General features: G+C 47.4%; 5 protein-coding genes across 15 annotated transcripts; 2 read left to right on the top strand and 3 right to left on the bottom strand.

The window, feature by feature from the left end:
- The first annotated feature begins 28,389 nt into the window (after positions 1 to 28,389).
- On the top strand, positions 28,390 to 80,175 carry PIK3CD (phosphatidylinositol-4,5-bisphosphate 3-kinase catalytic subunit delta). Of its 5 annotated transcripts, none has more exons than XM_058552842.1 (25): positions 28,392 to 28,456; positions 47,661 to 47,826; positions 50,314 to 50,426; positions 65,425 to 65,597; positions 67,588 to 67,816; positions 67,942 to 68,171; positions 68,582 to 68,761; positions 69,104 to 69,253; positions 69,770 to 69,859; positions 70,921 to 71,142; positions 72,015 to 72,111; positions 72,203 to 72,333; positions 72,815 to 72,865; positions 72,943 to 73,110; positions 73,206 to 73,327; positions 73,532 to 73,675; positions 73,838 to 73,937; positions 74,084 to 74,262; positions 74,357 to 74,469; positions 74,675 to 74,753; positions 75,311 to 75,478; positions 76,349 to 76,472; positions 76,668 to 76,813; positions 77,110 to 77,242; positions 78,014 to 80,175. In XM_058552842.1, exons 4-25 carry the CDS (start codon positions 65,457 to 65,459, stop codon positions 78,149 to 78,151), a joined length of 3,135 nt encoding a protein of 1,044 aa, XP_058408825.1. In that variant the 5' UTR covers positions 28,392 to 28,456; positions 47,661 to 47,826; positions 50,314 to 50,426; positions 65,425 to 65,456; the 3' UTR covers positions 78,152 to 80,175. The 5 variants fall into 5 exon arrangements, with proteins under 5 accessions (XP_058408826.1, XP_058408825.1, XP_058408829.1 ...); XM_058552846.1 differs by having other exon boundaries at positions 72,946 to 73,110; XM_058552843.1 differs by lacking the exon at positions 47,661 to 47,826 and having other exon boundaries at positions 28,390 to 28,456.
- Positions 79,858 to 165,473, bottom strand: CLSTN1 (calsyntenin 1). Of its 2 annotated transcripts, XM_058552848.1 has the most exons (18): positions 165,184 to 165,473; positions 120,751 to 120,873; positions 108,741 to 108,936; positions 98,741 to 98,949; positions 97,191 to 97,340; positions 96,894 to 97,079; positions 94,692 to 94,940; positions 94,203 to 94,324; positions 91,480 to 91,642; positions 88,458 to 88,514; positions 87,115 to 87,272; positions 85,478 to 85,626; positions 84,932 to 85,158; positions 84,212 to 84,382; positions 83,635 to 83,780; positions 82,423 to 82,558; positions 81,916 to 82,100; positions 79,858 to 81,525 (listed from the first exon to the last, which is right to left on the bottom strand). In XM_058552848.1, the coding sequence occupies exons 1-18, from the start codon at positions 165,272 to 165,274 to the stop codon at positions 81,328 to 81,330; spliced, it is 2,916 nt and encodes a 971-aa protein (XP_058408831.1). In that variant the 5' UTR covers positions 165,275 to 165,473; the 3' UTR covers positions 79,858 to 81,327. The 2 variants fall into 2 exon arrangements, with proteins under 2 accessions (XP_058408831.1, XP_058408830.1); XM_058552847.1 differs by lacking the exon at positions 88,458 to 88,514 and having other exon boundaries at positions 165,184 to 165,437.
- A 20,492-nt stretch (positions 165,474 to 185,965) lies between these two features.
- On the bottom strand, positions 185,966 to 234,451 carry CTNNBIP1 (catenin beta interacting protein 1). 2 transcript variants are annotated; one of them, XM_058552849.1, is made up of 5 exons: positions 234,329 to 234,451; positions 212,544 to 212,628; positions 207,384 to 207,502; positions 206,695 to 206,785; positions 185,966 to 188,449 (listed from the first exon to the last, which is right to left on the bottom strand). In XM_058552849.1, exons 3-5 carry the CDS (start codon positions 207,477 to 207,479, stop codon positions 188,391 to 188,393), a joined length of 246 nt encoding a protein of 81 aa, XP_058408832.1. In that variant the 5' UTR covers positions 207,480 to 207,502; positions 212,544 to 212,628; positions 234,329 to 234,451; the 3' UTR covers positions 185,966 to 188,390. The 2 variants fall into 2 exon arrangements, with proteins under 2 accessions (XP_058408832.1, XP_058408834.1); XM_058552851.1 differs by lacking the exon at positions 234,329 to 234,451 and adding an exon at positions 233,347 to 233,403.
- Positions 234,452 to 250,113: 15,662 nt separating this feature from the next.
- Positions 250,114 to 258,805, bottom strand: LZIC (leucine zipper and CTNNBIP1 domain containing). The gene is made up of 7 exons (XM_058552852.1): positions 258,079 to 258,805; positions 254,610 to 254,718; positions 253,177 to 253,312; positions 252,765 to 252,863; positions 250,997 to 251,092; positions 250,741 to 250,822; positions 250,114 to 250,252 (listed from the first exon to the last, which is right to left on the bottom strand). Exons 2-7 carry the CDS (start codon positions 254,708 to 254,710, stop codon positions 250,194 to 250,196), a joined length of 573 nt encoding a protein of 190 aa, XP_058408835.1. The 5' UTR covers positions 254,711 to 254,718; positions 258,079 to 258,805; the 3' UTR covers positions 250,114 to 250,193.
- Positions 258,806 to 258,922: 117 nt separating this feature from the next.
- Positions 258,923 to 286,115, top strand: NMNAT1 (nicotinamide nucleotide adenylyltransferase 1). Of its 5 annotated transcripts, none has more exons than XM_058552857.1 (7): positions 259,047 to 259,250; positions 259,721 to 259,849; positions 265,143 to 265,260; positions 279,869 to 280,039; positions 281,349 to 281,532; positions 284,365 to 284,507; positions 284,832 to 286,115. In XM_058552857.1, the coding sequence occupies exons 4-7, from the start codon at positions 279,925 to 279,927 to the stop codon at positions 285,230 to 285,232; spliced, it is 843 nt and encodes a 280-aa protein (XP_058408840.1). In that variant the 5' UTR covers positions 259,047 to 259,250; positions 259,721 to 259,849; positions 265,143 to 265,260; positions 279,869 to 279,924; the 3' UTR covers positions 285,233 to 286,115. The 5 variants fall into 5 exon arrangements, with proteins under 5 accessions (XP_058408837.1, XP_058408840.1, XP_058408839.1 ...); XM_058552856.1 differs by lacking the exon at positions 265,143 to 265,260 and adding an exon at positions 273,150 to 273,282; XM_058552854.1 differs by lacking the exons at positions 259,047 to 259,250; positions 265,143 to 265,260 and adding an exon at positions 258,923 to 259,016.
- Positions 286,116 to 287,117: the final 1,002 nt, after the last annotated feature.

Genomic DNA, 287,117 nt, shown 5'->3' on the forward strand with positions numbered 1-287,117 from the left:
GGAGGATGGATGGTGGGTGGTTTGGCTCCTGGAGGTGCCGAGGCAGACTGTGGAAACCTGACCCTGAGGGTAGATGGGAAGGGCAGGGCCGGGTGGTCACTCTTCACCCAGAAGCTGGCCATCTGGGACGGCAGAGCCAAGCTGCCCACAGGTGGAGTCACAAACACACCTCTGAGTTCACTGACCTCAGGGGTCCTTGTGATGTCCACTGAGCCGTGACCTCGGGGGCAAAGGGAGCCCACTTAGCCCACTCTTCCAGCAACCCTGCAAGGTACGCGCCCAGGAAAACCCGCAGCTCCCACGAAGGTCACACACCCGTCCCCTCATCCAGGGCCCCCACCCCGCCCTGCGCTGTGAAGACGGAACCAAAAGGGGCAGCGGGGGGGCTCATAGTCCCAGCTGGGGTATTTCTGTGAGGGATTGTTTTCCTTCCTGAGCTGAATTTATATTACCTTACTAATGTCATCTTCTGTTATTATAAAAGGGAAATATGTTTATTGTAGAAAATCTAAAAAATACAAGTGAGCAAAAAAGAAAATGCTCCATAATCCAACAATTAAAATGTGTCTACTCTGCCTTTTTTTCTATATGTATCTGCATATTTTTTTAATGAAAACAGAATCTTTGTGTATACAACATTTTGTCACTTTATTTCTCATCTGTCACCATCATGAACCTATTTCCATGTTATTGAGTGTATTTTCTCATCCCTCTTAAGGGCTGCCTTCCATGTGGGCATGTGCCAGGTTTCTTTTACCTTCCCTTTACTGCTGAGCATCTCCAAGGCTTGTCGGTTCTCCCTGCTTTTATAATTGGGACAGCAGTGAACATCGTTGAGGGTACCGACAACTTCTGTATTTAAGGCTTTTCTTAGGATAATTCTTGAGAGCTGAATCATCCTATCAAAGGTTTATCAAGATTCTAAAGCTTTTTACATGCGTTGTCTGGTTGCATTCCAGAAGGGTACAGAAAACGATCTAGATTTTTCAAAAATCCTGAGCTGACTTTTGCTTTGGAAACCTGCTTCCGGTTACCAGACAGCTGACATGGTGGCGGGGGAAGATGAGCGGAAGATCCGGGTTCTCCTAGTAGTAGTTGTAGAAATAGTTTTCACCCCGGGGTCTGGGGAGGAACTGAGGGAGGGGAGGAGAGGTGGGCAGGGTACCCGGCGCCACCCCCACTCCTAGCAGGGAAGCTCTGTTTTCCTATGCTGAGCTCTACTGGAGGTTTTATGTCAGAAAAAGATCTGCCTATTTAAAATAAAGGTTTCAGAAACCACTGCTGGCAAACCACCCTCCTTACCAACTGGCCCTGTGACACCTGGACCCCTCCGTGCAAGGAGAGGAAGGACCCCAATGATCTCCTGGCCCTTCTGAAGGGTGATCGGAGGCAGAAGCTCCCCCTTAGGGGACGTCTGGGGGGTCCAGAGTGCCTCCACCACTACAAAATGGTGGCAACTCCGAGTGGGGCAAGCTATTCTCAGCCCCTGCAGGGCTGGGGTTCGGGCCAGCGTGGCGTTGTCCGTGCACACTTGCTGGCTTCGAGTCTGTGTCCAGTCCCTATTCTCCAGGGGAGAGCTGGAGCACAGTGAAGGAAGGGCGAGAGCCAGGGTTTCCCCATGTTCTTCCCTTCATTCAGCCATCACCAGCCAGATTTGCGCAGTAATTATGGTGCCCTAGCGTGTGCCAGGCTGGGCTAGGCACTGGGGCTACAATGGCGAGCAAAACGGAGATGCCCCTGCTCCAAGGAGCCTACCGAGAGCAGGGGAGGCAGGCTTAGATAAGCACACCGTAGTGACGTAATTACACACTTGGAAGGGCTGTTAAGTAATGGGACACAGTGCCTCCCTCGAGTGTGAATAGTCAGGAGGTTGGAGATGCAACTTGAAGGCAAGATGAGGGCAATCTCTGTGGGAGGAAGTGTTTACGCAGAGGCCCGGGCCAGCTCTCAAGGCATGGAAAGGTTAGTGTGGCAAGAACCCAGGGAGGGAGGGTGTGAGCTCAACGTGAGCCCAGGAGGAGAGCAGGGGCCACCCATAAAGGGCGCGTTGGGGATTTTGGATTTCACCCTAAGAACAAAGGGAAAGCCAATGTCGAGTTTAAGCAAGGGAGTGACAGGAGCAAATGTGCCTTTTTAAAACATGGCTCAGTGGAATATGGAGACTGGGTTGGAAAAGCACAAGGATGAAACCAGGGAGCCAGCCAGGGGCTGCTGCTGGTTCAGGAGGGAGAAGATGGCAGCGAGGACAGTCTGGAGGTGGGGTGACACTGTTGGGTTCCAGGGACAATACATTGGAGGTGGGGGCAGAAGGGGTGTCCAGGTTGACGTCTGGGTTTTTGGTGTGCACAGGTGGCTAGATGGAGGGGTCCCTCCCTGATCTGGGAAACTAGAAGTGGGGAAGGGGCAGAGCACATGTTTTCAAATTCAGCTCTGAGCATCTGCATTGGGTGCTTCAGAGACATCAGAGGGACAGATGCCTCTGCCTGCTGTGCCCTCCCGGGAGCCCTCCTCCCCCAACTGCACAGCAGCAGGTCCCACTAAAAGGCCACTCTTGAGAGGCCTGCTCTGAATGGATTCCCCTGTTATTCTCTCCCAGATCCTAGAATTACTTCCATTCAATTACAAGCAGTGGCTGCCCCTTGTGATTACTTTCTCAGCTGCCCCTCCCCCCCGTTTAGAACATAATTTCCCTGAGAGGGAAGACCTTGGCTCCTACTTGAGGCTCATTAACGATTGTTGAATGAATGAATGAAATGGCCATTAGACAGCCAGTGTACAGGTATTTCCAGGTCTCAGCTCCAAGGAAAGGTGACAGAAGGGACACATATTTTGAAACCAGGGCGAAAGTACCAGATACTAGCTGTAGCTGAGGCTTGAGAGCCCTGCCTTTGGAGGGGCCTTCATGGAACCGGAGGGCAGAACAGGAGCAGAGACAAGGAGAGAAGACCTGGGCTGAGCCCAGCGGCTGCACTTGTGGACAGGGCCGGAGGAGAGCTGGGGGCTGAGCTGAGACCAGATCCCCAGGGCAGCTTAGAGGATCTCACATATTCCACTGCCATTGGTGGGGGGACATTCCCTGCCTCCTATGGTTTACACTGTTAGGGGGAGGTGGGATTAAAGGAACAGTCACAAATAATGAATTACTACCGTCATCAGAGAAAATCACTTAGGACAGAGAGGTTAGGAGGAATCCAAAGCCCCTTCCCACCCTGAAAATCCATGACCCTGGATGGGTGGGAAGGGCTGCTCAGGATGAGATGGGGGGGTGGAGGCAGAAGGTGCCAGAAGGCTGATACCAGAGAAAGGTCCTGCAGGTTTGTAGCACTAGGTGCAAAGGCCTGAGTGAGACAAGCTTGACCCTCCTCCCATGAGCTGAACCAGGATGCTAGAGGCTCTGCAGGCTGTGAGGGCCGGTGGGGGTGTCCCTGCGTGGAAGCCAACCACCGACCTCAGACTGGAAGCCACTGGGGAACGGGTCTGACCTACGCAGGTTCGCTGTCTTGGATCCCTTTGGGGGAAGGTGCTTTCACTCACACTCAGATTGAAGACGACTGAGGGTGGAGCCGGGGGAGTCTGGCAGGGGAGAAAGCGGGCACGGGCATCTGTGAATTTCCTGCCTGATATGGCTGTGGGGGTCAGGCTGGATCTCGGGGCTGGGGAGGGGTGAGGGGGGTCTAGGGGTACTCTTCTGGGCCCCAGGCCTTCCCTCGCGCGGAGACGAGTGCGGGAGGCACGGACACAGAGGCGCGGCAGCGGGATGGCCTCGCGGGGCCCAGGTTGCCGCCTTGGCCATCGCCGCCGCAAAGATGGGGCCTCCGACCTCAGCCTGCGCGCATAGACAGCTGGCGGTGGCGATGGGCGGGGCTGCTTACTTTTGACCCGGACAGAACCAGAGATGAAACTGCAGCTGACCCTTGGGTTATTTGTCCTGACCCCCTAAGACCAAACAAAGACCATTAATAATGTTTGGGGGCCGGCCCCGTGGCTTGGCGGTTAAATGCTCGCAATCCACTGCTGGCGGCTGGGGTTGGGATCCCAGGCGCGCACCGACGCACCGCTTCTCCGGCCATGCTGAGGCCGCGTCCCACACACAGCAACTAGAATGATGTGCAGCTATGACATACAACTATCTACTGGGGCTTTGGGGGAAAAAAGGAGGAGGATTGGCGATAGACGTTAGCTCAGAGCTGGTCTTCCTCAGCAAAAAGAGGAGGATTAGCATGGATGTTAGCTCAGGGCTGATCTTCTTCACCAAAAAAAATAAAATTAAATTAAAAAATAATGTTTGGAAGCTGTTTGAGGATGGGCAGCTCGGAGCGGAGTCGCCAGTGTTCCCCTCGGTGCAAGCCCTGGGGTTTGGGGGGAAACCTCCGCAAACTGATGCCGAGTTGTCGCACTGCCCTTGTGCCCAGAAAAAGCGTGACGTCACAGAAAGAGTCCCCCTGGGCAGAGACGGTGGCGCCTCTACTGCAGGCTTTTGGGTTTACAGAAAGCAGTGGGTGTGAGTCCCAGGAGGGTTATCCACCCCAAACAGTGTGTTCAGTGGCCCAACTGCGCAGGGCCAAGAGTGCAAGTGAAAATTTATTGGGGTCCTTTCATTGTTCCTTCAATTCTCAAGGTGGAAAGAGTTTTCTGATAGTAATTTTTGTTGGTTGGTTGGTTGGTTGGTTTTTTTTCCTTTTTTTGGGGGGGGTGAGGAAGATTGGCCCTGAGGTAACATCTGTGCCCATCCTCCTCTAGTTTATATGTGGGCCACTGCCACAGCATGGCTTGATGAGTGGTGCACAGGTCCACGCCTGGGATCAGAATCTGTGAACCCCAGGCCGCTGAAGCAGAGCATGGGACTTACCCACTCCACCACCAGGCAGGCCCCTGATGGTAATTTTTTTTAACCAAAAGTTGTTTGATTTTTGGAGAACCAAGTAAGATCTGAGTCTAAGATCTATGCGCACAGCAGCATTTTCTGTGTTTGGTGTTTTCCTCTACGTAGCTGAATTAAATATTTGCTACTTAGCTTGGATCATGTGTGGAAATTAAGAAGTTAATAACTATGTAGGGGCTTCGTCACTGCCTGTGGCATCTTAGCCAGAATCAGGCAGCCTGTGTGCAGGGGCACACTGCTGGGGCCACTCGGGGCCTTTTATAGAAATAATTTCTCTAAAGGAATTTCACTCTTCTTTCTAATACTAGTGGACAATTCCAAATTAATCCATCTAAATTGCACACATTAGCACAAATCCGAGCTGCATGGCCCTAGCTTGCAAACCTTAATTGCTGGAACATTCCCTGAGAACTGCTAGGCGTTGCCTTCCCAGCCAGGAGATGTGTGATTTCCCCATCTCAACTTGCTGTTGACGTGACACAGGGAGAATATTGGGGTTAAGGCCAAGCACGTGGTTTTCTGAAGCTGATTGCATGGCAAAGTCTAGCACAGAGCAGCCGTCCCCCGTCAGGGCGTTTTGTGACCTTGAGTCCTCCCCGCAGCTGCTGAGAGGTTTCTGAGCTGGGATTTTTTTCTGGAGATTTGGTTTTCTTTTTTCAGACACACTGACAGCTTGTCATGAACTTGCAGCTTCCAGATTCACTGTGGTTGGGCTCCAGAGACAAGAGTTCTCTATTTCGACCCTATAAATGGTAAAAGGGGGGAAGTTGGATTCAATATTTCATTTTATTTGGTGCCTTCACTCAAACCTGCCAAATTATCAACTGCATTCGCTGATGACTTTACAAAAGGGCTGGTATAAGTGTCCCCAAGTGACCCCTGGCACCATGGATCCATACAGGAAGAGACCAAATTAGCAGGGCCCTTTTTCTGCTTGCCTGCTGAGGGCACAGTAAGCAGCCTGAAGTTGCTTTTAAGCACATTTTGTTGAACTTGTATTTTCCCCCACAAAAATCGCTAGAATACATGCAATTAGTACAGATTTCCTAAATATTATCCTATGTGAAAACGTAACCTCTAGAAGCTGGAAAAGGCAAGGAAACGGATTCTCCCCAGAGCCTCCAGAAGGAAGGCAGCCCTGTTGACACCTTGATTTTAGTCCAGGGAGAGCCACGTTGCATGTCTAACCTGCAGAAGCGTAGATGATAAATATGTGTTGTTTTAAGCCAGTAAGTTTACGGTAACGTGTTACAGCAGCTACAGGAAAGTAACAGAGAGATCTCCCTGGTGTCTGTATGGAACACTCGCGAGGGCAGCCCTCCGCTCGCTGTGAGTCGGTTTCCTTTTTTATCAGCACCACGTCTCTAGCTGCGGAGGAACTGTGGGGAGCTGATGCTGGGGCAGCTTCAGGGTGAGCTTTAGGCAGCATCGAGGCCAGACTTACCCACCCTGGGGATCCGATCCAGAGCCCCTGTGATTTTTCTCATGCCGCACATGCCAGCCCCGGGCGCAGCACCAGCCTTTCTCCTGAGGGTCCTAAAGCTTCCGCAGCACCTGCCAAGACATTCCTCACATCTTGACCCTCCACTGTCTTATCCCCGGCCCGAATGTTCCCACTGAAACATTTCCCCAGACACTTCCCTCTCATTCTCCTGAGGATTTTACATTACCACTGGCTGGGGCTCAGCTTAGATTGCATCTCCTGACCCGCAACACGGAAACATTCTTTCTCCAGAGACGGGCAGAGGTGGGGGCCGAGGAGAGTCGCTGCGGGGTTGTTTATGATATTAGTAAGTTGTAAGCAACCTCATGTGCCTCGTCAGGGGACTGATTAAATGAATACAGTACGTCTCCACTCGGTGGAGCACCGGGCAGCTCCTTAAAGGAAAGAGAGCTCTGTGTGCGCTGACCTGGAGATGGGCCGTCACCTCAGCCTGTGTGTCAGGTCTGGCCAGGGGGAGGCTAGGTGGGCAAATGCCAGACTGGACTGCCTGTCTTCTAATCCCCCATCGGCCACTCGCGCTGTGGCCTTGGACAAGTCACTGCTCCGCTCTGCATCTCAGCTCCGTCGTCTGTGTAATGGGGATAATGACAGTTTATCCTACATCCTGTAATGCCTCCTCATAGCCCCGAAAATTAGATTAGCATGTAAAGCGCCTGGTACACAGTGTTACCTGGTATTCTCCATAAGTAAAAAAAGCGAGCTGCAGAATAACATGTACAGTACCTTGCCTTTCTGTATATATTTAAAGGCCTGCACGTGTTTATGAGCGTATATAGGAAGCAAACCAGGAAGCAGGACTGGCTTCTCGGGTGTGAGACCCCGGTAGTGGCACAGAGGCCGTGTTCAGATAGGCCCCATGCTGGGCTCGGTTTAACGCTCTGCTGTCACCATCTTCAAATTCTTAATAATTTTTGAACAAGGGGCCCCCCCATTTTCCTTTTGCACCAGGCCCTGCAGTTGTGTAGCCCATCCTCCAGGAATGATATCTGACTGTTAGCAATAATTATCCTGGAGAAATAGGATTGAGACAGAGCAAGAGCAGGCAAGGGTTTCTTGTATCTTTCTGTACAGCATACATGTTTGCAAGCATTTATACTTCTGTACTATATCAAGAACACAAGAGGATACATTCAGGGAAAATCTAGCCGCCCAGTGAAAGGAATGTGGGCTTGGAGTGGGTAGAACTGGATAGAATTCTGCCTCTACCAGTCAGTCAGTGGGCTTTCACCTTGAATAAACTACTCTGCTGAGACTCAGTTTCCTCCCGGAAAAAGCTAGCACCTGTTTTCTACCTCTTCGGGCTGCTGTGCCATTAGATGAGTGGACAGTGTAGAGGTGAGCCTGTGTCACTCCTGTAACAAATGGCTGCTTGTTACATAGTAACTGTGATTGGGGCCGGGAGGGGGCTGAAGAGCACAGAAGTTGACAGCAGGACTTGATTTAATTCCCAGCTCAGCCACTTCCCACATGAAGTTGGATCTTGTATTTAGACCTATTGTGTTTTGTCATCTATAAAATGGGGACAGTATAGATTCACAATCCTTTACTGTCAATTCCAAAGCCCCCAAAGCTCTGAAAACAGAAAGTGTTTAAGTTTGGCACAAACCCACTTGGCAAAATCTCTGACCTGGCTGGTGTGAGGCTATGATCTCGATCCCCCTCAGCTTTGCATGCAAGTCATACATTTTGCTGCAGAACTGCTCATGGGTTTGATTACAGTGGTGCTCTCTGGACCCCACTGTGGCCGTAATGGAGGACTTGGGTCTGTTGGCTTTCTAAAATCTGAACACTCCAAATTCCAAAACCCCTCAGGCCCCAAGGGTTGGGATGAGGAATGGTGGATATGGGTTCCCCCACCCCAGGGCCGTGGCAAGGTTTACAAGCCATGCAGTGGGTCAGGGGACCGCACAGCGTGAGATCCATGGGATGGACCAATGACAAAGGTTGGTTGATGTTGTCACTTGGTGTCATCTGACGAATTTGGATTCAAATCCACTTTCTTCCCCTTATCATCTGGGTGAGCTTGGGCAACAAGCACAAGATCTCTGGGTCTTCTAAAGTGGGGCACCGGTGCCTCCATCCTGGGGTTCTTGTTGAGGTTGGCAACAACAGAGTGAAGAGCCAGTGGGGCCAGGGAGGAGCAGGCACCTGTCAGTGGTGGCCACGTTCATTCACTTGTTGATTAGGGACTGAGCGCACAGGAAGGCTGGGCAGGCAGGTGGGGGACTGCAGAGAGGGCACCCCAGGCCCTGTGCCTTCAGAGGGCCCACCACCAGGGAGAGGTTTTAGGGAGGGCCTCTCAATGACTTCACAGGAACAAATGGAGGGAAGAGGTGGAGAGGCGGCTCCTCCACATGCTCCAGGCTGGAGCCTGGTGTCAGCTGCACAGGACACCCCTGGACAAGCCATGGACACGCTGCCCAGAACGGTGAGGCTTCACTGCCATCACTGCTCCTCCTGTGCAATGAGGGACTTGCATTTGGCTAGTGGAGAGAGGGGTGGGGTGGTGGGCCCAAGTATCTTGTTCGTGACTCCACTATGCCTGGGACCCAATGGGGTGCCGATGCTGCAGACAGCGCTGGCTTCCCTCCGTTCTCAGCATCAAGCCAAGTCCCCGCAGGCTTGGCACCATCTGGCCCTGCCTCCCTCCCCCCCTCCCTCCCCCCTCCCTGGCTCCCTGGCTTCCCCCCTCTCTCCAGCTCAGTGCCACCCTTGGGCTCAGGCAAGGGGGTCTGGGGACTGCAGGCCCCATGCCTCAGGGCTCCCCCAAACTTTGGGTCCTCTTCCTTAAAGAGCATCTTCCTTGGTGCCTGGGACCAGGGGCCAGAAGTGCCATGTAAGTGGGACACCTTAGGCCACCCAGATGCGTCCAGGGGTTCAGGATCTCAGGCTTGTGCAGTCACCCCAGGAGGGGGCCTGGTAAACAAGTGGCTCCCACTGGCTGGTGTGGGCTGCAAGGATGGTGTTGACAGGCTGATTCTGGATTCCTGAAAATGGTTTATGTGGACAGGAGCCCCGCAGAGAACGCTTGCCTGGGGCCCTGCACACCCTGGGACAGCCCAGCTGCAGGGCAGTGATTCTTCTTTAGCTTCTGGAATATGTGATGCTCTTCCCCCCTCCAGGCCTTGGCTCCGGCAGCCAGGCAGTGCCTCCACGTGGACAGCCCTCCCCACACACTCAGCCTGCAGGTCTCCACTCAAATGTCACCTCCTCAGAGGGGCCTTCAGGGACCACTTCCTTATTCCCATCCATTTCTACTTCCTTTGCAAAACTGTTTGTCAGGGGCAGAAGCTGGTGGATTCAGGCCCTTGGGTAGCTCCCATTCTGGTGGCTCACAGGGCCCCATCTGGCCTGGTCAGGGCACTAACTTAGCCTTGACCACTGTCTGGGCTCTGTCTGGCCAGCTCACAAATGATGAGCTCTCTGCAGCTTCTAGGTCTCCCTTACCCCCTCTGCCCAGCTAACTCACATTATTTCAGCTTTGAGTTCCCGTGCCACCTCCTCCAGGAAGCCTTCAAACCTTCCCATATTACCCGGCACTTCCTTCTGGCAGTCCGGGACAGCAGCTCACCTGTGATGTCTGGAGCAGGGTGGTCTTCCTCACACCCATCCCCCTGTGCCTGCAGGGTGAGACTTGGCACTCAGGAGGCTCATCTTTCAATAGATGTTTGTTGAATGAATGAATGAATGAAAACGTGCGTATTTGTTTAACAAAATTGGGATCACATTGAGCATGCTGGTTTTTTGTGTATGTGTGTGTGTGGTGAGGAAGATTAGCCCCGAGCTAACATCTGTGCCAATCCTCCTCTGTTTTGTATGTGGGTCACCTCCTCAGCATGGTTTGATTAGTGGTTGTATGTCCGCGCCCAGGATCCGAACCCTCAAACCCAGGCCACTGATGACGAGTGTGCCAAACTTAACCACTCTGCCGCTGGGCTGGTTCCTAGTTTTGTATTTTTAATGTCTCACATCCTGAGCATTTTTCCTCATCATTAAATAGTCTTCCACATGATTTCTGATGATGGCACACATTTTCATCTTTGGTACCATAACTTTTTTTTTTTTTTTTTTTTGCTGAGGAAGATCAGCCCTGAGCTAACATCCATGCCAATCCTCCTCTTTTTGCTGAGGAAGACTGGCCCTGAGCCAACATTCGTGCCGATCTTCCTCCATTTTATGTGGGATGCTGCCACAGCATGGCCTGACAAGTGATGCATCAGTGAGCGCCCAGGATCCGAACCTGGGCCGCCAGCAGTGGAGCGCGCGCACTTAACCGCTATGCCACAGGGCCACCCTGGTACCATAACTTTTTTTAAGCAACTCCCTGCTGTTGGGTGTTAGGCTTCATTAAAGTGAGCAGAGTGGGCAAGGCGTTCCAGCTATGGGCTCAGCTGGATGAAGATGAGCTATAGGGAGTCCCGTGTGTATGATGGAAGCTCAGAACACAGTTCTCCCACACTGTAAATGTCTCCAACCCCATACTTTAGGGTGGGGTCCATCTCCCTGCCCCAGTGACCTAGCATGGGGGAAAGGTGGGAGGCGGGAGGGAGTGGCTAGTCCTGATAGAGAATCCCTCTGGGTTCTGGGATTTTGAGTTCAAAGGGGATCTGGATAGGGAGGAGAGATCATGTCAAGGGAGAGAAAGACCCAACGCTGTCCCTACCCCCTCTCTGTCATGGGGCTCCCCACCCTCTCCCTGCTTTCTGGCCATCTCAGGACCCAGGGCTTTTCTTTTCTCAACAATGAGCACCTGGGGCTGGGCCTGGATAGTTGGGGAGGGGGGGTCGCCTTGTGGGAAGGCAAAGGCAAGAGCGTGAACATCTCCCACGACCACCCACCCTGGACCTCCCTCAGAAGCCCTGAACCGCTGGTCCTGCTGCCTCTCTTCACCACCAGGCCCAGCTTCATGGGCGTGTGACCTGCGTGGCCGAAGAGGCCGCACACTTGGTGTAATGCCCTGCTGGCAACACCACCTTGAAATTCCTCCTAATTTTTGAGTGAGAGCCCGCATTTTCACTTTGCATGGGGCCCTACACGTTGTGTAGCTGATCCTGCCACCCCCCACCCTTCTCTGCTGTCCAGCTGCATGAGCCACCTTTGGTTTCTTGACCAAGTCAGGCCCAGGGGGTCTGGCTTCAGATTCCCACGTGTCCAGTCATGAGCACGTCTCCTTAGACCCCTCTCTGCCCCTGTACCTTTCACCTGCGCCATGGAAATAATAATAGAGGCTACTTGGAGGACTGTTGTGAGAAATGAATGAGTTGACAGTGTGTATACAGTGCTTACAATGGTGCCTTGTACTTGGCAAGTGCTGGTTATGGTCATTCCCACTCAGGACCCTGAAACTTTCTAGAACTTTCTATATCTTTGCCTTGCCAACACCTGTAGAATAATGAACTCTTATAGAAATAGGATCTGGGAGGGGCTAGAGGGCAGAGAGATTAGAGAGAAGAGGCTGGAATCAGAAGGTTCAACTGAAATGTTCCAGGTGACAAAGTGGGAGAGGCTGACTCAAGCCAGCTTCAGCTAGAGAGGCCCTGGTCAGAGGAAGGCTGGGAACCGGCCTGGGTGTGCCTGGATCTGAAGCCCCCGAGACAGGACCTCTCTCCACCACTTCTCTCTGTGCCTCTCCGCTTCACTCTCCTCCAGGCCCTGATCCTAGAGACTGGGGAGCTCCATCAGGGAGAGAGGGAAGAAGGGCGGGCAGGGGCGGCAGCCGAGGGGGCAGGAAGAGAGGGTAGAGGGAAGGAAGAGGCGCAGACCCACTTGGACCAAAGTGTTTAGAGAAAGACACAGCCACACCGAAGAGTCTCACTCTAGCTGCACGACCACAGAACCTCAAAGGTCTTCCCACTCCTCACAAGCTCCTAGAGGAAGTTTTCACACCTTCCTGTCTTGACCCCATTCTCAGCACATCCTCCCCTCTTCTCAGCTGATGAGCCGGCTTCCTAATTAACAGAAAAAAAAGATGCAAAAGTCAGAAGTCCACATCCCCCACCTTATATCTACCAGCCTCTGGACAGCTGTCCCCTGTCCTCTGCCTTCCTGCCTGTCGCCAAGGCCGGACTGTCCAGGCCCCCTCCAAGGCCACCCCTCTCCTACGCTAGGACCCCATCCAGGAGCGGCCCCTCCCCTTTCTGGGTTGTCCCTGTTTTCCTTTCTCCCTGATCATTCCCACCATCAGCTTTCAAGCAGGCCGTTTTCTTCCCATCTGAACATACTTTCTCTGGGGTGGATGGTGTTCACCGTATCACTCCGTCAGCTTTTGGGAGAGTTTGAAATTTTTCAAAATATCAAGTTGAGAGGCCGCTTTCTCTCTCTCTTCCCTTTCCATTCCTTCCCTTTCCTTCCTTAACAATTCAGTCCAAAAGGTCCAAAAGGCGAGAAGGGGGGCAGGCCATGCAGCAGCTGCTCTGGGTGGCCAGGCGTGGGTGGTAGGCCTGTGGTCTGGTGACAGGGGAATCCACACAGGAGGGCGTCCTGGTGGGAGGTATCAGAGCTTGGGGGGTGAGGAGGAGCCCTTGCATGGGGTCAGCAGCCCAGAGAGTGGGGAAGGCAACGTGTGGGGTGAGGGCAGCAGCCCTTGATGCGGGGTGAGGAGGGTGCCGGGGGCCTCTGGTGACTGCGGCCCCTACTCTGCCTGATTCTCCTTGGCACAGATTGCCATGCAAGGTATTGTGAACGCACTTGTTTGTTTCTTGTTTATTTCGGTATTGTCTGCCCCTCCCCCACTAGAATGTCCTCAGGGGCATGGACGTTGGTCACCGCTGTATCCTCAGGGCGCAGGACTGTGTCTGGTGACATTTGACAACACGTGTTGAATGGAAGAGTGAAACCTGTAGCCCCCCTGCCCTTGACCGTCACACAGACAGCGAGGCCTGGCGACACCTGTGTGTGGTGGAGAAGAGAGAGAAGTGAACCATGAGTGGAGTTTCTGTTTTGGCCACTGGGGGAAAGAGGGACAACTTTCACTGACGCAGGAAGGAAGTGCAGGACCGGGCAGGTGGGGCGGGAAGTTGGGTTGGGGGCAGATTCCGTTGGAGGGGACGGCCAAATGCCCAGGTGGAGATGCCACGAGGCTGCTGGAGAGCCAGCTGGGGAGCTTGGGAGGCAACCCCTGGGGGCACAGGCAGCTGGATGTCCCCAGGCACAGGAGCCGAATGGAGCTGGGAGAGGGAGAGGGGAAGAAGGTAAGAGCTGGGGCTGAGCTGCCCAGCACCAAGCTTAGCGGGGAAAGCGGCTCTGGAACAATCTGCCACTTGTGTGCAGGAACTGAAAAAGGAATAGGAAGTTTGGGGGAACATACAACATTTTTCAATTTGCAGCAGAATGAGCTTGCTGCCCAATACCTGCCCCCAAACCACGGGCAGCTGGAGCACAGCAACACGAGGGTTTACCCTCATTTCCCCATGCCTGGAGGAAGCTGGGTAGGAAGGAAAGTGAATTCCCTGTTCTGCAGATCGTTCGCTTTGCCGAATCACGGCACAACTTAGCCAAACGGGCAGCAGGGAGGGCGGACTGAGCGCAGTGACGTGCGGCTGGGACAGTGGTGGCGTTTACCTCGCATCGCCACCAGGTGGCACCCGTGCTTCCCTGGAGCCCAGACGGGAAGGCCCAGAGGTTGGGGGAGCGGGCGCCCCCGAGAGAAGGTGGGCTGGGCAGCCGAAAGCTCCGCCCCGGGACTCCAGCTCAGCCTCGTTGTCAGCGTGCAGCCTCCCATCCCATCCAGTCCTCCTGAGGGTGTGTGTGTGTGTGTACATCCAAAGCTGGCCCCCAAACCAGAGGAGACTGGAAACCCTCATGCACGGTGGCGGAGAGCACAAGCTTTCAGTAGACTTAGGTTCAACTCCCTGTCCGGCTACTTAATGCCGCATAAACTTAGACATGCAGCTTCCCCTCTCTCTGCCTCAGTTTTGTCACCTGTGAGATAGGAGCATAATAGTGACCTCACAGGGTCGTTGTAAAGATTAAATTAGATGATGATGATAAACATACTGAGCTCTCACTAGGGATCAGGCCTTCTTCTGCACGCTTTACATATATTAACTCATTTTTAGAGTTCCCTTTTATACAAGAGTGGTTGGGGACCAGAGAGTAAGTCTCCTCCACAAAGGAAAGGAGTCTGGGCCTCCGGCGTCGTGTCCACCATCCCCGCTGGCCCCTGGGTGACGCTCAGTGCTGAGGGGGACTGCTACCCAAGGAGGGCAGAGAGAGGAGGGGACGCCTTTGAGGCTGAAAGCCGAGAGACTCTCTTGTTTCCAGTTCTGCAGCCCAGCGGCCCGCTGGGAGAGGGAGCAGAGGCAGCTGGTGGGGCAGAGCCCACCCCCACTCAGAGAGCAGCAGAGGAACCACTGAGGCAGACAGTGCCTCCTGTCCTGTCCACACTTGGCTTCTGCTGTGGTCTGGCAGCCCTCAGAGGCTTCTGGGAAAGGTGCCCCGTCGTGGCAGGAGGATGGTAGTGGTGCATGGGGGGTGAGTGAAGGCCACAGCACGACACCGCGGCTTCAATCTCAGGAACTGTGTGGGTAGCAGAGCCTTCTGCAGGGGGTGGCCTGGACTGGTGAGCCTGGGGAGCTCGGTTTGAGAGCTCTGTGGAATGTTGGGGGGATGCCCAGAGGTAGCTGGAGGTACAGAGGTGGGGGTCAAGAAGGAGATGTGGGTGGCAAAGCATGCTGGAGCACAGGACGAGACCCCCATGGGTCAAGGCTTGAGAGAAACCAGGGAGAAACCTCCCAGGCTTGTGATCTCTGGGAGCCGTGGGCAGGCAAAGGCTTGGGGTGGAACTCCACTGGGAGGGTCCCCAGATGCCCTGGGTTGCCTGCTGTGGTCTGTCCCAGGTGGGGCAAGCAAAGTGAGCTGGGCTTCACATCCCTGGGGGGATGGGGAGAGCTAGGGTCCTGGAGAGGGCCTGGTCCTGGGTGGGGCATGGCCTTCAGGAGCATTCCCTCCCCACCCCATCACCTCACTCCAGTCAGACCACTCGAGTCAATCCCACCTCTTCTCTTTGGGGTCCCCTTCTGATGATGCCTCTCAAGCACAAACTAGGCCTGGGAGGAAAAGAGGGTTCTGAACTCACCTGAAGTTCCGAGTCCTTCAGGCTGTCAGCCAGTTGAGGTCATAAATACCTGCTTTCGTACTGGCGGTTGGTGTCCGCCCTCTGCGGCCGTCAGTTGGCTGACTCCCCCTTCCTCTTCTCTAGCAAAGGGACTGGGACACTTGGGCCTTCCAGCTCACACATGCCAGGAACCAGAACCTCGAGAGATGGGTCTTCAGCAGCTGGCCCTGCTCTGCTTTCTTTCCACCAGCTTAGATGTGCTGAGATGAGGGAGCCAGAAACAGCACGCCCCTCCTGCCCTCCCCCACCCACTGTGCGCTCACAGGCCCAGAACAAAAACACACCACAAATAGAAATCAAAGCCTGAGAAAGAATCAAGGAGCCATGACCCAGCCGTGGGGAAAGGCTGTGTGGCCTTGGCTATGTCACTTAACTTCTCTGAGTCTATTTGCTCATCTGTAAAATGGGGTAATTGTACTAACCTTGAGGAGTTGCGAGCCGGTGAGAGAAGATGTAAAATGCAGGATGCAGGTGTGATGTTTGGTCTAAAAATAAAGCCCCTCACAGCCAAAGGGTCATTACTGGACTCTCCCCTCGCACCCCCCCCACACCCCCGCGGTTCGGGCTGGGGCTGCCCCCTCACCACTTTCCCGTAAGGCTGCGGTGGAAGGGGGCTGCCGCACTCGCCTGGGTAGCGCTTCTGCAGGTTTGCTCTTGGGCTCCACTTCCTGTTTTTCTCCCCAACGAATTTTGCACCCTGGCTCTTTCATCAGAGCGAGCTAGGGGGTGGCGGGGTGAAGGTGGAGGCCTGCCTGGAAGGAAACCCGGGGGTCAGAGGAACCCGGGGGGCTTCACAAGGCTGGGGAGAGGGGTGTGCTGAATGTGCTCTGCCATCCAGGTGTCAGTCTGGACTCTGGTCTCCAGCTCAGAGAGATGCTGCTGCCAGTGGAGACCAGGAGGCTGGTGAGGGGAGGCTGGGAGGCTGCCTGATGGGAGGAGCGGAGGGGTCCATGTCCCCATCCTCTGTCTGGAAACAGTGATTTTTTTCCTAGGCTTGGGGCAGGACCTAGGGATGGACTGATCCAGGCTAACCCCACATCTCTGGTGACATGAGAGGTGGAGGGGCCACTCTGGAAGGTGAGTCCGGCCTTCCTGAGGCTGTCAGGCCTCTGAGCATCTATTTCCAGGGTCACTGGGTGTCAGGCTTCTCCTGGAAGGAAATGAAGGAGCTGCTCCCACACTGGCTGGGACCAGGACCTTTGTCTTCCTCTCCCTTGGCTACAGAACCTTGACCCCTCCCCTGGGCAAACGCTGACTTGTCCAGCCATGACTGTCATTCACACGTTCATTCGTTCGTTCTACAGCCTCACTTGTAACACCCTCTGGGTGCCCAACACAGAGCTCATGGCCAGGGTGCCAGCCCAGAGCCGCGCAGCGTCTCTGCTCCCGGGAGCAGCTGAGCGCACAGCAGTCACAATCGGGCAGACCGAGCACAGAGGTGGGGATGGCATGGCCTAGAGTAAAGATAAGGGGCCCCTCAGGGCAAGGGAGCCAGGCGGGTAATATCTGTGCTGAGTAGCCAGGCAAACAAAGTGGTGGAGGGGCCGAAGGAAGAGCTGGGAAGGGCACCCAAGGAAACGGAACAGTGTGAGCAAAGGCCCAGAAGCAGAGGAGGGCCTGGGTGTTCTGGAGCTGCGCATCACAGCTCACGGTGCAGCACAGAGGGCGCGGTGCGGGAAGTGGTGGGAGGTAACCCTGGGGGGCTACCTGGGTTGGCTCTCTTGATTATCGATGTCCACCTTGTTCTCAAGCCGAGTCTCACTCCATTCCCCAGCACAGGTCGCTGTCCCAGCATACAAGCAGTTCCAAGGATCAGAAATCAGCCCTGTTGGCTCAAGCAAGAAAGGGGACTTTATAGCGAGGGTCTGGGGTGCTCCCGCGGAACCCAGTGATGCAGCCCAGCCTTGGGACGCTGGAACCAGACAGCCCCTGGACACTTGCTCAGCACTGCTTGCCTGTCCCCGTTTGCCTGCCTGCATCACACCTGCCAAGCTGGTGTGTCCTGGATCCCTTCACCCAAAGAGAACTATTTCCACGTCCCAAGCCTGTCTTCCTGGGGAGAAGTTGACTATCCTGTCTTGGATCAGGGCCTCCCTTCTAGCCTTATCAGCTGTGGCCAGTGGTCAGATCTGTGTCCACATGACTACATGAGGGAGGGGTACCAGAAAAGGGGGCCAGACGGACAACGTAATGGCCTACAAGCCGGTCGTGTCCACTCTAGTCCATTGCATTCTGTCGTGCCCAACATACACCCCTTGCTTAACTCCTTCAGCTTTCCCCAGATATCTCCGTTCCTGTTGCCCTTGCTTAACCTTTAACCACAAATACCTCCCCCCTGCCAGATGTGAGACAATCCAAGACATGTCAAACTACTGCGTCCAGGGCTCCCTTCTCAGAGCTGCCAGCTCCAGCTGACACCCACCCCCCTCTGTTTCTGCTGAATCTCCCCTGAGGTGGTTCCTCGGGATCCCCCTCAATCGATAGACTAGTGATCAATGTAACCTCTCCTACCATACTTGATCTATAGAGCAGAAAAGGGAAGCGCCATACAGAGCACACCCCGTGGTCTTCTGAACAGGCAGAGTAAATTAAACATCAGGAACAAGCTATCACATGGGGTTTGCTTTGCTGGTTACCTTCCTTGGCTCCTTTGTTGGCAAACATGGCTGCCGCAGCTTCCGCCCACTGGGACGGGATCCCTTGTCTGGAGTCTTCCAGGCCCGCCCTTTAGAGGTTCTTGGGGAGGCTCTTTCTAGGAGGGGGCGCGGCTGCCCTGGCATCCTGCTTCTTGTTGGTGCCAGTACTTGGGCCTAGGAATCACCCAGAGGGTGAGACAAACCCCAATTTGCCAGGTTTTAGGGTTTCCTGGAGTTTCAATCCACAGAAAACCCTAGTTGGTTGACCCCTATTTGGGGTCAGGTCATTACCAATAACCAATGCCATGAAATCCTGTGCAGTTGGATGTTCAGCCTTAGACTGGGCCATGCCCAGGGCTGGGGTTTCTTAGCAAGAGTAGTGCCGAGTTTTCTCTTTCAGCCTAAAGGTGAGAAGAAGAAATCATCACCTGGCTTGGGGCTGAAGGAAGGCTTTTCTCTCATTTCTCTTGGCATGTCATGCCTGCCTTCGTGCCACTTGACAGTGGGAGGCTTTAGAGGGACCAGAGGTTAAGGGCTGTTTACTCCTGTCCTCTTCCCAGATATCCCCAGTTGCTAAGCTCGCAGACTTTTCCATCCAATGTGCCAACCTTAGTGCTGTAAACAGGGTGTGGCAGAGCATGTGGCTGCTGCTTTGTAGCAAGTGCACGATTACCTGACGCTTGGTGGTCACTGGCTATAGGAAAAAAGAATTTCCCTTAACAGAGTTAAATATTTGCCCTGCTTTTTCCTGATCTTGAGCAGAATTGAACTGACGCTCGTCTTGTAGCACCTTCTGAAGGCTGCTAGAAGTAAGTCACATACTGCTATCCTGGACGTTTTGCTACCAAGTTTCCTAAAGTGCTAGCCTTAGTTGGTATGTGTTCTGAGTCCCATGAGACCATTGAAAATAGTTTAACTGATCCCTTACCACACAGCAAGAACTGTGGGGGTCCCATCCAAGGATGAGGAATCCTCGTTGCCCCTCACTCTGCCTTGTCACCTAGTTTCAGTACTTTCTTTGAAAAACTGTTTCTTTCAACACCCCACTTCTGATACCAATTTGCGTATTAATTGAGATTTTTTGTTTGTTTTGCAGAAACCAACTCAAGAGAGTTTGTACTGGGTTGAATATCGTCCCCCCAAAATTCATGCTCACCTGGAACCTCAAAACGTGACCTTAATTGGAAATAGGGCCCTTACAGACCTAATTAGTTAAGATGAGGTCACACTGGATTAAAGTGTCCTTATAAGAAGAAGGAAATTTGGACAAAGACCCAGACACACAGGGAGAATGCTATTTGAAGATAGAGGCAGAGATTGGAGTGATGCGTCTACAAATCAACGAACGCTAAGGATTGTAGGCAGCCACCGGAAGCCAGGAGAGAGACGGGGGACAGATTCTCCCTCAGAGCCTCTGGAAGGAACTAACCCTGCCAACACCTCAATTTCAGACTTCTAGCCTCTGGAACTGTGAGAGTATAAATTTCTATTATTTTAAGCAACCATAGTTTGTGGTAAATTGTTACAGCAGCCCTAGGAAACTGAGACAGATTTTAAGCAGAATATGGGAGTAAAGGATAAGGGTGTAAGGGACTTTCAGAAGAACGCAGCAGCAAGAACGCAGTGGGACCTCAAAAAGATACAGGGACCAGGGGCTGAAAAGTGGCGCAAAATTTTCTCTTTCAGCTGGGAGCTTCTCTTCCGCTCTGTGCACCTGTTTCATGGTTTTCTCTCAATCTCTCTCTGCACAGCAGCTTCTCAGATTTCTTTACTCCTTTTGATAAGAGGCCCCACAGCTCCCCAGCTGACATGTTATGGCGCCCAAGCGCCAGGTGGGTTCTAATTCCCTATTCCTGGAGAAATCACTGACTGGCTCACCTGGAGCCAGGTGACCACCCCTGGTCCAATTGACCTGGGCAGGCCCAAAGGCCAACATATCTGACCCGAGACTGCCGTGATAGCCACAGGGATACACAGGAGAGTGTTCCTGGAGAAAGGAGCAGGGCGTGCACCCAGAGCACTGTGCTCTTGCAGTCTGGCGCTTCCCAGGTGGGAGCTCCCGTTGACTGAGGCCCTGCTGTCCACTGAGACTTCCCTGATGCCACCTGTATTCCCAGAGGAGTCCTCCTCCCGGGTTCTCATTCCTGCACAGAGTCGCCCCTTCCTGATGGACAGGGCAGACCCATGAGCACCCGCTACAATGCAATATGCCTGGAGCCCAGGCAGAAGGGAACCACTGCTCGTCCAAGGTACTGGTGTGAACACCAGGAGGACGGATTAGCTCTGACTCGGGGAGAGGAAATAAAGGTTTACAGTTTTGCATTTTTATTATACATTTGGCAAAATGTGAACAGAAGGAAAAAAATGGAGAGAAAAACCTCTGTAACACTCCTCCCACATAGCTTTCACTATTGTAAGTTCCCTCCTGCTCCGTATGGTACATGTGTGACACTTGCTGACAGTGGAGCCCCAGCACAGAGGCAGGTCAGCATTAAGGCTTTCACTTGATGACACGATCATTTCCCATGATGCCACAGGTCTCCAGAATCACCACTGTCCATTGCTGCATACGATCCCATTAAGTGGATGTGCCATGCCTTCCTCTGGACAGTTGTGGCCAAGGGGAGAAGGCAGACTCTCAAAATGTTGAGGGGACATATTTTCTTCCTTCCATTTTTGGTTCATGGGCTGACTTACTGCTTTGCTTGTCCAATAGGCCCCACACCCTTCCCATCACCTAACTTCAGGGTGGGAGGAAGGCTATCACCTAATAGTGGATATGGCGGCTCAGGGCTTCGGCAGATGGGGTTCAGGAACCCCCACCTGTCAACTGGGTGGGTGACCTTGGCAAGTTACCTACAGCGTTGCCTCAGTTTCTTCCTTTGTAAAGTGGGGATAACAATAGCACCCACCTCACAGGGTTACTATGGGATGAAACAGGATAATGCATGAAGGGACACAGCTGATTACTCGACAATGTTTCTGCCTTTTTTCATCTGCTTGTGTAACCCAGACCCTTCCCGTGAGGCCACATCTTGGTAATAATCATGACTGGTTGCATAATAATCCATAGAAGAAATAGGTGTATGTTAGTTTCCTGTAGCTGCTGTAACAAATTGCCACAAACAGTGTGGCTTAAAACAACAGAAATAGGCCGGCCCTGTGGCTTAGCGGTTAAGTGCGAGCGCTCTGCTACTGGCGGCCTGGTTTCGGATCCCGGGCGCGCACCGACGCACCACTTCTCCAGCCACGCTGAGGCCGCGTCCCAAATACAGCAACTAGAAGGACGTGCAACTATGACATACAACTATCTACAGGGGCTTTGGGGGGAAAAATAAAAGGAGGGAGATTGGCAATAGATGTTAGCTCAGAGCTGGTTTTCCTCAGCAAAAAGAGGAGGATTAGCACAGATGTTAGCTCAGGGCTGATCTTCCTCACAAAAAAATTGAAAAAATAAAAATAAAACAACAGAAATTTATTCTCTCCTGGTTCAGGAGGCCAGAAGTTCAAAATCAAGGTGTGGACCGAGCCGTGCTCTCTCCAGAGGCTCCAGGGGAGGATCCTTCCTGGCCTCTTCCAGCTTCTGGTGGCTCCAGGCGGTCCTTGGCTTGTGGCAGCGTCACGCTAGTCTCTGCCTCCTTCTTCACACGGCCTCTCCTCTTGTCTGTCTCGAATTCCCTCTGCCTTTCTCTTATAATGACACTTGTCACTGGATTTAGGGCTCATCCAGATAATCAAGGATAATCTGCTCATCTCAAGATTCTTAACTTAATTACATCTGCAAAGACCCTTTTTCCAAATAAGGTCACATTCCCAGGTTCCGGGGACTAGGAACATAGTATCTTTTGGGGTCCACCATTAAGCCCACTACAGGTGGAAACTGGCTTTCTTCTAATCCTAACTCTTCTCCTTCTCAGCATTTACACTTTTTCATTCTCATTTTCCTGTCTGGGGAAAAAGTAGCCACCGTTTGCCTTCTCATTGAGGTCTTTGGGGTTTCATGTGGGGATGCTCCTCAGACTAGGTGCTTATAAAGATAGGTCTCTATCTAGAGGGGTATTTATCTAGACAGAGGCTTTCAGAGCAGGAGGTAGAGCATGCGGTGGGGTGAGGGGTGAGCGAGGCCCGCTCCGCCCAGCGCTGCCCCTTCTGCACCCTATCCCAATGCTTTGACTGTCTCCAGATCACTTTCACTGTATCATCTCTTTTTAGTCTCACAATCTCTGAAGTTGGAGTAACAAATCCCATTTTACAGAGGAGGGGACAGACTGGAGGATGTGGGGACAGGACAGGGTCTCAGCATCCCCAGAGGAGAAGGTTCCAAAATCCCCCCTCCTCCCCATCAGAGTCCCAGGGCAGGCCCTCCAGGGGCGAGAGTAAGGCCTGCCTTCCACTTTCCGTACTTCCCCCTTCTCTGACTCTCCCCCCATCCCCAAACCATTGTATTCCAGGCTTTGAACGTAATGTCCCTGCTTCCTGCACAGCCTTCCCTGGCCCCAGGGGATTCGGCCTGGTTCTGCCCCCCTCCCCCAACCATTCTAATCCTTTTTTCTTTTAATAAGCTTTTAACTTTAGAATAGTTTTAGATTTACAGAGAAGTTGCCAAAATAGTATAGAGAGTTCTCAGATACCCCACACCTGGTTTCTCCCATTGCTAACATCTTACATTGCATGGTACACTTGTCACAACGAATGAATCAATATCGATACATGATTGCTAACTAAAGTCCATACTTCATTCAGACTACCTTAATTTTTACCTAATGTCCTTTTTCTGTTCCAGGGGCCCATCAGGACACCACATGACATTTAGTTGGCATGTCTCCTTGGGCTCTTCTTGGCTGTGACAGTTTCTCAGACTTCCCTTGCTCTTGGTAATCTTGACAGTTTGGAGCTCTGGTCAGATATTTTTGTAGACCGTCCCTCATTTGGGGTTTCTGTGGTGTTTTATTTGTTTTTGTCTGCTGACCAGACTGGTGTTTCTGAGTTCTTGGAAGGAAGACCACGGAGGCAAAATGTCATTCTCACCACATTGTATGAAGGGTACCTGCCGTCAATGTGACTTATCGCTGATGATGTTGACCTTGATCACATGACTGAGGCGGTGCTTGCCCAGTGTCTCCACTGGAAAGTTCCTCTTTGTCCTCCCTTCTATACCTTCCTCTTTGGAAGGAAGTCACTAAGTGCGGCCCACAGTTAAGGAGTGAGGAGCTAAACTCCTCCTGCTTGAGGGCAGGGGAAGAATCTACCCAAATGACCATATTTGGAATTCTTTTTTTTTTTCTTTTGTGAGGAAGATCAGCCCTGAGCTAACATCCGATGCCAATCCTCCTCTTTTTGCTGAGGAAGACCAGCTCTGAGCTAACATCCGTGCCCATCTTCCTCCACTTTATGTGGGATGCCGCCACAGCATGGCCTGACAAGCGGTGCGTCAGTGCACGCCCAAGATCTGAATCTTCCAAGATCTGAATCTTCGAACCCTGGGCCACCAAAGCGGAGCGCGCACACTTAACCGCTATGCCACGGGGCCAGCCCCTATTCAATCATTTATTTGTCAATCTGGACTCACGGATATTTATTTTATACCTTGGGTTCTAATCCAATACTACTCTATTTTGTTGCCCAAATTGTCCCAGCTTTCGCCAGTGGAAGCGTGTTCAGTTCACTACCATGTCCCTTGGACAAAACCACTTCATTGCGGTGTTTTGTTTTTGTTGTTCTTTTGGAGCACTTCTTTACATTCTGGCACAAGAAGATGCTTCAGGCTCATCTTGTCTATTTCCTGCCCCATCCTAGAATCAGCCATTTCTTCTGGGAATCCTGGTTCCTTTTATGAGGAGAATGGGATTAGAAACCCAGATCTGGGTGCTGGGTGTGTGCTCATTGCTACTTGGGTGTTATTGTTTCTAGGACTTTAGAGTTGGCAGAACAAGGAAAGATATATGTGTCTATTGTAGACTTTTTAACGTGTAAATCACAGCCCACCACTCCCCAGCTCAGCTTTGAACCCTCCCTCTGCTTCTCATCACTCTCTCAGCAAAATCCCCCATCCCCAGCTGCCTCCTCCCCAGATCCTCCTCCTTACTGTTCCTACCCTATGTCACCCCATCCTCAGCCTCCCTGGCCTCCTTGCTGGTCCTCCAACATGCTAGTGCTCAGCACCTTTGCACTGGCTGTTCCCTCTGCCTGGAACGCTGTTCTCTCAAACACCAGCAGGGCTCCTCCCGCATCTCCTTCAGATCATCACTCTGCTCATATGTCCTGACCTCAGAGAGGCCTTCCCTGACTCCACTGTCCCTTCCCCCATCTCTCTCTCCCCTCCTCACCTGCCTAATATTTCTTTGCAGCACTTGCTACTTCAGGACACTGTATCTTCTTTTTATTCTTCATAGCTTCTCTTCCCGCTGGAGGATAAGCTCCGGGAGGGAGAGTGGGTCTTTGGTTTGTGCGTGCTGTGTCCCAGAGCCCAGAACTGTAGCAGCACAGCTGCCGGATGAGTCAGTGTTGCAAAGCCTGGGTCACCTCCAGGGTATGGAGACACGAGGTTGGATCCAGCCCCATGACTCCAAACCCCGCTGCTCCCCACCATCCCCTTTCCACCATTTCCCCACTCTCTGGACTAGGGAGAGCTTTAGAGGATTTGTTTAAAAGCCAACTGCTGTTTTGTGAACATTGACTTTGTGCCAGGGGGCAGGACTGTTGGCTGGGACTCCTCCCCCAGCCCCGTGTCAAGAGGTGCTGAAGTGACCCCCTCCAGGGTGGCACAGCTGGTAGGTGGTCGGGCTGGGATTGGAACCCGGGCATCTTGGGTTTTCAGTGTGCGTGTTTTACAAAAAGGACAACTTGATTTCTGTTAGGAGCCCCCATTCAGTTGGGCCTAGAAACTCAATCTCCATTAGTTCCTCCCTGGCCTCACAAGGCCTGGTTCACCTGGGCCACCTCTGAGCTGTCTGGGTCTTTCTGGACCCTTCAGTCCAGCTCTGACCTGGGATCAAGTGCAGGGGCACAGACCGTCCACCTCTGAGTCATTCTCCAGACGGCAGGCACAGCCTGGGGATGGGGGCTGCAAGGCCCAGGGCCCCCGGCTTCTTTTCCTCAGGCACCCCTATCTGGCCATCTCTGCACTCCTCTGAGCCTGTGTCCCCATGAGTCAGACTTTCCAGGAATCAAGTCTGACCTTGGCTGAGCTCTTTAACCAGCTGTGCTGCCCTTACATTGCCACCCTGTGCAGGGCAGCAGCTATCTCGTTGTGGTGACGGGGGCCTGCAGTAAGAAATGCATTTCACGTCCTGACTTAATGCGCACTCACACACACCTACACATGGGACAAAGCCTCGGGGAGGGATACCCACCCTTACTGCGTGGAATACAATCAGATATTCTCTCTTCTGTTCCATTTTTATAAACTCAACCTGCTGAATGGATTTCCAGTACACTAACATGTTAGTATGTCACAACCTGCTGTTGCCGCTGTTGAAAAATACTGTTCTAGAGCAGAAACAGCCAGTCCCACTAAGCACAAAGACTCTATTCTAGAATAATTCAATAATTAACATTTTCCGGGGGTTCACTCTGTGTCAGGTACTGTTATAAGCATTTTACTCGTATTAATCATTTAATCCTCACAACAATTCTAAAAGTTACAAGCCGTTATTAGCATCTCCATTTTTCAGATGAGGAAATGGAGGCACAGAGAGGTTAAGTCAGTTGCTTGAGGTCACACAGCTCCTCAGTGGCAGTGCTGGGCAGTTTGGCTCCAGGGAAGCTGCTCTTAACTGTAAATCTTCACCACACTTTTCTTAGCCAGGGCACAAGGGCAAGGATTTGAGCTGGATAATTTTGCCCTGCTTGCAAGGAAAGGACCCACAGCAAAGTGGGCTTCCTGCCAAGATGGGGCATGGAGGCAGGTGTCTGGAGCCCTTCGTGGAAGGGCTGAGGAAGTGGGTTCCTCACACTTGCACCCCCGTGCCCTGGTGCTGGGCTTGGCTCTGGCTGCCCTGAGATAACCCTGCTTGTGGGCATGCGTGGGCGTCGGTGGTGAGGCCTCTCAAGGTGGAACAGAGCAAAGATGCTTACTGCATCTGTGAGAAGCTGTGGAGGCTGGCTGGCTTTTGAGGGGAAGTTCTGCAGGAGAGGGTGGCAGGCACAGAAGGAGGTAGGCCTGGAGGGCTGTGCATGCACCTGAGTGGCCTGCAGTGTGCCTTCTGTCCATCCAGGCCTGTCCTCTACTGACCAGTCCCCGCTTCATCAACTGAGACCTCCTTTCTCTTCCATAAAGTGGGGCCAAAGGATTTCCCGGCCAGGAGGTCATGTGAGTAATACGGGTTGACTTCCTCACAGCTAAAGTGCCACTTTTCTTCTAGGACTGCTATAAATTCTCCACCGTGGCTGGTCCGTTTTATTTACAATTCAAAGGGAACTTGAAGCAGCTTCCTCCAAAACACACATGACAACAGTTAAAAATAAAGTGAGAAAGAGAGATCAGAAACTGTAGAGAGGAAGGCAGAAGGCGAGTCTATCGGGAACTTGAGGGCAGTGATGACTGCACTTGATGTTACAGTTAGCCTGAGTTTCCTAGCACCCCGGGCAAAAGAGGCGGATGAGTCCTACGGTGTGGTCTCAGAAAGGAAGGGCGTGAGGTTTTCAGGAAAGCGAAACTTCTTAGACGGGGGCAGAAGCAGCATGGCACAGTCAGAGGAGCGAGGATCTGGAAGCAGTTCAACACTTACTGACTGTGCGGCCCCCCAAAATGATTCAACTTTCCTGAGCCTCAGTTTTCTTATCTGTAAAGTGGGGCTGATAAGATTTCCCTTGGGAGGCTGTTGTAGTGATCAAAGATAACAGTGTGTGAGGCACATTTGAGCACTTGGCACGCCTCCATTCCCCATCTTGCGTATTACAAAGCATGATTTGAATGGCTGTGAGCAAATACACATTCAATGAAGACTCCTTTTGGATGATGCAAAAGCATTCCTCATCGACTGTTTCTTACAACGAACTGAAAACCAGGGAGTAGTGTTTAAACAGCAACCCAGCAAAAGCAGAGCGAGGACAGGTGTTCGGAAACCTCGGGGCAGTCTGCTTATTCTGCCATCAAATTTTCTCCCTGAAATGTTCGTTTCTTTTCTGGCTTTTGGCAGTATCTCCCTGGAGTGGGCTGGAGACCTCTGCCAAGGACCAGTGATCTGGGCCTGGGGTAGCAGTGAGGATGTGAGCCTCAGATGTTCCGTTGGGAAGGATGTTAGGGTACACTCCTGGGGACAGACCCAACATTCTTCCCCAGAGGGACCCGTGGTCCCTCCTGGCTCCTCCACAGTATCCAGTTGAGAGTCCAGAGCCTGCAGCCTAGATCTTAGAAAACTGGGGCCATTCAATAATCCATTTGTCTTGCCCAGATTCTCGCCCCTTTCCTTGCTAGAAACAGAACAGTCTCTGTCTCTGCAGAGCCCATGGCAGCACGGCTGCATCCATTGCTGGGCCCAAGCTGGGCCTGGGAGGCCAGAGCATCTCTTGGGGAGAAAGAGCCCCTCCCCAAGCCTGTTTCCTCATCTGTCCAAGGGAACAAAGCAGGTGCTTTGGAGTGGGTTGGAGAGGGTCCTTTAAGTCATTGTTTGACTAAGCAGTTGACTGGCTGTCACCCCCCATTACATCCTAGAAGGATTTGAAACCACTACTATAATCCTGGGGGATGGCTACCCCCCCCCCATGGTCTTGACCCACCAAAGCCTGGAGGCCACTGCTTTCTCTCTAGGGTGGAGCCTGGCGGGACTTTGAGCTCCAAGCCTCTCCCGGCCTCACTCACCCTCCCTCATGCCCAGTTACCTCGCACTTGGCGCTGGGGACGCTCCCAGGGTGTCTAGAGGAGCAGTGACCGCCTCTCCCTCTCCTGCCCGCCAGCCTTTTTCTGGCCACTGTTGAAATTCCTTAGTGTGTGAATGTGGAAGGCGTGGGGGTTTTACCGGCTCTTAGGACCTTTATTTGGTTGTTTTCCTTTGCACAAAAAGAAAACTTGTTTTGAAGAAGGGCAAGGTGCAGCTCCCAGAGGCACCTGGGATGATGCCCCTCCAGCCGCAGACGGGGTGGGGATTTGGGGGGTTGGAGAGGACGGGGGGCAGACGAGGCGGCAGGAGGACCCGTTGTTTTTCCTGTTGCAAGCAAAAAGGAAACAAAGTGGGAAGTGGAGTGTGCGGGCTGTCAGCAGGCGTGGCGCCCCACCGCGCCCCGCCTCCCTCCCTCGAGGCTCACTAGCGCCCAGCGCCCTCGCTCCGAGCGGCCGCCGGGCCGAGCCGCCTCAGACCCTGCCAGCCGCGGCGGGACCGGTAAGCGCTCGCTTGTGGCTGCATCTGGGGAGGTGGGAAGAGGACCGGGGCCAGGGACTTCGAGGGGCCTCGGGGTGCCGCAGGCCCGGCTCGCGGGCGTCTCCCCGTGCCTACAGCCCGCGCGCCCTGGTCCAGTGCGCCTGCCCGCGTCTAGCGAGCCCGGCAAGGGGCGTCCCCCGGGCGGGCCGCCGGGACCTGGGCAGAGGCTGCGTGTGGGGCCCGGGCCGCCCTCTGTGCGCCCGCCGAGAGGGGCGCGCACAGCTCCCCTGCGCCTGTACTGCTTGCCCTGCGGAGCGGGACAGGGGAGCTCCCCGACCCGGCGGCGGGGTCCAGGCTGCTCTCCCAGCGGCGGAGCGGCCGCGCGTGCACCCGCCGAGGCGCGGGGCGTCAGGAAGCCCTCAGCCGTGTGCGCCCTGTCCTGAGGGCAGGTGAGCCGGACAGGGGGGCTCCCCGGCTGCACGGCGGGGTTCGGGCTGCGCTGCCACTAGCGGTGCCACTCCCCGCTGCCCGTCAAGGCGGGTGGAGAGGGGCGCGCACATCTCCCCGGCGCCTTGGCCCTGCGCGCCCTCCCCAGCCATGGCGAGCGGGGACCCGGGCTGGAGAGGGGCCGGGATCGAGGGTTGCCGGGCGCTCGCTCGCTCCGGGCGCACAGACGTGCGGCCCCTCCCTCCCCGCCCCGTCCCGGCGGGACTCGGGCCGCGGGCGCTGCTCGCCGCGTGTTTACTGCAGCCGCGCGCGGCGATCAGCCCCCGGATCTGCGGCTGAGCCAGGGTTACGGCGGCAAAACCGCCTCCAGCTTTGCATTTCCGGACTCTTTTTCTTTCTTCTTTTTAATACTCTTGCCCGTAATTCAGCCTGAATGAGGCTTTTTTTTTTTTAATCGAGTTTCCTGTTTTTATTTAGGCTTCCTCTTCTGCACCTCCTTCATTGAAATCGAGGAGAGAGGAACAGGGAGACCTTGCGTGGGGACCGGGATGGGGTCACTGCGTAGCGGGCTGCGCTCTGCCCTGACGGGGAGATGGAGATCGAAAAGAGCCGGGAAAGGGTTGGTGGGAGGCCCCGAAAGGCGCGCTCCCGGAGGAGAGAAGGTGGAGACGGGATTCCCGGGGTCAGGGGTGGGGGACTCACGTCCCAGGTCCTCGTGCGGCACCCTTGGGATCTGCCCGGCTTGCCGATGGAGCGCTCAGGAGTCCTCGGATGAATGAACAGCTTTCACTTCGTTCAGGTGCTCCTGGGAGGGACCTGCGGGTCTCAAGAACCCCACCAGACTATCAAGTGGGGCTTCTTCACCCTGGCTCCTGCAGAAGCCCCCTTGGGCGCCGCCCTCAGAAATGTCCTGCACAGTCGCGCGTGTATGTGGGGCGGGTGTGCCTTCCTGGGTGGAGGGGGTTCCTCTCTCAGGAGTCATCGAGGGGAAGGTTCAGGGCTCCAAAGGGACTTTGCAACTGAGGACTAACCCCACGCTGACTTCCGGGAGAGCTGGACACCGCTGGAGCGCCTGCCGGTGCCCTGGTATTCTTGTCAAGTGAACGGTACCATAGGGACATTTTCCCCCCAAAGAGTTGATGGTTTTTACATATGTGTTTTCAGTTAAACAACTGTAGGAGCTGAATGATGTCTCCATTTTCCAGGGGAGGAAACTAAGGCTCAGAAAAGTTAAATAACTTGCCGACCCACACAGTTTACAAGTAGCTGATCCGGAGTCCCAGCTCCTTCGTCTGCAGGCGCCGTTACTGGCAGATTAAGGAGAGTGTTTCCTAATAGTTCTCTCGGTTTGGGGGTGGGGAAACTTGGGATGTTCTTTCAGAGACACTTCTAAGTGCCAGCTTGATACTCCCATGTAAAACCGGCTGCGACCATTAACCACCAGGTTTGATTAACGTGGTAAGTGGGAATGAAGATTCTTATTTATGATGCTACCACCAGACACAGGGAGATAGGAATAGAACTTTCTCCTCTGCTCTCTCTAGAGCAGAAATTCCCAACCCCTTAGCATTTCCGTGCCCTGCTGTGGTTTGATTTCTTGACTTCAGGATTCTGTCCATCTGGCTCATGAGAATATTGCGTAGCGCATGCAGAGGTTCATTCTCTTTGATGCTTTCACAAACTTTTCCAAGTAATGGAAGACGGTCTGGGGGTGTGTGTGTGTGTGTGGAAGTGCTCTTAAAACCTAGTTGGCAGTTGCCAGCTCTAAAGACAGCCAAGCTTACCTCTTTCTGAGCCCCACGCCCCCCACCTCCTCCACCCACGTTTAGAAACAGCACTGGCCACTCTGGGAGTATAGATGTTTCTGGAATTAGGGCAAGTGCCCTAGAGGCGCTCCTGGCCACGCTGATCTCCCTTCCAGCAGGACAAGCTGCATTTCTGCAGCCTCAGTCCATGCCCAGGAAGGGTGCTAAAGCATATCTTTGCATTATCTGTGGGCTCCATCCTTTCTCCTGCTTCCCTGTGTTTAGCAAGTATTTACTGAGATCCCTGGGGGCCAGGGGCTGTGCTAAGAACAAGGCAGGCAGGCTGGGAGGGTACCAGCCTCTGGGGAGGGGGTTTCCAAGACACAGGCAATCCACAAATAGCAGATAGAGACCAGCCTCAGAGCAGATTAGTTTGTAAGCCCAGCAGCACTGCTGTGTGGAGGGAGTTTGTGGGGGTGTGAATGGGGGGTGAGGGGTCAGTTCCTGCTTCACCTTGTTTTTCTTCAATTGCACAGTTAAAGGGAGAAGTGAATGTGCAACTTATGAAGCAATTCCTCTTTGGCTGGCTTATTTTTCAAAACCATTTTTGTTTAGAGAGCAGTTCCTTCCCTCCCAGAGGCCAGCTGCTTCTGTGGGTCTGACAGCCGGGCTTGGGGCCCCACCAAATGTTTCCTTTCCGTGGGACCTCAGAAAAGCTCTTGTGGCCACTCCCCAGGGGACAAACACGTTTCCCAGCAAAACTGTCGGAGGGGCCGGGCCAGAGGGCAGTGTTCCAGGAGGATCGGGGGTGCCCCCCCCCCCCGTCCGGTGTCAGATGAGTGCAGTAATTGACTGCCCGCTGGAGGATGGCAGGAGCCGGACTTGTTTGGGAGGGAGGGAAACATTCTCATGTATGTGCCAATGCCAGTGTTTCGCAAATGACAAAGGTTGCAAAACTCCTCCTCTCTCCTTGCAGTTAATGCTAAAACTGAATTTTCTTTAATTTGGTTGGCGGAAATCCCCCGCAATCATATCAGAAATGCTGCCAGTTTCAAGATGGAAAAAAAAATTAAAAACCCGGGAACCTCCCTCCTCACTCTTTCCTTGCAGACAAACACTGTGACTTTCTGTGGGTCACACCAAAATGTGGCCCATTCTGCCTCCCCGAGGGCCAGCGTAGTCCCCGAGGTTGGTGCTGTGGAAGTTCCCCTTCCGGCTGCTCTGGCTCCATGTGTGTGAGAACCACCCTCCCCAGAAGTGGTAACCTCACCCCGTTGGATGAGAGTCAGGGCTTCTCCTCGAAATGGGTGCTTTCCTAGGCCGCCTACTTTCTGAGCCAAGAGGGAGAGTGCGCGGAGTACTGGGCGTGGTGTTTCTGCAGTGGAGTTTCAGTTAGCTTCTGTTTCACTTGCACTGGGGGAAACTGCTTTCCACTGAGAGAAATGCCAGGAGAGGGACGGTGGGTGGAGCGCGTGGGGAGGGGGTGAGGAGGAAGCGCAGAGAGGGAGGAGCTGTCGGAGCTGGATTTTAGGTCCTGGGGGAGGCTGTCTTCGTTTCCTGTGGCTGCTGTAACAAATTACCACACATTTTGTGGCTTAAAACAACAGGAATTTATTCTCTCACGGTTCGGGAACCCAGAAGTTCAAAATCACGGTGTCAGCAGGGCCAGCTTGCTCCCTCCAGGGGCCTGGGGCACTGCCTCCTCCAGCCTCTGGGCTCCCGCAGTTCCTCGGCGTGTGGCAGCACCCCTCCATCTCCGCCTGTCTTCACACAGCCTTCCTTCTCCCCATGTCTCCTCTTCTGTCTCTTATAAGGACACTTGTGGTTGGATTTAGGGCCCACCTGGATAATCCCAAATGAACTCATCTTAAGATCCTTAATTAGATCTGCAAAGACCCTTTTCCCCATAATTATTTTTCTAAGTAATTCACAGGTTCGAGGGGTTAAGACACAGACATATCTTTTTGGAGGCCACTGTTCAGCTCACTACAGATGGACGGGAGTGTGTTTCTTTCGGTGTTTTGGGGGGACGGTGTCGAGCACAGTTATTTTTGCAGGGAACCAGATACTCCCTGCTTCTGGGCCCTGTGCTGCCACTTTCCCCTGGGTGACGTTAGGAAAGGATTTTGTCCCATTGTCCCTCTCCTCCCTCCTGCTTCCATGTCCCCAACTTTGTGACCTGGCAGCCACCTTAGGAGTGGGCTCTGCTAGTAGCAGCCCCCTGCTCGCCAGGGTCCCAAGAGCAGAAGAGAACACTGGAGCTTGAAGGAACAGCCTGCAGACTCGTTCTTCCCCCGCAGAGATGCCTGGGCTCCGCCGGCTTTTCTCGCCCTTCCTCACCTCTCTCTCTTTCTCCTCAAGGACAGCCCCTTCTCTGCCCAGGGCCCCTCCCAGCCAGGGCTCCCCTCCTCTGTCTGGGGCCACACATTTTGGGGTTTCCTCTGTTGAGCAGCCCCCTGGAGAGGTGGGGGCAGGACTCAGTTTTGCTGCTGTGTCCCCATGTCCTCCTCTGAGGGGCCACCGTTGTGGGACAGGGCTGGTGGTGCTGGCAGGGATTTGGGGAGCTTGCCCAGTCATTGAAGCTTGTAGGAGGGGGAGGATGAGGACCTGAGGTGTGCAACTGGGGTGGGGGGGCGTGCTCCAAGGCTCTCTGGAGGAGTGGGGCCCCCTCTCTTGCTGACCCCTCCCGGCAAGGGGGGGAGCATAGTTTCTTTGCTTTGGTTGTGAAATCTGGGAGAAATGCTTTCTTATCAATAGGGAAGCAAGATCATAGCTCTGTTATTGAAACTTTAAAAGTCATTTATGTGTGGGTGGGGTGGGGCCAGGTACGGAGGTGGTGGTGGGGGGATTGCCACATGGAAGAAAAAGTACTCTCTCTGGAGTCAGCCAGACTGGAATTTCGTCTCAACCACTTTTTACCTGCTGGATGACCTTTGGCAAATTACCCACCCTTCCGAGCCTCAGAATCCTCAGTTGTAACGTTGGAATAACAATACCTACCGCCAGTCTTTAAGATTTCATATATTGTCACGTGTAAAGTGGTGCCGGGCACACAGCAAAACACAGACTGTAAAGGGGCTGGTATCCAGTGGGCGATCTGTAAGAAATTTATTATTGTCCCACTATCCCAACGTAGCCACTGCCAGTTTGGGGGTCTTTTCCAGTTTTATATGTGCATTTTTAATTTAGTTATCACTAGTAGACTTGAGCTTTTTTATCTTAATTTTTATGTTTCAATTGTGGTAAAATATACATAAAATTTACCATTTTGACCATTTTTAAGTATACAGGTCTATGGCATTTAGTACCTTCACACTGTTGTGCAACCATCCCCACCATCCATCTCCAGAACTTTTTCATCTTGCAAAATTGAAACTCTTTACCCATTAGACAGTCACTCCCCATTCCCCTCTCCCCGTAGCCCCTGGCTACTTTCTTCTCTCTGTACATTTGACTACTCTCAGGACCTTATGTAAATGGAATCACACAGTATTTTTCCTTTTGTGACTGGCTTATTTTACTTGGCATAATGTCCTCAAAGTTCATCCACCTTATAGCATACGTCATAATTTCCTTCCTTTTTAAGGCTGAGTAATATTCCATTGTATGGATCGACTACATTTTGCTTATCCATTCATCCGTCGATGGACGCTTAGGTTGCTTCTACCTTTGGGCTATTGTGAATAATGCTGCTACGAACATGGATGTACACATATCTGTTCATGTCCTCCCTTTGCCTTCTTTTGTGTATATACTCAGAAGTGTAACTGCTGGATGATGTGGTAATTCTATGCTTCATTTTTTGAGAAGTTAGGCGTGAGCTTTTGTAATTTGCTTTTTTCACGTAACATTGGCACATCAGCATTTCTCCACATTGTTTCATAACCTAGCCATCCCTTTGAGTGGCAGTATAAGTGTCCTAAAGCAAAGACACCATCGTTTTCTCAAGGATCCTCCATTGTGGGATATTTATCTTGCTTCCAGACACACATACACACCCCACTCCCAAAATACTATAATGGATTTTTTTTATTTTTTGCTGGGAAAGATTTGCCCTGAGCTAACATCTGTTGCCAGTCTCCCTCTCTTTTTTTTCCCCTCCCCAAAGCCCCAGTACATAGTTGTATATTCCAGTTGTAGGTCCTTCTACTTCTTCTATGTGAGCTACACCGCAGCATGGCTACTGACAGACAAATGGTGTGGTTCCCCCCACCTGGGAACCAAACCCAGGCCGCTGAAGTGAAGCGCACCGAACTTTAACCACTAGGCCATCAGGACAGGCTCTGTAATGGATATTTTCAGGCAAATAATTTTTCTCATACTCAAGAATTGTTGCATCAAAGGCATTAACCATTTTTATGGCTCTTGGAGCTAAATGGTTTTCCAAGAAAGATGGGACCAATTTATCTCAGTGATATATAATAGTTTCATGACACTCTTGCCAGCGTTGAATAATATTGAAAAAAATGTTTTACTAATAGGCCTAAAAGATAATTATCTTAAATGTATTTCTTTTATTGCTCATGAGGTTAAATAGTTTCTTTTTCCTTGCTAGCTGTATGTCTAGTGTGAAGTTTGCTGCAGTGTAATGCAGCGGTTAAACCCCTGAACTCTGGAATTGGATGGATTCAGATTCAAACTGTAGCTTCCCCACTTCCCTGCTGTGTGACCTTGAGTAGATTACTAACCTTCTCTGATCCTTGGTTTCCTCTGCTGTAAAATGAAGCTAATGGGACCTATTCTTAGGTTGTCTTCAGGATTAAATGAGATAAACCAGATAATGAACATCACGTAGCACATAGTTGATACGCAGTAAATATTAGCCGTTATTGTTATAATTTTATTTATTTATTTATTTTCCCCCAAAGCCCCAGTAGATAGTTGTATGTCATAGCTGCACATCCTTCTAGTTGCTGTATGTGGGACACAGCCTCAGCATGGCCGGAGAAGTGGTGCGTAGGTGCGCGCCCGGGATCGAACCCAGGCGGCCAGTAGCGGAGCGCGAGCACTTAACCACTAAGCCACGGGGCCGGCCCTAGCCGTTATTGTTATTATCATTATTTTAATTTAAGTGAACAAGTCTCGTTCATCCTCAAGATTCATCTTGTTTCATCAAGGAGAGATGGTTTACACATAAGGATTTGGATTAAGCGCAGAGATCGATTTTTTTGCTATAAAGGTAGATAATCCTAGAAGGGAGCTGACAGCCCCTCTCTGTTGAAATGGACCGTGTCCTTGGCTGTCTGGCTGGATTTGGGTATGAGTCTCCCTTTGCCGGCCGATGCTTACCTCACTGAGAGGTGGGGAGGGGCTGTGATGGGCTGCAGGGAATCTGAGGCCCCGACAGGGCTGTTTCTCCCATACCCTGTCCCCCTGCCATCCTGCAGCTTTTGCAGCATGGAAATGGGTGTAAATCTTATTAATAGTTGAGTCCAGAATTCACCTTGGTGACTGTTCTGCTGTCGACATCCAGATGCTCCTTCATGCAGTTTGGGAAACTGAGGCAGGCATTTCAGGGGCAGGACCAAGGGGGTTCAGCTGCACCTTGGGTTACTGCCCAGGAAGCCTGCTTTTGCAGCCCCTTAGAGTAAAGGGGCCTCTGCTTTCAGCTCAAGTGGGCCTCAGGCAGCCTCAGGTGAGGAGGGCGTAAGTCACAGTGTTTATCTATGCTTAATGCACGCGTTTCTCTCTTTGCTGCTGACCTGGTGTCTGAGGAGGAAGTTAATGAAACCAGGATCTTGGTCTCAAATAAACTGCTTCATGAGAAATTTCTTTTAGGGGAAAAAACACCAAAAACCCCCAACTTTTCCCCTCACCTGTCTCTCTGAAAAAATCCCATTAAAAACATTTCTCGTGTTTAGAGCCAATGAAAGGATGAGCAAGACCACACCTCCTGTTTCCGACGGTTCCTGGGTCCAGGAGCCGATCACCAGGTTGTGAGTCTTTTTTCCCTGTGGTGCCGTATGACGAATATTTGAATAACACAGCCCATCTGCTGTCATTTGGAAACCAATGATGAAGTGTGATCTATTTTTAAATGAAGTGCAGCAGCACATCTAATATTGGTAGTTTCCTACGATGTGTGGGGCTGCATAGTCCCGAGGGGAAGCCTGGTGCAAGGCACAGTGTTTCGAGAATGAATGGAAAGGAAGCTTAATGTTGGAGCAAAAGCAAGACCTTTAGAATTAGATGGACGTTCAGATCTTGGCTTTGACACTTACACGTAGGTGACTTAATGAGTTGCTTAACCTCTCTGAACCTCTGGGTTTTCATCTGAAAATTGTGATCACAGTACCTCTTTTACTGGATTGTCGTGAAGATTAGAAAGAAGGAAAAACCTATAGTAAGGAGCGGGCACTCAAAAAGTTGCTATTTTTGCCATTGGACGAATGAATCTTTGCAGCCCACACTATGGGAGCGAGTGGATTGTAAATGACAGGTATCTTTGTCATCAGTCATTGAGGTTTGCTTGTATCGTAAGGTTTATTCATCCATGACCCTCCCATGGATGCTCCGTGTGGAATGCACGAGCTGTGTCAGTAAATACCCCCGTTTTACAGGGAAAGATTGGAATTGCTGTGTCCTTTGTTATCAGCCTGTTCCTCTCAGATGTGTCAAAGCCAGAAAGTTTAGTTTTTTCGGCTTTTTTGAACCCTTCCAAGTCTGAAGGAGCTTGGGGGACAAAAGTTGAGAACCAGGGAGGTGAGATCTTTTCTGGGCCATTTCTTTCCTTCCCCCAGGTGGTGGCAGGAGCAGCCCCTGGACTAGCTCACCTGGCCTGGACTGGCAGGTAAGAGCCTCTCGCCGGTGAGGTCTGCCGTCAAGTGACATTGGCCATGGCAGTGGGCACTGGTAGGCCCTGTCACCTGTGAGCTGCAGCAGCGAGACAGGGGCTCCCGAATGGGCGAGCTGCTCTGGAAGCAGCTGTTCCAGGAGCCCTGGTGCTGCAGGTTTGTGTGAAAATGGTTGGGAGATGGCTTGGTGGCTGGCAGTGACCTTGACCCTCATGGGCCGCTTCTCCAACTTTCCCACCAGCTCCTCCCGCCAGAAGAGATGGGATGTGCGACCCTAAGCCTACAGCAGCCCACCCCAACCGTGACCTTGCTTTGAAGCTTCAAGTTTTATTTTTAACACTACTGTTAATTTTACATTCTATTCCCTGATAAATCCATGTTTATTTTACTCTGAAGAATATTTCCCCCTAATGTTTGAGTCAGATGGATGCTCTGGGAAGATGTTTATGTTTTCTCTGTGGCTTCCGCTCCCCTCAGCACAGCGTCTCCAACCGTAGTTTGTAAAACGTGCATTAGGGCAAAATAGAATGAAAAATAATTAAACACAATTGCGACATGAAATGCACAGTTTAATAGGAGCCCTTTTATCCTTTGTGATTCATTAGTTGAGTAACTGAAACTTTGGTTTAGGTAGAGAATTATTAAAATGCTATCCCTCAAATTTAAACATTTTATTTTAACCTAAAACATATCAAGGCATGTTGGTTCACTGATGTCCTGATGTAAGGCCAAGAGGTTTTGTTCGGGTAGGTTCAGCATCCTTCCTTTTTAGTTGCCTTGCCCAGTCTAATTCAGTGGAAAGTTTGTTTTAGTGACTTGTCTTTATTGAATTTCTAAAGTATTTAGCTTCGTTTTCATGGGAACAGCTCTTGCTTTTCACACCCATATGTCATGCACTTACCCACTTGCTACGTGGTGTAATTACAGAGGTGAGCAACGGGTGTGGGCATGTTTGGGAAGCACAGTTAACTCTTGCTGGCCTGCAGAGACCGGGGTCCGGCATCCTGACACCCGAGGAGTGGCCTATTGGCCCCGAGTGGTCAGCACGCTGAGGCCATCGCTCAGGACGTTTTGAAGAGGGAATGGAGAGCACAGTTCACCCCGATTCTGGTACGAAGAGGTCAGGTGAGACATAGGGATCGCAGAAGCTGAGCCAGAGGTGGGGTTGGACTCAGGACTCCCATCTAAACCACACCAGCTCCTCGCTCTGCGAATGAACAGGACAAGCTCCAGAAGGAGGCGTTTCAGGCCAGTTTCTTTTTCTGTGGCTCCAATCAGCGGCATTTGTACTTATGAGCTTTGCCGTTAGCTCAGAATTGCCGCCTTCGTTAATCTGGCTCACTGCTTCTTTGTCTAATAATAATAGTAACAACCGACACTTCTGTAGCACTCTTTCTGTGCTAGGCTGTGCTCTGGGCACCTTGGAAATACTAATTTATTCTTATAAGTACTGTTGCATTCCCTGTTTTACAGAAAGGGAAACTGAGGCACAGAAAGGTTTAGTAAATTACCTCGGTGTTACCCAGCTGGGATGTGGCAGAGCCTGCTCCTAGCCCCTGTACTGTGCTGTCTCCAAATGCGGCCGCTTGTTTCCCAGGAGGAAGCATTTAGTTGGGGCAGGGGACTCTGGATCCCAGGTAGGAGGAGGGACGAGGCCACTGGGAGTCAGTCGGCTGTGCAGAGGGGCTTCCCAGCTCCGTCCTCACCTGTCCCCTCTGACCCCAGGGCTTAGCTGGGCTCCAGGCAGCCTTTCTGTGCTTGCTGGTCCTTTGTCTCTGGTGGGATTGGCTTCCTGGACTCTGCTCCTCTACAGCAAGAGGTGCCGGGAGGATGCAGCTTCTGGGACCCAGCCCGGCCCCAGTCTGCCCAGGGTGGTGTCCGTTCTCCCCCCAGTCCAGAGAAGCAGGGCTTGGCCTCTGAAATCTTAATCACCTCTTTGCCCAACTCTTGAAACTTTTGTGGGAAGTCCACCTACGGGTCCTCAAGCTGGTGGGTGACACAATCAGGGGAACAGGACTCGATGTCTTCTTGGCGAGTGGCCCAAATCTGGTTCCTTTGCACTGACTCAGGAGAGGCAGTGTGGTACAGTGGTTAAGAGCAGGGCTCTGGAGTCAAACTGGCTTCAAATCTGCCTCTCCTGTTCACTAGCTGTGTAGCCGGAAGCTCCTTGAGCTCTCCTTTCCTTCTTTGTGAAATAGAAGGCCCGCCTTAGGGGCTTGTTGTGGTGATTAAATGAGAAAATGTACATAAGGCGCCCAAAACGTGCTGGCTCCTGGCAGGTGCTCCGTGATGGGGGCTGCCCGCTGTAGCCCCAAAGACGGGTCTGATAAATGATGAAGAGGCTGTTGTTCTGGGACGGCCTGAGCTTATCCCAGTGGCTCCCAGGGGCAGAACTGGCCTGTAGACCAGCTCTGGGAGTGGAAGGAGGTGACATGAGGGCCCCTGCCACGGAGAGACTGACCAGACGATGGATGGTGGAATGAGGTGTTCAGAACACCCTGTGTTGTCCCCAGTGCTTACAGGTTGTCTGCAGATCTGGGGTTTCATGAGAACAGGCAAGAAGGAGGACATATAAGCCTGTGGCTGGGTGGGGAAGGGGACCGGGGGCTGAGTGCCTGGGTGGGCGGCCAGCAGCAGAGTGGACCCCCCGAGAATGGAGTAAACTGCCAAGGAGCTGAGACCCTTGTGAGAGAGACCCATCTCCACTGCTACTCTTAGTGTGTGTGTGTGTGTGTGTGTGTGTGTGTGTGTGTGTGATTAGTTTGGGGTCAGGACAGAAGAGGAAAAGTGGGGGTTTGTAGTTTTAAAAGATATTAATTATTTGGGGGTCTTGAGATTGGGGTGACCTGCATCTTCTGGGTATTATGGGCTGGAATCTTCTAGATTATGCATGTGGGTGTTTTTAATATATGTGCTATCTGTTTAATAAATGTGTGTGCATGTATACTATATAATTTTAATTTTATAGAATCAATACAAGCTAGTTATGAAAAGTTTGTAAAATACAGATTTGCCAAAGGAAGAAAAAAGGTCCATCATTCCCCTACCCTAGAATCCCACCACCCAGCGGTTCCTAACCTTTTCCAGATTTTAAATCCTTTTGAAAATCTGCTGAAAATCATGGACCCCTCCCCAGTAAAAGGCTCCTACAAGAGTACTTTTGTGTATAATTTCATTGGGTCGCTGGGTGTCCCCCAAGTTCATCCCAGACTCTGTTAGGGTGCACTGAGGGGCTGTTTGGGTCCCACGACTGGCTTCTCTTAATTATGAGAGTCTGACTCTGAAACCAACCTCAAAGGCCAGAGAGGGACAAAAGATTCTGACACCCCTGAGGCCTCCACAAGACACGCTTGCCTGACAGCTTGTTCAAAGTCTGCTTTGAAGCTGCTTCTATTTTCAGCCTTGACCACCTCTTAGCTACCATGTTCAAGTTTACTCGGTGCTGTTTAAATCTTTTTCTTTGTCCTAAATTCACTGTTCCTTTTGGGGGGCTTTCAGCATGGACCCACTTTCCTGTGTCATTTGGTGACCCTCCACTGTCCCATTGGCTCATTTACAGAGGTCAGCGTCCTTTGGGACAGTTCCAGCCTGTGGTTTTGTGGCTCCCCTCTGCGCGAAGGGCCTTGGCTAGAGCGGGTGGAAAAGCCTGCCTAGGAGAGCTGGCTCTGAGTCATGGGTGGGTAGGCAGGTCTGCAGAGGATGGGAAGTCAGGGCGGTGTCCAGATCCGCATGTTGGGTTCCAGGCAGCTTGAGACCAGACAGGGTCTTCCTGTAAGATGAATACACAAACCCCCTTTTACCGAGTGGGCGGGGTTGGTGCGCTGAGCACCCCACCCAGCAGAGCCCGAGGCACTGGTCAGCCGCCCTTAGACCTTAGTGCCATATTCTCTGCTCCAGGCCCCTCCACTTCAAGCACCCCAAAGCTTTCCCCAGCCCTGCAGGTGGCCAGCCTCCCTGGGAGCCACTCCCCACTCGGAACCAGTGACCTCGCCTGAGCTCTTCCTCCTCCTTTTTTAGTATAACAAGCTTTATTGACAGAATTCACATACCATAAAATTCGTTTAATGTGCACATTCAATGGTTTTTAGTATATTCACAGAATTGTGAACTGTCACCATAATCAATTTTAGAACATTTTCATCACTCCAAAAAGAAACCCCATACCCATTAGTAGTCACTCCCCATTTTTCCCCAATCCCTCCAGCCCTAGGCAACCACTAATGTACTTTCTGTCTCTGTGGACTTGCCTGTTCTGGACGTTTCGTATAAGTGGAATCACACAGGATGTGGTCTTTTGTGGCTTCTTTCACTTAGCCTGTTGCCTCTTTAGGAACACGTCTGACTCATACGGTTCCAGTGGAGGGGTTGTTTGTACTGACCATTTGTTCAATCACAAGTACTGATGGAGCCTCTGCTCTGCTAAGCCTGGAGCAGGTGCTGGACCACACAGGAAGGAACACAGCGGCCATGGGTGGTGTATCAGTTATCTATGGCCATGTAACAAATCACCCCAAAACTTAGCAGCTTAAACAACAAACGCTTATCATCTCACAGTTTCTGTGGGCAGGAATCTGGGAGCAGCTGGGGTTGCAGGTGTCTGGGGCTGGAGATACCTGCCGAAGTTTTGTTGGCCGGCCTCAGCGACTCACCTGTGGTGGCCAGGTATCTCAGTTCCTCGCCACGTGGGCTTCTTCATAGGGCAGCTTGAGTGTCCTTACATCATGACCTCTGGCTCACCTCAGAGTGACAGATGAGAGAGAAGGAGAGACCAAGCACCCAAGACTGAAGCCCCACGGTCTCTTATAACCGAATCTTGAAGGTGACCTGCCATCACTCTGCCATATTTTTTTGGTTACACAGACCAACCCTGCTGTAATGTGGGCAGCGGCTGCACACATGTGTGGATACCAGGAGGGCAATAACTGGATGTAGTTTCATACAGAGAATGGCCCTTGCGATACCCAGCACCCAGCCGGCTCGCTCGTGAAGGGACTGAAATGCCACCTCTGGTCAGCTTTGGGTTAGCTATGAGTTCTCTGGGTTCCGATTTCTAGGCCTCTTGCACCTTTCCCCACTCTATGTTTGTAATTAGGAAGTTAGCATGTAATTATACGCAGCCTTGAACTTGGTTCCACCAGATTTACTCACTTCTGGTAGAATAATTTTGACAGATGATTTCTCCGGTATTTGTGAATTCTATTTGCATTTCTGTTGAGTTGATGCACCCGTTTTTGGATTTCCTTTTTTGGTGTCATCAAGAAGGATGTTGATTAGAACAGGCCCCAGGGCCCATCCCAGTGGGTTGGGCACTTCCCACCACGGCACTGCGTCACACCATCTAACAGAAGTCACCGGAGTCACCCCCTCCTTTCCTGGGTGGTCCATGAGACTGTCTGGAGGCGCAGGCCGGGTCTCGATTAAATGGGCATCTATCAGGCATTAAAGAACTGAGCCTTGTGCCCTAAGTAGTGGGATGATTCATTGTTAGAAGCAGTTTTAGGTGGTGGTTAAAGGTGAGTTCTTATCCCTGCTCTGCCACTTACTGTGTAGCTTCAGGTAAGTCTTGGGCCTCATTTGCTCATGGAAATGATGATAATAGCTACCTTGTGGGTGGTTTTGAGGATCTAATGAGATAATCAGCAGGACAGCTTGGCTATGCTCCATGATGTCCAGGGTCAGCTAGGAAGATGCTCAAAGAGCTGCCAATAACTTGAACAGCTGGGGGCTGGGTTAATCTGGAGGTGTCTTCACTCGTGTCTTGCTGCCTGGGCGGGAATGACTCAAAGGTTGGGCTCAGATGGGACTGTCAGCCTGAGGCTTACACATGGCTTCTCTTTCTGGCTTGGGCTTCATCACAGCATGGCGGCAGCTGCAGGTGTCACACTTCCTTCTTGACACGCAGAGCTCCAAGAGCAAGGTTCCAAACCAGAGTGGAAGCCGCATGGCCTTTTATGACCTAACCTCTCAAGTCACTCAGCCCCACTCCTGCTATACTCTCTTGGTCAAAGAAGTCACAAGCTCACCCAGGTTTAAGGAGAGGGGAGATAGACGCCACCTCTCAATGGGAGGAGTGTTAAAGAATTTACCAGCATGTTTTAGAACCTCCACAATAAATGTAAAGCGTTTAGCACAATGACTGCCATGTAGAATGGGCCAGAAAATGTTAGCTGCTGCCGTCCATATTGTTATTAGTTCTAGTATCTCTCAGGTGCTGATATTTAGCACACCGGAACTCACTGCTGTGTATCTAACTGTGTGACTCAGGCAAGCCCCTTGCCCCCGTCTTAACTAAACATTCTTCAAGGTGCAGCTCTGTGATTGTTTAGTCTGACATTGCCAGATTCCTTCTTTTCACCTTCTTCAAATTTGGACCCAACTTTTCAAACTTTCCTAGCCCTTACTTTAATTTTCTTACCCTCAATGGCTTCTCAAACACATCTAGAGATTTTGCAAGGAGATTCTAGAAGATCAGTTTCGTGAGTCCCCAGGGTATCTCTCATGTGCCTTGATGTGCAATTCACACAACGCCCTGTTGTTCCAAGCAACCTATTTATCCCCTTATTCCAATTTTCTCCCAATAAGTATTCACAATTGATCTTTTCCACAAACAGAGGAATGTATTTTCTTCTATAAAAGATATAAGGAAGTCTAAGACATGGTGTCCTCCCACAAGGATCCCATCCTGGAATTGGAGACCTAAGACTCTCAGGAAACTGGATGCTCTGCTTCGAGGTCCTGGCTAGAAGCCCCCCTCCACGTGCTGCCCTATTGACCGTTACCTCCACCAGCCAAGGTCGGCACTGCGGGCTGGCAACCGCGTTTATAGACGAGGAAACAGCTCTGGAATGCTTAGGAAACTCATCCAAATCCAGATCTAACTCCCGGGATCATATTCCTACCTTTCCCCGGGAGATTCCCTGCAACCACCAATACTTTGGGGTTGACACTTGAAAGAATGAGCATTGCAAACATGAGCATCATTTTTTTCTCTGCTGCTTTGCCCCTCACAGGTCAGAAACTCTGGAAGCCTCAATTAAGGCAGACTTTTGGTCTAAGCTTGGGGAATTGGCGAAAGAAAGAAAGAAAGAAGCTCCAGATTCTAATTAACTTTGCTTTTTAACTACAGATGAGCCACTGTTTGAGTTAACTGGGGCTGAGAGTCTCAAAGATTAATGAAAATATGTAAAGATGGCAGGAGAACAGGGGCCAGACACTCCTGTAATTAGGCTCCCTCATCCTTGTGCCTTGAGAGTAACAAGATCAAGGGAACAAGGAAATGGAGGGATTGTGTGAATAACTATGTAGACCTTCTCTCTGCTTTGAGGATTATTTTCCAGAGTCCCCTGGTTTTCCTAATAGAATTAAAAGCAAACATTTAACTGTTTTTTTTTTTTCTTGTTGTTAGTTGCTTCTTATTTTTTTCTGACTCTAGCCTTCCTAGTCTCGTCCCCACTCAGTGTCTTATCTGACCACACCTAAATATGCTGTAGAGGAGGAAAAATAATTTTCCCTCTACCCTTCTAGGTTCTTGGCTGAGACTCCCCCAGTAATAAAAAGACAGATTAATAGGAAAAAAAAACAAATTTAATTACGTACGAAAGTACGGGAACTCCACAAAGTTAGGAGACTCAAAGAAGTCACCAGAGCAGAAAGCTTTTATATCTTTTAGACAAAGAAACAATAAATGTGTGAAGGATTGACAAGACAAAGGGGTTGGGGCTAGGGGCAGTAAAATGGTGAAGAAGTGACAAGGTTTGTTTATACAATCTTCTGGACCCTAAATGCCCTGTCTCTGGTGATAAGGATGTCTTCTACCTTTCTGGTACGGCGAGGGTACCTTCACGTGGGAGATTTCTCTCCTGCTTTCAGGAGGACAAAAGAGGGTCAATGTCTTTCTTGCACCCGCTGTTTCTCAAGTACTTTTAACTCGAAATAATCAATATGCCAAAGTGGCATATTTTGGGGTGACATATTCTGAACCCCTACAATGCTGAGTGCCAAATTTGAATAGGAGGAGCCAACAGGAATTCCAGGAAGTTTGGTGGTTGGGATACCGGGAAACTTACAAAGAGGATCCACTCTTTTTGTTTGTTTTTGTTTTTGTTTTTTTGCGAGGCAGATCAGCCCTGAGCTAACATCCATGCCCATCCTCCTCTTTTTGCTGAGGAAGACTGGCCCTGGGCTAACATCCGTGCCCATCTTCCTCCACTTTATATGGGACGCCGCCACAGCACGGCCTGACAAGCGGTGCGTTGGTGCGCGCCTGGGATCCGAACCCGGGCTGCCAGCAGCAGAGCGCGAGCACTTAACCACTACACCACAGGGCCGGCCAGGATCCACTCCTTTTGGCTATAGGAAGAGAGGGGCAGGAATCTAATTTCTCTATATTTACTGTGATTTTCTAATGGTGGTAAAACTAATGTGTTTATCCACTAAGTTTATTTATTTATACCCTCACCTGTATTTCAGAAAGGACTTAATATACCTGAGCCCTGAACAAGGAATCAGGAGACTTTGGTTTTTCTTCCTTCTGTCACTAGCTGTGTGATGTTGAGCAAGTCACTCCATCTCTTTGTGTCTGTTTCCCTTCTGTGAAAGCAAACATTTACTGAGCATTTACTATCCACACGAGGCACTGTTCTAGAGACTTTCCGTGTATCTGGATCCATTTACTTAATTCTCTCCCAGACAACTTACTATGTTATGGGTCTTCTGGAAGTTGTCAGCGCAGTTCCAGCACATCTTTGTAATACAGGCAGGATGACTTCTTGTGGCTTTTGCCATTTCAAAGAATCTTGGATTTTTCTCTGGGCTCCAGAGGAACCAGAACGTGACACCTCCAATTTGAACCCCAAGCCAGGTCAGTGGGTTCCATTGCTGATGAGGACCTTGTCTTTGAACTTGCCCTTCATCAGACCCATGCTAGAGAAAAAGGGAAGTCTGTAGGACTGGGTCCCTGGGGAGAAGGCACCCACCGTGGGGTTGGGGGGCGTGAAGCCACCGAAGCCTGCTGCTTGGAAAATATCTTTGGTGGCTTGGCCCTGTCAGGTCATTATCCTTTCCTAGTTGGGGGTTGTTGGGGATGCCACCCCTCCCCAGCCTGGGTGGCTACCAGAGAACTCCTCTCAGCTTCTGCCCACCCAAGGTCTGGCTGTGACTTCCAGCGGTTTATGTGTCATCCTGGGAAATACACCCCCCCCACACCAAGGGCGGCCCTGCAGGGGGCCCGGGCTCCCTACAGGGCTGAGCTCCCATCGCACTGTCTTCTGCTGCACTGTTCCCCTCCTCTGGCTGGGGTGGGAAGAGTGAAGGGGAGGTGGACCGGGTGGCACGCTGGGCGGTCCCCACCCAGTGGCTCAGGCTCCGCCTTCTCCAGAGATTGTCTGCCAAGCGTCAGCCCTGCATCGCTGTGTGAGTGAGCCAGTGCGAGTGTGGGGGTGGGCGAGTGAGGTTCAGTGTGAACGTGCACGAGTGCGTGTGTGTCTGTGGTCTCGGTGTCTGTGTCATTGTGTGTCAATTTACATAATTGTGCCTGAGTGTGTGAACGCATTTGCGAGCGTACGTCTTTGTGAATGTGAGTGTGTGTGTGTGACATCTGGGGACGGGATATGGAGGGGGATTGCCTCCTACCCCCGACCTCCCTTTCTCTCCTCCTCGAGATGCCCCGGCGCCGACAGAGGTGCTGGGAGCGGGGACGCAGAGGTCACCGAGGGTCGCGGGACCTCCCACGACCCAGCCCCCTGGTCCTCTCATCCCAGGCTTCTTCGAGATTCCCGGGAGCTTCTGGCGAGTTTTTCTACTTGTCCTTCTCGCTGCCCTCGGCGACGCTGGGGCCCAGGAAGGCTCCGGGGAGCTCGGATGGGCGGGCCCTGCACCCGCAACACGGTGGAGGCGGAGACGGGCGGTGCACATAGGACCACCAAGGGGTGTTCCGAAACCGCTTTCCTCCGCCCCACGTCTGCCCCACCCGGTGGGACACCTTTGGGGTGACTCTGAACCTCGCACTCCCTTCCTCCTCTTGCGCTCCACTGTGGCAAAGGCTTAAGTCTAGGGCTGTGGACCCCAAAGACCATTTTGAGGGGACACGGGACAGTGCAGAGCAAGAAGCGTATGGGTCCGGTACCAAACCAAAGCGGTTCCAAAGCCAGCTCTGCCGCTAAGAGGCTGTGGGATTGTGTGCAGTGTGTGTATGCGAGGGTAAGTTCTTTGCCCTCCGAGCTTCGTTTTTCTCTTTCACAGCCCGAGGGAGGACAATACCCGCCTTACACTGTGATGCCTGGACCGAAACCGGAGCGCCTGTGTAAAGTGTAAGGGAATCACTGCGCTAGTGCACGGACGCCCTTCATCGTAATGAATAGATGTGTTAGTGAAAGTCCGGGGTGAACCCGTTTTCGCAATCCGACATGTAAGGGGAACCCCGATGGAAAGGCAGGCCCAGCGGCTGGGGAACAGCCCGCACACTGGATATGAGCTCAGAGTCGGGGACCGCCAGTTACTCAGTGACCCCGGCTCGCGATCTGTGACCCGGGCTCAGTGCCCCGCCCTTTCTGGTGATTCCCTGGGAACCCGGGAGCGGAAAGCGGTTTGGCGGACGACCAGCCCTCGCTCGCTTTGCAAATGGCACTTTCTATCCTCTGGTTGCAAGGCGGGCGGGGGCCAGGGCCGGCGTGCTCGCGGGCTCCCGGCTCCGGGCGCAAACCCCGCCGGCCGGGCGGGAGCAGCGGGGGTCGAGGAGGAGTCGCAGCGGCGTCCTCCCCGCCCCGCGGCCGCTCGCTCTCCGACACTTCGCCTGGCTGGGGCTGTGAGAATTTGCCGACGGTGCCCGCCCGCGGCGGCCCTGGCCCCGCCCCCGGCCGGCGCCCCGCCCCGGCCCCGCCCCCGGCCTCGCCCGCACCGCCCCTCGTCCGGCCCCGCCCCGGGCCGCGCCCCTCGCCGATGCCCCGCTCGCCGGCTCCGCGCCGCGGGCCTGCCCTCAGGCCCCCGCGGGCTCCGCGCCGCCGCCCGGAGGCTCGCGCCCTCCCGTCGCTCCGGGACCCGCCCGCCGCGTCCCCTGGGCAACCGTCTCCAGGGAGACCGGGCCCCGCCCCCGGCACCGACACCCGGTACGGAGCCCACCTGTGCGGGCGTCTGCGGGGTCCCAGTGCCCCCCCGCTCAGCCCCGCCCCGCCCAGCGCCCGGCTTTGTCCTCCTGGGGCGATCCGGGGTCCAGGGGCGTGGGGGCTGGGGGAGGCGGGCGCGTTCCCGCGGCGGAGCAGACCCCGCTGGGGAGGCCGAGGCAGGGGGCCGCGCTCGCGTTATGATGCTCTGGTGTGGGCTGCTTCATGCTCTTCTCTCCTGATCTCGGTGCATCCCTTTTGTGCCTCCAGGGGGCCGGGAACCCGGGATGTCCCGCTGCCGCCCTTGATGGGATGAGCAGGGCCCTCAGCCGGGCTCCGGACGCCTGTTCAGAGCAAGCTGTTTACTTGTCAGGGACGAGCAGTTGCCGTGCGCGTCCTCCCCTCCCCCTGCCCCCGATTCGGGACGTAGCATCCTGCGCTCTGTCCATTCCTAGAGCTGCCTCCCAAGCTTTGCCCTTGAACCCAGAGGGCTAGAGGGCGGCAGACCCGGGTCCTGAGGTCCCGGCCAGCGTGAGGGCCAGAGCAGAAGATGCACCTTCCTCCCGGGGAAGAGCCTCCTCCCTGGCCGCCCTCTTGTGAATTCTGTCCCGGCTCCCTGTTTCCTGACCTGAATTCCTGCGGACTACTTCCTCCCTTGCCTTCCCTAACTCTTCTTTCTCTCGGCTCCATCATGCTTTCTGCTTTGTCTTTCGTCGTCTTGAAACTGTTTTCTCTACGATCATGTCTCATTTCCCTGTGACTGAGCTGCTGGGTTTTATCCTCTCGTTAATTCCATTGGTCAGCAATGCAAGTTATTTCTTCCTTAGCTCTTGGCGCTGACCTCCCGTTTCTCTGTGGCAGTGCCTTGGGAAGTCCTTGCCGTCCTCCCCTGGATGCTGAGTGAAGGGACCCTCCAAGCCCTCGTTCCTGGGCGTCTACAGCAGGGTCCCTGGGGTAACCTTCCAGGGATTGGGCTGGCAGCACAGAGAATTCCAGCTTGGTCCTTGGGAAATGTGTTCTTGGAATGGACACCTTTTCTAACGGCTTCCTAGCACTGGGCTTTTTGTCTCATGGAGAAGGCAATGGTTTAGGTTTCCTGCTCCTCAGGAGCCCTCCGCAGCCATGCCTAGCGGGTTCCAGGCTGGAGTCTCCCTGCTGTGAAGGTAGCTGTGCCTGGGCGGCGGTTGGGCAAAGGGGCGAGTCCCACTGCTGGAATCCAGCGGGCTGGGCTTCCGCAGCTCAGGTAGCTTTCTGTCTCTGGGGTCAGATGATTTCCAGGAGCCACCCACAATGGAAGAAGAAACACCACAGATGCAGTGAGTGGGTGGCCCCCTGCCCACACCCCTTCCTTTTCATCTCCATCAAGCAGGGATGAATCTTCCTTTATGATGCAATTTGGGTCTTAAATGGGACCTCAAGTTCCCCGAACCTACTTTTTGCAGTCATTGAGTGGAACTCAACCCAGGCTTGGCTCAGATAGATCACTCACTTTGCTTTCAAAAACCAAACAAAACCAACAAACAACTCTAAAAATGATCTGAGTCATCTGTATGTATATATATTCCTGCTTCAGGCACTGGAAATGCTCCTGTGGTTTGGTTCAGTACTACCAAAGGGAGCTGGGGGCGGCATTGACACAGATGGTGAGAAGGGCCCATCAAGCAGACTGTGATTGGTTTGCAAAAAGGGGACTTGGGTGAAACAGCCGCTTTTGAGCTGAAGTCCTGTAAGAGAGTGCACAGAAGGTTTCTGAGACGTTCTCTTTTAAAATTTTTCTTTTCTTTTTTTCCATACAGATGAGGAGCTGAGTCAGGCAAGGGCGGAATGACGCTCATTGATTCCAAAGCATCTTTAATCTGCCAGGCAGAGAGGCCTTTGCTGCTGGTCTTTCTTGGACCATTCCAGAGAGGTAGGTTGGGCAAAGGAGACAAGTTGGGTGAGGGGAGAAGAAGAGATGTTATTTTGTAGATAGGTTAAGAACGTGAACAGAGTCTGCCGTCCCTGACTCGCCAGCCAAAGGAGAGCTTCTGTGTAGGACTAGAATGCTGAAAGGAAGAGAATGACCCAAATCTGTGCTAGGAGCCAACGAGGGGGGATGTGAACTAGACCTCAGCGAGCTTCCCAAGAGAGGGATGCTGCTGCCTGGGAAAGGAAGGAATGACTTTGCTCCGAGGAGCCCTGGAGCCCATTATTAAGCTGCAACATTTGGTATTTGACTTGCTCCGGTCATGGTAGAGTTAGGCTGGCCTATTTGGAGAGTGAAAAATAAAACATTCTTCCGAAGGAAGTGGATTGAATTTTTATGACTTGGTAGTGCTTCTCAAGGAGTCCTTTGGTGGGGACATTCTGTTTCTCTCAAGAGTTGGCCATCACTGTATGGATGCTCCTTGGAACTTCTAGGACATTAGCTTGGAAGATGAATGCAGTCCTTTCATTGTACAAATGAAGAAACTGAGGCCAGAGACTGACGATGGCTGAGCATTGGCTAAACGCCCCTCTCTGGCATCTGAGGGTAGCTGAGTACGGTTAGCAACCTCCCAGATTGGTAGGCCAGCAGTCCCCTTGCAAGCTTTTCGGGTACATATGTATTCTGAAAGTGCACAGCACATTCTGCCTTCTCTGGACGCTTGAGCAGCTGTTGTCGTTTCTGATGGGAAGGGGCATGGGGTTATAGCATGGTGTTGTGGTGTCATCTTCGGAGGCTCCTCCCCCTTCCCTAACCTCATTTTTCTCTAGATCTTCATCAGTGCTTTCCAAACTTCTGTGTTGGTGTAGATATCTTTAAAAAGACCAAAATATTAAGCAGAATTTTAACCTATAAAGCTGATAAAAACAGAGTGCCGCTGTGGTACAAGTAGAGACTGGCCCAGAACTCCTTCCACTCAGCACCCTATCCCACTCCAGCCACCCCCTGAAGGCCTCGGGGTGCTTCTGTGGGACCCCAGGACTCCCTGGAACGTGGGCCCATGAAAACTGTGAATCCTGTAGACCTGTAGACCTGTAGATCTGTGTTGGGGATGAGAGTATCTTCTACACACCCGTTTACACCATCTTGATTCTTGTTTCAGAAGATGCCTTTTAATAATAATTTTTAACCCTCATACTTTTTTATTTATTAAAAATACCTATTTACTATCAAAAATTTGCAAAATACACACACAAAAAATTGGGAACATAACTCTTCTATAATCCTACACCCCACCCCCCAGAGAGAACCATTGTCTCCTTGTTGGATTGTCCACCCCCGCATCCCCTAGAGAGTCTTCTGTGTGTCTATCTTTGGAAACTTGATTTTTATTTATTGTTAAATATTATTATGAACTTCCACTTAAGTATAACTGATTGAATACACATGTTTCTCTCTTCTCTGTTTCAAAAGCCCACTAAAATGAGACTAAAGGAATTTTAAAAAGTATAAATTCTTAAGAAAACAGAAAAGTAGATAATAGAAGAGGAGGGATGTGAGCAAAAATTTTGAAAGCTAGAAAGCAGGTGGGTGAAAAAGAAGCTAAGCTTAGAATGTTGAATGTCCTGTGTTGTGGGGGGAGGAAGGTGATGTGTCCACAGGACCCACCAAAGGCTCAAGAATGAGGGCTGCACAGTGTTCCCAACAGTGGGGTACAGGGTGGGCTGGAAGCAGGAAGATTGGTTGAAAATGTGTGTTAGAGCCACAGACCTCTCTCTCAGCCCACATAGCCAGGTGGTTCCCTCTCCCACCCCAGCAGAAAATGCCTGGTTTCCCGTAGGCAGTGTTGAGCCAGCATGGCTCAGGCCCAGCCTGGGGCGGAAGGAGGCTCTAAGGAGAGCAGCCGAACACAGAGGGAGGCTGTGAAGGGAGCAGCTGAGGGCAGGGGGAGGCTCTGAGGGGAGCAGCCGAGGGCCGGGGGAGGCACTGTGTTGAGAACAGAAGGATTCAGTGAAGGTTTTCATACTGAATAGCGAGACCCTCTCCTGGTTGGCTCCCAGAACATGGCAGCCTGGCTTATACCCACCCTCTAGGAAGGGCCTTAAAGGATTTCTCTCTGAGGAAACTGAACTCACAAGAAAAACACCTTTCAGATACTGACATTGAGAGGGACCCTGTTGAAAAGCTAGCTTGCTACTTTGTCACTTCACAGCAACGCCTACCGAGCAATTAGCCCTACCTGTGCACAAACAGCTTTTAGTCCTTCTCTCTTAAATTTGAATGGGCAGCCATGGATCATCCCACATAGCATGAGGCCTCTAGCATGAAAGACAGAGACCCAAACAAATAGGAAAAAGGGATTCAGAAGTCAGAAATGTAGTTTTTTTTTTTTAAAAAAGGCATATTCATAAAACAATAAACTCTTAGATATTGAAACTGCGATGGTAGAAGTAAAAATTTCAGTAGACTAGAGTTGGAAGAGTGAAAAACAAATTTCTAGAAAGTAGAGCAAAAAGACTTGAGAGATGGAAAATAGGAAAGAAAAGATAAGAAAATTAGAAAATCAGTTTGGGAGGCCCAATATCCACCTTATGGGAGCTTAAGAAAAAGAAGGGGATGTTATCAAAGAAACCACAGGAAAAAATTCTAGAACTAGAGGAGTTTCTGCATTAAGAATCTCTGGATAGAGGTTGGCCATGTGGTGTAGTGGTTAAGTTCAGTGCACTCTGCTTCAGCAGCCTGGGTGCGGATCCAGGGAGTGGACCTACACCACTCATCAGCCATGCTGTGGCAGCAGCCCACATACAAAATAGAGGAAGATTGGCACAGGTGTTAGCTCAGGGCAAATCTTCCTCAGCAAAAAAAAAAAAAAAAAAAGAGTTTCTGGGTAGTACTCAGAGACAGTACTCACTCAGCACAATGAATAATAAAAGACATACTATGTAAAAGTAAAAGATGTACTACAGGATATCATCGTGAACTTTCAAAACTCCAGAGATAGACAGGAGTTACTAAAAGCCAGCAAAGAGAAAAGAGGCCACATTCAGAAGATCAGAGAACTGGGGCCAGCCCCGTGGCTTAGTGGTTAAGTGTGTGTGCTCCGCTACTGACAGCCCGGGTTCGGATCCCGGGCACGCACCAACGCACCGTTTGTCCAGCCATGCTGAGGCTGTGTCCCACATACAGCAACTAGAAGGATGTGCAACTGTGACATACAACTATCTACTGGGGCTTTGGAGAGAAAAAGTGAGAAAAAAAGGAGGAGGATTGGCAATAGATGTTAGCTCAGGGCTGGTCTTCCTCAGCAAAAAGAGGAGGATTGCCATGAATGTTAGCTGAGGGCTGATCTTCCTCAAAAAAAAAAAAAAAGAAGAAGCTCAGAGAACAGAATGGCATTGGACTTTACAAAAGCAAAACCAGAAGCTACAAAACAATGGAGCAACTCTTTCAAATTTCCAAGGGTAATTAATTCCCAACCTAGAATTCTGTAATCATCATGCAAGCAAAGTAATAGAATAAAGACAATTTTTAGACATGTGATTTCAAAAACTTTACCCTACCCTCCTTTGTATCCTTTTTCGAGGAAGTTGCTGGAGGATGTGCTCCACTAAAATGAGAAAGTAAACCAAGAAAGAGGAACAAGTGGTACAGTTGTCTCTTGTTCTTATTTTGCTCAGCTGCCAAATGGCTTTCTATATTTCAGCTATTATCTTACTTTGAGCCTTGAGAGTGGGGAGAAAAAAAAACCAAACCTTCAGTACTACTGAAGAGTACTCACTTCCAAGCCTCCCCTGTAGCCAGGACCTGTGACCTGGGCTTCACTGATGAGATGCACCTACACTATGTTTTGACAGAGAAGAGAGAGATGAAGCATGTGCTGTATCCATGGTTCTGGTGGTAGCTGCGGTGATGAGTTGCAAGGTCGAGTTCTTGGCACAGAAGTGGCAGGGGTACAAACTGGCACCCAGAGCTCAGTGGCAATAGCAGCAGTTTTGCCATCAGACATGGTTGTGAATCGTGGAGTCCACATAGTATACTATAGTTATATTTTTCTTGTTCAACTTTTTGTTTTTCCTGGAGTTGATAGTTGCCTCATTTTTTTATTTGCTTTGTTTTCAATGTACTAATCACTAATTCTTCCTCAAACTCTCCAATAGAACTATGAAGCCTCACAATGCAACAGATATGTCAGATAATCTGTCAGCTCCTTCCCTGCTTAATCAGTGAGAGTCAGCTTCTTTACTTGCAACCAAGAACCCTGACTGGTGGAGAGAATGATGAAGGGAATTCCCATAATGATAGTGAAAAGAAGTCCCAACACTACAGCTGTGCAGCTGGTCCAGAAAGCAACCAGTCCAATTTGGAGCAAGATGGCTGAGGGCCCCAGGAGGAATATTTTCAAGAAAAAAATGGAACTGATAGATTATCTGACATAGTCGCTGTATTATGAGGAGTTTTATAGTTCTGTTGGAGAGTTTGGGGAAAAATTACATATTCAAACAAAGAAAATTAAAAATGAAGCAACTATCAATTATAGAAATAACAAAAAGTTGAACAAGAAAGGAAATAAAGGCATAGTATGCTATGTGGCTTAGTTTTGAACAATATGTACATAGTCGTAGTAATGTAAGCACTGAAATTTGATTAACAAAAAATGATCACATAGCTATTTTCAGAAGATGGAGGAGAGGGTATGTGCATGTGCGTATGTATAGGAAAGCACAAACTCATCTTCTAAGGTAAGAAGTTAAAAATCAAGAAATATCAGTATAAACCTCTAATTTAGAAATGTAGAGATGAATACCCAAAGAAACAACCGATATTGGAGGTGGTATGTTTGGATATGGAGCTCAGGAGACTGCTGTTTTTTTGCTGCAAGCATTTTAGTTTTAATTAATTTTTTTGTGTGTGTGTGAGGAAGATCAGCCCTGAGCTAACATCCGTACTAATCCTCCTCTTTTTGCTGAGGAAGACCGGCTCTGAGCTAACATCTATTGCCAATCCTGCCCCCCCCCCAAAGCCCCAGTAGATAGTTGTATGTCGTAGTTGCACATCCTTCTAGTTGCCGTATGTGGGACGCGGCCCCAGCATGGCCGGAGAAGCGGTGCGTCGGTGCGCGCCCGGGATCCAAACCCGGGCCGCCAGTAGCGGAGGGCGCGCACTTAACTGCTAAGCCATGGGGCCGGCCCTAATTAATTTTTTAAATCATGTGGTTGTATAACTTTCATAGATTAAAGTTTAAGTCATTATTATGACATCCATATCCACCCATAATAGAGCCGTTTTCATTTTCTCTATGCTTTCTGAAATGTTTTGTCCACAAACATATTTGCCATGGTAAATGTATGTGCATTTTTGGTTTCATTTAATGTGAGGAGTATTTGCAATGCTGTGTAGTATGCACAGGTGTCGTTTTAATGACCACATTCACTCCCATTGAGTTAGTGTATGATAATTTACTTAGCCATTTCCTTAGTATTTTTGATTTACCACTTTCACAAACAATACCACAATGAATATCTTTATGCATATAGCTTTTTTCAATTTTTGAATTACTTCCTTAGGACAGTTGCCAAATTCCCAAAATTACCGGAGCTGAGACCATGGATCTTTCTCTTGATTTGATGTGTAGTGTCAAGGGGCTCCACTTGGGTGCAGGCCCCTGGCCCCCTGGGTAGGCCATGAACTAAACGTCACAGGAGATAGTCGGGACAGAATTTTCTGCAGGGTATTTGGCTCGCTTTTTCTGATGGCAGCAGCAGGAGTCAGAAGTCTCTTTTTTCCATATAGAACAGAATTTCCAGAGACCCACCCTCCCATTCTTTGATGTCTGTCTTTTTTTTTCCCCCATTGAGGTTTTTTTTGTTTCCTTTTTAAATAATCAAATTAAAAGTTACTGTCCTATTAAATAATATGGCCTCAAGGGAGACACATTTAAAGTGGGAGAGAGTAAAAAATAAATTAAGAGGAAGAAGAAAAAACAAAACAACTGAGGGAGACGGAAGTGGCTAGACGAGGAAACCAGGCATTGAGGCAGTTCATGTCCTCAGCTCGCCTTCCATGCGGCCACTCGGATGCCTTCCGCACGATTTCACGTTACTTTGTTTCGTCTGTGCCCATCCTTCACCCCAACCCCTTTTTCTCCTGTGGCAGGAGCTCTGGGTGTCAGACAGCTCTCCAGACAAGACCTTCCTTCTTAGTCCTTGGGCGTGGTCTTCAGGATGTCCTACTTGCCTGGCCTCTGGCTTCTGGAGATTTCCTTCCCATTCCCTTTTTGGATTCAAATACCCTGCCCCCATCTGACCGCCACTGGACAGTAGTTTTGCATTAGATGACAGCAGAGGTGCCACCTGCATTGGATTTTAAGGCCTGCCTTTTGCTGTGGTTGACAGCTGCCATGGAGACACTCTTTCTGCCCTAAAGACAGGTGGCCACCATGGTGGGGGTTGCTGCTAAAGCGAGGCCTCCCCACGAGACACACTGAAGTGGTTCCCGTGAAAGGTTTTGTATTTTGGAAGAACAGCACATCTGTCTTAAAACTATACCTGTTGGGGGTCCCTGGGCCACGCAGTTTTCCTTCTGGGCTGTAGCTTCATTCTTTGTTAAGAAGGTTCTTAAGGACAGGAATTGTCAAAGCTAGGGTCCCGGCGTGCCTACTCCTCAGCTGTGAAGAGCAGAGGATTGGGGTGTTCTGTGGCATGTAGGGCTCAACGCTTTCCCTCATTAATCTGGCTCTGCCAGCTCTTACCTAGGGCTCTGGCCTAATTGTTTTCCTACTTCTTGCCTCCCTCCCTTCCATCTCCCTCACAGCAGCCAAAGCATCTTCTTTGTAAAGCATAAAATCAGGCCATATCAGTTCCCTGCTTAAAACGCTCCAATCACTTCCCATTGCAGTGATAACAAAACCTGGAATCCTCACCATGGCTACAAGGCCCTGCAGGATTGGCCTCGCTCTCTCTCCCAGTCATCTGCCCTTCGGGCCTTTGACTCTAGTGACCTGGTCTCCTGCCTCAGGGCCTTTGCACATCCGGGTCCAACTGCCTGGAACCCTGTTTCATAGGTCTTTGCTGGATCCTTCTCATGATTTGGCCTCAACTCCAATATGATTTCACCTAAGGACCCTTCTCTGATCTGCCATCCAAAGGAGACCCTCCCTGCGAGCCCCTTTTTATTACATTCCAACTCTTTTACTATTGAAATAATCTTGTTTATTCATTTTCCTTTTTATTACTTTTTCTCCTGTTAGGCTAAAAACTCTGAAAGAGCAGGGATGGTGCCTGTCTCATTCCCTGATGGGCACATAGAAGGTGCTCAAATAAATATTTGCTGAATGAATGAACAGGACTTGGGGCCTGCAGCCTTCTGGGCCAAAGAGAGGCCCTTCATGTTCTTTTTCCTGAGAGTCTTCAGGAGGATGTGGTGCTTGAAGGACCTCTGGGCTTTTCCTGGCAGCCAGAGCAGGGGGTGGTTTCTAGAAAGCTCCTTTAGGGTGAACATCCAGAATCTCCCTTGGGAAGTGGGCCCTCTGGGTGGAGTACCTTCAGACTCCACCTCTGAAGTGCCCACTTGCACTCACTCTCCACATAAGTTGGGTAACAGGAAAGTGTCCATATCATTCTCTGTGGAAGAGTGGCTGGGAAACTTGGTTAGAAGGACTTTTTGAGGCTGAGAAGTACCTGAAAATAAACCCAGGTCAAGAGGCCCAATGTGGACTCTGCTCTGTTCAGCATGTGTGCAGAAGGCCAGCCCGTGTGGCCCCTGCTCTTTGTCGTGATAACTGTTAGTCTTGTATCCTCCCAGCCTGGGTTGATGGTAGATACTTGGACTATGTGTGTAACCACCTTCTAGAAATTTCTGAGGCTCCTTCTCTTGGGCTATTTGGGTGGTAACTTTCAACTCTGAAATCCAGGCGTTGGACAGATGTTTTGTCCTGGGATTGAGAACCTGAACATCTCTCGCTATAAACAGATTCGCAGGAATGACCCAGGGTGGACTTTTAGGTTCTTGCTCTAGAGTGACATCTGAAGGTGCATGGCATGGGTTCCCCAGGGCACCCTCGGGGAGGAGGATGTTTATTGCTCAGATAAGCAGGACACAACTTCCCTTCTTTTCCCTGCCACCTGCCCCCTGCACAGAGCCTGCTGAGTGACTCACGTGTTCCCTTGGGAAGCGATTCCCCAGGGCATGTGACTGGAGCACCAAAAAGCCTGTCTGTATGTTGACAAAGGCTGGGCAGCAGCTCCTCATCAGAATGTGAGCCACATTTGCGATGGGCACTGGAGAGACGTAGAAGTCTAACAGACTCTGGAGACGCTGGCTCAGAGCTCCAAGACGGAGTTTCAAAAGAAATGGAAGGGATTCTTCAGATGTCCTGAGCTTGGGAGAAGCCGCCAGCCAACAGCTCTGCCCGCCCAGGGGGCTGGTTAGATGAGCTGCAGCCTCATTCCCAGTCTGGAGGAAGCGTTTGTGCTCTGGGACACTACATCCCTTGCTTGCCCTCCTCCCTTAGAAATAAATGAAGGCCCCCGGACGCATTCGCTCTGTCGCTGGGGAGGATGATGGGGGCATAAGTACTTTTTTGGAAATCTTTAGAGAAACTCCTCTGCTGGCTGACCAGGACTCAGAAGGCCAGACCCCTCAGACACTCTCAGCTGGAGAAACTGTTCTTCAACCTTGGGCCAGAGAAAGTGCCTCTAACTGAGAGCATCAGAGAACAGCTTGCGAAGGGATGGTGCAGTCCTATGACAGAGACCACAAGCCAGGATTCTAGAAAACAGAGTTGTTCTGTAGATTGTGCTGGCTGGGGGGCGAGAAGGTAAAAGGAATTGAGCTCCTTCTTGTCCAGTTTTCTTTGGTATTAATAATTCAGATGAGGACAGACAGAAGTCCTGCCTCAATATTCTAGATGACTCAGAGTGAAGAAGGGTTGCTCATGGTTCATCTTTGGTTGATCCACTCTAGTGCCTTGAGGGGGGTCCTGGCCCTCCCTGACCCTCTGTCTCTAGGCCATCTCGCCTATCCCCATGGCTCCACATCTGTATGTAGCGTACTGACCAATTATATCTCTGTGACACCAAAGACCTCTCTCCTGAGCTCCAAACTGGGGACTTGGCTCCTTGGCTGTCTTCACTGGGATGTTCAATAAGCAACTCAGATTCAGTATGTCTGAAGTGGAGCTCTTGCTATTTTATTATTTTATTTCTCCCCAAAATCTGTTTCTCCCCTGTACTTCCCCATCTCGGTAAACGTCCACAGCCCATCCAGTCTCCCAAGCCCAAATCTGGCTGCCATCCTTACTTCCTCCGTCACTGTCCCCGTCTGATCCACCCGAACTCCTAAATGGATCTTCATTCCCTTTCCAGCTCCAGCTCCTTCTCCTGGATCGCCGTCCTCTAGGTGGCCCGAGCCCCCACACCCTCCCTCTTGCAGGCTTGCTGTCCTTCAGCTCCTGCAACAGCATCGTCTCAGATGCAAATCAGATCCCAAGGCTTCCTTACCTAAAACGCTCCAGGGCTGCCCATCGCTCTTAGAGTGACCCCCTTTGCCCCCTCGTAAAGGCCCTACAGGACTCAGTCTCTGCTGACCTCTTCAACCCATCTCATGCCCGCCCCCTGCCCCCCATGCTCCAGCGGCAATGGCCTGCCTTCCATCAGCTCTGGACGTGCTGGCTCACTCTGGTCCTCAATGCCGGTGTTCTCTCCTCAGAGGGGCCTTTCTTGGCCTCCCTGCATGGAGCAGCCCCTCCTGGCTGCTCTCCATCATGTCACCATAGGGCACACTGCCCTTCACTGCACTGGTACAACGCTGATCATCCTCCTTACCTGCTGAGTGCTTGGCTATGAGTGTCTCCCCTACTGGAGAGTAAGCTCCTTCAGGGGAGGGACCCTTAGTCTCATTCACCACTGTGTTCCCAGCGCCTCGCCTGACCCCTGGCACTTAATAAACAGAGTTGAATAAAGTAATGTATCTCAAACTGAGTGGTATATACAAAATATCAAATCCAATAATATGGGAGTGCCGATTACTTTATTTCCATGAGATGAAATTATCAAGAATTGTGAATTCCTGCATTCGGGTTCAGGAAATTGTGTTTCTGTACAGGCTGGAAGAACCCGGGTAACTGTGAGAAATATCTGGAGGATTGGCAGCCCACAGGCCCAGTGATGTGGCCACCAAAGCACTTTCTTGTGGGGGGTGGGGGAGCCTGATACACTTTCAGGCCGAGCAAGTGGGAGCTTGCTGCCCAGAACATTCTTCTACAGGTTGTCCTGTGAAGCCCTATTTGGAACATCTTCTTAGCTTGGAGCACCAAACTTTGGCAAAAGAATCTAAAAACTGCATTGTAGGGAGAATGGTCAGAGATACTGGGGCCACCATCCAGGAGGAAAGCCATCAGATAACAACTGTGTGTGCCTCTAGATGGCAGCACAAAGGACACAGTGGTTCTTAGAGGCAGGCCAGTTTCCAAGGAGAGAACTTTCTAAACACTAGAAGCTTCCAAAAATGGAATATGATGCTGCATTAATGGAAATAGATACGTTCAGCTGCAAATGACAGAAAACCCAACTCAAACTGCTCTAAGTTAAAGGAAAAAAAAAAGGGCAGGGGGGATTTATTGGCTAATAGTACTGAAAAGTCCAGGAATAGGGTCTAACTTCAGGCACAGCTGGATGCAGGGCATCAAAGGATGTCCTCAGGGCTCCCCTTGTACTCTCCACTCTGAACTCTGCTTTCCTCCATGTTGGTCTCTTCTCAGGTTCCACTCCTAAGGGCAGCAGATGGTCACCAGCAGCTCGATGCTAGGAGGAAGTCCCCAAAGAAGTCCAGATGTCAAAACCTGTTGTACTGATTTGATATTTACATGCCCATCCTGGAATCACTGTAGCCAGAGAGATGATGTATAATGATCGGCTGGGCCTACATCCCATTCTTGCTCACAATCCAGTCCCCGTGGCCGGGGGAAATTCAGGGCTCTGATTGGCTGGGCCTGGGTCCCAGGCCACTCCGGTAGTAAGGAGTGGAGTCAACCCATCTGAACCACTTGGACTGAGGGTGTGTTGGGTCTGTGAAAAGTCCCCAGCTCCCAGATCAAGAAACCAGAAATTGACAACACCCAAAAGCCCTCATGCCCCTTTGCCCTGGGGTAACTACCCTCCCCCCAGGGTAACCCCTGCACTATCTCTTCTTCTGCCAACGTAGACTAGTTCTGCCTGTGCTTGTTTTCTATATAACTGGAATCTGAGCACATACTCTTTTGTGCCTGACTTCTTTCGCTCAGCTTTATGTTTGTGAGATTCATTTATATTGTGTGTATTTATAGATCGTTCATTCTCGTTGCTATATAACATTCCATTGGGAGAAGAAACCACAATTTATTTTTTCATTATACTGCTGATGTGCATTTGGGAAGTTTCCAGTTTGGGGCTATTATGAATAGCGATGCTGTAGACACCCTTGGACACATCTTTTGGTGCACATGTACTTGCATTTCTGTTAGGTGTGTACCTAGGAGTGGAATTGTTGGGTCAGAGGGCATATGTGTTCCCAGCTTTAGTTGATACTGCCAAACAGCTTTCGAAAGTGGTTGTACCAATTTGCATCCTTGGAGCAGTTCTGAAGTCCCTAGATTAGCTGGCATCTGTGTCCCATAGGTACTGCAGAGTGATGAGTCTGGGCTTCATGGAGAGTTGGGGCTTGTTAGCAGCTGCAGCCTGGCTCCTGGGCCCATGATGATGGAAAGAGTTCCTGCTTTCTCCTGTCCCATCTCTGCCATTTGATTATGTCCTGCCCACACCATACTGAGTCTTCCTCTTTTAGGAATGAGTTTTTTATATCAAAGTATTTCCCTGCATCCCAGATGGAGGAGCGTAGTTGAAGTTTTCATTTCCATAGTGCTAAGGGGCAGGGGAGCGAGGGGTGCATTTGTCTTGGAGCCCTGTCCACCCCTTTGGCTAGAGTCCCGGGGAGCTCGTGCCTCACGTGCTCATCTCAGCCTCAGGATTGAGCGGCCAAAGGTGCCACTGACTTCCCAAGCTCGGCCAAAGCACATATAGCACTGTAAGGGGCTTCGGGAGGATTCCTGACTGTCCCCAACATTTTGAATCAAAAAGAAGGCCTTGGCCTGACCATTCTCAGAAAGAGGAACCCAGAGTAGGATGTGGTTTTACAATTAGAGGAAGTGGATCCCAGCAGTGGTGGCAAAAGATGATGTGCGTGTCCTGCTGCTCAGAGCAGCTTCTGCGTCCAACCGAGGGTGAGGCCTGGGCCCAACTGGCAGAGCCACCAAAAGAGCGTCCCTTTCAAACTAAACATTTCCTTTCAACTATTTTTAAAAGTCATTTAAATCTCGGAGGTTGTGACCTCAGGTTAGGAAAGGTTTTTTTTAAAAATTATTTTAGGGGGCCGGCCCCGTGGCTTAGCAGTTAAGTGCGTGCGCTCCGCTACCAGTGGCCCGGGTTTGGATCCCGGGCGCGCACCGATGCACCGCTTCTCTGGCCATGCTGAGGCCATGTCCCACATACAGCAACTAGAAGGATGTGCAACTATGACATACAACTATCTACTGGGGCTCTGGAGAGAAAAAGGAGGAGGATTGGCAATAGATGTTAGCTCAGAGCCGGTCTTCCTCAGCAAAAAGAGGAGGATTAGCATGGATGTTAACTCAGGGCTGATCTTCCTCACAAAAAAAAAAAAATTATTTTATTGAGGTCACATTGGTTTATAACATTGTGTAAATTTCAGCTGTACGTTATTATATTTATATTTCAGCTTCTGTATAGACTGCCTCGTGTTCACCACCAAAAGTCTAGTTTCCATCCATCACCATACATGTGTGCCCCTTTACTCCTTTTGTCTTCCCCCCACCCCCTTCTCCTCTGGGAACCACCAATCTGTTCTCCTTATCTATGTGTTTGTTTGTTTCTCTTCCACATATGAGTGAAATCATATGGTATTTGTCTTTCTCTGACTTATTTTGCTTAGCATAATGCCCTTAAGGTCCATCCATGTTGTAGGGAAGTATTTTTCTAAAAAATAAAAGTCATAAAACATAAAGGAAAGGATTGATAAATTTGACTGTATCAACATTAAAAACTTCTCATCAAGAAAACGCCATAAACAAAGTGAAAAGATGACTGAGACTAGATGAAGATATTTCCACCTCATTTAATCAAGAAAGGAATGGAAAAACCCTACAAACCAATAAGAAAAAGACAACCCCATAAAAAAATGGGCAAAGTTTATAAGCAGGCTGTTTGCAGAAGATAAATGTTTTGTGGATCATCAGGGAAGTGCAAATTAAAACAACAAGAGAGGATTTCACACCCATCAGATTGGCAGAAATGAGTAAATTTGACAATACCAAGTGCTGACAAAGATACGGAGATTAAACACTAGGCAATGGTGGTGCCATTGCTAACAGGCCACCACTTTACTTTAGTAAAGTTCATGATGTGGTTATACTGTCATGGGTTATACCTGTGATCCGACAATTCCACTCTTATGTACATATCCTAGACCTGCACTGTCCAGTATGGCAGCCACTAGCCATATGTAGCTCTTGAGCCCTTGAAATGTGGAGAGTGTGACTGAGGAATGGAATTTTTAAATATTTAATTTTAATTAGTTTAAATGTAAGAATTGATACTCAATTCTTAGAAAACTTTTAAGTATATTTGGAACAACTTGAGTCTGTGAACCCGCTTTTTCAGCTGTAAATTGTATGAAATCCACATACAGATGAAGTATTTCTAATGAAAATCTGGGGTCCAAATTGCAATGTGCTGTAAGTGTAAAATACACACCAGATTTCAAAGACTAAATACCAAAAAAAAGAATGTAAAATATCTCCTTAGTAATTTTTCTGTATTGATAACATAGGGAAACGACCATATTTTGCATATATTGGGTTAAATAAAATATAATACTAAACTTAATTTTATCTGTGTCTTTTTAGTTTTTTTTTAATGTGGTTACTGGTAACTTGGAATTACACGTATGGTTCGCATTATATTTCTCTTGGACAACACTCATCCAGACTCCGACATGTACACAAGGAGATGTGTACAAGAATATACATTGTAGCATTGCTTGTAATAACCAAAAAGAGTAGACACAAACCTTGAGGTTCATCAACAAGAGAAGGGGTAAATAAATTGTGGTTTATTTACACAGTGAAATACCACACAAGAGTCAAAATGAATGAACTAGAGCTACATGTATCAGCATGGATAAATCTAAAGACCCGACTGTTGAGTGGCAAAAGCAAGTTGCAGAAGACTCAGAATTCAGACAAAGTTTTAAAGCATGCAGAATATTAGGAATTGTTTTGTGGATACATATTAGTATAATGAAAGCATAAAAACATGCATGGAAGTTATAAACAACCAGAATCCAGGTGCTGGTAACCTGGAGTGGGAGAGATACTAGAAGACCTTTAATTGTGTCTGTAACATTTTGTTCCTTACTGGAGAGTGGGTATGACTGGGGGGTTTGGTATGACTGAGATATTTCAACAAATTGTTTGATAGCCAAAGCCATTTTTAAGCTGCGTGCTTTCTGGTTAGAAAGTTTCAAAAACTGCAGCCTTTGGTCCTTGTCAAGTCCCAGGTCGTCTGACCAGTGATCCTTCCATTTCCCCGCCTTTGCCAGCTGGGGGCCATGGCGAGGCCTCCCACATGTGTATATTCCTGAGAAAAAATGATTTGGCGTGGGTCTGTTGGTGTCTTGAATTTGGGCCACTGCTGTGAGGGCTGCAGACAGAGCGCTGGCTGTGATGAGGGACAGCTCAGCCAAGACGGTGGCCTGGGGCAGTAGGAGCCACAACCCACCCCAGGCAGGATGGGGCCCAGAGGGAGACAAGGTTTGGGTGTCCACAGGGCCGAGACTTCTTCCTGAGCCTCCTGCCATCAAAGGTCTTGACATCCTGTTTTCCACAGGGTCCATTCCAAGGACTCACCCAGCATACCTGAAGGGGGCTCACTTCATTTTGCTTCCTTTTCAGGACAACTGGTGTCTGAGAAGTGAAAAAGCACGATGCCCCCTGGGGTTGATTGCCCCATGGAATTCTGGACCAAGGAAGAGAATCAGAACGTGGCCGTTGACTTCTTGCTGCCGACAGGGGTCTATCTGAACTTCCCTGTGGCTCGAAATGCCAACCTCAGCACCATCAAGAAGGTATGACCTTGACCTTAAAACTAGTCCTCAGGGCCTGGAACTCAGAGAGAGAGAGACAGACAGGCTCTTGCACTCACGTGCATAGTTTCTCAGATTTGAGAGCCTCGGATACAAATTTTAAAAGATATAAATAATATCCAAGAATTGTTTAAAAACTTAGAGTTGGAGTCTACCTAGCATTCCAAATTCAGCTTCCCTCCTTTTTCAGTGCTTTATCAGCGCACATTTACCGGAAAGCTTCCGGGTGTGGTTCCAATGGTGGCGTTTCATTCTCTCCATGACTGTGCCATCATTTTTGGAACCACACCCCATCCACGGCCACTTAAGAATTTTACTGGTCTTTTGTCTTTGGAGCTGTCATCATAGTAAACATCATCTTTGAAAATAGTTTTTGTTTTGTTGAATAATTTTCAGGGTGGATTACTGAGTCAAAACATTAGACATCTGGCTAGTATTTGCTAGATATTGTCTTGTCACTTTTCAAAGGGATTGTCCCACTTACAGAGTATGGGATTTAATTGGTCAGACCAGAGGGCAAGACCTTAGCTCAGAATTTTAAAAGCTATGCTTTGAGGCCAGAAAAAAAAGGCAAGAAGCAGTGGACCATCCTTGAGTGTTTTTTTAATCTTCCCTTCCTGGGAGATTTCTTTTAAAATTAGATTTTCTTCCATTTCAAAAGTAATATGGACACATTGAAATTTAGGAACATAAGAAAAAGTAGGAGGAAGCAATTACCTATGATCCAGCCTTGTGAGGCAACCACAGTTAACACTGGCTATTTCCTGTTTTCTTTATTATATACAGAGTTGTTTTTTGTGATTATTCTGATTATGAAATTTATCTTTTTTTCTGAGTTAACATTCTAACATCTTTTTCATGTTATTAACTTTATGTATGTTAACATTTTAAAGTTAGTCTTATTTTTCTGCATACAGAGCTATACATGCACGTTATTAAAATTCAAATACTGCAGAAATGTAACACACATCCGTCTCTGCAGTCTCACTCACACTCCAATTTGATTTCAATTTCTTTACATTTTATTTAACCAGGGGACAGATAGTAAATATTCTACGCTTTGCTGGTCGTATGGGATTCATCACAACTGCTGAACTCTGCCGTCGTAGGGCGAAAGCAGCCATAGACAGTGTGTAAATGAGTGGATGTGGCTGTCTTCCCATAACCTGACACACCACTGCTTGCCAAGTCCTGGTCTATAGTACTTAATGTGTTTATTATTGTTGTTTTTATGGAAATGGGCTTGAATTACATCTGCTGTTCTACAGCTTGGGTTTTTTCCCACTTAATGATGTATCTTGGAGCCCTCCATGGTGGTTCCTATAGGTATCCCTAGATTCTGGGTCACTGCTCTGTGCTCTCTTTTTGGGTTGATGGACCATAATTATCCATCTCCCATAGTAGCAGCATTGGACTGTTCCCTCCTTTTCCATCTTCTCTGTGACTCAGCGGTGATCATCTTTGTACTAAAGCTTGACTGTTGGATGGCTCCGCCAGCAATCCCTGGGGACACCTCGCCCTGAGGGCACACATTGACAGCCTTAGGTGAACACAGCCACAGAGGGTTTTGTGGGCCCCTCAGTGAGTTAAACTTTTCTCACTTAGTTGCCAACATTTAAAAATCAGGCTGATGAACCCCAGAATGATTAGCTGGGGGTGCCTGGAGGTCACGTCCAGCGGGCCATAACCTACAGGGGAGACTGTAGGACGAGCTGCTCTGTTCCAGATTTTAGCCCGTACCTGGCACCCTTCACAGAAGGGCAGTGACAGAGACTCCTGGTGACCCACGTGGCCAGGGCTCAAGGGATCTGGAGAGGGTAGTGGTCTTGGGATCTTGTCTTTGCCCTCTTCTCAGGGTCGTGCAGGGTGGGACACCCAGACTGAGGCCAGCCTCCACCTGCCCTCAGCCTCCCAGCTCCCTGTGGCCCTGCCTGCCTTGGCCGAAGAGGCTGACTGGTGACTGTCCCTCCAGGTGTTGTGGCACCGAGCCCAGTATGAGCCGCTCTTCCACATGCTCAGTGACCCCGAGGCCTACGTGTTCACCTGTGTCAACCAGACTGCAGAGCAGCAGGAGCTGGAGGACGAGCAGCGGCGGCTGTGTGACATCCAGCCCTTCCTCCCGGTCCTGCGCCTGGTGGCCCGCGAGGGCGACAGGGTGAAGAAGCTCATCAACTCACAGATCAGCCTCCTCATCGGCAAAGGTACCCCTGCTGGGGTACCTTTTGTCATCCAGGTCCCCCCCCCCCGCTCTCCACTGCCTCCCCCTGCTGTCTCCCACCCCTGCCCTCCACGCTGACCGGCTGACCGGCTCCTCCCTGCCTCTCAGGCCTCCACGAGTTTGACTCCTTGCGCGACCCAGAAGTGAATGACTTTCGCTCCAAGATGCGCCAGTTCTGTGAGGAGGCAGCCGCCTGCCGGCAGCAGCTGAGCTGGGAGGCCTGGCTACAATATAGCTTTCCCCTGCAGCTGGAGCCCTCGGCGGGGAGCTGGGGGGCCGGCACCCTACGGGTCCCCAACCGGGGCCTCCTGGTCAACGTCAAGTTCGAGGGCAGTGAGGTGAGCCCTTGGCTCCTGCCGGCCAGCTTGCTGCGTCCATGTGCATGGGGGATGCTTCATCTGTGGGACTCCCCAGTCATCCACCAACCCCCACATTCACCCTCCTCCCAGTAGCATCAGATGGTATTTGTGGGGTGTCCGTGCATGTGAGGGGCTCAGCTGAACGTCCCACCAGGCAAGTTTGACAAGGCAGAATGACTCAGTGGCCTTGGTCATTGGTCCATTCATTCATTCAGCAAATATTTCCTGGGCGTCAGCCAAGTGCCTTCATCAGACCTTGCCTTCATGGAGCTCACATTTGAGGGGCAGGGGATGCCTAATACAGGCAAATAGGCAACCCCACTCCCTGTACCTCAGAACCCCATGGGCCCTCCACAAAGGTGAGGGCTGACCCTCCCCCCTCCCCCTAGGAGAGCTTCACCTTCCAGGTGTCCACCAAGGAGGTGCCCCTAGCACTGATGGCCTACGCCCTCCGGAAGAAGGCCACGGTGTTCCGGCAGCCCCTGGTGGAGCAGCCTGAGGACTACACGCTGCAGGTGAACGGGAAGCTCGAGTACCTGTATGGCAGCTACCCCCTCTGCCAGTTCCAGGTGAGGGGAGAGGCTGGGAGGGGCCCTGCGCTCCTGGGTTCCCTGCAGCTCTGGGCTGGGGCTTGGGCTGAGGAGAGCTGGTCATTGGCCCCTCTTGAGCCTGATGAACCAGGCATTGAGGGGTCATGGCGGGAGCGTCCTCCTTGCTGGGCTGGCCCTCCCCGTCAGCACAAGGAGGGCTCCATTTTCAGGAGGTGGGTCAGGGCCGGAAGAGCCAGCAGGAGAGGACCCCCAAAGGCCTGGGATAGGCAGTGGTCAGCATGGGGGAGTCCCTGGGTAGCCAGTTGTCCCAGGAATGGTTGGGGCCACCCTGTCCGCCTCTCACTCTGCCCCCCATCTCAGTATATCTGCAGCTGCCTGCACAGTGGGCTGACCCCTCATCTGACCATGGTGCACCACTCCTCCATCCTCGCCATGCGGGACGAACAGAGCAACCCTGCCCCCCAAGTCCAAAAACCACGCACCAAGCCGCCCCCCATTCCCATGAAGAAGGTGAGCCGGCACCCTCCGCTTACCCTCCCCTCCATCCCTTCCTCCCACCTGTTGTCCAGCCTAGAGCCTATTGGGCAGCCCCCCAGCTGGGTGAGGGTCCAGGAGCCCCTGGTCTCATGCCCCTTGGTTGGTCTGTGTTGAGAGTTGGGGCTTTGAGCTTGGGCGGCCAACACGACTGACATCCTGGGGTGGGGGTTCCTGCCCGAACTTCCTGGGGGCCGCCTCCAGGCCTGGCTCTCGGCTGTCTTCTCCTCACGCTCTTCCTGCTCCTGCACTGTGGGCAGATCTCCATGCCCTGCAGAGCTCAGGGGCATTGGGGCCGCCGGGGGCACCTGCACGGCAGGTCTAAGGATGGTGTCGTGGGCAGGTCCCTGAGCCTTGCCACAAATCTGCAGCATTGCTCCCCTCCCCCCACAAGTGGCCATGGGCCTTGTCAGCAGCCAGGCTGCAACCTCCCCGCCCCAAGCCTCGGTTCCTCTGCTTTACCGCCGTGCTTCTCCCCTCCGCCCTCCTCAGCCCTCCTCTGTGTCCCTGTGGTCCCTGGAGCAGCCCTTCTACATCCAGCTGATCCAGGGCAGCAAAGTGAATGCCGACGAGCGGATGAAGGTAGGGGGCTTCTGGGATGGAGCAGGGGGAGGTATGTTTTTTGCACAAGCAAGGCGGCTGTGTCCTGGACGGGCAGCAGAGGAAGAACGGGGGTCACACGAAAGCCACCTGACCACATTACCCAGCATCCCTGCCTGGGGTGGTTGTGAGCCGCTTCAAAACAGGAAGGGGGGAGGGGAGCAGGCTGGCTGGCCAGAGAGGCTGATTCGTGGAAACAGGGCCCAGCGAGTTCTGGGTATTTGACTTTGGTGGAGGTTGTGGGGCTAGGCCCAGCCCAGGGATGTGGGAACCACAAAGTCTGGGAGGTGACAGGCGCGGAAGAGGAGGCGCTCCAGCAGGGCCAGGGACCTTGGGGCTCCCAGGGTGCCTGTGGGAGGTGTGTGCAGCAGGTGGCTCACCCCAGGGGGCCAAGCCCACTTCTGGGCTGTTCACACACCCCATCTCCGTCCTTAGGACAGCCGGCAAAGTGCAGGTTTTATTGTCCCATTTGCAGGACGTGCAACCTGGGTCCGCAGAGGCTGGGTCTCTTTGGGGAGCACTTTTTGTTGGGGTAATTTCAGAAGCAGAGCAGGCCTCCCCTGGCAGAATCATGGAGGATTGGAGCTGGGGGCTTGGCGATTGGCCGGGGCAGCTTTCTGGCTGGGCGATGCGGGCCGTCACGGTGGAGCTGGTGGAGGCAGGGCAGGGGTGTGCAGGGGCAATAAATCCTGCCCTGCCCACAGGGGGCTCATCCAATTCTGAGCAGTGGAGGGAACCCTTGGGTGTTTGAGTTAGAAGGTCCCCTGGAGTTCCCAAGCCCCGAGGGGGAAACTGAGGCCCAGAGCAGGGAAGCAACATGCCCTGGGGTCCCCCAGGGTCCTTGGGGAGCTGAGAGTGGCTGCCCATGCACAGCCATGCCTCTTTTGCACTGCCTTCTTCCACGTGGGAAGTGGGATTTAGACCCATGTGAAGTGAGGACCTTTCGGGAGGAGATTTGAGCCTTAGGTGGGTGGGAGACCCTGGGAGGAGAGAGGGAGGCTGAGCCTCTGCCACCTGTCACCCCGCACCCACACCTTCCCCAGCTGGTGGTACAGGCTGGGCTTTTCCATGGCAACGAGACACTGTGCAAGACGGTGTCCAGCTCAGAGGTGAGCGTGTGCTCGGAGCCTGTGTGGAAGCAGCGGCTGGAGTTTGACATCAACGTCTGCGACCTGCCACGCATGGCCCGTCTCTGCTTTGCACTTTACGCCGTGATTGAGAAGGCCAAGAAGGCTCGCTCCACCAAGAAGAAGTCAAAGAAGGCGGTGTGTGGGGCGGCCGGGAGGCTGGGGCCGGGCCTCAGAGAGCCAGGGCACTCCAGTCCTGCAGCCCGGGGGCCACCCCCATCCTGCTCCCAGCAGGCACACAGCCTGAGGATGGGGTCCGGGGAGGGCCTGCAGCCCCTGGCCTCCCCACCCATCCCATACTGGCCACTGCCCCTGCCCTGTGACGCCTCTGGCTTCCTGAGCTCATGAGCAGGGTGACTCAGAATATCTGGACCTGGGCCTTTGGTCCTTGCAGGAACCTGGAGGCAGCTCCCTGGGGTGGAAGGACAAATGTACTGTCCTCACAGGGGCAGAGTCCTCATGGCTCCTGAATCAGCAGCTGGCCGGGGAGGAGTGGTGTTTGGGTACTGAGTCACCAGGCCCAGGATGTGACTGGCCACTGAGCCACGCTGACTCGCCTATAGCTGAGCCGGGCCAGCTTTCCAGGACTGATGTGGTTTGCTTGGGGGTTTCTCAAGAAGCCGGGAATGGGAGGCTGGCCCCGTGGCTTAGTGGTTAAGTGCGCGCGCTCCGCTGCTGGCGGCCCGGGTTCGGATCCCAGGCGCGCACTGCTGCACCGCTTCTCCGGCCATGCTGGGGCCACGTCCCACATACAGCAGCTGGAAGAATGTGCAGCTATGACATACAACTATCTGCTGGGGCTTTGGGGGGAAAAAAATAAATAAAATTATAAAAAAAAAGAAGCCGGGAATGGGGATGCAGCCTAGAGTAGTAGGGAGCCGAGAGGTGGCTTCCTCACAGGGAGTCTGGGTGAGGGCAGGGAAGCATGGCCTGGAGGCTGGGCCCATCCTGCAGATGAGCAAATGGAGGCTCTTTGGCAGCTGGCCCTGACCTGCCCGTGTTCTTCCCAGGACTGCCCCATCGCCTGGGCCAACCTCATGCTGTTTGACTACAAGGACCAGCTCAAGACTGGGGAATGCTGCCTCTACATGTGGCCCTCCGTCCCAGGTCGGCCCAGGCCAGGGGAGAGAGGCGCGGGGCAGAGGGGTCCCAGACATGGTGGCATTCCCCGTGCAACTCCATCTGTCCCTGTGTCCAGACGAGAAAGGGGAGCTGCTGAACCCCACAGGAACCGTGCGCAGTAATCCCAACACTGAGAGTGCCGCCACCCTGGTCATCTGCCTCCCCGAGGTGGCCCCCCACCCTGTGTACTACCCTGCCCTGGACAAGGTCAGTGAGGGGCCTCCTTGCCACCTGGGGTCCAGGACCCACCCTGCCCGGAGGCTGTGGGGCTAAAGATGAACTTTCCTGACTCTGTCTCTGGGCTCCCCAGAGCATGGTCCTCACACCCCGTGCGTTGCCCAGGGCTGAGGGCTGGGTTGCCACACACATTTGGGAGCATCCTTAACTCTCTGGAATCCTCATGTGCCCTAGAGCAGTGGTTCTCAACCAGGGACCACTTTACCCCCAGGGGACTTTGGGCAATGTACAAAGACATTTTTGGTTGTCACAAATAGTGGGAGAGATGCTCCTGGCATCTTGTGGGTGGGGTGCTGCTAAATGCCCTACAGTGCACAGGACAGTCCCCACCCTGAGAGTCATTGGCCCACAAGCTCAGTAGTGCTGAGGTGTTGACACCCACCCTGGGGCCCTGCCAGGGCTGGCCCAGGCCCTGGGGGCGCCGTTGAGAGCAGGGCCTCTCTCTTTACAGATCCTGGAGCTGGGGCGGCCCGGGGAGCATGGGCGCTTCACCGAGGAGGAGGTGAGCTGGGGGCCGGGGCCGTGGGCGGTGTGGCGAGGAGCCGGGCCGCAGCCCTCACCCTGTCCTGTGCCCCTCAGCAGCTGCAGCTGCGGGAGATCCTGGAGCGGCGGGGGTCCGGGGAGCTGTACGAGCACGAGAAGGACCTGGTGTGGAAGATGCGGCACGAGGTCCAGGAGCACTTCCCCGAGGCGCTGGCCCGGCTGCTGCTGGTCACCAAGTGGAACAAGCATGAGGACGTGGCCCAGGTGGGCGGCAGGGCAGGGGCCCCGGGGGAGGGGCAGAGCCTGGAGTCAGATGCAGCCTGCGCCCGCCCCACGCCCTGACCACCCGCACTCCTCAGATGCTCTACCTGCTGTGCTCCTGGCCCGAGCTACCCGTGCTCAGCGCCCTGGAGCTGCTGGACTTCAGCTTCCCTGACCGCCACGTGGGCTCCTTCGCCATCAAGTCCCTGCGGAAACTGACGTGAGTCCCACGGGCTCCCTGCTCCTTGGAAGGGCGGCTTTGCCCCGACTGTCTGGAAGCGGGCACCAAGTGGGGACTGAACCTTCCCTGGGGACCTGCTCAGGTGGGGCGGGCCTCTGGCTCCTGCCCTGCCCTCTCACCAGCTGCAGACCCCCGTCCCTGGCCGTGAAGCTCCGGGCCCCAGCCGGCCTCCCTTCCCTGCAGGGACGATGAGCTTTTCCAGTACCTGCTGCAGCTGGTGCAGGTGCTCAAGTACGAGTCCTACCTCGACTGCGAGCTGACCAAATTCCTGCTGGACCGGGCCCTGGCCAACCGCAAGATCGGCCACTTCCTCTTCTGGCACCTCCGGTAGCTGGACTCCCCGGGCCCCTGCGTCTCCCTGGAAGGCCATGGGGAGGAGGGGCCTCCTCTGCTGGCCTCACATTTCCCGCCGGCCTGGGTGTCCTGGCCGGGCTGGGAGGCGCGGTGTGGCCATGCCAGGTGACGCTCAGCCCCTCTTCCCCCCTCCAGGTCTGAGATGCACGTGCCGTCGGTGGCCCTGCGCTTCGGCCTCATCATGGAGGCCTACTGCCGGGGCAGCACCCACCACATGAAGGTGCTGATGAAGCAGGTGAGGCCCCGCCCACACCCCTGCCCAGGGCGGGCTCCGCTTGCCGGCAGGGTTGGCCGGGCCCCTTAGAATCACCTGGGCTGAGCTGAGGCTCAGAGCCTGTCCCTCCAAGCCTGCCCACGCTGCCCTCCCGTTCTCCCGGCCAGGGGGAAGCACTGAGCAAGCTGAAGGCCCTGAACGACTTTGTCAAAGTGAGCTCCCAGAAGGCCACCAAGCCCCACACCAAGGAGCTGATGCACCTGTGCATGCGCCAGGAGACCTACCTGGAGGCGCTCTCTCACCTGCAGTCCCCGCTCGACCCCAGCACCCTGCTGGCTGAAGTCTGGTGAGCCCTGAGCCCCCGCGAGGGCCTCCTCTCGCCACCCCTCTCCCCGAAGGCCCCGTGCAGGGGTCCTGCTGACCGCTCTCTGGCCCGGCAGTGTGGAGCAGTGCACCTTCATGGACTCCAAGATGAAGCCCCTGTGGGTCATGTACAGCAACGAGGAGGCAGGCAGCCATGGCAGTGTGGGCATCATCTTTAAGAACGGGGATGGTGAGCAGGCGGGCCCCTGGTGGGGAGGCATCTGCTGAGGCCTTGGCCTTCCCACATCGTGCCCGTACTGCCCTCGGGGGACCCTGGGGGGCGACTCCTGGAGGGCAAGCCAAGGAGAAGTCCCGGGACTTTGGGGCCTGGGCATGGCTGGGAGTGGAGAACCCACTAGAAACTCAGGCTTTTGCTTCCGGGGGCCGCTGCACAGACCTCCGCCAGGACATGCTGACTCTGCAGATGATCCAGCTCATGGACGTTCTGTGGAAGCAGGAGGGGTTGGACCTGAGGTGAGGGTCCCTCCTGTCATCCATTTGTGCCTGCCTCAGGTCTAGGACTCTGTCCCTTTGGAGGGGTCCCCTCCACGCCAACATTACCACCTCAGGAAAAACGGCTCCTCCAAGAAGAGCAGGGACCAGTTTAGGGCCAAGGGAGGCAACAGAGCCACAGGAGGGTGGAGCAGGCCAGGCCTGGCGCTAGCGTCTGTCTTACTCCATTTTTCCTTTGCCCCAAGTATCCTTGGCTTCCTGCCCCATCTTGGGAAGTAGTGACATCTTTTTCCAAGCCATGTGGATTTTTCTCTCTGAGCAAATGTGAGCTCAGCTGAAGTGCTGACTTTTCCTCTATATCTGGGGTGCTCATTCTGACCTCTCCAAGGAGCCTTCCCCCAGGGCCCCAGGGCCCCAGGGGTCAAAGGCTCCTCCTCAGCACCTTTCTCCTCCTTTTCAGCAACTTGAGTAGCATCTCCTGTGACTATTTTTGGTGTCTTGAGCTCCTCAGGGGTCAGGCAGCCCCAGGGACAGCCCTTGACCGTGGCATTTCTCTGCCCCTTCCCCCACCTGGCTAGGATGACCCCCTATGGCTGCCTCTCCACTGGGGACCGCACAGGCCTCATTGAGGTGGTGCTTCACTCGGACACCATTGCCAACATCCAGCTGAACAAGAGCAACATGGCAGCCACGGCCGCCTTCAACAAGGATGCCCTGCTCAACTGGCTCAAGTCCAAGAACCCTGGGTAGGTTTAGGGCTCCAGGGACAGAGGCCTTCTTTCCAAGAGGTGTGGTTTGGGAGTCAAAAGTGAGAGGAAGGGGGCCGGCCCGGTGGCGCAAGCAGTTAAGTGCGCGCGCTCCGCTGCGGCGGCCCGGGGTTCTCTGGTTCGGATCCCGGGCGCGCACCGACGCACTGCTTGGTAAGCCATGCTGTGGCAGCGTCCCATATAAAGTGGAGGAAGATAGGCACCGATGTTAGCCCAGGGCCGTCTTCCTCAGCAAAAAAAAAAAAAAAAAAAAGAGGAGGATTGGCGGATGTTAGCTCAGGGCTGATCTCCTCACAAAAAAAAAAAAAAAAAAGTGAGAGGAAGGGCCTGGGACAGTCTCCGTGGCTTCTTGGCCCAGCCGAGGACCAGCCGTGTCTGTGTCAGGGGGGTTGGGTCTCCATTCCCCAATGTATCAGTCATCTGTTGCCGGGAACAACCACCCTGAACTCAGGAACATAAAACAACCTCCGTTTGTTATTGACTCACAAGTCTGCAGCTCGAGCTGGCTCAGCTCAGTGGTTCTGCTGTCATCACTCGTGCGACGGCTGTCATCTGGTGGCTTGACTGGGTGTGGAGGGTTGCATGTCTGGGGCCTCAGCGCTGGCTGTCAGCCGTGTGGCCTCTCATTCCAGCCTCAGCTGCCTTCTGTGGCAGTAGGGAAGGTTCAGGAGCTGTAAAGTGTCTTAAGGCCTAGGCTCTGGGATGAGCCCAGCATCGCTTCCTCCATGTTCCGTTGGTCCAGGCAGGTCACAAGGCCACATTCAAGGGGATGGAACCCCACCTCTTGGTAGAAGAAGCTGCAAAATAGTGTGGCCATGGTTTCCAATCTCCCCTCCTCCCCTCACCCAGGGAGGCCCTGGATCGAGCCATTGAGGAGTTCACACTCTCCTGCGCTGGCTACTGTGTGGCCACGTACGTGCTGGGCATCGGCGATCGGCACAGCGACAACATCATGATCCGCGAGAACGGACAGGTAGGAGCAGCGTGGGGGCTGCCATGCGGGCAGCACCTATCTTCTGGCCCTGCCCGGACCTGTCTGCTCTGCACATGGCTCCCAGGCAGAGGCCCCTCCAAGCCCTTCCGGGTCCCTCTGTCTCCGCAGCGTCCTATGGACCAAGGCACACTCCTTTCTGACTCCTTTTCAGTCTCTGCCCTTCCCTCCCCTTAGCTGTTCCACATTGATTTTGGCCACTTTCTGGGGAATTTCAAGACCAAGTTTGGAATCAACCGTGAGCGCGTCCCATTCATCCTCACCTATGACTTTGTCCACGTGATCCAGCAGGGGAAGACTAATAATAGTGAGAAATTCGAAAGGTGAGGGCGCCTCAGACCCCCTAGCTGCCCTTTGGTGCCTGGGCCCCAGGCAAAGTGCAGGGACAGGGACCAGCTCTCAGCCCACCCCTGGAAGGGGGCAGTGTGGGGAAAAGGCTCCTGAGTCCTGCAGGAGGAGGCCGGCTGGGACTTGGGGGGGCAGGCAATTAGAGAAAGTAGGGGCTTTGTGTGTACGGCTGTTTCCAGGGCAAGGGCAGGCTGGCCTGCGGGCCCCTGGCTTGGGGTGACAGGGTGAGGGAGTGGCTGAGGACCCAGAGCCCCACCCCGGCCCCCCGCAGGTTTCGGAGCTACTGTGAGAGGGCCTACACCATCCTGCGGCGCCACGGGCTGCTGTTCCTCCACCTCTTCGCCCTGATGCGGGCGGCCGGCCTGCCTGAGCTCAGCTGCTCTAAAGACATCCAGTATCTCAAGGTAAACGCCAGGGCTGGGCTGCCGGGCAGAGCAGGGAGCCTGGCCTCCCAAGGCCTGCCTCCGAGCAGTACGCCCTAGGGGGCCTGAGTGTGTGGACCCCACAGGGCACTCCCGACTCCCGTCCTCATGCCCGCCGGGACCCAGCAATGGGGTCGTGTGGGGACCGAGCAGTGGGGTCATGTGGGAAGTGGCCAGAGTTGGCCCCAGTTCTGCTGCGGGTGGGCTGGGACCTCCCTTGTCCACCGGCCTGTCCTATCTAGGCTGCACGTTTCTACTTGTACCACAAGCAGGCTGGATTAGATATGGTGCCCTCTACGCTTTAAAAAATGCTTGTCCTTCCTCTGTCTTCAGTGTGTGTGACTCTGGGGCAGGGAAAGGGTGTGGTCGGGCCGCAAGCCCCAGCCAGGTATTCTTTTGGGTGCCCAGTTCCTGCAGAATGAGGCTGCTCCCTCCCTCCCTTCTCCTGGAGTGAGTGAGTTTCCGGTGGAGAAGGCAAGGCCGCCCGTCCACCTGTGGGGCTTTGGGGCCCAGACCTCCTGGCACGAGTTGGCATCTTAGTTTGTGGGTGGTCAGGGGGCCTGTCTTGGCTTGGGATCAGAATAAAGAGCTTTTCCCAAGGGAGATGTTGCGTGGCTCCCTCCACGCAGTTCTTTTAGGAGGGAATTTAAAATGCCCAGAGAGGGCGGAACTACACGGAGGCAGGAGGGGCTGCCTTACTGAGCAGGGACCAGGCCCGCTGTGTTAATGCTCACTCTGATGATTTTGTCTCAGGACTCTCTGGCCTTGGGAAAAACGGAGGAGGAGGCTCTGAAGCACTTCCGAGTGAAGTTTAACGAAGCCCTCCGGGAGAGCTGGAAGACCAAAGTGAATTGGCTGGCCCACAATGTGTCCAAAGATAACAGGCAATAGCAGCCCCTCCCTCCCTGCGGCACACCAGCCCCTCAAGCCCTGGGCCTGGAGACGAGCAACCCATCCGTCTTGGGAACCAGGCACCCTCAGCTGTCCTTCGGGGCCTAAAAGCCTGAACTGCACCCCATGGGAAAGAACCTACACAGCTGCCTTTTGTTTACACTTGTTATTTATTTATGACTTGAAATGTTTCAGGAACTTAACAGCCATAAACAGAAATGCATCCTTTGTGCAGGGGGCGGTGCTGCCCTCCAGCGTCCCCAATCAGAGCCCTGGGCTTTGATGAGAAGACACTGTGAGGTGGGCACCTCAAGGCTGCATCTTGCTGAGGATTGTAACCCCAAGTCTTCCAGCTGGCAGATCTGGACCCAGCAAAGAATCTTTTCCCCACTAGGGAGCCTGCCTTCTTCCCAGGCTGTGCGGGTCTGGTCGCCTGGCAGCTACCTGGTGCCTGCCGTGCAGACAGGGCACCCAAACCTCCTCCGTTCACCCCTCCTTCGTGCTCTCCGTTGACTGAGCTCCAGGCGGCTCCCAGAGGAAGCCTGGGTACTCTCTAGATCCAGGGATGCTTGCTTCCCACTTTTAGTGACTCTTGGGTGCAGGATTCTCTCATCTCTGCTGTAAAGCGATTTTGTTTGCGGGTAAGAAAAAAAAGTAACCAAACTACGTACTGAACCTCTGTGGCTCGGGAGAACAGCCCGGGCCCCCGTGAAGTAGGATCTATGCTGGTCCGTCCTCAAGACACATTACAAACATTTGAGCTTGATTTAGCTCATCCTGGTCATGGATCAAAGTGAAGGCAGGTCAGAGTACTTCGTGCAATTATCTGTAACCTGCCTCTCAAAGCAGGTTTTAAGTAAGGAGGACCTGATCTCCTCTTCCAGAAGTCTCTGAGAACCTGTGAATAATCAGGTACCAGAGTGTGAGAGTTAGGGGTATGGTAGAATCTTTTTCTCTGATGGTACTTAGCTTGAAACGGTTCAGGCTTAACTTTCGGTGGATCTGAGGAGCTCTAGAAATGCAGGTTCCTGGGCCTCTCCCAGCCTTCTGAAGCCAACTCTGGAAATGGGGCTAGGAGTCTGGGCTTGCAGGAGCCCAGAGGTGATCCTGATGGATTAGCAGCCAACCTGGACCTGCCGGGCTACATGGCTGATCCCTCAGAGGCCCTACAAGGCTCAGCAGAGCCGGAAGTAGCTGCCCTCTCAACAGCCAGGTGCCAACTGTTTTTTGGTTAGAGGCAGCGGAGCAGGCGCAGTCTATAAGCAATCAGTGCCACCCACAGAGCACCACTGACCACACTCTTTTTCCCAACTAAGTGCTGAATTCATGAGCCCCACCTGGCCTGTGTGGAAATAGGAAAAGCCAAGTGTATGTCTATATTGTATGTTATTTATTTAAACAAGTCTGTGTGCTTCCTGATGTGGGCAGCACACTTGGCACATACACAGATTTCGGGTCTAGGTGCACGGCCTGTGTGCCTGGCCAGAATATTTTCTTTTTTCTAAAATCATTTAATGTTTCTGTATGGGGAAGGCGAGTTCAACATAACCTGATGTAGGTTGAGACCAGCACTCTGTGAAACCTTGAAATGAGAGGTAAAAGCCGATTAAAAGAAAGAAAAGCCTTTTTATGTTATGTTCTTAGCTCAAAAAGAAAGAGAATGCAAGATTAAAACAAAGACCAGACAGAAAACAGCACTCTCCTGGTGGAGTTAGAACGGGAACTTTATTGTAGTGTTGACACTTCCTGACCTATCATCAATATACACACCCGAAAGTGAGGCCACAGCAGCTCCAGACAGCGCTAGGTCTCGGCTCCGCGTCAGCATCTATCCATTGTCTAACAGAGCAGCTACAGTGACGGTACATGGAAGGATGGCCACACACGACACAGGACAGCCGGCAGTGTCCTCAAAACTAGCAGTTATGATCACAGAACAGTATTCAAAATTATTTCCCCCCGTTTTAGAAATCTAAAATTTTACATGTACATTAAAAACAAAGTGCTCTAGAGGTGTCAGCTCATGACTTGCTCTCGCCTTGTCCTTCACCACCGCACAGAGTAGCAGGGCTGCCTGCTCCTGGGGAGTGGTTTTCACCAGGGGCTCTGGGGAGGAGAGAGGAGCGCACGGGCTGTTCAGGGGAAAATCTAGCACTTTGCCTTCAGGCCACTCGGTGTCCTTCCAGGGAATCTGTTCCTCAGATGTTCAGAGTACAGATCACTCAGGCCTATTGCGTCCCCAAACCAAGGGGTAAGGCGGCTTGCACCATCTCTATAATGGATACGTACTCCCAGCAGCAAGGAAACATATGTCTGTTAAGTAGGAACCCCAAGGCTGTTCGCGATGAGTCCAGGTTCCCGCAAGAAGCGCTGCCGGCCATCGGAGGAGAGTGCAAAAGAAGCCGGGACCCTAGCCCTCTGCCAAATTAGAAATGGGCAGAATCCCAAAGAAAACACCTGGCCATTTCCAGCCTCCAAAGAGGGGTCCCTGATCCGGTCGTGTTGCCCCCCCCTCCAATCCCCGCTGAGCAGCGCACCAAAGTCCGTGCCCCCTGACAGCCCTGGCTACACACCGAGACCTGAGACCTGAGGCTGGAGTGTACCGGTTGCCTGCGTGGGGCAGGCCCCTTTCTCCTTGTCTCAGGTGGAGGGGCAGCAGGAGCCCGTGGGGTCTCTCCTGTGCTCAGTGTTCGCACCTCACTTTGCATTCCAGTCCTGGATTACACTAGCACAGAGGACACGAGGAATCCCGATTTATTTACAAAATATTAAAAAGTCAGTTCATCATCTACATATTAATCCCCACTCTGCCACTTTATACATGCACTAGTTTGGAAAAAATAAAGACTTTAAAAAAAAAAAAGAAAAAAAGGATTACTAGGTAGGAGTGAGCAATTTTAACCCTTTGTCAACGAGTCCAGTCATTGCAGCTTTTCTGGAGGTGCGAGGGGGCCACGCAGAGCGAGATGACATAACTTAAGAGAGATCCGGGCGGGGGGCAAGGGGGAGCCTACAGTCCTACACACCAAGCACGGGCAGAAGATCGGTGATGGGGAGGGTCTGCAGACCTACTGGCCAGAATGACTTTGTACATCGTGGACCCTTGGGACTGGTACGACAGATGACAGCAGAGTCTTCTGAAGCAGAAAAAGCAGTGACGGAGGGAGGGCGGCAGCTCAGTAGCTGAGGGTGGAGTCATCCCACTCCAGCTGCTGCTGCCTGTTCACGTTCTGCTGGTCCCCGTGCTCCCCGCCCTCCTCCTCCTCGCTGCTCTCCGACTCGGCGCTGGTGATGTCATCCTCCTCCTCCCCATCCTCGCTCTCTTCCTCCTCCTCCTCCTCTTCCTCCTCACTGCTGTGCTGGTCCTCATATGTCTGACAAAGAGACGGCCGCCTGAGTCCAGCCCCCGGCCCTGCTCACAACCCAACCAGAGCTGCAGAGGAAGGGACTCCCCACGTCACACGCCACAGCAAGGGAAGGGCTGGACCACGCTGGAAGTCGCCTCATCAAAGACAAAAGGGTCACATGCACAGGGTCTGTGCCCTGGGAAGAGCACATGTCTACACTTACTGGGTGGCATGACCATGAATAGGGCCTCTCTCAGCCTCAGTTTACCTACCTGACCTCAGGGGACACCTGCACCTCACAGAGTCGTCGTGCGGATCACACAACATAAAGCACACAAGTTGCTTCTCTGTGGTGGGCCCAGCTTTGGCCCTGGCCTGCAGGGGTTCTCAGCTGGGGGGTCACCCGTCCACGCCTACCTCCATGGGGTTTACGGTGATGGTCAAGGCCGAGTCATCCCAATCCATCTCATTCTCCTTCCCGGTGTCCTGGTCCCGCATGGTTCGCTGATGTGCAGCCCGGATCCGGAACACTCCCAGGATAATCATGAAAACCAAGAAGCTGACACACACCACAATCACCACGGTTGCGGTGCTAGGGACAGCTGCAATGAGATTGGGAGACATCATTAACCCAGAAGGTCATTGTGCCCTCGACTTCCTCCACGACATACACTGAATGTGTCACCTGATGCCAGAGAACAGGGAGAAACATTAGAAAAGCCTCAGCACAAGTTTCAAGTCCGGGTCTATCTTGTGTGCCCTGTTGCCGTGGCCGTGCAAGTCTGCCCTGTTTGTGCGTTAGTTTCCGCGTGTGTGCCATGGGAGAACAGGCAGGCTGGCCAGGGGCTGGGCTCCTGGCAGGAGGGGGAAGGGCATCTACCCAGACCCTGCTCGGGGGTCTCAGGCTTTTCCCCACAGCCCTACCTGCGAATGGGTGGGGGTTGGCCAGGTTATGACCCGAGAGGTCAACGAAGGAGCGATGCTCAGGGTGAAGGAACTGCGGCTGGGCAGCCATATGGTTGGCATATTCCACGGGGTTGGCCGTGTGGATTACGTTCACCTGCAGCAGAGAGACAGAAAGGCAGCCTGAATGTGCCCGAGAAATGGAAATGCAGCTCAGATGCTAACCCAGCCAGCGCCACCCGAAGTGGGCTCTGGACCCGGGCTGGTGAGCAGATGAGAAAAGGACAAAAGAGAATCAAGGGTGAGAACTCAAACCGTTGTAACAACTGACACTGTCACACATCCAAGAAATAGAGCGCTATTCTAGAACTCATTTTTATTGTATTTTATAGAAGAATCTGTCCACAACAGACTGGAAAAAAACCAAACACCCCCACTGGTCCTTCACCACCAGTTGTTTGAGAAGCATGGCACAGACCATCTCCCTTTTTCCCAAAAACCACAGTCCCATGAAAGAGCACAAATCATAACCGTTTATTTCCTTTCAAATCCGTCCCTTCGGCTCAAAGAAAACACTCATCGATTCCTTGGCACTATGGGTTCAGCGTCATGCAGCTGGGACCTCACAGTGTAAACGTTCAACTGCTGAGACTAACCCTGGGTCCATTTCTCCAGACCACAGAAGCCCTGGGTGATACGGGAGCTGCCACCTAGGTCTGCTGAAGACCTCAGAGCAGGACGAGTGCCCTCTGACCACTGTGAGGCCCCTGCTCAGCACCCCTCACCCTGGGCCAAGGATTTATTCACAGCCGGGCCAGCCATCTACAACTACAAAGAACTTGCGTTCCCTTGAGCTGCTCTTCCTAAAGCAGTGTCAAGTCTGTAGAAACAGCCTTGTCCCCAACCCCAAGGCCTTAACCGCCACTTGCTCTTGATCACCTCCCTCCAAACGTCCCTCAGGCTCCGACTCGTAACTCTTGGGCTGAGGCAGCTTGTGAAAGGGGAGCACCGTCTGTACCCCAGCCCGCCCATGTGTATGTAACCTATCACCCCAAACCTGTGCAGTTCTGACCTGCAGCAGACCCCAGGCTGGAAAAGACTACCACTCGTGGGACAGACCCAAATAGTTGCCACCAAGAATGCTCTCAGCATCGGCGTTTGCAAATATTAGGGTTATGAGCAGGGCACTCAATTGCTGCGCTGCTGGCCCTTCTCAGGGAGCCCGGCACTCACCTCCACCTGGAATTCATTGCTGATGTAGCGGCCATTCAGCTCAGAGCAGACAAGCTTGAACTTGCGGTCAAGCAAGGACCTGGTGTGCCAGTTCCGATAACGCAGGAGGTGCAGAACCTCCTCGTAGCTGGCCATGGTGTCCACGCCTGCGGGGGCGAAGGTGAGAAGATTGCTGGGTAGCTGAAGTTACGAGCATGCACAGAGCCAGGGCCATGGGCAAAGGCAGGCTGGAGTCAGGCACCTGGATCAGCTGAGCCAACTGGTCACCCGTTTTGGCTTTCCAGTTGTGGGAATGAACTGTGCAAGTGTGCAGGGGCACGTTTTCCCTCTCGAGGGGGATGTGTCATCATGTGCCTAACTTCTCTCCCCTTATAAGGACAGGCTATAAGGCAGTGCCTGCACTTCCCCTTCCTCTCCTCTGGGGGAATGTATGCAGCCCACACAGATCCTGGTTTCCCATCTCCTCTAGGATACTCTAAGTTCTGAGATGGAAGGAGGCAGGGGGCTAAGAGTGTCCAGCTTTCGCTCTCCCAGTCTGGCCTGCTCCAGCCTCTCGGCCTGCTGCACTTCCTCTCACCTGTGAAAATCATGCCCAGATCTGAGCTGCTCACTTCAATGCCCTTCTGCTGCAGGTGGGCTGTGTCCACCTCCAGGCTCTCCTGCTCCTGGTTCAGTTCCTCTCCCTCCACCGTGACTTCACAGGTATCCAGGTCATGCACGATCTCCTCAGACACCAGTGACTCTTGAACTGCAAAAATGGCCCACCCAGAAATAGCAGAGGCCATGGTGCCCAGGGAGGCGAGTCACCCTTGATGGCCTGCCAGCTCATCCTTAAACTCATAGAGCCCTTTGAAGGACCAATGACAGAGGTACTGGAGAGTCACTTTCAAGAATTGGGGGTACTTTATGAGTCTAGGAGGACTGGCCACTGGGAAGGCCCAAGAATGGGGGGACGCTGTCCTCAGTGGCCTGACCAGCCAGCAAGAGCACATCCCCAGATGCAGGAGAGCAACAGCATCTCCTATAACAGCCCCAATCCTCCCAACCTCCTCAAGGTGCGTCTCAGATTCTGACATCATGCCAGAAAAAGATGAAAGGCCCCTCCCGGTGGGTTTCCAAAGATCATCTAGCCCAAGGGTCAGATTCCAGAAGCAGACCCAATAACAGCATTAAAACATTAAAATCACCCAAAATCCCAGAGAAAAAGGGCCCGGTGAGTAGGCAGCAGCAGTAGGGTTTCAGCTGCCCAGTGTCGAGCCAAGGGGAGGGTGACTGCCCCAGGGAGAGGGGCTGTTACCTGTGGGGTCCTCGTCCCCCTCCCCTTCAGGCTCCACTTCTCTCGTGATGGTGCTGATGATCCGAAGCTCAGGGAAAAGGAAAACCCCCTCTGAGCTTTCAAATTCAGAAGCCGCTCGAGCAAAATGGTGGACGCCACTCAGGCTGATCTTGGGCTCTTCCGGCTGTAAAACCATCACATAGCCATCTACCGGAGGGACTGAAATGCAGGCGGCCTCGTTAAAACACCTGCCAACAAGAAATGGAGAAGGGACGGGAAGGGTGAGGGCTTGAAGAAGCCGTTCAGAAGCCACACAGCCAGGGGCGTGAGCAGGTGGGCCACACAGGATTCCACAAACACGGAGGATGGCAGCCACTCCCGAACGTGCTCCTGAACATTATGAATAAACATCACTCGGATCTCTCAGTCAAGCTTTCTAGTAACAAGCGATGGCTTGCCCTTCCTTACAGAAGGGAGGCTGCGTGGTCTTAAAAACCTAAATACACACATTTTCTTCTCAAGGGTCACTGAGCAAAGACAGGTTTATGGTTGACAACGAGCACATACTTGACCGTGCTGGTGATTCTGAGTCTCCGGATCCCGGGTGTGGGAAACTGCCGGGAGTTCAGGTAGGAGATGTGCTGCATGGCCTTATCCAACTCCCCAACGTCCTCTCCCTCCAAGGTCAGCACTGACTGGCTGGGGTTGGCTTGGATCTGAAATCGTGCCAAACAGAGAGAGGAGAGGAACAAGGCTGTAACTGCAAGAAGCTGAAGCCACGAACGCTTTGGTGAAGAGGACTGATTAGCTGGGGATAGATCTGAATTCGTGACTTGGAGAAGAAAAGCTCAGGTAATTCCAGTGACCGAGAGCCTCTCATATGATGGTAAATATCTAAGGCGCAGACAGATCTGTGGTGTAAAATATACATGTGGTCTTTGTCCCCAGTTTCTGGCACAGAACGTCTAAAACCCTTGGAATTTCCTGAGTGATAGGAGCATCTTTTATTATTCATAACAAGCCCCTTCCAGCCACACCAGAGCTTATGTTAATAAGCTGACTCCTAGAGGGGCCCTAGATAGTTTTAGGATGGGGGCGGCTGCCAGAGGAACAAACCATGTGATTAGGGGGTTGCAACTTTCAGCCCTACCCCCAACCTCTAGGGAGGGCAGAGGGGCTGGAGACTGAGTTAATCACCATTGGCCAATGATTTAATCAATCATGCCGGCGTACTGGAGCCTCAATAAAAACCCCTAAACGACAGGGCTTGGGAGCTTCTAGTTGGTGAACACATCGAGGTGCTGGATGGGTGGAGTTCCTGGAGAGGGTGCGGAAGCTCCATGCCCCCTCCCCACATCCTTCACCTCCGCATCTCTACCGTTTGGTTGTTACTGAGTTGTATCCTTTATAATCAACTGGTAATAGTAAGTAATGCATTTTCTAAGCAGTTCTAGCAAATTACTGAACCTGAAAACGGGCTGGGGCTGTGGGAACCCCCAACTTGGTAGCCAAGTCAGACAGAAGTGTGGGTAAGCCAAGGGCCCGATACTTGCAACTGGCATCTGAAGTGGGGGCAGTCCTGTGGGACTGAGCCCTTAACCCGTGAGGTCTGATGCGACCTCAAGGGAGTTAGTGTCTGAACTGCATTGAATTCTGGAACACCTGGAGAGTTGGTGTCCAGAGAGTTGAGGAATTGGCTGGTGTGAGGGAAAAAAAAAACCCCACACATTTGGTTAGAGGTGTTATGAGTAAAAACAGCTCAGGATGGGGCTGGCCCCACGGCTTAGCAGTTAAGTGCTCGCGCTCCGTTGCTGGCGGCCCGGGTTCGGATCCTGAGCGCACAGCGACACATCGCTTCTCCGGCTATGCTGAGGCCGCGTCCCACATACAGCAACTAGAAGGATGTGCAACTGTGACATACAACTATCTACTGGGGCTTTGGGGAGAAAAAGGAGGAGGACTGGCAATAGATGTTAGCTCAGGGCCAGTCTTCCTCAGCAAAAAGAGGAGGATTGGCACGGATGTTAGCTCAGGGCTGATCTTCCTCACAAAAAAAAAAAACAAAAAAAAACAAAAACAGCTCAGGATCAATCACAGATCAAACCTTACGCCAAAAGCCTCCACACTTGGGGTCTAGAAGTCGTGAAGACTAGGCAGATGAGTGCTGTGCAGGTGGATGCCATGCAGGTGGGTGCCAGTGTTACCTTCACGCCTCTGCCACTGTCTTCGGGGACTTGCAGGTCTAATCCCTCTTTGCAGGTATACAGACAGTCAATCACCTTCTTATCCTCGAGTTTCCCGGAACGGATCGTCAGGCCAGCCAGATTACCTCGGAAAAACTGGGTCATGTGCAGGTCACCACCTTCAGAACACGGGGGAGAAAGCAGGCAGTTATGCGTGCAGCCCAGGGCCTCCTGCTTCACTTCTCAACCCAGTGTTACTGGTGGTGGCAGCTTGATGGATGGACATGCGGGTTAGTTCATACCAAATCCTGTTAGCCTTGCAATCTACATGGAAATGCAATGAAGAAATTAAATCGTTTATGATCATGCACATGGCCTGAAGAAAAGAGGAGTTGGCAGTCCCTCACCGAAAGCCTGGAAGCCAAGAGGTCCCTGAGTGTCCTCACACATCCGGCCACTCCCTAGTAAGGGTGGCCCACACTGCTCCCGTCACCATGGTGCACAGTGACATTTCCCACCAGTGCCAGCCTCTTCAACCACTGCTTCTCCATCAGCTGGATCACGCTCTGGACTGCTTTTCCTAACTGAGCATACTCGGGGAATACACGCACACTTGGGGGTGAACCCAGACCAACATGACTAGGAAGATAAAAGGGATGCTCAAAACCCCACTGGCACTTGAAAGTGTCAAGGCCTTTCCGATGGCTATTCTGTTAAATCCCATCTTGCGTGTCTCCTCCTATTGAGGAGAACTGGGAAGTGAAGATGTTAGAAGGGAAATAAAAACCCAGAAAATGGCCCTTGACAGATCTAACAAGAGCCAAAACCAGGTGAAACTAAACCTTGTTCCTACACTGATGAAGGAGAAGAGACCGATTTTCAGCAGCATGTCTCATTCCTGATAAGGACATCAGACACTGTAAATCATCGCTAAGGATCGAGATTTCTAAGAAACATATATTTACAGTTGAATATCAGTCAGGACAGAATATCTAGAAATGAGTCTTTTCCTGTCTCGTGGTTCAGCCACATGAGAACCAGGAGGTGGCCTCCCAAACCAGGCCTGTGAGATTTCAGCAGGGAGCCTCATGCAGTGGGATCGGGGTAAAATTTGATGAGGGGAGGAAAAAAAAATCCCATTAGTGCACTGTATTAATGAGTCATTTGCCCTCACTTCAACTGGGATCAGAATGGGCAGAGAAGGGAAATCCCATGAAGCACTGGGGGGACCAAAATGCAAAGCAGCAGCTCAGACGGTGTCAGGGACCAAATGCAACCGGGCATTTCATGCGGGATGTGGAATGAACCAGTGTGTCGTCTTGAATGAAACACAGTAGTGAGCCGTAGGGGAAAAATCCAGCGACCTGCAGAGGCCATAGGCACAGGCTCAGTTTCATTGTCATTTTCAACTCCTGAATACTCTGTAGGAAAGCAAGACAAAGACAATAGAAAAGGACCAAGAGGTTAGGCTCTTCCAATTGGACCTTGAAAATCAGCTTTGAAAAGCTCCCAAATACAAAACAAAGACAGGAAAACTCCTCTTGTCCCTCCTGGGGACATGCTCCACCCAGACGCAAGCTTGGACTTGATCACCTTTTCCCAGAAGCGATATTTACCACCCACACGCGTCTGTCTTCTTTTATTCCATCTTCCCACATCCTCCTCGCCAAAACATAGGTCGGATTCAAAATAAGATAGATAAAAGCATGTACACTGAATTCACTGGTCTCCTAACCTGTGCTGCTAGGGAGGACGCTCCCAGGAGGCAGCTCACACTGATGGCAGAGATGCGCCAGTAGATAATACTGAACCCTGGACCTACAGCACCTTTCCTCCTAATGGGGAAGACAATTGTGCAGACAAAACGAGGTGGCGCATGTGAGCATCCAAAGCCTGGTGTATGGTAAACATCTACCAAAAGTAGGTATTTTTTGAAAGCTCAAAACAAGTTCACACTGGTTTAGACTTGAACGTATAAATGACAGAGAAAAGAAGGCATTTTAACCACTTTTTATGAGCAGGAAGGGAGAGTCAGAGGTTAAGGAACTCACCCAGACAAAGAGATAATCAATCGACAGCGGGCCTAGAGACTCTAACCATTGATAGCTCCTCCGGGTCCCAATCCACTGCTCTGAGCATAACTGCTCTGAGCATAACCCCAGACGGGAGCAGCACACACCCAAGGGACTGAGGATAGAATTCCCATTTTCCAGATCATGTGGTAGGAGCTCTGCTCCTCTCATCCCCCAGGCACAGCCCCCTGCACCTTCTGTGCTGCAGCAGCGAGGGGACGCACTGGGACGAGCCCAGGAGCACACACAGCTGCTCCGACTCCTCCATAACACACTGTGAGAAACGACGCTTCTGTCGATGACGTGAGGCTGCTGCCTACGGCCCAGGCTCTCCACGGCGAGAGCCTGGGCCAAGAGTAAGGAAAGTGATTTCACATCCACCGAAAGGAAGAAAGGGGATCTTTCCCCCTGTTAACTAAATTTTTAAAAATTTGTGTTTGGTTTGGGAACTCAGGCAGATTTTTCTGGCTGAGGATGTTGAGAGGGCTGAGGCAGAAAGAGATGAAAGAAGGTAAAAAGTGATTGCCATCTGACAGTGGAGGTACTGTGACATGATCAGGACCAAGGACATAGTGGTTTATTTTAACCCAAGGGAAGCTCCCAGAATATAAAATAACATTTAGGCTTGCACTTGTATTTTTATGCTTATTTTTAAAATAATTACTCAGCAATTGTTGTTTAATTTGGGAAGCAAATTTGAACTGAAATTTTAAGAGCAAAAAAAATCTCTATACCCCTAATAATTTTATCCTCATTCCTTGGTCTCATGTTCCACTTTCCCATGGATGAATTGTCACCAAAATTAAATTGGAATTTGCTGGAGAGGTTCACTCTAAAACACTCTCAGTCCTTTTCACTTAAAAGGATCTGCAGGAAAACTACGAAATTTAAATTCTGCTAAAAGAAGCAAAGTTATCTTGGGAATTAGGCTCTTTCGTAAATTTCTAACCTAACTGGAGGTACAATGTTTCCACAGGGAGGAGGAAAAAAGGTCTATTTCGCAGGTACACATAGTGACAGTGACACCTTGAAGTGACACAACACAGAGTCAAGTGCAAGGGTTACAGTGACGCCCATGAACCTTGAGAGCAGACTGAGGGGTCTGTGAACTGGGATGGGAAAAATTACATGCTTACTTTCATTAACTTCTGAAATTTAGCTTTTCCTTTGGTTATAAATGTCAGCTAACAAACCACACTCGGATCAGCAGAAACTGCAACTTTGTCACCAGTAGAAATCCCCGATATTTTCCTATCATGCCACATTGCTGCAGATACCATGAGCATCGTCACAAAGCGCCTCACTACTCTGAAATCACGGCAGTTATTGGACCTGCTGCTAAAGCTTGTCCATTTGTAACAAAGTAGCACAGCTGTTACTATTTCACAAACTGTATTTTAGAACTTGGATAACTATATTTCAATTTAATTGGTTACCTTTGAAAGTATTTTATTTTATAGATTAGTAAGTACCTTACTTTATAGATTAATAAGAAATTATCCTGAGAAGGGGCCCATAGGCTTTACCAGAACACCAAAGGGCTCCATGGCACAGAAGAGGCTAAAAACTCCTGGTCCGGTGGGTCAGAGCTCGGCTGAGTGTACCAGCTTCAGGGGTTCCAATCCTAGCACCACGAGTAATGGGCTGGGTGACCCTGGGCTTGCTACTTCTCTGAGCCTCAGTTTCTTCAGCTATAACATGGGGAGAAAAATAGCTTCTACCCCATAGACTTATTATAAGGATTAATGAGATAACATATGTAAAGTCATCAGCACACAGCCTGCCACTTAGCACAAATAAACAGTATTGTCCCTCTCGTGTGGTCACCACAGCCCATCCCTGGCCTTTTGGCAGAGATGTCACAGAATCCTCTCCAAATGCAGCACTTGCTGAAGGCGCTCCCACAAGATTATCAATCCCTTACGATCTGGAAGAGCCCTCTGGGCTGAAGCGCGCTTACATTTCTGTGCCTAATTGTTGCTTCTTTGTTTTCGTAAACTTTCCAATGAACATATTAACTTATAAAATAGCTCCTCAATGACGCTCTCCCCCTGTGCAACACTCCCGCATTCCCAGGAAAGGTGTTGGTGTGTTTCAGTCCTTTAACACAACTTTAGTGAGCGCCACAAGTCAAGCTGCCCTAGAACCTGGCGTCAGCAGTGTCCCCAAAACGGGCTATGCCCAGGAAAAGGAATGGAAAAGATAAAGGAAATGAGGGTGAGACGCTGAGAAGAGCCTGTTTCCACCAAGAGAGCAGAGAGGCGTTATCTCACTCCTGAGACTCCAGGGGGACAGGGGTGCCCACGACCGTTACCTTGCCAGCAAGCCCCAACCACGAGCTGAGTTTCAATCTTGGATGGATGAAGCGGGTAGTCTTCAGTCACTGAGAATGGCTCATGAGGAACGCCGTCCACGTAGAGAGTCACACTCGGGATTTCCACGTTGAGGACGTAGTGGTGCCAGTCCTCATCGCAGACCTGAGAGGCCAAGGGAAGGGTCAGAGTGTGCAATGTCCACCCTCCCTCTCATCCAAACACACAACAATGAGAGCAAGACAACTGGACACAGAGAACGAGTCACCCATAATGAATATCTGTCTTCCTAAAAAGGAAAAGATTAAAAAAAATCTAACAACAAAATACATTTCACCCAACCATCTCGCCCAAAAAAGCTGAGGCAACAGCACCATCTCTGGGACATTTCAGACCAGGGGCACGCTCTCATATGACAGGCCCTCAAACAAGGAACTGCCCAATTCTCTTCTGCCAAGAGAGTGACACCAGGAAATTCCTCTATCGGCAGGACATAAAGAAGACAGTGGAGCATGTTAAATGACACTACAGGGATGCAATCAGCCAAATCTTAACTATAAGAAACCCTGTAGGACAAAAACCCTGATTTCATCACCAAATAAATTGCGAGAGAAGAGAAAAATCTATAGATTAAAAATAAACTCAAATAGGGGCTGGCCCGGTGGCGCAAGCGGTTAAGTGCGCGTGCTGTGCTGCGGTGGCCCAGGGTTCACTGGTTCGGATCCCGGGCGCAAACCGACGCACCGCTTGGCAAGCCATGCTATAGTGGCGTCCCATATAAAGTGGAGGAAGATGGGCATGGATGTTAGCTGAGGGCCAGTCTTCCTCAAAAAAAAAAAAAAAAAAAAAAAACGAGGAGGACTGGCAGATGTTAGCTCAGGGCCGATCTTCCTCAAACACACACACACACACACACACACACACAAAATATATATATATATAAATAAACTCAAACGGTATACTGACCAATCATAATGTATGGCCCCTTATTTGGATCCTGATTCAAACAAACAAATGGTAACCATAAAAACATTTATAAGACAATCTGAAATTTGAACACCGTCTAGACATCTGATGATATTAAATAATTGTTCATTTTTTTAAGATGTGAAAAAGTATTGTGATTAGGCTTATCTTTTAGAGATACAGATCTCATTATCTCCACAAAGAATGAAATGCTATATGTGGGATTTGCTTTAAATCTGTTAAGTAGTTCTCGAGGGGGTAACAAACTATTAATGAGTGGGAGTAACAATGAAACGAAATTGACTAGAGTTGATCACTGTTGAAGCCAGGTGAAGGGTACAAGGGGTTGGTCTTTATGCTAATCTGTCTACTTTTACATATGTCTGAAATTTCCCAGAATAAAGCTTTAAAAAATGTAATCAGAACAAACTAGGGGGCCGGCCCTGTGGCATAGCGGTTAAGTGCGCGCGCTCCGCTGCTGGTGGCCCGGGTTCAGATCCCGGGTGCGCACTGACACACTGCTTGTCAGGCCATGCTGTGGTGGCATCCCATATAAAGTGGAGGAAGACGGGCACGGATGTTAGCCCAGGACCAGTCTTCCTCAGCAAAAAGAGGAGGATTGGCACGGATGTTGGCTCAGGGCTGATCTTCCTCATACACACACACACTAAATAAACAAATAAATAAATATTAAAAAAAAGAAAAACTAAATCTACAGACTATGGTTACTATAACAGAACTGTAAGTAAAATGTCTACCTACGTTGCAAAAAGTTTTTGCTGAACTACATCTTTCTTTAGTTTCTTGAAAAAAAGTATAACAAAAGTTTCTGAGAAGGAAATGAACTATGTGAATAAAAATTACATCAGAAAGAGATGAATGCTACCAACTGGACAGTCACTTCGTCTTCTACTGTTACATACTTTTTTCCTTTCTCATTTAAGCTCTTACATAGTTATCTATCTTGTAACTGTTTGAGACAATGTTATATTTTAGTAACTACAGGCACATATAACAATGTCAGCTCTGCCCACTAACTCCATGAGACAAAGAGAATTAAGTCAGTCCGAAGGTTTCCTTCTTGTGCCAACCCTAAATCAAGAGAAGAAATGATCTGCTGTAATTTTAATGAAAAGGCTTTCTCAGTTTACGGCATCACTCATTTCCTATAACACTCACAGGACACTTGCTTTTTATCACAGCAATTTTTGGGAAAGCAGCTTTGCGAAGACATGGCATCGTCAAAAGGAATAAGATATGATCTAATGTGGAAACTGTAAACTCCCTCAAGCTCATAGTTCACGTGGTATCTGAAAGATGCCAAGATTGCTGGTTCCTTGAAAATTTTAAATATCCTGTGGCACCCTTGAATTTGCTGAGGCACCCTGGGACTCCTTGGCACAATTTGGGAGCCAAGGCCTTAAATAATGAATAAACAAATATAAGGATCTCAGTCCCAATTTTTAAGCAAATGCCACTTATTTCAACAAATGATAACACAGCATTTTGAAGATAAAACACACAATTTCTTTATATTAATATTTTATGTATAAAAATATATACATGTTTAAAAAAACCCCTTAGGCTTTCAGTGGAAAGGAGTTCAATGGATTTAATTTGCTACCCTATTACCCACAGACACAGAAATAATAAAATCATAAATACATACTGCCCATAAGCAGCTCTTCCTGTGCAAGGCTGCAGCTCCTGGTTCATCTCTCTGAAAAGATCATAATCAGTGAGCTTGCCATTCACTCACCTGATTCAACTTCCAGTGGAATTCTGCAGGCTTGTATTTCTTCTCTTCTGAAGGATCCTGACGGAGGAGGAAAATAAGCCGGCAGCCATGGATGTAGAGTGAGTAATGGTGCCGGTTCATATCTGCAAAGAGAAATTCTACTGGTGAATTGCCAACTTAAGACCCAAAGGAGAAATAAAGGCTATTCCTTTAACGAATTTTAAAGACACAGTTTTATCAGCATAAATGAACTCTCCAGTTGGGCCAAGGCAGGGTTTATAGAAACAAATACATTTGGGTTTTACTGAGAAGTGTGGCCCAACCCACTGAGTAAAACTAACCAATGCCCAAGGACCAGGGCGGTATCTCCAGGACAGAGCGTCCCTGGCACAAAACACAGAACAATGAATGTAAACCAACCAGCCGATGGGAGCCTTTGGGGAAGAGAAAGGTGCCCCTGCCTCCAGGGACTACTGCAGTGGACACTGAAGGGCGACACCCTTCACCTACCTGTCTTGTCTGAACTGCAAAGAATCGTCTCCTTCTTCCTGCCGAAAGGCCCATGCCTCATCCACACGGAAACCGTAAACGGCTCTTTCGGGTTGACAGACGCAACGCCGTCTGGGATCCTCACCGCCTGAGTGCCATTGAACTCGAAGACCTGGTCACTGTCGTGGCCGTTGTCCGTGGGGAGGCCGACGGTCCAGTTCAAGGAGCCGCTTGGGGAAGGGAGCAGCTCGGCAGTGCCAGACATGGCACCTTAAACAACACAGTAACACTTACCACACGTTATGTGAAGAGCTTAAAAGGTATGAGTGTTTCAAAACCACACTAATGTACTGTCCTTATCTTATGGTTATACAATTTGCTAGTTCCAGTTTTTCTAAAAAATAAGGGTTTTTATTACAAAAATATTCATAAATAATAACCATGGATATTAAAAAAAAGAAAGCATTACCTGTAAACCTGCCCAAATATATCCACTATTAACATTTGCATATAAACACCTCCAGTCCTCTTTATGAATATATACATATTATAAAAATGGAGCCCTGCTCTGTACACACATACATATATTCTCATTCATATTCTTCTATAGCTTAACTTAAAATCTCTGAATAGCAGTTCATTGCACAGATGTACCGTAATTTATTTAACTGATCTCCCTGGTGGACACTGAGATCCTCCCCAATTTTTTTCTATGCTAAACCTTGCCTTGATGAGAACCGTTATGTGTGTGTCCATGATTATTCCCTTAGGGTAACTTCCTAGAAATGGAATTACTAAGCCAAAGAACATGGAAACTTTTTACAACTGTTGTTATGTATCGCCAAGTTCAACTTCCTTTAAATTTGTCCACAGAAGATTTCGCAAGCTCTCCCAGCCACTTGGTCCTTGACTTCTCTATTCCTATCCTAGGAGCAGCATGACTTGGCTGGAACAGCCTGATCTTTTGAGTAACATACGACCTCAGTCCAAATCCCAGCTCTGCCACTTCCTGCAAGTGTGACCCTGGGCACGTGACTTAGATTTCCTCAGCCTCAATTAATTCCGCTATAAAAACGAGGTCAATACCACCTCCTCTGTAGGCCTGATGGGAAGATTAAATGAAATAACACAGGTGGAAGTACCTAGCATACAGTAAGCACTCAAATATGGGATTCTTTCCATTCCTTCCAGCTTTAAACAGTTCTGCTGAGAAAACGTTCACTTAATACCATCAAAAATGGCATTATGAGAGAGAATATAAGTTTTATACATTATACTTATATACAAAGTTTAAAATACAAAATGTTCCAGACCTCTTAACTTACATGGTTATGACTATTTGGACTCAGACTCATAAAACACCCAAGTATCTTCATCACCAGCTGACCCAGCAGAGAATATACTTTTTCCCTTTTGCTTCTTCATATATAAATTTCCACTTAGGTAGGAGAACTGGCTGTCTGCATCTAACTGCTGTTATCAGGGTAGTGAAAAGAAAGATGAGGATGGAAAACGCTCCCTACAAAGCCATTACTGAGCAGCTCTTGAAACACAAAAGACCCTTCTGATTATGAAGGGCCCATTGAAGTTACTGGTATTTTATCACTGGCCAAGTAAAACATTCTTAGCATTTTCCACGAGAGGCATCCATACCTCACCTTTACTTCATTTAGATAAACAAGAGAAATATCCACCACTGACGGTCAAGACAGGGAGCTGGGCTTTTGGACAGATTCGCAGCTGTCCCTCGACTTTGCCACACAATGTTTGTGGTATATAAAGTCTGTGGAGACTATACATTACATGTGAGTATCCTTAGTTTGGGTTTCTACTTCACATTTGCCAAAAGCTACTGCATTACCTATATTTTTCCCTTCTGTCCTTAAAGAAACATCTCATTTGATTTAAAACTCACTCTACTTACATAATCCCTATTTGGATGATTCTCTATGTTAGAGAAATACTTCACATCAGTGGTTCTTAAAATGCACAAACACAACATTTTGAACAGACTTTCTGTACCCCTTGAAGTCTATCCAGTATGAAAATTAGCCAGTAAGGCAGCAACAGCCATTTCAGAGAGCTCGAGTCTCTGTTTTAGTTTATGTTATGACCATGTTTAGTTTAGTTATGATGTAGTTATGATCATGAACACCCACACACACACATACTCCCATTTGTAAGGGTCTCTCGCCTTCACTGAAGACCACCAGGCCTCCTTACCACAGAGCCGGTGAAGGGACTTCTCAGAGTAAGTGTCGCGGTCACAGCCTTTGCCTATGTGGCCGGTCTCCAGCTCCACCGTCGCCCGCACCGAGGCCACTGATTCATCACACGTCTCCAGGTGGATGTTTGGGAAGAGGGCCAAAGCTCCCGTGCCAGGCTCATACTCAATCCTGTTGTTCCATCCTGCATTGCCCACAACCCGGGGTGGGAGGAAAGGAGGAAACTCACACTGTAGGTTTCTGTGGTATAGATATTAAGAACAGGTGCGAGAGCAGAAAGGTGAATGAAGCTCACCTTGCCACCCAGGGGTGCAGGTGGGTTTAATGCTGATCTTTACCAGAACATCTTCTGTCGCTCTTTTCTTCCCGCAATCGTAGGCCGTGACTGTCAGCTTATACTGATGTTCCTTCCCATAGTTCAGCTTCTCTGTGTTTTTTATGTAACCTTCCAGAGGAAGATAGTAACAATGAGAACCCAAACCCACACTCTTTTTGGCTTCTGCAGTCCTGTGCTCAAACACTAATCATGTGCTTCCAGCCCTGCAATACTGATGGGGAAATAAATTCACGCCTGAAATAATTAACACTCTGTCTGGCGTTCCTGAGCCTGAACACACACTAAATCCATCTTCAAGGATTGTTTAAGCAGAAAGAATGAGTCCACACAATTCAACCTCCATTTATTCTTATAAATCTCTTTTGTTTTATATTTACTTTAAGATTTAATAGTTAACATATAAGAGAATAAAAAAGACAATGATTCAAGTACTTCAAATATTAAATGCAATATGAAGCTGCATTAAATGCTTCTTGCTACAAGATTTACTTTGTTAAAGAAAGAGAGAGAAATTTCCTACCTCCACCCACTAGAACAGAAGCTTGCTTTTTTAAACACGAATGTCTGCAAAGTGTTTGCAATGTCCATAATTTCATCACAGATTCTGGACTGTGTGTTAACGACAGAGACATCCTATCACCATGGAGAAGCCATAACCTAATAAAGAAGCTGAGCTCTAGAATAAGTTGATTCTGTTCAATTACTAAGGATGGAGGAGGGTCTGACAGTAAGGTATAAACCTTCATCTTCAAGATGAGGCAGAAGATTCACATCTAATGGAGAACAGAAAACGAGACTAACTAAAGGTCAGTCTTATTCAGAAGCATGCTGAGTGAAAGGTAAGAAGATAAAAAATAAAAACATGCTAAGTGGGGAACTTTTATGTGACTTTTGTGGGAAAGGAAAAAGAGGAGGGCCCCAAAAGAGCACACAAGAATTTCAGGTGCCAGAAAGGAGGCTTTCAGGGGATAGAGTAAAAATGAAAACATGAAACAGACAGCCCATGTTAGGTCTCTGCTGTAGACTGAATGTCTGTGTCCCTCACAATTCTTATGTTGAAGTCCTAACCCTCAATGTGATGATATTAGGAGGTGGGGCCTTTGGGAAGAACTTAGGTTGAGGAGAGGTCTTGAGGGTGGAGCCCCAATATTGGGATCAGTGTCCTTATAAGAAGAGGAAGAGACCAGAATGCTCTCTCTCTCCCCACCATGTGAGGACACAGCGAGAAGATGGCCACCTATGACGTAGGAAGTGGGTCCTCATCAGACATTGAAACAGCCAGCACCTTCATCTTGGACTTCCCAGCCTCCAGCACTGGGAGAAATAAATGTCTGTTGTCTAAGCCAGTTTAGGGCATTTTGTTATAGCCGCCTGAATGGACTAACTCTCCAACCTGTGAGTTTCACCGAAGTGCAGACCAAGTGTGGACTTGAAGCCAACCCTTAGAAGGGACTGCCTGCCCACAGACGGTGGCCCTTGGCGAGGAAAGCACGCTCCTCTGTTCTCACCGTCTTTGTCGACAGCGAACGGCACGTCTGGAGTGACGATTTCGTAGCTGCAAATCTGGCTGAACTGAGGGGAGCAGTCCGCGTCCACGGCCTCCACTCTCAGAATGCTGTCATACTGCCTCCCCTCCACGACGGTCGCTTTGTAGGACTTCTCCTTGAACACGGGCGCGTATTCGTTCACGTCGTTCACCTGAATGTGGACAGTTGCTCTGGAAGAAGAAAAAGCTGTGTGTGTGGTTCGTTTTTTACCCAGAGAATAAAATTCTGCCCTATTTTTAAGTTTCCTTTTTCTGATATCTTGTTTTATTAAATTCTTAGGATGGAGATAAAAAAAACTATTTGCTGTTTTTAATTCAGCGTGGAGACAGCAGGAAGTTAAAATAGAAATTTAGGTTGATTTTTCCAGGTCCTAGGAATAAGGCAGCTGATAAAAAAAGCAGTAATATAAAATAAAAGAGACTTGGGATTTTCTTTGACAATACGGGACAGGGCGCGGAGAAGGGCGATAAACTAGATCACATATCTGTTTGCTCTCTCATCAAAAAGTAAAAAATATTTTGTTGCAAAATCCAGAAAAAATTAGAGCCAGAGGAAGAAGGGGTAAGAAATAGAAATAGCAGGGAAGGTTTGCTTATGAGCATTAAAACGAGTTCCGTCCTGCTCCTAAGGAATAGAGACCATTAGTAACACTGCTGGAATAGCACGCATTGTTGACCCAACAAATAAAGGACCTCAGTGCTGCCCTTCCTGGCAACCTCTCGCTGCCACGTTCCATCTCCCCAGCTCAGGTATGACAAAACGAAGGCATCATTGAAGGATGTAAATTATGTTAAAAATTTAATATGTTAACACCTTAAGGGGCAGTTGGGGCGAGTCTTCTATGAATAGAGTCTATCGATCCCAACTGACTCTGTTCGCGGAAGACTCACCCTAAACTGTTCAGAGAAAATTGAGAACAAGGGAGTGCTACAGAGGGATAAGTTTGGGAGGGTCGGGGTGGAGGGGGGCCAGATGGGGACATGTGTGTGCACCTTGATAGCTGTTTCGCGCCGTAGCAATTCGCGCCATAAAATGTAACTGTCTGAATGTTTTGAATTAACCAATCATGTAAAACCGCGCCAACCTTTTCCCGCTTTATGCTCCCAAATCCTATAAAAGAACTTGCCCCCTAAGGCTCGGGGTCGACCCCTCTGTCTCCTGCGAGAGACACGAGTCGACCCGGAGCTCCGCTCAATAAACCTCTTGCGTTTGCATCAAGTTCGGTCTTCTGTGTCTGTGGGCCCGCGTCATCCCGAGACCTGGTGAGTTGGGATTTCCCTCCCCTTCCCCTTGGGAATCCAACATTTGGGGGCTCGTCCGGGATCCACGCGGTAACCCCAGACTCCGAAGACCCCTTGGAGGTAGGCCTGAGTGACTGAGTGTGTGAGTGTGTGCGGCGCCGCAAAGTATTGTTTTATTGTTTTGGTTTCAGTATCGGGCAGCCGCCGCTTCGACCCGTGAGGACCGAGCGGCTGCAGTGGCAGACGTGCTGGGAACTGCAGGCTGCAACCCTGGGGGACGCCCCAAGGGACAAGGGGAGTCAGGAAAGCCTGACTACCCCCTTTCAGGTAGAAAAAGAAACGGCACTCTTTTTCCCAGGGAGGACACGAAAACCCCTCCCGTCTGAAACTGCCTTCGGTTGGCTTGTACAGACACCAACCGGGCAAAGTTGTTTTTGTCTTGCTGTGTTTTTGATGTTCATTGTTCTGTTTTTGTTCGTTACGTGGACCTCATTTGACGGGATGGGACAGACTATGACGACCCCCCTCTCTTTGACCTTAGACCACTGGACTGAAGTGAGAGCGAGAGCGCACGAATTGGCGGTAGAAATAAAAAAAGGGCGTTGGCAGACTTTTTGCACCTCTGAGTGGCCCTCCCTCAATGTGGGTTGGCCCCCTGAGGGGACGTTTAATCTAACTGTTATCCTCGCGGTGAGGGCTATTGTTTTCCAGGAGAGACCGGGGTCCCATCCTGACCAACGACCATATATTACAGTGTGGCAGGATCTGGTGCAGAACCCACTCCCGTGGGTTAAGCCATGGGTAAAAGCAGAAAAACTAAGCCCCCGAGTCCTGGCGCTGCAGGATGCGGAGACACGGCAAAAATCGAAATCAACTCGAACAGCGGAGTCGGAGACCCCTTCGGCCCCCCCCCCCCCCGGGGTCTACCCTGAGATTGAGCCTCCTCCCGAATGGCCCCCTTTCTCGCCTCCCCCTTACCCCTCCCCCGCTCCAGGATCGCAATCAGGACGGAGGGCGACTGGCTCGGGTCCCTCCGCTGGAACCCGAAGCCGCCGCGGAGCCACTCCGGACGGGCCTGATACCACGGTGGCGCTCCCGCTAAGAGAGTATGGAGCTCCTGCGGGGCCCAACCAGCTGTCACCCCTCCAGTACTGGCCTTTCTCTTCCTCAGACCTGTATAACTGGAAAAATAACCATTCCCCCTTTTCAGAAAACCCCGCCGGATTAACCGCCCTGATAGAGTCCCTAATGTTTTCCCATCAGCCCACTTGGGATGACTGTCAACAGCTCTTACAGGCACTCTTCACCACGGAGGAGAGAGAAAGAATCACACAGGAAGCAAGAAAGAATATCCGAGGCACCAACGGGCAGCCGGCAACGATAGCTGAGGCGGAAGAAGGGTTTCCGCACAACCGACCCAACTGGGACTATAACACGGCTGAAGGTAGGGAGGCGCTGTCCGTTTATCGCCGGGCTCTAGTGGCGGGTCTCCGGGGAGCCGCAAGGCGGCCCACCAATTTGGCTAAGGTAAGAGAGATTCAGCAAGGACCCACCGAACCCCCCTCCGTTTTTCTAGAACGATTGATGGAGGCTTACCGCAGGTACACGCCCTTTGATCCGTCCTCGGAAGGGCAGAAGGCCTCTGTCATTATGGCCTTTATTGGACAGTCAGCCCCAGATATAAAGAGGAGATTACAAAGGCTAGAGGGGCTGCAAGACTACGACCTGCGGGACGTAATAAAGGAGGCTGAAAAGGTGTATCATAAAAGAGAGAGTGAGGAGGAAAAGCGAGAGAGAGAGAGAAGGGAGGCTGAAGAGAGGGAAGATAAGAGAGATAAGAGACAAGAGAAAAAACTAACTAAAATACTGGCCGCAGTAATAAAAGCGACAGGGCCAGATCACAGACAGTCAGGGAACCTGGGCAACGCCCCACGACCAGGCTCACGCAGACGGCAACCCTTGGACAAGGACCAATGTGCCTATTGTAAGGAGAGAGGACACTGGGCAAGGGAATGCCCCAAGAAAAGGGCCACACCCAAGGTGTTGTCTTTAGGAGAGGACGAAGAATAGCGGGGACGGGGCTCGGGCCCCCTCCCCGAGCCTAGGGTAACCCTAACCGTCGAGGGGACCCCTATGAATTTTCTGATTGACACTGGAGCTGAATACTCAGTACTGAAGCAGCCTTTGGGGAAATTAAAAACAAAGAAGTCCTTGGTTGTCGGAGCCACTGGGCAGAAACAATACTCATGGACCACTTCCCGGACAGTGGACTTGGGGAAAGGAAGGGTGTCCCATTCCTTCCTAGTAATTCCTGAATGCCCAACCCCGTTGCTAGGTCGAGACCTTTTAACCAAACTAAAAGCCCAAATAGATTTTGCTCAACCTCGGCCTACAGTATCCTGGCCCGCACCTACCACCATGATATTGGCCCTGGAGCTAGAGGAAGAATATCGGCTCCATCAGCAGCCTAAGCCTAGAGCTCGGCTCAATACCGATAAGTGGCTGATCGAATTTCCAACGGCATGGGCTGAAACCGGGGGACTAGGGACGGCTACGAGAATTCCCCCAGTCGTGATAGATCTTAAGGCCGGAGCCCTCCCGATAAGGGTGCGTCAATACCCAGTAAGCAAAGAGGCCAGAGAAGGAATCCGCCCCCATATCCAGAGGCTACTCCAACAAGGGATCCTAGTTCCTTGCCAATCCCCTTGGAACACCCCCCTCTTGCCTGTAAAGAAGCCTGGGACTAATGATTATAGGCCGGTCCAGGATTTGAGAGAGATAAATAAGAGAGTGCAGGATTTACACCCTACCGTGCCAAACCCATACAATTTGCTCAGCTCCCTCCCACCATCACGAAAATGGTACACTGTCTTGGACCTGAAAGATGCATTCTTCTGCCTGCGGCTTCACCCGAAAAGCCAATTGCTTTTTGCTTTCGAGTGGCGCGACCCTGAGGTGGGAATTGTTGGGCAATTGACTTGGACAAGACTGCCCCAGGGGTTTAAGAACTCCCCTACCCTGTTTGATGAAGCCCTCCACAGGGACTTGGCTGATTTTAGGATTAAAAACCCTCAAGTGACTCTTTTACAGTACGTGGATGACCTTCTATTAGCAGCAGAAACTCCAGAAGATTGTGAAGAAGGGACCAAGCGCCTCCTGGCTGAGCTGGGTGAGTTGGGGTACCGGGCGTCAAAAAGGAAGGCACAGTTGTGTCAGAAAAAAGTAGTCTACTTAGGCTACACATTAAAGGGCGGCCAAAGGTGGCTAACTGACGCACGGAAAAAGACTGTGACTCAGATTCCGGCCCCAACCTCCGCTCGCCAGGTAAGGGAGTTCCTGGGGACAGCAGGCTTCTGCCGATTATGGATCCCTGGGTTTGCTACCCTGGCTGCCCCGCTGTACCCGTTAACTAAGGAGAATGGGAACTTTGTCTGGACTCTAGAGCACCAGAGGGCTTTCGAGACTCTAAAGCGGGCACTATTAGAGGCACCCGCGTTAGCCCTACCTGATTTGACTAAACCCTTCACCTTGTATGTAGATGAAAGAAAGGGAATAGCCAGGGGAGTCCTGACTCAAGCCCTTGGGCCCTGGAAGCGCCCAGTCGCATACCTATCAAAGAAATTGGATCCGGTAGCCAGAGGGTGGCCCTCCTGCTTGAGGGCAATTGCCGCCACTGCCCAGCTGGTAAAGGATGCAGACAAGTTGACCCTGGGCCAACAGATAACCATAGTAGCCCCCCATGCTTTAGCGAGCATTATCAGACAACCGCCAGACCGATGGATGACTAACGCCCGGATGACTCACTACCAAAGCCTGCTCCTAACTGAAAGAATTACCTTCGCCCCACCGGCTATCCTAAACCCAGCCACGCTGCTGCCCGAAGCCGACGACAGATGGCTGGGGCGGCTGTGGTAGACGGGAAAAAGACTCTGTGGGCAAGCCGCTTGCCGGAAGGAACTTCTGCACAAAAGGCTGAGCTTATCGCCCTGACACAGGCGTTAAGGTTAGCTGAAAATAAGACTGTGAATATATACACGGACAGCAGGTATGCCTTTGCTACTGCCCATGTTCATGGGGCTATTTATAAACAAAGAGGGCTGCTTACTTCAGCTGGAAAAGATATCAAAAATAAAGAGGAGATTTTGGGCCTCCTAGAGGCTATACACTTGCCCAAAAAGGTGGCAATCATCCATTGCCCGGGACATCAGAAAGGCACCGACCCCATAGCTCGAGGGAACCGCTTGGCGGATCTAGAAGCCAAGCGGGCGGCACTAGGACCCATGGTTCTGACCCTCCAGGGAACTAAAACCAACAAAACCGCCTCTAGGGAGGAATTGACTAAAGAAGAAAAGGTCCTTTCTGTTGTAGAAGGGCGAGAATACCTATCACATTTACATCGGCTAACCCACTTGAGCCCTCAGAAACTAATTGAAATTATCCAGGCCTCCCCGTACCAGGTACCAGATTTGAAGAAAACGGCTGAAGAAGTTTATAAAAATTGTAGAGCCTGCGCTCTCACAAACGCTGCAGTTTCCAAATGCAGCACGGGACACAGACTCCGGGGAAATAGGCCAGGAGCCTTTTGGGAGATAGACTTTACTGAAATCAGACCGGCCCGGTATGGAAATAAATATCTTCTAGTATTTGTAGATACCTTCTCGGGATGGGTAGAGGCTTTCCCCACCCGAAAAGAGACTGCCTCTGTAGTAGCCAAGAAGATATTGGAAGAAATCCTCCCGAGATTCGGGATCCCAAAGGTAATTGGATCTGACAACGGTCCTGCATTCGTTGCCCAGGTAAGTCAGGGACTGGCCAGTCAACTGGGGATCAATTGGAAATTACATTGTGCTTATAGACCCCAGAGCTCAGGCCAGGTAGAAAGGATGAATAGAACAATTAAAGAGACCCTAACTAAATTGTCCATAGAGACCGGCGATAGTGACTGGACAGCCCTCCTGCCCTTTGCCCTGTTCCGCGTCCGGAACACCCCACAGGGACCCTTAAAACTTACACCCTTTGAAATCCTCTATGGAACCCCTCCCCCTTTGGCACAAATAGGGATACATGACCCTGACATTATACCTTCTATACCTTTGTCAGCCCGCTTGAAAGCACTCGAGGCCGTCAGGCGCGACATCTGGAACCAGCTAAAAGAGGCCTACCAGCCTGGTGATCTGCTCATCCCGCACCAATTCCAGGTTGGGGACTCTGTCCTTGTGAGACGACATCGGACGGGGTCATTAGAGCCACGTTGGAAGGGGCCCTACGTGGTGCTCCTCACTACGCCCACAGCAGTTAAAGTGGACGGTATAACTTCTTGGGTTCACGCCACACACGTGAAGAAGGCACCGCAGAATGCAGCAGATCTTTGGAAGGTGGAAAAGACTGATAACCCTCTTAAGCTGCGTTTGCGTCGTGGGGACGGCAGACAGACCGTCCAATCCTAATCCCCACGCTCCTCAACTGCTCACGTGGCAAGTCGTCTCCCAGGTAGGAGATATAACCTGGTCAATCCAAAAAACTGCTTCCCCTTGGACATGGTGGCCAGACTTACACCCTGACCTTTGTAAACTGGCTATAGGAACCCCCGACTGGGATTTCATGGGTCGACGAAGGGGGGCAAAACAAGCCGGAGGATGCCACTCCCCCCTTCGCAAGGGTAAACTAAAGGCATACCCCTTTTACGTGTGCCCCGGTCACCACAGACCTCGTTCAATTGACTCCTGGTGCGGGGGCAAAGAAGACTTCTACTGTAAAAACTGGGGATGTGAAACCAGTGGGACTACTTATTGGGAACCCTCCTCTTCTTGGGATTTAATCAGGGTTAGAGCAAATTATAGCCACCAGACGAGTCGGGGCTCAGAATGCAATACCTGGTGCCACCCCTTAACCATTCAGTTCACAGGGAAGGGAAAAACAATTAAAACCTGGATCGGGAATGGTCATTCATGGGGAATAAGATTGTACAAAGAACGGTACGATGGTGGCCTGACCTTCTCTATTAGATTAAAAATAGAACCCCCCGCCAGCAGACCACTAGGGCCAAACGGGATCCTAGCCGATCAGAGGTCCCCTCTGCCCCAAAAATCCCCCGCCAGCAGACCGATAGGGTTAAATAGCCCCAAACCCCCCCAGGTAAAATCCATAACCCTAAATGGGGCCGTAGATATGGTCACCAGGTCTGCTCTGCGACCACCATCTACGCCACCTCCCACAGTACCTACTGAGCAAAGATGGCACAGACTGTTTAACTTAGTATGGGGAGCTTACTACGCCTTGAATGATTCCAACCCTGAAATGACTGAATCATGCTGGCTATGCCTAGCGGTCAGCCCCCCTTATTATGAAGGAATTGCCACCATGGGGGTCTATAATAACACCCCAGACCACACGACTTGTCTTTGGGGCAAAGAAGGGCGGCTAACCCTAACGGATGTGTCGGGGACCGGTTCAGGACTATGCTTAGGAAAAATTCCCCCAGGCTACCAGACTCTATGTAATAAGATTGAAGTCAGCCTTCCGACTACTCCTGGTCATTTTTTGGTACCAGGACCCAATAGATGGTGGGCCTGCTCCACGGGCCTAACCCCCTGCATCTCCACTAGCATATTCAATTCGTCACAAGATTTTTGCGTGCTTGTGCAGTTGGTGCCTAGAATTTACTATCATACTGCCAATAGTTTCGAAGATGAGTTTGATCAGAAATCTATACTAAGGAAAAGAGAACCAGTATCCCTCACCCTAGCTGTGCTCCTGGGACTGGGAGTTGCCGCGGGCGTAGGAACCGGCACTGCAGCCTTAGTTGCAGGGGAGAGAGGATTAACTGCCCTGAGCAATGCTATAGATGAAGACCTCAGGACTTTAGAGCAGTCTATCTCTAAGCTAGAAGAGTCCCTCACCTCCCTGTCTGAAGTAGTGCTCCAGAATAGAAGGGGATTAGATCTGTTGTTTTTAAGGGAGGGAGGGCTCTGTGCAGCTCTTAAAGAAGACTGCTGTTTCTATGCAGATCACACAGGAGTAGTCCGAGATTCAATGCAAAAATTAAAGAAGAGATTGGACATGAGGCAGCGAAGCAGGGAGGCCCAACAAAGCTGGTTTGAATCCTGGTTCACTAAGTCCCCCTGGGTGACGTCCTTACTATCCTCCCTAGCAGGGCCTTTGTTAATTCTTTTTCTACTTTTGGTTTTTGGACCGTGTGTTTTCAATAGAATTACTGCTTTCATAAGAAAAAGAGTCAATACAGTGCATGCTATGATGCTCCAACGCCATTACCAAGCTCTCCCACGCAATGAGCCACTAATAGTAGACACCGAAAACTAAGTTCTAAGATTAGAACTAGGGACAAAAGAAGAAGTGGGGAATGAAGGATGTAAATTATGTTAAAAATTTAATATGTTAACACCTTAAGGGGCAGTTGGGGCGAGTCTTCTATGAATAGAGTCTATCGATCCCAACTGACTCTGTTCGCGGAAGACTCACCCTAAACTGTTCAGAGAAAATTGAGAACAAGGGAGTGCTACAGAGGGATAAGTTTGGGAGGGTCGGGGTGGAGGGGGGCCAGATGGGGACATGTGTGTGCACCTTGATAGCTGTTTCGCGCCGTAGCAATTCGCGCCATAAAATGTAACTGTCTGAATGTTTTGAATTAACCAATCATGTAAAACCGCGCCAACCTTTTCCCGCTTTATGCTCCCAAATCCTATAAAAGAACTTGCCCCCTAAGGCTCGGGGTCGACCCCTCTGTCTCCTGCGAGAGACACGAGTCGACCCGGAGCTCCGCTCAATAAACCTCTTGCGTTTGCATCAAGTTCGGTCTTCTGTGTCTGTGGGCCCGCGTCATCCCGAGACCTGGTGAGTTGGGATTTCCCTCCCCTTCCCCTTGGGAATCCAACATCATCAGCTCAGGCTACACAGAGAGAAAACTGCAGGTCTCAAGGGCTATCAATCAGGGAGGGCACATTTCCGAATTAGACAAGGTCTCTGATTGAAATAAGGTCTTTTTCAAGGAAAACAGTAATATCACACTGTGGAAAAAGGAAGAGGAGTGATTCACTGCGGCTCAGCACCCCTGCTGTTCACCACGCCCTCCACACTCCAACACCATCCGTCGATCCCGACCCTCACAATGGGCTATGTAACATCATTTCACCCACGCACCCCTTTCCTCAGTTGATGTACTAAATGGAAACTGAGACTCAACAAAATTAAATTTGCCTAATGTAGAGGGGCTAGTAAGTGGTGGAGAAAAGACTAGAATTCTAAATTTCTGTCTTGTCCCAAGTCTTCTCCATTACACTAGGAGTTCTCAACTGGCAGGAACTATGTGAACACACCCTGGATGGGGTGCCAAAGTCAGCTTTCTTTCAGCAGCACGAATGAAGCTGACGCCCATAGAATTTACAGAAAAAAGATAAACAATAAAATATCTTCCCCCGGGAAAAGTGGGTTTTTCGACTTTTAAAGGTAGGCCTTAGTTTCTTTAATAGAGTATTTGGTGGGATAAAATTACTCATTCATTCATTTATCCAACACCTAATACGTGCCAGGCTCTTGCTGGGGGCCATGTACAAGGGTCTCTGATCACAGAGCCTACAATTACACTGTGGACATCGAGAACTATCTTCTGCCTCATATTTCAAAAACACACGAAGTCTTGGGGACGGGGCAACGGTCAAGACTCTTTTGTTTAGACGCACACACTCTTTGTCCGGCCTACTTACTTATGAGACTTTTTCACGTTGGCACCGTCGGGTCCCTTGCCACAGTCATAGGCCTGGATGGTGAAGGTGTAGTCTTTCTGCAGTTCACAGTCCAGCTTCTCTTTTGAGCGAATTATTCCCTCGCCAGTGGATTTATCCACTACCACTGCATCAAAGGGGACATTCTGCCCATGAATTTTAAATCCACAAATCTCACCTGGGGAGTCAAAGCAGCGCAGGTTAGAATCTTTGCCACATAAACCTTGGGCACATTCCCCTCCACCCACAAAGAAAATAAATGACAACAATTCTGCAGCCAGGGGTTTAGAGGGTCTGTGGACAAGGCAAGGGCGCTGTGCTTTAACAGGGATAAGTTCTGGGGCTTTAGTAAAAAGAAGCATGTTCTGGCTTTCCAAGCAACTCGTTTAACTTTGCATCCACTCATGCAGGAATACAAAAGAGAGAAAGAGAAAATATAGACAGGCATTTCACAGGAGTACTTAAGACAGCTCCAGGGTAAAGTAGTCTCATTAGCAAACAGCCAAGGCCTGATAACACGGCGAGACCGCCCCAGCTACGGGGATAGCCGGCGGGGATTTTGATTTGGACCAGAGAGAAGGCTAAAAAAGCACAGTTAAGTGTTGAGAGAGGAAGAAGCGTGAGATATAGGTTCAGCACCATAATTACAGAAATTCTGTCAAAAAAAAAAAATCAAAAGAAACAAGTCTTCCTGTGCAATGAGCCTGGCTAAAATTAGGGAATCAAAATAAACTACTGAATGAGAAAGGTAGAAATACCAACTTTTCAGGCATCCATTTCAACAGCTATCATCTACTATTAAGAATATTGCAGGGAGGGATGTGCTAGACTTTCCTCTGTTTCGTATTTTATCCTAACAGACCTGAAAAAGAAGCCTGCCTGGGAACTTAAGTACATCTAAGTTGGCTTGCAAGCTTAATTAGGACTTGAACTCTAGGTTTCCATTCCTGCCCACAGGAGAACAAATATAAATGTTTTGCTGTCTACAGAAAACTTCACAAAATGTATTTCACATAAAAATAAGACTGAACTCTTCCAAAATTACAACTAATAGAAAATACAAAGTGAATCTGTTAAGTTCAATTAAAAAAAAAAAAGTACAGTATTACCCATATAGTTCAAATGGATGTCTGATTTCCAGATATTTCTAACCAAGGGTTCAGTTACATACAATTTCCATCAATATATTTAAAAATAGAAATAAAGTAGGAGAATAACTAGGGATAAAAGAGCATGACAGTTTCTTCTGTTTAAGGGCTGATTCCCAATTTTATAAACAAAGTTAGTGGGTTAATATTCATAACAGGGATAGAAAGAACCCTTTATCACCTTCTTTGGTGACTGTCACCTCAAAACTCTCTAAAGGGAGAAAAGATAAACCCATGTCAGTCATACAGGAAAGAACGAAGATGGAACAACAAGGAAAAAAAGTCAAAGATGCACATTACACAGAGAAGCTTGACATTAACAATAAGCTCAGTAGTCACTTCCAGCATCCCAGAGCGAAACTGGATCTTGAGTAAATGTATCTCTCTGAGTCCAACTTACCACAAAATTACACCCATCTACAGATGAGATGCTGCTATAAAGGTTCCTAACACTTCAGGTGCATTAGGACTTCTTTTAATGAACACTTTGATGATAACAGTTTATAGAAGAAAACCTGTTATTTTATACTTCTCAGATTTTCATTCAAGCTAAGTTCTCGTGCCTAGATTCTGGTAACATTCAACTCATCATTAGATTTGATGAAACACATTTGGAGCAAAGGGTTTTAACTCTTTGTTCTTGAGGTGAATAGATAATGTTTTCAAATCTAAAGTACCAACCAAGACAACAAATATAAACACCTCTTCTAATGAAACATCTGCTTAACTGTGAACTGAAATCAGAGTCAATACTAACTGTAGTGATGCTACAAGGATCACTGTTTTTATTTCGTGAAAACACCATCCTACCAAGACAATAAAATCCTGCTTCACCTCGCCCAACAACTACAGAGGAAGAGAAAGGTGAGGAGGTCAGAAGCCCCTCTCCCCACACTCAGTGTGGCCTCCCCGGGGCCCCTTCTCTCCCCCAAAGGTAACACCACCTGAATTCCCTTGCTTTTTTTTAATAGTTTCACCATATATTTGCATATCCCTGAACAGCGTTGTTTCATTTTGCTTGTTTTTGAGGTTTGAAAAATGGTATCACACGGTACGATGTGATATTTTTCCTTCAACCTATGCATCTAAGATTCACTCATCCTCGCTGGCGTATGCAACCATAGGTTATCCACTTTCACCACCACATAACAGCGAGAATCCAATGAGTTAAAACAAGCAAAGTGCTTAAAACACCGCCTGGCATAAACAAAGCACTCAACAAATGTTCGCTACTACTGTAATTATTTTCCATGTGTGAATACACCATAATTCCAGTTTTTCACTGTTTATGAACACGGCTTTAATGGATATTTCCATTCATCTTCCTGCTGCACATACACAGTCACTCTATATCTGTGCTGCCCGACACCGCAGCCACTAGCCACATGGGGCTGTTTAAAGTTAAATTAAAATTCATATTAAATTGAATATTAAAACCTCAGTTCCTTAGTCGCACCGGCCACATTTCCGGTGCTCGACAGCACACGTGACTGACAACTACTGAGTGGAGGATGCAGAGAGAGAACATTTCCATCATCACAGCAAGTTCTACTGGACTGTGCTGTTCAAGAACTGAGGTGGGCCAATCCAGCCTGCGTACGTTTTTGAACAGCCTGCATGCTAAAAATAGATTTTACCTTTTCAAATATTATTTCGTGACACAAGAAAACTACATGAAATTCAAATTTCACTGTCCATAAGTAATGTTTTACTGGAACACAGACACGCTCGCTTGTTATGTACTGCCTAGGGCTGCTTTCACACTGCAAAGGCAAAGCTGGGCATCACAAGAGAGACCCCATGGACCACAAAGCCTAAAATATTTACTATCTAGTCCTTTACAGAAAAAGTTTGCTGATCACTGCTCTAGAGAGGCACCGATGAGCACCACTGCTAGGTACCAGATATGTCAAATTGTTTTCCAGAATGTGCTAATTGATACATATTGCTATATTATGTTTACTTTGTTGGTGTACATCAGTATTGCACAATACATTTTTAAATAAGTCAAGTTGTCCAGCTTTAATTCAGAGAAAATGTCGCAGTTTTTAACTCAAGAGTTTACTGTTCTAAAGAGAAAATGGTGAGGCAGCTCCACACTGACAGCGACTGCGTGTGCTCTCCTGACAAAGGCCACTGTGGGGGTTAAGTGCAGATTTAAGACCCTGGGATCAAGTATCTGACCTGGGCCATACCACCTGCGTGGTGCACTGTTGAATAGGGGTTAAAGACACTCATCATTCAAGCAATGCCCTTGAGATTGTTTCTGACCATGAGATTATCAGGAGGAGCAGGACTGTCTGATAATAGACGTAAACTCCCTAAATCTTTCCCCTGACATATCAGGCTGGGAGGCGGAGGGAGAACCAGAGTATAGGAAGCACTGGGGTGTTTCAATTGTATATTTCAGGTGTTCAGAAAAGGCTTCATTGATAAGATAATGTCTGAGTAGAAACCAGAGGAAACTAAGGGAGCAAGCTACATGATTATCTGGGGAAGGATTTCAGACAGAGAGAACAGCGAGTGCAAAGGCTCTGAGGCAGACCTGGCCTGGCTCAGGAACAAGGAGGCCTATGTTGCTGGGGTGGCTGAGCAAAGGGGAGGACAGTAGTTGGTCAGACAAAGACAAGTAACGGGAAGCTACAGCAGCTACTACAAGAATTACAGCCCGTCCTCCAAGTGAGAAGGAAACGACTGGAGAGCTTTGAGCACAGAAATAAACAAACACAGCTTATATTTGGAAAGAATCCATCTGGCTGCTGTGCTGAAAATAAGTCTGTAAGAGGACAATGCTGGTTACCTGAGTAACGCAGGCACGAGATGCTGAAGGCCAGAACCAGGGGTACCTGGGGTGGTGAGAGGTGGTCAGATTCGGGGTGTATTCTGACAGTAAGGACAAGACTGTGGGATTATGAGGGAGAAACTGCAAGGATGAAGTGGCCATCAGCCAACACGGGAAGACCATGGAAGGAACGGCTGGCGAGGAACGGGAATCCACACTTCAGCTTTGAACATGCATCTGTACCACGATTTAAGGAACAGTGTCTCGAAGGTATGATGATCAAATATAAGAATACAAATTATTTTGAAACTCATGTATTTCCAGGCTGCTCTCTAAAAGACTGGATCCATTCATAACAAGAACAGCAAAAATGTATACTTGTATCTTTTCCACATATCCCCACTGACTGTGAGTATGTAAGCTGGCTACTTTAACGGGCTGCACCAACAGGATTTGGTGCCTCAAATCCATGGGCACTTACTAGATTGCTGGGCAGGGTGGGTCCTTTTGCCTTGAATGACTTAAAACTCATCTCACAGGTGGCAGCCTGATGCAGCAGGAGCAGCACGGACTTCACACCCCAGCAGGCCTGGGGACCTTTGTTGGTGTACATCAGTATTGCACAATACATAGTGCCAGCTGTGTGACCCTTCGTGCCACTGCTGAGCCTGCTGAGCCACCATCTGCAGACCGGGCAGCACACCCACTTCACGGGTCCACCTATTCACTCCATCCAGGACCCTGATTTTAATGAGGAAGATGGATCCGACTGGAACAAGGTGAGGGGCAAGAGAACAAGCCAAAACCACCAGAGTATCTCAGAAGAGATCTGATGAGGGCTCAATGAAGGCAGTTTCAGTAGGAAACATGTGACGGATCTTTAGGAGGATAGATGGGACGTCACAATCCACTGGACGGAGAGAGTGAGGGAGTCTGCAGGAACGCCCTGGTCTTTGGCTGATGGTGCCATTTGGGGAACTGAGGCACAGAGACAGAGGAAAAGTCATGAGAAAGGCGATGTGTTCAGGTGCCTCTCATTTGTCCTGCCTACTTCTTGCTTGTTTGCTGGAGTTTTCTAAAGCCAGACATTATACCGCTTCATTCATACAAAATTCACTAGCTATCTCTAGCATGTTTTCTTTAACATAGCTAAAATAACATCACACAGCCAACAGAACTAACAGTTTAGATATTTTCACAGTAAGTATCCTAGTGCGTCTCAAATTACACTCAGTTTACCATCTTCCTCCCCAAACCAGGGGCTAATTTCTGTCAATGATGCCCCATTCTCCCAGGAGCTGATTTGTTTTTTTTGGTGAGGAAGATCAGCCCTGAGCTAACATCCATGCCAGTCCTCCTCTTTTTTTGCTGAGGAAGACTGGCCCTGGGCTAACATCCGTGCCCATCTTCCTCCACTTTATACGGGACGCCACCACAGCATGGCTTGCCAAGCGGTGCGTCGGTGCACGCCCGGGATCCGAACCAGTAAACCCCGGGCCGCCGCAGCAGAGCGCGTGCACTTAACCACTTGTGCCACCGGGCCGGCCTCCAGGAGCTGATTTTTTAAACTTTAAGGTTGTCACCGATTCATTCTTCTTCCCTCTCTTCCTCATCCTTGTATGTAGAGTTCTATTAGTTACATACATTTAATTACATACACATAGTTACACAGCAGTCATATGCATTAGATGGAGTTACATCACGGTAACTACACGTAGAAGTGCGCCTCTCCCTCTGCGTTCTCAGTCTGCTCCCCTAGACTCAGCCTTCTCTCAACCCGTGCAAGGAAGGACCTCTCAAAATCACCCTCATATTCTATTTTCTTTCTGCCCTGCCCGTTCCCACTCAGTTCAGACCACATACCACTGCTCTGCTAGACAGGTCTACTTAAAACCCTGCTCTCATCATGTTGGAAATGCCCCACCAGGCTTCCTGGATGACCTCCATAGCTATGCTAGCCTCGGAACGGACCAAACCTTTCCCTATTTCTCTCCCCCCTCATTCCCCTAAGATCATCTGAAACAGTCAAAAGAACTTTACTAAAGAATTTTTTTAAAGCAAAGCATAAAAATATAACGATGGATGAACCCATCAAAGTACAGATTTGACTTCTCCAGATCCAAACGGGTTCTGCCTGACAGTGATTAGTCCTCGCTTTCCTCATCCTCCCCTTTGAGAAACCACGATTTCAGGTTGGCCTTGCATTCTTTCTAAGTCTTCTTCCAAATCTGAGTATGGCCTCAAATGACACTGCTCTTCCTCAAATGAGAGGGGTGTCTCTCCCATCCTACAGTCTCCCCCTGCTCTCAGGTCATCCTGCCCCTATATTGCACTCCTTATGGAGGTCGTGAGTGCAAATTACAGAGATCCATTCCAGCTAAATTAGGCAAAAGGGACTTCATTGAAAAGTCATCGGGAACTCACAGAATTGACTGTAGGCCAGAGAAAGGGACTTGGGAACAGCGAGAAACCAAAGCAGCTCAAGAGACTAGGAAAGAGGAGCCACCACAGTGCCAGAGCAAAGCATCTTGGACAGATGGAGTGCAACCACAAATGGGATAGCATCTTTGTCCCTCTGCTCAGATATTCACATTCCAAGGAGGGAGCATCTGGCCGGCCTAGCCTGGGCCGTGCACGCACTTGACTGGGGGAGGCGGGATAATGGGTTGTAGACCTGCAAACCTGGACCCAAAGGGAAAGAGATCCGGGGGCTGTTACGAAAGGAAAATGGACACTTGCTGAGCAGCAAGTATCCACTACAATGACCCTGCTAATCCAACTCTCGTCCCTAACCCACTTCTCTCTACTTGGCCTTGGCGCCCATGCTCACCAGCTGGACATCCAGGCTGACCCTTATTTTTGGTGAATTTTGGCTTCCTCACTTATTGGTCCAGGCTAGTTTCTGGGACAAGCTCACATGTGGCTCTAATCAGAACAGTTTTTTGAGATCTCTTAAATATATAGTAGCATCAACCACCGACCCAAAGGTTATGCCCTCACAGCCCAAGCACAACCACCCAAGGACTATGCCCTCCAAGCTCCTCATGACGGCAGCAATGGCTCTTGAATGTCAGGGTGCCAAGAACTGTCTGGGAAGCCTGTTACAAATGTGCTGCCAAGCCCCACCCCCAGAAATTCTGACTCAGCAGATCTGGGGCAGAGCCCAGTAATCTGCATCTTTAATGAAAACTGCCAGATGTTTCCAATGCAGATAGGCTGCAGTCTGCGCTTGAGAGACTGGCCCATCAGTGGCTTCCAAGCCTTGCCGGCTGGCTATAAATTTCTTAGGCTCTACTCCTGGAGGTACAGACTCAGACAGGCACTCAACGCAGGGGCCCGGGTGATGGGACGCGGTGTGAGAAACCACCTGTGTGGTAACATCCCATCTATTCAGCGGGGCAACGGACACTATGCGGCCCCAAGTTGACCTCCAACCCTCTGCTCCTCCAGCCACACGCCCCACAAGCTAACTCTTCACCTATCCCTTGGAAGCCCCTCCGGTTCCTCCTCTGCTCCTGTTTCCCCCTCCCTTCACAGCCTGTGTCAATTCCCCCCCATCCTTTACGGAAGAAGCTCGAGCCCCGCCTAATGTAACCCCTCCCTCACCTCCTTTAACCATCATCTTGCCTCTTTATGAACTCCAATCCACACTACCTGTGCTGCTCTCACTTGGCAATGAATTATAACCTTCCTAGCATCCTTGATTAACTCTGTCAATGCTGGTTTTGCCTTCCCACCTGGATTATCAGTGCTTTGAGAACAGGGACCAACTTTTTCTCTAGAAGACCTAGCACAGTTACCTAATATTTAATGATTATTGATCCCAAACCTTCCCCGGAGGCAACTGCGTCCAAAATGAGTTCATTCTAGTCAACAAGTGTTAATATGAAGTTTCTGTCCTAACATCCAGATACTTACTTAAAACCGCTACTCAACTGATTATTGCCTTATATTAGGCTGAATCACATCAAATTTCTGACGTTTATTTTTTCAAATATATTGCTACTTTCAACATACAAAAATGGCAATTTCACGGGGCTTAACCTAACACATCCAACTCACTGCAGCAAGCACAACGTCAGCCCAGTTGCAAATGTTAAAAAAGCAAAATTGGGCAGTGATGTGGGGTAGTTAACCCCATTGGCCAACCTCACGCCACATGAGTCACATAAGTCACAAAGAATATGGACACATGTATCCTAGATCTGAGTTGGTTCTAATTAAATAACAAGGAAAATAAAGTTACTATTCTTGCCCTGAAATTTCTTTTGGATTCTGTTCATATCGTAATTGTTTAATCTTGTAAAATATCCGTACTCAGTCTGGGAAGGCAGGAAAAAGAATGCTGGAATGAAATCACCTACTAAAGAGAAGAGCTTTTAAAAAGGGTGGGGGACCTCAGGCCTCTGATACAGGCAGCAAAGAAGGAATCATTATGAAAACCGCAACAACGTGGCCTAAGTAGTCCAAGCTTTCAACTCCCCATTAAATCCATAAAATGTAGAATACATTTTCTTACCCACATCCACTCAGGCTTGCAGCAGGTTAAAGAAAGGGGGTTGGATAAGGAATTGAGGCATTCTAATTTCCTAAAATACCTGACAGATACCAAGACTTTATTCTCTTAGTTTCACCACAAGAAAAGCATCTGGGCTGGAGCCTGTACATGCAACATGAATTTCTGATGAGCGGGCTGGCCCCGTGGCTTAGCGGTTAAGTGCACGCGCTCCGCTGCTGGCGGCCCGGGTTCGGATCCCGGGCGCGCACCGACGCACCGCTTCTCCGGCCATGCTGAGGCCACGTCCCACATACAGCAACTAGAAAGATGTGCAACTATGACATACAACTATCTACTGGGGCTTTGGGGGGAAAAAAAGGAGGAGGATTGGCAATAGATGTTAGCTCAGAGCCGGTCTTCCTCAGCAAAAAGAGGAGGATTAGCATGGATGTTAGCTCAGGGCTGATCTTCCTCACAAAAAAAAAAAAAAATTTCTGATGAGTGACAATTTACAACGCACTTCGGTGACTAAGCTTCCATCATCATGCATGTATTTATTTCAGAGCTTTGACAAGTAATCTCCGGTGATTACCCACACACTCGTCCTGTGACAGGATAAGACTATGAATCAGAATGTTTACAGTGTTTTAAAGATAATGTCATGAGAGCTGACAGCGAACCTACAAATCCATCCTGGAGTCAGACCGCCTGGCTCGAAGGCAGCTCCATCATTTGTGAGCTGTGTGATCTTGGGCAAACTCACTCACTCCTTCCACAAATATTATGGAGCGTGGACTCATCCCAGGTGCTGGTCTAGGTACTGGGGATTAAATGGAGAACCAGGTAGTCATACTGCTGACAGACATGCTCTGAGCCTCTGTTTCCTCATCTGGAAAATGGGGATGCGAGAGTACCTACCTCATGGGATGGTTGGAAAGAATCAGATATAGTAATCCATGTAAAGCCCTTAGAACAACCTCTGCCACACTGTAAGAGCTCACTAAATGTGAGATGCTGTTGCCACCACCACCATCACCATCATGGTGCGAGATTAAATTCAATATCATTACAGAACCAATCTAAGATCAAACTAAGGCTCCAGATCTGGCCTCTGCCTTACCCAAAAAATTATTTAAGAAACTGTGAGAAAAAAGAACACTGTGAAGACTATTATGGAAAGATGGAAAAATATTTGTCAGAATATTAAGTAAAAATATTTTTTAAAGATTCTATTACTAGCAGCAGTAGCAAATAATGTACATAGCACTTACTATGTACCAGGCTTTGCTTTAAGCTCTTCATATTTATAAATAAGCTAATAGTCCCCAAACCCTATGAGGTATGTGACATTATGATCCTCATTTTACAAATGATGAAACTAAGGCACAGAGATGTTAGGTAATTTGCCGAAGGCCACACAGCCAATGAAATGGCAGAGCCAGGATTCAAGCACAGGCCGGCTGGCTCTAGGGTCTGTGTTCCTGATGTACCTGTCTGCTACAGCCTCATGGGGGCAGTGCTCTGAGTTGTGGCTGGATCAGTACCATGGCAACAGAAGAGGAAGGAGGGAGGCAGAGGTGGAGGGAGGTGCTCCCTTCCCCCTGTCATGCAGCTGATCGCTTCTTGGGCAAGAGGATGAGTACCACGCTTTAGTCAAGAGCATATGAGCATCAGTTCCACTCTTAGGTGTATACCCAAGAGAGCTGAAAGCCTACGTGCATACACAGACTTGTACACAAATGTTCACAGCAGCATTAATCATAATCGTCACTTGGGCCAGCCCAGTGGCTTAGCGGTTAAGTGCTCGCGCTCTGCTACTGGTGGCCCGAGTTCAGATCCCGGGCACGCACCGACGCACCGCTTCTCTGGCCATGCTGAGGCCGCGTCCCACACAGCAACTAGAAGGATGTGCAACTATGACATACAACTATCTACTGGGGCTTTGGGGGAAAAAAAAAGGAGGAGGATTGGCAATAGATGTTAGCTTAAAGCCAGTCTTCCTCAGCAAAAAGAGGAGGATTAGCATGGATGTTAGCTCAGGGCTGATCTTCCTCACACACACAAAAAAATCATAATCATCACAAAGTGGCAACAATCTTGACGCTCATCAACTGATGAATGGATAAATGCATGAAACATCAGAAATGTGTAAGTCCACTCAAAAACATAAGCTAGATAATCCTATTAAAGTTATTTACACAGCATTAAACGTCATTCATAAGGTGAAACTGTACATAACAACCAAATATGGTACATATGGTATGTGTGTGTCTGTGTGTGTGTGTGTCTGTGTACACAAACATCCAAAAATCTAGTTAGTTACAGAGGAAACCAGTATGCAATGCTAAAAATGATTTTAAATTTAGGGAGGAAAAAACATCGCCTCAGCTGGTAGACAAATACCACGTGTGTAGTGACAGCATGGACTGCTTCCTCTACTGTCCATCTAATTGGATTTCTCTCTAAAAATCAATAAGCAGGTAAAACTAATTGGAAACGTCTGTCTCTTCCACTGACTTAAATAGCACAAGTTGGTTCGCAGGTTGCTTTCCTGAAAATCGGATGTGGCACTTGAACAGAATGAAGAACAAATTCATTTTTTAAACAGCTCTTCAGAAACAACCTCATGTTCATTTCCCTCAATTGACCAGAGTAAAATTAATGTGTGACATGAGCTACACGAGTTAATTGAATTTTTCTTATTTGTCTCAAGGCAAACAAAACACATTTAATAGGAGAAATTTTGTTCTGGAAAAATATCAAGCAAAAACTACTCTTTAAAAATTAACTTCACAATGTCAGTTTTGACTCTGAGGCAAAGAAAGGGTGAAGTAGCACTTTCTCCAACCGTTAAGAAAGTTACTCAGGTCACGATGTAAAGCAAAAACAGCTCTGAGTTGGAAAGTGCTATTAAATGCTGGTAAAGTAGAAAATCTCCAAGGCAATCCTACAGTCATCTCTAGAAACACTTAGGTTACAATCTCATGAAGTGACTCAAGTTAAAAACGTATTACAAGTAAAATCTAAGCCAAAAGGATTCCTCTATAAAGACTGCTCCATGTTTTCAAATAAGTCTCTTCAGGTTACCTATTAACTTCAGGTGACTATATAGTGCAAGGAAAATCTTGAGCTGTAATTACCTAGATCCTTCCCACTCGAGGATCCGCAGCACCAGGGAACAGGTTAGAAGGGCAGAATCTCAGGTCCCCCCAGACCCACGGTATCCATATTTATATTTCAACCAGATCCTCAGGGACGCTGTGTGAACACTAAGGTTTGAGACACACTGGTCTAGATGTTCTCTTCTGGTTACATCAGGAAAGGAATATAATGATGCAATTACATGGTTTGCTTTTCAACAAGCAGTACAGGCTTTTTTTTGGTCAGGTATCTCAACCATTAATATTAAAAGGAAAAATCGTGGTACACAGGAGCCACAAACAACCCTTAGCTATCAAGACATTTTCAGAAAGGCTCAGAAACAATCCAAATGGAATGTGTGAGAAGTGCTTCTCACCCAGTCCAGATTTATCAACAGGGAATAAAAACCATGTACGTACGTACCTGCAAAATGCAGAGGTGCATCTTTATCCAGGGCAATCAGCGGAGGGTCGAGGAGCACTGCATTGTCGTTTTCTGTAACTATGCCATGATAAGTGGGCTCAAGCCACGGCTTGTGCTTGTTAACTGTGTTTACAAAAGAGAAAGAAAGGAAACAGACAAGGTTAGAATTACTATTTTAAACTCAACTGCTTTTGAAGACCTACATCTATCATTAAAATAATAAAACTCTCAGGGCCAGCCCTGCGGCATAGCAGTTAAGTGCTCAAGCTCTGCTTCAGTGGCCAGGGGTTCACAAGTTTGGATCCCGGGCGTGCACCCATGCACCACTTGTCAAGCCATGCTGTGATGGCGTCCCATATAAAATAGAGGAAGATGGGCAACAGATGTTAGCTCAGGGCTAATCTTCCACACACACACACACACACAACACACACACACACACACACACACACACACACACACACACACGACGATTGGCAACAGATGTTATCTCAGGGCTAATCATCCTTACACACAAAAATAATAAAACTCTCATTAGTCTGGAAGGCAACACTTGTATCTGGAAGGCAACACTTGCATTCTTTGTTGCAAAGTTTGGTATCAAGACCCAAAGGGGATGAAACTCTTCAGTTCTAGAGTAAGTAATGCAGAAATTATCTGAGTCCACAAAGTAACTAGCAATAAGAAATAAATTGGTTTAGAAATTAAAAGAAAGAAGACTGATGGCTGTAGACAAATTCATACTTTTTTCAGCCTATCCCAGAAAAGTTACAAAGAAACATGTTATTTGTTTATGACAATAACAATACAATAATATTACATATTTAAAATTGACACTACAAACAGAAATACAAAGATGCAAAACAAATAAGATTTATAAATATAAAATTACAACTATAAGGTATTAAAAGAAAACTAAGTGCAAAATTTCTGAAAACAGTGTTTAAGAATAACCCACTTGGGGTCAGGGTCCAGCTCCCCTCTATTATTCGATGTGTGACCTTGAGCCTGTAACTGACGTCTTAATCTCAATTTCCTCCTGTGTAAACCAGGGACACCCCCAAACTCCACAGGACTGGGGTGGATAATGGAAGAAGTGATGTTTTTCCTTCTCAATTGGGCACCAGAATGGCTACTTTTGTTTTTAAGGTAAGAACTGCTGTGCTGGCAGTCCGCTTACCCCATACAATCAGTTTTTATTTAGTTTCTATCCATTTTGTTTTCCCCGGGGCGTGGTTCCCAGGGGGTCTATTTGAGACCCTCTCCCAGTTATGTCCTCTGGCACATCTGGGCTCATTTCACAGCTGGAACCTTTTCATTTTCCCTTTATTCCACCTCATGAGCACTCACATTATAACCTCAGGACATGTATTAACCATGGAATGATTCAATTAAGTTGATCTGATTAAAAGGAATGGTGTAAAACTTTATTTCCAAGCAGTTGGTGCCTCTTTGTTGAATGAACTACCCAGATTCTTTTCCGTAAGTGTCAGTTCTAAAGTTAAATTTAAATGTTTAGGGGCTGGCCCCGTGGCTTAGTGGTTAAGTGTTCGCACTCCGCTACTGGTGGCCCAAGTTCGGATCCCAGGCGCGCACCGACGCACCACTTGTCCCGCCATGCTGAGGCAGCGTCCCACATACAGCAACTAGAAGCATGTGCAACTATGACATACAACTGTCTACTGGGGCTTTGGGGAGAAAAAGGGGAAAAAAAGGAGGAAGATTGGCAATAGATGTTAGCTCAGGGCTGGTCTTCCTCAGCAAAGAGAGGAAGATTGGCATGGATGTTAGCTCAGGGCTGATCTTCCTCACACACACAAAAAAATTTAAATGTTTAACCATCTTTAATACAATGTTACCACGATGTGAAAACACTTTTTTTGCTGTCACGTGATGCCCATTATGGGAGGACAGGAGGGCGTGAGGACCAGAGGCACCTGGGCCTCACCTGCATGTACTTCAACAGGGCGGGCGTGCTGGAGGACAGGTGTGCTCCCCTATGAAATCCTAGAGAAGTCACGTGAAGGCCCATGTCTGCGAGGGAGAAAAATCTACCATCTCTTTAACGACGCATGTACCAGGCTTCTACGCGTGCGCAGCAAACCAACAGCGAGTCCTTTGGCCTTCACTTTCAAAGTCAATCCAGACCCCCGGGGGGGCTGTTGTTTCATTGGTACAGAGTTCTGGTTGTGTAAGATGAAGAGAGTTCTAGGCATTGGCTGCACAACAATATGAATGAATGTACTTACTACTGAATTGTACACTTAAAGACGGTTACAAAGGGAAATTTTATGTTGTGTATTTTACCACAATTTGTGAAAAATACAGACGCACACAAAATAAATCCAGTCGCAGCCATCTCCCCATCTCTGCTGCTCACCTAGACGATTACAAGAGCCGAGTGACCAACCTCGTGCTTGCCCTCCTGCATGCATCCTTCTCACGGCAGCTAGAGTGATTCTGCTCAACAGTGACCAGAACCTGTTTACATCAAAAAGTTATTGAGGACCCCAAACAGCTTTTGTTTACGTGAGACGGATTGATCGATCAATTAGTATTTACTGTACTGGAAATTAAAACCATGAAAAGTTTTAATATTTATTAATCATTTTAAAAAACCTATTATAAGTTAAAAAAAATAATATTTTATGCAAATAACTATATTTTTTAAAAACAAAGTTTACTAAGAAGCGTGGCAATGTTTTACGTTTTTGCAAGTCTTTTTACTGTCTGGCGTAACAGAAGACAGCCGGGTTTCTCATCCCTATGCCTGCAGTCAACATGCTGAATTAGGGGCTGGCCCCGTGGCATAGTGGTTAAGTGCTCGAGCTCCACTGCTGGCGGCCCAGGTTCGGATCCTGGGCGCGCACTGAGGCACCACTTGTCAGGCCATGCTGTGGCGGTGTCCCATATAAAGTGGAGGAAGAGGGGCACAGATGTTAGCCCAGGGCCAGTCTTCCTCAGCAAAAAGAGGAGAACTGGCATGGATGTTGGCTCGGGGCTGATCTTCCTCACACACACAAAAAGAAACATGCTGAATTATTACACGTCATGCAGCCTCTAGAGAATGAGAACAAGACAAGTAACATCTCATTAAACAGCTCTGATGGCTCAAACTCCCCGATAACAGTCTCAGGGGACGTGTCACCTCGCTTCAGGTCTCTGTCCAAACGTTCCCTCCTCAGCTAATCTCCCTCACTCCCACCTCCTCTTTTCCTTTTCTTCTGCTCCTCATCGCCACCCTGGGCAGAGAAAGGGCAGCAGTGCCAGCCTTGGACAGAGGGGCTGTCTTCCTCCCTGGGCCTCAGTTTCCTCATCCGTAAATGGGGAGAGCAACAGTACCCACCCTCATAGGTTGTTGTGTGACCAAACCAGCCATGTGTAAAATGCTGAGGACAGTGTCTGGTACTCACTACATGCCACAAGATGCTGTTGTGTTGCTGTCACCTCTCCTCCACACACACACATACAAAAACACCGATTCCAGGAGGGCGTGTCCTTGTGTTCTCTGCTCATTCCCAGCACCCAGAACTGCGCTTAGCATCTCATTCCTCAGGAGCTATCTGGTAAACGAGGGAGTATATAAGGAACCGCAGATAGAGCACAAATAAAATCAGTGCCCTCATTTGTAAATCCTCTCACAGAGAAGATAGTTTTGGTGCCGAGAATTGAAAACCAGGTATGATTTGGTGTTTTAGACACTGGGAGGGTGTTCTTTATTTTTTGTTTCTGGCAGATACATGTTCTGGCAGGCAGACTAGAGAATCTGGAGGCATCTCATGCATCAAAATACTGAGGGATCTCTCTGGAAGGGTGAGCTATGGTTAGATTGTTGAGGGAACTAATATGAAACCAAACCCAGACCATCAAAACCAAAAATGTAAAGCGCCTTTGGAAAACATCTTCTTTCCTCATAAAAGCTGCTCCTGGGACAGGAGATTCGGTAAAGAAGAGAATTCAGATGGTTATGGTCCACCTGCTCTTCTCCTTCAGAAATACTCCCCAGGACAGTGGGCAGTTAACTGGCGGAGTGCTTTGCGCAGGCCTCACGGTGTGCTGCAGCCTTCGGTCTGGGAGCCTCCAGTGAACACAGATATAAGTAACCTCACTTTGCAATCAGGTTGAATGTTTTACCTAATTGCTGAAACTCCCCACCCTCTCTCAACATCTCGTTAAACCATGCCATGACATATATGTTATACATCTGGAGTTACAGACGTTACACAGATAAACAGGCCATTCCAAAGCAAGTGCTCGAAAACCTTCATTGTTTGTCACTAATCTCTCATTTCAGAACACAGAAGCTATTCCCTTTACTATTAATAATGTACCATTAACAGCAATACTTGATTCCAATGTGTTTTCATATTTAAGGTTTTATTAACAAAATTATAAGCATAGCAAATAAAACTGAAGATTATTCCAATATGTGAGTCCACAAAACTCCTGAGACTTAAACTAAGTGAATTTATTTATTTAACTCAGTAGGAATATAAAAACACTAGGCAGGGGCCGGCCCGGTGGCTTAGCGGGTAAGTGCACGCATTCCGCTGCTGGCGGCCCGGGTTCGGATCCCGGGCGTGCACCGACGCACCGCTTCTCAGGCCATGCTGAGGCCGCGTCCCACATACAGCAACTAGAGGGATGTGCACCTATGACATACAACTATCTGCTGGGGCTTTGGGGGAAAAAATAAATAAATAAAATCTTTAAAAAAAAAAAAAACACTAGGCAAAGCAAACTGCAGAAAACCTGTGATGAGTAGTAGCATAAAGTGTGTGTTTCTGCTACTTTAATGGAGACGCCTGCAGCTGAAAACGGCTAATGCTTCAAGGTGAAAAATAATGTTACAGCTATATTCCTAGTTCTTTTATTTTTTCCCAGTATTCTAACTTTATAATTCACAATTTCTAAATTGCTCCTTTAAGCTGGCAGTAGAATGAAGAGATGTGGCCAGTTCCAAAGACTGAACTTTTAAATATTTAATAAATGATATTTTTAATATTTCATCACATTCAATTGGCATTATAAAATATTTATAGGAACAAGTGACTGATGTTTCTGTAATCATCCTAAAAAATCACAAATAAAGACAAGAGACTACCGGCCATAAGACTAGGAACATGTCACCCATGTTGAGAGTCGTTACCTGATTCATTTCATCACATTCTAGATCATTAAAAAAGCCAACTAAATTTTTAATCACATGGTATTAATTAAAATCACAGAAAAGCAAGACTGGGGCTCAGACCTTCTGTACACGTACGCTGTATCCAGGCTACACGCCTATTATTTTAGGACACAGTTTTTGTGGTTGTGGTAATTTTCATCATTAGAAATTGCCACTGACCTAAAAATCAAGATGAAAAGAATACAGGAGTCAACTCCAGGGTTAACTTTAAATATAAAATTTATGCCTCCCTAGTATATCCCAACTCTGTGGGTAAAAGAGAGATTGGCCCCTAGTTCAGGTCACCCAAGTCAGAGACCCCCGCAAGTTGGCTCCAAAGCCCGTGTGCAGTGGCCTTGACATCAACCCAGCACCACAAACAGTTCCCTTGATTTATTTCTATAAAGAGAAATCCACTGCTTTCAAAAGAGAATTTGATATGTGCCCCTTCTCATTCCAGAACACCTAGGCGAATCATATCGGTCACATCAATAATGACATAATAATAAATAACAACAAATGAATGTTTTAAGATGCTGTACGCATTTCATTGGTGAATCTTAGATGATGTTACATGTTTTGTCCACAGATTCAACTTTTAACCTTGGTCCATCAAAAGAATCTGCAACTAAGAAACACTGCCACTAGGTGGCGAGAGGTGCCTTTGATTGCATGCTGCAAATTAACAGGCTTTGATTTAAAAATCTAACTCTTTACTTACTAAAGGGGCAGAATGTAATCAGTGTTAGTATGCCCTTTGTTAAAGAAGATACGCATAGAAAAGTGTCTTAAACTATGTAAGTATAAAATCTTCAGCTGGTATTTTTTTCTCAAAAAATTTGAAATAAGTAAAATATTCATATAGTTCCAAAATCAAAATATAGAAAGGTATACATTCTCGTGGACACTAAGTACTGTCCTCAGTCATAAATTCCTATTTACATCAGACCATCCCTGGTCCTTCAAAGCACCTTAATGTCAAAGGTCCTTTTAGCTTCACGTCGCCACTAAGTTTGTTCCAAGAAATCTGTCCTGAATATGTGGTGCATAAGCACACTGCAAGGTGCTGGGCTCTTGGGGAATCAAGACTCAATCTGTCAGAGACCACAAACATATCAACGACCATCTACACTCTGAAGTGATATGGCTATAATTAAAGTGTGTCTGAAGTGTGGCAAAAAACTTCGTCAGTCAGCAGAGACCAACAAGACCAAGTAGCCACCATCTCAAACATGGCCCCTGCCAGAGAAAAGGAGGGGGAACTCGGAGGGTCTCCTAGCAGGAGCTGAGCCTCCCACTCAGAAGGGACTCAAGCCACTTTTGCTCCTAACTCATGGGCCAGAATTAGTCACATGGCCCCACCTGAATTCTCCAGGGCGGGGAAGTGCAATTCTACCATGTGTCTGGAAGAGAGTGCTGGAAATATCTGAGATAACTGCAGGCAGCACAGAAGCCCAAGTGGAGACCTCCCAGGGGCATCCTTTTGAAGGAGTATTTTAAACAGAAGAAAAATACACATAAGGTACAAAGGAAGAATGGACAGGGCTCATCCTGGGACTGGCCAGGCTGTGATAACACACGGTAAATGCTCTGAGCGAGCGAGGAGGTGCAGCTGCAGAGGGGCTGCACCTGTATCTCAGGTCACCTGGGGGCACCCCTCTTCCGTGCTGCACGAGTGAGCTCTTAATCTTCAGGCAGCAAGAAACTGTTAAAAGTTTTAAGCAGTGCAGTCTGGTAGAACGGGCAGGAAGCTTGGGTTCAGGCAGAACTTGGTTAATAAACGAACTCTGGTTCTGACTCGCTCCGTAACGGGGGGCAGATTATTTAACTACCTCGAGCCTACTTCTGCATCGTAGGTCGGGAATGGGACTACCTCCTACAGCCTCGTTTTGAGGATTATGAACAATGTAAGTGAAGGGCCGGCCTGGCGGTGTAGCGGTTAAGTTCGCGTGCTCCACTTTGGCGGCCTGGGGTTCGAGGTTCGATCCTGGGCGTGGACCTACTCAGCCTTCATCAGACCATGCTGTGGAGGAATCCCACACACAAAATTGAGGAAGACTGGCACAGATGTTAGCTCAGGGACAATCTTCCTCAAGCAAAAAAAATAACGTAAGTGAAGAGCATGCTATATCAAATATGAGTTAAGTTAATGAAAAGCAAGAGCTATGTTTTAGAAATAACGGCGAGGACAGAGACCAGAGCTAAGGAGACTCAGGAGGCATTCCCATGACGACCTCCGTATCATCATCTTCCCAAATGCACCCTACAGCTAAAGGACATCCCTACAGTCTCAGACCCTGTAGGGGCCTTATCTCTCTCCTTTATTCAGCAAAAGACAGAAGTAGTAGTATACAGAGTGATACTGTTAAGTGTAAAACAAAAAGCAAACAAAAAACCTGGCACTTTTTTTTAACAAAAGAGGAAACTTTCTCATCAACCAATACCACATGAAATTTATATGCAACAGCTCTCCTTTTCAGCTGAGGATATTCCCAGCCATGGTTTTGGTTAATGCAGCAACAGTTTCCTCTAATTTGTAAAATACATTTTTTAATTACACTTAATTTTTTCTAAAACTGAACACTTCCAAAGAATCTCTAGACAAATTCTATAAGCACAGGGTTAAGGGGTTCTTCATCACAATCCTAAATTTAATTCTGAAGTGCTGGAAAAACCTATATATTATTTAGATCAGGGTTTCTCAACCTCAGCACTACTGGCATTCTGGGCCAGATAAGTTTTAGTTGTGGGGCTGTCCTGTGCATCCATCACAGGATGTGTAGCAGCATCCCTGGCCTCCATCCAGCAGATGCCAGTAGCACCCTGCCCCACTTGTGACCTAAAATGTCTCCAGAAGTTGCCAAACATGCCCTGGGGGCAAACGTTCTCCCCAAGTCCCTTGAAAACCACTGACAGATCCTTCTCCTTAAGGAAAACCAAGGTTTTCCACATTAAAATCATTTGTAGACTTCAAAATAGCCAACTTTATAATTGATATGTATTACATCAATGTGAAGATCATATTTAAAATACAATCACATTTCAGTATAAATTCTTAAATTAAGCAAACAAGCAACTAATCTTTTCAATGGTACAATGAAACGTTTTCTGTGTTTATTCACTTTTCACATGACAAGCATTTCACCTACCGCATTCTGCTACACGTAGCACCACGTGTCAATAAGCACTGCCATTTTATAGAAGGTGAGAACGGTGACCCGCCGGGGAAGGTCACCTGGCTGGGCACTCAAACTGGCCGTGGACGAGGGCAGGCACTGAGATCTGACCAAAAGTTGTCACTGCAGTGTGGGCTCACCGTCAGCCAAGCTCGAAGGGACTGAAGAGACACTCGTGGTTCCGTGTGGCGGGGAGCATCAGGAGATGAGACCCCCGAGTAAGCAAGCGTGGAATGAGGAGCCTCGGATGCCCTTCTCCTAAGTTCAAATTGCACCCTAAATGCAAAGTGGGGGAGGCAACGAAGGAGGAAGCAAGGGAGAGACCTGATGCTACATATGAAGGAAGACCATCGGCCTCAGGGTGGATGTGACAGAACGGGGCAAGAATGGAATCAGGGAACAAGATAAAGTCCACGGCTGCAGGGCAGGATGAGAAACAGAAAAGAGCCAGATTAAGATTGTGGTTTAGTGTCCAGGCTTCCGCAGCACATGGCTGATGGGGCAGCTGTTCCCATCCGGGACTGAAAGTCAAGGAGGGACGACAGGGCTGAGGAGAATCCAGGAGAAGGGGCTTCCTTCTTTTTCCTTCCTTCCATCCATCCATCCATCCATCCATCCATCCATCCATCCATCTATCCATTTATCCATCTTTACTGAGCCCCAGGAAGTCTTCTAGGTGCTGAGGAAATGATGGTGAATAAAACAGTCTCTGTATGTTAACAGCTGATTAAAATATTAATGTTAAGCACATTCTGCAAAGTAATTCCTAGGGAGCAAAATCACTCTGTAATTCCTACTTTTCAAAGCTTAAAGGGGCCCTCTAATTAGTCCCCCAAATTCCAAACAAGTTTTTTTTAATTGTGGCAAAACACACAACATAAAATTTACCACCTTAACCATTCCTAAAGTGTGGAGTTCAGTGGTATTAAGCACAATCATACTGTTGTGCAACCATCACCACCATCCATCTTCCCTAACTCTTTTCATCTTGCAAAACTGAAACTCTGTCCGTATTAAACAATAATTCTCCATTCCCCCTCACTCCAGCCCCTGGCAACCACTATTCTACTTTCTGTCTCTATGAATTTGACTATTCTAGATACCTCAGATAAGTGGGTATTCGTCCTTTTGTGACTGGTTTATTTCACTTAGCGTAATGTCCTCAAGGTTGATCCACGTTGTAGCATGTGTCAGAATTTCCTTCCTTTTACAGGCTGAGTAATAGCCCACTGTATGTATATACCACATTTTATTTATCCATGTATCCAACAATGGACACTTGGGTTGCTGCCACCTTTTGGCTATTGTGAATAACACTGTCATGAACAGGAGTGTACAAGTATCTTCTTCAGACTCTGCTTCCAATACTTTTGGGTATAAACCCAGACGTGGAATTGCTGGATCACATGGTAATTTTTTTTTTAATTTTTTGAGGAACTGCCATACTGTTTTCCATGGTGGCTGCACCATTGTACATTGCCACCAACAGTGCACAAGGGTTCCAGTTTCTCCATATCCTCTCCAACACTTGTTATTTTCTGGGTTTTGACAGTAGCCATCCAATGGGTGTGACCAAACAAGTTTTATATCAGGTAATTTTATCTTTTTTGTATTATGTAAGATACAAAAGTAGACAGAATATAATAATGAATCCCATGTATCCATGACTCAACCACAATTATTAACACAAGGCCAACGCTGTTTGACTTCTACACTCCCACTCCTACCACCAGTTTCAATTATTTTCAAACAAATTCCAGACATCATATAACTTCACCCCTCAATACTTCAACATACATCTCTAATAGATGTATGTTTTAAAACTAACCATACTGGCATTTCACCTAAAATATTCATAATTATTATTTAATATCATCAAATATCCAATCAGGATTCATACTTATCTGTTTCATTATATCAAATAATTTAACTCAGTACACCTCTCTGTGATGTTTCATACTGAATTCTACTGCTGTGAAAAGAAAAACTTGAAACCACTGATCACCCTTAAACAATAATACTTTAATGGTTTCCACAACTTTCCCAATTTTTCTTGTCCCATTAAGTACGTCTACTAAGTTGGTTTTTTGTAGATGTTCTTTATCAAGTTGAGGGTGTTCCCCTCTGTTCCTAACTTGCGGAGAGTTTTTATCATGAATGGGCGTTAGATTTTGTCAAATGCTATTTCTGCATTAATGAACATCATGTGATTCTTCTTTTTTAAACTGTTGATATAGTGGATTATTGATTTTTGAATGTTGAAACAGCCTTGTGCACATGGAATAAATCCCATTTGATCATGGTATATAATTCTTTTTAAACATTGTTGGATTTGGTTTGCTAATATTTTACTGAGGACTCTTTTTGAGGAAGATCAGCCCTGAGCTAACATCTGTTGCCAATCCTCCTCTTTTTTGCTGAGGAAGATTGGCCCTGGGCTAACATCTGTGCCCATCTTCCTCTACTTTATATGTGGGACGCCGCCACAGCATGGTTTGATAAGTGGTGCGGCCTGGGATCTGAACCTGCGAACCCCAGACTGCTGGAGCGGAGCATGGGAACTTAACCACTACACCACCAGGTGGGCCCCAGGACTCTTTTTTTTTTTGTAACAGCTTTACTGAGATTGTCATCAAAAAATCTTTTTGTCAACATATTTCAATTCACTTCTGTTTCGACCCGAAAATTCAACTGGCTTGAATATATCCAGTTTTGTATATTCAACATCAAATACAATACGTGTTTACTGAACATGGACTACCTTCCAGACACTGTGTATACTTGATTTTGCTTACCATTAAGACTGAATTTCTAAAAGATTTAGCTGCACAATTAGGCAAGAGACAGCAACAGTAACAACACAATTTTGGAGAAATGAGGGTGTGATGATCTCAAATGTGATTTTAAAAATTAGGATTCAAAAAAAAAAGCCAAGTGGAATTAATGTTCCTGATATTAAATCTGGCTTAAATACAGCATCCCCAAGCCTGAAAGACAAATAACTAGAGGTCTGTTACTGAAGCAGCAGGTCCTCCTAAAGCAAAGTCCATAACCTTTTCAGATCATGGGCTCTTCTGAGAATCTAATGAAAGCATGAGCCCTTTCACAAGGAAAAACTGCAAAAACACACAAAACACTTGGCAAGAGGTTTTAGGGGCTTCAGACACCTGCTGAAACCAGTCCAGGTGAGAAAATCTCTATTAACTGACCCTCGGAAATCTGGCCTCTTCATCTAGTGCCCCAAAGTCACTTGGAAATCAAAGTGTAAAACTACAATTCTCTTATGCCTGTGGTTCTCAAACGTTACTTGTATTTCATGGTCTTTGGCAGCAATATCTTAACAGTTTGCGGAGACTTCCCTACAACCTACCCCAGGAAACAGACCAGGGAGGAAATATGAATAAGGTGTGACATTGTTGCTGCATTTTAAAAGGATGTAAAGGCTAGTGACACAGAAAGGTTGAAAGTAAGTTAATCTGAAGCTGAGGTGATAGAGCATGCTTTGAATAATGGAGAGAAGTGCAAGCGATAAAGATAGAAACATTTGCTGTTATTGAGAATAATAAAAAAATAACAACTTCCCAGAGGGTTGCCTCCCACCTTGTTCCCCTCATTAATTTTAGAGATGGGCATCTCTGTTACACTATTCAGGAGGTTACATTATTAAACATTCTTACTTCATTGTTATGAGAAAGATGAAAAGGAAACTAGATAGATGGATGGGTGGATGTGTGGATGGACGGAGAGATGGACACTATAAGGATTTCCTTCTTCTTCTTTTTTTTTTTTTGTGAGGAAGATCAGCCCTGAGCTAACATCCATGCTAATCCTCCTCTTTTTGCTGAGGAAGACTGGCTCTGAGCTAACATCTATTGCCAATCCTCCTCCTTTTCTTTTTTTCCCCCCAAAGCCCCAGTAGATAGTTGTATGTCATAGGTGCACATCCTTCTAGCTGCTGTATGTGGGCCGCGGCCTCAGCATGGCAGGAGAAGCGGTGCGTCAGTGCGCGCCCGGGATCCGAACCCGGGTGGCCAGCAGCGGAGCGCGCGCACTTAACCGCTAAGCCACAGGGCCGGTCCCAGGATTTCCTTCTTTAAACAAGTTCCAGGTATATTCCACAGAGGGCTCTGTGAAGATCTGTTCTGTGTACGTACCATTCACGGCACAGCACAATAACTGATCCTAAGCCATCCAATAGTTAGCATATTTCATTCACTATTATCAGGAAAATGTGTATATTTTAAAGAATTCTTCAAACTTTTTTTTAAACTTTCTTTGAAAAAATTCTTTTTGAGGAAGATTAGCCCTGAGCTAACATCTGTTGCCAATCCTCCTCTTTTTGCTGAGGAAGATTACCCCTGAGCTAACATCTGTGCCCATCTTCCTCCACTTTATATGTGGGACGCTGCCGCAGCATGGCTTGACAAGTGGTGCGTAAGTCCACGCCAGTGATCCAAACCTGTGAAACCTGGGCCACCGAAACAGAGCGCACCAATTTAACCCCTATGCCACCAGGCCAGCCCCCAACAAAGTGTTTTTTTAAACATTTAAAGAGGCTACCTTTCAGTTACCCATTATCTCGTTTTCCTAGCACTAAGATTTTCATTAAAAGTTATATTTAATTTTCCAAAGTAACTTAGTATCATATTCACAAACTTTTCTAGTAAGCAAATGAAAGCATTTCACTGGCATGAAGTGCAGAATTCAATTACTTTTCTAATCAAATTCTGTTTTACTCAATATTGAGGTTCACCCCATAAAGTTAACAGGCCAGGCACCAACCCAAAACATAACTAGCAAGTCTAATAGTAACGTCTGTGTTCCATATTGACTTTAGTCTCCTGAGCTTCACGAACAACTATCTCAGGTATTAACTGAGAGCCTCTCCTGAATGTCACAAATGTCACATGCAGGACAAAGCTCCTGCATGATTCTTCCAGAAGTTCCGAAGCTGATGGGCGAGGTGCACAGGACAGACAATCCTCAAACTTTTAGGAGATAAGGGGTCTCCCTCAGGATTTGGCTGTAACGCTGGGAGAGGTCCAGACGGAAGTGCTCCCAGAGTTACAGGACTCCTCTCAGGTCCCGGTAATGAACACCCTCAGCCATCCCTGCTCCCTGACCAGGGACAGAGAATCCAGCCCTGGTGCCAGGAGCCTTGCCCTTAGCTACAGTACCCCTGGGAACAGAAGAGGGAATAGCCTGAATCCCACAGTATCCCAGAGGTGATGTACAAAGATGGTGTTTGCAGGTCGACACCCGAGGGAACTCTCGGATCTTCTCTGACCAACACGGTTGGGCCCTCGAGTGAGGCTCAGGGGGTCCTTGAGTTTTTCTCAAGCTGTTCCTTCAGGGGGTGGCTGTTCATGTATGAATACTGAGTAGTAGCATTTCAGAACTTAGTTTTGTGAGGAGGAATGAAAAGCGGAGAGGGGAGGAAGAGATGGAGTTGAGAAATGTCTTCCTCATTCAGATGTTCATCTCCAGTAAGGAGGGGTGGGAAACTGGAGAAACTTCACTTACTAAAATTAGCATCCTAACAGAGGGGGGGAGACCAAACCATGGAGAGCTAAGAATACGCCTCAATTCATCAACCACAGCAGTGCTCCATAACTGGGGTGCGAGGCAGAATCTTCTAGACATCTCCCTCAACTACACCTCCTGGGCCACACCCTGGAGTCTGAGTCAGTCAGCCTGACCTGGGGCTGGGCAGGTTTGGAATGGAACATTCCCTAGGAGATTCTGACGCACTCCCCAACAATGAATAGCCGTATCATAGAAGGCTCATGAATAGAGGCATTTGGAGAGGTCTCTTATAAGAGAAGCTGGGCAATTTCCACTTTTGCTCTCTTACATGCTTTCTTGCCCTCTGTACACCTCGTGACCGCACCCCTACCTCCACCCGCCCTGAGCAATTTTGGTGGGGGCCTGTCTCTGGCTCCGCTCTTCTAAGATTCTCACTCATAACTGGTACCAGCTATGGCCACTGGCTCCTTGCTTTCGTTGTAGAACAAGAGCCCTCCTTAAGCAAAGTCATCTCATGCATGACTATTACTTCTCTGAAATGTAATGCACAGCATTTCTCACAGCTGAAACAATGCAAAATTGTGAACTTGATCTTCACCATCACTCCACTGCCTTTCTGTACGAGCTGCTACCAGGTTCCGAGAGCTTCTCCGGCAGGCCAGGGTTTCCACTGCAGACAGCTGCCCCCCCACAGTATATGCTTCCAGACTTTCCTGATCTCTTCATTTGCACCAAAATCAAAAATTACCTGCTCCCACTTTCCAATTCCTCACAATCCTGCTAAGACTGGCCAGCTAGTCTGAGAAATCAGTATGAGTTGGGTGCTAATGAATGGTGCCCACCCTACATTTTGCAAAGAACTTCAATGATTTAATATAAAAACAGAAACTAAGGTAAGAAATGCAGGAATGCTGCAAGCTGGTGGGGAAAATATTTTTAGAACAGAGCCCTTTAACGCCTCTCAGTTCATATCTTATATGTGTGGAAATCATTCAGAGTACATGTATTTTCATGCAGTTTCCTACAGAATTAAATATATAGCATTGCAGCAGCAAATCCATTGCCAAACCACTATCAGAATATTTCAAGTTGCTGAATTGCATGCATCCATTTATCAATTACCTCTTACAATGCAAGTCAATCAGAAAAACAATTATGCAACAAAGTACATGCCATGATTTCCTTAAATTTCCTATTTTGCAATGTTATCAGAAAATACAGGCCAGGTTTGCCGTTTTCTTTCTTATCATTATCACATTTGTCTCGAATTCAAATAGGACAGGGCGCTGTGCTGAATCGTAACATAATAGTCCAGTGGTAATTTCCAAGTTCTTGTGTTTTTTTAGTCTCCTGACCTTCACATACAATGGAAAACTTTATCATATATAGTTCGGAAAAGGCCACACAGGATTCAAGGCCTGCGGACATTCACGATCAACGCAAAGTTCTTAACTGTTGCTACCCAAAGTACTGTCATAAATTGGTTAGAATCGTCTAATAAATCCATGACAGCTAATCAGAAAAATCAAGATTCTGTCCTCGCTCCCCTATTTTTTGTTCCTTTATTACTTACAGTCCCATAATACTAACGACAGCAAGATAACTGCTTTTACACAGAGTTCATACATATTTATAAAATAAATGTCTAACGTTTTTATAATAAGCACAGAAAATGAAATGGCTCAATCTTACTTTGCCCCTGAGTCTCTCGAGAAGCATGTCTGTACTAGAAAGAGCAGAATGAGTATGATGACGAAAGAACTAAAGTCCAAGACCGGGAAGACACGAACAAAGAAGAAAAGGACATACTTCCCCTAAGTTATTTTGGGTTTTTTAAACCCCAGGACACTGAGAAAACTTATAGATAGAACTGCTAATCTACAGTATGATTGATCTTTAAGGAATTTGCAATGCATAAAATACCCAGTTCAAAATGGGAAGAAGATGGACATTTTAAACTATGCTTCAGAATGTGACACTGATCATGGACAAAACTCTAGGCTGGTTTTTGTGCCTTTAGAGAAGGAAAGGAAATCACAAAGAGCTGGTGACATTATTCACAAATACAAGGTATCTAAATATTTTCTCTTTTGAGAGGGTTATTAGGAAAGTCACAAGGAAGTTGGAAGAATAACATCAGCTACAATTTATGAAGTGCCAAGCACTGTGATAAAAACTTTACTGACCACAGCTCATCTGAAACTCTAGAAATAGTGTATTAAACTGTGGCAAGGCATTTGACGAGGCCTCTCATCTCCTTGTGCCTGAGAACAAGAAGGCGCAATGGAAACTGGATGAAAATAAAGACAGGTGGACTTAAATAGGTTTAACAACCACCGCAAAAGGTTGCTGAATAATGAACCCAGGAAACCTGGAACAGCCTCTCGTTTCAAAGGCTCATACTTGGTTGGCTCTCTTCAACCTTTACATCACATCTGAGGATGACATGAAGCTAGGATGACCAGACAGATGTGGACTCAGGAGGCAAAACTGCTTTGCAGAATGGAGTGGCGGGTCTCATGCAGCAAGATGATACGTACTAAAGAGGAATGTAAAGATTTGCATTAGAACCAAGTTAGAAGATGAGAAGCAGGGTTCAACACCAATGTGGGAGGGTACTTGGGGGTTTGGGTTAAATGAAGTCGGTGTGATAAGGCGGCTGAGAAGCTTAGACAAGGGGTGCTAGCCCACGCCATTCCAACTCTGCTCCTAAGTGGGGAACTCTGTTAAACCCTCTGCCCCATCTGAAAGGTAGTATCTACACCATGGAGCACCCAAAGAGAAAGAAAGACCCCAGGCAAGTTGGCAGAGATTCTGGAAATCAAGTCACATGAAGAACAGCTGAAGGAAGAGGACGCTTCACCTTGAAATGTAAAAAGCTGGTGTGGGGAGGGGAGAGGATGGTAACTCCCTGTGCTGGTGGAAATGCAAAAGAGTTCAGCCACTGTTTGGTGGTTCCTCAATAAATCAAACATAGAATTACCACAGGACAAAATAATTGCACTCCTAGGGATATACCCAAAACAAATGAAAAAAGGTACTCAACCAAATACTCACATGAACGTTCACAGCAGCACTATTCACAATAGTTAACAGTGGAAACAACCCAAAACATCCATCAATGGATGAATGGGTAACAAAATGTGGTATATCCACACAATGGACTACTATTCAGCCATAAAAAGGAACGACGTACTGATACATGCTACAGTGTGGATGAACCTTAAAAACATTATGCTAAGTGGAGTGACGTCAGCATCATGGCGGAGTGAGCTTTCCCGTGAATTCTTCCCCCACAAAATACAACAAAAGTAACAGCCACAGAACAACAACGGAATCCCAGACAGTCAAAAGCTGGAGCTGGAGGGATCCACACTGCCGCACATCTGAGAGCGGAACGTGCTGGGCCCCCGGAGGAAGTGGGGAGAGGTAAGGAGAACTCCGCTCCCTCCCCATCAGATCAGCGATCCGGTCCGCGCGGCTCCCAGAGAGGGGGGAGGGGCGGCCCTCGGCGGGAAACTGTAGCTCTTCGGGCTCTCTCAGCCAGTGGGAAACTCCCGCACAGAGGGCTCAGAGGAGCCACAGGGCTACCATCAACATCTGAGCAACCCAGAGAGCGGATAAAGAGGGGCAAACGAGAAGCCTCCCACGTCAGGGACCCAGAGGGCAAAAGAGAGAGCTCCCCCCTCCCCGCAACCCGGAGTCTGCAGCTCCACCAGATCTAGCGGTCCGAGGCAGACCTGAATAAACTGGACTGGACCCGTGGATCGCAGTGGGGAAAAGAAACAAAACAAAACAACAAAACTGCGGATCGCAGCAGAAAAACTGGGGCAGAGCGCAGGGGGCTTAGACTACACAGCCCTTTACCACCACACAGTGGCGGCAGGTGGAAATTGCAACCAGAGACTTCCAGGATGAGGAAAATCAAAACCAACACAGGAACCACAATGCAAAAATATATGAAATCACCAGACCAGAAACAAAATGACAAGCACCCAGAAATCAACCCCGAAGACACAGAAATCCATAAACTAAATGACAGAGATTTCAAAATAGCTATCATAAAAACACTCAACGAAATACGAGACAACACAGACAAACAATTAAATGAGATTAGGAGTTTCTTCACAAAAGAGATTGAAATCATAAAGAAAAACCTATCAGGGCTGATGGAGATGAAGAACACAATGGAGGAGATAAAGGAGAATCTGGAATCTTTAAAGAACAGAGCTGACAATATGGAGGAAAGAATTAGTACTTTAGAGGATAGGAATACAGATATACTCCAGATGGAAGAAGAGAGAGAACTAAGACTAAAAAGAAATGAAGAAAGACTCCGAGAAATATCGGACTCTATTAGAAAATGTAACATAAGAATTATAGGTATTCCTGAGGGAGAGGAGAGGGAAAAAGGAACAGAGAGCCTATTCAAGGAAATAATAGCTGAAAATTTCCCAAATCTGGGGAAGGAGCAGGAAATACCAGTAAGCGAAGCCAACAGGACTCCTATATATATTAACAGACAAAGGCCTTCACCACGACACCTAGTGGTAAGGCTAGCCAGGGTCAACGACAAAGAAACAATATTAAGGGCAGCTAGACAAAAACAAAAAATAACGTACAAAGGAACTCCCATCAGGCTCTCAGCGGATTTCTCAACAGAAACTTTTCAGGCTAGAAGAGACTGGAATGATATATTCAAAATACTAAAAGACAAAAACTTTCAGCCAAGAATACTCTATCCAGCAAAAATATCCTTCAAATATGATGGAGAAATAGTAACTCTCCCAGATAAACAAAAGCTAAGGGAGTTCATGGCCACGAGACCGCCACTACAAGAAATACTCAAGAAGGCCCTCAGGCCTGAAAACAAGAAGAGAAAGGGAACACAAAACTTGGAGTAAGGAGAAAAGTAGGTAGACAAAATCAGAGAAATAGTAGATCTTTACCGGAATAGGTTAGCAACCACTTAAATACTAAACTCAAAGATCAAAGGAAGAAATTCACCAAAAATAAATTTAACCTCATCACTGTAAACACACAGCCACAACACAAGATAGAATAAGGTATAACAAGAGCAACTTAGAAGGGGAAGAGGAAAGTGACTGAATTGACTTAGCATAAGGAAATAGGAGGCTATCAGATAATGGACTATCTCATACAGAAGATTTTTCGCCCAAACCTCAAGGTAACCACTAAACAAATAATCAAATTAAAACCACATATGATAAACAAAGAGAAAACTAGAAGAATCATAAGACAGAACAACCAAACTGAATTGGCAGTCCAAAACAAATGGGACAAGAAACAAAGGAAATGCAAAAGAACCAGAAAATAAGTGACAAAACAGCAACATTCAACCCTCATATTTCAATAATTACCCTAAATGTAAATGGATTGAACTCTCCAATCAAAAGATACAGAGTGGCAGGATGGATTAAAAAGCAAGACCCAACAATATGCTGCCTTCAGGAAACACATCTTAGCACTAAAGACAAGCACAGGCTCAGAGTGAAAGGATGGAAGACAATACTCCAAGCTAATGGCAAACAAAAGAAAGCAGGTGTTGCCATACTCATATCAGACAAAGTAGACTTCAAGATAAAACAGGTTAAGAAAGACAAAGAAGGGAAATATATAATGATAAAAGGGACACTCCATCAAGAAGACATATCACTTATAAATATATATGCACCCAACATAGGAGCACCAATGTACATAAAACAACTATTAACAAACCTAAAAGGAGAAATCAACAACAACACAATAATAGTAGGGGATCTTAACACCCCACTTACAGCAATGGATAGATCATCCAGACAAAAAGTTAATAAAGAAATATTAGACTTAAATGAAAAACTGGACGAGATGGACCTAGTAGACATATACAGAGCACTCCACCCAAAAACAGCTGACTACACATTCTTCTCAAGCGCGCATGGAACATTCTCTAGGATAGACCATATGTTGGGAAACAAAGCAAGCCTCAATAAATTTAAGAAGATTGAAATCATAACAAGCATCTTTTCAGACCATAAGGCTATGAAACTGGAAATGAACCAGGAAAAAAAAACTGGGAAAGTGACAAAAATGTGGAGATTAAACAACATGCTACTGAACAACCAATGGATCATTGATGAAATTAAAGGAGAAATCAAAAACTATCTGGAAACAAACGAAAATGATAACATGCCATATCAAACCATATGGGACGCAGCAAAAGCGGTCCTGAGAGGGAAACTCATAGCGATACAAGCCCACCTTAACAAACAAGAAAAAGCCCTAATAGGCAACCTTAAATTACACCTAACAGAACTAGAAAAAGAAGAACAAACAAAGCCCAAAGCCAGCAGAAGGAGAGAAATAATAAAAATCAGAGCAGAAATAAATGATATTGAGACCAAAAAAACAGTAGAAAGGATTAATAAAACAAAGAGTTGGTTCTTCGAGAAGATAAACAAAATAGACAAACCCTTAGCCAGGCTAACTAAGAAAAAAAGAGAAAAGGCTCAAGTAAATAAAATTAGAAATGAAAGAGGAGAAATTACAACGGATACCATGGAAATACAGAGGATTATAAGAGAATACTATGAGAAATTATATGCCAACAAATTGGACAATCTAGAAGAAATGGATAAATTCTTAGACTTATACAACCTCCCAAAATTGAACCAAGAAGAAATGGAGAATCTGAATAGACCAATCACAAGTAAAGAGATTGAAATAGTAATCAAAAACCTCCCAAAAAATAAAAGTCCAGGACCAGATGGCTTCTCCAGTGAATTTTACCAAACATTCAAAGAAGATTTAATACCCATCCTCCTCAAACTATTCCAAAAAATAGAGGAAGATGGAACACTTCCTGAATCATTCTATGAGGCCAACATCACCCTGATACCGAAACCAGACAAAGACAATACAAAGAAAGAAAATTACAGGCCAATATCGCTGATGAACATTGATGCAAAAATCCTCAACAAAATATTGGCAAACCGAATACAACAATATATTAAAAAGATCATACACCATGATCAAGTGGGATTTATACCAGAGACGCAGGGATGGTTCAACATCCGCAAATCAATCAACGTGATACATCACATCAACAAAACAAAGAATAAAAACCACATGATCGTCTCAATAGACGCAGAGAAGGCATTTGACAAGATACAACATCCATTTATGATAAAAACTCTCAATAAAATGGGAATAGAAGGAAAGTACCTCAACATAATAAAGGCCATATATGACAAACCCACAGCTAACATCATACTCAACGGGGAAAGACTGAAAGCCATTCCTCTGAGAACAGGAACGAGGCAGGGCTGCCCTCTCTCACCACTCCTGTTCAACATAGTACTGGAGGTTTTGGCCAGAGCAATTAGGCAAGAAAAAGGAATAAAAGGAATCCAAATAGGTAACGAAGAAGTGAAACTCTCACTATTTGCAGATGACATGATTGTATATATAGAAAACCCTAAAGAATGTGTTGGAAAACTGTTAGAAACAATCAACAACTACAGCAAAGTTGCAGGGTACAAAATCAATCTACAAAAATCAGTTGCATTTCTATATGCTAATAATGAACTAACAGAAAGAGAGCTCAAAAAGATAATACCATTTACAATTGCATCAAAAAGAATAAAATACCTAGGAATAAATCTTACCAAGGAGGTGAAGGACCTATACAATGAGAACTACAAGACATTATTGAGGGAAATCTACGATGACATAAAGAAATGGAAAGATATCCCATGCACGTGGATTGGAAGAATAAACATAGTTAAAATGTCTATATTACCTAAAGCAATCTACAGATTCAATGCAATCCCAATCAGAATCCCAATGACGTTCTTCACAGAAATAGAAAAAAGAATACTAAAATTTATATGGGGCAACAAAAGACCCCGAATAGCTAAAGAAATCCTAAAGAAAAAGAACAAAGCAGGAGGCATCACAATTCCTGACTTTAAAACATACTACAAAGCAATAGTAATCAAAACAGCATGGTACTGGTACAAAAACAGACACACAGATCAATGGAACAGAATTGAAAGCCCAGAAATAAAACCACACATATACGGACAGCTAATTTTCGACAAAGGTGCTAAGGACATGCAATGGAGAAAGGAAAGTCTCTTCAATAAATGGTGTTGGGAAAACTGGACATCCACATGCAAAAGAATGAAAGTGGACCATGTGCTATCGCCATTCACAAAAATTAACTCAAAATGGATCAAAGACCTGAAGGTGAGACCTGAAACTATAAAACTCATAGAAGAAAATATAGGCAACACACTATTTGACATTGGGTTTAAAGGAATCTTTTCGGATGACATGCCTACCCAGACTAGGGAAACTAAAGAAAAAATAAACAAGTGGGACTTTATCAGACTAAAGAGCTTTTATAAGACAAATGAAATCAGAATCAAGATGAACAAACAACCAACCAGCTGGGAGAGAATATTTGCAAAACATACATCTGACAAGGGGTTGATCTCCATAATATATAAAGAACTCACACAATTGAACAACAAAAAAACAAACAACCCGATCAAAAAATGGGCAGAGGAAATGAACAGACACTTCTCCAAGGAAGATATACAGATGGCCAATAGGCACATGAAAAGATGCTCAACATCACTAATCATCAGGGAAATGCAAATCAAAACAACACTAAGATACCACCTCACGCCCGTTAGAATGGCTATAATCACCAAGACAAAAAACAACAAATGTTGGAGAGGATGTGGAGAAACAGGAACCCTCATACACAGCTGGTGGGAATGCAAATTGGTGCAGCCTCTATGGAAAACGGTATGGAGATTCCTCAAAGAATTAAAAATAGAGATGCCCTATGATCCAGCCATCCCACTACTGGGAATCTATCCAACGCACCTGAAATCAACAATCCAAAGAGGCTTATGCACCCCTATGTTCATTGCAGCATTATTCACCATAGCCAAGAAGTGGAAGCAACCTAAGTGTCCCTCGACTGACGATTGGATTAAGAAAATGTGGTATATATATACAATGGAATACTACTCAGCCATAAAAAAAGACAAAATCGTCCCATTTGCAACAACATGGATGGGCCTGGAGCGTATTATGTTAAGTGAAATAAGCCAGAAAGAGAAAGACAAACACTGTATGATCTCACTCATATGTGGAATATAAACCAACACATGGACAGAGAAAACTGGACTGTGGTTACCCAGGAAGTGGGGGTGGGGGGTGGGCACAAGGGGTGAAGGGAGTCATATATGGGGTGATGGACAAACAAAAATGTACAACCCAAAATTTCACAATGTTAGAAACCATTAAAATATCAATAAAAATCAAAAAAAAAAAAAAAAACATTATGCTAAGTGAAAGAAGCCAGACATAAAAGGTCTTATATTGTACAATTCCATTTACATGAAATATCCAGATAATTAATAGAGAGATAGAAAGCAGATTTGTGGTTGCCAGGAACTGGGGGGAGGACGGAGTAGGGAGTGACTATTTAATGGGTATGGGGTTTTCTTTGGGGATGATGAAATGTTTTGGAACCATGCAGAGGTATGGTTGCACAACACTGTGAATGTACTAAATGCCACTGAATTAACTGTATACTTTAAAATGTTATGTTGAGAACTTCCAGTTTCTGGTCCAGCATGTAAGGAACTTAGAAGTCACCACTCCGTCCTAACAAGTAAAAAGCTGAACAAACTGAAATATCAACAACTCTTCTTCTTAGATCCATCAGAGAAGTGAGATCACAGGGCAAACCACTGCCCCCAAAACTGCAGAGACAGAGGAACACAGAGAATCACAACTTACCAGAGCAGAAGCCTCCCAGGGAACCAGCACTGGGTAGGAAACCAGAGCCGTAAATTGACAAATTGCTAGAGGCTCAGTGTAGACAACTCTGAGAGTTAGAAAGTCCAGGAGTACCCAGTCATCAGGAGGCCACTACACTTTTGTGAGTTTTACCTCCAGGAGCCCTACTAGTTCCTCACAGTGAATATCAGAGAAAAGTCCCCTTGTGCTTCCAGCAGGGGGAGAGGAAAGGAACCTTTTTGAAATACCCTAGAGTATTCTGTTCTTCTTCACAAGGCCTGCCCTCAGGAGAAACAATTTAACCAGAGCCTAACCTGCTATGGTTTTATCAGAGCCTAACCTACTTAGGGGAAGGGAAATACCCAACTCCAGCCTACTCTAGCCATCCTGTCCCACATAAGGATGAGGAGTGCCTGAGAAGCAGTGATGAAGTTCACAGCCCAGGGGCACAGGTTCACAGAAAGACTGAGACCTCATCATAGGACTAAGAACACTTCCTCTCCTCTATCTTACTGCTCCATCACTCAAGGCCTGTCTACCAGTTCCTTTCACCAACACATCATGCGTCCACCTTTCAACAAAAAATTACAAGGCATACTAAAAGGCAAAAACACAGTCTGAAGGGCCTGAACAAGCATCAGAACCAGAGTCACATATGCCAGGAATGTTGGAATTGTCAGACCTGGGATTTTAAAAAACTACGATTAATATGCTAAGAGCTTTAACGGCAAAAGTAAGCAACATGCAAGAACAGATAGATAATGTAAACAGATGAAAACTCTAAAAAGAATGAAAAAGAAATGCTAGGGGCCGGCCCGGTGGCTTAGCGGTTAAGTGCGCGCGCTCCGCTACTGGCAGCCCGGGTTCGGATCCCGGGCGCGCGGCGACGCGTTGCTTCTCCAGCCATGCTGAGGCCGCGTCCCCATGCAGCAACTAGAAGGATGTGCAACTATGGCATACAACTATCTACTGGGGCTTTGGGGAAGGAAAAAAAAAAGGAGGAGGATTGGCAATAGATGTTAGCTCAGAGCCAGTCTTCCTCAGCAAAAAGAGGAGGATTGGCATGGATGTTAGCTCAGGGCTGATCTCCCTCAAAAAAAAAAAAAAAAAGAAATGCTAGAGCTCAAGAACTCTGTAACAGAAATGAAGAATGCCTTTGATGGGCTCGTTAGTAGACTGGACACGGCTGAGGAAACACTCTTTGAACTTGAGGATATGACAACAGAAACGTCCAAAACTGGAAAGCAAAGAGAAAATGACCGGAAAAAAAAAACAGAACAGAATATCCAAGGAGTGTGGGACAACTACAAAAGGTATAACATATCCATAATGGGACTATCTGAAGAAGAAAAGAAAGAACAGAGCAATATTTGAGGCAATAATGAAAGAATTTCTCCCAAATTAATGTCAGTCACCAAACCACAGATCCAAGAAGCTCAGAGAACACCAACTAGGATAAATGCAAAAAAAAAAAAAAAAAAAAAGAACACTACACCTAGGTATATCATATTTAAACTGCAGAAAATCAAAGATAAAGAAAAAATCTTGAAAGAAGCCAGAAGAAAAAAATACTTTACTTACAGAGGAGCAAAGATAAGAATTACATCCAACTTCCCAGAATCCATGCAAGCAAGAAGAGAGTACAGCGAAATATTTCAAGAGTTGAGAAAAAAAAAACCCAACCTAGAATTCTGTGCCCTGTGAAATTATCCTTCAAAAGTGAAGGAGACATATAGGCTTTCTTAGACGAACAAAAACTGAGGGAATTTGTTGCCAGTAAGAAATGTTAAAAGAAGTTCTTCAGAGAGAAGGAAAATTATATGTCAGAAATTCAGGTCTGTATAAAGAAAGGTAGAGCAATGGAGTATGAATAAGTGAAGATAAAATATTTTTATTATTTTTATTTTATTTTTCTTATTCTTAGTTGATCTGACAGATAACAGTTAGTTCAAAATAATAAAATCAACAATGTACTTGATAATGTATGCTTGTGTGTGTGTGTGTGTGTGTGTGTGTATGCTTTTGTATGCTTATGCATAAGTGAAACAATGAAAGCAATGATACAAGGGACAAGAGGGAAGAATCAGGAATATTTTGTTATTACAACGTACTCACACTACCCATGAAGTGGTATAGTGTTATCTGAAAGTGGACTTGGATTAGCTGTAAAAGTACAGTGGAAACTCTAGGGCAACCACTAAAAAAAGTAAGAAAATAAGTATAACTGACATGCTAAGAAAAGAGAGAAAATGGAATCATACTAAATGTTCAATTAAAATCACCAAAGGCAGAAAAAGTATGGAAGACATAAAGAGGAACAAGGAACAGGGGCAACAAACAGAAAACAGTAACAAATACAATAGATATTAAACCAATTACATCAATAATCACTTTAAACATCAAAGGTCTAAATATACAAATTAAAAGACAGAGATTGTCCAAGTGGATCAAAAAATAAGACTCAAATATCTGTTTTCTACAAGAAACCCACTTTAAATATAAAGATACATACAGATTAAAAGTAGAAGGATAGAGAGGAAGATGGGCACGGATGTTAGCCCAGGGCCAGTCTTCCTCAGCAAAAAGAGGAGGACTGGCAGATGTTAGCTCAGGGCTGATCTTCCTCACACACACAAAAAAAACCCCAGAAAAAGTAGAAAGATAGAGAAGTATACACCATGTTAACATTAATCAAAAGAAAGCAAGAGTAGCTATATTAATTTCAGACATAGACAACTTCAGAGCAAGCAGCTTATCCAAAGATAAAGGACATTTCATAATGATAAAAGGGTCAGTTCTCCAAGAAGACAAAACAATCCTTAAATGTTAACATTAGCCACATTTATATATGCCTAACAACAGAGCATCAAAAAAAGCGAGGCAAAAACTGACAGAAGTGCAAGGAGAAACAGATGAATCCACTACTATAGTTGAAGACTTTAACATCTATCTATCAGAAATGAACAGATCCATCAGACAGAACATCAGTAAGGACACAGTTGAACTCAAGAGCACCAATCAACTGAATATAATTAACATCTACAGACTACTTCACTTCATCCAACAGCAGCAGATTATTACACATTCTTCTCAGGCTAACATGGAACATTCACCAAGAAAGACCACATTCTGGGCCATAAAACACCTCTTAATAAATAAAAATCATACAATGTCTTCTCTCAGACTACAATAGAATTAAACTAGAATCAATAACAGAAAGATAGTTGAAAAATCCCAAAATACTTGGAGATTAAACAACATACTTCTAAATAACACATGGATCAAAGCAGAAATCTCAAGAGAAATTTAAAAATATTTTGAACTTACAAAAATTAAAATACAGCTTATCAAAATTTGTGGGATGCAGCAAAAGCAGTGCTATGAGGGAAACTGATAGCACTGAATGTACACATTAGAAAAGACGACAGATCTAAAATCAACAATCTAAGCTTCCATCTTAGGAAACTAGAAAAAGAGCAAATTAAATCCAAAGAGAGCAGAAGAAAAGAAATGAGAAAAATTAGAGCAGAAATCAATGAAATTGAACACAGGAAATGAACAAAGAAAAAAAGAATCAACAAAACCAAAAGCTGGTTCTGGGAAAAGATCAGTAAAATCAATACACCTCTCGCCAGGAGAACAAAAAAAAAGAGACACAGAGCGAGAGAAGACACCATTTACTAATATCAGAAATGAAAGGGGACATCATTATAGATTCTATGGACATTAAAATAAAGGAATATTCTGAACAACTCTACGCCCACAAATTTGATAACCTAGATGAAATGGACTAATTCCTTAAAAGACACAATCTGCCAAAACTCAGACAAGAAACAGTCAATCTGAACAGGCCATATCTATAAAAAAATTAAATCAATAATTAATAACCTTCCAAAACAGAAACACCACTCCCAGGTGGGTTCACTGCTGAATTCTATCAAACATTTAAGAAAAAAATTATATCAATTCTCTATAATCTCCTCCAGAAAACAGAAGCAGAGGGAATACTTCCTAACTCATCCTATGAGGCCAGCATTACCCTAATACCAAAACCAAACAAAGATATTAAAGAAAACTACTGACTAATAGCTGTCATGAACATGGGTGGAAAAATCCTCAACAAAACACTGGCAAATCTAAACTAACAATGTACAAAAAGAATTATACACCATGACCAAGCTGGATTTATCCTAGGTATGCAAGGCTGGTTCAACATTCGAAAATCAGTTAATGTAACCCATCACACCTCAACACGTGAAAGAAGAAAAACCACACAATCACATCAATAGATGCAGAAAAAGCATTTGACAAAATCAACACTCATTCTTGATTAAAAAAAAAAAAATCCTTAGCAAGCTAGGAATAAAAAGGAACTTCCTCAACTTGATAAAGAATATCTACAAAAAACCTACAGCTAACACCATACTTAATGGTGAGAAACTCAAAGTTTTCCTGCTAAGATCAGAAATAAGACAAAGATGTGCCTCATCACCGCTGCTTTTCAACACTGTACTGGAAATCCTAGCTAATGTGATGAGACGATAAAAGGCATACAGACTGGGAAGGAAGAAATAAAACTGTCTTTGTTCTCAGATGACTCGATCATTTACATAGAAAATCTGAAAGAACTGAAAAAAAAAAATCTCCTGGAACTGATAAACGATTGTAACAAAGTTGCAGATTAGAAGGTTAATATGCAAAAATCATTCACTTTCCTATACACCAGCAATGAACAAGTAGAATATGAAATTAAAAACAAGTTACCATTTATATTAGCACCCTCCAAAATGAAATACTTAGGTATAAATCTAACAAAATGATGTATAAAATTTATGAGGAAAACTACAAAACTCTGGTCAAAAATATCAAGAAAGAACTAAATAAATGGAGAGATATTCCATGTTCATGGACAGAAAGATTCAATATTGTCAAGACATCAGTCCTTCCTAACTTGACCTACAGAATGAACATAATCCCAATCAAAATCCTAGCAAGTTATTTTGTGGATATGGATAAACTGATTTTAAAATTTATATAGAAAGGCAAAAGACCCAGAATAGCCAACTCAATCTTGAAGGAGAAGAACAAAGCTTTACATAAGCTACATTAATCAAGACAGTGTGGTACTGGTGAAAGAACAGACAGACAGATCAATGGAACAGACAGAAAGCCCAGAAACAGACCCACATAAATACAGTCAACTGATCTTTGACAAAGGTGCAAAGGCAATACAATGGAGAAAAGACAGTCTTTCCAACGAATGGTTCTGGAACAAATGGACAACCATATGCAAAAAAATTAATCTAGCCACAGATCTTACACCCTTCACAAAAATAAACTCCAAATGGATATACACCTAAACGTAAAATGTGAAACTATAAAACTCCTAGAAGATAACACAGGAGGAAACCTACATGACCTTGGACACAGTGGTAACTTTTTAGATACAACATCAAAGGCACAATCCATGAAATAACTGATAAGCTGGACTACATTAAAATTAAAAACTTCTGCTCTACAAAAGACAATATCAAGAGAATGAGAAGACGAGCCATAAACTGGGAGAAAATATTCGCAAAAGACACATCTAATAAAGGACTGTCCTCCGAAATATACAAAGAACTCAATAATAAGAAAAACAATACAATTTTAAAATGGGCAAAAGACTTGAACAGACACCTCATCAAAGAAGATATACAGATGGAAGGAAAGTAAGCACATGAAAAGATGTTCAACATCATATGTCATTAGGGAATTGGAAATTAAAACAACAATGATACCACTGCACATCTATTAGAAAGGCCAAAATCTACAACACTGATGATACCAAAAGCTGGTGAGGATATAAACCAACAGGAACTCTCATTCATTGTTAGTGGGAATGCAAAATGGTACAGCCACTTTGGAAGACAGTTCGGCAGTTTCTTACAAAACTAAACAAACTCTTACCATGTGATCCAGCATTCGTGCTCCTTGGTATTTACCCAAATGAATGGAAAACTTACGTCCACACAAAACTTGCACACGGATGTTTACAGCAGCTTTATTCTTCTGTAATTGCCAAAAACTTGGAAGTAACCAAGATGACCTTCAGTAGGTGAATAGATAAATAAACTGCAGTACATCCAGACAATGGAATATTATTCAAAGCTAAAAAGAAATGAGCTATCAAGCCATGAAAAGACATGGAGGAAACTTAAATGCATTACTAAGTGAAAGAAGCCTTTCTGAAAAGGATACGTACTGCAAAACACCAATTATATGACATTCCGGAAAAAGCAAAACTATCGAGACAATAAAAGGATCAGTGGCCACCAGGAGTTCAAGGGGAGGGAGGGACAAAAAGACAGAGCACAGAGGATTTTTAGGGCAGTGAAACTATTCTGTACGATACTACAATGGTGGATATACGTCATTATACATTTGTCAAAACCCACAGAATGTACAACACTAAGAGTGAACTTTAATGTAAACTAAGGACTTTGGGTGATGATGTGTCGATATAGGTTTCTCATTGTAATAAACACACCACTATGGTGTGGGACGCACGTGTGGGGACATGCTAATTTATGTTATGTAAATTTCACCTCAATTTAAAAAGGGGGGCAGTTATATGGAATTGAGTTAATAAAACAGCAAACACATAGTGTTTACTGTAGTGTCCTAAACAGTTACAAAATCTGTTTAATCTTCCTAACAACCCTGAGACAGGCACCATTATCCCTCTTTTACAGACCAAGAAACTGAGGCACAGAGAGATTAAGTAGCCTGTTCAAGAGCACACACAAGCGGACAGCAGAACTGGACCTGATCCCCAACAGCTTGGCTCCAGAGTCTATGTTCTTAACCATTCCACTACACTCCTACAGTGCCAGCATTTATTCTGTGGGGATCCAGAAACAGAACTGAGACCAAGGACTTTCTGAAAATGAAGGCTACCCTCCAAAATGAAAGGGTTCCCTAATTAGATGAGTTCCAGCAGAGCCTGGCTAACTGATGTCAGTACTCACTGTAGACAAGAATCACACATCAAAAGCTGCTCGAGCTGATTTCTAAAGCTCTTGTCAACTCCAAAACTGATCTCAGCACAGTGTGCAAATTTCTAAGATATTTGCATAAAGAAGTGCTACAAAATTAAGAATGTAACATTGTTAATACAACATACCCTTTCTCCAGAATTTTTAAAACTCCCCTATAATTTTATAATCTTTCCTGAATCAAGGGCACATGAAAGGTTTGTAACAAGTCACCAAATTTAGGCTTTCTGAATATTATTTATTACAGAAAGAAATAGGGTTAAAGACAGTCTAGATTGGTCTCCACCAGATTCCTTCTTTTCAGATTCTGAGTTATAAAAGGATCATACTGACAACAATAACTTCACTTGTTTCCTCTTTGGTAAAATGGGCTGACTGAACTAAATGACTTTGAAAACCCCTTCCATTTCTAGAATTCTAGCCATATAATTCAGAAACTGACTTTTTCAGATAGATTAGGAGATATTTTAAGTTTAGAGATTTAAAAGTACTTAATATTCTAATGCAATGATATACAAGTAACCAGAGATTATTTAAGCAGGAAGACAAATTGCCAGATTTTAAAAGTCAAGGACTTGATTATAAAAGGGGAGAAAGGATTAGATGACCTCTCAAGGGGAAAGTGGATTTAAGGAATGTAGTTGAACCAAAAACTGGATCATTGGTAATCAAGCAAAATGCCAAATCAAACAACAAACATTTCCACAAAACAAACAGGGCAGGTACATCTCCAAGCAGAAGTGACTCCAGATTCTGAGAAAACTCCAGGAGATTCTCCAGGAAAATAAAGCAAACAGCAGTACAGGTAGTTTTATAAAAAGCATTTCTACAACGAAATCAGGGGCCGGCCCGGTGGTGCAAGCGTTTAGGTGTGCGCACTCCGCTGCAGCGACCCGGGGTTCACTGGTTCAGATCCCGGGCGTGCACCGATGCACCGCTTGGCAAGCCATGCTGTGGCGGCGTCCCATACAAAGTGGAGGAAGATGGGCACAGATGTTAGCCCAGGGCCAGTCTTCCTCAGCAAAAAAAGAGGAGGATTGGCAGATGTTAGCACAGGGCTGATCTCCTCACAAAAAAAAAAAAAGCATTTCCACAATGAAATCAGCCATTTAAGGGTCTAAAAAGGGCCATCTTGTGAGGAAAAACAAAGATGGTAATCTTTTTTTTAAGTATTGAACCTTAAAAAAAAAATAGGCTTGATTTTTTTTTCTAGATCTCATTCCACAGAAAATACTAATAAGGTAAATGTATACTACCAAAGAAAAGGCCCAAAGAAACCTGATTTTAACGTCTACTTATACTTTTTCACCTATTCTTGCCTTTTCCCTCAAAAATGTGTTCCATGGCAAAACTAAAAAGAAAACCAGGGGGCCGGGCCGTGGCTTAGCGGTTAAGTGCGCGCGCTTCGCTACTGGAGGCCCAGGTTGGGATCCCGGGCGCGCACCGACGCATGGCTTCTCCGGCCATGCTGAGGCCACGTCCCACATACAGCAACTAGAAGCATGTGCAACTATGACATACAACTGTCTAGTGGGGCTTTGGGGAGAAAAAGGGAAAAAAAAGAAGGAGGATTGGCAATAGATGTTAGCTCAGGGCAGGTCTTCCTCAGCAAAAAGAGGAGGATTGGTATGCATGTTAGCTCGGGGCCGATCTTCCTCACCGAAAAAAAAAGAAAGAAAGAAAAAGAAAACCAGGTGCCAGCCCCGGGGCGTAGCGGTTAAGTTCGTGCGCTCCACTTTGATGGCCCGGGGTTCGCCGGTTCAGATCCTGGGCACAGACCTACGCACTGCTCATCAAGACACTCTGAAGCAGCATCCCACATAGAGCAACTAGAAGGATGTACAACCATGACATACAACTATCTACTGGCGCTTTGGGGAGAAAAAAGGAAAAAAGGAGGAAGATTGGCAACAGATGTTAGCTCAGGGCCAATCTTCCTCAAAAAAAAAAAAGAAAGAAAACCAAAGCAATAATCCATAACCCACAAGCACACAAGATCCTGATCCCACACATGTGGGTACTGACTGTCCACCCATAAGGGTCCCTCACTGGGGGGCAGCAGAATGTGCTGGACACTACAGGCAAACCCAGGCCTGAGGGCCCTACTGTACTGCTGTCTTCTACACCCAAGAAAGCAAGTGACAATGTAAATAAGAGAGACATGATTATAGGAATAAGTGAATTAATTCCAATTTCTTTTTTTTTAAGTAAATCATTTGCAAGCTTTGCTTTGCTACCTCAACTATTATTTAGAAGTAAATTACTGGAGACACATCTCCCAACTGTATTTTGACATCAACCCCTGCCCTAGAGCGGCAGTTATCAGAATGTGGTTTACAGACTCCTGGGGGTCCCCAAGACCCTCCAGGGGGCCCCCAAAGCCCTTTCTTTTCCTGCAACATATCCGTGTGAGGCCTAATTTTCTTCATCTACTTCACCCCAACAACAGATAGCAACAGGTTAAATGCAGAATTCCGTCTTCTCTTAAACACATTAAAGAGATTAGCAAAAATGTAAAACAATGGCAGTCTCCTTACTAAATTGTTTTCTGTTTTGGAAAATGTAGTTATTTTTCATTAAAAGTCTGTTGTTACCATCTAATGGGTTTATTATTACTGTTTTAAATTAACTATTAAATATTTTAATAGGTTCTCAATTTAATTTCTCAGAGTAAATATTGATAGATAAAACTCACACAAACACAAGCTCTCTGAGGTCTTCAATAATTTTTGAGAGCATAGAGGTTCTGACACCAAACAGTCTGGGAATCCTAAAGGATTAGTTAAATATATGCTACTACATCCTTCTAATGGATTATTACACCCACTGTACCCAGGACAAATGTTTAATGAATCATGACATTGAGAAAGTTACAGAACACCCTGTATAAAATGACTTCTAGTAAATGACACATACAAATTCAATCAAGAACAATTCGGGGTTATGTAAAACACACTTTTTACATTTGCTTTAGAAAAATAACTCCACAAAGGAGTAAATTTAATTCACATAGATTTAGGAACTTGGAAAATCCAAGGAACGGTTTTATTTTGTTGTTTTTTTTTTTTTTTTGGTGAGCAAGATTTGCCCTAAGCTAACATCGACTGGCTATCTTCCTCTTTTTTTCCCACTTGAGGAAGATTAGCCCTGAGCTAACAGCCGTGCCAATCTTCCTCTGTTTTCTATGTGGGATGCCTCCACAGCATGGCCAACGAGTGGAGTAGGTCCACGCCCGATACCCGAACCCGCGAACCCAGCCGCTGAAGTGGAGCACGTGGAACTTGAACCACTTGGCCACGGGCCAGCCCCAAGGAACAGTTTTAAATAGTGATTCTTCGGTAAAATTTTCTTTGATGAAAAACATTAAATACGTTTGACCGTAAGTCATTCCTTTAAATGACGCACATTAGTAAGTATTCTCTGAAAGGGAAGACCCGCATATACAAGCAGGTCCTGGCCCGGTGGACACAGCACCTGCAGACGGCCTGAGTTTGCAGAAGGCCCACTGCACGGGCCCCTCTCCTCCACCTCACCCACCTTCCATCCCCCTACCCAGCCACTCCTGGGCAGTGCTGCCACCTGGGCACCAGAGGGCTTGTTGGCCCATGTCTCCCCCCTTCTGCTTCCTTTCTTCTTGTGAAGATCACAAAGAGCAGGCTATTTTCCCTCCTCCTCTCACAGACTGGCTCACTTAGGAGTCAAGTAATTGGGCTCCTTCCTCCTCCTCAACCTTTCTCTCACTTCAGTCTCCTCTTCATTCCAGGTGTGAGCCAAGGAGAGAGACTGATCATGGCTGACCCTCCCCACAAAATCTTTTAGAGCTACTTCAAGACCTATGTACCACAAAATTTTAACCAGCATGTCATCATTGGTTTATATAATTACTAATGTTGCAATGGTGTGTGTGCTATGTTTTACTGCAAATTTGCCTGATTTTCACTTGTTATGGGTTAAATAGGTTTCTGATGATCACTTTTAGAGTTTAAACAATTTATAACAATATTTCTAGGGGAAAATACAATTTGAGTTCCAATTTGAATTCCCAATAGTTGGATATGAATTGCCTTTTCAGGTCCTCTGGGAATCAGAAATGGGCCCCAGGAAACAATACCTCAAGACAAAGCTAGGCTAAGGCAGCTAACAACAGTCACTAGACAATGGTACAGAGCTGAGGAAGTCAAGGCGTCTCAGCCAGGGGTCAGTCCCCTTTACCCAGGCAATAGAATCTGAGAATGGCGAAATAAAACGTGCCTGAGCAATTCAGAAGAAAAATCTCAATCTGACAGAACTAGACACGGACTAACTTCTGCTAGCCACCACTGAGGGTTTCTCAGATGCCGGGGTTCCATCACTGCCCACTGCATCAGTTCACGTGTCTGTCCTTGGGTTTCCAAAAGATAAGAAGGTACAGTCAGGACTGCTCTATTCTAAGCCAAGGCTTTTGCCCCTAAATCCCTATCTGCTCTCCTATCCCACTGAGCTGAGTTTCTAGATAAAACGGAAACTTGTTCAGCCTTCTCCCTTCAGGCCTAAACAACCAAAGCCTGGCCTAAACCTATACTTGCTTTCTCTTTGCCCCTGGCTTCATTCTGTCCATCAGCACTGAAAACCACATAAGCACATACTCAACAAGAAAAGAAAAAAAATGGAATGAAGATATAGTCTGTTCAGATCCACTTGCATTACTTTTTTAAAGTAGTGGTAAAAATCTCAAACCTTTCAAGAATACTCAGAATAATTCTAGGAAAAAAATGGGATTAGTAAACTATATCAGGGGCCAGCCCGGTGGCATAGTGGTTAAGTTCGAAAACTCCGCTTCGGCGGCCTGGGGTTCACAGGTTCAGATCCCGGGTGTGGACCTACACGCCGCTCATCAACCCATGCTGTGGCAGCGCCACATACAAAATGGAGGAATTGGCACAGATGTTAGCTCTGCAACAATCTTCCCCAAGCAAAAAGAGGAAGATTGGCAATAGATGTTAGCTCAGGGCCAATCTTCCTCACCAAAAAATAAATTAAAAAAAAGATAAACTCTATCAACTGAATAAGCAAATATATATTAATCACTGGCATTTATGATCTAAGACATTTCATCAAATATTAATGTTGCAGTTATTATTAATTAAAGTTACCATGAGGGGGAGGCAGGAGACTATGTTACAAAATTATCCCACTGGTATATGTTTCTCCAGTTAGAAGAAGTTTTAAAATGTCAGATTTCATATAAAAAAAGAATTTAAGTCATTTTCTATTCTAGGCTTTAAATGTTTAAATGATGCTTATTAGTTGCTTCTCTTAATTAAGCAAGAGAAGGCTTCATACACTTGGGCACGGACTTTTTAAACTCTTGCCAAACGAAAATGCTTTGTTCAGGAATCATGGGCAGATATTAACAGATATTTACAAACAACTCAGAAACAAGATCAGAAACACTGCCAGTTCAGAGCTTTCTAATCCAGGTTGAGGATTATCAAGGTAACCTACCATTAACACAGCACCACTAACCGAGGTGCCCAAACACTGAGAATGGCTGCTGCCCACCTTTCGTCCTCCCACGGATCCTTTAATAATTGTAGCCCAAAGTGAGTGGGGCGGAGCGAGAACATTACATTCAAACCAGGGCATTTTGCTACTTACTAGCTACTCTGATAAACGTTTGAAACACATGGCAAAAAAAGATTAGGGATTATCCAAGAATTTTAATTATTTCTGTTATCCTTGTTACTAATTCCATAAGTAATAGGAAACTGGCATGAATTAGTCAAGGCATTTTAAAGGTAAACATAATCCGCTTGACGCAAAGGCTTTAATCCCCCAACCAAAAGCGACGCTATTCCTCAGTTAGCCTCTACCTCCAATTGGCTCCCATTGTCTATTATGAACTTATATCATCTGTCCTTTGCTGGGTGCTGGGGGCAGAGAAGAGCGTGCAGCCCCTGGGACCAGCAGAGAATAAAAGTCTTCCAACGAGGAGAGGGGGCATCAGCCGGGAGGCGCCGCCGAGGAGGCTGTGCATCAGCTGGTTCATCTGAGAGGGTGCCCATAGGACCACCTCCTCCTATTGACACCCAGCCACATAAGTCAATCAATTCTCAGGACCAGTTTCCTAGGTGTGCCGGGCCCCTTGCTTGGTTTAATGCTCCGCTGCCATCTTGAAATTCTTAATAATTTTTGAACCAAGGAGCCCCACACTTTGATTTTGCACTTCACCCCACGTATTATGCAGCTGGTCTTATCAATATGCATCACTAACTACATCTGAAATATGCAAAATTAAATATGACTGGATTCTGCATTTCAGATGGAATAAATTATGTTCTTTATAATCTCTTTGTGTGTGTGTGAGGAAGATTTGCCCTGAGCTAACATCTGTGCCAATCTTCCTCTATTTTGTATGTGGGTCACAGCCACAGCATGGCCAATGAGTGGTGTAGGTCTGAGCTCTGGATCCAAACCCGAGAACCCCAGGCCACTGACGGCACACCGACCTTAACCACTACACCACGGGACTGGCCCCAATTTATGTTCTTTAAAAGCCACTTAATAGACAACCTTATACAAATCATTCTCAAGTTTTGCTTATCTTCAATTTAAGTTTATGACAATTTTTTTCTTGGTGGTCCTTAAAATGAAAGTGCTGTATTATATTAAAAAATGTTTTTAAGTATTAGGAAGAGCTCAGAATAAATGTCTCTGTTACACTTGAAGTGGGTATTAAACAAAGACGACATTTGTTTTTACTGAGTTTTAAAATTCACTTTGAATCTAAAGACATATTTCCAAGTGTTTTTATACTATGAGTGAAGATTGGGTAAATAACGAATAGGTAATTAAACAATAAAATCAAAGAATCAGGCAAAATAATTTACTTCAACAAAGCACACTTTTTAGCCAATTAGCATAACAAAGATGTCATGAATGAAGAAATGTCATTTTCTAAACTACTTGTAGTGTAAGAATCCTAGTGTTTCTTCCAGTTCCTTTCACAGAGTGAAACTCTGCTCGGGGAACCTAGATTATTTCCTCTGCTTGTGACTGGGGGCGTATCCCCCAGCCACTGAGTCTGCAGGTCTGTAGCTCATTCCTCAGATCACAGCCAGAAAGCAGGGCCTGGGGGACCGATGCTGGGCCAGGCTCTCAGCCTTGCTCAAAGTGAAGGTGGTAAAAACAACACTACAGGGCCGAATGCCAGCAGAGATTGGAAGGTTGATAAGATTTAGTCCTGAGGAGAACCGACCACATCTCAAACAATGTTGGTAAGAAAAGGGTTGCTCTGTGTGCTAACAAGTGCCCAGGGTTGACCCTACAATTGTCAGGGACGTGTGAAGAAACGTCGGCTTACAGGGAAGGCTACTCTACAGGGAAGGCTACTCGAGTGTAGAGGACAGACCTTTCAACTCCAAGTCTGAGATCCTGGGTGGAAATGACATGAGAGATAATGGCAGTAGGAAGCGGCTGGTTGGATGAAATGCCAGTCTATCTAGAACAAGAAAAAAATCAGCAACCTAAATAAAACTCTCCTAAGAAAACTCTTCTTCACCAACTGTGAAATATGTATCTGATTAGAAAGATGCTCCCAGGAGTGACTGTGGAGGTCAGGAGTGAATGTAGGATGGTGCAGCCACTTTGGAAAACAGTTCGGCAGTTCCCCAAAATGTTAAACGTAGAGTCATCATAAGACCCAGCAATTGCACTCCCAAGTATGTATCCGAGAGAACTGAAATACATGTCCACACAAAAACCTGTATGTGAAGGTTCACAGTAGCATTATTCATAATAGCCACAAAGTGGAAAACAACCCAAACGTCCATCAACTGATGAATGGATAAACCAAATGTGATATATCCATACAATGGAATATTGTCTTAGTCTGTTTGGGCTGCCATAATAAAATACCATAGACTGGGTGGCTTATAAACAACAGAAATTTATTTCTCACAGTTCTAGAGGCTGGGAAGTACAAGATCAAGGCGCCAGCAGATTCAGTGTCCAGTGAGATCCTGCTTCCTGGTTCATGGACAGTGGTCTTCTCCACATGTCCTCACGTGGCAGAAGGGGCAAGGGAGCTCTCTGAGGTCTCTTTTACAAGGGCACTAATCCCATTCGTGAGGGCTGCATCCTCATGACCTAATCACCTCCCATAAGCCCCACCCCCAAATACTATCACATTGGGCATTAGGTTTCAAGATATGAATTCTGGAGGGACACAAACATTCAGTCCACAACAAATATTATTCAGCCATAAACAGAAATGAAGTTCTGACACATGCTACATGGATGAACCTTGAAAACACTGTGCTAACTGAAAGAAGCTAGTCACAAAAGGCCACATATTGTATGATTCCATTGATATGAAATGTCCAGAACAGGCAAATCCATAGAGATAGAAAGTAGGTAAGCGGTTGCCAGGGAATGGGGAAAAGGGACAATTTGGAGTGATTCCTAACAGGTATGGAGTTTCTTTTTGGGGTGATGAAAATGTGCTGAAATTAGAGAGTGGTGATGGTTGCACAACTTTATGAATACACTAAAATCACTGAATTGTAAACCTTAAAAGGGTGAATTTTATAGTATTTGAATTATATTTCAATAAAGTTGTTGAAAAATAAAAAAAGAGTGGACATAGGAAAAGAAAGTCTTCTTCTGCCGTAAACAATGAGTTCAAGAAAGTAGCGCTCAAGGTAGACTTGAAAAGTAGCCGACTCTATAGAAGTTCTTGTCACAAGAGAACCAGACTGGTCCAAAACAGATGACTGAAAGATAACATCCACGTCTGACCAAAGGTAAAAATGAAAAACACAACTCTTCTTTTCCCATGCTACCACCTACTTATTGGGGTTTAGGAAAACACAACTTTCAGATGTGTTTTACAGGTTTTTAAGATGTTCTAAATTCAGTTACTTTGAAGTAACTGAATCTTTCCCTAGGACTTTAAAAATAAAAAAGCCTTAGCAACAGATCTTGTGAAAAATTTTAATCTAATAATAATATCCTACAGTTAAATGAGAAAATTAACGGAAATATGCCTAAAACATAGGAGAGAAAGGACCTATCAAATCAGGGACAAATGCAGTACCCCAATTCCTAGGTGGTGGTGGCTCTATGGAAAAGAGGGGTATTGTGCATCTATCAGTTTGAGGGTTCCTCTCTCTGGCCTTTGCAGTCTCTACTAGTGTCAAAATGTCACTTTTGAGGCTTTTTTTTTTTACCCTTGCAAGAACATGACACTGCATAAATCATTTCCACCAATCCTGAATCCATATTCCTTAAGCTCTACTAAAATCTGTATTTTATAGCAAATCAATAATTTAAATTTCATTTACAAAGACACATTTCTGCAAGTACCTCTGCTCCTACCAAATCAATACCACAGAAAAAGCAAGGTATATTTTCAAAAGTATAATGATCTAAAGCCTCAATTAACCAGAATATGTGAGAAATAGACTCTTGGTGATTTTTCAGGATAATCAGATCTCCTATTTTGTTTCAATTTTTTTTTTATAATTTTATTTATTTATTTTTTTCCCCCAAAGCCCCAGTAGATAGTTGTATGTCATAGCTGCACATCCTTCCAGTTGCTGTATGTGGGACGCGGCCTCAGCATGGCCGGAGAAGCGGTGCGTGGGTGCATGCCCGGGATCCGAACCTGGGCTGCCAGCAGCAGAGCGCACACACCTAACAGCTAAGCCACGGGGCCGGCCCTGTTTCAATTTTTATAAATGAAAACTCTATCCAAAAAATTATATTTTCCTGTCTTAGGAAGCAATAATAAAAATAATTCAATCCTTTTTCTTCATGTCTTAAAATTTTAACATCCCCCAGGTTCTTCATTTTAAACATTAAAAGTTGGCTTAATAAGCTTAACCAAGTCCTGAAACTGGTGTCACGGAATTACAGCATTTTCTAATTTCAAAAACAATGTTATCATATTTCATAAAAATTTCATTTATCAATCATATTCTTCATATCTAAAATATGAAATATTAATTGTTCTTTTTGGCTCAAAAATCAAATAGTCCTAGGGCTGGCCCAGTGGTGTAGTGGTTGAGTTCACGCACTCCGCTTCTGCAACCCAGGGTTCGCAGGTTCAGATCCTGGGCGCGGACCTACATGCCACTCATCAAGCCATGCTGTGGCGGCAGGCCCACATACAAAAGAGAGGAAGACTGGCACAGACGTTAGCTCAGTGCCACTCTGCCTCAAGCAAAAAGAGGAAGATTGGCAACAGAAGTTAGCTTAGGGCCAATCTTCCTCACCAAAAAAAATAAATTAATTAATTAAATTAAATAGTACTGACACAGATAATATATGACATGAACTCCTAAAACTTCTTTTTGAAAAAGAATTTCGGGGCCAGCCCAGTAGCGCAAGTGGTTGAGTGCACGCTGCAGCGGCCCAGGGTCCGCCGGTTCAGATCCCAGGCGCGCACTGTCGCACCACTTGTCAGGCCATGCTGTGGCGGCGTCCCATATAAAGCAGAGGAAGATGGGCATGGATGTTAGCCCAGGGCCAGTCTTCCTCAGCAAAAAGAGGAGGATTGGCAGATGTTAGCTCAGGGCCAATCTTCCTCACCAAAAAAAAAAAAAAAAGAAAGAATTTCTATGAAACTGCTTGGTTTTAAGCTTCTTTTCCTAATAGTAGTACACAGCCAAAAGATGGATTCCAGTTAACTGAAGATTCCAGTTAATCAAGCTACAGCTCTTAAATTGGAATACATTCAGAATTATTAATATTTTATTATTTCTTTAGCAGTTACATGTCTTCTACATAAAATAAATATTTACTCTCAGCAATAAAAACGTTAGATTAAGTATAGTATTGAAGCCTATATTCAAATAACTTTTTCCTCAAAGTTGCTTCTGAAAAACAAGGTAACAAATTAAGAAATCATTTTCAAAAAAAGCTGAGAATTACAGTATTTTTTAAAAAATGGACTCAAAGTGGTAGCCACAAAGCTACAGCCTTCAAAGGCTGCTACAGATTTTTATGATCTAAGATCCCTAACACTGCAATCAACAGAATGGGTCCTTGAAAAATTATCTGCTAATGAATTCCTATATCTACACTACAGAATTTAAGTTTGTTTTATACTCTATGTCTGTAATGTTTTTTGCAGTATATAACATTTATCTGACAGGTGAAAATAGGATACATATGCAAAAAAAAAAACACCCCATACCAAAACACCCTTCCATCTTGGGGCTTATGTTCTAATGAGGGGTAACAGACAATAAACAACATAAACAAAATAAGTAAATAAATGAGATAAGTGCTATGGAAAAAATAAAGTGAAGCAGGGAAGGGAGGATTCAGGGGTTCAGAGAGATGAAATTTCCAATAAGATGGTGAGAAGAGACCTCACTGAGAAGTTTGTGCGCAAATGGGAAAATAATAGTGACTATTATTTATTTGGCTTTGAAATGCATTACATGATTGTATTTATTTTTATTTAATGTTCATATAAGCTTTCTATTTTCTCTACTTCACTTTTCTATTTCCTGATCATTGACTGATTAAAGAGAAGGCAGCCTGCAGACATGGCCATGCAGGGCATGCCAAGGATATTTCTCCTAATATTTTGGTTTACTTGATGTTTTTTGAGAACTATAGCTACAATTAAAGTAAAATTTAGGGTTCTCCATACAGCAATGAATTGTGAAAGTGCAATTTATATTAAAAAAAAAACAACATTCTCTCCAGTAATTTGTGATCTTTATTCCACTGACAATTATTAGAGGTAGCTCCAGTATCAACAGCAGATCATAACGTCATACTGCCTTGAAGCAATAAAAAATGCAGACATTAGTGGAAATGATCATCTTTTAAAACGAGCCCACAGAATGTGTCTCCACAAATTTCATATTTACACATAAAATTCATTTGTAACATTTCAAAATGAAATGTTTTATTAGCATTTCATGTAACATTCAGGAGACATTTTATAACTTGCAAGCTGAAACAAAAACAACAAATGCAACAGAATAACTGATGTTTAAAATGTCTTTTTATTTTGAAGACTAACAATTCTTAAGTACTATAAATGCACCAAGAAAAGCTTAGAGAAAGTTAGCAGATTACAAAGGACTCAAGTACTCAACGCGTCTTTCACATAAGATTTGTTAATCCGCCACAAGGAAGATATCTGATAGTTGTTTAAGTATCCCAAGTAATTCAATCACGAATTGCAAATGTAGGTGAATGGACAAACTGAAGAAAATACGGATTTTCACAAGAAATGTTATCAATGACTAAACTAAATATACTTGAACAGTTCCCAAAATACCCAATCCAAGCATATATTTTTTAACTGTGTGGGTTTTCTCCAAGAGAAACAAAACTTTGACATTTTTTCTTGGATATATTAGACTTTCAGACCTCCATCCCACATCTGGAAAGAACATTTCAAACTTAGCTTGCTGTAACTTCTAAAAACCAAAATGAGAACAATTAAATACTTAGTGACTAAGATCTGAATTTGACAAGTCAAAAGAATGTTAGAAATGAAATGCAAGAAGTATTCAAAGTTTATCATCCTCGATGTGAAGAAAGGAACACGGAACAAAAGATGCATTTGCCTCTCCTGCCCTTTAATTTGTGAACACCATACTTCTCTCGATATGTCATACCAAGCAAGAGAAAAGGAGAATTTTTTAAAAGCTTGCTAAATTGAAATACGACCGTTTCGTCTAGACCTCCAACAATCCTTCCCCCAAAATTTTTTGATTAAAAAAAATGAGAAGACTAGATCCAAGTAATCTATAGGCTACACCTAGAATACTTTGCTCCAAGGCCAAGGAAAATGTTTACGATTCCAAGATCCATTCGGAAGCATATATCTGCAATGCGTAAGTTTTTCGTTGGCAAGATCAGTCAATATCAGAAAGCATGTAACGTCTGAAAGGTTAAGTGAATGAGGGTTAAAACAACAACAACAAAATAATCAATTCGCTCAGAAATATTTTTTGCCAAGTAACCATAAAATAATTTTGGCACTAAGGAATCAAAGGGGCTTCTCGTTTCTGTTGGAGCCATCTAAACCCTCGCACGATGTTAATTACCGTCAGAAAAACTGCACCAAGGCGTCGGGGTTGGAGGAGACGAAGATTTCTAACACAGGGTGAGACCTCAGTCGTAAACCTCATCACAGTATCACCTTTGGGTGAAAAGGTGGGAGGGGAGCAAGAAGTTTCAGCCTTTGCTCGTTTGAAAATAGACGTTTAAAGGACCTCGGAGGAGGCGGAAAGGGGCGAAGATGAGGTGTCCGCGGTGCAGCAGCAGAGGACCGGGATCGCGGAGAGGGATGCGGGGGAGTGGGCTCTTATGTAAGCACACACCAAAAATTGTGCCTGCACCCCCAGCCCGATGCACATCTGAGCACACAACACACGCACCCGGCATGTTACCCCAGGGGTGCACCCCAGCCTGCGGGGGCTTCTGAGGAAGGTGAACCGACCCTTCGGCCGGTTTGCACGTCCCCCCAAATCCGCGCAGCCACCACCGGGGCTGCCATGGGGGCAGCCAGGGCCCAAGCGCCCCGCCCGGGATGGAGCCCGGCTTCCCCGGACCCTGCATCGCGCACCCACGGTAACCCGCGCCCCGCCCGCGCGCCTGCCCCGAAGCCCGCGTCCCGACCCGGCTCCCGGCGCTCGGCCCTGCGCCCCGACCCGCCGCCCCCGCGCCCGGGCCCGGCCCCCACGCTTACCTCGCGCGGCGCAGACCCCGCCGCCGCACAGCAGCCCGGCCAGCAGCAGCCAGGCGGCCGGGGCCAGCGCGGGCGCAGGGCGGCGCAGCATCGCTCGGGCTGCGGGCGCCGCGGCCGGCCCGAGGCGGGAGCGGCAGGGACGCGCGCGGGGCGCCGAGCGGGGCTCTCGCGGCCCGGGGCCGGCTGCTTGGCGCCGCGGCGAGCTCCGGGGTCCGAGGAGGGGCCGCCGCCGTGACGCGGGCCGCGCGCTCGGGCCGCGGGCGCCCTCCCCTCCGCCGAGGCAGCGCTTCGCTGGAGGCAGCGGCAGCAACTAAGATGGCGGCGGCGCTCTCTCTCGGGTCCGGCGAGGGTACCCGGCCGGGGGCGGGGTGGCGGCGGGAGGGGCGGGGAGGGGAGCGGCGGCGAGGCGCGCGCGCGCGGCGGGCCCGGGGAGCGCGCGGGGCGGGGGAGGGGCGCGCGCCTCCGACCCCCCCGCGGAGCCGGGAGCGCGCGCCCGCGGGGACGCGCCCGGGGGTTGGTTCCGGAGAGGCTGGGAGGGGCCCCGGGGGCTGCACCCGTGCCCCCGCAGCAGCAGAGAGCATCAACTCCTCATCCCCACGCGCGCTCCCAGGCTCCTGAGCCGAGCGAGCGGTACCCTGGGGCCTGCGCCTCCCTTTCTGCCCTTCCACCCCCACCCCAAGGAGTGCAGACCCCCCCGGAGGGTGCAGCCCCGGGCCCCTGAGCGCCAGCACCCTGTGCCACTTCGGGCAAGTCACGTCGCCTCCCAGAACCTCGGTGTCCTCGTATGCTAAGTGGAGGTGATGAGCGGGAGCTCGCGGGGTCGTGAAAGGTGTTCAAGGAGATGAGGTCATGGAAACCCGCTTTATAAACAGTCAAGGGCTGCGCAGCACGTGCTGCGGGGGTTCCAGCCCTCGGAGGGGGATCGCCGGTCCCAGGGAGTCGGTCTTGAATTTGTAACTCAAGATTCCTACATTTGGTGAAGAAATCCGTTTGTGGCTTTTTAAAGGTGGCTTGTGCACACGCCCTTTCTAGAAGGTCTTCATATGATGTTAATGGTCACTTAGAAATGCAGAGATCCAGGTGAATAAAGAAGTGTCCCTCTGGTGGATCCCTACCGGGGTCTTGGGTCCTCCCCTTTTCCTCCTGTCCTGGGACCGCCCACACTAGAGGGAAGGACTGGAACAGTCATGGATGGGCTCCTGTGTGCCAGGCACTGTGCCCTAGGAGACATTCTTGGCTCCATTTTGCAGATGAGGGAACTAAGACAGAAAGGTGAAATGACATCCCCAGTGGAGACAACTATGCTGCAAAGAAGAATCAGCCCTCAAGGACAGGGCAGTGGGATTAGGGAGACACCAACAGCAAAAGTTAAATGACAATAAAATGTAATTGTTCAAGACTGTGCTGGAAGAGCTATCAAAGGTGACTTACTGCACAATGATTGTCACGGCCATGTTTGCTGAGAGGGTCTGGCGGGCTGGTGGGCTTTGTGGAGGCCAGCTTGGGGTGGGGTAGATAGAGGAGGGCGGGTGGGCTTGGAGGCTGGGAGGAGAAGGAGTCACTTGGTGTGGAGAGCAGAGGACTTGTTTAGGAGAGTGGTGGGTGAAGAGCCCAACAAGGTGGATGGAGGCCAGGTTGTGAGGTGCCCTAACTGACAGGGTGAGGGATTGGGCCTTAATCCTACAGGCCACAAGAAGACCTTGAACAGCAGTGAACAGAGGTGGGTTGTGAGCCAGGAGGAGTTTCAAAGCAATCGGTAATGGAATATGCTCTTCCCTGGCCTTTGTCTCTCAAAGGCACCCTCCACTGAAGCCTGAAGATTCCATCTCTGCTTCCCCCGCCGTCTCCTCCCAAGTCCAAGAGGACTAGACTCCCCTTGGGTGGAGCCCTCCCAAGGCACCTGCCTTCTCCAGGCCACGCCCCTCCACTCTTTCCAGCCAGCACTGCAGAGTCATCCTCTCCAGGCGCTGCTGTTGCTTCCGTCCCTCCCTAGCTCTGGGTGGCTCCCTGCTGCCACCTCATCAGGTCCAGACAGCCCTGCCGGGCTTCCCACCCCTAAACCCCAGGCCCCACCCAGCTGACATCAGGGCCCGCTGTCTCACCACTATCTGCACTCAAGTTCATTCCTTCCCAGGGCCAGCATCACATGGCACACCCTCCCTCTCTCTGCCCTGAGCCTCAGGTCCTTACAGCACACCTCTGGGCTGCCTCCTCCAGGAAGTCCTCCTGACTATCAGGCGCTCCCTCCCCAACTCCCACTTGCTCTTAACCAGACAGTCCGGCCTTGATAATCTGCTACTTTGTGCCGTTGTGCTACTTGTGCACAATGCTTGTACTCTTTGTGCTGTTGATTGGCTATCCACATGTGTCCTTTTCTCCTCTACACTTTCTAGTGGGAAGAACCCAGATGGTACAATCACACAGCACTGGACGGGAATTCCAGCTCCTGCACCTACGGATGACCTTGGACAAGTTATGGAACTTTCTGAGTCTCTTTTGTCACCTGTGAAATGGGATAACAATTTTTGAGAGCTGTGAGAATTATTTAAATGAAATGAGGCAATTAAAGGGCCTCGCAGAGCCCAGTACACAGTAGGTCTAAACGTGTGGCGGTTTCTCTTGTTCCTTCAGGAGGCTTCTGAGCTCCTGGTAAACTGCTGAACACACAGAAGCTACTCAATAAATACTCAGCGAAGAACTAAATGAATTGCAGTGTTCGTTTTTTTATTATGGAGATCACACCTCAGAGGGTAAAAAAAACGTACCCTGTAGGTTTCCGGGGACCTTAGAGATTTACAAAACATAAAATCAGAAAGGTATAATCTCAGAATGGTGTTTTGAGTCAATAAGCTGATGCCAAGAGGGAAAATGTAATGTATTCAGTTCTATTAGAAACACAAACAAAAGCTCTTGGGTGTCTGGAATCCTGATCCCTTTATCTTCTCACTCTTGCTGTCCCTTAAAGAAACAAAGAGGTGGATCAGAAAGGTCCAGCGGCAGGTGGGCAGACAGACTGCCGGTGAGCTCAGCGCAACCTGCACACACTGAGATTTTGCCCGCTGGAGAGTTGGTCCAGCTGCAAGGCTCAGCTTGAGTGTCTTGGAAGCCAGGGAAACCAGTGAACTCGGTTTCCAATCGGTGTGACAATCGCCTCGGCCATATTGGCAATTTTTAAAGGTCTCCACGTGATGGATTAGTTAATCCTCAAAATGACCCTGAGATGGGGATCGATCCAGAGTTACGGTTAGCAGGGAGGAACGTTGCCTGAGCTGAGCCAGCTGCTGACAGAGCAGCAGCGCAGGGGAGCCGTGGAGCAGGGGAAGTGCAGTATCACCTGGGCCTGCCCTTAGTGGGGGTGTAGACGGGAGGAAAGGAGGTGGCTTTGTCAGCCTGGCAAGGAAGGCTTGGACATTTGAACCTATAGTCAGCCCATCTGCACAGTAGATAGAGAGGACACAGAATTTCCAGGGTGTTACATCTTTTGAAAGGACTCTTGCTAATAATAACAGCCTCTTATACTCAACTCTTCACCTGTAAGTGACGTCTCATTGACACCTCCAGCAACCCTTTCCAGAATGTACTTTTATTGAGAAATATGTAAAATTTACTCAAGCACATTGCTAGACACCTGGGATTCAATTTCACATCCGTCCGAGCCCAGAACAGTGCCTTAGCCCCTACATGAAATTACACCCCAGATGCTAAAAAAAAAAAGCCCTGTGCGGGGTCCCACAGCTCGGAGCAGGCTGCTCTACCATAGTCAGAGGTGGGGCTTGCCACCCTCCAGCCGTATGAGGCCGTGGGGGGCAGTCCTCGGCCAACCTTGGGATCCTCACTGGGACCTTCATTCCCGGGTCCAGAGTTGCCATGAGGATGAAACAAGGTCGAGTGCGGGAAAGCTCTTTGCCAGGAAGCCGAGCCATTCTCAGGTGGGCGTGTTATTACTGTTAGCACCGCGTGCACTGGGCGAGTGTGGAACTGAGCTGGAGGCAGGTAAGCGGTCACTGCAGCCACTCTCCTAATGAGGTGCTTGGGAGCAAACACACCTCAGGGCTGCTGCCGGAGAACGTTGTGAAAATCTTGATGAGAGCCGCTGATTACAAACTCCCGAAAGTCCTCAAACCACAGCCCCCAGCACGACCAACAGGGTCCCCCTGGAGCCCCAGAATGTGCAAGGTCTGGCCTCATCTCTGCCTTCTGGTGGCCTGGCCAGGTCACTCCGTTGCTCTTAGAAGGGATAATAAATGAGAGGCAAAAGGATGTTTGCTTCAAGTAGGGACTCTGGTTGGATAGACCTCATTCAAACCCGTATCTATCCATTTCCTTCCCTTTTGTAAAATTTCTATTTAATTTTGTTTTATGGTTATATTAAATATTTGCATGGTTCTAAAGTCAAATCTAGAAAGCACGGTGCTCAGAGAAGTCTAGTTCCATTCCTGTCTCCTCTTGCCTGTGCCCGCCTCCCCTTATAGATTACCATTTTGTCTCTTTCTGGCTAACCCTTCCATTGTGGGTTTTTTTTTTTTTTAACACAAGTGAATATTTGAATATATTTCTCTCCCCTTTCTTAGATAAAAAGCAGCATATCACACCTGCTGTTCTGCATCTTGCTTTTTCCACTTAATAAAATATCCTGGAAATGGCTCCATCTCAGTATACAAACATAGTCTTCATTCCTTTTCATAGCTGCGTAGTACTTCCTTGTATGGTGTGATATTGTGATATAATAAGAAATTGATATTTGGTCTTCATCCTCGGTTCCTAGCACAGAGCTCCTGAATCCCTTGGAATTTCCTGGGCGATAGGAGCGTCTTTTGTTCTAATGAGGCGACTCTTGGTGGGCTCCTGATAGTTCCAGGATGGGGGCCAGTCACCAGAAAGACCAAGCCATGATTAGAAGCTTGGAAATTTCAGCCCCACTCCACCCCCAACCTCAGGGAGGGGAGAGGGGCTGGAGATTGAGTTAATAATCAATCATGCCTACATGATGAAGCCTCCATAAAAATCCCTGAACTTCAGGATTCGGAGAGCTTCTGGGTTGGTGAACACATCCATGTGCTGGGAGCAAGGGGCACCCCAACTGCACAGGGACAGAAGCTCCTGCACTCAGGACACTTCCAGACCTTGACCCATGTACCTCTTCATCTGCCTGTCCATTTATATCCTTTATAATAAACCAGTAAAAGTAAGGAAAGTGTTTCCCTGAGTTCCATGAGCCATTTTGACAAATTATCGAACGTGAAGAGGGGGTCGTGGGAATTCCCAGAATTGTAGCCAAATCGGACAGAAGTATGGGTAACCTGGGGACCTACTACTTGCGATTGGCATCTGAAGTGGGGGCAGCCTTGTGGGACTGAGCCCTTAACCTGTGAGGTCTGCACTGACTCTGGGTAGTTAGTGTCAGAATTGAATTAAATTGCAGGACACCTCATTGGTGTCCACAGAGAATTAGAGAATCGCTTGGTGTGGAAAACCCATACATTTGGTGTCAGAAGAGTTGTGAGTAGAGAAACCGTTTCCTTTACGCGGACATGCCCGAGTGTATCTCATCAGTTTCCTGTTGAGGGATTCTTTCCAGTCTTTTGCTTGTACAAGGAGTGCAGCGATGAGCCTTTCTGTATTTTTTCCAGTCGTGCTTTCTCCTTCTGCGGCCTTGGGTAAGGTCCCTCACCTCCACTCTCACTCTGGAGGTGTCAGTGCCCGCCTCGCGGGGTGCTGAGAGGAACAGATGAAGCAGTGCACAGCAGCAGCTGTTATGACTCGCTACCATCCGAGGCTCGCAGCTTTAAGCCTCTGGCAGTGGCAGAAACCCTGACTTAAGAAGGGGAGTTCCCGTGGTCTCCAGGGAATCAGGTGAGGACCTGTGGGTTTATTTCAGACTCTAACGCTTTCTATGTCTCTTCATTTGCAAGGGAACTAAGAATTCCCGCACTTGAAGCATCAGCTATCACTGGCTGGTGAAAATTTCCAGGGAAGGAAAACCTCACTTCCCACAGAAGCCAGGCAGCTCGCTTTTGCACTCCCAAAAGATGGGACAAGGATTGGGTTTCCTGCTTATACTCTCTCCCAAAGGTAACACACGGCATATTCCCCTGCCCGCTTTGGATGGGCAGCGGGATGCAGGTGAGCCCCTCACTCTGCGTGTGGTGGAGGGGAGGGGGCGGCTGTTTTATTCCATGGCATGAACTGTACACCCCAATGCACTCCACACACACACAGCATATGGACAAACCTGGTCCCTCTGAGGGCACGCAAGCCAAACGTGCCCTCTCTGCACACGACACCCCAATGGGAAGGACTGAACTGGGTTTCCCAGGAGGAGGGCAAGCCGAGGGCAGAAATGCGGCTGCTTCCCCAGCACACAGAGGAAACATAGCCACTGTTTGGGCACAGTGGCAACAGCACAAACTGGGATTCTATCTGTAGCTCCATCATGTTTCCTGCAATGGGGGAGACTGTAGGATAAAGTGGTTAAGAAAATAGGAAGAATGTCTTACTCACATGGTCTTGCTTCAGACAGACCTGGGTTCCAGTTATGAGCAGAAAAGACCAGACAACCTAATTACTCTGAGCTTCAGTCTCCTCATCTATAAAATGGACATCATCATCCTCATCATCATACCTCCTTCAGATGCTTGTAAGGATTAAATGAGAAGATGCATAGAAAGGGTTTAGCTCAGCCTGCGACAAGTAGTAGCTGTTCAGTTGGTGGTAACTGCTCTCACAATGATGATGGTGGTGATGATATGCGTGAACGTACTTTGAGAAGTCTGAGGAGATGACGGTTATAATAACTACTTTCACACAGCACTCTAGAGTTTGCGTGTCTCTAGCAGACTCCCTTTCTCAAGGGCATCTGTATGCATTTGGGACTCACAACAATCTCCCTCGTCAAGGTTTTGACTCATCCCTGTTTAACTGGTGGGAAGCAGGAGATCAGAGGGGTTGAGTGACTTGCCAAGACCGCCCAGCACAGGTAGCAGAGCCGGCCTCAGCTGAGGCTGCTCCGGTCTTTTTGCGCTCTTTCCTTGGCCCTGAAGCTCCGGGTCCAGCAAACCCCAATAAATACCAAGAGCTAGATTTCAGAATTTCTGGCCCTGTCAAACCTCCAGCTCATTTAGTTGCTCGGGGATACTTCTTTCTTCCTCCTCATCTGTGTAGCAGGGAGTAATCACCCCCCAGAGATCAAGAAATAACGAGCACGACTCCCAGAGCGTTTGCCGTGGGCCGGTCCCTGCGCAGAGCATTCAGTGTGCATTATCTGATTTCATTCTGGCAGCAATCACGTGCAATGGATACAATGAGGATCCTGCTTCACAGAGGAGGACACGGGGGCTGAGAGAGGGTAAGTAATTTGTCTAACGTCACACAGCTAAGTATTAGAGTCAGGATTCGAGCCTAGATCTCTCTGGCCCCAAAGCCGAAGCTCTTATGAGCCAAGACGCTGGGGTGGAGCAGTGAGGGGAAGCAGATGTCCTGACCCAGGACCAGGCCCCCCACCCCATCCCAAAGGAGGGCCAGGAAGTCCCCTCTGTACAAGGACAGGCCTGTCCTGATCATCCCAGTCTGGCTCCGCCCTCACACACATGCAAGACATGGCCTTCTCACCTGCATTGGCCCTTTTCAGTTACCAAGCCCTTCCTGGGCCTTCTCTCATTTAACCCTGAGTCTGCCACTTCCTGGCTCTGTGGCCTCTCCTCTCTGTTTCTTCATCTATAAAATGGGATGATAATGACACGTGCCTCATGGGGCTGTTGTACGGATTAAGCATCATAATGCACAGAAAGCTCTCAGCACTGTTTCTGGCATGTCGTGGGTGCTCAGAAGATGGTGGCTATCCTTCCAGCGAGGTCCATTCTCCATCAGCCCCACCCCTCAGGGTGTGGACAGGGCAGGAGTAACTAACCCTCCTCTCTCTGCCTGCCAGTATCCTGAATCCCGCCTGTTCTTTAAGAGCCCCGAGGCCCGAGTCCTGGCATGTCTGACGAAGGAGGCCGAGCCTGTCCTCCCAGAGCCTCCCCTCCCCATGGCCCTGACCCAGGGCCAGGCATCTTTATGCCCGGAACATCACAGCAAGCCTTGCTGCCACAGGCCTGGCACTGCCCCCTTCTCTGTGCAGCCTGCAGAAAAAGTTCACCTAGGGAGGGACTTCTGCTCCTTTCCAGTGCCCCTTAGGCCTCAAGGGGCAGCAGGAAGCGGCGGGGGTCGGGGGGCGGTGCCCTGTGCGGAGTGTGGGGGGTGAGGGGGCCAACTCCTGCCCCTTCTCCCCTCCCTGCTCACTCACCATTCTCACTGAAGTGGCAGTGCTGGGCTTCAATCATCTGAGGCCATTGATCTAGGGGATGCAAATGAGGAGGCTGCCCGTGGGAGGATGATAGTCTTCTCCCCAACCAGCCAACGGCAGATCAGGCCCCCAGAATTCTCAATGAGCCTTGCTGTGGGTGGCTTAGCAGGAGCCAGGGGAAAGGCAGGGAGGCAAATTGCAGGAAAGCGCTGGAGTGAGAAGGGCAGGGGCAGCCCTGCCCTGGAGTGGCCTGGAGAGGAGGGGAGGGGACCCATCTGAGGAGTCTGTTAGTCCCGCTCCCACCCTGGCCCCCTGGCTGCACAGGCCCAGTTAGGAGCAGTGATAGATAGGCAAGGGAGGACTGGGTGAGCTGCAGGCTGCAGGCTCAGTCCACCCCTGCGTCTGCTGCAGCAAGGCCCGGGAGCTGGAGGAACAGGGAGGAGGAAGATGGGGAGGCCAAGGGCGAGGAGCCCCAGAGACTAGCTGGGCAGGGGATGCTGCATGTTAGGACTAAAGCTCGTGCCAGCTGCCTCCAGGCCTGAGCAGGGCACCTTCCAGCTGAAGGAGGCAAGCACGGGCAGGGCAGACTCCAGACCGCCTGTCCCTGGGGCCATGGAGACGCAAGGCAGTCAGGCCTGCGTGTTAAGAGGGCAGAAGGAAGACGGGCCAAGAGTGCTGTTATCTGCTCCTCTAAGGGAGGCCTGCCATCTGCGCCTGGACTTGACGGCCACCCCCGGAATGGAGGAGGAGAGGTTGCAGCACTGAGCCTCAGGTCTCCAAGTCCCAACCGATACTGCCCCAGGGCCCAAAATAGTCACCACTCAACATGTGAGTCACTCCAATGTCCTCATCACCAGAATCCCTGCCGCCTTGGGTGGGTGTCTGCCAAAGCCCCAGTCAGGCTGCCGCAGCGTCAGGACTTGCAGAAAGGTCTGGATTCCTCACTCTTTCGACGCCCTCACCTTGCCCATAGCTCCAAAGGCCAGGCCTGGGTGCCTGGCTCCAGACAAGATCCAACCAGGGTGACCCGCCAAGCATCCCCATCCCCGAGGTTCCCCCGCACCTCCCCTCTGAGCAGGGTGAAGGGGAAAAGGATGTTATTTCCTCGTCTTTGCTAATTTGAAAAGGAGCATAAACAGCGGAGCTCAGTTGCACAGCTCTGCTGAGGGTGTAGTTTAAGTCCAATTATGTGCTATTAGTGCGTTTGCTCTTTGTTCCCATGGCATATTAATTGCAGATCTGGTATTGTGGCAATTAACACAATTATGGGCTCTCTCTCTTCCGGCAGGCCCCAATCCACATGCTTTCCGCCAAGGAGTTGGGCTGGTGTGATGCAGGGAGATGCCCACTGGGGAGAATGCCCACTGTGATGGGTTGAATTGTGCCCCCACAAAATTTGTATGTTGAAGTCCTAACCCCCAGTACCTCAGAATGCAACCTTATTTGGAGACAGGGTCTTGACAGAAGTTAAAATTAGGTCATTAGGGTGGGCCCTAATCCAATATGACTGGCATCCTCATACAGGGAGAAATTGAGCCACACAGAGGGAAGACAAGGTGAAGAGACACAGGGAGAAGATGGCCATCTACAAGCTGAAGAGAGAGGCCTGGTGCAGATTTCTCCCTCACAGCCCTCAGAAGGAACCACTCTGTCAACACTGATTTTGGACTTGTAGCCTCCAGAAGTGTGAGGCAATACATTTCTGCTACTCAAGTCACCTATGGTGTTTTGTTAAGGCAGCTCAAGCAAACTCATAGACCCACCTCTGTCCCAGGCAGAGTTCCCCGGGTGGGACAAGGAAGGCTGGGGGAGGGGGCACCAACATTGCTGTCTGTCCAGAAGTCTCCAGAAGGGATCAGCAGCAATAGCCAGCACCTCCCTCCCGCCAGTGCACCTCTTCCCCAGGGCTTGCCTGCCCACGTCACCTCTGTTCTGGCCCCTGGGCCTTTATCCTCCACGGCACAGCTACTGGAGTTCCTCCTTCCCTCTGCACTGGTCTCTAATTAGTCACCTGGCTGGGCCAATCCTGGGTGTGTCACTTCCTTTCCCTTCATCATCCCCGACTCCTGATGAAGGAGGGTTACCACCTTGTAAGGCAAACAGGGTATGTGTTGTTTTCCAGGTTAAACCAGTTATAACAGTCAGGTATCCGCACAGTGCTTTACAGCTTATGAGATACTTATCAAAGACTTGTTCTCATTCCATGCTTACATCAACCCCATGGGGGTTGGTATTGTCACCCATTTTACAGATGGGGAAACTGAGGTTTGGAGAAGTCACGCACAACCCGTAAGTAGCTGGGCTCAGACTTAGCTCAGATTTTACACCTTGTGCTCTTTCTCCATAGTGGCAGTTCTCATGGGATGTTCCATGGGATATTTTTAAAAAATTTAAATGACTTTTGTGGTCCAAAAATGAAGGAAACCTGAATGAAATGATGTCTTTACCACAGGACTTCTCAGAACCTTCAATACACTGGGACTCTCCAAAAAAATGCATAAAGCATGCAGCATTTTACAGCCTTCTTTTACTTTTGTGGGACACCTGCTATTCCAGGCAGGGCTGCATGACACCACAGAGCCGCTCTAGGATGGCAAAACCAGTCTACGTGGGGAAGAAGAAAACTCAGTCTTAGTAGAAAGGTCCCCTTTGTACCCCGCTCTTCCCCTCCCCCAGGGCAGGCTGGCTGAGCACCAGGGTTGGTGTCACCGTGGGATTTCTCACTCCCTGGGGTTCAGCCAGCAGCAGACCCAGGTGGTGGACAGCTTGTCCCTGGCCACACAGGATTCTTCTCTTTAGGCACCACCCTTGCCCCCTGCACGTAGCTCTGGTGGTGATGTCACCTGAAATAGCCTGCCCCACCCCGAGGAACAGGAAGGGGATATGACTAAATCCCCAGCAACTGTGATTGGTCCAACAGGTGGCACATGAACCAAGCAGGGCCAATCAGAGACTGCCCTGGGATTATTCGGGGCACTGAGAGAAAGACCCTTTCCTTCCACTGAAGCTGCCAGGAGGCGTGTTCTGCTGTAGGAGAAAGTCAGTCTGAAAGGAGATGATGAGGCCAAAAGGCAAGATCAAGCAGAAACAAGCAGAGATGGACCTAGAGGGAGAGAATGTTCCAGAAGCATCAAGTCCCCAGTTCCAGTCCCTGAGGCCCTGGTTCCTGCAGCAATTGCCTTAATCCTATGAGCTACCCTCAGAGCCTCCCCAGCAACATGAGCCAGTTCGAGTTGGGTTTCTGTTGCCTGAAAGCCAAAAAGTCCTGACCAATACAAGTCCCCAGACCCCTTCACTAGCCCAGAATTGATTTACCAGCCAAGACAGGCACAACAGGGCTGTGGGTGTGGGGTGCCATACAGGTGCCAGGGCCCAGCCCCAACAAAACACTCCCTGAGGCCTCAGCCAGAGAAACAGAGATGATGCCCTCCTCCCTGTAGGTCCCAGATTTCCTTGTTGTCAGAACAATTTTAGTTCAGAAAATAGGGTCACTGTACCTATGGGTCACAGAGAGCTCAGCAGAGAAGCATTTCAAGGTCAAGGTTATTCATTCATTTAACAAACCTTTATTGAGAGCCCACAATATGTCAGGTATTGGGGACACAGCAGTGAAGAAGCAATGAGGTCCCTACTCCTACCAGCTTACCTTCTAGTGAGAGGAGCGAGAGAGAAACAAGCAAAGAGAGAAACTGATAAATAAGGTTATTTCAGATAGGAAATAAATAGGAAAGTGGGATAGAGCCTGTCAGAGAGTGGAAAGCAAAATAGGGTGGTCAGTGAAGACCCTCTGAGGGGGTGCTACAGTCTGAATGTTTGTGTCTCCCTCAAAATTCCTACGTGGAAATCCTAACCCCCAATGTGATGGTATTAGGAGGCGGGGCCTTTGGGAGGTGATTAGGTCATGAGGGTGGAGCCCTCATGAATGGGATTAGTGTTCTTATAAAAGAGACCCCACAGAGCTCCCTAGCCCCTTCCACTGTGTGAGGACACAGCACACAGCGAGAAGTTGGCAGTCTGGAAAAGGGCTCTCACCAGAACCCGACCATGCTGGCACCCAGATCTTAGATTTCCAGCCTCCAGAACTTCAAGAAATAAATTTCTGTTGTTTATAAGCCACCCCGTCTGTTGTGTTTTGTTATAGCAGCCTGCATGGACTAAGACAGGGGGTGACATTTGAGCTGACATCTGAAAATTGAAGATTCAGCCATGTGGAAGGATTGCAGACGGAGGGAACAGCAAGTACATAGCCCTGAGGTGGGGGCAGGCTCAGCGTGTTTGAGGGACAGAAGGGGCCCACGGGCTCTGGGCGAAGAGCAGGGCAGAGAGTAGGAGATGAGATCAGAGATTAGCAGCAGCCAGGTCACCAAGGCCTTGGGCTGCCCACGATAGGGACAGAGAAGGTATCCTGAGGGCAAAGGACAGCCACTGCCTTGCAGGGTCCAGGGTGGGGACCCGGGCAGCCTTACTTGTGTTTTCTCAGGTCTCAGAAAAGCAAGCAGCTCCCAGACACAACCTTTCAGGGAAGCCCTTGGGCTGGGAGCTGAAGAGAGTATTCTCTGATACAGCAAGAGTCAGAATGCCATGCGGCTTCCAAGGCTCGAGGTCACCGATGGAATCTAGTGGTCAGGAGAGGCCGATGATGCTGCAGAAACAAGCCCAGGACTCTCAGGGCACAAAACGACAACACGCTTCCTTCCTCACTCATGCACTGGCCGGGGGCTCTGCCAGGACCCAGGCTGATGGGGCAGCCTCCTCTGGAACATTTCCAAGCTGCTCTTAAAGCTTCCACCTGGGATGGCCCGTCACTTCTGCCCACATTTCATTGCCCAAACCAAGTCAGGGCTGCACTTAACTGGAAAGAGGGGGAGAAGGGGACACGATCCTACCACATACCTGGAAGGTAGAGAGCTGGGAGTATTTGGGGAGCAGCACTAATGACTCTCACAACTCCCTGTTTTACAGATGGGAAACTGAGGCTCAGACATATGGAGTGGAATCACCCAAGGATGATGGGAGAGTGGACGAGAGCACCGCATGGTCCAGTGCTCTCTCTGCACTGCCCCACCCCCTCCCCACCCTGCCCCAGCCTCCTTTTCTGCCTAATGACCTTCAAGAGCTTAATCTCCTAAGCCTCTGTGCCCTCCACACACAGGCATGAGCTCATCGTCCCAGCATCTTGGAGGAGGGACAGGGGACTAGGACACCCGCTCTCGCTCTTCCTCTCCCCCCGGACAAATGTTTGGGGCCCTGAATAGATCACACAGCCTGGGGAGGGGGTGGCAAGAGCAGGCTGGAGCTAATGCTGGCAGCTGCCCATCCGGCAGCAGCAGCAGGAATGCTCCGGGCTGGGCTGGGTACTGATGTGCTGCCGGCTCTCCCGCCACCGCCAGGCTCTAGCCTGAACTCCCGGGCTTGCCCTGACACATCACCGCCAAATGTGTTCTCCTTCCGAAGCAGCTTCCTGGGCTCCTCCAGCTGCCCTCTCTGGGCTGGCTACTAGGGAGGCCTCCACCACTACGGTGCCCTAATCCCCCCATGAGCCACATGACACGGCAGGGGAAGGATGGCCCCACAGCCAGTGCAGGAGCTCCGAGGGACCCTCCTGACTGCCTCGGCTCCCCGCACAGGCCTAGGTCCGCCAGATCCCGCTCCACCTCCCCAGGACGAGAGTTTTTCTTTTCTGCGGGACACCACACTGTTGCCTACTTCAAGTCAGCCTGCCCCAGCAGCCTCTGTGACTGCAGCGCAGGGCTGTGTCCCTGTCACCACTGCCTTCCCAGCTTGTGCACAGTAGGGCATGTTTCCTGACTGGCTGAATGCCTGGCAGGGACCCAGTTGGTGCTCCTGGGCCAGGTAACTCTCCAGGACTCTGGAGAAGTCTTGGGGGGCAGCCAGACGGCTCAGGGCTCACCTCTGAAGCAAGCTTCATGAGCTGGGAGGACCTGTGAGAGCAACGAAGGAAGGTTCCGGATAGAAACCCTGAGGTGCCAGAGTCCAGGCTGCGTCTCTCAAGGGTATGGCTTCTCTGCAGTCTCGGCAGCTCCAGATGGAGTGTGGGGGATGGTTCAGCCAGGGAAACATTCACAGATCACCTTGCCCTGGGATGCTGGCCTACCCCCGAGACAAGTTCCCAAGGGCCAAGCCAGCAGGAGCAACTGGCTGAGAAGGGGGTGGGTGGGCACGGGCCGCCAGCCCCGCCGGGCCTGCCACAGGCCTCCTCTGGCCTGGGCTCTGTGGGGCAGAGGGTTTCTGAGGGAGCACAGAGGTGGCTACACAATAGGCCTGGCCAGAAGTGGTTGACTCAGTCCAGTGAGGCCCAGTGGACGCTGCTTTGGGCACTGCAGGGGGTAGAAGGATCTGTGGAAACAGCCGCAGGTGAGGCTGGCCCCACCTGGGACCTGTCACGCCTCCCCCCTCCGCCAGACCCCTTCCCCAGGCACAGCTCAGCTCATTCCACCACACCTGGACCTGGTCTTGTGGCTCTGGCTCCCCAGGGTGGTCAGTATTTTCTTTCACACAAGGACACGTGAGGATGTGTGGCCTACGGTAAACAAAGGGCTATTTTTACCGCCTCATTGTTTCCTCTCTCTGCATCCTGGCTCCCTGGCCAAGGTACACCTCAGTCCCCCTCCTTGTGCCTGGCCACCCGCCCGCACCGCAGGCTCTGCCCTGCCAGGTGCCAGCAGCTCAGCCACCGCGCTCTCCCTCAGGTGCCACCTCGGAGCAGGCCAGGCTGCAGGTGAGGAGAGGTACTCTCCCTGGTCTGCAGATGGTGGTGGTGAGGCTGGGACGGGGCACAGATGGTGCCTGAGCCAGGCCTGGGAGACCCAGCACCAAGGCCGGCATCTCAGCTTGTGTGCCCCTCCCACACCCAGCTGTCTCCAGCCGCAGCCCACCCAGACCCACGGCCTGTTCAGAAGAGCCCGGCTCCTGCCTCACGGGAGGTCAAAGGTTAGGGGCAGCCCCACTCAGCCCCAGGCTTCAAGTTGCTAGTGCACGGAGACAACAAAAGGAGACTATGCCCTATTGCCTGACTCCAGGCAGGCATGCCAGTGCCGGTGTTCACCCACTGAATCCAGACAACAACCCATGAGGTGGGCATCATTTTTGTTCCCATGTTCCAGATTGAGAAACAGGCTTGGAAACATTGACTGACTTGCCCACATCACACAGCTTGTAACAGGCAGATCCTGGATTCGAACCCAATCTGTGCAGCTCTGAGCCCAGAGTCCAGGGAGGCCTCCCCCGACAGTAGCCACCGCCTCGCCCTGAGGCAGACAGGGGCTTTTGATACTGGCTCAAGACAAGGTTGACATAAGGGAAGCCATATTGTAGAAAAGAAAAATGCTATTGTAACATTGAATGACCTCTGACAAACTAACCCAGCTGGATCTGCACCCTCCAGGGGATCTAACTGCTCCGTAGATTTTACGACCCCTGCTTGTGCATGTACCTCCCAGCTGCAATAAGATGATAACTTTGTTCTTTTGAGTTTCTTAGGAATGTGATGACCCCGTTAAATAGAGAGTCTATGCTGATAGCCATCATCAGTGAAAACTGAAAGATCTGGTGTGGCACTCCCAGTCTGTAACACCAGAAGGTCAACATTCGTAACCCCCTCCCCAATAACCCAATGGCCTCTATAACTGCTGCAAGATCTCGTGCCCCCTTAAGCTGGTTCTTTTGGACAGGAGTCGGCCATCTTCCCTCTTGCTAGCAAGCTGTAATAAAAAGTCCTTTTTCTCCTACCACCTTGCCTCTTGACTATTGGCATGTTTTGTGGCCAGCAGAAGGCTCCATGTTGGGCGGTAACACTTTGTCCCACTCTTCAAGTCTCGGTGCAGGGGGGACCCCCTTGGGCCCTGGGGCCTGGGATCTGCGACCTGGGAGGGGGCAGGAGGAGGGGCGGGGAGGAAGGGGTACTGGGTGCTCAGTGCTGGGGCACAGCGGCTCCCGTCCTCCTCCTGTTTGTTCTGTAGCAGAGCTGGCTGCAGTGGGAAGGAGCCTCTGGCTGTGACGGTTTTTTTTTAACCACTTGATCATGATCAAGGATTTAATTTTATCCCCTCTCTGGCTGGCTCTGATTCTATTTGGAGTTTAGGCACGAGCTAGTGAGCAGGAGGGTCCCTGGAAGATAGGACTCCCACCCTCAGGCTCTGCGAGGCCCCTCTCTGCCTGTCCAGCCCTGACAAGGTCCATCTTGGGGACCCCCGTCAGCTCTGCAGGTTCCGGGAGGCTCCTATTATTGGAGGGACGGCTCCAATTAATGCCCTTCCCCCACCAAAGCTCCTTAGCAGCGGGAGCAGTCCAGGGTGGGGGTGGGGAGCAGGAGGCAGCTCTTGCTTTGCTTCTATCAAGGGATCATCTCAGCTCTTTCATCCTCATCAAAAAAGCGTTTAACAAGCACCTGATTGGACCCGGGGCCACGCTCCTCCCCACCAGGAGCTGCAGACAAGGCCTTGCTCTGAATGACTTATAAGCAGAGAGGGTGGGGGCGGGGGACACTGGCATGGGGACTTAATGATGACCATATGTGGGACCCCCACTGTGGGCAGGTCACTCTGTTAAACTTGTCACGTGCATTATCTCATTAATTCTCAGCAACAGCCTTATGGGATAGATGCTCTTGTTTTTTCCATTTTTCCAATAAGTTGGATAATTTGCCCCAAGTCACACAGCTGCCAAGTGGCAGATCCAGCCTTCAATTCCACCAGCCGGCCTCCAGAGTTCTCGCTGTCTCCCAGCCTCCAACTACATGGACATAAAGATTTATACTGTGAGAGTAAACAGTATAAACCAAGGTCAAGAGAGAATAATGTTTGTCCAGGGCTTTATTGGTTTCAAAGGATTTTGTTGCAGAGTTTGTCAAAGGTACAATTGTTTTTATTATCATCCTCATTTCATTTATTTATTTGGTGAGGAAGATTGGCCCTAATCTAACATCTGTTACCAATCTTCCTCTATTTTTGTATATAGGATGCCACAACAGCATGGTTTGATGAGCAGTGTATAGGTCTGTGCCCAGGATCCAAACCCACCAACCCCAGGCCACCAAAGCGGAGCGTGCCAACTTAACCACTATGCCACCGGGCCGGCCCCTATTCCCATTTTATAGATGAGATAATTAAGGCTGAGACCTGCCCAAGGGTACAGAGGTCATAGTAGGGAGGCAGGGCTCCAACCTTGGCCTGTGATCCCCAAATTCTGAGCTCTTTGGCTGACCTCACTTGGGGACAGGTGTGCTTCAAGGGTGGACTGCCAGATGCTGGCCAGTGGCTGTGAACAGGAATAGGCAGGGCAAAGTAGAAGAGGAACTTATTCTAGAAAAACCAGCTTAGCCTGGAGAACTGCCAGGTACACACAAGGAGGCATTAGCGTGGGGACAGGCGAGGAGCAGGAGTTACAAAGGCCAATGGCTGGCTCAGGGGAAAAGCTGGGGCATCTTGAGTTGGTGGAAGACCAGCTGCCCAGGCCAGAAAGGCAGTGGCTTCATCCTGGAGGTGAGGGACGGCTTGAGGACCCCACATGGGGTCAACTCACCTGCCAAATACTTGTTAACAACTTACTGCAGCCGGACAAAAGGATTGGAGAACAACAGCAAACACCAGACTGGCCCTGGGGTCACAGAACTGCCTGGCCAAGAGGGTACTGAGCAAGCCGGTGACAAAAGATGTACTCCCCACCCCAACCTGCCCCTGTCAAAGCTGGAAGTAGTGGCTACAAACATGGTGCCTGGGGTCAGACAACCTGGGTCTGAGTTCTGGCTGTACCTTCAGCAAACTATGTAACCCCCATTTCATCATCTGTAAAATGGGGATAATAACATACCTACCTCATAGGACTGAAGATGGTGTATACACAGTGCTGCGCACCTGCACACAGGTAGCACCCAACACATAGTCGCTGCGTTATTAAGACTGGGACAACGGTCGGCTCTGTGGAGTAGTGGTTAAGTGTGTGTGCGCTCCACTGCTGGCGGTCCAGGTTCGGATCCTGGGCGCACACCGACACACCATTTGTCAGGCCATGCTGTGGCGGCGTCCCAAATAAAAATTCTGAGGCCAGTCTTCCTCAGAAAAAAGAGGAGGATTGGCATGGATGTTAGTTCAGGGCTGATCTTTCTCACACACACACACAAAAGACTGAGACAAGGGAGACACCTGCATAAAAGATGTTTGTGAAAACCCACCTCCTTCCAGGGCCAAGGCCAAGGGCCAGGAGGTGGAAACCCTCAGAGGCTCTGGGTCTGAAGTCACCTCCTGGGGCTTTGCAAGTAGGGTGGGGCTCCCATAGGTGTGTAAACAGGGCAGCCACCTGTTGCACACTCTGCTCCTTCCCTGGGGACTCAGGAAGAGGCCAGGCAGGGCGGGCAGGCAGGGCAAGGCTCAGCTCCAGCAAACAGCTCTCCTGACTTCCCTGCTGGGCAGGACTGGCAGGGCGCTCTGGGAAACCATCCGTGTGGGGGCAGTTCCAAGGTTAAGGAGAAAACGAAGGCAAGGCATGGGCTGATATTCAGAAAGCATTTCACTGCCCTTGTCTTCTGAAGAGGACTTTCTCTAAATTAGGACTAGCAGCTATGGTCCCCAAGTCCCCCAAATCTCCTAAACACCCAGTCGTTGCCCCAGAAGAGAAATTTCCTTCACTGGACAGAGAAGAGTTTTCTAAACATGGCTTCAGGTTAGTCTGGGCCTATTTCATCCTGGGGAAAGGCGTGGATGCCCATGAGCAACAGCAAGAGAGAGAGAGAGGACCTGCCCACCAAGCCTGGGCAGGTGGGTAGCGGTGGGGTCCCCTGGGGCCCACGGAGCTCCCCTGCTCCGGAAGCTGGCTCCTGCCCCTCCACTGAAACAGGTGCCATGGAGGGATTGTTTTCCCTGCTACAAAGGGGCCCCTTCAAAGGCTGAGCAGCCTGGATTCTCACAGCGGCTTAGGCTTACTCACCTGTGGGGACAGGGAGAAGCGCTTCATTCATTCTCAACCACCCTCTCCCCAGGGCTGGGAAACACCAACAAAAGGCAGGGTGCCCTGCCTCCCCCAGGCTCAGCCTGGCCCCCAGCTGTCTCTGGCCTCAGCAGTCCCAGTCCCACACCTACGTTCATTAAGGGCTGCATGCACCTGTACCCAGAAGGTTGTCTGCTGTGTGGGCTGAGGGACCTTGAAAGACCCAGCACTGCCCCCAAAGGTTTTTCCTTCGCCTGCTTAAGTGTCCGACTCATCTCTCTGGCGTGGCCTAACTCCCATTAGAGACCCGAGTTAGACAGCTCTGGGAAGACTTCTCCCTCCAAGCTCCAGTTCCAGGCTCTGTGCTGGGGACTGGGCAGGTGGGACCAGGGCCAGCCAGCCTCTCCCGCTGCTCAATGGCCCAGTTTAGAAGATCGGATTAACTCCAAGGTTAGTTACCAACAGTACCACTCAGAACACCGTGTGTGTGTGTAGGGGGGGATTCTACACATAATTTACCTGATCTGGGCCCTTGCTATGTGTCTCTGTTTAATTTTTGGCTAACACGGCTGTCTTTTTTTTTTGTCTTTCTCCCCATAACTATAAACTCCTTCCTGGAAAAGGAAATTATAGAGAAAGGCAGGCCAACTCAATATAAGAACGAACATAAACTACCTGAAGGTGGAATGGGCTATCTTGTGAGGTAGTGAGTTCCCCAGTCCTGGAGAGAATTCAAGCAACATCCAGACAAGCCCTTTTCAGAGATGTTTCTGAGGGGACTCACACACCTGGCCACTGCACGGGCTGCTAGACAACCTCCAATATCTCTTCCAACACTAAGATTTAATGATGTCAATTGGGCTGTCCGTCCCTGTATTCTATAAACCCCATAGCATTTAGGACCAAGTGAAACTCTTTGAAAAGGAAATAGAAGCAGTGAGTCCATATAAGCAGCAAAAACAAAACCAAGACCTAAAATGGGATGATGAAGGGTGGAAATGAAAAATTCTAGAAAATGCTTCCAAAGCAAAAATTCCTAAAGCAAAAATCATCTCAGCTTCGAAACTTGAATATATAGCTGAATACCAATCAATCTTCCATTTCTGGGATGATGGAAGAGACAGATATTCTGTTCAGACTTTTGTTACAACCCTTCTAAGACCACTGCCATCACACAGGATGTTGGGGCGTCTAGGAGGGAAGGGTCCCCACACCCTTACGGGGTACTGAGTATCTGCTCAAAAGCATGGAGGGGTGAGGTTACCTCTGATGATTACTGACCTCAGCCCAATCTAGCATGATATTTGGAATCTCCAGGTCACAAAAGGGCTCAACATTCTTATGGATCTGTCAGCTGGGCTGGGTAGATCTGGAAATTCTTCCAAACCCCGAGCTCCACTCCAGATCACAGGCAATTAAACTAGCGAACATGGGGTTTTTGTGCCTCCTTGCAGTGCCTCCTTGGGGAGGAAGGGCCCCAGCAGCAGAGCCCACGTGATGTGAGGAAATCAGAGAATGTACCCAACCCCATGGGAGATAACTCAGCTCATGCACCAAGCTATTAAAAATCTTTATTGTTAATTTCTTTCTCAACAGATATATTTTTAGTTGAAATATGAAGCCACAGCAACGCTTTCACTTTTCTCCTTCAGAAGATGAGACAGATCAGGGCCATCACTGTTACAAGAGGGAGGCCCATGACCTTGACAAGGACAGGCTGGCGCAGAGAATACACCATCGGCCAGGACACGGACGCTTCAGGGGAGCTACAGGTACAAAGAGAAGGGGCAGCAGGCAGCATGGACACTTGATAACAGATGTTACAGCCTGGGGGGGAGGGGACTGAAAAAACTCACCTTTCCCCAGGGGCTCAGCTAGAGCTGCAGGCCACTGAGTGGGAGTGAGTGTGCATGTGTGTGTGTGTGTGTGCATGCATGTGCACACACGCACTGCTTCTCCTGAAGGAAGATGCTCTCAGGCCCCTGCTGGGGTACCCACAGTCCTCGTCCCCTGGGGATCAGTGGCCTTTGCAGGCTAACGGTCAGCTAACCAGGGCCACAGGTATGTGGAGGAGGACACAGGTATTTGGGCCATGACATTCGACTCCTCTTCCTGGGATGAGGCTCAGACAATGCTCAGGGCACAGCGTGAACTGCCCACTGACCACGAGGCTCTCTCCAGGGCTCGGGTATAGAACATGTCAGCATTTAGCTCCTGTGCTCCACAATAGCCCCAAGTCCTGAGAAGGGGGAAATTTGGTTCTGAGAGTCTTCTCCTGGCTCTGGGTACCAGGGGCAAGAAGGGGGCCTCAGCCATCTACTTCTTCAAGGGGGGAGGGGAGAGGCTTCCCTCCGAGGCCTGCCTCTTTCTCCAACTCCCCACCCAGATTCCACCCCTGTGAGAGAGGCAGGGAGAAGGGTGAACCGCCTCCAGGAGAAGAAGGGGGGCAGGTGGAAGACTTGGGGTTGCTGTAGCCCTTCAAAGACCACTGCTCTGCAATGTGTTTCTGGGGGCCGGGGTTGAGGGCCAGCCTGGTGGGACTTGCTCAGTGAAGGCCCAGCCAGGGTCCCCAGTGGGCACTTCACAAATAACGATGCTGTCACTTTCAGGCTGACATGGAGAGAGACCCTTCTGAAGGCAGTGCAGTGAGGGGCAAGTGCAGTGAGGGGCACGGGCCTTGGACAAGAGAACTCTCAGTGCTGCCAGGACCTACTGCCCCAGCGGCAGACACCTCGGGGGCCCGGCTGAGGGAGGTCATGGGTGGGTGCTTGGAGCCTAAGGCCTCCTGGGCCTTGTGAGGCAGCCAGGGCCTCTGTGTGGATTCCGGGCTCCCAGGCAGACTTCTGCTACATTGTGGGGTCTTGCAGCTGGGAGCAGCTCCTGCCCTTTACAGGAGCCCCCAGATGAGGCCTCAGGAAGCAGGATAGGGAGGGAATGGCTGAGGGGACAGAGCTGCCCAGTGCAGCGCTCCTCTGCTCAGCCTGGGGAGGCCAGAGAGGCCCGGACAGCGTTTGAGCAATTCCACTCTCGCCAAGGGAAGCTGGCCGGTTGCCAGCTCATGGAAGTGATGGACATAAATCCTGGCTAATGGTCAACTCTAAGCTCTGGGCTGCTCTTCAGCAGAGCGCAAACCTCCTCGGGGCCCTGTTTTCCAGCTTTGACCCTGCGTGGGGTCCTCGAGGCCCCCTTGCTGGTGGAGCCAGGTGTGGTCATTAAAGCAAAGGCGCTCGGCTCTCCAGGTGGATCCCCCGGCTGGAGGGGGACTGCACGCAGCAAAGTGGGGGGGAGCCCATGGCAACGGGAGTCATGAGTGAGCCAATGGGAAACCAGACACACATACGGAAAGCCAATCAAATCAAACACAAACCAACATGGGAAAGCAGCAGCAAGCTCTGTGTGTAATAAATATTGCAGAGCACACTTGGTTTCTTTCTTTCTTTTTTTTTTTTTCAAGTCAAACATAACCAATGTCCCAAACCCTGTTTTCAGCATTCAAAGAGAGAAGCTGTTGTTATCAGCAGAACACCTGCAGCCAATCAAAGAAAAAAACCGTTTCCCATTAGCCAGCCAATCAAAATCCTTTTCCAGTTTAAGCAGCCAATCGGACCTCTTCACATTCCTAAAAAGTGACCTAAATAAAGCACCAGAGCTCGGAGAGCTTCCTAAGAAGCTGTATACCGAGGCGCAAATTTTTAAAAAAATAAGAGTCAGAAATAAAAATAAAAGGTTTCCGTTGGTCGATTTAAAAATAAAAAGGTTTCTTCCTGCAGCCAATCATGAGTCCATCCCTTTAAGCCAATCGTAACTGCATCACTGGTGTCTCCCGCGATGCCAGCCCCACCGAGTGGCCAGGAGGTGGGGTGGATGGGGTGGAGTGGGGGGTGGGGGACGGGGAAGGTGATCTGCTGCCACTCAGCTGGCCGAGGTCCACACAGATCTCTTGGCCCTTGCCAGCTTCCAGGGTGTTCCAAGGGGTTTGCAGCTACTGCCTCCGGTCCTCCGTCTCCGACCTGGAAAACGCCATCACCACATCCTCTGCACCTGCGGACCAGGGGAAAAGAACTGCTGGATGGGCCTCCGGCATCGAGCTGCCATCTGGCACAGGGCAAGGAGGCTGCAGCCCCCAGTTGCAGCATCAGTCCACCGTAGCATGGTGCTTTCTGAGTGCAAAGTGCTTTCAAGGAAGCCCACCTCCCCTCTGGGCCTCCCCACAGCCTGGCCAGGAGACATGCCAGCAACCTCGCTGCAGTGCTGCGGGCTGCAGGGGCAAGGCTCAGAGGCTTGCTCAAGGCTACACAGCTAAGCAGTGAGCACGGCAAGAACCCAGGGCTGCGGGTCCTGGAGCAGGGCTCTGCTCCCAGCCTTGCTCCAAGGTCACCAAAGCCAAGGCCCTTGGGAACCTCCCTCTTGCTTCTTAAGACTCTTGTCTTGATCCCTTTGGAGGATCTTGCTCATTATGATTCCCAATAGCCATTCCTCTCTGCCCAAACGCAACACCTGCTCAAAGGAGCAGGGCCAGGCCCATTTCCAGCCTGCAGTTGGCCTGGCTCCTGTGGAGACAGATAATGGCCATAATCTTTATTATTGTTATTTTTAATCATGGATTTGAGATTCTGGTCCAGGCACTCATGAAATCACTTCCTTTGTCTTGTTTTCCATAAGACAGGCTCTGACATGCAGCCAGAAAAAGCAGGAGAGAGGAGGGAAAGAGCTCGAAAGACTGACCTGCCTCCCCCACCCAAAGCTGCTGGGGAGGGAAGGAGCTGACTGAGCCGGCAGACTCTGCAGGGCAGGTGAGGTGACCAGCGGTCCCACCCTGCTGCCCTGGCCCTCACTGGGTCCTGCTGCTTTCTCCCCTTTCTCTAAGGACGGTTCTTGGTTGTGCCCTGAACGATAACAGTTGGCTGCCTGCGGCTTTTCTGACATACTTCTCTTCAGTACTTCTGGAGGAATTCTCCCCGGGAGGGGAGGACTGGAATGGCAGACACAGGAAAGGCCACTGAAGGGTGGGCCGGTGTGGGTGGTGCTCAGTGGAGCTTCTGGCATGTGAAATGGAGCTGGGGAGAGGGCAGGATTCTGCCCACCCACACCTGGCGTTGGCCATCTTCGTCCACACCACAGAGGAGTCTCCCCATCACAGTGGCAGCCTCCTATTGATCTCCTTCCTAACTGCCCTGCCACACGGCGGAGCAGAGGAGGCTCCCAGCCATGGGTGCTGCAGGAGGGCCCATGCACCAGGATGTAACATTACAGAGACGTGTCTTCAATTTGGCACCAGAGCGCCAAGGTGCTGCCAATGGAACTAACCCTGCACATGCACCCAACCTGCCTTGCTGGGGTTCTGCTGTTATCAGCATAACCTCTATTCCTGAAAAGGGCAACAAGCCTCTAGAAGGGAGCTCAAATCGTCTGACTTCATGGGACGGGGCTCCTTTGCTTGGGAAGCCTTACAAATCCTTCCCCTGTCTTCTCAGGAACATTCTGTTCTTGCCTTAGTCCTAGGACCACGCAATATCACTGCAGGCAGAATTTTCCTAGCAACCACAGAATCCAAGATTACATCATACCCTGGATGGCAGCTGAGCTGGTTACCTAACAGATGCTGGCTTTTCCCAAGTGCCGCCTCCCCAGCTTGCTAATCAGGAGGGGGCCGGAGGGAGACCGTGAAAGGGGACTTGTCAGCAAAAGATGCCTCGGCTGCAATGAACAGTGGCAGCCCACTCACTTCTTTCCTTGCCTGCCTCGTGGGCTTTCTCACAGGGACCTTGGGCCTCTGTACTGAGCTGCAGGCACAAAAATAGCACAGGCTGCCCCAGGAGGGAATGGTGAGTGTGCAGAGGAACGGCCGTTGGCTCCTTGGAGGAGCCCAGACCCAGGGGCTCAGGCTTCTGACACTGCAGCTTGCCTGGTACCTGAACCACACTCTGAAAGCTAGGGAGGAAGGAACCTCCTCAAGGTCACACAGGGACTCGCATGATTATTTAACAAGACACCTGAAGCAGAGGATTTGCCACTCGTGCCACACTGCCAGCTGGTCGCCCCATCCTTGGCTGGGGTGGGGAAGGCTGGGGATCCGGTGTGGCAAGGGCCCACAGAGCTGCTGCCCATCCATGGCCCTGTTTTGTTCCCAAAGGACTTGCTGTTTTCCAGGCCTCACCACAGAGACCAGCCTTCTTTTGGGGCCTGAGAGGGGGCAGGCTCTTCTAAAGCATTCTCTGACCTACCTTTATCATCGGCTGGCCTAGTACTCATCACTTAACAAGGGTCTGACCATGAACTTGGCAGGCCTCCAGGCAAGGACTCTGCTTTCCCCTCTCCTCTTCTCCATGAAATCTGGGCCAGTTATCTACCAGGGAGGGTGACCTGCTCAGTTAGTTATCATGATTGGAGCTCTTAGAGCTTTAGAACCAGGAGGGGACTCAAGAGGTTGATCCTCATGGTCCCTCCTTCTCCCATTTAAAGGCCAGCATGTGGCGACTCCCTTGGGTGCTCTCACTGTCCTGGAACCACAGGGCTCAGAACAGGAAGACACCACAAAGAAGCCAGCAGGCCCGGCCCACTGCCTCCAGGCCGTTAGCTAGGTTTCCTATCCCATTTTACAGATGAGGAGTGTCCACCCCATTGGTACGTCTACTGACACTGTCTGGACTTGGGCTCAGGGCTTCGTCTGTCCTTTCCCACCAGATGCAGGTGAGCACAGGAGGGGAGAAGCTGGTCATTCTCTCCTGTTCCACACTCTCTGACGCATTAAAAGATAAAGACAGCCAAAAGCACAGGAAGCTATCACAAGAAAAGAGAACTGCAGACCTGTATGTCTTACAAATATAGATATTCATAATACCTATGCTATGCAAAAAATACTCAACAAGGTACTAGCAAACTGAATACAGCAACAAATAAAAAGGATTATAGACTCTAAGTGAGATTTGTCCCAGGAATGCAAGGTTGGTTTAACATCCGAAAACCAATTAATTTAATATATCATATCAATAGAAAAAAGAAGAAAAACCAGATAATTATCTGAACAGACACAGAAAACACATCTGACAAAATTCAAGATGTCTTATGTTAAAAACACTCAACACACTAGGAATAGAAGGGAACTTCCTCAATCTGATAAAAGGCATTTACTAAAAACCCACAGCTATTACCATACTTAATGGTGAAAACTGAAACCTCTCTCCCTTCAAGATTAGGAACAAGAAAAGGATATCCACTCTCACGATTTCTATTCAATATTTTTTTGAAGGTTCTATCCAGGGCAATTAGGCAAGAAAAAGAAATAAAAGGAAGAAGTAAAACTACAGGCATACCTCAGAGATATTGTGGGTTTGATTCCAGATCACTGTGATAAAGCAAATATCACAATAAAGTGAATATCACAATACAAAGAGTCACACAAATTTTTTGGCTTTCCAGCATATATAAAAGTTATGTTTACACTATACTGTAGTCTATTAAGTGTGCAACAGCATTATGTCTAAAAACACAATGTACATATCAATTAAAAAATTAAGCGAGCAAACGCTATTGGAAAGATGGCACCAATAGACTTGCTCAATGCAGGGTTACCACAAACCTCCAATTTGTAAAAAATGCAATATCTGCAAAGCGTAATAAAGCAAAGTGCAATTAAAGAAGGTATGCCTGTATATTTATAGATGACATGGATCTTAGAAAATATAGAAAATCCTAAGGAAGTCACTAAAAAGCTATTACAACTAATAAGTTAAAGTCGCAGGGTATAAGATGAATATACAAAAATCATTTGTATCTATATACACTAGCAATGAACAATCTCAAAATGAAACTAAGAAAACAATTTCATTTACAATAGCATCAAAAATAATAAAATACTTAGGAATAAATTTAACAAATGAAGTACAAAATTTATACTCTACAGTTGGCCACGTGGTGTAGCGGTTAAGTGTGCGCCTCCACTGCTGGTGACCCGGGTGTGTACCGAAGCACTGCTTGTCAGGCCATGCTGTGGCGGCATCCCACATAAAGTGGAGGAAGATTGGCATGGATTTTGTCTCAGGGCCAGTCTTCCTCGGCAAAAAAAAAAAAAAAAAAGAGGTGGCTTGGCATGGATGTTGGCTCAGGGCTGATCTTCCTCACAAAATTTATACTCTAAAAAGTATAAAATATCATTGTTCAAAACATCATGGAAAGAAATTCAACACAATCTCTATAAAAATTCCAGCTGCCTTTTTTGTAGAAATTGACAAGTTGCTCCTAAAATTCATATGGAAACACAAAGGATCCAGAAAGCCAAAATAATCCTGAGAAAGAAGAATAAAGTTGGACTCACACTTTTAGATTTCAAAACTTACTACAAAGCTACAGTAAAAAAGACTGAGTGGAATTGGCATAAGGATAGACATATGGATCAATAGAACAGAATTGAGAGTTCAGAAATGAACCCTCCCATTTACGGTCAATTAAAATTTTTGTTTGTTTGTTTTTTGTGAGGAAGATCAGCCCTGAACTAACATCCATGCCAATCCTCCTCTTTTGGCTGAGGAAGACTGGCCCTGGGCTAACATCCATGCCCATCTTCCTCCACTTTATGTGGGACGCTGCCACAGCACGGCCTGACAAGCGGTGCATGGGTGCGCACCCGGGGTTCCGAACCCAGGGCGCCAGCAGTGGAGCGCGCGCACTTAACCACTGCGCCACGGGGCCAGCCCATGGTCAATTAAATTTTGATGAGGGTGCCACGACAACTCAATGGAAAAGAACTGGACAAATGGTGCAAGGACAACCGGATATTCACATGTAAAGGACGAAGTTGGAGCTCTACCTTGCACTATATATTAAAATTAACTCAAAACGGACCAATGACCTAAATATAAGAGCTAAAGTTATAAAACTCTTAGAAGAAAACAGGGGTAAATCTTCATGACCTCGGGTTAGGAAATGGTTTCTTATATGTGACACCTAAAGCACAAGCAACAAAAGAAAAAATAGATAAATTAGGCTTTATCAAAGTTAAAAACTTTTTTTGTGTGTGTGAGGAAAATCAGCCCTGAGCTAACATCCATGCCAATCTTCCTCTTTTTTTTTTTTTTGCTGAGGAAGACTGGCCCTGGGCTAACATCCATGCCCATCTTCCTCCACTTTATATGGGATGCTGCCACAGCACGGCTTGACAAGCGGTGCATCGGTGCATCGGTGTACGCCCAGGATCCAAACCCAGGCCGCCAGCAGTGGAGCACGTGCACTTAACCGCTATGCCTCCGAGCCATCCCCCAAAGCTAAAAACTTTTATGCCTCAAAGGATACTATCCAAAAAGTGCATTGTGAAGGCCCACGGCACGTTTTGACGCGACGTGATTTCTGCCCAGTGCCCTGAACGTCAAAGTGAAGAAATTCAATGAAGCGCGGGTAAACAGCTGGAGTAACTATGACTCTCTTAAGGTAGCCAAATGCTTCATCATCTAATTCGTGATGTGCATGAATGGATGAACGAGATTCCCACTTTCCCTACCTACTACCCAGTGAAACCACAGCCAAGGAAAAAAAAACAGTGGAAAGGTAACCCACAGAACGGGAGAAAGTATCTGCAAGTCATATATCTGGTAAGGGACTGGTATCTGGAATATATAAATAACACAACTTAATAATAATAAAACGTCAAACAATCTAAGTTTTAAAATGGGCTAAGAACTTGAAAAGACGTTTTTCCAAATAAGATAGACGAATGGTCAACAACATGAAAAGATGCTCAACATCATCAGTCGTTATGGAAACAAATCAAAACCACAATGAGATACCACTTTACAGCCACTAGGATGGCTGGATCAAAAAGGCAGACAACAAGCGTTAGCAAGGATGTGGAGAAATGGGACCCCTCATCCACTTCTGGTAGAATGTCAAATGGTGCAGCTCCCAAGCCCGCCCCACCTGCAGCCGTCCCCATCTCAGCCGACGGCACCTCCATCCTCTGGATGCTCAGGTCAAAAACCCTGGGGTCTTCCTCACTACCCACCCCCACACACAGACATACTCCACATACAACACGTCAGCAAATCCTGTTGACTCTACTTTTAAAATATATCCTGAATACACCACCATTTCTCCTACCACTACCCTCGTCCAGGCCACCACTATCCCTCACTGGCCTCCTGTACCCCCTCTTCCTGGATCTCCCCTCTCTGGCTCCTCATGGTCCCTTCTCCACACAGCAGGAAGAAGGAAGTTCTTAAAAACGTTAAGTCAGACCCTGCCACTCCTTTGCTCAAATCTCTCCAAAAGCTTCTTACTGCAAGATTTCTTATCATACTCAAAGTAAACTCCAAACTCCACACCATGGCCTGCAAGACCCAACATAATCTGGCCTTTGGCTGCCTCTTCACCTTCCTTCATACACTCCCACTCCTCACTCCACTCCAGCCACATGGGGCTCCAGGCTGTCCTCCAGCCACAAGTAACTTGCGTGCACCTCAGGACCTTTGCACTCGCTGTTTCCTTTGCCTCAATGTTCTTCCTCAAGTCCACCTCACAGCTCTTGCACTTCATGCCAGTCTCTGTGCAAAATCACCTCCCCAGGCCCTCCCTGATCACAATTTCTAAACTAGTGCCCCATGTTAATTCCTCGGGCAGCTGTAGTCCACTTCAGAACCCTCAGCACTACCCTCAGAGTTATATATTGATGGGCTCTTTATTCCCCACTGGAAAGTACATTCCATACCATCAGGGGCTTGGTCTTTTTTTTTTTTTTGCGAGAAAGATCAGCCCTGAGCTAACATCCACGCCAATCCTCCTCTTTTTGCCAAGGAAGACTGGCCCTGAGCTAATGTCCGTGCCCATCTCCCACCACTTTATGTGGGACGCCACCACAGCATGGCCGGAGAAGCGGTGCATCGGTGCGCGCCGGGGATCCAAACCCAGGCCGCCAGCAGCGGAGTGCACGCACTTAACCACTAAGCCACAGGGCCAGCCCGAAGGGCTTGGTCTTTTCACTCACATAGTCACAGCACCTGGGAAAGTTCCTGGGACACAGGATGAATCGTTATTTTGTCGATGAGGAACCTGAGCTCAGAGAGATGAAGGAACTCAGTGAATCAGAGGGAGGACCCAGACCTAGACTCCCAAGGCCATGCCTTCACCACTACAATACACTTTGCCATCTCCTCTCAGGAGAAGGAAATAACTGACCTGCCCAGTCACCCAGAGCACTGAGGCTGCTCAGGCCTCCCAGGAGATGGACCAACCCATCCACCCCCATCAGAATGGAACCAAGACCCAGGATTTAAACAATGCCACCAAAGCAGCCCTGGGATGCCTGGGAGGAAATTCAACATGGGACCCAGATTGTCAACCTGGGAGGAGCCCTGTCCCCAGATCCCTGTGTCCCCTCTCCCCCACCCCCTGGCCCAGCCTACTGCTCTGCCAGACGCCTCCCTAGTCCCATGGCTCACCTGTTATGAAAGCAGGGCCAAGGCACTGTGGGGGCACAACTCTCGGAACCAGGGTAGGGCATCCAGCGGGCCACCCCTTCCCACGCCCAGTACCAGCTCTGCCCCTTTAACAGAGTCCAGTCAAGTGACTGGGGAGAGAAAAATGACAAATATGCAAGAGCTTAGAAAAGGCAAGCTGGCCCCTCGCCGAGGGCAGTAGACAGACAATGGGGTCACTGGTCTGTTTGCAAGCTCAGGATGAATTCACACCAGCAGAATTGAAAGCCCAGCACAGGCTCCACACACCAGCACCAGCCTCAGCCCACATCCACCCCTGGCCCACGTCCGGAGCAGTGTGGTTTCGAGAAAGCCCTCACGGCACTCAGACACAATCCCCAACATCCGGAGAATCACTCTTGCTACTTAAGGCTCTAAGTTAAAGTCTTTCAAAGGTCTTTTCATCAACACCCTAGGCAACTCAATGTTTCCCGAATTGCCAGAACACACTCCTATCGGCCACATAGGTTTAGAGTTGGGTCAGTGATAGTAGATGAAAAAGAACAGAAAAGAGGAAGCTGGAGATGGCTCCAGCCCTGAGGCCGATGGATGGAGCAAGGGTGCACACGGCCTCTATTTCTCAGACCCGGCAGAGGAGTCCTAGAGGAGCCCTCGTCCTTTCCCAGGAACGGCAGGGCTCGGTCTTGGAAAAGCACAGACCCTGGAGCTCACAAGGAGCTGGGGCCCAGGTCCCGGGGCAGACAAGGACTGCTCCCAACACCACCCTCTCTCTCTGGAGTGACGCTGCAGGGAGAGAGATCAGGCGGTGGGGAAGGAAGGGACAAGGCCTCCCAGGTGTCTATGATGTGCTGACCGAGCAGTTCCTGCTGCATTCCACCAAAGCGCGCGGCTGCAGGGGGACAAGCTGACCCGAGAGCTCTTCCAGCTCCAGATTCTGCAAAGTCCAGCTCAGAGCTGGGGCTCAAAGGTGGCCAGGGAGAGAAAACAACCCTAAGGACAAACCCTACCCAAGAAACCAACACAACATACAAAAAGTCCAGCTCCCAAAGGCTGTCGGCCTGGAGGCCCACAGTCCAGGACAGAGCCCTGTACAGATGTCACCAGAGAAAAGGGGGCACTCTCAGCGCCAGCATCAGCCATGGGTAGGGGCACCCACATCACCCGATTCAGAGTCACAGGATCCTCCAAGCCCAGCCCCCACGACCACACGCTCTGAAAACAGGGGGCCTCTCTGAAACCCCCACACCCCTTGCTGGCCCGAGCTTCCCAGGACTACTACGGGGTCACAGACCTTATGACATTCCAACCTCCTAAGGGGCCTAACACCTTCCTAATGAGGGTAAACGACTGGGGCAGCCTGAAAAACTCAGAAATACAACCCTGAAACCCCAGAGACTCCAAATTCCCCGGCTGCTGGAAGGGGAGAGAGTGGAGGGAGGGGACTTTGGCTCAGTGCTTCAAAGCCATCCGGGGAACCCGACCTGCCAGGCCCAGGCCATCCTCCGCGCACACGGCCCATGAGCTGAAGAGGAAACGCGACTACATGCTCCAAAGCGCCCAGGGCGAGTTCCATTCCCAACATTCCGTCCCGCCTTTGACCCTGTGATTTTTCATTGCAGTACTTCCTCCTCGCCCCATGAGCTCATTATCTCGCTGTGATACCAACTAGCGGCTGCTACCTGCTACCCAAAACTGCAGCGGCTCAGCCACCAGCTCCGGGGAGACAAGCCAGGCAGCAAGGCTCCTGGAAGAACAGGTCTTGGACACTCTTCCGAAGAGGAGTTTCCACGGGGTGAGGCTCGGGCCCACCCTGGACTGGCCTCTTCCCAGACAAACCCAGACCTGCTCGTGGCATGCACTGTTTTTAGCAGCTGGGGCCTAGGAGCCCGGGGGCTCTACACATCTCAGCTCTGATGCCCAGAGTTCCCAGGAGATGGTTTTTACCCAGAGACAGCAAGACACTGGTTGCCATGGGGACAGCAGCCCCAGATCCACCAAGGTCTCAGCAGCCAAAGCAGGCTCCAGGCTCAGTGGCGCCTTCTGGGCTCCAGGCTGACAACCACATCAGCAGGCACTCAGGCTGCCGGAAGGTGGGGCATGTGGACCGAGACATGCAGCCGGCTCCCGGCAGGGGCGCTGGGCCTCCTGCCTGGCCGATGAGGGCCCTCCCTGGGCTTAGGCTCCCTCAGTGGACCCCAGTAGCCAGGCCTGGGTCCGACCCTGCCAACCTGTGTGACACAGGGAAGTCCCTGCACATCCACCTTGTTTTCTCATCTGCAAAACGTGATGAGTCGCACCTATCCCACCCATCTGACAGACCAGGATAACGTCTGCAGCATAAAGCATCATAAAACCATCTTGTGGGGTCACAATGTGGGGTTTTATTACTCCTGCTCTGCTCTAGTCCCAGACCTGCTCCTCCAAACCCACCTCGCCCCCCCCACCCTTCAACACCACTGCTGAGCCCAACACACATACACACACTACCTCTAGATTTGTTTTCCCAGGTGAGGTACCCATTATCCTCACTCAAATTCTTTGGTCCCCCAAAACATAAGCTCTCCTCGACCAGAGAGCTTGGTTGTGTGAAGGGACAGAATCTGGGAGGAGGGGTCAAAAATGACCAAGTCTTCACTAATATCCTGGTATATTCTCAAATTCTAGCAGGCATCAGAATCACCTTGGGGATGTGTTTCAAATGCAGATTCCCAAGCTCGCCTGGCAGGCTGGGGCAGGGCCCAGGACTCTGCTTTTTTTTTTAAGGAAGATTAGCCCTGCGCTAACATCCGATGCCAATCCTCCTCTTTTTGCTGACGAAGATTGGCCCTGGGCTAACATCCGTGCCCCTCTTCCTCTACTTTACATGGGATGCCACCACAGCATGGCTTGACAAGCAGTGCATCAGTGTGCACCCGGGATCCGAACCTGTGAACCCCAGGCCACTGAAGCGGAGCGCACACACTTAACCACTATGCCACTGGGCCAGCCCCCGACTCTGCATTTTTAACAAGTACTCTCGGTGATTCGCAGGCAGTGGTCTGTGGTCCACACTCCGAGACCTGGATGCTACAGGCTGTCCCTTGACACCCACCCCCACCCCTGAGCCACTGTCCCTTCTCTGCCAACTTTCTGAAAGAGACGTCTGTCCTGCTTCCATTTCTTCATTTCCCATTTACTCCCTGGCCCCTGGCAATCTGGCTTCTAGCCCAGGGCTCCACAGAAACTGTTTTGGGAGAAGTCATCACTGATCTCTTAATTACCAGCCCAGGGGACTCTGACAGTGACATCCTCCCCTCCTTTCAGAGCTCCCCTGTGTCGCTCCCCTCACCCCGCTGTCCTCAGTGTTGTGCTCACTGAGTCCCCACCTCCTCTCACTCAACTCCACACTTCACCCTCACCCACAACCAATCCTCCTACCTTGCACCTGAACTCTGATCTCACTCCCGCCCCCTCCTGGACCCCCACAGGCACCTCCTACTTGGAGCTCCCTTTCCTGCCTCTCCACGGCAGCTACTCAGATCAGGTGCCTCGTCCACTGGGCCCTGGGTCTCAAACTCCATCCCCACCTGCTCACCCCTGCCTGCAGGTTCTCTGTCCTAAATGTCCCGCCTGTGAAATGCATCCGTAACCTCGCACCTGGACATCACTGAGACCTTCCCGCTGTCTCCCTGCCTTACCCTCTGCCCCGTGACCTCTCCCCAATGCTCACTCTAAATGGACAACAATCTGACAGGGCTATCCCCCACCTTCAGGCCCATGGTGACCCCTTGTGGTCTTCAGACTAAACTCCGTTCAGAGCCCATCTGCCTTTTCCAGCCACTTACCACCCAGCAACTGCCACAAGCCAATCTCTTAGGGGAACACGAAGACACCCAACACTCACACGCACTGGGCAGGCTCCAGGGGCTCCCTGGCCAGTGACATCCTGCTCCCCAGTTTGCCCACACACACATTCCCACGCATCCTTCAAGGCCCAGGCAAACAGCACATCTTCTCTCTGGCTTTCTAGGTGAGTTTCCCTTCCCTCAGGATTAGTCACACTCTGATCTGTGCGCCCAGAGTTCTTTACGCACTTGTCATTGTGTCTGTCTGTCCTGCTGAACCAGCAGCTTGAGGGCGGGGGCCATTGCCTGGCACACAGACCGACGGGGTAAGGTGAGCAAAACTGTTGCATTGCAGGATTGCGTGGCCCCTTGATGCTCTTCTCCGACAGAGGTCTGCCTCTTACGGGGTGACGGGAAGAAGTGAATGTAGGGTTGCAGGAGGGCCTCTGAGGCCTTTGTTCTCAGTTCTAAACAACAGAACCCATTACGCTGCTGAAGGAAGGGTCAGAGCCGCCCTTCACAGGCCAGAACTAGAATGCTCCATTGAGAACTGGCCCTGCATTTCAGCACATTCCTTACCCTTTCTTGGGATTTTATTTTCTTTTTCTGTGACATAAGTTATCACATAGTAAGTCCTCCTGGTTGACTTTTCACTTTGAGTCAATGTATATGTGATTTCTTTGTTCAATTTTATCATTATTAGGTTACAGGTAATTTTCATGTTAGTATTGATTAAAGTTAAAAAAGATTAGCTTCCCATCCCATAGACTGAAACTCTCCCGAGGCCTGACTATAAATTCAGTCCAGAGTTTGGTATCACCAGGAGCCTCTCATGGGGAGAGAGGGGACCCAGAACCCCCAGCAGATGGCCCACGCAGAACAGCAGCCTGGCACAGAAGAGGAGCTCTTACAGGACTCGCCTTCCCAAGGCATCCAGCAAATCCCTGCTCTGTACCCGATGCTGGACCACAGGCTGAATGTGTGACAGCACAGACCCTGGCCCCCAGGGGCTCCTGACATAATGCGATAATGGCTACACAGAAGGAAAGATCACAGGGAGCTCAGGAGCCAGTGGAGGAGCAGAGCTGCCCCGGAAGGGGTCAGAGAGGGCTGCATGGACAAGAGAAAGAGCAGAGGCTAGAAGGGGGTGGGAGAGGATTCCAGGAAAAACGCTGGCTGCAAAATGGAGTCGAGGGTGCCAGCGCCCTTACTAGTGGGCTGCTGAGAGGGTCAAGTGGGGTGACAAGCAGAGGAGAGCACTCACTCGGTCAACTGTGAAGTGCTGTGCAATGGGGGGGCGATTCCCTCGAGCCACTGGCTCCCTGCTGGTTTGCCCCTGACCACAGCTATTTTAACAAGGTTCGCAGCGTAACCCTGAGACCAAATGACCTATTTTAGGCTCTCTGGCAGCATACCCTGAGCCAGCAGTCTTGGCTTCCAGGGGGGAAAGCCAGCAGAGCCCTAAGACAGCCCAGCTGGTTCCAGGCTGGGCACCTTCCCTGGAAAGTCTCTTGGAACAAGTGTGATCAGATGAAGGTTAGAACAGGCCCAAAGAGCCACCGTGCCAGCACCGTGGCTCCCAGGGCCAAGAGGGAGACCAGTGGATGCCCCGGGAGGCCCCTGGGCACAGAAAGGACAAGAGCTTCCTTAACAAAACGGGCCATGTCTAGACGGGTCCCCCATAGTCCTGAGACACCTGGACAAGGGCCTATAAGAGGCACTGCACGAAGACGACCGTTTGGCAGGCAGCTGGCCACAGGAGGCCTTTGCAAAGTGCACTGGGGGCCCGGAGTTGGCACTCGCAGGCCCCTGTGCAGAGCTGGAGCCCTCAGAGAACCAGCATATCCAAAGGCACCTGCAGGTGAAAGGCCCAGAACAAAAAAGAAGCAGGAAACTCCACATTTTTTCCTGTGCCCTCCTGAAATAACCATGTTAACTGCCTAAATCACACTTGTTCCTCGGGTAAAACACCGTCCTGCCTAAGAATGCATACGACCTGTAAGCCACTCCTAGAATTTATCTTAAAACAAATTATAAAGATGAAGATCGACAGGCAGAGATGTTCGACGTTTGCCACACCCTGGCCCCACAGTGACTGGCTCCACGGCCTTGAGCATGTTACTTAACCTCTCTGGGCTGTTTTCTCGTCTGAGAGTGGGGCCCGTGACAGCAGCTGCCTCACAGGGCTGCTGTGAGGATTCGCTGGGTAACCCTGGCATGCTACCCGACAAGGAACCCGGCACATAGGAGGAGCTCAGCAAATGTCTGCTGTTATTATAATTAATAGCAAAAATGAGAAACAAATGTCCAACAGGAGAGGATCTGTCAGTGAATTACGGCACGGCCATATGGCTGCATATTATGCAACTGCTAAAACATTTTCTTGAAAATTGTTTAAGAACACTGTAAACTTATCATAAGTAAAAAATGGATGTTAAAATGGATATTAAAATGTTTACACCATATGGTCCCAACTTTATGATGGAAATACATGCATATTTTTAAAAGGCTGATGTGAAATTTAACAAAAGGGAATAGTGATTACAGCTATGGAGTAGGATTCAATCTTTTAAGCATCTCTGCCGTTTCTACCTTTCCCTGGTTTTCTACAATGACTATGTATTATTTTATAGCCAGGAAAAATGACCAGTATGTGTTAGTCAGAGAGTAGCTCTGGTGATAAGAAAGGAATGAACTCAGCGTTCTGTCACCTGCTTTGGAAGCTACAGCTCTCAGTCCCCAGGCCTACTGATGGGCCTTCTCAGCAAGGTGATCTTCCCAGAGAAGTACTGATTTCCCGTGGTTCAAAGTCAGTCCCACCTGGCTGTGAGGTCTGCTCAGCCACCCTCAGGGGCCGAGAGACAAGTACCCAGAGATTTGGTTCCATGTTCCTGCCTTTCTGGGGGACCGTGGGCTCCTGGACCCAAAGCTAGCTCCATTCATTTGTCCAAGCACACACTGAGGCCCAGGGGGCCCAGCCCCACAAACACAAAGACGGAAGCCACAGTCCTAAGCTCAAGGAGCTCAGAGTGGGTCAAGAGACGGACCAGGAGACAGTGCGGGCAGCAGCACAGCCGAGGTGCACGTGTGTGACGGAAATCATAGGAGGGCCTGGCCCAGCCTGTGGGAGGCAGGGGAGGGCATGGGAGGGCAGGGCTGAACTCCTGGCAGCCAAGAGGCAAATGCAGAGGCAGAACGGCCAGCCTGAGACAGGAGCTGAAAGCCATTCACTACGGCTGTTTATGGTGGTGAGGTCACGGTGTTGAGGGTGGACAGGGCGTCTTGCTCATCATGCTAAGAGGGCTGGATTTTAACCTCATGGCAGCAGGGAGCCACTGAAAGATTTCAAGTCTGGGAGAGACCTGCTGACGTAGCTTTCAAAAGTCACCCTGGCTATGGGGTAGAAAGTCCACTGAAGGGGGCAAGAAGAGAAGCCAAGATGCCGGTTGGGAGCTGTTTGCAGCGATTGAGACAAGAATTAATATGGGCTCAGACCAAAACGGGGGTTCAAACTAAGATGGAGAAGATGAGCAGATCTGAGGAGTATTAAGGCAGGAGAATCCAAAGGATTTGGTTTAGTAGATACTTGGGGAAGAGAGGAGTCAGGGTAAGTCCCAGGACTCTGCATATTGCGTGGTACATTCGTCACAACAGAGACTAGAGGAGGAAGAATAGATTCTAGGGCTGGGAGAGGTTATGAATCTGGTTCTGCTGAGTGTGGGATGTCTGTAGCAAGATGGTCAGTAGAGAGGTGCACATGAAGTTCTGGGGGTCAGGAGAGGGGTCTGGGCTGAGAGTGTATATTTGGAAGAGCGTATGCAACTGAGAGGAGGGAGGACAGAAGCATGGGGAATATACGCATGATGAAGGGAGAGGAGCAGCTCACAGGGCAAACAGCAGAGAGAGGGAGAAAAATGTGCAGGCAGAGGAAGAGAGAGACGCACATCATGGAGGACAAGGGAGGGAAAGGGGGGCTTCTAGAGGGAGGCTGCCATGGGTGTTTCAGACCAGCACAGGCCAGGCAGGTCCACTGTTCAGTACTGGGGGGCCACTGGGGCCCTCTGCTGGGACCCTTTAGTGAGGCCCTAAGGGGCAGGCCCACACACCGGGGTCTCCAGCACCTGCCTGGACCCAGCAGATGCTGGAGACACATTCACCAAGGGAAAAATGGGAGGGCGGGAGGCCTGGGCACAGGCCAGACCACAGTGGGCAAGGGATGCCTAGCCATTCTCCTGCCTGGGTCTGGGGAGGGCAAGTACTGCCCCTGGTACCAGACCCCTAGAGCCCTGGAGAGGAAGTGCGTGTGGGTCTAAAGCTGGTGGGCGGGACTCTAGGACCAATGGCAAGCTCTGTCCCATTGGTGGGACAGCCTCAGGCCCCCCACCGAGGGGAACTGGAACAGTCTTTTCTGTCTCTGGAAACAGCATAGGTAAGGGGTGCAGAGGGCAGCACAGGGCATTTGCTGTGTGAGAGAGTGCCACCTAGTGGCAGGAGGTGCTCACACCAGGCTTCTGCCGCACCGTCACACCCATCGCCCTGACCGCTCCTAGGCTTTTGGGGGCCTTTCATGCTGGCGTCCCGTGCACAGGAAGCAATGATCCAGGGCTTTTACCACCTGGGCAGCACCTGAGCCTCTGACAGCAGCACGCCCTGCCGCATCAGCTGAGGTTGGCTCTGCCAATAGAGAAGGTGGGCAGGCTAGAATTTTAGCCAAGACCCATTCCGCCTGGGCAGAAATGTCGGGTGCTGCTCCCAGGGCTGTACCTCCACAGTGGGAGAGACTGGACTGCTTGCTTTCGCATGTCTTCCCGTGTGGTTCAGGTCAGAGGTGACCGTGGGGGCCGGGGGCAGTATGCAGGGCACCCCAGCAGCAGAGAACACTCCTGCTACCAGCCTCCCCAGACATTCTCCCCTGGCTCCAGCCTGCTCCCTGGAGACATATCTGAGGCTGGCCTGGCTGTCTTGTGGACACCCCACGCCCAGGACAGCCCAGATTCCAGGGTCACACCCACACGTCCACAGTTCACTTTTGACTGCTCAGCAGTTTCAGGCCAGGTGAGGTCACCGTGACCTCCTTAAACAACTCCACGGAGCTCATTTTTATTCTCAGCTCTTGGTTTAGCTAGGTAAGATAAAAAGAGTTCTCTTAAAAACACTTTTTAAGGGCTGGCCTGGTGGCATAGCAGTTAAGTTTGCGGGCTCCGCTTCGGCGGCCCGGGGTTCACAGGTTCGGATCCCGGGCACAGACTGACGCACCGCTTATCAAGCCATGCTGCGGCAGCATCCCATATAAAGTAGAGGAAGACGGGCACGGACGTTAACCCAGGGCCAATCTTCCTCAGCAAAAAGAGGAGGACTGGCAACAGATGCCAGCTCAGGGCTAATCTTCCTCACTAGAAAAAGAAAAAATCCACTTTTTAAACTTCCCCTTATTACAAAAGAAATGTTTTACAAAAATGTGTGACTTGCAAAGTGAAAATCCCTTATTTAGCTCAACCCACTATCAAAATTTCCTATTAACAGCCTGGTGTATATTCCTTCAGCTTTTAATTTCTATACACGTACGTGAATGTGTACGTGTCTGTGTGTGTGTATCTAGGGGGGTGTATGTGTTGTTGTTTTCTATACTGACATACAGTTCTACAACTTATTATGACTTTTTCCATTAACAGCATTCTGCTAGAGGCATTCTTACCACCCCATCCCAAATTCAGGTTAACTCAGTGACCCAAAACCAGGGTGGGAGGAAAGATGGTGCCCCAGGGACTCAGAAGTCTGAGGGTTTCAGGTAGATATGGTTCAGAAGCCAGGGGAGAGGGACTCATGCTAGAAACCCCGATCAGCCCTGGAAAAAATATCCCAGGAGCGGGACAGGGCAGACTCGACACTCCTTATCTCCTCTCCAGCCATGGCTGACGGTGCAGTCAGCACAGAACAGGCAGCTGCATGAGTGCAGCCCAGGCAAGCTGTGCACAGTGAGCGGCTGTCCCAGGGAGCTGCCTGAGCCACCAGGACGCCCTGTATGTTTCTGCTGAGTTAGGTGCACAGGCCGGGTCACACCCAGCATCAGAGCTTGGGAACTGGAACTTGCACCAGGGCAGAGCCCTGTGACATCCAGGAGAACAGGGCAGCTTCAAGCCAAGCAGCTGCATGTGCCAGCCCTGCTCTCCTCCTTGGCCTCACGGATCACAAACACCATCCTCAGCACTCTACTTCTGGGAGCCAGCTCACATCAGACACGCCACAGGCGGCACTATTTTATGGCCAATAATTCCAACTAAGCATAAAAATAAAAGGAAAGGACTAGATGGAGATGCTGGTCAGGATACCGGGCTGCAGGGTCCGGATAAGCCTTCCAGAAAGGGAGAGCCCCATAAGCACCCAAAAGCCTCCTGCTGCTCCAGTGACTTGCTGCTTCTGAACCCCACTGTCCTTGCCTGTTAAGTGGAAGTAATATAGACACCAGCTATCTACGATTACAATGAAGTGATGTGTGTCAAGCACTTAGCAGGTGCTTGCTGGACAATAAACACTCAAATGCTACCCACTGCCGTTATTATGATTGGCTGAGGGCACCCAGAAAAGAAATAACTCCCTTCGGCACATGGAGACCTCCAGGGCCATTGGGGCCTCCCCTGGGAACAGCTAGGAACACCTTGGCCCCCATGTCGCCAGAGTCCAGGCCAGATCCTAGCACACAAGGGGGTTTCACTGTCCTTGGACAGGGTGCTGGGTGGGCAGGGTCAGGCCAAAGGCTGAGGAAATTCAACAACCAGACCCTCTGCAATCACAGGGGCCCTCAGACACCTGCCTTTCTTGCCTCTCCCACACCTAGAAAGGGATCCTACCATTACCTGATTGGGTCCTTGGCTCCCAGCTGGGGTAGAAGATAGGCCCAGGCTGGTGGCTCCTTGTCTAGATGTTGTGGATGGGAGGGAGCTGCAGCCCCTCCTTGTCTGCCCTGGGAGCTACACTTTCTAAAGGAACCACAGCTTGGTGTCCTAGGAGGGGTGCGGCTGGCCACTCGCCCTTGACTCACCCTGGTCGATAGAGTGCTGTGGCAGCTGGCTGAGCTGGCTGTTGACTACCCCTGCATAGGTGCGCAGGAACTCCTCCTCGCTGGCCGTCAGCTGCAAGAGTGAGAGAGCTGCAGGTAAGGGGTGCATGCACCGGCTCCTGAAGGTACTTTCTCCTTTGCTCCCCAAGCCTCTATTCCTGAGATTTGACTTTTCAGTTCCAGAGCAAGCATCCCCTCCTACCCTCTTCCTGCTTCCCTGAAACTTGGTCCATGGGCCCCCAGGACCTGGCACTGGGATCAGATCTGAGGCTGGATTCTAGTGCAGCAGAAAGACAGGCCCTGCTTCAGGAGCCCCTCTCTCTCTTTTTGAGAAATGCCCCCACACATCTACTGCCCTCTCAGCACCCATCCTGCCCAGTGGCCCTCAGATGCCTCCGTGGGAGAAGACTCTCGGGGTTGGGAGAGGGGAAGAAGGAGGGATTAGGGCCTTTAGAACTCTCACCCACCTGGCCCAAACTCAGCATGGGGTGGGAAGAACTGGACATGCTGGGCTCCATGCCACATGAATTAGCTACAGAGCCAAACCACAGGCCCAGCATCCCCCTCCCCAGACCACGGCTGCTACAGGAGGTGGCTACAGTCCCTCTGCTCTGCCCGCATCAGGCACCCTCCATGGCGGGCCTGCTGCTCGACACCCCAAAGGCACTCACGTTTGATCCCATCTTTCTCAGCATGAGCAGCACTCGGACCTTCTGCTGAATGTACATTTCCTCCGGACTCTTCCCGGGAGCCCCCTCGCGGTTCATCCCCTGGCCAGCTCTGGTGACTCCTGCAGAGTGAGGAGAAGCACCAAAGAGGGGGGCGGGTGTCAGGACAAGACATACCCAGATACAGACAGGGTGCTTGGCAGGAGTTGTCAGGCAGCCCACAATGCTTCAGGGTCTCGTTTCTGAGAGCCCAGAGCAGGTGGCAAGTTGCATGTTCCTCCCTCACCCACAGTGGCCCCGGCCAGACCGAGCAGATATGTCTTAGAGCAGGCACTGGCGGCCAGTGCCCTCTGAGTGTGGAGCTGTCAGGCCCAGGGGGACTGAGCTGACCCAGACTTCTGGCCAACTCTACTGTCCAGCCACCCCCTCAGCAAGGCTCTGCTATGAGCCACAGGGCATGTGCTGCATGAAGCCCAAAGTGTCCCAGGTTTTCAAAGCAAGCAATTTCCACAAGAAGCAAAAGTGTGACATGATCAGAGACAGCTGGCTGGGGCCTTTGGCTTGAGAAAGCATGAGATCAGTACCCAGCCCCCAAACACCAAGACAGCGCCTTCTGCAAAAGCCACTGAAAGGTTCAAGAGGCCAGCTCTTGGGCTGGGTTCCAAGGAGTCCCTCGATGGGGACAGGAGGAGCCAGTGGTGTGGGGCACAGGCACCCGCCAAGGCTCGCTGCCGTCACCCTCACAGGCCCACCCCACCTGTCAGAGGGCAGCTCCTGTGGGCAGCAGCTGTGTCCAGGTGCAGCAGGGCCCTGACCTGCAGAAAGGTCCCAGGAGAGCAGTCCCAGGGTTTCCTCTCTCCAGGAGGAGCCGGCGGAGAGGAAGCTGGGCGTGGAGGGGTTTGGGTTACACACTTGTAACTCCTGGATGAGTCAGAAATAACGCAGCAGCTGGTGGGGGTGGAGCCTCAGCAGCCCTGGTGCCAAGGAGCTGTGCTCGGAGGACCAAGGGAACCGGGCTGGTGGGATAAGGACTCTCCTCACACCGTCCATCCCTCAGGGGCCAGCAATCCCTGGACCAGCAGGCTCTCCCGGGCAGGGCTGCTCTCTGTGCAAAGGGTGGACTCAGAAATGCACCAGAGCCTGGGCAGCAGCCTCCCTGGAGGTCCCTGTCAACTGCTTAGTCCCCATAAGCTAATAGGAGCTCTCGCCCTAAAGCCCACACAACAGGCTAAAAAGCTGGCAAGTTGGGGCTTAAGCAGCAGCTGTATGCTGGACGTGGCGGGGTCTCCTTTCAGGGCCTTCCTGTCCACCACTAAAGCCCCAGGCTGCCTATTCTACTATCTGCACCCTGCCACCTCTGGGCTCAGAAAAGGGCCTAATTAACAACTGGTAACCGGGAGAGAGGCGACATGCCTAACTTCCTAGCACAGCTGAGTGGGAAAGCTCGGTTCTGGGGTATCACTTCTCCTCACGTCGACCCCTCCTCACTTCCTTCCACTCCACCACCCCACTCGAGTAGCCAGAATGATCTTAAAAAAACCCAGAACTGATGGCATCACTCCCCGCTTCCACCTACCTCAGGATACATTGCCCCGTCCTTGCCAGGACCCCACGAAGCCCCGCATGGTCAGCCTACTTCCCTCTCCTCATTCCTCCCCTTGCTGCTTTGCCTTCCTGGCCCCCAATCTGGTTCTAGAACAGGCTAAGAAGCTCTTTCCCCCTTTGCACTGGGTGTCTCCTGGGCCTGGAACCAACTTCTTTTCATCCTTCACCTCACTTAGATGCCTTCCAGGGAAGCCTTTCCTGACAGCATAACCCAAGCAGGTTCTGCGCCCACCCCAGGCCCTCTCAGTCACATGGCCCTGTCTCGCCCCAATTTTCTGAAAGGACCCTGTTGGAGCACTTGCTTATTGTCTCTCCCCGGGCCAACTGGAAGGCCAGGGCCACATCTGCTTCACTCACCCCGTCACCCCGCAGCCCAGCACCACGCCTGGCGGGCGCTTAATAAATACTGCCTGTTGGCTGAACAGAATATCGAGACAGCCTGGTGTCTAAGCTCCCCACCCTCGACAACATCCACATCAATTCAGGGCCAAATGTCATCATGTTGAAAGAGACCAAAGTACCAATCTAGTCTCCATCACCAAATTTAGTTTTTCCAAAGGACTCTCATTCCTGAGTAATTTGAGTGCCTTGGGCTATCGTGCTCTCCAGAGGAAATCTGAAATGCCCCATAAAGCCTTAAAAACAGGAGTTAGGGCTTTCAGGAGTAAAAACCTTCCAGTTCTGTCCTGTGTCCAGGGGCTAACGGTCAGTTTGCTCTCTCCCTGTGGAAGACAGCATGGAAGACAAGTGACCGGCCACTAGGTGTCACCACAAACAAAAAAATCAGAGTTCAGTGCTTTCCCCCAACACACACAACACATCTCCAACTCCCCAACAGGCCCATCTAGTTCAAGCCCTTATTCTGACCCTACTGTCAAAAACCACACCCCAGTCCTGGGTCCCAGAGCAAGATCCATTCATTCACGCAGGGGGCCAGCTCCACCCAGGCAAGCACATGTATCTGGTCTTGCTGCGCACCCCAGGACCTAGGGTCCTGGCTTCACTCCAACAGAGATGTGGGCTCAGAACTAACAGGAGAGAGGGGGAGGGGAAGGGGGAGGGGAAGGGGGAGGGGAAGGGGGAGGGGAAGGGGGAGGGGAAGGGGGAGGGGGAGAAGGAGGGAGGGAGAGGGGGAAAGGGGGGGGAGGGAGAGGGGGAGGGAGGGAGAGAGGGAGGGAGGGAGGGAGAGAGGGAGAGAGGGAGGGAGAGAGGGAGAGAGGGAGGGAGAGAGGGAGAGAGGGAGGGAGAGAGGGAGGGAGGGAGGGAAAGAGGGAGAGGGGGAGAGGAGGAGAGGGGGAGAGGGGGAGAGAGAGAGGGGGAGAGAGGGAGAGAGGGGGAGAGGGAGGGAGGGACGGGGAGAGAGAGAGAGAGAGAGAGGGAGAGAGGGAGAGAGTGAGTGTGTGTGTGTGTGTGTGTGTGTGTGTGTGTGTGTGTGTGAGAATCATCTTACATGGGTCTATTTTACAGAATATTGCTCTGTCCAACAATCCTACAGCCGGCACCCCATAAAGATTGGTGTCACTCCACTGTTTCCCTCCATTGCAGCCTCACTATTCCCGGGGACCTCCCACACTCATGCTGTGATTACTAGGGTAGTTCACACAGCCCAGCTGTGGGCCTAGGGTGTGGGCATTGGTGCCTAAATGGGTCTTTGGTGCTGGGTTACTCCCACATCGGCATGCTTCCCTGGCAGAGATGGTTTCTGAAACTGTCTCTCCTGGCTTTGGGGAAGACTCCTATCATTTCTAAAAATTCTGGTCTTCTAGCATTCTTTAAGCTCTAGTTTGAGCTGATTCCATCCTGCTGCCTGACAGTGGGAACACCGAGGGCCAGATCTGGGGTAGAATGCGGCTGTGAGCACACATTCCTGCCTTCACACTCCTATCCTAATGGACGAGAACGTCATGACTGGGTTACATAATTCCATCCTAAACAGAATCTGCATCACAGGTGTCCATGTGAAGAAAATTAATAACTGAAGAGAATAAATCATAATCAACCCAAACAACACAGACATTTCAGTTGCTGATGTGCCACGAGCATATTAAAGTGTCTTTGGGTTTGGTGCCGATCCAAGCAAACACGTATTAAAGTTTCATCACAATTCTGACAAGCATCAGATCAACTTCATTTGAGAACTGTTATTCTCCCCTGTAGGGATCAGGAACTGGTCTCCATTAAAACGTGTTTCAATCACATATGTCCAAACTGCAACTAATTTAGACACACTAAGTATTCATTCAGCCCTCAGTCGTAAGAGCCAAAAGTAATAACAATGCTTCTCAATTATGGTCTCCCCACTAGCGCCATCAACATCCCATCACCTAAAATGGTGATGCTTCCATTCTAAATCCCAAAAAAATCTCTGTGTCAACTGCCCAAGTCAAAGACAGACCTGCTCCCTCCCATAAGATATAACATTCTGGAAACTAACTAGGGAAAAGCATAGATGAGTTCAAAAATGGAAAATGGAAAGCAACAGGTAACTATCAACTATCCAAAGGAATGGCGAGAGGAGAGGCCTGTGGCAGTACATTATGCCGTAGATATCCATGTGTTATGCAAAAAGTGGGTGTGAAATCACATCAGATTGGGACAAATGCCCGCACCTCTGCTGAAGGAAGGTTGGCTGGTAAAGGACAGTGAGGAAGGGGCTCCCAACCACTGGGAAGGATCCACACAAAGTGACAAATGTCGCCCGTGACCTGAGAGGCCACACTGCATTCTCTGGGAGACATCTGAGGTCATATGTAAGACATCACGCTCCTGCCAGGCTCTGCAGGGACCTAATCTCTACCAGCACATGATCTGCAGCTTTGAAGCAGTTGATCTCACTCTAGAAGAATCGGGAGGCAGTGCAGGAGGGACCTGGAGAGCAGGACGGCTGAATGTTACATGCAGCAATCAGAGCATTCTGATCAACAGCTCTGAAAGCTGGCCTCCCTTCGACAGGCATGAATGGCCCTGAACACAAACAGCCACCTGCACTCATTTTTATTTATAAACTTGAAGCTAACACTATTTGAACACCCACATTTATATAAATTGGAATTATATTTATATTTATAAATTTATAGCCAGGGTGGTCTTGCACCTGCTTGGAAAATACTGAGTAACCTCAGGCTGGGTCAGACAGCAGGGAGTCCTTTAGATACACCAGCCACCTCTGCCCCATGGGTCCCAGCACTAGTCTTTTGTCTGTTTTTTTTTTTTTAAATTGTGATATATTTTAAATGTTTACATTAAAAAAGGTACATTTACATTTGTACAATCTTTACACAGCACAAAAATACATCATATAATTGTGCAATTCATAGAGCTTACATAAAATATTAATTCAGAGACTGCACACATCCTAACAGCCTAAAAGAAACCAGCAGTCCCACAACATTCCCTGTAGGAACCCACACAGCTGAAGAAATGAGCATTATTAGGATGCTGGAAAAAGGAAACCAGATGAACTAACTCCACGGTCGGCCCGGGAGCCTATACCCAAGGCCCCTCCCCAACACTGCTCTATGGCCACAGTACCAGAAGTCCTTCCCCTGGGGTCCTTACCTGCTTCTGGAAATTAACTTCAGGCAAACAGGTGCTCAACTGTGACAGACGGGCTGTGGCCGGGGAGAAATAGGAAGGTGCGGCCCTGTGGAAACACATAACGTGGGTCATGGGAGGAGCCGGGAGGGCCCCAACGGCTGCCAGAGATTAACCTGGAGCATACGCCCCACGCTGACAGATGCAGGACCACTGACGGGAAGCTCATGGCAATGGGCTCTGCTGCAGTCCAGAAATACCTGTGTGTCTGGCCAACCCAGGGAACCTGCACCAACACCTCTGGGATGAGGTGCTGACTGCAGCAATGCTCGCCTGTCATTTCCGGCTGAAGCAGGTCACCACACACCCTCCTCCTCCCCTTGGGTTAGTCACCAAGTCCAATTGAGAGCTGTGCTCAGAGACGTCGAGGACCAGAGTGAATCACTCCAGGACAGCTGATGGGCATGTCCTGCACCTGCACGAGAAGGCGTCCCACCCACCAAACACAGCCTGACGAGCCAGGCACGGGTCCCTGGGCGCTCCACCTCCTCTGCGCTCAGATGTGCGTTATGTTTGTTGTGTGCCTGGTGAACAGCTGTAGTTGTGTATGTAAACATTAACATACACACACACAGAAACACAGTTGCAGATAATTTACAACCTACTAGCCTGACCACATGTCTACTTGCCCCAAACACACCTCTTCCAGGAATCAGAGAACACTGTCTTCTTTTCTCTTGCCTCCCCCACACAAGCTCATCGTTCGGGTCCTCTGAAGGTTAACCTGGCAGGAGTGTGACTGTGGATGGGCAGGGGGCACAGGGAGAGGCACGCAGGGGCACCAGAGAGTCTCACCCGCCCATGCAGCCCGGCCAGCTCGTCCACTGTGGTGCACAGACCTCAGAGCATCTAGTTTAAAGGTGGACTCCCAGCTCTCAGCCCTGTGCTGATGATCCAAAGGTCTGATGATAACCGTTTGAGAAATCTGTTCTGAGGGAGGTGCAGGACCAAGGGAGCTTTGAAACCCCCGTCTTCACTGATTTCTACAAAGAAAGCTGCTTATTCACCCAAGGGGCTGAGGAAAACATGTTTTACAGAGAAAGTGAGATTCTAAAAGCCTCTCCTACAGGTAGCCCTACAGGCCACTCCAACCTCTGGGTCTCTGTTCTGTGTATCCCTTCCACCAGCGGATGGCCCTGGGATGGAAGAGTGGTCACCCACCACTGCCACCCCCTCCGCCCTCAGACTACCCCTACAGGAACAGACATTTATAGCAGTTAATTGCTCTTTTATTCCTCTACATATCAAAGCACCAAAATACCAAGGAACCCTGGGGGAACTTTCCACCCAAGTCCCCACAGTCCTTCAAAAAGAGATGAAAAGAGACAACTTTCTCCCATTTCTGAGGGGCTTTAATTTCTTCAACTACCACAACAGCCAATTAGCCTCCCACTGTCTACAGGGCTCGGATCCTTCCAAGAAGCAGAGAGGAACTTCATATTCATGACTTTAAGGAGAAGGCATCAAAGGGATGCTGTGGTGTTCCCGATGGGACTGTCCAGGAACGCATGGCCAGCTGTTCTATTTGCCATTTTATGATCAGGTCAATGTTCCCAATTTACAGAGGAGGAAGCTGCGGCTCCAAGTCCCTGGGGCCCCAGACCAGCGTAAGACAGCATGCTCCAGGAGCTGGATTCTGTTTTGGTTCTGCTCTGTTGCTGATCGCTGTGCAACCTGAGGTCGGTCACTGCTCTTCTCGCCCTTCATTTCGTCATTTGTAGAAAGGAAATCATGATCTACCACGTTTCCCTCAGTGGACACAACGAGACCGGGGCTGGCTTCAGGAGCCTGAGGCCTGGGCACTGAGAAAAGCTCCACTCTTGGCTTAACGCTCTGCTGTTGCCATCTTGAAATTCTTAATAATTTTCGAAGAAGGGGCCCTGCCCCGGGCCCCACAAATTATGTAGCTGGTTTGGAATGAGAAAAAGGAGGTCACGGTGCCTCTCAAAGTGCCAAGGGCCCCATTACCTTAAGTAGACACTACATGAACTCAAGAAGGATTTACTAAAACCTTTCTAGGTGTACACAGCACCGAGTCAGGCTCAGGAGCGGCAGATACAAAAGTGGGGCTATGGTGAACATGATGTAGTCTACACAGAAATTGAAAAATAATGATGTACACCTGAAATTTATATAATGTTATAAACCAATGTTACTGCAATAAAAAAAAAAAAGTGGGGCTATGACACTGAGCCTGCCTTTCAGGAGGTGACCAAATGGCTGAGGAAACCACACTACAAAAGGCAAGTGGAAAACAATACAAAACAACACGTAACAATGAGCCAAAAAGATGTGCCAGGTTAAGATACAAACACTTCCAGAGTGCCATCCACATGTAATGTACCACACCCAGCACCTCCCCCTGAGCAGCTCAGCGGCAGGAGGAAAAAGACCCAGGGCCTTGATCCACTGTAAGAAGTGGCAGAGTAAGACGAAGTGTTTGCACTGCGAGAATATAGAGGAAGAGGAGGAACTAGCTGTCGAGGGCTCCAGGGAGTAGACACTGGAGCTGGGTCTTGAAGGATAAATAGGAGTTGGCTGGCAGAGAGCAAGGGAAAGGGACAGGGAACAGACGTTCTCCGAACAACAACTACTGAGCGTCTATTACATGTCAAGCCCTGTGCTGGGCACAGGTGAGCAAAATAGCCTTGGTCTGCTTGTGATGAAGGGCTCCCACTCAGCAGGGAAGACAGATGTTAATCAAGTCATACCCACGGAAACGCATTCTCAGACACTGTGATAAATGGCCCGAAGGGTAAACGCAAGGTGCCCTGAGGACACGCAGCTGGGAGACTGACCTAGCCCTGGGGGAAGGCATCCCCAGGAAGTGACTTCTGAGCCGTTACCTGAAGGATGAGGAGGAGCTAGGTGGGGGGCTACTTCTGTGTTCAGGGGCACACATGTGTAAAGGTCCTAAAGCAGGAAGAGCCGGGGCCTTTGGATAAACTGGAGGAAGAAGGTGTGGCTGAGGTCTTGGGAGCCAGGTGAATGGGCTCCAGGTGAGCCGGCGCTGGGCCAGGTGGGTCTCTATGAGGGTGAGCACAGGTATTCAACACTGGGGAGTCAGGTGGAGTCTGAGCTTTACAAGACCACTGTGGCTGCAGTGTGGAGAAGAGACTGGGGCAGAGCTGGAGGGCAAGTCCCCTCAGGACCAGGTGAGAGCCGGGTTTTGGCTAGGGGTGACGGAGAAGGGATGGTGAGGATGGCAGGGCTTGGGACACTTCGGCAAGTGGAAGTGCAGGCCGGGAGCAGTGTAGGAGCCGGGACTGTCACCGCGGCTGCAGGAAGGGGTGTGGCGAGGCCTGACGTGAGAGCTGCCCAGCCTGCCGGTGAAGGCCCTGAGGACACGCTGAACAGCTGGATGGGACTCCACAGGACACGGAGAAGACTACGGGGACTGGGAAGCAGAGTGGATTCATGCTTAAGACAGTCGGTAGCACTGTGAACATCTGTGAAGTGTTCCGGAGGCAGGGTCAAAACGTGGTGACCGACCAGATCTGGGAACTATCTAGGGCACTTCTGGGACACACTGTGCACTGGATGGGGTGGTGGGGTAGGGGCACTTTGGGAAGAAGGAGTAACACGAGTGAAGGTGAAGAACTGGAATCCTGGCGATGCCACTTAGCAGCCATGTGGCCTCGGCGAACATTCATTCATTCAATCAACAAATTTGTTGAGCACCTACTATGTATTGGGATACATCAGTGAAAAAACAGTCAAAAATCCCTATGTACATTCTAGTGAGAGGTGAGAACAGACAAAATAAAATAAACAAAAATTAACCAATGGGTATATAATGTAATATGGAAGAGGCAATAGGTGCTATGATAAAAAACCAAGCTGGATGAGGGGGAACAGGAGTGTGGGGTGGTCAGGTGGGCCTTCCCGCGCAAAGACATGAAGGAGGGGAGGAGTGAGCCATGGGAAGCCCAGAGCAGAGCTGGACAGAGGCCCTGGGGTGGGAGCGGGTGGGGTGTGTGTTGGAGGACCAGCAAGAAAGGCCCTGGATGGGGCAGGAAGGAAGAGAACGAGGGGAGGAGGGAGAACAGAGGAGCGCATCACAAGTGAGAACCCCACTTTGACCTGTAAGGAAGGGTAGCTACTGCGAGGCTGTGATCAGAGGCGTGGCCTGGCCTGACTTGGGTTTTAGCAGGGCCACCCTGACTCAGAGCAGAGATAGAGGGGCGAGAGTGGAAGCGGGGGGACCAATGAGGCCGTGGCAGGAATCCAGGCAAGAGGGAGGCAGCGGCAGTGGGGTGCGGGGCGGGCAGGACATCAGGAGGGCCAGCGGGCGTGGTGTGGGGCGTGACAGGAGAGGCGCATGACGGTGACTCCCAGGTTTTGGGGCTGAGTAACTGAAAGTGGGCGCTCCTATCAGCCAAGATGTGTGAGATACAAGTGAGCAGTTTTGGGGAAAGACAAGGACCTGAATTTTAGACAGCTTAGAGCCTTTCCCATCTCTAAGCCTCAGTTTCCCTATCTGTAGACACGAGTGACAACGGGACCTGCCTCAAGTGCTGGCTGTGAAGATTAAGTGAGGCAACACAGCAAGAAAGCACTAGGCACAGCGCCTGGTGCACAGCAAGTACTCAACAGATATTAGTTACTGTCACCAATGACAAGATCAGCAGGTGACATAGACAATGTAAGTAAATGATATTTTTGCTCTGGGATGAGGGGTGGGAGTAAAATTAAACAAACAATTAAGAATTCTCAGATTTAAAATACCCTACCTTCTTTTTCTCTCTTCTTCCCTCCCAGTTCACCCATCAGCCCCCAACTGGCTCCAAGGAACGATAAGGGGTGAAGAGCTATGCGGGGGCGGGGAGAACAGGACCTCATTTCCATGTTCCACGTGCTGCCCCAAATCATCGGGGGTGCCTTAAATTTATTTATTTTATTTATTTAGTGTGTTTGTGTGTGTGTGAGGAAGATCAGCCCTGAGCTAATATCCATGCCAATCCTTCTCTTTTTGCTGAGGAAGACTGGCCCTGAGCTAACATCTGTGCCCATCTTCCTCCACTTTTTATATGTGACGCCGCCACAGCATGGCCTGACAAGCGGTGCATCAGTGCGCGCCCGGGATCCGAACCCGGGCCACCAGCAGCAGAGCGTGCGCACTTAACCGCTACGCCACGGGGCCGGCCCCAGGGGATGCCTTAAAGCAGGGTCTCAACCTCGGCATTATCGACGTTTTGGACCGGATAATCCTTTGTGGTGGGGGCTGTCCTGCGTATTGCAGGGTATTTAACAGCATCCCTGGGCTCTACCCACTAGATGCCAGTAGCACCTCCCCCTAGGTTGTGACAGCCAAGAATGTCTGCAGACGTTGCCATGTGTCCCCTGGGGGGCAAAGTCACCCCCGGTTGAGAACACTGCTTTAAAGAAATAGCTGACACATACTCTGGCTTACTATTGGCCAGGCGCTATTCTTAACCCTTCACATATATGAATCATTCAGTCTTCACAACAAACATCCCTATAAGGTTTTACAAATGAGGACATGGAGACACAAAGAGGTAAAGTAACTCGCCTGTGCTCACCCAGCTAGTCTGTCCTGCTCTGTACTGGGGCAGGATTTGAACCCAGATTGTCTGGGCTCTTACCCCTACGCTATATTGCTCTCCAGTATACAAGTAAATGGATAAAAGTGCGCTCAGAGCCAGGGAGAGGGAGGCAGGACTGAGGCCTGACCTGCAGCTCTGGCTGGGAGTCCCACACCAGGCGGCACCTCAAGTTCCCTAGCGACATCAAAACTGGGACACCAGGGAGGATTTCCACAAGCTCCACACTCAGTAATTAAACTGCGACCTCCCAGACTCAGGGCCTCATGAGCAACTGCCTTAATTAATAAATTCCACCTTCCAGCCTCTGAGTCCAGAGCTGGGCTCAGCATTCCCGAACCACGCTCCACCAGCAGGGGCAAAGCAGGTCTAGTGATGCTCTGCGAGCCAGGGAGTTTGCACTATGAGGACCATTCTTAGGGGATGAGGTTGGGATAAGGAATTTGTTCTGAGGTCACCAACCCAAATTCAGACCTGATCCAAAGCTCCTTCCTGCTCCGTAAAGCCAGGCGACGTTACAGAACAACAGTGATAATTACTGTTGTTGCTAGAGCATTTTCTAAGGGCCAGGGACAATGTCAGTCACGGTGAGCATATTGTCTCATTTAATTTGAGTCCTCACAACAAGCCTGCAAGGTAGGAATTATTCCCATTTTATATATGAGACAACTGAGGCTCAGAGAAGGTAAGCAGCCTGCTCAGGGCCACGGAGCTAATAAGTGACAGAGCCTGGATCTGAAGTCATGCTTTCTCTCCATCCTATCAGCCCCTTCTCGCTCAGAAGTTGATAGAAGCATTAGCCATTTTAACTAAAACTAAAATGAAAACCCTCTTTACAGGAAAAAAGAAAGCCAGGGCCCCAAACTACTGCCAATCAGAAAATAAGATAAGGCAGCATAACAACTAAATACAGTGAATGGTCCTTGATGGGACCCAGGGAGGAGAGAGGGGAAGGAGTCACAAAGGCCATTACTGGGCAATTGGAGAAAATCTAATAGGGAGTATTTATTAGATAATAGTATCCTATCAATGTTATATGTGTTGATTGTGATGATTATATCGTGGTTATGTTGGAAAATATCCTGGTCCTTAAGAGATACAGGCTGTAGTATTTAAGGGTAAAATGTCTCAATGCTTGCAACTTACTCTCAAAGGGTTCAGGAAAAAGTGCGTGTGTGTGTGTGCGCGTGCAGAGAGAGAGACAGAGTACGTAAGCAAATACGGCAAAATGTTAACATTGGCGAATCTAGGTGAAGGCTTAGGGGTGTTCACTGTACTATTTCAACTCTTCTGTAGATTTGAAATCAAATTTAAAAGTCGAGAAAACATTAAAGAGCCGCTGGGAAATGGGGACGTGGAGAGGCCTACAGTCGCTCTCCAAAGGCCCCTCGATAGGTGTGGAGTTGTCTGTAACCCATCCTGATTGCCCCACATCTGCCAGGGCTGGCCCTCTTCGAGTGGGGTGCAGCTATGAAGCCCAAATAAAGACAGGCCCTCCTCCTCTCTGGCCGCAGGTCTGCTGGCACAGGAGTGATTCCCAACTCTCAACAATTACCCTCTGAACACCCCTACCTCAGAGCTGCGACATGCCGTCAAAGCAGTACGGTACATTCTGTTCCAGGTGTGAACCACTCGGATGAGGGCCCTTCGGTAAAGGTTCTTGAAGCACTAAAACCAAATCCACCTGACCTGATTTAAAACAGCCCAACAACAATCAGAGTGTTGCTGCCCTGCCCGGCCGTCCTGATGACCACGGGAAAGGCACCACAGAAAACCAAAGTGAGGCTGGGAAGGGGGCACCTGGAAGCACTAGGAGGGCTTTGGGGGTGCATCCTCCTGTCCACAGTGTGACTCCCCCTCAGAACAAGCCCTGAAGGCCACTCTTGCACACAGCACCTGCAGGCATGTTCCAGGACAGGCACAAACCTGCCCGGAGCCAGCTCCCTCAGGACCTGTGCGCTGGACAGGAAGCGAAAAGAAAGGGCTCTGTGATCTCGTGCAGGGGCAGGCGGTCAGATCCCAGCTGTCCACCACATTCCCTGCACACTGGTGGTTCTTAGTCGGTGCCATCTGGCAATGTCTGGAGACATTTTTGATCGTCATAACCGGGAGGGTGCTACTGGGTAGGGGCCAGGGGTGTTGCTAAACATCCTATGATACACAGGACAGCCCCCACAAGGCATTGTCCGGGCGCCGTGTCCACAGAACCGAGGGTGAGAAACCCTGCTTGGTGGTCACCTCGGAGTTACCAGTGGCACCAGGCTCCTTCAACACCTCTGGGCCTTCACGTCTGCTGGTCCCTCAGCCTAGAATGCCCTTCCCTACTTACTGTTCACTGTTCTACTGTCACCTTCTGCCCTGAAGCCTATGTCTGCACACCCGCCCAAATTTCCCCCACTCACAGCACTGCCCTGACACTGTGCCTGGGTGTCTGCGTACTGTTTCCACCTCCAAACCAGAAGTTCTCGGAGGGCAGGCCACAGGGTGGCTTTAAGGCCCTCACAGGCCCCAGGCAGCCTTATTCTCAGAGACATATTAAAATGGACTCACATCTCTCATTAAGTAGAATTCTCATAACTCATAAGCGTAGAGAGAGCTGATACATTTTTTTCAGGTCTCCAATATTTTTGTGGACCCTCGAGAAGGTGGTAGGTCATAGGCTCTGTGCTGGAGAATCCAGATGGACGAAACAGTGCTGCAGGTCACATCTGGTGCTCCATAAACAGTTAAGCGAATGAACAGATTTGAGGAGCCTGTGTTAGCTTCATTTGGGAACCATGAAGGAAGCCCCCAGCCCCAGAATGTCCTCCCCTCAGGGAATCTAAAACACCAAGGAATTGAAGGAGTCTGAATGCATATATTATATAATGTTGATGTAACTGGATTGGTATAAGACATCTGTTTAGAACTTCTGGTTTAAAACATTTATCCTATGATTTTGGCCTGATTGGTAGAAAAAGTTACCCAGACCTCGCTGTCTCTTCAAGTCCTGAATTGGGTGAAACCCAGCTTTTCACAGCTAAGGAAGAGCACCTGGCAGGCTTGCTCTGCTGGCCTCTTGCGGTTCAAGAACAATGCAAACAGGAAGGGAATGTGGAGCCGGAGGAAGTTTCCAGGCTGCACCGGGACACTCCCGATCCTGGGCTGTTGTTAGGCTCTGTAGTTCTGACCAAGGGACATGCAGGTGGTGGTTTTATCTCCACACAGTAGGGGAACAAGGACAGAAGGAGAGAAAGGCATCTTTTGACCTAATTTAAAAAAGATATTATTTTTTCTTTCCAGAGAACAGCTGGAATCTTGAAACCTGGCCAAGCCAAAGCCTGAGACCTAAGTCAGGAACCAGCGCCTACAGAATCCACCTCCGGATCTTCCTCTGATTCAGTCTAACTCGTCACCTTCGGCCTCTGGCAGGTTCCAGGGGAATGGGTCATGCAGACTCCAGAGCCCTTGTCTATTTATAAGTGGATGTAAGGGCTGGAACTCTCAGCTCTCAAGTGGGTGCAAGAAGCCCCCCACTCCTGGGCAGGAGGTCTCGCAGGCTGGATGACCTCCACCACGGGCTGAGCACCTGGCAGTGTCAAAAGCCCACCTGTGCAAGCTGATGGCAGAAGGACCCTTTTCTCTCCTGAGACTTAGATCAACATCTGAGATGCCCCCAGCATGCTGACAACCACGCCCCCCACTCCCCCGCCAAGGGAAAACTCAATTTGTATCACTGGTCAGATTTCTTAGGGACAGAGCTGAAGTCAACTTTAGGCTGGAAGGACCAGTTCCAAGCCTAATAATCCCAGGGAAGGAGCCTGGCCAGGAGGTTCCACAGACCTTGGATCACCTCCAGAGAAGGAGGCCAGAATGGAAATTTCAACCCATGGAAGCTCCGTCAACCCCGCTGCCCACAGCTATGTCAACTCTTACAGGGTCACCATTTAAAATTTTAATTAAATTGGGAAATTTAAAAGTTGTTTTTAAAGAGAAAGGGGAAAAACTGACACAGTGCTATTTATTTATCAGGAGCTGCACCAGGTCCCTTCACTCAGAGCCATACGGACATGTCCACACCACCCTCATTCTCTCAGGGACAAGCCTTGCTCTCGGAGGCAGGCCCCGGCACGGCAGGGCCCAGCCCTCCCAGCGCCCCATAGAGGCTGGCCTGTTCAAGAATCACCGCCCTCTCCAGCTCTTCTCCCTTTGCCCCTACTCTCCCTCCATCCCTCCCCTCATTAAAGTCTCCTATAATTGGTTTGAATACATGAGTTTTCTGAACGGGGTTCACTGCATCCCCCTAGAATCCCAGGACCAGGATGACCTCCAGCTTCCTGTTGGAGAATTAGGTCACTAAACCAATTGGGTCATGTGCAGGGTGAGGGCTCAGTCCCCTAGTCGCGCCCCCAGAGGCGGCAGGCTGGCAGCCTCTTGGCCTCCAGAGCCAGCGCCCTCCTCATTGCCCAGCTCTGGGGATGGCTGTCCTCAGGATCTAGCTGAGAGGCTCTAGGGATGGCCTCCTGGTTGAAATTTCTTCCTCTAAACTCTTAAGAAAATAAGTTTTACGGTTACTGCCTCCTCTTTCCTATAGACTTTCAGCATACAGATATGTGCTAATTTGCATAAAAATATAGGTAGGTTTGTTTACCTCGAAAGCATACCCATACCACTGCTACAAACTGCAAAGATTCATTACAGCCACACATCACATATGCCACACTGTTTGTTTGGATAACTGCTTCTGCCCTAATACACAGGCGGTGACCTTCCCTCTCCTTTCTCTCCAGCTACCTCTGAACAAAAAATAATCCAAGGAAGGAAGAAATCTCCCCCTAAGAGGCTGCTGAAGACTCAGTTTCCTTCCTCCCTCAATGTTTAACAAGCTGATAATCAAAATCAAAAATATTTTAGAAAAGGACAACTCCAGAATCTACATGCATTTATTCCATTAACTCGCTGGGGGAAGTAGCATGAAGATGAGAACTCCTGATGGGTCACAGAACTTGTCCAGTCTGAAGCCAAGGACGGTGGTGGCTGGAGGTGAGGTGAGGGATGATCAGAGAAAATATACATGCTCGGAGGAGATAGGAAAACACAGCGTCTAATACAGCAGGAATCTACCCACGGTCACCCAGAGGGTTTGCTCAGGGCTGGGGCCACTGTGGAAAAGCTCAGAAGAGTGGACAGAAACGGACTGGAGGCTGCAGGAGCCCGTGTGAGGGCTCTAAGAAAGAAACTGTCCCCATTCCCAATGGGTGTAGGCATAAACACCCAGACTAGGCACACCCAGATAATCCAGTTCAGGAGCCAAATCCCCATCACCCGTTTGTAATGACATCTCCCATTCCCAAAGCCACGAAATCATTAGTCACCAAGCTACGGAAAGGGAGCAGAAGCTCCTGGCAAAGCTGGCCTGTTAGCGCTCCCCTGGCAAAAAGACTCCTGCTTTCACAGGCCAGCTACTCACCCAAGACTGTCACATTTCATAAAAAGGAACCCAGGAGTCTTTACAAGCCCATATCCACAGAATGCAAGCAGAACCTGACCTCTCAAAAACTCTCAGCTGAGAGGAAAAAGCTTATATCAAAGTTCTCTGAGAGAGAGGTTAATTACACTACATTTTAGTTTGATGGTATTCCTGAGCATCAAGACTTTGTTTAAATCTCAGAGAACTAAACTTCCTTACAAATTTACTTGGAGCACAGAACACAGTGTTAAAACAAAACAAAACAAAAGTACAGGCACCAATGCACACCAGTTCTTACCCTCTTCTAGAAAAGTCATGTAAGTCTGCCAGAAAGATACGCAGTCATAAAAACTTCCAAGTCCAAAAAAGAATAACTTGCCCAAAAAAGAAGTTCCTAAGGGAAAGGGAAACAGATGACTGTAAGTTGTAAAAGAAGGGGAAAGAAACCAGAAATCCAGGACAATAACCCAGAAGGGCCAGGTGAAGCCGAGGGGACTGCAACCGAAATAAATTCCAGACGCAATAAGGTCGGTTTTTTCTCCTCACCTTTTTATTTTGAAAAATGTCAAAGCTGCAGAAAATCTGACAGAATAGTACAAGGACATCCCAATATCCTGTCCCTAGAGTCACAACTGTTAACATTTTGCCACACTCGTCTCAGACCTCTCCACATTGTGGGGTATGGGAGTACGGATGCTGCCTTTATCCTGAGACATTTGAAAGTAAATGCAGATATCACGGCACTTTGCTCAATTCTCCTCACGCTTCTCCTAAGGCTATTCTCCTACATAACCACAATACTATTTTCACCCCCAAGGAACTTAATAATGACCCAGTGGTGTTATTCTCTGATGTACAGCCCATATCCAAATTTCCCCAACCCCTCGCCCCTGACTTTGGCCGTTACTAGTTTTTAATCCAGGATCTAATCGAGGATCTCAATTGCATTTGGTTCCCATGCTCTTTCATCTCCTTTGGCCTAGAAGTGTTCACCAGCTTTTCTGTTTATCATGACATTAACATTTTTAGAGTCCAGGACTGTTGTTTTTAGGATATTCCACAATCTGGAATTTTCCAATTGTTGCTTAGAATTAGAGTAAGGTTAAACATTTTAGCAAGAAACTATCATAGCTGATGTTGTCAACGTCCCCCTGGAGGCACACACACAATGCCAGTTTGCCCCATTTCTGGTGATGCCGGGTTTGAACCCTTGGTTATGGAGCAAAGTTTTAAATGTATAAAATAGAGAGTAAGTATATTAGAAGAAAACAGTGAGAGAACAAAACAATACAAAATGAAACCTAGAAGTTATAAAAGAAAAGATTTAAAAATCTGATTAGATAAAAATCACAACTCTCTGCATGGAAAAAACAATATAATCAAAAGAACAATGACAAATTGTGAAAATATATGTAACATATATCACACTCATAGGACAAACTTCCATAATATATAAAGAACACTTATAGATCAATAGGAAAAAGACTGCCAACCCAAGAAAGAAATGGGCAAACAATAGATTGTTCATAAATGGCTCTTAAAAATATGAAATGATGCTCTATTACCTCATAAGGAAAATGCAAATTAAAATTATAATGATATACCACTCTTCATCTATCAGATTAGCAACAATCAAAAAGTTTGATGACTTCTGCCAAGGTATGGGGGAAACAAGTATTCTTGTACAATTTTAGTGGGCATATAAAAGGCTACCATCTCCATGGAGGGCAATTTGGCAATACTTAAAATTTAAACAGCTTTAGCAACTCAGCCTGTAGGAATTTATCCTATAGATACACTTACACAAATGCACAAAAATATACGTAGACGAATATTCCTTGTTAAACTCATAAAAGACAGAAAACTTAAATGCTCACCAATAGGGGACTGGTTAAAAAAAATTAAAATATAACCAATGAAAAGAATGCCATGGAACCATTAAAACGAGTGAGGTAGTTCTAAATGACCTTAGACAAGTAACTTAACCTCTCTTTGCCTCAGTTTACTCATCCGCAAACCATAGATAGTAACAGTACTTAGTTCAGAGGGTTGTTGTGAGGAGTAAATGAGTTAACACTTGCAACAACACCAGGCACCCAGGAAATGCTCAAGAAGTATTAGCCCAGCAACGACGATGATGGTGATAATGGTGGTATGGAATGAGTTCCAGTAGTTATTGTGAAGGGAAAAAGTAAGGTGCAGAACGCTGTGTATTACAGTGGGAAAAAAAATAGCATGTCAGGCGTCTGTGTGGTCACACGTGTGCATGATGCACTTGTACATATGTAGAATGTCTCTGGTTAAGGTACACAAGATGTTGGCCAACAGTGGTCTCTTTCGGGGCTGAGAATCCAGGGAGGGAGGAAAACTTAGTTTTCACCATATAGACTTTGAATTCTATATTATGTATAAATTACCTACTCCAATAATAATAACGATATTTTTTAAAGGAAGTAGAATGGAGTCAGAAGATGAGAATGAATAAAAGATCTTCCTCTGGGTGGTCCGGCCAGTTCAGTGCAGTGCCTGATGTTGCGCATTCAAGCTCTGCCATCATCGCTCACAGGCCTAAGAAACGTCTTCTCTTCCTAGGAGACAGGAAGTGAGGGTGGGTAGCCAACACCTAGAGCAAGTGTGAGGTGATGGGCACATGCTGCCTCCCAGGGGGCAGTGGCAGCTTCACCCCAGGAGGGAGGAAGGACTCTGCACTTGTTCTGGATGACTCTGCTCCACCTTGTCCCACCATAAACTCCGGAAGGCTGCTCAGTGCAGGAAAATAGAGCCAGAGCCCTGGAGAGACACCCCCACAGCCGGCACGCACACCTGTAAGCCCCACCATGTCCTCCTAAAAATCACCAACACCCCATCTTCCCGTAACTCCAGTAATCGCCTGAAGGAATGCCATATGCCCTATGAGGCCACTGAGCAGTGCCAACAGCAGGGACGGACACGGGGGCGGAGGGTACCCTCTGCCTCTGTCGGGAAGCCAAGTGTGGAGCACAGTCAGGAACGGCACTCACACAGGTCTGAGATCACAGCCTGGCCAGAGCTGACCTTGACAGTTTCCCTACCACCTTTTGCTCTCTCCTTTGTAAATAAGATTGGATCACTCAGGGCTCAGAACGACCACTTCACCACCTTAAAATCCTCAAGTCATTTTGGCAGTACTCACAGCTTCACATATTTAAATAAATCCTCCTTCCCTACACACACAAGAGAAACATAAAATTACAAATGGAAAATCATTCAAATGTCCTCTACCTGGAGAGAATAGAAGAAACCTAGAGGGTCCAAATCACATTTTAGCTCATATTCCTGCAGTAGAAAAACATTCTTCAAGGACAAGGGTCAGGATGGTCTGTCGGAAGCCAGGGCTGCCTGGGGCAGGAGGCTGTGAGGCCTTGCTCTGGGCAGGGAGGTCAAGGCTAACCCATCTCCTTGGAAACTGGGTCTCTGGTGCCTGGTGATTTAGCAGGAAGAACAAGGGCGGAGCCCACATTGTGAAAGGTATTTGAATCAGGCCCCACAAGGGACCCTGATCACCCCAGGAAGCCCCGCCTGCAGAATCCAGGACTGCAGATGACAAGGCCGTAACTTCATCTGTGTCGGGGTTGTTATTCAGTTCAGGGACTCGGACCACAGGATTCCAACAGCAGGAAATATGTGGGCTGGATACTCAGGAGACATTAAGGCCTGAAAAAACCTTAATTGGAGCTGGTCTCCAAAAGCCTCCCACCCAGCTCTCCACGTGGGAGAGGATATGGAAGTGGGTCACGTTCTCCCAGCTGAACCGGTGTTACTGTGGCCTCCAACCACACTTGAGGAAGCCGAGGGGCACGGAGTGACCTGGTCTCCTTGCTGGGCCAGCCATTTCCTCCTGATCAGATGCTGAATTGTTCTGGGGCCCCCAGATTGAAGGGGCAGCTGATTAGCACCAGGAAGGCTACACACAGCGACATGTCAGGGGCTGAGGAAAGTAACACCACCCAGGAGTCTACCACGCTGTCCTGGCACCCTCCTCACACTCCGAATGTGGGCAGACGCCTCTGCCAGTCCTTCACCCTCTGCACCCCAGCCCTGGCTGGAGGGAGAGAGGAAGAACACCGTGTGCTTTTGCATGAACTGCCGGGCCTCCCTGACCTCGCTCTTTGAAGAGATCCCGAGGCAGGTGCTGGGCAGACTAGGGGAAGAAAGATCCCTCCCCCACCCCATTCTGCACATACTGACCCCAAATGGGGGCTCGAGGACACAGGTGTCCCAGGTATCAGTTCCTTCAGGAACCCTGTGGGCATGCCAGAGAGCACGGAGCAGCTAGCCCCACAGCCCGCCTGCCTCCATATGCCTGCTTTCCCAAGTTGGCAGAGGGAGACCTGCCAGAAGGGAGAGAATTCGGGAGAGACAACGTGTGGCGGTCATTTCATAAGAAAGGCCCTGGATTGGTAGCATAACTTGAAAAAACTTCGGAAAGAGCCCACCACCATGATCATTCCTCCCTGACTTGAACCCAAGTAACAAAGGGTTAAGGCTTTAAGTGGAAAGGGAGTTCTTACTGACGGGGGGGGGGGGGGGGGGGGGGGGGGGGGGGGGGGGGGGGGCTGCCAAGGTGCTAATTGTTTCTCAAGATGCCCACACCAAGTGCAGCTTTTGTTAAGTGTGACACAGAAGGGCTCTAATCTATTAACTCTTCCTTTGCTCTTCTGGGAAGCCAAACACAGCCCTCTACCTTAAGGCCCACCCAGGCCAGGTACCCATGGGGGCCAACATGTGCATCTGGAAATTACATCCTGACCCTCCCGGAGAGTTCACAACACTCATCAACATGTTCTTTCTTTATTCACATGACTCCAACTAGATAATAAGCCTCTTGGCCTAGACTATAAGGAAGAACTATTTTTACCCTGCTCACCATAGTATTCCCTGCCTACCATGAGGCCCAGATCATAACAAAAGCTCAGTAAATATTTATTAATTGAATTAATGAATCATTAGAAGAAAGGAAGGATGGAAGGAAGGACGAATGGAAAACAGCCATCACTTCTTGGTCTCTCTGTGTTCCTGGCTTATATTATAAAGACATTATAGCCAGGATTAGAAACCAAGCCCTTAAAGCCCCTCTAAGGCCCTGCCATCAGTGGTCCCCAATCATGTTATGATGCACAGTATACACACAGAAGCTTATACAGTACAACATGACCATGGAAAACAGAGAGGCACTCAGGAGCCTCACTCCTTAAGAAACTTCAGAAGCAGAAAAATGATGTTTTGGTCCAGCTATGCCCGCACTGAAGGACACCTTTCCCTCTGTGGACTGTTGTCTTCCCCTTTTAACAAGGCTTCGAGGAGGATCAGGGCATAATAGGTCTTTAATAACCCAGTATAACAGCAGTTGGTGCTCAGCGCCCTTTCATGAAGTTCAAAAGCACTTTGGCTCCAACATCATAATGTCCCCAGGAGCTCTGATGGTATAAGTATCATTATCCCCATTTATAGTTGGGGAAAGTAAGGCAAAGGGAGGTTAATTAGCTTGCCCAAGGTCAGATGAGACAGAGAAAGGGCGTAGGATTCAAGCTCTTTACAGCAGCCAGTGAACTAACTGTGGCCACCCTAACAATGTCACCCACGCTGGGCTTAAGGGAGATTTTTTTCTTCTCTATTGCTTCTGCTCAGAAGCAGTACCTAATACGGTGCTCAGAGCTTGGGCTTGGGAGCCATACTGCCTGGGTTTGAATTCTGACACTGTTTGTGACAGGCCTGACCTCAAACTTTTCCAGGCCTCAGCTTCTTAATAGTAATATAATAGTAAAATAGTAATAATGGTACACATCTGAGAAACTACAGTGAGGATTAAATGAGACAACGTATGTAAAATGCCACTATCATTCATATTCTCATTTTCTAAATGAGCACATATTACTCTCATGATAAAAAAAACAATTACCTGAGAAAAAGGTTGCACCCACTCTGGGTTTAGTTTTTACAAGGCTACAGATGACATATGACTAACAGGCATTTTGGATTCCGCCAATGAAATGCCCCAGCACCCTGAAAGTGACTTGCAGCACAAAAGTTCTATTTGATTTCCACTAACTAGTGTTGGCCTCTCAAGATTAGCAGAGCAAGTGGTATCATGGACACTAACTGGCAAGTGGACGCCTGAGTGAGGATTTGAGAAGCCAGTCAACTGCACCCAGTCTATACAGGCCCGCTCTGGATCCCTGGAGAGCTGAGCCCCTGGGTTTGAAACACCATTTCTCTGAGTGCTCTGCTGAGCTTCCCAACTCTGCTCAGCCCAGACCAAAGAGAACCAATGCTTTCTAGGTACCACCATGTTCCTGATCACGCAGGAGGTGTTCAGAGCGGATGGTGTAGCCTGACCCTCTATAGAGAGTCTGGTGATACTTAGCAGAAGAGTGGAAGAGAAGTGAAGGTGGGGTGGAGGAGGAAAGCTGCCCAGTCAATCCTGGCATACTCCCAACAAGGACACTGTGACATATATGTGTGTGGGTGTCCTTGACGCACATATGAAGAACAGCAGCAAAACTCCAAGGTTATTCCAGAGTTACTGCCAAGATAAGAAGCTTTAATACATGCAGAGAGGAGCAGAGAACATAGGACACGCCACTGCACAGGACAAGTTGCTAAAAGCTGGCAATGCTCATTCATTCATGAAACACTTACTGATTACCTACGTACTCAGGGAGAAAAGACGCCTCAATGGAATCTACAGGACACACAGACACACACAACTGGACCTTCGTCAACATAGCCAATGGCGCCCATGCCTCCTGGGTACCCAGGCCAGAGAAATGAGGAACCTGACGGGAATAAAGTCAACACTGCTGGCCTCCAAAAGCCATCCCAGGACAAGGAGAGCCCACTCACTGCTCTTCCTAGTGTCTTGCTCTTTCTCCTAGGATGGACCCCCAGGAAATGTTCCCATGCAGTGACTTCCCACTGTTCAGAACTGACGAGTAAAATCCAAACTCACTACGACCACAGATCCAGCCCCTGCCATCTCCTCGCTCACCACACTCCAGCCCCACTGAGCTTATTGCTCCTGCTCTTGCTCTCCTCCCTGCCCATCATCCGGGTCTCCATTCAAAAGCTACCTCTTGGGCCGGCCTGTGGCTTAGCGGTTAAGTGTGCGTGCTCCGCTACTGGCGGCCCTGGTTCGGATCCCGGGCGCGCACTGACGCATCCCTCCTCCGGCCATGCTGAGGCCGCGTCCCACATACAGCAACTAGAAGGATGTGCAACTATGATGTACAACTATGTACTGGGGTTTTGGGGAAAAAAAGGAGGAGGAGGATTGGCAATAGATATTAGCTCAGAGCTGGTCTTCCTCAGCAAAAAAGAGGAGGGTTAGCACAGATGTTAGCTCAGGGCTGATCTCCCTCACCAAAAAAAAAAAAAAATAATAATAACAAAAGCTACCTCCTCAGAGCCAGCTAAAGTTATGACCCTAACCTTCATCCCAGTCAGTCTCCATCTCATTGCTCTGTTTTATTCTCTCTCTTTTCACCATCCTATGCTATTTTCTTCACTTGTTTACTGCCTGTCTCTCCCACTAGAATACAAACTTCATTAGACCAGATATCTTGGCGATCTTGTTCTTGCTACATCCTCAGCACCTACAACAGTGCCTGGCACAGAGTAGGTGTTCAGTAAGTCATTCAGTTTAACAAATACGGTGTGCCTACAAAGTTTAGGTACTGGACTATAATATTAGACTGAAAAAAAAAGGACAAAATCTACACTCTCAAAGAGCTTAAATTCCGGTGAGTGATAAGAAGCAGATAAATAAATAATGGTGAAATCATAGCTACTACTTCAACCAGGCACGTACTAAATGCTCGGTGCTCTTCTAAGCATCTAATAAGTATTACTTAACTTAATCCTCCCAACAACTGAGGCATGGAGAGGTTAAGTTACTTGCTGAAGGTCACGCAGCTCATAATGGCAGAACCAAGATCCAAACCCAGATAGTCTTGGTACGAAGTCCATGCTCTGATTAAGAGCTACACTTCATATTTGCTGAGTGTCGAATAACTCCTCGGTCAGCACCCTCAGCAGCTGTTCCCTGCAGGCAGGGCTGGAGAGAGCGCAGACCCATCAAGGAAGGGCTGCCCTGTTCTGCGAGCTCAGTGAGATAGACTGCCGGGTTTACCACTGAGCTGCACCCTGGATGAGGAGTCTGCAAGGGAGTGTGGTCGGATAAAAAGAAAGGGACAGGGACAGGACTCCTGGGTTCTAGTTTTAGGTGCTGTGAGACACTCAGGCAGGTCATCTGATATTTGATGAGTTTACTTTTTGTGCAGGACACTGATCTAAACACTGTGAGGGATGCAAAGATGAATCCAATGGAGGCTCTGGCCGCAGAAAGCCTGGAGTCATGCACATATACACGGAGCTGAAACAGAGGTAGAAAGTGGCAGGTGCCATAAGAAAACGTACAAACTGCTGTAGGATTTCAAAAGAGTTACTGAGCCTTTAGGGTCACAGGTGCCCAACCATAAAAGAGGGGACTGGCCTATGTAAACCCCAAGATCCTCTAGTTCTGACAGCATAGATTTGCAGCAGCATGGAGATCAAGCTTTATTCTGGTTAATGCTTCAAGTTCATGGCCACTGAGTTGTCTTCCCACTTACCATAAGAACAGTCCCAATTTCTTTGGGCAACATCTTACAGCAGAGGCAGGACAATAATGCTCTCATTTAAATAATGCAGCCGGATGTGGGAATGAAGCCCAGTGTATTCTGCTCTCCTCCACTTCTAACTGGTTTTTAAACCCACAAACCCTCTTCCATCAAGGAGGGGGATAACCCTTCTGTGAGCACGTTGTTATAACATGGAGAATGCTCCCTATTCACCTTGTTCATGTCTGTATCCTAGAGTCAAGCACAGTACCTGGCTCACTGAATGAGGTTTGCAGAGCTAAGCCCGAGCATAGTCAGGTCTAGAAATTCTCTGCTAGATATATAAATCTCAGTCGGTGCTCCCCGAAGTTTTGCTTTACAGATCTCAGACTCCCCCAGGGGGAGCAGACTGGTTCCACCTCTTCACTGGTACTGCTACCACCTTGGTCCCCCAAGCCACCACCATCTTTTGCCTGGCAGCTGCAATAGTCTGTCTCCCAACTGGCATCCCTGCTTCTACCTTTGCTCCTTATAATCCAGTCTCTATACAGTGGCCAGAATGATCTTTTAAAACATAAATCAGATCTTATCACCTTTCTGCTTAAAATCCTCCAATGGCTTCTAACTGCACTTGGAATAAAATCCAAACTGGTCCTTCCCACTTTTATAGCACTTACCACTGCTGAACTTACTTTGTCTGCTTATCTGTTTACTCCCTCCTCTTTAGAATGTCAGCTCCAGGAGGACAGGGGCTGTGTCTGTCTTCACCACTGAAGCCCTGGTGCCTGCAATAGTGCCTGCCACATAGTAAGCTCCCCCTAATGAATGGATAAATCTCCATCCCATAGAGGCAACACGTACTTACAAGGACCACTAACCCCACCAGGAAACCATGAATGACACACTGACATTTAACAGCCGGCACCTTTATTTATGATTCACAGTCCTGCTTTAAATCAGAGGAAACTTGGTATCTCTGGACATGTTAAGTGAGATCAGTATCACTTAGGGTCTAAAGCTAGGAACCAGAGCCCAGTGGTTGCAGTAGGGAGCTAAGAACAAAGGCACTTGAGAACAGAACCTCAGGACAAACTCTGACTTGCCTCCAGGACCCTTACCGTCACACCCTGTGCCTCAATTTACTCAGCGGTCGGCCAGGCACACTTCCCTAAGTTCTGTGAGTGACAAGAGACAAAATAATTAATAGTTATAGCATACTTAGATCCTCAGATAGCAGGTGCTGCAAGCCACACATCTTATTATTCATAAAACTCTTGATTTGCTGCCAACACAGGCCTCCTCAGCCTTCCCAGGGGCTAGCCTGACAGCAGGTACTGCTCAGACAAGTTCAGCACACAAGAAGAGGGAGGCATGTGGGGCCTCACAGAGGTTGGCTGTCCAGACCTATGTGTCTTGGTTACCAGGTTCGAGAAAAAGTAAGGTGGCTGGGGTGCAGGTGATGAAAAGGTGAGAAGTGTGGTTTGGGGCTCTGAGTGGTTAATTTTGCAGGCTCACGTATACACGCCCGCCATACAAGTGAGAGATGTGCCTACAGTGAGTACCTTCCAGGAACACTCACCGGGAGAGGGGGAATGGGGAGACGACAGTTCAATCAAACTAGAGAGAGGAAGGGCGGCCGAGTGGCCAGACCTTAGCAGCATTTAGTTTGGGGAAATATGGAGGGGCACTATACAGAGGGTCAGGATGCTGAGAGTGGGCGTAGGTGAGAGAAGAGACAAGAGGGCACGGGACCTGGAGTGCTGACAGACGATGACAACCACGCCGACGCGGGGGGGTGAGCCACAGAGTGGGTGGCCCGGACACCTGTGGAGGCGACCCCAGGACGAAGGTGAGGACGGCTGGAGGGTGGTCTGCGGTGGGGCCGGGGGCGGCGAGCAGCGGGAGGCAGCGGCGGCCAGGCGGGGCGACGAGGCCCGGCCCAGACCAGGGCGCCGCGCCGGGGGCCCGGCCGGTGGTCCCAGCGAGGTCGGGGGCGCCCTCCGCGGCCCCTCCCCGGGAGACAAAGGGCCGGCGGCTCCCCCGAGCCCCGGCGCGGCGCGGGCTCGGACGCTGCGGGCGCGGGCCGGCCTCGGCGCTTACCTGGGCCGCCCGACCCGGCCGGGCCGGCGGGGCTGCGGGTCCGTGCGCGGCGCGCGGCGGCCTGTTCCGGGGCGCGCTCAGCCCGAGCAGCCGCGGCGGCAGCAGCAGCAGCGGGAGCGGCCGCCTCAGCCTCCGCCTCAGCCTCCGCCTCCCGCTCCGTGAGTCACCGCGGCGGGGAGGGAGGGAGGCGCCAGGCCGCCGGAGGAGGGACCGGCGGAGGGGGCGGCATCTGGCTCCGCGCGGGCGGCGGAGGCGCGGCCACGGCAACGCCCCGGGGTGGGGGGACCGCAGAGGTCCGGGCGCCGGGGCGGGGCCTGTGGGTGGGGCGGGGCCTGGGACGCCTGGGGACTCTCATTGGTTAGATCGGCTCGTGGGGCGGGGCTTCCAACTGCGGGGAGGGCACTGCGGGCAGCGCGGAGACGCTCATTGGGCGTCTCTGGCGGAGGCCGGGCGGGGGCCGGGGGCGGGGCCACGAGATATGCGGTGGAACAGGGTCGCGGATAGGGGCCGAGCCGCTATCAGAGCAAAGGGGTGGAGCTGGGTCGGGGGTGGGCAGGGGAGGAGGGGCGGGGGCTCGGAGGAGGAGGAGGACTGAGGGCGGGGCCCGAGCTAAGGATGGAGCTGGCGCTGCGGTAAAGCGACTCTGCCTGTCCCTAGCTGCTCCAGGAGCACAGTGATCCCATAAAAATAATGGCCTCTCCCACACATGGGTCTGTGTTTAAAAACGGAAGCGGCCAGACGGGGCGGAATCCTCGGTGAGGCCGGTTTACCCAGGACTCCTGAAAAATCTGAAATGGACAAGGTTGCAAAACATTTAGAGGCGTGGTCTTCCTGCGTGGTGGAGCTGGGAACATTGCTACCTTTGAAGCAGCTCTTGAATTGGGGGCCTGTCTAATCTGGGATCCAAGGAGCCCAGAGGCCGAGGGATGGGCCTCCGTGGGTCCGTTAAACTTAGAATATCGTGGGTATTGGTAGTGAGTACATTTTTCTGGGGAGAAGAGGCCCAAGATTAAAATGTTTCTATGGAAAGTCTGACTCTATCTGCTATCAGGCTCTCTCTGGACAGAGTACAGGGAGAAACAGCCTATTGTAGACAAAATGGGAATTGCTTTGAACACCCACCTTCCCTTTTAAAGAGACGCATGTCTTTAAGTGTGGTCTCATCTTCAGTATTTTAACTTAACAGTTACATAGTGTGACCCTAACCACAATCTAGAAGCCCTCCTGCCCCACTTTCTACAATCTCTTTTCACCCCTCTTCTGTCCCATCCTCTTTCACTCCCCCTATATTTCTTCCCCTTCCCTATGCAAGAAAGATAAGAGATATAAACTTTTTTTACTTTACTGTTTTTATATTCTCTAATGTCCATATTACTGTTTTGATTTAATAACTGTATATGTTACAATTGAGGAATATTTTAATTTTATCAAAAATCAGGAGATTATGAACTTTTTTTTAAAAATTTTTTGTTTATTGCAGTAACATTGGTTTACAACATTGTAAAAATTTCAGGTGTACATCACTACACCTCCACTTCTGCACAGATTACATCATGTTCACCACCAAAACACCGACTAAAACCCATCACCACACACATGTACCGAACCATCCCCTTCACCCCCCTCCCTCCCCCCCCAACCACCAATCCAATGGAGATTATGAACTCTCAAAGGCCAGAAATAGGTCTTAATGATGTCTGTATTCCCATTAGTGTCCAGACTACCATGCCCACAGCAAGAACTCAACCAGTATTTGCCAATACAGCGTACCAGCTGGTCCTTCAAGTTTCCCAGAGCACATCACTGCAAAAAACTTACACGTTCAAATTATTTTTATGTAAATATTGATGTTTAAACAAATGAATTAAAATTGAACAAGTTGCTTGGTATTTAAGATAACATATAAATAGTATTTTCAAAAAGACACATGCTTGGGCTGGCCCGTGACCTAGTGGTTAAGTTCGGTGTGCTCCACTTTAGCAGCTGGGTTTGGTTCCCAGGCACCGACCTACACCACTCGTTGACAGCCATGCTGTGGAGGCCACCCACATACAAAACAGAGGAAGACTGGAACAGATGTTAGCTCAGGGCGAGTCTTCCTCAACAAAAAATAAATAAATAAATAAAATTCCCTTATTAAGAAAAAGATAAATGCTTACGGTTGAAGGTAGGAAAGGAATGCAGTAAATGAATATCTGTCAGTGTGAAATGATGGATGCTTTTCCTTTTTTCAAATTTTTCATAAATATATTGTTTTTATAGTTCAAAATTACAATAAGTTCATCAACACAGCCAGTCCCTCAAATACCCTATCAGCTCAGAGGTTGGAAAATTCTGCAATTCTAGATAGCAGTATTACTTCAGGATTAACTCAGGCTCCACCCATTGGTAGGATCTTAGAATGAAACTGAAGGCTTAGGAGGTAGGGAACATCTGTTAGTTCTGACAGCCTAGCACCCTCTCTCCCACTTGGGGAACTGCTCGTCCCTATCCTCTACCCCTCAGAGGTGCTGATGAGGCACCAATTACCAATTATAGTATTCTACCTTTTCTCCTCCCCGGAAAAAATTAACAGGGGAGACATGGGACCAAAGCTGGATCAATCCAAGCGCTGCATTCTCTTGACTATTGGCTAAGAAATAGGATGTGAGCTGAGCTGAGCCAATAGGAGTCCTTCCCTGAAACTTTCTGAATTGGATATGAGGGAAGCTCTCTTTCTTACTGAAGAGCTATAAGGATGTGACCTCAAAAATGTTAGCATCATCCTCCACCCACCACATGGAAAATTCTGCAAGAATGAGGCAATGTTAGCAGAGAGAAACAGAGACCAAGATTCGGAGGGGGGGTGGGGAGGGGAAAGGGAGAGAGGAGAGAGACCCCTAACATAGTGTGGTCCATGGTTTCAGACCTTACATCAGCTCTGCTCACACCATCTCACACTTAATACGTCCCCAAATCTGCCTTTCCTCCGGTGCTCCCCCCTTCAGGAACTGGCAGCACTCCACCTAGTTGCTTACACCAGAAACTTAAAAGATATCCTTGACATCACTCTTTCCTTTGTCCCTCATATCTAGTCCACGTTGTTTCCACCCCCAAACCATATCTTGAATCTCCCCACTTCCCACCATCTCCAGTTCTCTGCCTAAGTTTAACCCATCATCAGCTCTCACCTTGACTCCAGCAATAACTTCCAAGTGCTCTCTCATTCAGGCTTTCGCTACCATCCTCAATCCATTGCCCAAACAGCAACTAGAGGGATCTTCTTAAAATGCACCAATGTTGTCAGACCTCTACTATGCAATGACTTCTCTTCATTTTCATGATGAAGTTCAAACTCCTCAGCATGGCTACAAGGCCCTGCATGATCTGGCTCCAGCCTGATCTTGATCCACCTTTGCCAACTGGGGTCCAGCCACACAGGCCTTCTCCCTATTCCAAGATCATAGGGTACTTGTTTGTGCTTCAGGACTTTGGAGTGTGCAGTTCCCTTTGCTTCAATGACTCTTCCCCACTTTTTTCCCCCTTCACCTAACTGAGTATTTGGTCTTCTTTGGTCTTCTGCAAGGAGATTTTTCTTAACCTATGCTAACCCTAGTCCCAACATGGCCATAAATTCCAGGAGGGCAAAGAGGTCACTGTGAACCACTCCCAACTAGCACAGTATCAGGAACATGCAGATGCTCAACAAATACCATTGCATGAATAAATAAATATGTAAATACCCCACCCAGGACTCTCCCCCCCCCCCCCCCCCCCCCCCGCATTGGCCAGCCACTCCTACTTCCCCATCTCCAGTCCCAACTCAAATGCTATCAATCCTCTCCTTATTCTTCACTCATTAAATTTATGAGTCTATATTTTATCCTTTCAGCTTGGGGAGGGCCTCTCTGGGCTCCCAAACATACATATCTTTAAATAGTTGCTTTTTGGAGCAAAAAAATCTCTATCCTCTATACCAAAGCGATAACTATAACAGTAAAATTTTCAGGCCAAGTATGAAACAGCAGCAGAGCCACAGCAGGCTGCAGGGAAGGAGAGCTATTTTGAAGCAGTTATGGCAACAACTGTCCTCAAATTTTACCCCATAAGATAGCCTTCCTCCCTACAAGTTGAGCAGGTACAAGGTGAGAATGGGAGAGAAAGGAATAGACTTTGTACTGAATAAAAAAGTGATTTTTTAGTAAAGAAAAAATAAGAACCAATTCTTTTTGTGTTTTGAGAACCAAACTTGAAAACATTAATAATTTCCAGTAATATAAAAAGTTGTCGTTTGCTAGGGTCCCTATGTTTGTCTTCCTGTTTACATTTGGTACAGCTCTAACTTCTCTGAGGACAGTGATAAGGGCTAAGTGCACAGCAGACAAAGAGTGCCACAGTCCTGAGCCATTCTCCTCTCCTCAAAGCCATTTCGCTTTGGCAAATAACTTGTCATCTAATTTTACTTTGGAGATAATAAGGAATTATTAAAGACAATGATGAAAGCATTTTGTAGATCAGTGAATATACATATTTCGTGTCATGAGTGGGGTACGTGCAGCTGTGAACATCTGGCTCTCTGCCAACCTGTCCCCAGAGTGTTGGTTGCTGCAGCATCTGATGGGTAGATTCTGTCTGCATCACAGAACCCCGCTTGTATTGCACTTGGGAACAGTTTAAAGAAATAAGGATTCATTTCTTTGGCTGAGTGTTTTGATAGACGAACAGGTTAAGTATATTTTGTCTGCACAGCCTCAAACATTCTAATCACCTAGTAGAGACAAACTGACATAAGACCTCAATTTGGATCCAAATACTCAGCCTATTAGCCTTTAAGCCTAGTAGTCTGTTTATTATCTTTTTTTTCCTGCTGGTTATCATCCAATTAAGTATAAAAATTATCATCTCTAAAAGCAAATAGTCTCTATGGGAATAAACGATAAAACAGCTGTCTTTCCCTCCAGCACATACCAATACATTTCCCATCTGTAGATGTTGCAGTGTTAATCACTGTATTCAGGTGAGACTGAAAAGACCATTCCTGACAAGCAATTCCTTCCTCACCCTATTGAGGTACAGACTGCCCAGTAGTTTATTGTTGTAAACAAGTAGCGGGGCCTGTTACTATTAAATATTTGTAGCTTTGCTCCTACCCTTCACTGTTGTAAGAGTAGAAATTTTCAAACCTCCCTGAGACTGTAAACTCCTGTTTCACATTCCTATGTTTAGCTAGGGGTTTTCTTAAATCCTTTGCTATTTGTAAGACTGAGGTCTGGCTTTGCAGTAATGTGACAGGCACTTGGATTTTGCATTTTGGTCCAGCGGAGATTGCCCAATTTAAATGAACTTTGTAGTTTTGTTTTCTCCACATCCCCCTCCCCTCACTTTCCTCATTACTGTTCTTTCAAGAAATTACTTCCCATCAGCAGTATTTGCCCCCAGCTGGTGAAATCAGATGGGGCTCTTTTTTATAGTTAATAAACACTAAAGGCTGAGGGCAGCAAATCTACACCCTAGTGGCAGCTAATCAAGAGCCTCACATGAAAGCTTACGCAAAGGGGACAGGCATGGTGCAAATGTCCTGATCCAAGATTACTCACTCTTCTCCCACATGCTGCATAACAGATAGTAGTGATTATTAATTATTTAAGCAAATAACATGAGAGCCAACACAGGTGGCAAAAAAATAAAATAAAAAAAAAGGAAGCTGCACACTAGGATACTCTGTTGAAATCATTTTAATTAGCACAAGCCATAGAGCCAAGGGAAATAGACTAAGATACTCAGGAGATAAAGAATTTTTAAAAATTCTCTACCACTTGTTTTCTTAAAAAAAAAAAAAAGGCAACTTAGGCTATAGTTGTATACATTGCTGACAAACTGGAATATGGAAACGAAATGGCTTCCACAGGCTCCCTTCAGTGATGGCATGTGTGGGGGCGGGAGTGACAGGAGGCGGCTATCAGGTCTTCATAGGCTCTAGTGAATCCTGAGGCTGTGCGTCCCAAGTCTGCCCTCGAGATGGTTCATACACAGTGAGGACACTGAAACTCAAGTTGAGGCTCCATCTACCCTGATTTTCTTTACTTTGTACTTGGGACTAAAACCTTCATGAGATTTTTTCACTTCCAATTTCAAACCTCGTGTCATTCCTGGTAGCTTTTACTTTTTCTCTGTATGTATCATGATACCCAGAATGGTTTCTCCCTATTAGATAAGCTGTGACACTATTTAAATTAGTAGACTAATTCTTGGACTGTCTTCACTTGTTTGAAACTCATTGGTAGTTCTACTACAGTCCAGCCTTTCCACATTGTCAATCCCCCTGCAGCTAATGTCATTTCCTTCTGTAATCATAGTTTTCATTTCTAATTCAGTAACATTTAGAAATCTCTCATTATTACTATAACTGACCTGGCTCTGTGACTAACAAGAGACCATGTTTCCTTTGCAGGTGTCTTTTTCTGACCTTGTTCGAATATTCACACTACCTTACACTAAGTTCTTAAAGGACCTTTCAATTGAACTGATTCAGATCTTCATCAACATCATATGTGATCTATTATGTATCCCCTGATTTTTTGTTCAAGCATAGTCTCTTTAGTCACTCACTCATTCAAGGAACATTTATTGAGTGCTTCCCAGGTGCATGTCACTGCGCTAGGCAGGGGAAAAAGCAGCAAATCAGACACATACTGTCCTTGCCCTAATGATGGGTTAGACAGACACCAATGAGTTACACAATTGAACAATTCATTGCAACTATAGTTAAGTGCTAAAAGCTGAAATACAATGGGCTGTGAGACCATATAATTGGGAATCTAACTGTGCACTAGGGTCAAGGAGAGCTTCCTTGGGAAAGTAACATTTACACTTGAGGTATAAACAGGAGTTAACTAAGCAAAGAGTGGGGAGAAGAGGATAGCACACAGTGGGACCAGCCCACAAATAGGCCATGAGGAGAAAAGAGAGCATGGTGAGATCAAACAACTGAGAGAGAAGGCTCTGTGGCTGCAGTGCAGAATGATGGGGAAAGAGGCCAGGCCCAGATCATTAAGGAATTTATAGGTCATGCTAAACATTTGGTCTTTATTCCAAAAGTAATGAGAACTACTGAAAGGTTTAAACAAAGATGTGACATGGTTGGATTTGTATTTAAATAGATGACTATGGCTTTAGCATGGAGAATGTACTCAAATGGAACAAAAGTGGTATATTAGTCTGCTATTGATGCATAACAAACTACCTCAAAACTCAGTGGCTTAAACAAGCATTTCTGTTTTTTGCTCACGGGTCTGCAAATTGCCAGATATGGGTCTACTTCAGGTTGTTGGTTAACTATGACTTTGCTGGGTTGGGCTGGGATCAGCAGGGTTTAGCTGTAAACTGGGATTAAGTCTGTTCCACGTCTCCTTATTCTTCTTGCACCAGAAAATACACCAGGCATATTCCTCTTATGATAATGGCAGAAGGGCAAGAGCACCAAGCCAAACTGTGGAAGCACATTCAAGACATCTCCAGGAGTCATATCCATAAACATTCCATTAGCCAAATCCAGTCTCATGGGCCAAGCCCAAAACAGTGGGATAAGGAAGTATATTCCACCTCAAGGGAGCGAGGTGTGAATAAATATTTGTTGAGTAATACTCCAATATATCAAAGCAGCTATGATCAAGGCTTTTTCCATTCTGATGGAAACCAAGTAAATGGTACAGTATTGCTTTCCTCATCCTAAGCCACTTTGCTTTAGCCCCCAAACAACTGTTGTAATTTTCCCAAAGCCTTTAACAAATAGGGTATAAAACTGGTATAATGTTATCAGCTTAGAATTTTGTCATTTACAGAACAGTTTAGGGGCCTTGACCTCAGTTTTTCATTGAGTCTACGGATGCAGCATATGTATGATTTGTAGGTGGTCAGAAGCACATGCTGTAACAATGATTTTACAAGTTTTCAGAAACAAATTGATCTCTTTTTGCACTTACTTCTATGTAAGCATGAGACGAGTTTCTTCCTGTCAGGGCTGGCTCCACCTTGCCCAAGAATGCTCACTCTTCTGCCAGCTGCTCCAAGGCTACCAATTCTACAATGGGTTCCAAATGGAGAGAAAGGTATAGTAGGTACTCAATTTATGATGGATGGGTCTGGCAGAGTGCTAGGTACTCGCATCGATTTTTAGATATATTATTATTACTTACATTTTAATTTTTCTTTTTAAAAATAATTTATTATTTGAGGAGAAAAGAAAATCTGTTTTTTCCCCAAAGTCCTGATTTTTTATCTCACATTCTTGGGCTCAGCTTTAACTGGGGTTCATTCTTTTCTCCCATTCTTGCAGTTAGCCATGTATTCACAGCAATAGCCCTGAGTCTTCAATAAGAAGTTAGTCTTGCTGTGGACATCAGTATTTTTGGTGGGGTGTGAGGCTGAGGGAAGAGTTCAAGTAACTTGGGAGCAGCCCTGGAGAGTGAAAGTGAACTATTTTTAGCTGAATTCAAGTGGAGGCAATTCACTTAAAGAATCCAAAGGCTTTAGCAATATCTTAGACTGACTTTAATGAGTAGTTAGACTGAAATAGCTACAGGCTCCAGGGGGTTGACCAAACCTATTGAGGACCTCTCCTGGGATATAAAAAGGTGCTTATATAGCTTGCATCATGAAGTAGTGTCAGCTTCTTCCATGCCCCGAGCACAGTGCTCAGCATGGGAGCATTTCTGCTCATCTTATTAATTGGAGGCCATGTACAGACAGAACAGAAAGGGACACTTATTTCACTAATAAGTAGAAAAGCTTTCCTAGAAAAGAGCAGAAGACAGGCTCATAGAGAACGGGAGGCAGGGAGTCCTCAAGCAAGCATACAGGTGACACTTGTGACTTTTTAAAACAACTTTGAGCAGGCAATTTCCACTTAATTTCTTTTCAGAGTAGAAGACACACAGAAACAGCATACTAAAGGGGCTGCAGTGTCTGGAAAAGATAAAGGGACTAGTTTTAATTTGCCTTCCATTTCTGCTGCTAATGACACCCTGCTGAGACAGACTATAATATTAACACACAAATTCCCACAAACCCAATAACATTCTTTCATTAGGATGTCTTGGTTTTTTTTAAGATCTCTTTAGCACAACTTCTAGCATTAAAAGGAAATATAACAGAAAAAGTAATTTATCTCATCTTCAGGAAAGGAAAAGGCAGGAGTAACAATTATAGAGTTTTTCCCCCATTAGGTACTCCCAGTTAATTTGATTTTATGATCTTAATTACCCATTACTTCAAATATCTAGAATATGAGCACAAGCTTCCCTTAGTCAAACCAAACACAATGCTTCCATTTTATTTAGTATTATTAAAATGTATATTTTAAGATTTTAAATATTTTAACCAAAGTGGTATTATTTAGCTTTTATATATTTCCTTATATGGTAGTTTCAAAGCAATTTATACATTTTTTTTTTTTTTTTTTTGTGAGGAGATCAGCCCTGTGCTAACATCCGCCAATCCTCCTCTTTTTTTGCTGAGGAAGACGGCCCTGGGCTAACATCTGTGCCCATCTTCCTCCATTTTATATGGGACGCCGCCACAGCATGGCTTGCCAAGCAGTGCGTCGGTGCGCGCCCGGGATCCGAACCAGCGAACCCCGGGCCGCCGCAGCGGAGCGCGCGCACTTAACCACTTGCGCCACCGGGCCGGCCCCAGCAATTTATACATTTAATAGCCATTCTTCACAAAATATCTACATGAATATTTGAAAGGCAACTTGATAAAATGGGACAAAAATTAAGTATAAAAGTAGCAGAATTAGGACTAGAAATGGAGCAATGGGGTTCAGGACCTGCTACCCCAAAGTTTGGCACCTTGGCGTATTGAATATTTTAAGCTGAAGGAATTTGAGAAATGGCATGTGCAGAAAGGACTTTTGACCTTCCCCTGAAGCAGGTCATAAAGCTCTCATTTGAGAAGTGCCCTCCCTATACCCAGAGGAAAGGAGCATTCTTACCTCTGAAGACAAGGGACATAGAGAGGAATGTGAACAAACAGGCCTTGCTGATTCCTTCAGTCTACTACACTTAGCTTGCCTTTGTCCTATCACATCTTTCCAGGACTTTCCACTCTTCATCAAACCTAGCATAAAAACTGTTTCTCTGGGTCTTGATTTCCTTATGCAGTTTCCCATGTCACATAAAACTTACACTAAATAAATTTGTTAATGTTTCTCCCTTGTTAATCTGTCTTTTGTTATAAGGGTCCCAGTCAAGAACATAAAAGGGTAGAGGAAAGATATTTTTCCTCCCTTACAGGAATATTCCAACTTCCTCTCCATTTAACAGTCTCCAAAACAATTTAATAACATAAATATTTTAATGATATATGCAGTTTACAAAGTGATTAAAAGATGAGGTAAGGGGGCTGGCCCTGTGGCGTAGCGGTTAAGTGCACGCGCTCCGCTGCTGGAGGCCCGGGTTCGGATCACTGGCACGCACGGATGCACGGCTTGTCAGGCCATGCTGTGGTGGCGTCCCATCTAAAAGTGGAGGAAGATGGGCACAGATGTTAGCCAAGGGCCAGTCTTCCTCAGCAAAAAGAGGAGGACTGGCATGGATGTTAGCTCAGGACTGATCTTCCTCATAAAAAAAAAAAAAAAAAAGATGAGGTAAAAAATTATAGATGAAGAGATCATTTAGATCAAATTGGATTATTTCCAAGCATAAGATTCTTTACACATCTGAAATAACGTTTCTAAGGACCCAGCTAACTATGATAGAGTAACATATCTTTTCTTTTTTATCGTTAGGTCTATTTAAAACACAATTTTATCATTGTAAAATAAACCTCTTGATGATGCAGCTGGATATCTAAACCTCTATTAATTACATAAACACTTAAAAGTCTTATTAAAAAAAAAAACTCTACCCAATATCCATTTTAGAAAATTTAACAAAAAAGAGCCAATATGTCTGACATGTATCAGCACTCAGTAAATGTCTGATGAAAGAAAAAAATGACATTACAATCAGAAGAGGTAGCAGATAGAAACCTTCCTTGCTCCCACATAGTAATTATTGTTAAGATTTTTCCAAAACATGTTTTCTTCTCTTCAATTTTAAGAACTAATCCCCATCAGAGAAAAGCACATTTTGAATTTTTCAAACCGAAAGGGCCTAGTGTACACAATTTGTCCAGTGCTTTGATTGTTAACAAAATTAACCTGGCACAATCAACCTCCCACTCTGGCAAGTAGCACTGTGGGAGGTCACAAGTGCCTCGTGGGAGTAGACGTGCCACCGCTCCAGTCAGACTCCCAGAAGAGAGCCATGCACATGAGTGAGCACACGCTCACATCCCTCACTTCTCCTCCAAGCTCATAAGTTAAAGACAGAGTCCACACTTTCCTTTCTGAGAACGGAAAGTGGATTTAGGTGTCTATTATGTACTCCTTTATATGGAGTCTTGCTCAGAGTATTTTCTTGCAGAGGAATAAACCACTCATACTTCTGGAACACAAGATGAAAAGAAATGCCACAAGGCTGAGGCTAAGGGACTGAGTTTCCCTGTTTGCTCCAAAAGTACAAACGTTCCTTTCCTGAGTAAATATGAAACAAAATATTTAAATAAATGAGTATAAGCTCAGAGCTTTATAGACCAAATTTAAGGTATAATTTACCAAGACCTAGAATAAACTTGATGGGAAATTTGAGATGTTAACAAAGTTATTTATTTTTTTTAATAAGATGAAGTTGTAAAAGCACCACATTTTCTAAGAGCATGGTCAAATCATAGGGTCAAGGCAATCAGTTATGATCTAATCCATGCCAAATATTTGCTTTTACCTAAATTACCTATCTCTTTGATTATCATTGAGGGTAACTGCCTCAGTTTTCAACTCAGCCTGGTTTATAAGTATTGGAGGAGTAATGCCAGGCCTAAAGGAACCAGGTTTTCACACCTGGTTCACAGCCAAAAAAAAAAAAAAAAAATCATTAAACTCCTCTTACAGGAAAGAACAGCCCCATGTAATATGACAATTGAGCAGTAACAAAAAATAGTACCTGACCTACTAAGACATTTTAGAAGAAATAGACATAATTAAGATAACTTAAGCTCTTAACCCATGTATTGAAATTACGACTGTAATACAAAGTCAGAGGTTCTTGTGGGAAGGCTTCAAAAGTTCACAGTCACAGTTTCCAGAGTTGGGGGCAGAGGATCTGTGGCTGATACATAATCTTGGAAAGAACCCTTACCAGCATTATCTTCCTCTTCTTTAACTCAAAAGAAAATTGATGGTTCTCACTGACCTCCTTTATAGTAAATAAATTTTTACTTATTTAGTTATTTTTAATTGTAGTCCATCGTCTGAGGCTGTAAGGAATGTGATCTTCTCAGAGGAAAACAACCAAGCATTAGGAAGCTTCCAACTGACAGCCTCAAACCTCTCAACTTTCCTGGTCCTCTGCTTGGAACAGCATGGACTCTCCATTGTGGACTCTTGAGAACATCGCAGACCCCTTCTGTTTGAGGCCCTTTCAGCACTATATTCTCTCCACTCTTCTATTAGTGTGAACAGGAAGAGGGATTTCAAATACAAAGTGAGTTAGGATGTCAAAAGGACATATACTAGGTGAATATTCTAGACGAGCCATATTTTTAACCTGCTTTTTGCAACTTAATGAAAATATTAAACACTAGTTTCTCCAGTTTCTAAATCTTTATAATCCCAGGGCCAGACAGACTGGAAGCAATTACAGTTTGTTCATGGGGGTCTGTGGGAATGCTGACAGTTTTAATTTACATATTAATGCTGGAAAACATTTTGAGAGGAAAAGGAGAGCATTCTTTGGTCTTAGTAATGAATAGAATAAGAAAAAAAATGAACAGGAAAGTGGGTGAAAAGCTCTAGGCAAAATGGTCTAGGTTTATTTTTTATGTAATAATTTCAAACTATCCATCATTCACTGCAATAAGATACCATTCCAATGGTGGATTTGCAGTCTTTTATTTTGCCTAAGATGACTATTCTTTGGCTGAGTGTCGTCAATGAAAGGGCTAACAATCAAAGTTAACAATCCATCTGTCTCAACTCCAACTCCTTCCTGGGAACAACTCATTCTATTGCTTGGTTTCTTCCTCTACCACCCACCTAGAATACCTACCTTACCACTCACAAGATAAAAACAAAACAAAACGCTGAACTATAGGAATCGTTTTAAATTATTAGATTTCATTAAACAGCCCAGCTGGACACTTGCTCACAGGAATTTACTTCCGCTTCAACCCCAGTTCTTTGAAAAATGCAAGACATCTTTTCATTAAAATATTAGCTTGACCCAAAGGTGTCAGAAAGTTAGCTGCCTTAGCATTAGTTATTGCACTCTGAGACCTCCAAAGAGGTCTAAAAAACTAGAAATATAGCCAAGTATGAACAGGAAACATAGTTTGAAAGTCATTTAATAACTATAGTTGTACAGAATTTTCAAATTATTCATTTTTTCAAATTATTTTTCTGAATTAAATACCAAATTTGTGAAACAAAATATATCATATGGCCCTAGAAAGAATTGTTAAATGGTGGATTAGCTCCAATGAAAAAACTTCTTTCTGTGTGAAGGAAGAGAGGGGAATACACAGTAATCTTGTGGTAGGTAGGTTCTATTATCCCCACTGAACAGAAGAGGAAAATGAGGCTCAAAAAGATTAAGTAACCTACCAAAGGTCACACGGCCATGACTGACAGCATCTTGCCAGGCACTGCAAATCTGGCCATTTTTAAAGGAAGATTAATTTAAATTGAGTACCAATCATTACTTATAAAATGAATACATGAATGTGATTAATGACAAAACATTTCACTGATGTTGGTCTTATAGAAAATTTAAGGGAAACCAAAATTAAGGACTCCAGATTCATCTAGGCCCCTTTCAAATACAAAATATTCCTAATTTTCCTTGTCCTACTACTGGAGGGGAAGGGGGATTCTTGCTATGGCTTAAAAAATAGCAATTCCATTCTAAGGTATATACCCCAAAGAATTGAAAACAAGTATTTAAACAAATATTTATACACAAATGTTCACAGCAACACTATTTACAATAGCCAAAAAGTGGAAAAAACCCAATGTTCCTCAAGAGATTATCTCATCAAGAGATAAATGGATAAACACAATGTGGTATTCATGCAAGTGAATATTTTCAGCCATTAAAAGGAATGAAGTACTGATACATGCTACAATGTGAATTATCCTTGACAATATTACTCTAAGTAAAAGAAGCCAGACACAACAGGTCAGATACTGTATGATTCCATTTATATGAAATATCCAGAATAGGTAAATCTTTAGAAACAGAAAGTAGATGAGTGATTGCTGGAGGGCTGGAAAGAGAGAATGGGAAGTGACTGCTTAATGGGTATGGGGTCTCCTTTGGGGGTGATGAAAATGTTTTGAAACTAGATGGTGGTGATGGTTGCACAACACTGTAAATGTACTAAATGCCACTGAATTGTGAATTTTGTTATGTGAATTTCACTTCGATTAAAAAAAAAACATAGAATAATGAAATAATGATGATTGACCATAAAGCCCTAGATGAATAGTAGGTAATTTGCTTTTTCTTGGTTTGTCACAATTTCAATGAGTTTTTGACTATCATAAATCAATATATAAAAAATTACCCATTAAAACTTTCAAATAAGGCATTAATGTAGCTGAGGTCCCCTAATTTGTTCAGTTGACAGAGCACCTAATAGAGTTTACAGTATACAATAAGCTTTAAAAATGTTTTTAATTTGTATAAAGTGCAAAGAAAAAGAATACTGAGAAATACATGAAAGAATATAAAGTGGCCAGAGCCTAGGAAATAAGCTAACATATGTGACAATGGGGAAATCCGTATATTTGAGCATGCAGAGACATGTAAACACTCAGGAGAGAAACCTGCTTTTCCTCATAACTTATTTTTGTTTCTCCAAAAACTGAAGAGTAAATAGTAGTTTCCAGTCACCATCCTCTGGGTTTCAGCAAAGAGGTCACACACAGGGAGGGCCTCTAGCTGCCACTTCCAATTGCTTCCCTGGTGAAACAACGCAGGAGGTTAAGTTACTTCAGGAGACTCTCAACAGGGCTCCCATTGTTCCAAGCTCAAAACTCAGAGATACAATGGGCCCCATTCATACGAAGAGCTTACAGGCTGGGGAATGGTCCCTTAGTGACAGCTTTTTGTTAGGACATCGAATTTTCATAAACATGGACTTGCACAAATGTGTTAATTATTTTTGTAAAACAGCACAGAATAAAGAAATAAAATTCAAATGGACACTAAACTGAGAGTCAGGATGCCCGAGTCTTATCCCTAGCTCTGTCTCTCATGCAACTTTAAGCAAGTCACTTGCTCTTTTTGAGCCTCAGTTTCCTTGTTTGTAAAATGAAAATGATTTCTAAGATCACTTAGAACTCTCAAATTCTGTGAACACACATGAGGTCTACTGATGTTGCTACACATTCACTCCAGCAAGTGGGGATAAATTATGAGCAGAAAAAAATCATTAATTCACATCTTTTCATTTACTATCAGCACTTAAAAACAAGGAGCCGTAATAAAAACAGGCAGAGAAACTCTGTTTTCTGCCCTCTCTCCCTTAAACAGACAAACCATAATGAAAAAGTTACAGTGAGTCTCTCCAACAAGTCCAGGATCACTCAAGCAGGTAGCCCTACACAAAATACAACGATGAAGGGCATAAACAGGAGCCACAAGTATGTTTTCCTATCACCTCTTCTTAGGTTATTAATACATTTCAAGAATCTCTTGATTTCTTTGCAATGACTCAAAATCCCCAGAAGAAAAATACCAGTTAAAACAAGAATGTGACCAATGTCCCAAGCTTCCACACCATGTCATTTTTTTGTTTTTTCAACCTCAAAACTTGCCAAAGCAAGAACTTTGTCTCCAGAACCTAAGGAGAAAGACACACAATAAACAAAAAGGTTATTTCAAATGCATTTACAGTGCCAGGTAAAGAAGGGGAAAATCTATCACATAGATATTGAAATAGAAAATAAAATTAGCTTCTATTATCAGTGCATTACCCCTAAACCTTCCCACTGCCATCCCAAATTCCTTCCCCCTGCACAAACAACTCAGCTACACAGGGTGATTTATTGGTTATAAATCCTTACTCTAGCTTTAGGTACGAAACAGAATATGTAAAATTTTAGTTTACTTTTATATTAACATTGTGCTGATAAACATTAGGCTATATTAATTTAATTATTTTAATTAAAAAGTATTGGGAAATAAACCCCATAAACGGGATTTATACAGAAAACAATTCTGGTTTTACCTCTAAACTCAAGAAAAGGCCATCATGTTACCTCATCCATGCTATCTGCCAATCTGGAGTAGTAATTCATGTCCAGCTTTCAGAAATACGAAGGTACTCACCAAGGTCTGTCGAGACTTTCTCAAACTGGCTGAGTATAGCACCTGCATTGGCTGACAGGAAGGCCTCATCATCTGCAGTCAGCTAAACAAAACAAACCAAAGCCCAGTGGAGTGGTTTCAAATGTTACCATGGGGTTCTAAGAACCACCATTAAGAATGTCTCAGAACCACAAACTAGATCACAGATGAAGAATTTCTGTACCAAATACTTCATACTTTTTCTTTATAGCTAATATATTAAATTAAATGCAGGTACCTTCTCTCCAAGTTTCCTGAGAGCTGTTAGTATCTCCACTTTCTGTTGAGTGTACAAGTCTCTTTCCAGCTTTCCTACCATGAGATCTCTATCCATCTAGAATGGATGAACGCAAAGCATGTGGTATTTAAGTTAAAAACATTCTATGCATAAAATTCAGCTTTTCAGATCTATCTCTTAAAAAAAAAATCCTCTAGCTGATTAATATTATAAAAAACTACAGAAACAATTCAAGGCAAACATGATAGAAATGCTACTACACAGTTCTAATAAATCTTAATGCTAATCATAACCACTGTCAGTTATAAACTCTACTGAGGAATTAGTAGGTCAACAGCTTCCTTTGGAGAGGAGCTATCCTCTAAGAGCTCATTTCACTGAACTGAAGTGTTGTCTACAGGCTTGAATGAGATAACTGGTATCAGATCTCCTGGAACTCCGGTTAACTCTACCCAAGTTCTGGTGGTGGAACTCTACCACCAGAAACACTGATAGCATGTACTATGCATTAGTACTATTCTATGTGCTTTACACATATTACACATAATATGTGCTTTACACATATTATTTCTTTTATTTTTATTTATTTATTTTTTTTGTGAGGAACATCAGCCCTCAGCTAACATCCATGCTAATCCTCCTCTTTTTGCTGAGGAAGACTGGCTCCGAGCTAACATCTATTGCCAATCCTCCTCCTTTTTTTCCCTTTTTCTCCCCAAAGCCCCAGTAGATAGCTATATGTCATAGTTGCACATCCTTCTAGTTGTTGTATGTGGGACATGGCCTCAGCATGGCCCGAGAAGCAGTGCTTCGGTGCGCGTCCGGGATCCGAACCCGGACCACCAGTAGGGGAGCGCGAGCACTGAACAGCTAAGCCATGGGGCCGGCCCTACACATATTATTTCATTTAATCCTCTAACAACCGTAGGAGGTAGGAACTATCATTATCACCTTTTTACAGATGGGGAAATTGAGGCACAAAGAGGTTGAATAAAATAACTTCCCCAAGGTCACATACCTCCATAGTGGAGCAGGGATACAAATCCAGTCTGACCCAAGTCCATACTCTTAATCCCTATGCTACTGAATTACCAGTGGTTGCAAATAACTTGTTAATGCCCTAATTACATTGAAGTCTATAAACAGATTTCCTAAAGTATCAGGTTTATAACGATGTTTGAAATTCTTAGATGCGAAAGGCCACACATGCATAAAGCAATGCTGCTAATGAATTCTAGGTGGGATTTCAACTCAGGGCTCCAAAAGTAAATGGTAAAATTTTTTTAAAGGTGGGGTCCAAGTAGAAGCAGTCAGTAGCAATTTAAACTGCCATATGTTGTTTAAAACGCTACATATCGTTATCAACAATAATTGCTCAAAGGACTAATTTTTGTCAGAAAACTGTGGGTTGTGGTTCTAAAATCAACTGACCAATTTTTTTTTTTAATAGACTACTTTTTAGAGCAGTATCAGGTTCATAGTAAATTGAAGGAAAGGTACAGAGATTTCCCACATAAGGCTCACCCCCACTCATGCATAGCCTCCCCATTATAAACATCCCCCACCAGAGTGGTATATTTGTTACAACTGATGAACCTACACTGACACATCGTAATCACCCAAGCCCATAGTTTTCATTAGGATTCACTCTTGGTGGTGTACATTGTCAACTGCCCAATCTTTAAACTTTAGAACAACATAATGAACAAATTCTTGGGCTGAGAAAAGAAATACACAAAGCAATTGGGTCAATTTAAAGAAACTTTACCTCTGCTAACCTTGTCCGAAGCTGACCTGGTTGTTTCTTTGCAAACAATCTAATGACCTCTGGGGTTTTAAAGGCCTGACTGATAGCTGCCTGGATAGCCTAGAAATACAAGAATACAGATATTGCAATAATTGATTGATGGGTCTTTAACTATTAATAGGTCTCTGTTCATCAAACACTGTTACAATTTTAGTTTCCATTTGCTATTTCTGTGCATGTCACTGGAGTCAAATACATAATTAAATGAAGATCTGGAAGCATATGCTGTTTTATCCATAAGTAGACACTCATCTAGAAGGTAAAGCCAAAAAACAGAACATTTTCTATCTTAAATATACTTACCAAAAAAAAAAAAAAAAAAAAGAAAAGAAAAAAATACCCTGTGTCACCAGGGTAAGTCAATTATGCTTACCAGTTGCATTCCACTTAGTTCATCTACCAAAGTCATATTTCCAGACATAATTTTCTTCAGTGAATCATTAAATTCACTTAGTTGCTCCAGAGTTTCCTTTTTGGTTTCTTCATATTCATCTGTATCAAGTTCCTCTCTGAAGTACAGTGAACATAATATAGAAAAATATAAAGTTCCAAGTGAAAAAAGCAATTGTAGTATTTATACACTAAGACTTCAGATACATATATTTACAAAAAATATCTTGGGGGCAAAAGGCTGAAAGGAAATATCAAAATGCTAATGATGGATGTGTTCAGATATTAGTAGTATGGGTGTTTTCCTACAGTGAGGTAACTTTGATAAACATTTTTCTTTTCCCAAAATGAAGCACACTTAACAAACTACATAATAACTTCCTTTTAAGCAGTCTATGAATCAATGGTATAACCTTGGGCAAGATATTTAACATAGCCAAGCCTCAGTTTCTTTATCTATAAGCTGCAGATAATGAGAGTACCTACCTTCTAGGGTTACTAAAAACATTAAATGAAATATGGAAAGTGCTTGGCATATAATATGTACTTGATAAATAGCTGTTATTATAATCATCATTATCATTAATGGTAGGTAAAATTTTGTACACCTCAAAACACAACAGCAATGCAGTACATGCCATCTGAGTAAGAGGCTATTTTTATTCACCAATCAAACAAGCCATTTATTAAACATTTACTACAAATAACAACAGCTACCATTTATCGAGCACCTACTCTGGGCCAAGCATTGTATTGGCCCCTTCATTTATAATATCTACAACAGCCTTTCAAGGTTGTTAAAAAAGAACAGCCTTGGTCCTTTGAGCAGTTAAGGCTGAAAAAGTTCAAGTAGTACCTTCTCAGCTTGATACCAGGCAGGGCTATTTTATTTTTTTATCTTTTAATTTTATTTATTTATTTTTTACCCGAAAGCCCCAGTAGATAGTTGTATGTCATAGTTGCACATCCTTCTAGTTGCTGTATTTGGGACTCGGCCTCAGCATGGCCAGAGAAGCGGTGCATCAGTGCACGCCCGGGATCTGAACCCAGGCTGCCAGCATCACAGCGCGCGCACTTAACTGCTAAGCCACGGGGCCGGCCCGGCAGGGTTATTTTAAATACTTAAGACAAGGTAGGTGTTAGTATTTCCACTTCACACTGGAGGAAATGGAAACTTAAGCAGGTTAAGTATTTTGCCCAAGTTCACACTCACTTTAATTACACAAAAGACTTTCACATCTCAGCCTATATGACTCCAAAGCCTGCACTGACTTTATTTCTTGAACAGACAAAGCACTGTGAAGAATGCTACAGGGGAAACCAAAATCACACACGGGCCCGCACCCACAGAGCTTGTAATCTAGCTGTAGAAAAAAAGCCATTTTACAGCATGGCAGTATACAATTATACTATTACCTGCATTCCTCCAGATCTTGTAATTGCTGCATCAGTCTATCTAACTGCTCTTCTAAATTCTGCTTCAATTTGCTTGTCTCTGTCTTTCCTCTGGAAGCCATTTTAATCTCTAAGGAGAACAGTAAACCCACATACAACATATATTTGGTTATTTGAAATGATTCAACACACCAGTGCAACTTAAAATAGGCTATACTCTTTCTGAGCTACAGGTGTGGGAAAGATAGTTGTTTGAAGAAAATCTCAATTTAGATATAAAAGTTTAAACTCATATAGTAGTAACACCTCACAAAAAATGCCTGGCAGTCTTCTTAACTGACTTGACAAATTAATTAGAAGTCTTCACTATTGGTCTATCTTACTTTAAACAAATTTGATAGATGAAAATACAGAAATAGATTTATAAAGAAATAGATCAGGGGCCGGCCCGGTGGCGCAAGCGGTTAAGTGCGTTTGCTCTGCTGTGGCGGCCTGGGGTTTGCCGGTTCGGATCCCGGGTGTGCAATCACACACTGCTTGGCAAGCCATGCTGTGGCGGCATCTCATATAAAGTGGAGGAAGATGGGCACGGATGTTAGCCCAGGGCCAGTCTTCCTCAGCAAAAAAAAAAAAAAAAAAAGAGGAGGATTGGCAGATGTTAGCACAGGGCTGATCTTCCTCACAAAAAAATAAATAGATCAGGTGTGACTTTGCTTTACAAAAAGATTCATTATAACATTCCTTTTCATTCTTTTTTTTTTTTTTATGAGAAAGATCAGCCCTGAGCTAACATCCATGCCTATCCTCCTCTTTTTTTGCTGAGGAAGACTGGCCCTGGGCTAACATCCGAGCCCATCTTCCTCCACTTTATATGGGACATTGCCACAGCATGGCCCGACAGGCCAAGCGGTGCATGCCAGGGATCCAAATCACGCCAGCAGCGGAGCGCGCGCACTTAACCACTACGCCAGGGGCCGGTCCCCTTTTCATTCTTAATAAGTATGCTCGAAGACTCAGAACACTCCTCCTATTATCTCGTTGGTCTCGTGCACTTACCTAATAAGTTGTGGGCATGAACAACTTTTGATATGAATTTCTTCTTGCGAAATGTGCCCATTTTTCTACTGGATTATCTTTCTCTGTTTTATGGATATGACGCTTTTGTAGTTGTGTTGCAAATATTATCTTTTGCCTCCAGACTTTAAATTTTATTTACGGTGTTTTTGGCCACGATAAATTATTTTTAATGGCCAAATCTGTCTTCTCCTTTAAGTCTTCTTAGTTTTGTAACCCATGAAGGCAGGCCCTAACCATCTCGAGATTTTGAAAAATATACTATTTTGTATTCTAAGACTTTTACAGATTATATATATATATATTTTTTTCCTTTTTTTTCCTCCCCAAAGCCCCAGTACATAGTTGTATATCGTAGTTGTAGAGTTGTAGCTCTTCTATGTGGGACGCCGCCTCAGCATGGCCTGATGAGCAGTTAGTAGCTCCATGCCCAGGATCTGAACCGGCGAACCTCGGGCTGAAGCGGAAAGTGTGAACTTAACCACTACGCCACCGGGCGGGCCCCAGATTATATTTTTTTTACATTTAGCTCTTTAAGCCACCAACTTCTTTTGTTAATGCTATGAAGTCTTTTACTTTCTTTTAAACGGATAGCCAACAATCCCAACACTGTGTATTAGTCAGTATTTATACCACCTTTAATGAAGATTCAATAGAAACAGACTCAAGTCTCTTTCATTGATAACGATCTAGTCCTAAGACATTATCTCACTATTTTAATTATTATGGCTTTAGAACTGGTGTACACTGATAACTGATAAGGAGTTGCCTTTATTATCGTGGGTTTTTTTTTTTTCCCAATAATTCTTAGCTATTCTTGTGCATTTTCTCTTCTAGATGAATTTAAGATCAGTTTGTCAAGTTCCCTTAAAAATTCAATTGAAATTTTCAACAGGGATTACATTAAAATTAGAGACTAATACAGAGAAAATCTATATCCTTGAAATTCGAATCTTCCCATCAAGCAATACATCTCTCCATTTACCTAGACTTTCTTTTATGATCCTTAGTTTGAAAAGAAAAGTATTGTTTTATTCCCAAAGGCCTTGAACATTGGCTATTCTCAGATATTTTGTATTTTTTGTTAATATTGAGAATAGGGAACAATTTCTGATTACATCTGGTGTAGAAAAGCTACTGATTTTGGTATATTAATACTGTATGCATTTACCTTAACATTTATAGTATTTAGGTTTTCCATTTATAAAAATTAAAACTTAAATTCCTTTCATGAAACACATTTTGCTTAATACTAGGTATAATCATTCATCAAAATCTAAATCCTAGGGTAACTTATTAAAGCATTTAAAATTTCCCCACACATAATCATTAACAGATGATTTGACATGTGAACTTCAATGAAGAGGATTCCTTACATTATATTCAAGATACATGAAATCAGTTTTTTTAAAAGATTACTACTGTTTACCTTTTACAATTGGCTTAAATCATCTATGATCATTAACGATATGTAAATTATAAACGAGCTACATTATGACCAGAAATGTAATTTATTATAGCTATATTTCATGTATAATAGTTTCATGTACAATAAGTTAGACAGAAATGTAATTCATTATAGCTATGCTTCATGCATAATTTCTCCCGGAAATACACAATTAAATTTTACTTTTAAATCTGTTGAATTTCCCAGTAAAAGTCAAGGTAAACCCAAGATAAAACTGAAAGTATCTTTCCAGGCTTAATTAACCAGGCTCAACTACTTGCTGTTTCAAAACATGTCATGCACTTTCATCCTTCTCCTTTGAGCCTGCATTTTTTCCTACCCACCAAGCCCAGGTCATCCTTTCTTCAAGGTCTAGCTCAAGTTTCACCTTCTCCAGAATGCCTTCCTTGGTTCCCTCCCAATCACTAGTTGTGAGTTATTTGAGAGTAGGGATTTTACTTTTCTTTACATGCCAGCATCTAGCATAATGCTGGGCAGACAGACAGTACTGGACGAATAATCAGTAAATGAATAATAAGAATTGATTGCTTCTTCCACTGCATCTTATTCTCTATTTAGTACTTATTTCTGCCTTGAATTATATGTTTCATTACAGCACGTTTATTTGTCTTTCTCTCCAGGCTGTAAACTCTCTGAGAGCAGAAAATGAGTATGATTCCTCTCTTAGCCTCCTCAGCACTTAATATTGAATGGATATTCGATAACTGGATGAGTGTATACAAGCACAACATATTTTAAGGAGGTAAAGCTATTCTAAATAAATTTCAGGGACGGTGGAGGCACTTTAAAAGCCTTCACCTGATGCTACATGAGTTGAGATTTATCCCAGAAAGATGAACTCGCTGGCACCACCTAGTATTCCATAAGGGTGGTGCACCTTTTACCGAAACTGCAGAAATGGCTCTCAAAAGCTGTAATCTGGAGTGGAAGGTACTGATTCATGCTCACCTGTCTCTCAGTACTCTGAACTCTGCACAGTGCTGACCAGTCTCAAAATGCATAAACCTCCAATCCTTGAAGTTCCAAGTGTCATAAACTTGAAGAAAGCGAAATTGTTCATCAGGACTACAAAAGGCTCAAAGTGCAAACCACCTGGGGGTGGAATCGGCTGGGAAAAGGGAAACCATTAACAAATAGTTTTATGTACTATATAGAATCTTGGCCTAAAGCAGTCCAGATAACTTCCACTTGAGCAGCCTAAACACACCCCTCTCTTTCTAGCAAGACATCTTGGGGGCGGGGGAGCAGGAGGAGAAACCCGTTTCCTCTCTCGACGGCGCCTCTGGCAGCCTTTCTGAGGTTTCTCCTAGTGAGGCCGAGGGTGTTACTGAGGATAACGCCGCACCCGGACACGCCTTGAGGGAAACTGTCAAACCCAGCAGCACAGAAAAGGTAAGGGCGGAGAGCACGCGTTTTCCCGGCTGGAAGTGAGCAGCGTTTGGACCTCAATCATTTGGACGCGGTCAGCGAGCAGCTCTGGTCGCGGCCTCAAATCCCAACTCCACGGGGGAACCTGAAGCTCCTGCAATGGGTCCCGCGGCGGCCGGCCTCGACCAGGCCCGCGCTGCCACCAGAGATCGCCGTGAACCCGCCACCCCCGAAACTCTTCCGGCCCTCCCAGACCAGAAGCGGGACAACCTCCTCAAGCCCTCGGGGTCCCGTATGCGCCTCCGCCCGGCAGCAGGTCCCGAAGTTCCGATGCAGCGTCCCCGCCTACCTGAGGGTCCCAGCCTGGCGGACGCGTGCAAGAGGAGTACTTCCGCCGGACGCACACACTTCCGGCCTCCTGGAACCAATGAGGTTGCGGCCGTGGGTGTTCGCCTCGCTGGCGTCCGGGTTGCGGGTCGTCTCCCGGAGAACTCGGGCCGCTCGGCTTTGAGGACGTGGTAAGCCCCTCAGGCGGAGCGTGTGAGAAACCGGTGTCTAGGGGAGTCAGCCCAGGACTCCATTCTGTCGCAGGCATAGGGGAGTCCACGATGGTGCCTTTTGGGGGGTCACATGCAACGGTCCCCGAGGCAAGGTCATATTCAAGTTTGGGGGGAAGAGTTTGCCCCTTCATTCTTTCGGTCTCTCTGTAGAACCAAAAACCTCGGTAAATTTGCGTCTGGCCTTCGGAACAGGTGAATTTACCCTAAAAAAAAAAAAAAAACCATTCTAGAGGCTTCTTGAGCTTGGCAGAGGTGGGGTAGGGGACGGAGGCAGAAGTCCTCCATTCTGAACTTCTCTTTTCTCCGAAATCCTTCTTTCCAAATCTGCAGAAGACTAGATCCACCTTCTGGAAGCGGTTTCACACGCCCCTTTGAAGGAGGCTACTAGCTGTTGGGCAGCGCTGGAAAGTTACTCGGAAATTAGGTGGAAACTATTTTCTGGTGTTCCCAGCCCATCTCCTTGAAGAGTCAGTAGTCCGCAAGACAACATCAGGGTTTAAAGCAAAATTGTTTCAGAGGTGTTGTCTTTAAAGTTATTTCTATTCCAGGCGCCCAGAACAGACTTCCAGCTAAGATTACAGTAGAACTCGACCGGAATTAATTATTTCTGTCAGTTCTTTCTGATCATAGAATTCCTTACTTTGCCATGCGTTGTTTTTCAGAGTTACAGTTTGGATGGGAAACCACTGTTCTGGCCCAGCTTAGAGAAGAGTCTTTGACAGGCAAGTCGGAATGGTTCCCATAGCCTACCTTGCAAAACGCCTCCGATTCACAGAATTTGCTTTGTAAAAGTAAGTGACTGCTATGTTAGTGCAAGTATCTAATTTTTGGTATGTGTGAAAGTGTCAACGTTCTGAGTGATAGGGAACTCTGAGTGACAGTAGGGTCAGTGCCAAACAAAACAAAACTGGAACGTATACTTTCATGTTTCACCATTTGAAGAATTTGCTGAGTAAACTTGGCTCATTGTGTACTTCCCCAAATGTTGATGATGACAATACAGGCGTTTGTGTTGGCTTTGGTATTAGAAGCTGGAGGAAAGGCCTCACGGTGCATGCATCCTATTTGCCTGCTCCTCTTTCTCAGTGACTTAATCTGTTTCAGCAGTCCTATGCTGAGGATGTTCTTATATACTTTTGGGTTCTTGTTTAGAGTTAATGGGTAATGAAAAAGTATTCCCAGTGCATGAGGAAGAGAAATTGGTTTGAGTTCCAGTTCTCAAACAAAAATAGAATCTCAGCTTTGGGCAGGGTGGGGTGCCGGAAGGAAGAGAAGATGTTAGGACGTATCACAAGAGAGAGCACTGGGGAAAGTAGCCTCCAGACTAGGAGTAATCACTGGAAAATCAGATAAATACCACTTGGCAGCCGGAGGAGTTTAGGACATTTTAACTTGGACTTGGAATGGGAGTCCAGAGAGTGCAGGTTGCACCAACTGGGCAGAGAAAATGCTGGGGCAGATGAAACTTGAGTGGCTAACAAGAACTACCACCAGCCAAAGGCTCTCTGAACACGTGGACCTCTTTTAAATGTCTGCTAGTAGATGGCTTGTACCATTGTAAGTCTTGTGTAATGGTTAAGAGCATGAACTTTTAGAGTAAAGGTTGTTACATGAGCTGTGAGATCTTGAGCAAGTTAATCAACCTCTTTCAGCTTCAGTTTCCTCATCTGTTAAAAAAAAAAGGGGCTAATAATAGTACCTACTTTATTGGAGTATTGTAAGGATTACATGAGTACTTAGCACATTGCTTGGCACACAGGAAGAATTCAATGTTACTATTATCCTCCTCATCATCATTTAAGTTAAATAAACATAATTGGGTATACATTTATAAGGAACAGGCCCATCCAAAGAGAGTGAGTGAATGTATTACCCTTCAGTGAGGAGCAGAGGAGATAAAATGAGGCTTTCATAAGCAGGAACCCTGAAGTTTTCTGTCCCCCTGCTGTCATTTTCCCAACCCCAGGCAATCACTGATCTGCCTTCTGTCATTATAGATTAAATTATCTGTTCTAGAATTTCATATAACTGGAATCATACTGTGTGTACTTTTTTGTATCTGGCTCCTTTCACTCAAAATAGTGTCTGAGATTCATCCACGTTATTTGTATCAGTAGTTTGCTTCTTTTTATTGCTCAGTAGTATTCCATTATATGGCTACACCAACTTTGCTTATTCGTTCATTCATTCATTTCTTGATTAACATTTGAGTTGTTTCCAGTTTTTGGCTATTACGTATAAAGCCAAACCACACAATTCTTTGAGTGGACGTATGTTTTCATATCTCCCTGTTATTTTTAAGCTATTCTCTCTTTTTTTTTTGCTGAGGCTAATTTGCCCTGAGCTAACATCTGTGCCAGTCTTCCTCTATTTTGTGTGTGGGTCGCTGCCACAGCATGGCCACCGACTAGTAATGTAGGTCTGCGCCTGGGAACTGAACCCAGGCCGCCGAAGCAGAGCGTGCTGAACTTAACCACTAGGTCGCAGGGCCAGCCCCTAAGCTATCCTCTTAATTCCTACCTAAAATCCTTTCTCTATGGCATCTTCCTCCATCAATTATTCACTTTCTTGCAGGTTCTGTGGCTTCTCAGTGGTGCTTTCCCCTCAACCTACCAACATTCTAATTCTATTCTTCAAAAAAAAAAAAATCAAAGAAACAATCTTTTCTTAACCATGACAGCCTGTTGAAGATAGTGTTCAGTATCTCTGGGTTTTACTGCCAGATTCTAGTCTCTCTATTTCTGTCTGCCTGCTAGATCTCTCGACTAGGATGTCCTATATGTACCTCAAATTCAACACCTATAAGATAGTAGTCTGTCTCTTTATGCCTTCTCTCCACACCTCCCAACCTGTGCTTCCCATAATACTCTGTTGACTAGTGGCACACCATCCACCCAGTCACTTATGTCAGAGATCTCCTCCTTCCTCCTCCTCCTTCCCTTCTCCATTCAGTCAGCTGATCTGCTTGTAAACCCTTGACACCATCCCTCCTGTTACTACCCTTCATTATCTCTCATCTAGACTGATGGAGTGCTCCAAAGCAGTGCTTTGCAAACTTGAAGATGCATACAGATCACCTGGGGATCTTGTTAATTTGCAGATTTTGATTCAGTAGGTCTAGAGTAGGGCTTGTGATTTTTCATTTCTAACCAGCTCCCAGGTAATGCCCATTCTGCTGGTCATTCTGTCGTCACTCACTCTATTGATAATGTCGTCCAGTCTCATGAATTTAAATACTGTCTTTACGCAGATGCCCCAAATCTCTAGTAAATCTCTAGTCTGGACCTCTCCCCTGAACTTGGCTCTGTTCTCCATTTGCATATCTAACATCACCATTTGGATATCTAGTAGATATCCCAGATTTAGCTTATTTATAAACTGAACTACTGATCTTCTCTCCCAAACCTGCTCCATGGCCATCTTTCTCTTCTCAATTAAAGATAACTCTGTTCTTTTAGTTGCTTAAGCCAAAAACTTTTGGAGTCATCCTCAGCTTCTCTTTCTCACAACCCACATTCCATCCATCAGCAGATCACCTTGGCTCTACCTTTGCGATATATCCAGAATTTCGTGATTTCTCACCACGTGTGCTGCACCCACCTTGTCCAAGCTGGCATCAGCTCTCACCTGGATTATTGGAGTAGCTTCCTGTCTGGTCTCTTTGCTTCCACCTTTGTTTCCCCCTATATTCTGTTCTCAACTGCAACAGCCAGAGAGATCCTCTAAGAATGTGTTAGATCATGTCACTCCTCTGCTCAAAACCCTGCCGTAGCTCCCTATTAGCTCTCTGACTGCATCTGCTCCTCCTTCCCTCTGTTAACTCTGCCTCAGCTGTTCTGGTCTCTCTGCTCCTCGAACATGACAGGTGCGCTTCTGCCTCAGGGCTTTTGCATTGTTACCTTTGTCTTCCTTCAGATATCTGCATGGCTCAGTCCCTTGCCTCCTTGAATTCTTTGCTCAAATATCACTCAGTGAAGCCTTTCCTGACCCCCAGGTTTAGAATTCCAACACTCCTGATCCTCTTGCCCTGCTTTGTTTTTCTCATAGCCTCGTTACTTAATATGCCACATATAGATGTATTTATTTTAATTATTGTTTGTCTCCCAGCACTAGAATGTAAGCTCCACGTGGCTAAGGAATTTGGACAGTTTTGTTTACTCCTTTATTCCCAGCATCTACAGCCTAGTAATTGCTCAAGAAGTATTTGCTGAACCATGATGAATGAATGAGAGTTATTTCTAAAGTGCGCTGGTACATTACTCACTGTTTAAACCCTCTAATACTTCCCCATTCTCTACAGGATGAAATTTACACTCCCTAATATCACATCTGAGGGTGAGGAGACCCTAAAAACGGTCTTCCAATAGTTCCATGTTAACGTTTTTTTAGTCTAGTAAAGTAGAAAAAGAAAAAGAAAAATTATTTGATTGTGGAATTTTTTGACCTTTCCCCAATGAAATGTTAAACTATGACATATGTCTAATTAGGAATTCCGTTATTACATGTCTTTATTTTTAATGTAAGTGGAAAATATATATTGAAGACTCATGGTATATTGTATACAGCCAGACTTTTAGATTAAGATGAACATTAGAAATTCACTACTTGATTCAATTAGTAATTAGAAGTTTTTCACTTACTTCTAGGTTTAGCAACTGTGGGAAAAGTAGTAGGAAGACTAATTTTAAATATCAGCTTTTTAAAATTTTAAATGGAGAGTAGTAGATGTCAAAAATCAAGTGTAAAATTTCATGACTTTAATGCTTAATGTTTTTAGTTTCTCAAACTTCCCTTGACGTCTCCCAGAAAGCTGATCATATGTACACTCAACATTTTGCTTTTAACTTCAGAGATGTTATACCTCTGAAGCTCTGGCCCCAGATTAAGAACTCTTAAAACAAAGCATCCCCCACAAAATAGTTGCTCAACGAAAGTTCCTTCCCCTCTGAGCAAACATGGGTCATAGAGAATTTTGTTAGTCTGTGAGGGAATGTTGCTGATTGTGGCTATCTAAATTATGAGGGAGCTAAAAAATAGCCCAGTTTTAGCATTTTATCGTTTTCACCTGTATCAGAAAGAGTATAGTTTATATTTCATAAGATACCAGTAGCGTAAAACAAATGTTTCTTAATGAAATTAACTCTCGTGAAACCAGATTTGGTTTTGGTGGAAATGATAAAACCATAAAAGTAAGTGAAAATTCAGTTTTATAGTTTATGGATTAATTAAAATGCTGGTTCAAATTATGCTTCAAGTTATGCTTATCAATTATGAAACATAAGTTCATTTTCTGAAGTTGTGTTAAGAATGTTGCATAATTTGAAGAAATACTGAGCAGCCTTGGTCTTAAGAAGCAGCTTCTTGCATTTACAAACAATCAGTTGAAAATTTCTAAGTAGCAAAAAATGGTTGGATTCTGGATATATTTTGAAGATGAAGCCATTAGGATTTCCTGATGAGGTGTGTGTGTGGGGGAAAGGCATTAAGGATGATTTGAGGTGCAGTAGACCCCCGTTCTCCATGGGGGATACATTCCAAGATCCCCAGTGGATGCCTGAAACTGCAGATAGTACCAAACCCTACATATACTATATTTTTTCCTATACATACATATTTGAAGTACAATAGCAAAACAAGCACAAATTTCTTTTTCTTTCTTCACATTTTCACTGATAAAAGATTCATTCTTACTGTAGATCTTAGCAACCTCAGCGTACGATTTTTTTTCTTAAGTTGAGAGCTTTCACCTTTTCACTTAAAGGAAGCACTTATGGGTTCTCTTTGGTGTATGTGAATTGCCAGCGTCACTGCTCTTGTACTTTGCGACCATTATTAAGTAAAATAAGGGTGACTTGAACACAAGCACTGCAGTACCACGACAGTGGATCTGATAACCCAGCTGACTACTAAGTGACTAATGGGCGAGTATCGTATTCAATGTGGATACACTGGACAAAAGGATGATTCCCGTTGCGGGCAGGACAGAGCAGGATAGCGCAAGATGTCATCACGCTACTCAGAACAGCGTGCAATTTAAAACTTATGAATTGTTTATTTCTGGAATTTTCCATTTAATATTTTCAGACCACAGGTGACTGTGGGTAACTGAAACCATGAAAAGCGAAACCACGGATAAGGGGGGACTACTCTACTTGGCCTTAGCAACTGGAAGAATGGAGTTGTCATCAGCTGAGATCTTCAGGTAGATCAGGTTTGGGGGCGGCAAGAGAGAGAGTTCAGAAGAAAAGAAACTTCTGATAGAAATACTATCTTGAGATAAGTTGGCATTTATCTGACACGTTAATATTTGGTTAATAAGGTCTAGAGAATGTAAAAGGCTGTGTTATTCTTAAATAGTTTCTGTTAATCATAGTAATAGAATTATTTTAGGGGATTTCATTGTTAATGTATGAGTTACTTGGGTTTCTAATTCCTAAGTTTTAGGGCTATGTCTGGGATGTGGAAGGTGCTCAGAAAATGTTGGTGTGGTAGGTGGATGATGTGTGTTTTAGTTCACTTCCCCTCCAACGGGTACCACCTGAAGAGAGAAGAGGATGGAGAACGGTCATTTCCACGCGTGAATGTCTGTTCCTGTCTTAGATGTGTTGGCAGATGTTTATATTGAATTTGTTCCTCCTGCCAATAGATACTATTCTTTTCCTCAAGAAATGGAGTTGTCTCCACTTCCTAAAGACATTGAGAGCATCTGTGAGTAACTAGCTCCTACTTAAAATACCTCAGAGTCTGTGAATACACACACCAAAAGTAAGAAGGCACAACATCAGGGAAGGATCAGTTGGCTGTTTTCTCTAGACAACAGTTGACTGTCATGATGCAAACATTGTTGTAACCCATATGGAGGAGATTGTGATTATTTTTAATCTAAAATTTCCCACTGCATTTTTAAAGAAACGATAAACTGACCTTGTTCAAATGTACAATCTGAATCACTATTCTTTTGAAACTAAACCTTTGTTCATTGCTAAGATTTTTATTTTCCTTCTTCCTTTTCTTTTTTATTTTTTAAAAATGTTTTATTATGAATGCTGACTTGACCAGTTAATGCAGAGATGAAGAACATGCAGATGCAAATTGATTTTTTTAATTTTTTTTTTTGGTGAGGAAGATTAGCCCTGAGCTAACATCCTTTGCCAATCCACCTCTTTTTTGCTAAGGAACATTGGCCCTGGGCTGACATCCTTGCCCATCTTCCTCTACATTATACATGGGACGCCTGCTACAGCATGGCTTGATAAGGGGTGCGTAGGTCCATACCCGGGATCCAAACCCGTGAACCAAGGGCTGCCAAAGTGGGGCGCATGAACTTAACCACTATGCCATGCGGCTGGCCCCCTTCCTTTTCAATACTTGTTTCTGTAGCAGCCATCCAGCTGATGCCACGAACTTCATTGAAACAAAAAAGGAGGTTTGGAAAGTCAAAGTAATGACTTTTTTATTTTAAAAAGTATGTAATAGGAGATCGTTATTTGGAGTGAATTTGCTTGTGATGTCAGTCCTGTGATTTTGGTTGAACTATTCCTTTTTATCCATTGTCAGCACTCAGTAATACTTAAAGACAACTTTCTTCCAAATGACTGGTTTTGATGTGCTTCCTATCATAGCTCTGATGTTCAGCTGACTGTTTCATCTAGGAGTAGCAGAGTAAGAGATGGTTGTGTGCTTGGTGGCAGTGCTGCTGGCAGGCTCAACCTGCCAGACATATATCTGAGGCAGGAGACCAGCAGGGCTCAGATGCCAGCTTCAGACCGTTGGTTTAGCATCTGACCTTGGACAGGTCACACTGGCCAGCCAGATCAGCCCCTGGCCTGAGAAAAGCACTGTAGGATGAAGAATGGGGTCTAATTAAATGGAGTGGAAATAATGTGAGAAGGATGGCTTTTTATATCCCATTCTAACCTTCTCCGATTTTTCTTTACTTTTCTTTTCATACTCCTTAGCTTCTTGGAGCTCTTGCTTTAAGAGGAACCAGACTTCCCCTTGCAATGTAACAGTCCTAGCTGAGTATCCACTTCCCTCGAAGGACTGGTAAGCCTTTGACAAGGATAGATTTCTTGGGAAGTTTTTTGCATACCTATAGAAACCAAGCTGCTCACTGACAGCAGCACAGACAAGTAGTAAAGTTCAGGGGTTGTTTTTTCCTGTGTTTAGAAGGGAAAAAGCACTGTGAGGAATACTTGTCTTTATATTGGAACACATATTTTAAATGTTTTTGCCAAAAGCATTTAAACAAAGGCACCAACTTAGCAAGAGATCGAAGGCTTGCTGCTTAATGTGCCAAACCCAATCTAGTAGTTCCACTGTTGATTAATATCTCAACTTTTTTTTTTTAATTCTGGTAAACTAGAATTCACCCACAAAAAAGAAAAATCTCCCATGGAAGTTTTAAACGTTCCCTGGTGAAATGTTTTAACTGTGACGTGCCTAGTTAGGAATTCTGTCTCTACATCTCTGTATTTTTAGTGTAAGTAGAAAATAAACATTGTAGACTAATGGTATATTGTATATAGTCAAGCTTCCAGATTAAGATGAATCTTTAGAAATTCAGTATTTGAAAACATACACAGTCGGTTGCCAAAACTGTTAACACCATGGTGCAGACTCCTTCACCAAAGGATCCCACACCAAATACAGAAAACATCCTCTTTAGTGCCTGTGGGACCGGTTCCATATGAGTAAGCAGCACAGTAAAACCTAAAGGGACAGCAGAACAGCATTGGTTTACTAGGTTCCATCATCTCAGAAATACATTCTTGAATGCAAACCTAAATAGAATGTTTCCTTGCTTTCCTACTGTGGAACAGAAATGCTCAAAACCTAGCCAAGCTAAGGTTGTTTTTTGTTTTTTTTTTTTGTATATAGGTTGTGTTCTTATTATTGGCAATGCTGGTGATAATAACTGTGACTATTTTTTGAATGATTGCCCTATTATCTCATTTAAACCTTACAGCAAAACTGTGAAGCTGGTATTTTTATCTCCTTTTATGAATGAGGAAGCGGAAGCTCGGAGAGGTTCAGTAACTCCTGTTGTTGTGGAGTGAATGTCTGAACTGGCCTCCCTGTGTCTCCAAAGCCGGGGCTCTTCACCATTACATATGTTGCCTCTTGTGGGGTTGTGATGTAGTGGGAGACTCTTTCTAGAATAGTGCCTAAGGCATTCAGTAACTATTTTTTCATTTTTAAAAAATTTAGCCATGGTTTTTTTTTTATTACATTTTTTTTTTTAGTTTTTTATTGATGTTTTAATAGTTTATAACATTGTGAAATTTTTGGTTGCACATTTTTGTTTGTCCATCACCATATATATGTCTCCCTTTACCCCTTGTGCCGACCCCCTACCCCCATTGCCCCTGGTAACCACAATACAGTTTTCTCTGTCCATGTGTTGGTTTATATTCCGCATATGAGTGAGATCATGAGTGTTTGTCTTTCTCTTTCTGGCTTATTTTACTTAAGATAATACCTTCTAGGCCCATCCATGTTGTTGCAAATGGGACAATTTTGTCTTTTTTATGGCTGAGTAGTATTCCATTGTGTATGTATATATACCACATCTTCTTGATCCAGTCATCAGTTGAGGGACACTTGGGTTGCTTCCACTTCCTGGCTATAGTGAATAATGCTGCAATGAACATAGGGGTGCATAAGCCTCTTTGGATTGTTGATTTCAGGTTCGTTGGATAGATTCCCAGTAGTGGGATGGCTGGATCATAGGGCATCTCTATTTTTAATTCTTTGAGGGGTCTCTATACCGTTTTCCATAGAGGCTGCACCAGTTTGCACACCCACCAGCTGTGTATGAGGGTTCCTGTTTCTCCACATCCTCTCCAACATTTGTTGTTTTTTGTCTTGGTGATTATAGCCATTCTAATGGGCATGAGGTGATATCTTAGTGTTGTTTTGATTTGCATTTCCCTGATGATTACTGATGTTGAACATCTTTTCATGTGCTTATCGGCCATCTGTATATCTTCTTTGGAGAAGCATCTGTTCATTTCCTCTGCCCATTTTTTGACCAGGTTGTTTGTTTTTTTGTTGTTCAGTTGTGTCAGTTCTTTATATATTATGGAGATTAACCCCTTGTCAGATATATGTTTTGCAAATATTTTCTCCAAGCCATGGTTTTTATTTGAATCACATATCACTCTTTTAAGCACACACAAAGGAAAATATAATCAAAATGTATTAGTTAAGGTATTCTTTTTTTTTTTTTCTGTCATAGTTATTTCTTTTTTTTTTTTTTTAATTTTTTGTTTATTGCAGTAACATTGGTTTATAACATTGTAAAAATTTCAGGTGTACATCATTGTACTTCTATTTCTGCATAGATTACATCATGTTCACCACCAAAATACTAATTACAACCCATCACCACACACATGTACCGAATTATCCCTTTCACCCTCCTCCCTCCCCCCTTCCCCTCTGGTAACCACCAATCCAATCTCTGTCCCTATGTGTTTGTTTATTGTTGTTATTATCTACTACTTAATGAAGGAAATCATACGGTATTTGACCTTCTCCCTCTGACTTATTTCACTTTGCATTATACACTCAGTGTCCATCCATGATGTCACAAATGGCTGGATTTCATCGTTTCTTATGGCTGAGTAGTATTCCATTGTGTATATATACCACATCTTCTTTATCCATTCGTCCCTTGATGGGCACTTAGGTTGCTTCCAAGTCTTGGCTATTGTGAATAGCGCTGCAATGAACACAGGGGTGCATGTACCTCTGCAAATTGGTGTTTTCAAGTTCTTTGGATAAATACCCAGCAGTGGAATAGCTGGATCATATGGTAGTTCTATCCTTGATTTTTTGAGGAATCTCCATACTGTTTTCCATAGTGGCTGCACCAGTTTGCACTCCCACCAGCAGTGTATGAGAGTTCCCTTCTCTCCACATCCTCTCCAACACGTGTTGTTTCCTGTCTTGTCAATCATAGCCATTCTGACGGGCGTCAGGTGATATCTCATTGTAGTTTTGATTTGCATTTTCCTGATAGTTAATGATTTTGAACATCTCTTCATGTGTCTGTTGGCCATCTGTATATCTTCTTTGGAGAAATGTCTGTTCAGGTCTTTTGCCCATTTTTTAATTGGGTTGGTAGTTTTTTTGTTGGTAAGATGCATGAGTTCTTTATATATTTTGGAGATTAAGCCCTTATCAGAAGTATGGTTTGCAAATATCTTCTCCCAATTGTTAGGTTGTCTTTTCGTTTTGTTGATGGTTTCCTTTGCTGTGCAGAAGCTTTTTAGTTTGATGTAGTCCCATTTGTTTATTTTTTCTATTGTTTCTCTTGCCCGGTCAGACGTGGTGTTTGAGAAGATGTTGCTAAGACTGATGTCGAAGAGCGTACTGCCTATGTTTTCTTCTAGAAGTTTCACAGTTTCAGGTCTTACATTCAAGTCTTTAATCCATTTGGAGTTAATTTTTGTGTATGGTGTAAGGTAAGGGTCTACTTTCATTTTTTTGCATATGGCTATCCAGTTTTCCCAACACCATTTGTTGAAGAGACTTTCTTTTCCCCATTGTATGTTCTTGGCTCCTTTGTCAAAGATTAGCTGTCCATAGATGTGTGGGTTTATTTCTGGGCTTTTGATTCTATTCCATTGATCTGTGTGTCTGTTTTTGTGCCAGTACCATGCTGTTTTGGTTACTACAGCTTTGTAGTATATTTTGAAATCAGGGAGTGTGATACCTCCAGCTTTGTTCTTTTTTCTCAGGATTCCTTTAGCTATTCGGGGTCTTTTGTTGTTCCATATAAATTTTAGGATTCTTTGTTCTATTTCTGTGAAAAATGTTGTTGGAACTTTGATAGGGATTGCATTGAATCTATAGATGGCTTTAGGAAGTATGGACATCTAGTTAAGGTATTCTTAAAACTTCTCCACATTTCAGAGTCCATCTCCTCTGTATCACTTTTTCATTTCAAGTTCTTGAGGTCTCTATTTTTCTACCCAGTATCGTCTCCTGCTCAGTAACTATTTATTGACTGAGTGAGTAAATCTGGTATTTTTATATGACTATAAAGAATTTTATAACACCAACAGTAAATATTTGTATTTAACTTAATTTAGTTTCATATCAAATTGTAGGACAACTAACTAGAAGAGTTGCTAAGGCACTTTTTAAAAATGTCCTTCACTTAAATTTTATTTTATTTTATTTATTTTATTTTTTTATAATTTTTATTTATTTCCTTTTTTCCCCCAAAGCCCCAGTAGATAGTTGTATGTCATAGCTGCACATCCTTCTAGTTGCTGTATGTGGGACGCGGCCTCAGCATGGCCTAAGAAGCGGTGCATCGGTGCGCGCCCCAGATCCGAACCCAGGCTGCCAGCAGCGGAGCGCGTGCACTTAACCGCTAAGCCACCGGGCCGGCCCTAAATTTTAAATACTACTTTTTTTCTTAAGTTTCAGTCTGTTAGCTCCTGAAGAGCAGGAAGTCCTATCTTATCCACTTTTGTTCTATCAGTGTCTACCAAATAGTAGACACTTAATAAGTGCTTGATAGAATGACTGCACACTTACTGATTGTGAAGAAAGTAAAGATGATATTACTGACCAAGTTGGTAAGAAGTTGACTGCAGTAGCGAGAAGAACTCAGCCTAAAAATCAATACACTGGGTCATGCATTAATTTATTACTTGTTAGAAGAAATCCACACTATAAGCATAACACCAGAAGGCACTAACCCTTAAGTTCTAATCCTGATTCTGGCACTAGCTTTATTTGGCTCGAGGCAACTCACTGCTCTTAAGAACCTTGGTCCCTTTGCCATGACTGCAGATTAATGCTGTAAAACAGCCCACAGGTAATAACTAAGAATTATTCGTATTCATAATTGGTGGACAGCTAATGTTTACCATCTTTCTAATTCATGTTAATTTTATATTTTGGTGAAAAAATATTTTGTGGAACTTCTGGCCTTCTGAATAAGGAAATATACCTTACTGCACTTAAACTTCCTATAATAAAAGCTGGCAGGGGCCAGCCCCACGGCGTAGTGGTTAAGTTCAGCGTGTTCTGCTTCAGCGGCCTGGCATTTGCGGCTTTGAATCCCGGGCGCAGACCTATACCACTCGTCGGCCATGCTGCGGCAGTCACCCACATACAAGATAGAGGAAGATTGGCACAGATGTTAGCTCAGGGCCACTCTTCCTCAACAAAAAAAGAGGAAGATTGGTTGGGGTCGGCCCGGTGGTGCAAGTGGTTAAGTGCTCGTGCTCCATTGCGGTGGCCCAGGGTTTGCCAGTTCAGATCCCCAGCACGCACCAACGCACTGCTTGTCAAGCCATGCTGTGGCGACGTCCCATATAAAGTGGAGGAAGATGGGCACAGATGTTAGCCCAGGGCCAGTCTTCCTCAGCAAAAAGAGGAGGATTGGCAGATGTTAGCTCAGGGCCGATCTTTCTCACCAAAAAAAAAAAGAGGAAGATTGGCAACAAATATTAGCTCAGGTCGAATCTTCCTCACCAAAAAAAAAAAAAAAAAAAAAAATGGCAAGTTTGGATTAGGCTAATTACAAAGAGTGTTAAGTTCCTTCTCTGTCCCTTAAGTGGATTCTCGGTTTTCAGATGTTTTTAGAATTCCCACGTTTTTAGAACTGTAATTTTTTATTTTGAATGAATCAAATTGCATTTGCTTCATTTGCCCAATGATGAAATTATTAACTGACTGACTTTTTCTCCCAAGACCGATTTCCATCATAGAATCTGAAATAACATATCAGGTCATAACCTGGTCGAGTGTGGCCGTGTCGCCCTCAGCCTGCAGACATTAGCTCATGCTAGGCCATTTGGACTGGTCTCTGGGGAATCCGTAAATTGAAACATTGGTGCCCTCATTATCTCCCATTTAATGGCTTCTTATACTAGTAGAAATGTGTTGATTAAAAGTTAAACTCAATCTGCCCAAATCCCAGCTATCCTCACTGTACTGAGATTTTTGACTTTTCAAAGAGGTAAAGCAGGTGACTGCCATTGATAATAGCGGCAAAAACAATGTGGCAGGCTGCAATTAAACACGTAACAGGAATCGCAGAGAGCGCCCGAACCATCTCCACAGGTAAGACATGCATGCTGAGCTGCCGGGTGAAGGGGTTGGCAGGTGAAAGAACTTACCTTAGCAGAACATACAACTGGAGGGCCAGGGTGGTGATCCCAAAGAAGAACACAGTCACTTGGCTGCGTGGGACACGGTGAGTTACATTTTACATTACTTGTTTAGTGATAAAATGGCTTAAGAAACCAAATTCAGGTTCTGTTTCATGATAATGTTACATTAAGCCACAGAGATAAAGTTTTAAACATAACAAAGATGAATTGAGATCCATCCCACTAGAACAAAATTGTGTCTAATAATACTTCACTGAGAATAAGAGCTACCGTTTATTGAGCTCCTGCTATGTAAGACACTGTTGATAATGGTCTCTGAAGAATCTTTAGAACCTTGGTTCCTTTAACGTGACTCTAAATTAATGCTGTAAAACAACCCACAAATAACAGTAAGAGTTACTAATATTCGTAATTAATAGACAAATGTTGCATTCAATTATCCACAAAATCCCATTTTATAAATGAGGAAACTGAGACTCAGAAAGGTTAAGTGTCTTGTTGGAGGACAGACACCGAGCAGTGGCTGGTAGAGCTAGAGTCTGCCCTGGGTCTGCGGGTCCTGAGTAGGCCCTGTGCTGTGCTAGCTCTGTGCATTGTGACCCTCATGACCTGAGAGGTAGCACACTAATAAACCGAGAGGTAACCCACCTGCCACAGCTTACTCAGCCAGATGAAATCTGCTGTTACTGCTCCAACATGTTTGAAATTCTCTTGAGATTACACGTACATAGTTTCCATGCATATAAGAAAATCTTCCTCATTAGCTAATAGTTCTCTTTCTTCACCATAAACTGTATTATTCACCTTGATTATTTATTTTATTAATCAGTTTAGCACTGAATGACTTTAGGGTATTTGTAGAAATCAAATCTACCCTCCAAAGACAAAGATTTATCCCCAATGAAGGTACTCAAAAAATAGGCAATTTCAAAATATATCCCAGACTATTTAAAGCAGTGGCACATTGTTGGAACTAGAATGTAGTTACATGCTTAAGGTGACTATTTATTTATTTATTTTTTTGAGGAAATCAGCCCTGAGCTAACATCCGTGCTAATCCTCCTCTTTTTGCTGAGGAAGACCGGCTCTGAGCTAACATCTATTGCCAATCCTCCTCCTTTTTTTTTTCCCCCCCGCAAAGCCCCAGTAGATAGTTGTATGTCAAAGTTGTACATCCTTCTAGTTGCTGTATGTGGGACGCGGCCTCAGCATGGCCGGGGAAGCGGTGCGTTGGTGCGCACCCGGGATCCGAACCCGGGTGCTAGTAGAGGAGCGCATGCACCTAACCGCTAAGCCACGGGGCCGGCCCTAAGGTGACTATTTTTAAAGGAATACCGTCTTTTTAGAGGTGTAAATTTCGAGTGGTTGTTAAGCCAATCACCTTATTTAACAGTAGGCCAACAGAGATTTAATTATATTGAGCAATCTGAAATGTGACAAGAAAAGCCAAACAGCCAAACAGTTACTTTTTTTTGTTGTTAATGTGTTTTAAAACTGGCTTAATGTTTACAAAATGTTTTGTTAATGTTTTAAAATTTAAGTGGGTCCATGATTTAAAAATAGAAAGTAAATTTTAGTCAAACTTCAATACTGCCTCAGGAAGAAAGGAACTTTTTGTCCTGGAGAGCTGGGGAGGGACACTTACAGCCTGAACCGATGAGATCTCGGCAGCCAGCAGTGCAAGTGATAGGCTGTGTGGGCCAGACAAAAGTGAATCATGGTGACATCGGTCCTTGAGCACCTGGAGCAAAGCAAGGAGGATCCAGAAGAATCCTGTTAGAGCTTCCAAACCACTTCTGCACCCGTTCTCCACCTGCCGTGTCCCCCTTCCCTAATATGTACTCTGCAAGGGTACGGAGGAAGTGCTCTCCCACGGAGAGGGACAGATCCTCGTTCTTTTAAAGCCACCCTGGGGTATGATAGGAGCTCACTGTAAGGTAATTATTCTGCGGCTTTGAGGGTCTAAAGTCTCGTCTGAGCTTGAGTTGGCTGTGTTCACAGTGAATTAATAGAACTGAGCTGGATATTTGAGACAGGTCATGAATGTGACAAGGAAGAAAGACAGCGGCCTTTCAGCTGAGAGATCAGCTTCTCCCAGCCTCATCCCTTCCCCTTCCCCTGGGGAAGACCTGGAAACCTGAGCTCATCCCCGAGGTCAGGGAGGGACTCCAAGCTCTTTGTTCCATCCTTCCCTGAACAGGAGCAGCTCTCTTGGGGACTGTACCTTCTGCTCTCAGACTTACCTTCTAGCTGACAGCTCAATCTCCCTTGGGGAATGGTGCCTGAAACTTGAGATGGGTGAGGCTGGAACTGACACTGGGCTCCAGCTGAACCTAGCCCCTCCACCACAATCCTGGAGATCATGCTCAGTAGCTGGCACGACACCCTGATTTCCCTGTGGGCCCAGGGTCCTGTGGGGATGTTGCATTCACCACCACCCCATAATACCACGGGTACTTTGTATGGGAATTGGGCGGGAGGGGTGGGAACAAGCCCCAAGTGAACCCTGGTATCATCCTGGGGATGATAATGGAAAGGTAGAACATTTAAATCATTCTTAGCCAATGAACTCATTTTTTAAATGCCATGTGGAACATTGCTGACCCTTCTCCCTTATTTCCCATCGACAATGAGCAGCGTCCCTGTGATCCCCATGACTGTGCTTTGTTTGGAGAAGGCCTCAAATATTTATTGAATAAATATTTATTTCCATTCCCACTGACTACTTAAATTGAGACACTCAGGACTTTGTAACTGGCCTTCCTATCTTGTTTTGCTTCTTTCAATCAATCCAATAACATCACCATCATCAATATTATCACTTTCCTAACAAATAACATCCAACATTTATTTTAACACTGTGCCAGGAAATATGCTGATCACCTTGCCATGTATTACCCTCAAAATAACTGAAATTGGTTGTCATTATCCCTATTTTACAGATGAGGAAACTTAAGACCCAGAGTTAAGTAATTAGATAAAAAGGTTTTAACAGCTATATCATATTGTTTTTCTAGACCCCTATTGCCACTCCATTGCTCAGAAACCTTCAGAGGTTCCCATTGCCTAAAGGATTAAAGTTCACATTCCTCAACTCCTCAGCTAGGAGGGCTCATTTCCAATCTACACAGCTCCAGTTTGTCTCCCATTTTTCTTTTTGTTGAGAGAGAGTCTAGGAATCAAGAAACTCAAATTCTAGCTCTGGTTCTGCCACTCACTAGCTCTGTCCAACAAGAGCATAGAGTCTGAGCCAAAACTGAGTTGGTGAGCCTAGCCAACTGGGTCTGAACAGTATTGGGCTACAAATAAATGGTCCTGACATAGGTCTTTGAGTGTTGGCAAGTCTTGGAATTGCACAGGGAGGTGTTTATAGCCTTAATTTCCAATTCATTCTCAACCCATTTTTTCTTCTTTGAGATGTTTGTAATACTGAGAAATTAAAAAAACCTAAATGGCCTAATAGATTAACTGGAAAAACTAAATATCTAACAATAGCTTATTATTTGGAACAAGCTAAATGCCTTTGGCCAAATTCTTTTTTGTGGTGAGTATTAAATGAAAATGTATTAAAGTATTTTATAAGTTGAAAAGTATCACACAACTGTTGATTTGTTTATTGTCGTTTGTTATATTTTTACATAAATTATAAAAATAAGCTTTACAAGTAATTCCCCAAAAGTTCCTAAAATGCTTTGAGCTTTTTGGCATCACTGGAATTATATTTATAAGCTCTTAGAGTGATTATTTCGAAACATAATTTGGATATATAAGAATACTTTTTAAAAACTTCACAATAGCAAAAGTATTTTTGCTATCGATAGTTAATAAGGAATGTTTATCAAAGAAATAACCCAGAACTGAGTGATTTGAATTTGAGATGGAAAGGTTCACTGAGTCCCAGCACAACAAATGAATAAGACTCCCACTGAGACACATCATTATGGCATTTTGGAGCATTGGGGATAAAGAGAACATTCTACAAATCTTCCAAAAAGATAAAGGTTACATAAAAAGGAACAAGAATCGGAATGGCATCAGACTTTCAACAGCAGTGTTGGATACTAGAAACAATGAAGAAATGCATTCATAATTTAAAAAGAAAATGATTTCAACCAGTAATTCTCTCAGTTAAGCTATTTATCTCTGAGGGAAGAATAAAGACAGAATCAAACTTATTTTATTTCCCACGTGCACTTTATTATGAAGCTACTTGAGGATATGCTCCAGAAAAATTAGGAAGTAAAATGAGAAAGACAGTGATATGGTCCTAAGCAACAGGGGATCTAATTCAGAAAAGAAAATGAAAAAGATTTCAGAATGACAGCTGCACGAAAGATTAGAGATTTTCAGTCCAGATTAGAGAAAGAGAGTTCTAGGAGAAAAAGCCTCCAGGAAAAAACAGGTTCAATAGAGTAATAATATTTGGCTGAACCACTTGAAATTGATGTTTTTGTGGATTAAAAAGGGTTGAACTGTAGCAACGTGATATGCAACATTAATAATAGCTACATTCATTGTGTGTTTATTACTTGCCAAAAGCAGTTTTATGTAGTGTACAGGTATTGTTTCATTTAATCCTCATAACAATCATGAGGTAGGTAGTATTATTTTCTCTGTCTTAAGACTGAGAAACTAGGACAAAAGAAAGGTTAGGTTAGGGTCAGGTTGCACAAGGTCGTCTAGCACATGTAAGTGTTGGAGCTGCGATTTGAACCCAGGCAGTCTGGTTTCAGAGCATAGGTTCTTAACTATTATGCTGTACAGGCAGGAAAGTAGAGGATCCTTTTCTGTGGAGTCTGACCAGTCCAAGGGGGAAGACCTGTAATTCCGGCAGCCGGGTTACCATACAGTGAGCCAGCTGTGCGCAAGCCCTACCTACCCACTCCAAACTTCCTGTCTGCTCTTTTTGAAGGAAATTTAAAATATATCATTAGTATTGGTGGAGAGAGAAGAGAGTGCATTGGTGAGACAAGAACAAAATGCTGTACAAAGGAACGTTCAGAGGACAAAGGTCTTAGAAATTTTAAGAGTATAATAGCAGAAATGAAAAGCTCAATGGATAGAGGGGCGGATGAAGTTGAGGGTATCTAGATATTAGAGCATGAAAGCAAGAGGTGGGAAATAGAAGAGAAAAGAAAATTAGGAGATCAGTCCAGGTGCTTCAGCTCTAAATAATAGGCATTTCCAAAGAGAACAGAGAAAACGGAAGGCAGAAAATCATTTATGAAATAATTCAAGGACATTTTCTAGAACTGAAGGTTATGAGTTTCGAGATTGTAAGGGCCTGCTCAGTGCTCAGCACAATGGGTGAAAATAGAGCCACACTAGAGAACATCATTGTAAAATTTCAGAACACAGGAGATGAAGAGGAGATCCTGGAAGCTTCAAGGAAGAAAAAAATAAGTCACATTCAAAGGATCCAGAATTGGAAGTGACTTTGGATTTCTCACTCTTAACCCTGCAATCTAGTTAGAAGTAATGTCTTCAAAGTTCTTGGAGAAGATGATTTTCAACATAGACTAGAGATAACGGGTGTGTGTGTGTGCGCGTGCACGTGCGTGCATATGGAAGTTTGGGAGGGGGTAGTGAGGGTCTGTGAGAGCTAATCCTCACAGATCACAAGAGAAAGTAAATAGGCACTGTTTACACTGGATAAATTAAGAAACAGCATTATAAGCACATAATATAGAGTTATGGTAGAATCTACCAGAAGAAATAGCTGCAAAAGTTAAAAGTGGTTGCTTTTAAGGAAGATGGATGGAGGGGTTGGTGAGCAGGATATAGTCAGGGATTGTTGGTTTTCGTTATGGGCCTTTTGTCACCCTGTGATTTCTAAATCTATATACATGAATTTGTTCAATAAAATTTTTAAATCGGTGGTCTTGCATTACTTCATTAGGGTTATGGAAGGATTAAATAGAATAATTGATATGAAAAAGTTTGTAAATTATAAACTATTGTTCAGTTACAAGTGATGATATGATCACGTTGACTAAGAGGCAAAATACTGTTTTGAAGGGTAGGTTGTTGGGGAGTTACATTTGGTAGATGATAATGTCATTGTATCGGTTAACTATGGCCACAGTAGTGCAATCACGAAACTTCAGCAGCATACAACATTAAACACTCATTTTTGCTCGTGAGTCTAGGGTTAGCTTGTGGGTTTGCTGATCTGAGCCAGGCTCAAGTGATCTCACCTGGGCTTGCTCGTGTGTCTGAGCCGGTTGTCTGTAGTTTGGCTGTCTAGGATGGCCTCAGCCACATAGCTAGAGGTTAGCTGTCTATCAGCAGGAGCACCAGCTCTCTCCCACCATTTGTCATCCTCCAGCGGCCTAGCCTGGGCTTATTTTCATGGCAGAGGCAGGTATCCAAAAGAGACCGCAAGTGTACAAAGCCTCAAAGGCCTAGACTCAGAACTGGCATGCTGTCACATCTGCCATATTCTTTTGGGCAAAGTAAATCACAAACAGTAGGAAGGAGAGATTGCATCCCTTTATGGTAGGAGGTGCAAATTCACATTGAGAAGGAAGGGTGGGGACATGGGGCCGTTTTTGTAATTAGCCTAGCATAGTCATTGAAGCCGAATATTTTTATCCATCTACTTGGAATGCAAACATGGAAGGACATCTAAAGACCTGTAACTGAATTTATTTTCTTTTTCCTTTGTAGACAACAAGGGAGGTGTCAGAGTTTTCCAATTAGATCAACAACTTCAAATTGTTAGCATGGAAAATTCAGAGAAGACAGAATTGGTTCTCCTTGCTTGTGGTTCCTTTAATCCTATCACCAACATGCACCTCAGGTTGTTTGAACTGGCCAAGGACTACATGAATGGAACAGGTAGGAACAGTAACCAAAAACAATAATGGGGTTCAGGACACCTTACCCCAGAATATGGCATATTGGATATTTTAAGCTGAAGGAGTTTGAGAAAAGGGCAGAATCAGTAAAGTCACTCTGACCTTCTCCCCTGAAGCAGATCATAAAACCCTCATGTGAGAGGTGCCCTCCCTGTACCTGGAGGAAAGGAGCATCCTTATCTCTGATGAATTCAAACAGACAGGCCTTGCTGAGTATCCCGCCGTTTACTGCACTTACGCTGTACCCTTTGCCCTATCATGTTTCTCCACGACTGTCCACTCTTCATCGAACCTAGCATAGGCTCCCATCAACCTTCTATTAAATAAATTGGTATGTTTTTCTCCTGTTAATCTGTCTTTGTCAATTTAATTTTCAGACCCAGCCAGGGACCCTAAGAGGGTCAAGGAAAGTGTTTTCCTCCCCTATATACACACAGATTTGTTTTGTTTTGTTACATAAATGGATCATGCTGCATGCTGATAGATAGATGGATGGGTGCTCAAACTCACTAATAATCTTTTACTTTTTGAGTGTGTGTGAGGAAGATCAGTCCTGAGCTAACATCCGATGCCAATCCTCTTCTTTTTGCTGAGGAAGATTGGCCCTGGGCTAACATCCGTGTCCATCTTCCTCTACTTTCTATGGGACGCCGCCACAGCATGGCTTGACAAGCGTTATGTTGGTGCGTGGCCGGAGCCGAACCTGCAAACCCTCGGGCCGCCAAAGCAGAGCGCACGCACTTTACCGCTGCGCCACCTGGCTGGCCCCTCACTAATAATCCTAATAATCAGGGAACTAAAATAATAAGTGAGATATATTTTGCCCATCACATTGACAAAAATTTCTAAACTTCATAGTGTCAAGTATCAGAGATTGGGGAGAAATGGGCTTTTGTATACACTATAGGTGGACAATACGAATTGATTAAGGCTTTTTACGAGGCAATTTGGCAATATCAATAAAAATTTAAACTGTGCAAGGGAATAGGGAATTAGTGTTTAATGAGTACAAAGTTTCAGTTGAGGAAAATGAAAAAGTTCTGAAGATGGATAGTGATGTACTATGTGCACGTACTTAATGCCAAGAACTATACACTTAAAACGGTTAAAATGGTAAATTTTATGTTGTATTTTACCACCTTTATCAATGAATGAATGAATAAACCTGAATCCCTGTTTACAAAAAAAACAAAGAAGATCTGTGATTATAAAACCATATTGATGATCATATTACCTGTGCATACAATGTAATTTGTTATACCTCATATCAAATCTAACTCTTTATCCAGGAAAATATAAAGTTATCAAAGGCATAATTTCTCCTGTCGGCGATGCCTATAAGAAGAAAGGACTCATCTCTGCCCATCACCGAGTTTTCATGGCACAACTTGCCACCAAGAATTCAGAATGGGTGGAAGTTGATACGTGGGAAAGTCTTCAGAAGGAGTGGGTAGAGACTGCTAAGGTGCTAAGGTATTCATGGTGAAATCAACTTTGTCAGTTCATGGACATGGGTTGGGGGCTTCTGTGGTTTTTTACCATGTTTCAGTGCTGCCTGTGTCTGTGAACCACACATTTGCAAAACTGTAACTAGGATTGGAGAGGGTTAGGCTGTGCCCTTCCTGTGGGAGGTTATTACATGGCTGTGGAACAAAGCAACAGAGCCTGGGTATTCCTTAGTCTTTAAGTCTTCATTATGTTCTGAGACATTTGCATGCTTGTTACTATGTATGTCTCTGTTAGAGAATATGCATAGAGAAGCCTGCTTGGCCTGTCTGTGCCCCAAATGAGAAAGACGAAGTTGTAAGACGATGTTATTGTCATGAATCTTCTTAGATATAAAAGAGAGAGGCAGCGTGAGCTGCTTCCTGATTAGAAAGAAGACTTGAGAGTGAAAGCCTGGTTGGCAGTTCTGCCAGGTCTTGGGCACAGGGCAGGAGACGCTCAGTGCCTGCCTCTAACTTGCTGACTGCTGCCAACAGGCCTGCAGTGAGCAACTTCTCTAGGGCTTGGATTTAAAGCAGCATTTCTCAAGCTTTTTTAACCTGTGCTCCATCAGCCAAGAAGATTTTTGTCAGACTTTCTGACAAAATTTTGAATTATAAACACAATTTTTGTCATTTTCTGGTAATAAAACTTTAATTATAGCCAAAAAAAAAAAAAAAAAAGGGAGACAGGCAGTTTAAGGAAGAGAAGCTGTGATGCTTGGTCATGGACAGAGCTGATTTTATGTACTACTGCCATGACAGCATAAGGGTTTGTCACAAATGTCTGTGCTCATATCTTTAAAACAGTTCCTGTTAAGGATTCAGAAACCAGAATAAGTAACATCTAATTATTGATTAATATTATCTTGAGTATAAAATGAGAGGGCTTCTGAAAAACCTTTCTGTCTAATGTCTGTTCTTAGAGTTCTGAACTTTCTGGTTCTGACTGTATCAGTTCTATCATTTCATATAGGAAATAGAAACCGCTCCGAGTATTTTAAGCAGAAAGGGATTTAGGTGCTTATGCAAAAGTTGTTAAAAGGGCTGGAGGAGTGGAAGCGGGATTTGTTTCAAGGTCATACCTCCTCAACTACAGTCAGAGTTCAGGAAACTGTTGCTCTCTCTGCTACCTCCAATGCTGTGGTGAAACTGTCCCAGTCTCCTAAAGTTGGTGACTGGACAATGGACTAGAGACTGGCCACCATGCTCACGCTGGAAGACCTTGCTTGTCAGGCTCCACAGCCGCAGAAAGATGGCCTCTGCCTCCCTTCTGCCTTCCAAATCTCGCACGAGTGAATCTTATCAACAGAATCTCCATCACATCTGGAACCTGCTGCGAGGACCTCTGGGAAACATGTTTAGGGTAGACCGGACACTGAACTAGCAGACAGTGTCTAGCACAGTGACTTATCAAGAGGACTTACTTTTCAGGCTTATCAGGGAGAAGAGAGTGTTGCCTGTTCGTTGGCCAGAAATTCTCCCATGAGACGTCAGGCTCCTGCATCCCCACCTTACCCAGCCCTCTCTGGCTCCATAGTAACCTTACTGTTCATTACATATTAACTCAGCTCTTCGAGAGGGAAGGGATTTAGGGGCACAAAGGACCCACGGCTGGCTCCAAGTGTAGCTCACGTTACGTGGGTAGCTTTTCACAGTTGTAGGGCAGTGGGCATCCTGCTGCCAGCCCAGGATAAAGCTATACACAAATGCTGCCTGTGGTCCCTTCCTTTTAGGCTTGGGCACTTGCCCCCCCGATAGGACCTTATCCTTGGCATTGTGGTTCTTCATTACCAGGTCAAGGCACACTCTTCAGTGGTCAAGAGTGGGCCCTGGAACCAGACTGCTGGGGTTCAAATCCTGGCTCTGCTACTTATAAGCTAAATGACTTTGGGCAAATTAATCAGTTTTCTTTTCTCTCAATGGGAATAATAAACAATTCTGATATAGTGGTGGCAACAATATAGTTGCTTTATAATAACCAAAACATTCACTCAATGAAGTTGTTATTGAATGCCTTCTATGTTCCAGGGACTCTTCTAGGAGCTTGAGTTGCAACTCTAAGCCTTCACTTCTCCTCCATTATGGGAATAATAATAATAATATTTATGACATGAGATGTTAAGAAGCTTTAATCAAATAATCCATGCAGAAGATTTAGTGTAGTGCTTAGCAGACAATAAATAATTAATGTTATGTCTTGTTATTATGACACAGACACATAAAACCTAGAATAGTAATGGCTACCATTTGGATTCCCTTGCTTTCCATTCCCTGTAGCCAGTTCCCAGCACTACAGTGTACTGGCCAGTATCCATTCTGACCCGGCACTACTGTGTATACTGGTCGGCATCCATTCTGACTGGTCAGGCATTGTGTGTAGCTGTGGTTAAATGTTTTTAATATCACCCAGCCTTTAACATTCACTGGATCAGAGGCTCTTAGGCATCTCCAGAGGGATGATATTTTATTTTATTATTTAATTTAATTAATTAATTTATTTATTTATTTTATTTTATTTTAGAGGAAGATTAGCCCTGAGCTAACATCAGATGCGAATCCTCCTATTTTTTTGCTGAGGAAGATTGGCCCTGGGCTCACATCTGTGCCCATCTTCCTCTACTTTATATGGGACACCGCCACAGCATGGCTTGACAAGTGGTACATAGGTCCATGCCTGGGATCCAAACCTGTGAACCCTGGGCCGCTGAAGCGGAGCACACAAACTTAACGGCTACACCACTGGCCCAGCCCCGAGGGACAATATTTAGGTTAAGCATTGTGAGAAAGAGAAATGTTCTCTTGCTTTGTTGTTTTATAGACACCATCAAGAAAAGCTGGAGGCCGGTAGCTGTGATCACCAGCAGGGCTCACCTGTGCTGGAAAGGCCTGGACGGAAGAGGAAGTGGGCTGAACAAAGACAAGATTTTAGTCATAAGAAATCCCTAGAGCCAAAAACAAAAGGTCTGTATGTTTTTCCAGGACTTAGCGACTAGAGTTGATAAGATTCTGGAGATGAGCAAGCCCCCCATTCATATGCAGTACGTGTGGGTGCCTGGAAAATACCCTGTGTTATTTTTATGATGAGAGAGAGGGAGAGTAAGAGGCACCCTGAGCTTATTTCTCCTGCATTAATCTTGAGCTTTTGAGGTGTCCTAGATCTCTTTTGAGAACCTGAATCTTATAAAAACTATGACCTTCTAGCCAGAAAAACACATATACACATTCATTTTGATACAGGGAGTTATTAGAAAAGCAAACTCGGAAGCTATGTTTTCTTCTTCCCAGGTGTGCCAAAGGTAAAGCTGCTGTGCGGGGCAGATTTATTGGAGTCCTTTGGTGTTCCCAATCTATGGAAGAGGGAGGATATCACCCAAATTGTGGGAGACTATGGGCTCGTATGTATTACTCGGGCTGGAAATGATGCTCAGAAATTCATCTATGAGTCCGATGTGCTGTGGAAACACCAGAACAACATTCACCTGGTGAATGAATGGATCACCAATGACATCTCATCCACAAAGATCCGGCGAGCCCTCATAAGGGGCCAGAGCATTCGCTACTTGGTACCAGATGTTGTCCAAGAGTATATTGAAAAGCATAATTTGTACAGCTCTGAGAGTGAAGAGAGGAATGTTGGGGTTATTCTGGCTCCTTTGCAGAGAAACATTGCAGAAGCTAACTCATAAGAAATTCTATAGCCTGGTATTTTGGACTTACTTTTTGGGAATTTGAAACAATCTGGGTGTTTGTAACTGGGGAAAGGAATTGTGATCCTGTTTCATAAACTAAAGCTTAAAAGTTTGGTAAAAAAAATCAGTAGTAAATGAAAATCAGGCTTATCTTGTCAGAATTTGCTAAGATGAATGTTTTCAGTATGGTCTTTTTTTTTTTTCTGTAGAGGGTGCGAATCCTTTTATCTTTAAAACGAGATTAGCAGCACTAAAACCAGAACGTTCAGTCTAACTACAAATAATAAGTCAAAAAGGACATCCTGGCTTTACCACATAAGAGAAACAAAATGTGAAAAGCAAGAGTCCATTTAAAATCCTAACTTGAGCTATGAAGGGAACTAACACTTGATGCTTGCCTATTTCTGGGCAGTCTTCACTGAGGGTGGCCAAAGAAGTAATTCTTAAAACAGTGATTTTGTAAAATGCACCACTGATCAAGTCATCTCCAGCTGGGCAAAATACAGGTTGTGAATATGCCTGGTAGGAACTTTGTGCCAATAGTTCATTCTCTCTGGCACACATCAGAATGACCTATTAAGCTTTGCCAAGACACACCTGCCTGGAGCTCCACCTTTGGAGGTAGGAAGAGGGATCCAAGCCCTCAAATGTTTAGAAAAGTGTACAGGTGTTTCTGATGCCAACCAGAGGTGGAGAGCCTCTGCCTTACACGTTATACACGTCTCTTAGCACAGCCCTGTTGTGTCTCATGTTCTTGCCCTGGCCATCCGCTGTCTTTTTATTTTCAGGAACAACTCCAGAGACATCATGCTACCTGGAACAGAGAGAACCACAGAGAATGAGAGATCTCATTCAAGGATTTTATTAAGTATGCATGCTCTTAGCCTTCATTGATAGGTTGATAATCAAAAGATGAATAGAGACCCTAAGAACATGAGAAATGCGAGCCTGGGTCAGCCCAGTGGTTCCTCCAGCTCAGAATTTTGTGCACTGATGAATGGCTTGTGGAGGAACTCTCCATGATCTCAATCTAAAACTTGAGTTTCTGAAGAGCCCCGCTGTTTCTGTTCCAGCCCACTGTGAATCTGCCTTCTGTGAATTTAAGCAGGAAAAGGATCTATTTTTTTACACTTTTTCTCTTCTTGTCCTTTTGTATGGACCTTAACCAAAGTAGAACTCCCAAATAATAATTAAAGTCATAGCTTTATGTTAAAAACACAAGCTTGTGATATGATTTGCGACTGATTAAAATTTTGTGGAAGCTTTACCAATTGGTAAAGCAAAAAGACCAGGAATAGCTTTTTATAGAAGAAGTTTTATGGTTCATGAAAATTATTCTGTGATAGAAATGTCTCATGTTAAATTTCTAATGAAAATAGAATAATTTATCTTTTTGCAATTTATATTTCATACCTACACCACTCTAGATGAAGGATTTATAGCTCTGCAAAAGAAAAAAATGCTTATAACTGTGCAATTGCATAGTCAGATCTGAATCCACTGTTTAAAAAAGAAAAATGTTAAATAAAGCTGGCAAATGTAAATTCTACAGCTCCTGACTTTTTCTTACTAAAGCCAACAGAGCAACTTCTCAGAGATACGGAGAGGTGCAAAGCCTGGCACCCAGTAGGTTTCAGTCTCTGTCTGCTGAGTGAATGAAAGTTAGGATCTCAGATCGTAGAGATGAGCCTCGTTCTTCCCCTCCTTACCTTTTTGGAGTTTAAGAGCTGGAGTAGTACTGAAAAATAATGATCTAGAAGTAGATGAAGCTATGAAAATTTGACTTTGATTTCTTCTCCTGGAAAACTACACTTAGTTCATCTCAAGTGTTGTGTGAACTGCAGAAAAGTTCTGTTGCTAGAAACTTCTCTTATACTGTGGT

This window comes from Diceros bicornis, chromosome 13 (genome assembly GCF_020826845.1).
Source record: "Diceros bicornis minor isolate mBicDic1 chromosome 13, mDicBic1.mat.cur, whole genome shotgun sequence".
Lineage (NCBI taxonomy): Eukaryota > Metazoa > Chordata > Mammalia > Perissodactyla > Rhinocerotidae > Diceros > Diceros bicornis.

Coding starts and splice junctions, on each gene's coding strand:
- PIK3CD (XM_058552843.1), top strand. CDS start 65,457: ATGCCCCCTGGGGTTGATTGCCCCATGGAATTCTGGACCAAGGAAGAG. Junction 73,328..73,531: donor AAGTCCCTGCGGAAACTGAC/GTGAGTCCCACG, acceptor CCTTCCCTGCAG/GGACGATGAGCTTTTCCAGT. Junction 74,470..74,674: donor CATCTTTAAGAACGGGGATG/GTGAGCAGGCGG, acceptor GCCGCTGCACAG/ACCTCCGCCAGGACATGCTG.
- CLSTN1 (XM_058552848.1), bottom strand. CDS start 165,274: ATGCTGCGCCGCCCTGCGCCCGCGCTGGCCCCGGCCGCCTGGCTGCTG. Junction 85,627..87,114: donor ACAGTGGCAGAGGCGTGAAG/GTAACACTGGCA, acceptor GCACGATTTCAG/ATCCAAGCCAACCCCAGCCA. Junction 82,101..82,422: donor CAACCCCCACCCATTCGCAG/GTAGGGCTGTGG, acceptor ATCTCATTGCAG/CTGTCCCTAGCACCGCAACC.
- CTNNBIP1 (XM_058552849.1), bottom strand. CDS start 207,479: ATGAACCGCGAGGGGGCTCCCGGGAAGAGTCCGGAGGAAATGTACATT. Junction 206,786..207,383: donor TGAGAAAGATGGGATCAAAC/GTGAGTGCCTTT, acceptor TCACTCTTGCAG/CTGACGGCCAGCGAGGAGGA. Junction 188,450..206,694: donor ACAGCACTCTATCGACCAGG/GTGAGTCAAGGG, acceptor CCTGGTCCGCAG/GTGCAGAGGATGTGGTGATG.
- LZIC (XM_058552852.1), bottom strand. CDS start 254,710: ATGGCTTCCAGAGGAAAGACAGAGACAAGCAAATTGAAGCAGAATTTA. Junction 252,864..253,176: donor AACTAAGTGGAATGCAACTG/GTAAGCATAATT, acceptor TTGTATTTCTAG/GCTATCCAGGCAGCTATCAG. Junction 251,093..252,764: donor TTCGGACAAGGTTAGCAGAG/GTAAAGTTTCTT, acceptor CATCCATTCTAG/ATGGATAGAGATCTCATGGT.
- NMNAT1 (XM_058552854.1), top strand. CDS start 279,925: ATGGAAAATTCAGAGAAGACAGAATTGGTTCTCCTTGCTTGTGGTTCC. Junction 280,040..281,348: donor GGACTACATGAATGGAACAG/GTAGGAACAGTA, acceptor CTCTTTATCCAG/GAAAATATAAAGTTATCAAA. Junction 281,533..284,364: donor GAGACTGCTAAGGTGCTAAG/GTATTCATGGTG, acceptor GTTGTTTTATAG/ACACCATCAAGAAAAGCTGG.